This window comes from Calypte anna, chromosome 28, assembly GCF_003957555.1.
Source record: "Calypte anna isolate BGI_N300 chromosome 28, bCalAnn1_v1.p, whole genome shotgun sequence".
Classification (NCBI taxonomy): Eukaryota; Metazoa; Chordata; class Aves; order Apodiformes; family Trochilidae; genus Calypte; species Calypte anna.
The window spans coordinates 2,720,969-2,953,873 of record NC_044273.1 but is presented as its reverse complement, the minus strand read 5'-3'; the positions used below and the strand labels follow the sequence as shown (position 1 = coordinate 2,953,873).

Sequence of the window (232,905 nt, the reverse complement as noted above, 5' to 3'; positions counted from 1 at the left end):
GGAATCTCAAGTGATTTGTTCAAACTTTGTTCCTGTTGTAAGCTGATGGAGCACTGGCAGGTATCAGCTGGATTTGGTGCTCTGAAGCAGACACTGTTTACATTTCACGGGGTTAAACTCATTCAAAATGTCTCCTCATCAACCTGTAATGAGACAAAGGGAAAAAACTGTCCTAACCCAAAAACTAAAGTCACAGGAAACAAAAAGGGTCACCAGAGGTGCAGCAGTAACATGTCAGCAGAGGACAGAGTGTGGCAGGAGCTGTACTGAGCTGTTATCACACCTACCTGGGGAGAGCACTGCTCCTTGCTTTAATCCATACATTAAAATCCCAATGATTGGAAAAAGCTCTTCTACAAACCCAGGTGCTTTCCAGCTTGGTCTGTTTGGTCAGGACTTGGTGATCATTAATATTACTGCAAGAAGCTTATTAGATGATCTTTAGGTAGATGATGCCAGGGAAAAGAAGCCCAAAAAAGTAACAAGGACTCATGAATCTACTGCAGGGAAGGCTTCAGCTTATGCTGGGAAGAAACTGAAACCAGAGAGAACTGACATAAGCAACGTGCTGATCTGTCACCATCTCCCTCTAAGCCCACACCTGAATGATGCTCACCACCCCAGAGGACAAATCCTAAGGAGAAATTCCACTGGTTCAACTCCAGTTCCCATCACATGAGCCCATGTTAAGTCACAGCCAAGTTTAACTTAAACCAGTGCCTAATTTACCTTAAGCTAGAACTCCTTGAGTAAAGCACTCCAACCAAAATGAGGGCATTCTTCCAGAAGGGAATTGCACCTGTTTAATGAGTAGTTTTACAAACTGATGCAATTTGTTCAAGCTGAAGGAGAACTACTGATGAAGAACTAATATGAACAACAAGGGAAGAGGAAGAGAGACAAATCCCCACAGAGTAACCTCAAGAAACAGAAGTGCTGCAAAATTGGCCAAAGCACAGATGTCTACAGCATGTGACAAGGTTTTTTTCCATTTACTTTTTCCCTAAACTGAACAGTCACAAAAGTAGAGCAAAAAAGGAAAGCAGCAAGTCCACCAAAGGGGGAGTTGCCTGCAAGCTGTGTGAAAATGCTCACATAGATCTGCATGCTGGGTACTTGCAGTAACTCTATGCAACAACTGTTTCATCAGGACCAGGAGTTATCACAAGTTGTCCAGAGTGAGAGAACCATGGCACAGCAAAGGGCAAAGTGGTAAACATCTAATCAAGTTCTATCAGACTATCCCTTCAGCCCCATCACTGAACAGCCTCCCCCCCCAACCAGCACCACTCATTTTTTAGTTTTCTAAATAATCCTGTCTTTTACAAAGAAAAAAAAAAATATCTTCTCCCTTCCTTCTCACTAAGCTAAAGATCTTTCTCCAACTAGCCAGGGAGTTAATGAAGCTCCATCCACTCTCCAGACACAGAGCAAAAATCCCTGGTGGCCTCCAAGCAGGAATAAGCAGCCAGTTGCTCTCCATCTTCTCCTTGCTGCCAGCAATTATCTCAGAACAACTTTATTGTGTGACAGTTGGTGACACTGACTCAGGAAGCTTTATCAGCTTCTGTGCCACAGGTTTCAGAACATCTGCTTGTGTGAAGACACCCTGCTGCCTGCCAGCCAGAGCAAGCTGGACTTCTGCAAAGCAGCAAGAAGAAATCATGGTCCTTTCAACAACAAAATGCCCCCTTTGTGTGTCTGGTCCCTACCTTGGCAACCCTGGTGGGTTACTGGTCAAATCCTGAGCAAAGTGCTCTGCAGGGCAGGACCAGGGGTGGAGGGAGTTGCAGGGCAGGTAGCAGGGTGGGGGGGAAGACACGCTGGCAGAGCTGGCACCAGAGATGGCAGAAAAGCAAAAGGAGGAAACCAAAAGCTGTAGGAAGAGATGCAGTTCAGCTCCAGAGGTTTAGAAGCTACACACACACACACACACTTTCTCCAGGGATAAGAAAGATGTAGAGGTTAGAGGAAGAGGCTAATGAGCTGTGCTCATCTACACTCTCATCCAGCCCCGAGTGGTCCTTAGACAGAGGAAGGCGTAGGAAGCAAAGTTCTTCACTAGAGCAGTTGCAGGACTCACACCATCTCCCTGAGGACTCCCTGGGCACAGCATCATTTTCTCTAAGCCTACATCATCTATATTTTAGTGTAGCAATCTCAAGGAGTAGCAGAAACCCACGGTGACTTAGGGGAGGGTTGTGGGGAAGTCTGTTCCGCCCCGCGAGGCTGCGATAGCGTGACAGAAAAGGTTTGATCCTTGCTTTTTGATCCAGGCAGTTACTTGGAAATATGCACTGCCTCTTAAAACATCTTAAAAATTACATTAGTTCTTACTGCAGCAATGTAACAGACCTTAAATTCAAAGGTAAGCTTTGTGTGGGTGTAAAATCTCACAGATTTTGTATCAGCAGCTTCCCACTAGTGTCAGTCCTCAGATTATCTCAAGAAAAACTGTTAGGTATGAAATGAAGGTGTTTAAATAAAAGGGTCAGGAAGATGCTATTTGAAGAGGTTAAATGTCAACACGATCTCAGAGGGCTAGAAAGGTGACAGGATAGCTGTGAAGCAGATTCCAAAACCTGGTGATTTCAAAGAGAAAGGATTTTAGAAGCACCTCTGGCTATTAGGCAACCACAGTTTCCATGAATGAGCCAGCTAGGAGCAAATCCTGGACTTGGACAAAACACATTGCAAGGTTGGTTTCTAATTTTGGGAAGGGTTGCAAGGACAGACCTCTTCTCCTGCACAGGCAACAGAGAGGAAGGCAAAGAACATGTTCTTCTTCAGCAGTCTCAGCTTCTCTTGGCTCAGTGTTTTCAGCCAGCTTTACCCATCAGATCTGGGAGCCACCTCCTCCTGCAGTACAAAAGACTTTGAACTTAGAAATGAAGAGACTTCAGCCTCCCAAAAAGTGTAATTCTGAAGTGCTCAACAGCCTTTAATTCATCATGAACCTAGAGGCAGAGAAAAAAAAATATGCAAAAAACCCCACATCACATCCTTAATCTAGGGGGAAGAAAAAAAATCTAAAAAAAATAATCATTATTTTTATAGCACATAATCAGACATTTACAAATATATTTCACTGGAGGAAAGGGAGAGTAGGAATGTGCATTTCCTATTTGCTTTTCAACAGTCTGATGCACAGAGGCCATCAGTATGGTCATTACACATCATCTGCACAAGCCACTCCTAAACCAAAAAGAGGGATTTAAAAATAAGACCAAAAAGGAAGAAACCCTGCAACAAAGAAGGGCATTCTACAGTTCCAGGTTCACGTTTGAAACATAACTCAGCATCTGAATATGGGGTGAGAAAACACATTTCTTTTTTACAGTATAAATAAGCATTTTAAAGGTACTACACATGAATACAGTCATGGTGCTATTTCAGTCAGAACTTCAACATGCAGAGGAAACTTCCCATTGCTTGCAACCACTCATCCCATCCCAACTTTCCCACCTCCAAAAAAAAAAAAAAAATTAAAAAAATAAAGCCCTCTGCTGTTTAAATTCTCTTTCAGTTGTTTTAAATATTTCACCCATGGCCTGGCAACATTTTCAGTCTTTCATACAAGCAATTTTGCACGCCTGAGCCGACAGGAGACAGCAATGTAGGAGTAACAACCAAGGCTTTTAAGAACCTTACCAATTTTTCAAACTTTTATTAGTCTCAGGTTTGGTTCTAATCTTGGAGACAGCGATTGAAAACGTCAAAACCTCAGAAATAACCAAATAATTAAAAAAAGAAAAGGCTTGTTTCAAACATCTTACAAACACGCACGCGTGCACACGCGCAGGCACACAGAACGTAACCCGGAGCAGAGGCAGTCAAGGGAACTCCAGTTCTCCCAAGGGAGAGCAAAAACCAAAATTAAACCCCCCCCAAATTGCTTTATTCTATTTCCACTCTTTCACTAGGACAGTTTAATACCGATCAAGTCTCTTAAGATGCTAATCTACCATCTGCTAGCCCACAAATCCTTCCCACTTATTCCCTTAAAGACTCCAGCTCGAGCGTTGCTTAAAAACCTCTGCACAGAACAATGACCACCTTGCAAAGGGGCTTAAAATAGAAAAGAAAAAAGAATATTGTCTCTTTCCATCCAGTAATTTCAGAGAATTAAGTAGAAAAGATTGCTGTGCAGTATTCTGGATAGCTCTGCTATCTCACAGAAGCTTGTGGAAGGCCCAGGCAGTGAGGTGGGTGGTGGGATGTGCCCTCACCCCCCTTCAGCCCAGTGTCCTGAGAGCCACATCCCCTTCCCAGCTCCATCCTAGGGCTGCCTTGTTCTCTCCCTCTGAACTACAGAGATCCTCCAAAGAGAGTGAAAGACTTTCCAATGACTTCAGCAGGGTTTTTGGATCAGGCTCTTTAACAAAACACTGCTCCAGAACAGCTCTTTGACCAGAGGTTGACTTTCAAGCATTCCAAGTGGGAGCTGCCTACTCAATACTTTAGGATTTGGTTTTGACTTTTTTTTGCCTTTAATACTAATTCAGTTCTCAGCAAACTGAGTCCAATCAAATGAAGGGCTGGCATTCTTCTTCCCCAGGAGTATCTCAAAGGCTCAGTCCTTACTTAAGTAAAGGATGCCACAACAAAGATGTTTGGGGAATTTTCTTCTTTAATAAGATAAAAGAAAAACATACAAACACCTCCCAAGGCTTCTGTCATGGAATGATTCTCACAACTGTAAGGAGCACAACTCAAAAAAAAAAAAACCCCAAAATAAAATAATTCAAAAAAACCCCACAAACAAAAAACCAAGGAGACAAAGAAAAGAAGAAGTTCCTATGGGAGACATGCCTACCAGAGACCTAGAGCAACCCCTCAAGGCTCCAGTTTGCAGTGGGGAAGGGGGATGGCTCGTAAAGGAACTAACACAAGAAGCAGCAACAGAACACTTACCAAAATGGCATCTTGTAACTGAAAGCCATGCTGATTTTTAACTAGAAAGAAATTGTGATGGCAAAGATGGGGAAGGAAGACAATAAGAATGACCATAACTTGGCCATTTCTTTCCTAAGTTCCTTCCTGGTGACATGGCAGAAATGTCCACATCTATCACACGTTTTTAAGAGAACTAATGGTAAGAAACATCCCAGCTATGAAACAGTTCTTTCCCTACCTTACAAAGAAGATAGTGTTTCTTTACAAAAAGAAGAACCCAGAACTTTCCTGAACATCTGCCCTTGCTCTCTCTCTCTCTCTCCCCACTGTAATTAGTCACATTTCATCTGGGGGTGAAGAGGGAGGATTTTTGTTTTCTTTTCTGTTTTAAAGCCATAAATCTAGAAAAACGTTTTATGGAAACTTTGTTTTCCTATTTTTGTTAGCTTTTTTTTTTTTTATAATGCTCATTTATAGAAAACTTCACAAAGGTGACATCTATGTACAGAAAACACAATTCCAAAGGCTGCTTCAGTAGTCAATGTAATAGCACCTTGAAAGACAAAAGAGTTTGACATATTTTAAAAAGTCCTTTTTGTTAAATGTTAACCCTTTCCAAGCCTCATAGAAAGGAGCAGGTCACAAAGCTCCATTAGCACAACCTCTTCCAGAGTCTGTGTGAAATGCTGTCTGAAGGTTTGTTTTGTTTGGTTTTTGTTTTGTCCCTACTCTATCAGTCAGCAACATCTGGCAAAGTGGAGGTAGCGTGCAGCCAGATGGGATTTTCTTGCAGTCCAAACCAAGAGCAGATGAAAGAATTCACAGCAGGCAATTGCACAAGGATGGTCTTCTATTCCACAGCTTCCTCTATGCCTTTTCCACAGGCTTGAAAAGGGTTAATTTTTGTTTTTCTTTTTTTTTGTTTGTTTGTTTTGTTTTTCTTTTTCCTTTTTTTTTTTTTTTTTTTTTTTTTTTTTTTTTGTAATTAATCCTGGTTAAAACATGTTGCTCTGAGTCCCAGGCTGGTACTGTGTCTGCAACAGACTCTCCATAAAAGCCAAGTAATCTGGGTTTTGTCCATATTCTTCAGGATTTCTTGAATTCCCCAGTCGGGGACGCTTGGCTGGTCTCACTTCATCTCCCGAAAAGACATCTTCCTGAGGGGCCCCAGTGCTGAGGGACTGCAGGAGACATGAAAGTACAATCATTAGAGGCACAGCAGGAAAACAGGGAGAGAAACAGGGGTGCAAAGCCTGGAGCACACCTGCTTCACAAGACAGCAGGGGCAGCAAGTGAACAATTTGGTTCAGAGCAATCCTGTAGGAAAAAAAAAAAAAAAAAGAAAGAAAGAAAGAACTCTGAAACATGCTGAAATTAAAGATTGAGGGCTGCTGAAACCAAACCCTCGAGTTGCCTTCTGTTTCAGAACATCTTTCACTTCAGCTCCTGCCTTGCCAGCTCTCTGGTTATTCCTACCCTCCTCTGCCTCTTCAGGTTATTCATTCCTGGCAGAACTGGTGCTTCACTGATGCCTTTAAAAAAAACAGGAGACCCAAAGAAAGCATTCACTGCACGAACAACTCCTTCTCTTCATCCTGCTCCTACCATCTCAAATGAGATGCCTTTCTTGGTAGAAATGAGGATTTCCCATCACTTTGTGCTGCTGTGCTACCTGAAAGCCTGACGAGCGTTGCTGCCACAAAGCAGAATCTACCACTGCTGGCAGGGGAAAGACTTGAGAAAAGCTTTCAACCAGACCTGAAACTTTCTATTCTCTTTCCAGCTTGCACTCCTTTTCTCTGAAACTGTTAATAAAGCTGATGTCTCCACTGCAGAGAACATGTTTCCTTCCAGCTCCTGTATTTCAGAGCTCCAATGTGTTGTCTTTAATACGTTTAAATAAACTGGAGGAGTGTGCAAATCCAAGAAATTAATGCCTGGGTGCTTCTTGGCCAAAGTCTTTCAAGGATAACAAGGTAAATTATTATTAACCTCTAAAATTTAATGCCATGAGATCTGTCTTTGGAGATAAACAACCTCAAACAAGATGGAGAGCTTCATTCACTCAGAGCCACGTAACAAGCTGTATTTTACAAATGTTTCTTAGGAAAAAAAACTTGAAGATTTCATGAATAATCAAACAAAAGTTTCCTCAAAATTGTTGTGAGTTCTCCCACAGAACTGCCTGTGGTCACCAGGCTGGTTTGGACAATGTGCACCTCACACGTCTTCTAGTGGCCAAGGATCCACAGGGTCAGTGAATAACAGGGTTTAACTTGGCACAGCAATTTATATATTCTGAAGGGAAGGCTGGCCCATCCTCTGTCTCATAAAAAAGACAGAAGCCCAGAACCTTACCACAGGTTAACTTTGTGGATCCATCCCTGCCCTGCAGTGGATGATGTAACAAGTATCTAAAATGAAGAGGAAAACTGGGTATTCTGCATTTGCATAGCAACCAGTCTCATCATTTGTTTAAATGAGATGGCTTGAAAGCACCAGGTTTGAAAATGCCCAACAAATCTGGAATGCAAAAAGCTACAAAATAAATTTCACATGTTTTCTAGACTCAATAATTCCATTGTGTGCAGTTAAAGACAGCCTGATCTTTCAGTTTAAGAGCTTTATAGGTAAGACCTAGGCTCAAATCTCCTATTTGGTGAGAAACAGAAGTTTGGTCCCTTGTGCTAAATCTGTTCTCCAGAAACCACTTAGCTGTAGAGCAATTCAGCTCAGTTCTGATGAAGGCAGTGTTCAGACCAAATGGCAGTCCATAGAACTAAGTTCACAGGGAGCAAAATCATGTGAACATCCTCTTCTAACCAGAGAAAACTAAAACCAGATCTGCACATGTGAATGGGAAAATCATTTAAATGCTTCTCAAGCATTTAATTTAGGAATTTTTTCTACTCTACATGTTTGGTGAATGACAAGTGGTTAGACAGCCACAGGAAGTGGAGGCTTGGTTCACCTCATGTCTGAACAAGATGCTGAGAAAAATGGGAAGAGTCCTGCAAGGCAGTGAGTGCTTTCTGTTATATACTGATACTCACCAGGCGAGACTTCACTCTCTTGGGAAGCTCTTCCTCCAAGGTATAAATATCACCACGTTTTACCATGAGCTGTGAACCATCTTCAAACTCGACCTGCAGAGTAGGCAGAATACGAAATAAAAACTTGGCCTCCACATTTACAGTTCATTCCCAGCCTATGCCAACATTTGGGAATACCAAGGAAGCATGAGGAGCCAGCTCCCATGGATGATCCCCTGCTCTTGGCACTGGGGGTCCCCAGGACTGCTGCAGAATGAGCACCCCTGAGGTGTGTTAAGGATGCTGAGCCCCAACAATGCTGGTTTCAGTGCTGCTCAGGCACCCCATCTTATCTGGTCCTAAGTGATTTCATTCAGGGTTCCTGTGGATCCTAAAGTGTCTATCCTACAGCTGGAGCAGCAACTCTGCTCCCTCCTCCCAGTCAGAGCACTAGAGATTTCCACTGATTTTTGATTCATATCCTGAAAGGAAAGCAGCTTTCACTTACAATGCAGGGCAGCCCTCTATTCTGGCAATATGGTAATAAGAATCTTTCATCTTAAACAAAGCCTTTTCACACATCATAGAGAAGCAACTCCAGCTACTAAAATACATTTGTATTTTAACAAGCAGCAATAGTGAGCCAGGTACAAAAACCAGTGGTAACTCCCCACATCAAACCTTTTTTGCTAAGCACTGATTGTACCATGAATTATGCATCAGATGTTACAGGAATGTTTATTCATGGGAACGTGCATCTAAGAATGTCAAAACTATTAAAAGTTTTTAAGAGATTCTCATTCCCTTTGCTTAAGACTTATTACTCATTTCTGGATAATGCAGAAGAACGTATGGCATAGCTTAATATGGGATGGCAGCTTCAGACTGGACAAATGCAGAAGGAAGAAAGTATCTATGCTCTGAACCTCTCCTCCTGTGCTGCCCCAGGTCTTGCAGCTCATCATTTATGCAAGCCCAGCAATGCCTGCTGAGGTCCCTGAACTGAGCAGCATCCATCAGCTGGAATAACTATGCAGGTGGGAGAACAGGCTTTGAAAGATGAGCTCTGCTGAGCCTTGCTGAGGGGGTTTAAGGTGCTCCAGGTCCCATTTACTCTCTGGTTTTACAGAGCACCACTACTGCAACAGAGCCAGAAGGGAACAGGAATTCTGAAGTGGAAGAGCCAAGGCTGCCAGTTCCACCAACCCAGCTCAGCCTCCATCAGAAAGACAAGACATCCTAACCTATCAGAAAGTGCTTTCAGCTTGTTGACTGAAGTTCCAAATTACTGCTATGGCTCAGACATCCCTGTTAGGAACATCCATCGCAGCAAGCTACATTTGGGCTCAATTTTTCAAAATATATACCCATCAAGTCTTAGCACACAAAGCACAGGCACAGCACAATGTGAACTGGGAAGCTACTGAAAAATAAGACAAGTTAAAATGCAAAAGTTAATCCATGATGTCTTCCTTGCTTCATAAAAAAAAAAACCTGTTTTAAAATATAATCCTATTCAAAACCAGATGCACTGTAAGTACTGCAAAAGTATCTACACACTGGGAACCAATGTGGAAAGTTACTCAGGCTCTTTTTCCCCATGGAGAAGAGCTTTACTTAGAGGCAACTGCCCAATTTGAAAAACAGAGCCCTCATGCATATTTTTCTGTCATCTGGCAGAACAGTGGAAGAGCCAATTTCAAATTATTGTACCTTTGAGAAATCAATGCCAATTTCCTATACTGTGATTAAACTGGAAAGCATGCAGAACAATAGATCTTTATGGAACTATATATTGCACTTATTCACAGCCTGGATCAGCTCAGATCACATCTTCTCCAAAGCAGTTAACACCCATTATACACATCAAAAAGGCTATTAACTGACAAGGTGGATTAGGGTGGTCTTCACACACAGATCTCAAACAGACATCTGTGTAGAGAGGACAGAAACCTGAACCCTATTTCTAACAAATACAAGATACAGGATTTCCTTTGCCTCTTGTGGCATTCATCTTTTTAAAATAACAATTACTTCCAAATGTCAAACCCTATTTTTCAAAAGGGTGAGCTCAAAGTATACCTTCCAAATCATTGTAATTTTCAACAACCTGAGCAAAAGACACATTGACATGAAGTCTGTGGCTACTCCTCCACACTCACCTGGTAAATCTGACTGATCTGGGCTGCAATGAACTTGGCCTTATAGATGATTCCATCTGTCCACTGCAGTTGAACCAGCTCACCCTCTGGAGGGGGTCCCAGCTGGATGCAATCTCTGCTCTGAAGACAGAGAGTGAAAAACATCAGGCAGCCAGCACAGACAAAGGTCAAGTAAAGAGGTGTATTTAAATCAGTGTTCAAAAAGGTTTCTAGACAACACTGGAATGAAGAAAGTTTCTGTACTTGTTCCTAAATTGCAGCCATGACAAACAAAACCATGAACCAGTGAGAGAGCAGGAATAAAGATGAGCACCCTGGTGACAGTACTCAGTTCTAGGAAATTCCCATTACAAATCCTTTATCAACAAAAAGAAGCAGGGTGACCTGCTCTGTTTCACAAGGTGAATCAATGGCACAGTCTGGAAAACAATGCCTTGAGCTGACAAGTCAGTCTCTCTATACATTCCCTCTGGTAAGAGCATTCCCCATTTTCAACCAGATGCTCTTGCAGACCATCTGCTTCCCCTGTGAATCACACTTGTTAGTTGAAAAATAAGAGATTATTCAACCACAACACAAAGTGGATGCCACTTAAAACACTGATTTCTGTTAAGTCATCTGCATACAGCAAAATAACATCTTTGTAAAGCAACAACAACAACAAAGATGAGAGAATGTCACAAACCAGAAGAACAATACTGAAAAGCAGTATGAGTTTTTCTATGCAAGCATTAACTTTACTTTTTAAATTCCTTTTAGTTTTACTCGGTTGTTTCACCTCGGAGCACACAGCAGAGGAATGCAGGCATTGTACTTTCTATATTTAATGGCAAGAATCTCCACAAAGAGCTGCTTACAATAATGCTTTCTGGGTAAACGTTATCACTGTATGAACCATCATCAAAGTTCACTTCATAGAAGGTCTGTGTGGTCATGCCAATCACTTTACATCTGTAGTAGAGTCCATTCCTGTTCTTTGTGATCACAGTCTGTCCAAGAGTCACTTCCCTTCGAAAGGGAACCTGGGTGGGGGAAAAAAAGGGATTAATTAAAAGGGATTCATTAAAAAGGAATAATTCACTAGTATAAAAGTTGCATCAATAATGACGAGAAGAAAGTGTAAAACCATCTAATAAAAATTGAAAAAAAAATAAAAATCAAGTGTTCTATAAGAAAAACCAACCCAACCAACCAACCTACATTCTGGTTAGCTGCTTTGTGTTTGAAGCAAGTGATGGAGACCACATAGGGCCAATCATCAGGCTCCAGGGGCACGCCGGCCGCGTGTGCACAGGTGACGTGGAAGGAGGTGGAGCAGTGCTGGTAGGAGCACTGGATGCAGGCCCCTGCCTCCTTCTTCATCCTTTTCCGACAGAAGACACATTTCTGAAAAGAAGAAGAAAAGGAGGGGTTAGGTAGGCAGCCACCAGCAGCTCTAACACAACACAGGGCACCCACCCTGCTGCCTCCATGGTGGAAAAGTCTCTGGTAAGTGCCCACAGCTCAGAAGGTTCAGACAGAAGTGGGGATGCTTCCTGCTGAGGGGTCAAGTCCCACACGTGCAAAATTGCCTATTTGTCTTTGTCCAGGCTCACTCCTAAGCCAAGAAACTACAGCAGATATCAGGTGATCACTCCCTTGAAGGTGATGATGCCTCCCAAGTCACTGAGCTCCAGAACCAAGTTGGAGAGTGGAGAAAACTTCAGTTTGAGACTAAGGTCAGCAGAGGGTAAAACACAGCCCAGGGTGAGCAGAGAACTGCTACAGCTCAACCCCACTCCTTAGGTACCTGAAATGTACCTACAATAAATCATAGAATCATAGAATCATAGAATTAGCCGGGTTGGAAGGGACCTCAGAGATCATCTAGTCCAACCCTTGACCCACCGGAGCAGTTGCTAGACCATGGCACTGAGTGCCACATCCAGTCTGTTTTTAAATGTCTCCAGGGACGGAGAATCTACCACCTCACCGGGCAGTCCATTCCATAGCCTGATCACCCTCTCCGTGAAGAAATTCTTTCTAATATCTAACCTAAACCTCCCCTGGCACAACTTAAGACTGTGTCCTCTTGTCTTGTTGAAGGTTGTCTGTGAAAAGAGTCCAGTTCCCACCTCGCTACAGCCTCCTTTCAGGGAGTTGTAGACAGCAATGAGGTCTCCCCTGAGCCTCCTCTTCTCCAGGCTGAACAGCCCCAGCTCTCTCAGCCTCTCCTCATAGGGCCTGTGCTCGAGTCCCTTCACCAGCCTGGTTGCCCTCCTTTGGACCTGCTCCAGGACCTCTACATCCTTCTTAAACTGAGGGGCCCAGAACTGGACACAGGACTCGAGGTGTGGCCTCACCAGCGCTGAGTACAGGGGAAGAATCACCTCCCTGGACCTGCTGGTGACGCTGTTTTTGATACAGGCCAGGATGCCATTGGCCTTCTTGGCCACCTGGGCACACTGCTGGCTCATGTTCAGTTTCTTGTCAATGCAGACTCCCAGGTCCCTTTCTGCCTGGCTGCTCTCAGCCACTCTGTGCCCAGCCTGGAGCTCCCCATGGGGTTGTTGTGGCCAAAGTGCAGGACCCGGCACTTGGCCTTGTTGAACCTCATCCCGTTGGAATCGGCCCAGCTCTCTAGTCTGTCCAGGTCCCTCTGCAGAGCCCTCCTGCCTTCCAGTTGGTCCACACTTCCTCCCAGCTTGGTGTCATCTGCGAATTTGCTGATGATGGACTCAATCCCTTCGTCTAAGTCGTCGATAAAGATATTAAACAGAACTGGGCCCAACACTGATCCCTGGGGGACACCACTAGTGACCAGCCGCCAACTGGATGCAGCCCCGTTCAGCTGCATCTTCACAAATACAGTGCTAAAAAAATCATGTTTTCAGTTCTTGAAAGAACAGATCACTGAGTAAGAATTTGTTCTAGTTTATTCAATCAAACATTACAACTATTAGATCCACTAGAATAAAATTTTCTATAATGGAACAAAAATCTTGGGTGTTTGTTTTACATACATAAACACATCAACCCTAAATGTTTTATTGGTATCCATGTCAGATTAGCTACTGGAGTTAACTCAGTTCCTGTTCTGCAAACAGAATAAAGAAAAACATCGTGCCAAACATCAGAATTACAGGGGGAAAAAAAGGTATGAAGTTTTTCAGTATTTTTTAAAACTCATTTTCTGCAAAGCAGATTCACTTATTAGGCTAATCGAATCTGACAGCACTTAAGGGGGACAGGTAATCAACTTATGATGTGTGACTACTTCAAAAAGAAAATCTACATTTTTTCAAAGCTAAAAATCCTAAGCCTAATGGCACTGTAGACTTGGCAGCTGGCATCAGTGGGGAAAAAAGATACATTTCCTCATTCCCTAACAGCACCAAATTCTTGTTTCCAGCCCCTCAGATTTTGAGAATCTAACTCTGAAGAAACACAAGTTGGACATTTGCATAATGTTTCCAGGGAGCTGGTTGGAAAAACCATTCTTGGTTTTTAACATTGAGTCTAGAGAACCTGTTCCTGACTGATGGAAGGTTCTTTACCTTATCTGAGGCTTGGGCAAGGCAAATAGAGGGAAATTAATACCACACACGTGAGACAAAGATGTATTTTACTTCTTCAAGTGAACAGCTCATATAAATGAAATCCTGAGAGATATATTCACATGAACCTGACTATTCAGCTCTGCAATTTTTTAATTACAAAGAAATAATTTCCATATCTAAGGAGGAACAGAGGAAAGCAGGGATTTTTTTGTTTGTTTGTTTTGGGGGGTTTTTTTGGGGGGTGCCCATTTGATTTGGATTGCCCCCAGGTCTGCCTCCCTCCCAAATCCATCCACTCACCCCAGCTGACATGTCCTGCTAACATATTATGATACTGGAATGGCAGATTCTGTTTCTCTCTGTGGTGTCTGATAATAATCAGAGCCTCTCCTCCCCTCTTTCATTCTGTGGCCTTTCATTTACCTGACTCCCATTAAATCAGTGTTCAAGGTACACAACATTACAGAACACACGACCTAAATTCTAAGATCCATAGGAACTGCTGCATCCCATGGGCTTAGAAACCTAACCTAGGCTGCCTGAGATCACACAACAAACCAACCCAACCCCCAGGAGGGCAAATTCACTGTTTCTAGATCTATCTTAAGATCACCCTCCAAAAGCTGAGGAGTGCTCTCATGTTATAAATTAACCAGCAGACACAAAATGCAAATTGCCAAATTTCAATGTTAATGTTAGATTTGAGTTATCAGAACTAAAAGCCAGGGCCCCACCATGCAAGTTGTAATACATTGCCAAGATAAATAACCAGAGAATATTTCTCTTTTCCTTGAAAGCAAAACAGGCAGAAGAAAGGGAGATGCATTCTTCCCAACTTCTGGGCAGCATCACTCCTCCCTGGGTGGGGTCTGCCCCCCAAGGCTATAAAAGAAGTCAAATTCACTTCCTGTGAATCAACTGAAGTCAGTTTACACCAAAGATTAATCTGGCCTTTGTACTTAAGCTGACAAAAGCCAGGAAACTCAAAGCCAGAGCCTCAGTGTTGCCAGAATGTGTTTTGGTTTGGGTTTTGTTTGGGGTTTTTTTTTTTCAGTCTTTAATAAACTGTGGCTTTATCACTCTGTAAACCATGTTCAAAAGCTTGATAAGCAGCACAGCAAAGAGCACAGCAGGAACAGGGCACTGGAAAGCAGTCAATAGCAATGAGATCTCATTATTAAACTGCCAATACCTAATTCTCCAGCCAGCAGGGACAACTGCTGATATACAGTGTGCTCAATATTGCCTCTCAAGGGAGCATTAACCCTCCAGGACCAGGAATCTGCCTTCATCAATGCAAACAGGAAATCTTCCAAGCCAGAAGGGATTAGTATGCACCTAATGCCACCCCAGTGGCAAGACAAACTCCTTGTGACAGGCAAATGAGCTACACAAACAGAATATTCAGAGCAAATATGATCAACAAGGAAAAATGTGTGCTCATGTCAAGACTGGAATAAGGAAAATGATGGAATGGGTGAAAATATAGATGATCTGAAAGCGTGGGAGATGGGGTGGACAGAAGCACCAGTGCCAAAGTGGAGGTTTAAAGACATTTTGTGTGGGGAGGGAGAAGGTTGTAAAGCACAGGAGAAAATTCTTCATAATAAATGCACTCCAGAGAGCCAGGTCAGAGCTGAGAGTAAGAAATGGGCTGTCTCCTGCATGATGAACACTGCAATTCATTTATTCCACCAAGGAATGACAGCTAATTATTCCAAATTTCCACGTCATAAATAATTTACATGCCCAGGCCCTTAATAGACCATTCATCAGGAAGCATGCAAAATGCATTCTTTAAAATAATGCAATACCCACAAATGGAGTGGAAAGTTGGTGCTTGAAAGGTGTCTGCTCAGAAAACAGGAGACACCTTTAAACAGATCACTGCAACAGATCACTCTTACCTTGGCCCTCTCACAGTAACAAATACATAAAGCATAAATCAAAACTAATCACATATAACTCCTACCTCTTCTTTCCTTCACTGCCTTCATCCATTCCCTTCATCTGCCCTCAACAATCACTTCATTTCTTCTCTCTTTTTCAGTCTTTTACAGCAAAGGACATCTTTCCAATTTTATCTAGTACTGCACCAACTCTGTCACTGCCAAAGTCATCAGATCCAACACCACCACCTTTAGTAAACCTCCAGGTTATCTTCCTCAATGCAGCTGCACACCTCCAAAAAACAGACCCTCTCCAATTCCTCCACTGACACTTCATGAGCTCCATGAATTACCTGCAATATCCTATAAATGAATCCAAAATTCTGACAATGGCTCATGAGTGTTTCTCTGCACAATTTTAGCCAATAAAAATAGCCTATAGCCATAGATAATTTGTTTGCTTTCTCTCCTGCAGCAAATGATGCTCATAATGCCACATTCTGTGCAGTGACAACACCAGCAAACTGTTTTCAGCAGATATCAGTGGTGTAGGCATCCATATTGTAATGGTGTTCACAGAAAGAGATGTGAGATTTTTATAAGCAGTCTAAATACAACAGCCCTTACCTGAGGAGATTCTTGAGCACAGAGTAATTAGGCTGAAAATCTGCTTCTCACATCCTACCAGCTGGGCTAGCTGTACAGGACCACCAGACAGCTTCCAGAGGAATCATGTTGGCATGCTGACAAACTCAAGAGCAAGACCTGAACCTGTGTCCAAAGTTACCTGCACTAGCCAACATCCCCTGCAGGCAGGGTCATGACAGATCCTGGCAGAAATAAAAACAGCATTACACTTCTAGAAAAGCTACTCTGAGCTTGATGAAGCAGCACACAGCACCATCCATGCTAAAGCTTTCCAAGTGAAGTGCCTAAAGCCAGGCTTTGACAAGAACTGAGCTCCAAGGCAGACTCTTGCTACCTTTACCATCAGGAATAGGTATCTGTAAATCACAGCCTTAGACTGCAAGTCAAGGTGCTCCATATCAAAATGCTCTACCTTTCCTGAGGCATGAAAAAAACATGATGAGAATGGAATACAAAACTGAAGAAATCAGATAAACTCTGAGAATTTAATTCAGGAATGAAACAAAGATGTGTAGTAGGCCTGTGCAGAGGCTTGGGATGGAACAGCCAAGGCTTTGGAGCAGAATGAAGCAACAGAGTGAATACTGCCCTGGCCCTACAGGACTGTAAGGCAGCTACTGAAGAGCTAAAGAGTTAAGTCCTGGTTCCTTGTGAGGCTCCATTAAGCAATACAAGCAGTCTTTAGTTGATTGTTACAAGTGCTGGTAATGAAGAGGATGCATGCTGGAAATGTCAGATGATCCATAAAGAACCACTGCTACAAGATTTATCACTCTCACATCACATTGCTCCATCACTCCACCTGAATAATGAATGCTTTTTACAGTCACATTTGTGTACAAAACCCATTTGCACAACAGAGAAATAACTCTGGCAGCAGACAGAGGTTCTTCCTAATCTCTCAGCCAGGCCCTGGCTGGGCTGCTGGTGCTAAATAGCTGTGCAGTTAACAAACACATCAACACCACAATGTATCATTGCTCTACCACCTTCCCTTCTACCACACTCCTAGCTGACTTCTGTACAGAAAAAAAAAAGCAGCAAAAGCACAATTTATTTTGCAATAACACACTGAAGTGATGGGGCATTAACTAACATTAAGATTAATGTTGGACTAATGAACCATCCAATACTAATCCCTTGGCTGAGGCAAGGCAACAAAATAACAAGTTGTAGCTGGACTTTTATTGAAATCCTTGCAGAGCCTTGACTTACAGTCATGGTCACAAAGAAATGTTTAATAATTTCTACAAGAAATTTCTTGATAGAAAAAGAGAAATATTGTGAAGAAAGATGAATCCAATCACAGCTGAACAAGTCAGCAACGTGTCAGCTTCTTTCTACCTACATATCCCTGCACACTCCTGCCATGCAGTACTTGGAGTAAATAGAGTCTTCAGGTACTTTAGCCCTGACTGCCCAGTGGGGAAATGTCTGGGGCTCTCCCCGAGGTCAAAGGACACTCCTGGAGTGTAAATGCAGATCTGGTAATCACAGCTTGTTCCTGTGTCAAAGCACTGAGAGAGTTCCTCAGAAGACCTCCAGAGGATACAACTTCATAGCAACATTTGCTGGAAAGAAGAGCTCCACCACCTCCTATCTCAGTTACTTTTTGATCCCACAATATTCTTCTGCCTAGTTAAAGCCTTTTTTTCTTCTTTTTTTTTTTGGCACCTACCAGTTTCCATCTCTGCTCTGGAATAGCACTGATGTCCACAGGATGACGCTCTATTACGTTGAGGAAACGGGCCTCAGGGACAGCAATAGCACAGATTATATGGACCCACCTGGAAAAAAAGGGGTGAGAGGAAGCAGAGTCTATCATTGTTTGAATTAAATACTCAAGAGGGCAGTTAACATTTCTCTGACTCCCTCAGCATCAAGGTGTATTTATGGTGGTTGGCAGCCCTGGCATCATTATCAACTGACTGTTAATCAGAGTCACGCAAGGTAAATGTCTCTGGAACAACAGGGATCAACCTTCTTATGCATCTGATCTTCAAGTGATACTGAGCATTCTCTGAAAAAAACTTTTCCCTGAGAATGAACTAAATTTAACAGTGTTCAGAGTCACATTGCCCCTGGTACTAAAAATCCTGGGGCAGAGTGTAAGACAAGAGTTACTCAAGCTCCTTCTGACAATTCAGTGAGTCCCAGTGATCTCCATAATGCCAACAGCAGCTGCAGCACTAAGCATCAAGACCAAATTCACCCCCCTGGAACATCAGATGCAGCATGGAAGGACACAAGACTCAGAAGCACCACTTACCTCCCATCAGTGGTCATCTGAAGAGCTCCTCCCCTGAGATTGCACAGGCAACACTCCTGGAGGAAGAAAACTCCTTCAGAACTGGACCAAAAAAACTCTGCCAGACCGACTGCCTCACTCCCCCCAAAAATGGCATCACCACATCTGGGATGCAAAGGCAAACTGCCCCCTGCCCACCACCCATCTCTGGTGAAGTCTCTACTTAACCCCCATAGGAAATTTTGTCTCCAGGGAGCAGCCACTCACCGCTGCCCAGGCGTTGGCTGAGCACCGTGAGCAGGACCAACTTTCATTGACTAAGTCTGGACGTATTCCATAACAGCCTGAAAGAAACAAAGTTAAACACTTCAGTGTTTTTTGCTAAGGTCAGGAGTATTGATTAGCTGAGGTTTTCATTCAGAAGCCTTTTTGAAATAGGTGTAGCATTAGAAGAACTCCAGGCAATAGGCTCAAACAAAAGTCTTCAGGAAACCTTTGGGAAGTGGGTCAGAATTTGGAACCAGCAGGTCTGAAAATGAACAAAAAGTCCACACTGAGGGAACCCTCAAGGCTTGGTTGTTTTTTTTCTTTTGCAAGGACTACAACAGCAGCACTTCCATCCTGCATGTATGAAATAGGCTAAAAAAATGATCATAGAATCATAGAATTAGCCGGGTTGGAAGGGACCTCAGAGATCATCTAGTCCAACCCTTGACCCACCGGAGCAGTTGCTAGACCATGGCACTGAGTGCCACATCCAGTCTTTTTTTTAAATGTCTCCAGGGACGGAGAATCTCCCACCTCACCGGGCAGTCCATTCCATAGCCTGATCACCCTCTCCATGAAGAAATTCTTTCTAATATCTAACCTAAACCTCCCCTGGCACAACTTAAGACTGTGTCCTCTTGTCTTGTTGAAGGTCGTCTGTGAAAAGAGTCCAGTTCCCACCTCGCTACAGCCTCCTTTCAGGGAGTTGTAGACAGCAATGAGGTCTCCCCTGAGCCTCCTCTTCTTCAGGCTGAACAGCCCCAGCTCTCTCAGCCTCTCCTCATAGGGCCTGTGCTCGAGTCCCTTCACCAGCCTGGTTGCCCTCCTTTGGACCTGCTCCAGGACCTCTACATCCTTCTTAAACTGAGGGGCCCAGAACTGGACACAGGACTCGAGGTGTGGCCTAACCAGCGCTGAGTACAGGGCAAGAATCACCTCCCTGGACCTGCTGGTGACGCTGTTTTTGATACAGGCCAGGATGCCATTGGCCTTCTTGGCCACCTGGGCACACTGCTGGCTCATGTTCAGTTTCTTGTCAATGCAGACTCCCAGGTCCCTTTCTGCCTGGCTGCTCTCCAGCCACTCTGTCCCCAGCCTGTAGCGCTGCATGGGGTTGTTGTGGCCAAAGTGCAGGACCCGGCACTTGGCCTTGTTGAACCTCATCCCATTGGAATCGGCCCAGCTCTCTAGTCTGTCCAGGTCCCTCTGCAGAGCCCTCCTGCCTTCCAGTTGGTCCACACTTCCTCCCAGCTTGGTGTCATCTGCGAATTTGCTGATGGTGGACTCAATCCCTTCATCTAAGTCGTCGATAAAGATATTGAACAGAACGGTAGCTGTTGCAATAGTAATCCTGCTCAGTACGAGAGGAATCGCAGGTTCAGACCCCTGGTGCGTGCGCTTGGCTGAGGAGCCACTGGCGCGAGGCTACCTTCTGCGGGCTTATGACTGAACGCCTCTAAGTCAGAATCCCGCCTAGACGTAGCGATAAGGGAACGTGAGCTGGGTTTAGACCGTCGTGAGACAGGTTAGTTTTACCCTACTGATGTGATGCTACTACTGCAAACCAGTGAAGACCACTGAATCTCAGCATGACTGCAGCAGTGATCTTCGTGGTATTCTGAGGAAGGACAGAGCCACTTATATTGCAAGGAAATTAAATACATGCACTTCACATATTTAACACTATTACACTAATTTATGGCTAGATGAAGTGTCTCAAGCATCTGACTTTACAGAGCACCAAGGACTGTAAAATATGGAACCACCCAATCCTCCTACCTACTTCTCTGCAGCACCAAAATTGTCAAGTGGTATTATTCTCATTGTAAAGACAAGGAAATATGAACACCACAAAAAAATCCAAAACCCTACAAGTACAAGGCACTGAGGTTTGCCTCTGAAGGCAACAGGGAGAAGACATGCAAACTGTTTTGAAAAACTGGACCTACATGATTCCCACCAGCTTCCAAAGCAAGCCTGTAGCAGAAAACTTAACATACCACAAATTCCTGGCCAGCATGCTACCTAACAAAGTTCATCCCATGGCCTTTACCTACCCTAACAAAACAAAACACAACATTTCAGCTGGAGCAACTCCAAATACTGAATTACAGTTAAATGAAGTTATTCAGAAAGCACCAAGATTGCCACAATAACCTGATATATAAAAATCATCCACTTAACCAGCTAAACATCATGTCAAAAGTAAAAAAGTCAATAATATAGATCCATGGCTGTCTTCCACATCTGAAGTCTCTTTTCATCATCTGGAAACCCAAGAAATTAGAGCCAGCTCAGGCCTAGAAAAAGTACAGGGTTGTTGAGCCTAAAAATCCGAGCTGTCAATGGAATAGAAACAGCCCCCTGAGCTTGATAGTGCTGGAGCATAACATGGTGAAACACAGATTGACATTTCAGCTCTGATTTCTTGCTCCAAGACCCCAGGGAGCTGGACTGTGGGATATGAGTAGAGAAACAGTCACACCTCCTGACCACCAGACTGTCCCATAATGACAGTCGGAAAAGAACAGGAAAATTATGTTCTTCACATGGATTTTGCCAATGTCTCAAAACCCCAGAAACTTTTGCAAAAGCTTTCTTCTTTATGTCCTTGCTGCTGTCCTAACCTAGCACAGCTGGGTGAGGGCACTCCTCAGTAACAAGCAGACTGCCAACTGGTTTTACAGCATGCTGCCAGATTAACCAGGGGACACCTCAGCACCACAATCCGATAATAAAAGCAAATGGATTCTCTGCAGCAAAGCCAAAGGGATATCAGAGTCAAGAAGTACAAACAGTGAAAAGGAAATAAGTTACAGACCACCTCAGAAGAGGTTTAACTTCTATCCTGTCTTCAAGGTTAGAGCTCAGCCAAAATAAGTTAAATTTCTCTACACCCTGTCTGCAACTGTGGTTCAGCATCACCTTGCCCACATCCCTCTGCCCCTAAAGAGTCTGGGCATTGAAACCATCCTGACAGAATGGACTTTGGAAGACATGTGAATGTCCAAGATGCAGGATCTCTGTTCTGTTCACAGTTTGTGAAGAAGGCAGAACTTATCCCTATACACTCTGCACCATAGAATCATAGAGTCATAGAATGGGCTGGGTTGGAAGGGACCTCAGAGATCATCAAGTCCAACCCTTGATCCACTCCTGCTGCAGTTCCCAGCCCATGGCACTCAGTGCCACATCCAGGCTCTTTGGAAAGATCTCCAGACACGGAGAATCCACTACTTCCCTGGGCAGCCCATTCCAATGCCTGATCACCCTCTCCAGAAAGAAATTCTTTCTCATCTCCAACCTAAACCTCCCCTGGCACAACTTGAGACCCTGCCCTCTTGTCTTGCTGAGAGTTGCCTGGGAAAAGAGCCCAACCCCCCCCTGGCTCCAACCTCCTTTCAGGGAGTTGGAGAGAGTGATGAGGTCTCCCCTGAGCCTCCTCTTCTCCAGCCTCAACACCCCCAGCTCCCTCAGCCTCTCCTCATAGGATCTGTGCTCGAGTCCTTTCACCAGCCCAGTTGCCTCCTTTGGACCTGCTCCAGCACCTCAATCTTCTTCCTGAGCTGAGGGGCCCAGAACTGGACACAGGACTCAAGGTGTGGCCTCACCAGGGCTGAGCACAGGGGCAGAATCCCTTCCCTGGACCTGCTGGCCACGCTGTTCCTGATCCAGGCCATGTACCCTTTATTAGCCAGAAGTGATCCTCATCATGGCTGCAGCACAGAAATGAAAGCTGCACTCCAGCTCTCCACACTAAACACTCACACTGAGCTGCATGGTGACCTGCAGGCTACAAAAATTGGACCAACAAAAGTAACTCAAGCTGATGCAAGTTAAATAAGACTTCCCATCTGTCATGATCAAACAGCAGAAGAGTAATTCGTCACATCCCCCAGCACAAGTGCAAATGTTAACTAGATGTTGTACAATCTCCAGTGGAGGTACACCCCACTAGGATTAATCAGTTTCTTTTAAGATCTGTCAGGGAAACAAACAGACATATGTTCCTTTTTGCAATCAAGTGCCACTGCTGCCACAAGAACACAGACACTAATAAAATGTATCTCAGAAACAACTCCATAATCTGTGATGCCTGTGACAGCACTGCAACCTCCCCCAGCAGACCAATATTTGAACAAGTGAAAGGATTGTGATCAGCTTTGTGATTTCTGCCTTATTACAAAAGAAATGAAAGATTAAAAAACATATATATATTTTCTGTGAGGCAGAGAAAAGTCAGCCAAGAAAGAAAATAGGATAAATAATAAGATAAATAAAAAAAGATAAATGAAAAAAATATATTTGTGTGTATTTTAAAGATCAGTGGCTGCCCAGATGGGCCTGAATATACAAAAAACAAGTATCAGAAAAGGAAAAAGTGGAAGTCACAGAAGAAGGAATTCAAATACAGGCAGCACACAAATAAATATGAAGAGTTTCTCAACCAAAACATTTTGGTGAAGAAGGAAACACTCACTAGCATGAACCTGCAGGCAGCATTTGGCACAGGAAATCAAGGGACTGGTTCCATCCTCTCCAATATATGAATTTGAAGGAAGAGGCTCTGTGTTTTCTCCACTTGAGGTAAAGCACATCTCTGGGATCAGAGGCTTTGTCTTTTGTCCACACTTAGAAAGGTGGATGAAAGAGGTGGTCTCCCCTGCAGAGACTGGGACAGCTTCTTTATCCATCTGTAAGGACTTAAAAGAGAAAATACCATTCATATGGAGTCACTTCTTCCCTGCTCACAACTTTAACCTTAAAGTCAAAGCATTCCCCTTGCAGAAAAAAAAAGTCATCCAACAGCACCTGACACCATGCAGCCCAAATAAAGAACTTTAAATCCTGCCTTCTCCTGCACATCCCTAGCCCTGCCTTTTGCTCCCCTCTAGGCTTGCACTGGGATCTGTAATTTATTCTGAAAGCTCCACAAAGTATTAATAAAAATGAGCTTTCCCTGGTTTTCTTCTGTAAAAATCTAAATTCCTAAATTGCAGCTGATAACATCAAGAAAATAAAATTAAAAAAAAAATAATTAATAAAAGCAAGACCTTCCCTCCCCCCTCTCCCATCCTTTTGGCACCCTTCCCTACTCTTTCTGCAAGAATCCCTCCAGAAGGACATTTCAAGGTTTCTGGTAGCAGTCTGGAGTTAAAAACAACAGATTAAAACAGCCCAGCTGTACCCAGTTTTCCTCTTAGCCATTACACAACAACATCCAGCAATCAGAACAGATATTTTATTTTCAGTCTGTATAATAAATCAAGATATTTTATTGAAGTGGGAGGTTGGTTCTGTTTTTCTCAGAAAAAGCTTCCAACACATAAATATGCATCTAAGGCACATATTCCTAGTGGGCACACAAAGCCAGATTTGGCTCTATAAGCACACAAGAACAAATCAATACCCAACTGGGCAAATAACTAATTCATCTGGTACATTTTGCCTTTCTGCTCCTACCATGTCCCAAAGCATATTGGTAGTTTCCAAAAAAGAAAAAAAAGAAAGTAAAAAAACCTTATGTGCTTACTCAGTAAATTTTTATTTTGCTGCTTGTTTGCATGTATTTAGAATTCTGGGTGATCACACACCCAACGTGGCACAGTTTCTCTGCATGAAACAGTGTTTGCAGTGCAAAGCTCTTTATGTGTGATTTAAAAAATGAAAGCTGGGAAAGGCAGAGAAGCCAGGAAAGATAATGAGAAAGGCTCCATCCACTGCCTCTGCCAAACACAACTTCTTTGGTGTGCAAAATCCATGAATTTTCTTTATTCTAAAAAGGTTTGCAATGTAACTTAAGAGGGCAGCTACCAGCACCACATCCCTCTGAGCAGCATCAGGAATTACCTGGTTATAGGGGTAGAAGAGGGTACAGACAGCACAGTATGGCTCACTCAGGGCAGCAGCTGCATTGAATTTTCTTTCAGCTGGAAAATTAGGTGCTTTATTCTTCCACTGGAGGGAAAGTAAAGATTTCATAGCCTCTGGGTCGCTCATATCTTCCTCCCCAGAAAATGGAAGTGTTTCTAGAAGGAAAAGAAATTTTAAATTCTTTAGAGGGCAGAGGCAAAAATCCAGCAAGGCAGGGTTGAACAGCTCATGTTTTGTTCAACACAAGAAGTTCAATAAATAAGAACAGAGAGGTCCTCTTATGTGTATGCCTCAAATGTTTTCTTGAATGGATAAAAACTCCACATATTGGGTAGGAAAGACAAGACAGAGACACCAATGACCTCATGGAAGTGGCCACGAGAAAGATGGAAGAGATTTACTTGATTTGCTGCCTCCATTACACTTTTCACTTTCCAGCTATGGAAAACCTACAACATCCTTTTAACCAAGGCAAGTTCAAAAGACATGATGCCAGTGGAAGGAAACCCCCTTCCCTCTCTCCAGATGGGAGCTGCACTCTCTGGAAGTGGCACATGCAGCTCATGCTGGTTTGGTCAGGTCAGTTCCCAATTCCAACCAGTCCAGCCTGCTTCAACCTTCCCAAAGTGCATCCTTGTACCTGCTTCTGCAAACCCAAATCTTGGCCATGAGGTATCATGAGTTCAAGTTTCACTTTCCTGCAGCTGCTTCCATCAAGCACAGCCCAGTGAGCCTCCAATTTGCATTCAGTACCACCTCTTCTTCTGCCAGAGCTCTGATAGGTACTGTGCTAATTAGTTTGCTAATTCTTTGTTTTTTCCAAAACCTTTAAGAGGCTCTTGGTATTTTCTGATTAAACCACAGCAGAATTCATTTGTGTCAGTTTGGGGCTCCAAGTTTTCTTACCATTTCTTACTAAGGACTTTGAGTCACTGTAAGCATTAAGGAAATTTTCCACCCAAGGCTGAGTATAAATCACTCATTGCACTGACAATCTGTAAAGTTTCCAAAAAAGAACAGTTTTGGCCAGGAGAACTCAAAAGCATCTTAGTGGAACATTATCCCCAGAGCTCAGCACATTAAACCAAATTGTTCATTGCTTCACTGTTAATTACTGGAAATAAGCAATTAATGTCCAAGTCTCCTCCCCACTTTTACCTCCCCTTTTTTGCAGAGCTTTAAGTTTCCAGAGCTCAACCCTCTCCTTTTGAGGAAATCAAGCACCTTTACTAACAACTTCAGACCCAAAACCCAAACCTTGTCTTTCTCCCACTTTTTGTCAATGCACATCAAGAGATGGGCAAGGATTTAGGATCCTGGTGAAATCCATCAGACCAGCACCATCATCCAGAGTCACAATAAAAAAAGGACATGACTGTTGTATGCTAGCATCACCTTCCCTCATCCCAGGATGAACTATGGGTGTCACACAGCATGCAGGATGGCTCCTGCATTTTGAGGGAGTTACACATAAGTAGAAAAGCCTAACAATCTGTCTCAGCTGAATCTCAGTGTAGCACATACATTCCCTTAATTTACATGCTCCCTTCTCCTCACTGCTCATCCTTCTACATCAGCAAGGAGTGCAGAGAGCTGCTTCTATTCCCTGGCAGGAAACAGAAGAATCTTTTTGATCAGATTTAGCCCAACAGGGCTGTAAATCAGCCCCCAAGACATGCAATCTTTCATAGAAAGTGGCTCCTGAGTCAGCCAGCACAGTCCCTGGACACCCTGTACACCATCCAAGAAGTCAAAACCATGAAAAGATGCTGCCTAATGAGCACCCTTCAGCACAAAGTTTGTTGCAAGGTCTCCCACCAAAACCAAGTTAACTGGTCCCAGCTGCCTTTCAGCTCTTCACTCTGCATTCCAGGCAGGAGAGATACCAAAATCATCCTCCCTGGCAAGGAAACGGAGCTCTGTATGTACAGAACATCCATTGCTTGTGTGAAATTTCTCTGAAATCAAAGGAAATATTCCCTGAAGGGGAATATCCAGGATGTTGTCCTCCTGAGTTTGAAGATTTAAGGGCTCTGAAAGCAATGACTGCCAGCTAAACCTTCAGGTACCTGCTGCAGCATGCAAAAGCTGCTTACTGTGGACTTTTCTATATTCTATATTTCTATATTCTACTTTATACTGGGAGCAAGAGCCAGAAGAGATAAATTACACTGTACAACAGAAGTGAAAGGTAAGAGTATTTTGAGTATTTTCTTTTCTTCTTGGTTCAGACTGCTAGGTCATTCACAGAGTGAGGAAAAAAAAAAAGAAAAAAAGTGTTGTACATTTAAGCTCTGAGAGACTTTCTAAATCTCCTTTCAGGATCTGCCAAGAAAAGCTGGACCCCAACATTCACATGAATTAAAAAGCCATCCAAAAGGCAAAATTAGCTTTCCCCAGCTCCACTGCCCTCTGAGGTGAACAGATCTCATTTTCATGCAGAATCTAAGGAGGAGCTTTTACTTCAAGCAGTTATTTTCTGTGAACTCTTATCTTTTGCCCAAAATGCTGCCTCATTCTGAAGCCAGCAAAATATTTTTTCTTGAGAAAAGAAATGGTGGGAGGTGAGAAGGGACACCTCCCACACAGGAGTTTTGTTTCCAGCTGGGTTATCAAACCAGGAACATGCTGTGTTTTCTCTCAGTTCAGCGCAACACAAAAAAGTTTCAGGCCATCCAGTTATGTTAAGGGCTGCCTTTTTTTTTGTTTGTTTCTTTTCTGAAGGACAATTTTTCAGATCAGACAGGACACACAAGCAGCCTTAATGCTGGTGCACTCACCCTCATCACTCGAGGTCTCCTGTTTAACCACTGACAGGGGGGAGCGGGTGGGTGGCTTGCCCAGGGGGTGACGCCGACTCTTCTTGATCTCCATCTTCATTTTGGAAAAAGCAGAAGCAGTCTGTAACAAACCAGGAGAAGCTAGATGGGAACCCCAAAATACCTTGGCAAGCCAGGGAGAGTACAAGACAACAGGGACAGAATCCTTGGCATAAAGGTCTAGGATTTACGTAGCAAATTTTCCCTGCAATCAGTAAAGCCTCCCAAGCCAATTCCTGTAGCTTGGAAAGCCAATGCTGTCTCTAGGGATGTCAGGTGAAGGGAAACTGCAGTGTTTTCTTAAAATCCTCAGCCTCAGAACAGCTTTAAGTTTGCCAGTTCCATTAGGTTATGAAAAGTCTGGTCAATCACATAACCAGCTAGGAACTCCAGCACATGAAAATTATGCCCAGGGCATAGAGGAGCAGAAACATTTTACCAGAACATTTCAGTGCATTTTGTGACCAGTGTATTTATACTGAACTGTACCCACTGCCCTGGGTACCAGCCCACACTGCACCCTCATCCCAGGGCCTCCCAGTCCTCTTGGGTGATGGGAACAGAACACATTTTCCTCCTTTTTTGGAAACTGTCCTCAGGAAAGCATTTCCCAAGCAAAAGTCATGCCTGGGACAGGTTACATGCCATGAATTGTACTGTCTATGAAAAGGTCTTCTACCAAATTTTCCAGTGCTAAATCTCATGATGGAGAAGACCCTTAGGGCAACAACAGGGAAGCAGACCAACTCTTGGAAGCAAAAAAAAAAAAAAAAAAAAAATCACACATGAAGCATATCAGTTAGACAAGTCAGAAATAAGGACAAGGAATTATTAAAATGTTAATGTGATGCATGTTCCCCTGAGGATTTACCACTCTCAGAATAATTGCTCTGCAGCATCCACTTGCTTGTGCTGGGCTTTCCTGACTACTGTTTGAGATCATCACTTCATTATTATCCACACTATTAGTAGCAGGAAAAGAGATTCTGTTTTATCTTTTGAAGACAATAATGAGCTCGATTAATCAGCTACCATCAATTCAGTGATGGACTGAAGTGTAAAAATGTAATCCATCTCTTCCTGTAAAAGCACTCTTTCTCAACAAGATGGCACAACCCTACCTGGAGAGGTTCAGGCACAATTCAGGACTCCTCTCCTTCCAAGTTGTCCTCAACTTGTTCCTTCAAACTAGCAAATCAAGGTTGGAAAAGACCCTGAAGATCATTGAGTCCAACTGCCCACCCTAAACACTAAGCCATCCACTGCACCACCTCATCTCCCCATCTTTTGAACACCTCCAGGGATGGTATCTCCACCACCTCCCTGGGCAGCTTGTTCCAATGTTTAACCACTCTTTCTGTGAAGAATTTTTTTCTAATATCCAACCTGAAACTCAATCCTGGGAGAGCTTGACCCCATTCTCCTCGTGTCCTATTGCTGGTCACCAGGGAGACCAACATCTGTCTCACCACAACCTCCTTTCAGGGAGTTGTAGAGAGCAATGAGGTCTCCCCTCAGCCTCCTCTTCTCCAAGCTGAACAGCCCCAGTTCTCTCAGCCTCTTCTCATAAGGTCTGTCCTCCAGACTCCTCATCAGCTTGGGTGCCCTTCTCTGCACCCTCACCAGCACCTTTATGTCCTTCTTATACTGCACACAGGACCCAAGTGTGGCCTCACTAAGGCAGAGTTTATGGGGAGGATCACCTCCCTGGTCCTGCTGTGGGCCAGGATGGTGGTGGCCTTCTTGGCCAGCTGGGCACACTGCTGGCTCACGTTCATCTGTCTGACAATCAACAGCCCCAGGTCCCTCCTACAAATCTTACAGTCACCACCTTGTTCGTGCCTTCCTGTCCACCACTGACCTCTGTAGCAACCTCTGTGTTTTCTGCTTCTGGGTTCTCCTCCTCCTTCACAGAGATTTCCAGAGGGACGGGCTGCTCCCGCCACCCTGGGCTTTTTTGGGTGGCAAACTGCTCAAAGGCCTGCTGGCAGGACATGTGCTCCTTGTCAAACACCACCTTTTTGGTCCGGGGAACCACATAGAGCATGGGAATGATGGGCCGAGGTTTAAAGTCATCTTCCTCAGCTGGTGCCTCTGAGGGGTGGATGATGTTCAGGGGACCTGGGGCCTTCTCTGCTGTGGCCACCGTGGGTGCTGTGGCAGGTCCTGGTGGCCGTGCTGCCATCTCCTCCTCTGCCATCTGCTGCTGGGGCACAGGAGGTGGTGGCAGAGGTGATGGCTGCTGCTGCAGAGGAGGCTGAGGTGCTTGCAGGGGGTGGAAAAGGTGTTTCTTCTTCCTCTCCCCTTTGACTTTCGGAGGACGGGCCTTGACTTTGCAGTCACCTGCTTCAAGAAATAGGCAGCATTTAGAATATTTAACTTCACACACCAAGATTTCTGAGCATTTAGTGTTTTACTCCTTTCATCAAAAAGCTCCAGTGCTGGGCTAATATGTTACACTGGTATTTCTTTTCCTGTAGACAGATCCAGCTCAGCATTGCCTTGGAGAAACCCATTTTAGAAATAAAAGAATTGTGTGATTTCTATGGACTATTTCATTCTTGACTGGAGCAAAAAGGCTGCCAAAATGAATCTTGCCAGGAGGAAAAATACCTGAACTCCTAAGAAGCTGGACAGTGTGCCAGAAAATATCCAATATATTACATTAGCCTTGACTCTAGAGTTCAAAGTTTTGTGTATCAGCAGTCTCCAAAGTGGGGTGGTGCAGAACCATCCACTGGGGTACAAGAAGAAAGTATTTTTGTACCATTAATAAACAGAGCTTTACAATAGTATTTTGTCTTTACACTTTCTAAAATTCCTATTTTTGAGTATTTTTTTATAACTGACATAATATATTAATCCAGTTACACATGTAAGGATTTTTACAAATAAATATACACCTATTAGGAGGTGCCTTCAGATTTTGTTTGCTGATAAAGGGTGAAATCAATAAAGTTTGGAAACCATTACCCTGTACCACTACTTTGTTCTAACCTCTGGTCCACCCCCATTTACTGCTCTGTCTGTTCCCAAGCAAAGCTCTTATCTGGGTATTACTGTGTGTCAATGCATTTCACCAGCTCTAAGAAATGAAGAATTGAAAAAAGATCCCTGATTCATTATTACCAAAAGATCTTTTACTGTAAGGGCTTTTAAAAAGATGCCTTTAAAGCATAAATCAAGTACACCATTAACAGCCTACTACAGAGAAGATGCCAGCACTGGTTACAGAGATATCCTTCCCTAACACTCACTCCATTTGTCCTTGTTTCTCTGAGCTTGCTGTCATTCATCTTATCTGCAATGTGCTGCAGGTCTCTTACATGGCTGTGACAACAAAACCACTTCTTGAACAGCTAGACATCTCAATATTTTTACCAGAGGAAGTAACGACCCATGAAAGTCCTCCCCATCCATCTTCCCAAGAGAATTCTGTTAAAGGACCCAAACACACTCTGATTTTACAGCAGTAATTAAAATTTCTACTGGCCATTAAGCAAGTGACTCTAGGTTAGGAAAGGAGATGCCTTCACATCTTGCCTTATTCCCTCTAGGATGATGTATGTTCCCTTTGCCCAACTATTCCCCCACTTCATGAATGAAGTTATCAGGCTACTCAGAGGAAAGTAAATAATAGATGGTCCACAGACTGATGCCAGGGCTCAATTTATGCCAGAAGAGATTGCTTTTCACCTGCAGATGCTAGGACCAGATGACTGCTGCAAAAGGTCATTTTCCCACTAATAGGATGGGGAAAAGGGCTGATGACAAAGAAAGAAAAGGAGCAGTCACCCCTACCATGATGCTTCACCCATCCCAGCCTACTCAGCCTCCTCCATTAAGGACTCAACCAAAACCAACCAGCCCAACCCAGTAAACAGGAAATCAGACAAACCACCACACAATAATGAGAGGTCTGTAGGAGGAAGGGTTTGAAAAAGAAGAGGTATAATCCCACAATAAGATAAAGTGCTAAAATCCCTGCTGAAACCTTCTAGGTGATACCTCAACCTCCTTGCTGCCCAGAAGTCTTGTCTGAAGACTTTATTTACACTAATTTATCAAAATGGGAACAAGGCCAGCCCAAATAGTTATTATTGTACTTGTGTAGGTAGTTCCTCACATAAACTGGTTTGTTCTATCACAGTGAAAGGCATATTGAATTTCCTTAGAGAAACAAACATATTGAATGAAAGGCAAATTGGATTTTTCTCCAGATGCACAAAAGTAGATCATATTTACTCTATACACACTTGGAGAATTCTCTACCCAACAACAAAACCAATGCCATTCACCAGCTTTATTGACTTCTGAATGGGTAATTTGACAGCAGCTGGCATGTAGAACTTTTAAACAAAGTTTTTGCATTAAGATGAACAAACTAGTTTGCAAGAGAATCTATAAAACCAGAGCCCCAGAAAAAGTCAAGTAAAATTCAAAGTCCTCACAGCTATCATGAACACTTCTAGAAAGAATCATAGAATCATAGAATCATAGAATTGGCTGGGTTGGAAGGGACCTCAGAGATCATCGAGTCCAACCCTTGAACCACCGTTGCGGTTGCTAGACCATGGCACTGAGTGCCACATCCAGTCTTTTTTTAAGTATCTCCAGGGACGGAGAATCCACCACTTCAGTGGGCAGCCCATTCCAATGACGGATCACTCTTTCCGTAAAGAAATTCTTTCTAATATCTAACCTAAACTTCCCCTGGCACAACTTAAGTCCATGCCCTCTTGTCTTGTTGAAAGTCGTTTGGTAAAAGAGCCCAACCCCCACCTGGCTACACCCTCCTTTCAGGGAGTTGTAGAGAGCGATGAGGTCTCCCCTGAGCCGCCTCTTCTTTAGGCTGAACACCCCCAGCTCTCTCAGCCTCTCCTCGTAGGGTCTATGCTCGAGTCCCTTCACCAGCCTGGTTGCCCTCCTTTGGACCTGCTCCAGGACCTCGATATCCTTCCTGAACTGGGGGGCCCAGAACTGGACACAGTACTCCAGGTGTGGCCTCACGAGGGCTGAGTACAGGGGCAGAATCACTTCCTTGGACCTGCTGGCCACGCTGTTCCGGATACAGGCCAGGATGCCATTGGCTTTCTTGGCCACCTGGGCACACTGCTGGCTCATGTTCAGCTTCCTGTCAATCCAGGAAAGGGAACTTTATGCACAAACCATCAAGGGAGGTGAGCAGAAGAGTGCCACTCCTGTCCTGCTGAAGGCACACGTAGCAGAGCTAGTGAAGGGGGAGAAAGGAGCATGAGGAGGGGTTTTATGGTGAGAAGACTGACTTGTTTAGAGAGAACTTGTAACACTAAACAGAGTTCCATAAACTGCAGGTATAAAATACCTATGAGAGGAAGAGATGTTGGTGAGGAAATCAAAGCACTTGCATGGGACTGTCTGTACACCTTGACATTGGGCAATGAGATGATAAGAGGATGGACTTCGCCTCCTAGAGCAGTAACAGGCAAAGACAATCAGAGATGGACTTCTGCATCAGTAGATTAGCCACAACTTCACTTACATAATTTGCACTCAGAAAACAATTGTAAATTAGGCTTATCCATCTAGCAGAAACACAGAGATAAAGCTGAACACAGGAGAAAGCAGTCTAATACAGCACTGCATCCTTCAAGATGTCTGTGTTTGTCTAATGGTTGCACTCAAAGGTTTTACTTTAAGTACTTTTTTACTTTTTCTACTTTAATACGGGAGACTGTGCAGAAGCTGAAGGAATCATAAAGCCTACTCCACCATCCCAAAGTTCCTCCTAAACATAAAGTTCATGTTTTCACAGAGAATATTGTCCCAGAACAATCCCTACACCTCCAGGTTTTCTATCCTGCACATTACCTGTGCTAACAGAATACAAAAACACGACTGGTACAAAAGCAGAAAGCCAAAGCAGGAGGTAAACACCTTGTGCTTGCTTCTAGGAGTTGTGCCTTCTCAGTCCTTCCCAGAACAGCACACAGCATGTGCTACAGACATGTAGATGGTCACAGCAACTGCCAGAAGATTTCTGACAAGGCTTTATTTTCTCTGCATGATGCTAGAAAAGTCCAGAAAGCCTGGAGCACAAATTCATGTGCTGTGACATTGTTTCATGATAATCCTTCCATCACCCTGAACAGCTTCACCTCTTAATGACTTTATATTGCCAGTTCAAGCAACAATGCAGAAAAAAACATCAGTGAGAGAGGAGCCACTGCTTGGCAGCTGGCCAGCTCTTGAGATCTTGCTTGAAGCAAAACCCTCACATAGCACACGGTCATCTAAAAAGCAATTATGCAGCAGTTTGCTATTACACCCAGGTAAAAGCTGAAAAAGTTTTCAGTTCTAGTTTACTGGCAGCTTGGTCACAATATTCCTTTATGTAATTATGTAGCTTGTTCACAACTATGCTCATGAGGATGGGTGGGAATGGCATTTAATGAAATGTGGTAGAAACCAGCCCACTGTTTTGCAGTTTGGAATCTCATTGCTTCTTCTCACATTATTAAAACCAACAACAACAAAGAAGAATCCTCCTGTAAGATCTATGGTTTGTAGCCCAAGACTGCAGGACTCCTATCAGGCACACCTGCTGACTCAGGGGCTGGATTTCTGCTGCCTAGCACAGCCAGAAAAGAGCTGAGATTAAAGGTTCTCCTTCTTCATTTCAAGTCCCAAGACAAGCTGTGAAGAATTCTAAATGTATTAATAGCAACATCATAAATTATGAACAAAAAGCTGAGTCATAAAAACCAAAAGCAAACACCTTAAGGTATCTGGGTCAGAAATCTGAACAAAGAGTGGATACCTACACCAAACATCTGAAATGAATTCATTAGTGTTTCTGCTCCAGAGTGCCTCAAGGAGAAAGCACATCCAAGACACAACTACATAACCACTGCTGCTTACAGCAAGACCATAATACTAAAAATATTATGTCCAGTGTACAGCTGTGTCAGTGAGCAGAGAAAGGTAAAGTGATTTATCAAAGACTGCACATAAATTTAGCCACAGATGAGTGGAAAACAGCTCTGTCAGTTTATCAGCTTCTACTCCTCTGCCTTTGGAACCTGAGCTTTCATACAGAAGAAATCCTAAAGGACTGGAGTTGTTATGGACTGGTATTCATCTCAGCCATGCAGAGAGCTTCCCTCCCACAGCTGGGCTTGAAGAAAACCAAACCTGCAACCTGAACTCATGCAGCAGCTGTGGATCCCACCCAGCCTAAGGCTGACTTTATCCACAGTCTCTGTAAGAAACTGGGAGGAAGAGAGGAAAAAAGAGAAAATATTAATTGCACCAGGGAGTGCACTAATCTTTCCTTTTCAGAGTAGGACAGCAAATATATTTATTTGTTTCTCTACAAGATATTTTAAAATATTCCTCCCCCAATACATATTTTTACAAATCTGTTATAGTTTTGGCAGAAATTTCAAGCCCTGCCAAGAAAGCTATTTGAACTGAATCTTTAAAGAGAAGGGAAAAAAAAAATCAATTGCTGCTGTAAATGATGGTCTATTTCAGTGAGTATAGATATAATATTGGGAAAGCACTGGCACTTGAACAGAAATAAACAAGAGCAGACAAGTTATTTATAAAAATGTTTTAAGAGAGCTAGCTTGCCCCAGTTCTTCACTGATCTGCCATCAGAGAGCTGGGCCCTCACCTTCTCCTTCAATGCCTTTGCTTCTCTCCTCTTCCTCCAGCTCTGGCCCTCTTTTCAGGTCCTCTTTCACTTTAACATCTTCCAAGGCAGTTTCCATACCCATGACATCCCCAAGAGACTTCTGATCCTCTGTTTTATGTCTTCTTGGTTGACTTCTTTTTCTGTGAGACCTAGAAGTACACAAGTGTGATCTGACATAAAAGAACAGCCTTATATATAAAATTATCACAGCCTTAAAAAGCTGGATACAAAACAGAAGGATCTTTATTGGAGAGGAAACACAAGGTGGCCAACAATAACTACAGGGCAAAGCAGGTATCTGAAAGGAACAGATGAACCTTGCATAAAACAACATTTAAGACCCATTCAGAGAATTTTCTGAGTTTCTTGCAGAGCTTTTCTCACCAATACTCATGCAAGCTCACGAGCTGCAGTTAAGATTATTTTAATTGTATTATACATTTATTTTGCTTGCATTTCAAAACAGATGAAAATTTGTTATCAATCTTCCTTTCATCCTCTGCCTCCACCCCATCATTTCTTTCCATTCTGTACATGCTTCCCTTTGGCAAATTGCTGGAATTCTGCAAAGCATCATCTTCCAGCTTTGAAACACTACCCAGCACTGCTAGGTTCTAAAAACACACTGTAATGAATGCATTCAGCATCATCTGTAGGCAGGCTAAGACTTCACAGTATTATAATTCACAGGGTCCAAGGATCTATGAAGAAATAAACTAAAAAAGTGCACATTAATATGATCAGAGTAATTACTAACAAGCCAACAGCAATGCTGCTCCTTCTAAAGAGGCAAAGAAGAGATGACAGTTGCCACAGTGCCAAAACAAATACAAATTCAGAAGTCAGGAAAATGTCTTTTGGTTAAAAACTCTTATCAGGAGCCAAGCACCCATGCTCAGTCCCCAGTGGGCCAGGGAGGGAAAGCAGGCAGAACCAGAGGCAGAAAGTTTGTAGGTTGAGTCCAAGAGAGTTTCATAGGTGAAGAGACAAAAATAAAAAGAAATCAGCACAGGAAATCCACTCACCATCTGCCACAGGCAGACCAGTGCCCAGCCAGTCTGAAACCAATGGCTCCTCAGCTATCAACCCCCCTTCTGTCTCTACCCCAGTTTTTATTGCTCAGTCTAACATTTTATGGTACAGAACATCCCCCTTTGGGGCAGCTGGCTCAGCTGTGTCCCCTCCCAGGCTCCTGCCTACCTCTAGTTGAGTCACCAGGCAAGGGGCAGATAAAAAGAGAAAGCCTTGCCATGGTGCAAGCTGTGCCCAGCCAGAGCCAACCCACCAGAGCCTGATGGGCACAGCCACCAAATCCCAACCACAGCCCCTGGGCTGCTCTCAGGTTTGTTAACTCCACCCCAGCCAGACCCAGAACAATTTTATTTTTAACTTTAATTTTTTTTTTATAGGATCTATCAAAGAGCTGCTTGAATGTTGGGTTTAAGTCTAACCAGCTCTCAAAAGAGACTGATTTTGCAGACCTGACATTTTTACCCCAATTTTAGCATGTCAAGATTGGTTTGAAAGCAGCAGGTTCCAGATGGCCTCCCTGCTCCAGGCCCTCACATCTCCCATCCTGCCACAAACCATGAAACACAAACCACTGGCCCAAAACTCTAAAAAGAACCCCAAAATTCAGCTTCCCATCCTCAGAGGCAAGAAGTTCATCTGTTAATTAGATTTGGTGTACAAAGGAGTGAAGAGCCCTTCATCAGGTAACCAAGCAAGAGGGAAGAAAAGAAGATAAATCAACCTGAGATGGATGATTAATAGAAAAGAAAGTTGATCCATATGCACAGGGATTTATAATTGCTAGACTCTAGCCATATGGTAGCTCTCCAAGTATAGATGTTAACTTCACACCTGCAAGACATTCATTAGCAGGAACACTCAGCTGAACTCAGAAGGATCAGCTTTTCACTTCACCCATATTCTATGTACACATCACCTTCTCTGTGGGGGGAAAAGCAAGGTGGGAGGAGGAGATAAACCTGTAAGACTTTTCCATTGCAGCTGGAACTTTCCATACTTGGTGAAGAAAACAGCAGAGTAGACTCAAGTGTTATGAGTTATTTTGAGTAAAGCATGTGGTTTATTTCTGTGGGGTAGAAATATGCCAGGCAAAAATTAAATCACAAACCACAGGAAGAAAAAAAAAAAAAGAAAAATCTTTTTGCAATGCTCTTAAGTTAGAGAAAAATTAAGACAGGCAGAAAGAACATCATTTAGAGAAACTCTGCTTCCAGACTGACAAGCTGAAGGGTGTACATTTCTAGAAGTGAAGATGTTCTGTATGTGACATAACTCACATACCAGCACCAGGCTTTTTGTGGACTGGACTAAAACAACCTCCTGCTGCAAGCATAAAGTAAACAAAGCTGAGTTTTTCAAGGTAAGTATGAATGACCTCAGAAGAAATAACATCTCTCTCTGCAGAGTTTAAAAGCTCCATTTTCCAGGAGAGCTGGCAAAAAGTAGTGATTGTTCTCTTTGAAGAACAGACCACAAAGTGACTTAAATTAAGTCGATACAACTGTGAAGAGGTCTGAGCAGAGGTGAATCCCTTTCTTCCAATAAAGTCCATCCTGCTGAGAAAAGTCTGTCTTCAAGTAAAATTATGTCTCTCCAAGCATAGGAGAGAGACTACTGCTAAGCAGTGTTCAACAGCTTCAAAACTGCTTCAGGATAATACTGACATAATCTAGGAAACAATGAAGAGAGATAAGGGGGGGAAAGTACCTGAATCTTCTGTGACAGCTCAGGTTAAGAGGGAGGCTTCTCTGATAAGCAGAAGGAAAATAATCCTTGGTGTTGATCCAGTACATTGCAACTGTGCAAACATTTCTTATATATAAATAACCCTAATGGCCAATGGCAGTAAAGAGATTCCCAATTTCTGGATGTAGAAGAAAAAGATCCAGGGACCCACTGGAGTTCAGTTGTTGACCATAGTGTAGAAATCATGATTTCTGACTCTCAGACTAGACTGCTTTTCCCAAAGCTGACTATAGAAAGAATAGCTGAAAACATTTAGGAAGATAACCCCTGGAGTGGAGCAACATTGCAGACATCAGCTATTTGCCATAATACCTGATTTGTTATGTATTTTTGGAGCACAGATCTGCTGGGGAACATAGTTCCCCATTTCAGTGTTATAAAATAATGGGCAAATCATTTCAGATGGAAAAGGCAAGACACAGGCTCACCAGACTAAGCAAAAAACTCTTGGAAGACAAAAAAGGCAAGTGCTAGAGGAAAAGGGATAATCTAAACTAGTGTGTTATCTTTTTCCTTTGATAAAATGCCTAAACAAATCAGTTATCATCAAATGATTAGGTCAGTCATGTTTAAACAGCTACTCGAAGATCCTCTCAAAGAGGGCCCCAGAAACCTGAAGTCTACTTAGAGCTTTTTTCCTGGATTTCCAAGACTTGCTATTGGAACTGGAATTACAAACAGAATTTATCTGGATGAAGCAGTACCATTTCCAGAGACTGCCAATATTCACACCAGAAATTCAACAAATACTAGATGAGAACTAGAAGAGTCTTATTCTTCAAGTAAGCTTGATAAGGAAGTTCTCCCATCGGCAGCTCATGTCTGAGCCAACCCAAGATGAGGTCTGAGAAACCTCAATGCCCAAGGGTTTTCTCTGCCTTTTCAAGGAAGCAGACATGAAAAAAAAAAACCTAACTGAAAAGGGAAAACACCTTCAGAGCTTGTTTTACAAAACTTGACAGGAATAAGAATGAAGTTATTTAAGTTGATGAGAGAAGTCACGTACCGGTGTTTGTTGTCCTCTTCCTCATCTCCTATCCTATAAAGCAAGAGTCCAAGAGTAACAGGTTAGCATGCCAAATTTTCAATTCAAGCATGCTGAAATACACAAAACCCCCAAACTTGTAGGAAATTATTACAGAGATCAAAGGAAGCACAAAAAGGCATGCATGAAATCCCTTTTGCAATTGATGGGGTTTATCTCCTGCTTTCTGATGACTGAAGCTATATTTTATTTTTTTTGTCTTTGAGGATAAGAGATGAGATGTGAGAGGGCAGAGAGCATCCTACCTTCAGAAAACATGCACTTCTACAACATTTGAAGGAAACAGAACAAGGGAACACATTACTCATGAAAAATTACAAGACAAAGTGTTTAAAAAAAGAATTTGAACTATCCAAACCTAAGAATGAGAGCAGTTAAGATAAAACACAGTACTCAGACACAATTCCTTTTTCTCTTTACCTGCGAAGCAGTTTAGACTTCAGCTCTGGTTTTGCCTCATTCCAGGCATCTAGTTCTGGGCTAGTCAGAGCCGTGGGTTTCATATGGTCCAGGACAGCAATGTCCTTTCCTTGTTTCCATAAATCATAACGTTCTGGTTGCAGAATCCTCACAAAGACATCCATGGAAATCTTCACCATGTCTTTGCGGCAAGTACACTGCAAGAGAGACACCAACACCACCTGAGATCCCAGGAACGTTTCCTCAGCAGCTGAATCTGCCTTTCTCCAGAGGCAAATTAACACCCTACACAGGTCTGCAAGACTGGTGCTGGGTTACCAGAGTGGGTCAAGTGCTACGAATCTTTCCCAAGAATTTTCCTCTCCCTCTAAGCCTACCACGACCAAGATAAAACCTCCTTGTCGCAGTAACAGCTTTTGGCCAAGGTCTGAGTCTGATCTCAAACCTATTTTCCATCTGTTAGCCAGGCTCTTGCAGAGTTTCTCATGCTGAGAAAAGGTTATTAATATCACTTTGTAACAGAAAAAGCCTTAAAGGAACAAAAGAGTAACCTAGAGAACAGGGCAGTTAGACTCCATAATTATACATCGTGACACTGCACATAAATCATTCACAAGACTGGAGAACTCAAAAAGGCTACAACAAGAACTCAATTCTGCATCTAAACCACACATGCCTAAACCAAAGAAAATGTGCAATATGCAGTTCAAGTACTAAAATTAACCTCTGGGATTACACCCTTAACCTTGCACATGGCTACACAAAGACTACTTGCAGGTGTTTTGACTTAGTTACCCACGAAGCACAGAATTAACAGAATTCTCACTTAGGACTTAAAAAGATCACAGAATCATAGAATGGGCTGGGTTGGAAGGGACCTCAGAGATCATCAAGTCCAACCCTTGATCCACTCCTGCTGCAGTTCCCAGCCCATGGCACTCAGTGCCACATCCAGGCTCTTTTGAAACATCTCCAGGCACGGAGAATCCACTACTTCCCTGGGCAGCCCATTCCAATGCCTGATCACCCTCTCCAGAAAGAAATTCTTTCTCATCTCCAACCTAAACCTCCCCTGGCACAACTTGAGACCCTGCCCTCTTGTCTTGCTGAGAGTTGCCTGGGAAAAGAGCCCAACCCCCCCTGGCTCCAACCTCCTTTCAGGGAGTTGGAGAGAGTGATGAGGTCTCCCCTGAGCCTCCTCTTCTCCAGCCTCAACACCCCCAGCTCCCTCAGCCTCTCCTCACAGGATCTGTGCTGGATCCCTTCACCAGCCCAGCTGCCTCCTTTGGACCCGCTCCAGCACCTCAATATCCTTCCTTAATTTCTACAGAGTCAAGAGACTCTCTAACATACAGTGCTTCCCCTCCACCTCTCCTACCCTGCCTGTCCCTTCTGAAGAGCCTGTAGCCACCCATGGCAGCACTCCAGTCATGGGACTCATCCCACCACATTTCTGTGATAGCTATTATTACACCACAGCTTTCCTGCTGCACGATGGCTCCCAGCTCCTCCTCTGTGTTGCCCATGCTGTGTGCACTGGTGCAGATGCACTTTACCTGGGCTGCTGATTTGGCTCTTAACTTGGGCTGTCCACCCTTGGGCTCCTTTCTGGAGAGCCTGGTTTCAACCCCTTCCCCCTTCAAACCTAGTTAAAACCCTCCTTATCAGCCCCACCAACTTATGGGCTAGAGTCCTTTTTCCCCTGTTAGATAGATGCAGCCCACCTGGTAATCTGAAATTTGGCCCATGGTCATAGATGGAGCAATGCCCCAGTACCCACCTGCCTCACAGCTTTGCCATGATGGCACATAAGGAATGGAGACCCCTTTTAGTTCTGCTCTAAGGTGCAAAGCTTTGCTTGGTAGGCACCAAATTGTTTTTCAGCTTCAAAGTGAGGGTAAGGGGATTACAGCCACTTTGCAGGATTTGCTTTTCACCCTCCCTCCACACCTCCAAACTATTCTATCCTTTCTCTTGGCAGAAATGCATGAAATTAAACTTGCTTCTCCTCTTTCATTTTTCACTGCCATTATTAAAAGATTTATGGCCATAGTTAAGAAAGAGTTTTTTCTGTACAGTTCTCAGCCATTCCAGTTCCCTCCCAGCTCCTGTTTTTCATTTTGCAAAGACCCCTGGCTGCCTTCTGCTGCTCTGACTGGGGGAGCAGTAATAACCCCAGGCTGCTGGGTGGAAAGGGAGTATTTCTGGACAGGCCCTTTCAGGAAAACTCAATTTATTTAATGAAAAATAGTGTGGGAGAGAAAAGCTGGAAATATAATTTAGCCAAAGCTGGGAAGGAAGAACACAGATGGTATCCATGCTTCAAATTCCTGACCAGGCAGAAGCCTCTCACCAGCACCTCCATCAATATTGGTTTAAGGGATTTGTATTGAGCAGATTTGCAATCATTTCTGCTCAAGAAATTTTAAAAGCACCTGTACAGTGTTAGAAAGAAGAACCCTACAGCACACATCATCAATGACCTCCTCTGCCTTTTCAGAGGATGAAAAATGGCTTAAGAGAGGAACAGCCCACTTTCTGATCCTGACCTGGAACCAACATGCTGCACCACACAGATGGCAGCTCCTTCAAATCAAGCAGAGCAAATCCTGAGTCCAAAGGTCTCCAGGACAGCCTGTGGCCACCAGCAGCTTAAGAGTCTCCCAGGTATGTGAAGCACACACAGATTACCAAGAAACCCCACACTGAGCTATTTGGATGCTATTCAGAGAAATGACACTGTGGGCTGCAATCTCCAGTGTACCACACTACCAGCAGCCTGCAGTAGCCAAGTTCCTTTCTTACACAAATCTAACATGATGTATGTTTATATTTCAATTTTAATTTAATTTTATTGCTTTCAGACTAGTAAGTATGAATAATTTACAAAGCCTCTTTCCTTTGGGGCTTCTTCCAGACCATACTTATATTTCCTCAGCTGCTGCACTTGGTCACATTCACCTTCCCATACTGGCCAGGGTATTTTTCCATACCCTTCCCTCAGACCCAGCAGCAAGATGCTGCTTAATACATCAAATGCTTCCAATACAACTCCAAAAGGGAATGTATGTGAGGGAGGGGGGAAAGGGAGGAGAATGAAGGAGATCAGAGGAAGACACTGCGGGTAAAGAAGGGAAAGAGATTTCCTTTGCAATGAAATCCCTACAGGTATTTCAGGACAAAAGTAGCAAGCTTGTATTTCCTGCCAGTGATACCCATTTCCATTTATTGCCTCCCCCTTCCATATAAAGGGAGTCAGACTTCTTTCCAAGTATTTAACTGTGCTCATAAACACATTAGACTACATATTTCCTACAAGGTATTATTCCTACACCTCCCACCTCCACCTCTCCCTATCCTGCTCTCTACAGATCACGTTCACTATATTCCATTTCCCCCTCTCCAATTCCAACACTTTCATATTCCAGTCCTATTAAAATTTACAGAAATACAAGATTTAAAATTATTGTGCCTGCATTTAAACACCACCACTAAGGAGAGATAAAAACCCTTTCTGTGAGCCCAAACAGAACCACCAAGCCCCAGTTCAGGTATTCACCCAACTCCTACACACCAGCAGCCCCATGAAAGATTTAAGAGCCATAGAGATCCCCAAATCACAGACCATGGCTAAATGGCAACCTGAAGGATACATCTGGCATCTCAGAGTGACAGATGAGAAATTTAAAGACCTCTAATCAACTATCTTCCCATCCCCAGAGCACTCCACCAAACTGCTGGGGAACAGCAAGGCTGTCAGAGCCACAGTTCAAACAGAATAAACAACAGAATATTCATCACTGGGACCTCTGAGGACTGAGGTCCTGAAAACAGGGCTGGGAAAAAAGCACACCAAAACTCAACCCAATTTTGGGGTTAGCTCTTTGCCCTCAGTTACTGGGAATCAGAGATCCAAACCAGCAACAAGAAGAGCTTTAATACTCCCAAAATCTTCAGGAATGTCATCTGTTCCTAGGCTTTTCCTAACCTCATCTCTACTTTTTCAGAAGTTAATGACTTTATTAATCATCCAGGATAAGAACACACAAAGGTAAAGTGCAATTTAGGCAAAGGCAACTTGCAATTTAGGGACATGAAAAAATATTACAAGGAAATGCACAATGAAGCACTTTTCAAACACAGAAAAACAGCATTCTTCCTCAACTTCTTGTTTTATTATCTGCTTCTCAAAGTTGGAGACTGTGGTGAAATATCTGACCACACCAGGAACCCTGGCTCACCAGTTATAACTCAAAGACTGATAGTGGGGAAATCTGTGGCTCCTGAATGTGTAAACCTTTATTTTATTTCCTAGATTTTTTAAAAATAAGAACACTACTGAGTCTATACAAGAAAAGTCAAATAAAAAGCCTGTCTCCTGGCAGCAATGAAATGAAATGACATATGGAAAATGCAGCTTCATTCAGCCTCAACCCCCAGCATTATTTTTGTAAGGATGTTTCCCTCATTTCCCAGCTATTAATGCTGAACTGAACCTCATTTGTTCCATAACATATTAAAAGTTAATGTAAAAACTCTTCTCCTGATGTAGCAACTCACCAAATTGATATTTTTAATAGAAATCAAATATTAAAAATTACAAAGGCACAAAGGCCATCATTTGGATGAGCTCCAAGATCTCCATGTCCCCAACACAAGGAGGACAAGGAGCTCTTGGATAGAGTCCAGGAGGCCAAAAAAGGATGATCTGAGGGCTGGAGCAGCTCTGCTCTGGAGCCAAGCTGAGAGAGTTGGGGGTGTTCAGCCTGGAGAAGGCTCCAGGGAGACCTTAGATCATCTTCCAGTGCCTGAAGCTCCAGGAAAGCTGGGGAGGGACTTGGGACAAGGGCCTGGAGGGATGGGATGAGGGGTGATGGCTTTAAACTGGAAGAGGGGAGATTTAGGTTGAACATTAGGAAGAAATTCTTTGGGGTGAGGGTGCTGAGCCCCAGGTTGCCCCCAGAAGCTGTGGCTGCCCCATCCCTGGCTGTGCTGAAGGTTGGATGGGGCTTGGAGCACCCTGGGCTGGTGGGAGGTGATGGGTTGGAACTTTAGGGTCCCTTCCAACCTAAACCATTCCATGATATGATTCTATGATGAATTGCATCTCTGTGCCTGACAAATGAGTGGCAAGTGTTCTGCAAGTAAATGAGGAGTTAAACTTTGAGGAGAAGAAGAAGAAGAAAAACCTAAAGTGCATGGTTTGTGTCTTAGTTGGTAGTTGAAAGCTTGTGGGAAGGAAGATGAGTCTTGACCCCCTGTTTCTAGATTAATTACCAGCATTGCCCTAAGTCTCAACAACAAACCAGTTCATTAGGAAACCCACTGGAAATCCTCTACAGAATTTCATAAACAAAACAATTAGGCAAAAATTTCCACTGACTCCCCCTGGTCCCTGGCTGCAGGGCAAGATCTCTTGCTCATTCCCTTAACTTCCTTCTGCAAATGTTCCATGAGGATATTTTTTGTGGGTAGAAGAGTTGGGTAAGTGACAAGTGGTGTTAGCTGAGGATCCCACTCCATTCAAAACAAGATGATTCTGGGCTAACACAGAAAAAATGCTCTGTGACATGTTCCATTTTAGGCAAATAAAATCAGCCATCCCAACTGGCATGTTAATTTTTTTTTTATCTTTTACTATTCTGTAGATTGCACCTGTGAGGATGCTGCCTACTGAATCTGTCTCAAATCCACAAAGCCCTCATCCCTGCAAGATGAGCACAAACACAACCAAGGGGTCAGAATCACCTCGGTGGGATCCTGAATGCCTCAGATAAGGCTGAAAGAACAGGAAAAGAAGTTCAGTGCTCTCAGCAGCACAACAAGAAGGGGATTTGATGAAGTATCAGTTCCTTTCTGCTTTGACAGGCTCATTCCAGTAGAAAAAAAATAAACAAAAGACTTCTTCCCAGTGGTTATGATGTAGTCTACAGCATTCTGAGGTTCTCTCAAGGTATTATTTCTTCTGCATCACAGGGCTTGCAGGGGAAAGCAGCCTAACACCAACCACTGTCATTGGCAGAAAACATCATTTCTGCAGGTCAGCACCTTTGTGTTCATGCATTAAGCACACACTCAGCATGAACTGACATGGCCTGGTGAAGATCTACAGCTCTGCAGTGACAAGACACACCAGACACACGAGGGAATTATCCTCTTATCCTCCTCCTGTCTGATCATTTGGCCTTTTAGTCACGTGTCTGAAAAAAAGAAACCTGAATGCTGGGCTGTCTTACACACCTGTAAACCAACAAATGAAGCAGTAAACCCCATCATTTTGTAGCACATCAATGACAACGAAGATCTCTCAGCAGTTTGGGAGAATGTGAGTAATTGGTTTTGGTGGAATATGAAGTGTGGGGATCTCAACAACCCAAGATTTGCTTCTAGCATGCTATTCAATTCTTTCTCCAGGAAATGAGGAGTATTCAAAAGGACAGGAAAAAATATATTTCCAACTTTGTATCTCCAAATGTTTCAACTTAGAATCAAGGGAGAGTTGATGTATAAATAAGGGAGGCAAGACATTGTCTGCCAGTCCCAAAGGAAACAGCCAGTGGGGTGAATACAGAGCATAAGCAAGGTCTGAATGCTGATGACCAAGATTAGGACCTGCCCAGCTCTGAACCATCCCCATATCAGCTGCCATGAGGGAACCATGTTGGAAGAAAATTAGGAGCGTGGCTATCAGGAAAGACAAATAATGAAGCAAAATGGAGTTTAAAAAAAAAAAAGTTCATAAACAATCTACTCACACTGCACTGTAATAAGAAGTGGGCTCTATTTTTTGAGTGTTTTTCATGCACAAAGCAGAGAGGCAGGAGGGTAAAATATGTTGCCTTTTAGTACCCTGAAGGAACTTCAGTGGGGGACATCAGAAAGGAAAGGTACTTGATGAGAAAGTGTAACATCAATTCACAGCTATTACACACTTGTACACTGCCTTCCAGAGTTCTAACATCACCATTTCAACCCTCCTTGAACAGAATGCACTCTTGAGTTATTTATTCTCAGGTGGAACAGAAGACTGCTCTTCCTTCTTCATCTCTTTGCCCCCACGTATCACCCCTGAAGCAATTCCCAGGGAGCACCACCAGCTGCAGAGGAAAGCACAATGCTAAGGCAGCTTTTAAAGGGATTTTTGATGGCCTTGCCATCCCAGCCTCCCCAAAGCCAGATGACCCTTAAGCCTCTGCTCTGACACATGAATGATTGGGGCTGGTAGACTTTATCAGGGGCTCCTGTGTGATAGAGAAGCTGAACGAATAAGCTGGAGGGAGCACATTCTTCACTGTGCTGTTTACTGCAGGCACAAAGCACACCACAACCTCAAGCCTATAAATCACAGGGCTAGTGAGGCAGAGAGAGAATGGGAGACTGTGTCAAGCCAGCAACATCAGGACTCCCTGGGTTCAGGGCAGTTTTCCATCCCAGAGATCCCAGCAGTTTCCATTGCAAGCTCTCAGAGAGTCACCCTGAGCTGGCAAAGTCATCACTAAGCAGCAAGAAAACAGGGCCCATATGCTTTATACCTTGCAGTAATTAAAGTGAAGTAAATTAGGCTGAGGAGCATAAATAGGCCTAGTTGGTTTTTTTAAAAAAGAAATCTGTTTAAAAACCCCAGATCCTTCCCCAGTCATTGCTCTAAGGGTTATGCTGAGCAGGGAAGGAGCTGAGCTGCCTGAGGTCATCCCTGCCCCCAGGCAGAAATGTCCCTTGGGCTGTAAATCAAGTCCTAAGCAGTTAATAATGACATTCTAGATTTAAAATCAGTCTCCCAGATGCCCCTTCCCAAGGGCAGGACATGCAGAGGGGCCGGGCCATGTACCTGCCTAACACCCAGCCAAGCAACCAGAAATCAGTCCTTAGGTCCAGCAGCAGCAAGGACTGAAATCCTGGGAACCTCCAGGGTGTAGTTATGATGCTGACAAAAACATGAAGTGTTCTTTCCTTCCTTCATTAACAAAACTCATGACAAGCAACCTCTCAGTCAGTACTTCAGAAGGGGATGATGGGGGAAATCTCAGAAGAGAGGTGATAAAATGAAGCTCCAAGACATTTCCAGAGAAATAACTGTCTCCTTTCCACTGTAGCATGAAAATAAATTAAAAAAAAATAATTCCTCTTTATTGCATCAAATTGGTGCTTTGTTGAGAGTAAGGTATTAAGGATGTTTACAAATAACAAAAGAAATAAGTACCCCAAAAATACAGAAATTTTATACAAAAGCAATTTTGAATCTGTCTGACAAAAATAAACTATGGAAATGCTATTCCACAACAGATTGAATTCTTTTTTAATGTATTCTAAGCTTAAATGGTCTCATTAGAGTCAGTTAAGGCATATATACAAAGTAATGCAAAAATACAATTCTGATTTCCCTTATTTTGGGGACCAATTTGTCAGTATTACCCATCAGCCTCTGCAAAAACCTCATGAAACTTATTTTCTTGGAAAATAAGGACATCTCATGAGAGGAAAACCTACTAACATCTGAACAGTAAGAAGTAAGCTTCATTTTTACAATGAAAAATATAAACTAGGCAATTTGGAGTCCCAAATACTCCAAATGTAAATTTTAAATCTGTTGGTTTTCCAGTATGATACAAAAATAAAAGAAAAGCAAAGTTTGTCTTCCCTTTCTTCCCAGGGAAATGACTTCACAGCAGAGCAGGACTGAGCTGCCCCAGAGTGGAGGTTTGCATGGCACTACTGCACAGGATGGGATGAAGGCTGCTTATTTCAGAAGATAAAATGTAGGATTTGGGAAGGAACTTGACCCCATTTTATACCCAGAGAGATAATTCCAGCACTCCCTCTGGAGTAAACAGGAGATAAAATGAAGGTATGAAAATGTCAACTGATAGCAATGCAGATGTTATCATCCAGGAGTGTCTGCTCTTAATATAAAGGGCAAAAAACTGTTCCTCTCCCATCCACTTACTTCCAATCCAGTTTGCAAAAGAAATAGAAAAGCTGACCTGTAAGGTACACACCAATTTCTGTACACTCTCAAAGTATCTTCTGGAGTAGTAAGAAAGTTAAAAGCCACCTCGACTTCAGGAAGGACACTTGACTGGAACACTTGGGTTGAAAAGTGTTGTCTAGTCAAATTTAGCTATTTAGACCCTCTGTTGATAGCTGCATCCAAGAGTTTCCAGAAGAAAATCAAAACAGTTCCCTGCTGGAGCTTGTGTAGCAAAAGAGAGAAAAAAAAAAAACCCAACTGAAAATTATCATCCACTGCTTTTCATTCCCCAGGGCTTCTTCAGCAACCAAACAGGAAAAAAAATACCCAAACAACATGACAAAGAGTTAAATGGAGGAAAAATGACCAAAGAACTCCAGCTGCAAAGGAAAATATTTCTCACTGATTTTCTTGACTCAGCCTATGCAGGCAAACATTAACTATAGCACATACCAGTAAAGCCATCCCTACTCAGCTTTATTATTTAATCAGTAATGGGAAGATCTAAAGCAGAATATTCAGATACCAGCTCATCCCTGAAACATGGTGCCAGTACCTCCAACACAAGGAAAAACCTTTTAAACTCATTTTTTTCTGCATCTTTCTGTGCACACTGTGACTGATACTCATGTTAGTTAAATAGGAATTGTTTGTTTTTTTTTTCAAAAAAAGCATTTTCTGCCAGAGTCTGATCTCCCCATGCAGAATGGCAAAGAAGACTGAAATCAATTCCCATCACAGCTTTGGAAAGACCTAGTGACAGCCCAGCAGGATTATCTATGGGAGTCCCAAGAATAGCTGAAGGTCTCCCTCCCACCCAGAGGTGACTGACAGATGTGCTGTTCAACCACAGCTTTTCACACAGATGAGGTAGAACAGTAAAGCTGTGGTTGCCCTCAAAGTCACCTTGAGTGGAAAGAAGTCAGCTGCAACACAAGGTTCCTTGAGGACAGATGGAGACATTTACATTGACTATAAATGGACTAACACTTAAAAAGCTGTTAATTCTTACACTTCTGGGCACAACGTCCAGCTGTAGGGAAGCCATCATTTTCCCAGTGGTACACAACCATAAAACTGAAGACATGAAGTAAAGGAGACTGTTATACCCTTCCTCTGAACCCAAGGAGATTAATATTTGCTAAGAACAAAGAGATATCAGTCCTGAAGGTCTACCCACACCACAAGAGTTGACATGAATTTTGTCTGTCCCATGGCAGCACTCAGGCAGATATTAGAGCAGCCCTCAGACCACAGAAGCAAGTACCTGCTGTAATTAAAAAGCTGCAACAAGACTTGGAGAGAAACTTGAAGAGAGAAAACAAAGAACTCTGCTGGATTTTTGTGGTAAGGCATGTGCCAAAACCCACCAGCTCCCAGACTGTCCAACTGAGCCTGGGATATGCTAAACAGACCCCAGAGACATCTGATACAGATGAAGACAAAGTTATGTTTGGGCATTGGCTCTTTGGTAAGTTAATAAAGTTCTGGTCAGTATGTTCTTACTGTAAAAGGCTACTTCTCAGCAATGGTTACAGCTTCCATCTTCACAGAATCACAGAATCACAGAATCCTAGGGGTTGGAAGGGACCTCGAAAGATCATCTAGTCCAACCCCCCCCTGCCAGAGCAGGGCCACCTAGAGTACATCACATAGGAACGTGTCCAGGCGGGTTTTGAATGTCTCCAGTGAAGGAGACTCCACGACCCCCCTGGGCAGCCTGTTCCAGGGCTCTGTCACCCTTACTGTAAAAAAATGTTTTCGAATATTCAACTTGAACCTCCTATGCTCCAATTTACACCCATTACCCCTTGTCCTATCACTGGTCACCACTGAGAAGAGCCTAACTCCATCTCCCTGACACTCACCCCTTACATATTTGAAAACATTGATGAGGTCACCCCTCAGTCTCCTTTTCTCCAAACTAAAGAGACCCAGCTCCCTCAGCCTTTCCTCATAAGGGAGATGTTCCACTCCCTTCATCATCTTAGTAGCTCTGCACTGGACTCTTTCAAGCACTTCCCTGTCCTTCTTGAACTGAGGGGCCCAGAACTGGACACAATACTCCAGGTGCGGCCTCACCAATGCAGAATAGAGGGGGAGGAGAACCTCTCTTGACCTACTAACCACACCCTTTCTAATGCACCCCAGGATGCCATTGGCCTTCTTGGCCACAAGGGCACATTGCTGGCTCATGGTCATCCTCTTGTCTACCAGGACCCCCAGGTCTCTTTCACCTACACTGCTCTCCAGCAGGTCAGCCCCCAACCTATACTGGGACACCGTGTTGTTCTTCCCCAAATGCAAGACTCTACACTTCCCCTTGTTGAATTTCATCATGTTTCTCTCTGCCCAACTCTCCAGCCTGTCTAAGTCTCTCTGAATGGCAGCACAGCCCTCTGGTGTGTCAGCCACTCCTCCCAGCTTAGTGTCATCAGCAAACTTGCTGAGGGTACATTCTATACCCTCATCCAAGTCGTTGATGAAGTTAGGACACAAACCCCAGCATCACACCCTAGTTGCCATTACACCCTTCTAATTCCTCCACATCAACTTGTAAGCAGTTCTGAAAGAACCTTAAAACCTCTCACAAGTTTCTCAGAAAGCTTTAAACCAAACAGGACAGGTAGTTCATTCACTTGGGTACTCCCCAAAGCAATTTCCACTTGAATTTTTAAGCATCCATTCATCCTGGTTCCAAGTTCACACAAACATATTTAACCACTCCTGGTTGCCCACAAAACTCTGCCACTATTTTTGGTTTGTTCACTAATGCTGATGCTTCTTCTAAAGCCAGAGCAGAACCAGTGTCTCAGATCGTTAAACTTCAGCCTGGCTAGGATGTATTTTTACAGCCTTGTCAGGTTCTGCTGTGGTTAGCAGAACATCTCCTCCATCTGGCAGGCAATTAGCACAGCTCTGTCTGTGTTTCTCCAAGGTGCACTCTCACTTTCTCCTGTGCAAGCTCCCTCTAACACAGAGCCAGTGACAAACATTGCTTTCCATAAAGCAGAATCCAAATTTCATCCCCAGGATAATGCCCAGGAGAACATTACAAGTGGCTTTGAACCTTACCTTGTCACCAGTCTCACAAGTACTGAGAGGACAAGACAGCTGCATTGCTAATCCAAGGAAAGGAGAATCCCCTCCCAAGCAGCTGGTTTCAGTGTAGAATGGACCTGCAGAGTGCTGCCACTTGAGAGTTTCCAAGAACTTTAAAAATGAGTACATGGGAAGAGGGAAAAAAACCTGCTCTGATGTGCTCCCAGGAACTATTAGATTATCCTTGCCCACAAATATCAATATAGCCATTTTTTTTTAAACTTTGTAAACCTGCAGTAGTTAACCCAAAACCACACACTCCAGGATGTGTCTCCCCATGAATCCTCTCTCCATAAACCTGAAGGCAGCTCGAGTGTACACACTCAGCTGAGATTTCATTAAGTCCCTGTTTGACTGGAAATGAGATTTAAACAAACCTTTTGCCCTTCCAGTGTAACAGCATCCATACCTCACCTGGAACCCCATAGCAAGGTAGCCAAGGGTTAATTAACATGTGTGCTGTGCCTGGTTTAGGCAATATTAAATAGAAATCTCTGAACAGACAAGTGTCACTGAGTGCAATGGAAATAAATTGGGCATCTCCTTCCACACTTCAACTTTCTCTCCTTAGATTTGCTCAGAGCTCTCTCTGCTGCTTGTTCAGTAATTTCACGCTACGCTGCTTAACAATGTAAGCATGGAGGCTCAATCTCAAACTGCACTTCCCAAATGTCACTTATTTGTGAACACATGGCTGAACCCAAAATTGCTTTTAATATTAGAGTGGTGCCTGCTGGCACTGCTGTAGTTAAGGGTCTGACAGAATTTCCATGATAAACCCCATTTTCTGGGGTGGAATACCATGACCATTTGCTACAGATAAACCTGGTATACAAGGTCACAGCAGACAAACACCATTTTTAACATTTTCAAACCAAGTCTGCTTCTCTATTTTACAGTTTAAGGCACTTCCCATCGACTTGAGGCCACGCTGACTCTGAGCTGACACTTCCAGGTTTTTCACACCATCCCCTTAGCTCCAGAACAAATTCCAACATAGAGCTCTCACTCCACGTGGCTCTGCCACAGGGTCTCATCTACAGCCCCTAGGGGACACGAAGAGATCCCAGACGCCAAGGTGAGGGTCATGACTGAACACTGCTGGGGGACAGAGGGGACAAATATGGAGCTTTTCAGCACAAGTTTTTTCTTCTATTGTGAAAATAATTCTAGTTGCCTTTACTAACATTTTAGAGGAGTTAACCCACTGGCACAGGGAGTTCATGAATATTTCATGGTGTATTGAAATTTTTTATTTCATGGCAGAGCCACTAGCACTGGAGTTTCAAAAATGAAATAATAAAACGTTTGTTTTGGCAAAGGAGAGATCTCAGATATCAAATTTGTTGGTTAACAGTGGAGTCCTAGAAACTATGGGCTGAATATTACTGGAAAAATAAACCAGGCACTTCACCTTCCAGGAACCTGAGCAGCTGAGCTTGCTTTCCACACGAGGAGCTTCTCAGACACCAATTAGTGTGCCACTGGATAGTCAAAGACTGCTTGCCTGCAGTTGCTAAAGGAGAATATGGAATACCAAAAAGGGAGGGGAAAAAGTAGGAAAAAAGGTCCTGTGGGGTAACAGCCATCTTCCTTTTCTAGTTGGGTTAATGATGTTCACTTAAAAAGGAAAACCAGAAAGAAACAGCATAGGTTTTTTCCTATGATTCTACAAGATCCCTTGAAGCCTGCAGTGGCAGAAGCAGCACTGGCCTCCAGAAGCAAAAATGTGTGATTCACATTAGTCACAAAGCAGCCACTCAAGCTGATTAACACACATCATTGATTTGTACTGAATATAATTCTGTGAAGGAAGTTTCAGTTTGGCTCAAATATGTCTGAAGGCATTACAGCAGAAAGAAAAAAAACCCCAAAAAACTGGTGGAGCATTAAAAAAAGGGCACTGACAAGAGCCTCAGGATCCCAAAGCTAAGAAGAGAATGATGCCATTCAGTAATCATCTCCCTTTTGCTACTCACAGAATATAAATCTTTGTGAAGGAAAAATGGACATCACTGCATTGTTCCAGACTGAAACACAGATGTACTTGCAACCTCTTCTGAGCAGAGCTGGGTTTGCCCAGAACAAAGCACTAAGATACATTACAAAAGTTAGAGTCAAGCTGAGTTGACAAAAGAAAAATAAGTGAAGGAGATATTATGAATGATCTGCTAGAAAGAAAACTCAGTCTGCCTTTCTAGAAACATCTAAGGTAATTTTCAAATGCTACCCCACTGTAATCCTCCTTTTCCCAAGGACTTTGTGGAATCAAGCCCCAGTTTTAAAATTCATGGACCCTAATGAATCAGATATGCTGATCAGCTCTACTTCTCACCTAGAAACAAGAGAATGCTGCCAGAAGTAAGAAAACATGCAAGGAATCTGCCCTAATGAGAAGGCACCACATAAAGTCATTTCAGCATGACTCTCCCCTTCAAACTTAACTGAGTGCATAGATTGGAGAAATTCAGATATTTTTTGGATGTTATTACCATCACTTTATTAAAGCTTAAAAGCATTTCCCACTTATTCCTTTCCCTTCAGTGTGTAACTAATGAATTGTGTTCAGTTACATCTGTCACCTTACTCCCTGTGAAATGCAGTTTGGATGCATCAGAAAACTAATGCTAAGATAACTATTCTCAAAACAACCTTGTCAAGAGGTGCATGAAAGATCTAGAATTGGAGAAAGGTCATGACTATGCCCTCAAAATGACACAAATGACCCCCAGGCACAACCCAGCACTGTGGCACAATGAAAGAGCACATTGCACGTTCCATTTTGTTCGAAAGGGTAATCCTCCCTCCTTTGTATATCATGAGCTAGAGAGGTTTTAAATGACCCCCCCCCACCAGACACCTACTTGGGTTGCCATTTTTCCATAGTCAATCCATCTCAAAGTGGCAAAGTTGGTAGACTCAGCACAGTTGAAGCCGTGGTTGAAGCCCGCGTGGTAACCGTAAGGAAACGTTATCATGAACTCGCCAGCTTCCTGGGTGATCTGAAAACCAAAGTAAAAACAAAAGGAAGAGAGATCCCACAGATCAGTTGGCATAGCAGCTGAAGAACAGAGACCTATGAAAAAAAAATTCACTGGCTAAATCTCTCCCTTTCAGCTGGAGGGCAGAACAGTCATTGCCAACTCTTGGCTAAAGCTCAAACCGTTTCTTGTTAACTGCAGAAATCCTGAAGTATTTCTGGTAAGGAAAAAAGACAGGACAATCACAAGATCTGAACCATTTAAACTCACAGGCTCCAGCTACAAAAAGGGTCTCAGGCTGCAGAGTTCCAAAACATCAATAAATCTTTAGATCATGACCACTTCAGCTCATGCTAAGTCTAAACCTACACTCCCAGCATGCTAGTGGAGTCCAGGAAACTGAATTTCCTTCCTCCCAGGGTTGGGGGGAAGTAGGGAGAATGTGCTCTCTGTACTGCAGGCTTCTACTGAAGCACATGCTACCTCTCACTGTATTTATTTCTCCACTCCCATTTATCAATCTGACTCCTGTTTGTTCACCCAAAAGTCCCAACACCCTAAAAAACACTGCTTGCCATTTGTCTACCTAAGTGCAATCAGAACAACAACAAGCATTATTAATAAAGGTGTAAGATTCTGCAGGTTACAGCTGTAATCAGAAGCCATTTGATTTGTGATGCTCTAGAAAATCCTCTTTTTTTAATCTTCTGCAGCAAAGACACAGAGGAAAAAAGGAATTTAATTGTTGGAGCATAGCTCAGATCAGGAGAGCAGCCCACAGGGATCCAATGTACTTGGAGCAATCCCTCCAGCCCAGCACCTCCCTTCTACAGAGCAGGAAAGAGGCAAAATTTGACCTTCCCTGTCTTTCCAAGCCAGAAGTGCTGAGAGACCTCTCCTAGCAGCCACATGCCAAGCAGCTCCATTTGGATCCCTTCCCATCAGCAGCAAATCACCACCAGTAGTTCAGAGCCTACAGAGACTTCAAAGAACTTCTAAACACAAAGATGGGTCTAAATAGAAAATGTAAATAGAAGTTAAAACATTTATCCACTTGGATGGACAGAATTGGCTGAATTTGAAAGGAAAAAAAAAGAGAATAAAAACTGGTATGATAAAACAAGAAGCTTCTGCAGTATTTCTGGATGAGAAGGGCTGAAGTCCAGCCTGTGCCCAGCTCCTTGGAGCTTCCTCCCATCCAGCCCCCTCCATAAATCAGAGAGGTAGATTGCTAATTCCAGAAGACAGAAAGATTATGTTTCTGTCATGAAATCTACATCCTGGTGTCTTCATTTGAAGCCCAGGGTGGGTGTCCTCCATGTCACTGCTGTCAACATTATCCCCACAATAAATTAGAGAGCACTCAAAATGATGGATAGGCCATGCAGAAAAGTAATAACTATTGAAGGAAAGCCAGCACAAACTGCCACTCTTAGAGAAAGCCCTAAATTTACTGACTTCTGCAAGCTCTTGAGGAATAAATGGAGAAATCAATAGGAGATTACAGAAATACACATTTTTAATTATTAAAAAGCCCTAGTATTGATCTGCTTTTTTCCAGCAGTAAATACCATTATAGAGATTTATAAATGCCTGCCTATTCACTCCATTGAAATCTGCCAAGAATTTAGATGAAGGGATCCTATCTCTCTTTCTAAAAAAAAAAAGGCACATGCTCACTCTTTATGAATAACAGTGATCCTCCAAAAGCTACTATTTCATGCCAGGAGGTATTCACATACAGGCTGTTTAGACTGAAGAGATCTCCTCCTCCTTTTTACATTTCAAAACATCTTTCCAGTGAGTGCCATAGAGAAGAGAGAAGCCATCATAAAAAACACTCTCTGTAAATCAGGATTAGGAATTATCTTTAATTATCATATTAATAATTCCTCTTCATTTAAAAAAAAAAGTTTGGTTTTGACAGTAATATTGTCCTTTATGTGCAAAATGGTCTATTTTTTTAGGGAGACAAAAAAAAAAAATCAGATTCTTAGCATGAGGTTTTCTGCATTTCCTCAGGAGAAAGGAGACACCAGCACTCAAGCTGCAAAAAATATTCATGTCACAAATCAAAAGATTCATAGTAGGAAGCCTAGCTTAGCAGCTAAAGACTTTTCACCAAGCAATAAATTACAAACTCCCTTATTTAAACCCCTTTGGATCCCACACTCATCATCACACAGCTCAGTAAAGCTGACTTGGAATAAGCTTGGCCAGAAAGTTTTTTCTCTACTGCCTTTTTACAAACTCTTTTCCTTGGTTATTGATCAGAAATCACTTAATATGTAATTACTACTCAATGCCACTTCCCTCAGAGTGATGGAAAACCAGACACACAACAATCTATTATTCTAGAGAAAAACATGCCCAGCTACAACATTCAAACATTTCAAGTCCTGCAAGAATTTCCTTCACTTTCTGACCCTGTCAGACCTGAGAGCACTGCCCCAGCATGCTGCCTGGATGAAAGGGCTGAAATTAATTCTGGTTCCTCTTCTCCTCCCTTCTGCAGGCTGACTGCATGTCACAAGAGGATGGCATGGCATCATTCACTTCCAATAGCTACTGTGCACCAAAGGGTTCTTTTTTTCAATGATTATTTTCATCTGCTTCTTTAGCTATGCAGGGCACACTTCATAGGCTCTGTTCAGCCAATTATTGTACCACTTAGGGCTTCTGGTTACAACAACATCATAAGGAAAACACCACAAGAAGTAGCAAGACAGAGGGTTCAGCTGAAGCAGAAAGAAGCTTAAGAAGAAATCCTTAAACTTTACAGTTTAGGGCAATAAACAGATATGGTCACATTTTTCAGATGCTTGCATGAACTACAGATTCTGTATCTTTTCTGGAAATACAGTCAGGACAGAGAATGCCTTTTATACTCTATCAAAAGAGATTTCTCAGAGGGGCACCTACACATTCAACTCAGAGGCTTCCCATATTCTGAGCCACACATCCACTTCCCTGAAATCTGTAAAGTGAAAATCCTTACCAAAAAATTCAGCCCCCACCATGTGATATTTTTATTATTATTATTTTCAACTGTGTGTAGCAGGCACTCGTGTTTTCCACTTGGGAGTAAGGTTCCACAGGTAGAATTATACAATAGAAATGGTTTGTTACTCACAATGAACCATTTAATAATCAACCATCTCGTGCAAACTGGGCCAAGCCTGGCCACTGAGGTTGAACCACAAGCACCACATCACTTGGTGTGAGTCTCCCCTGCACTGACAGCAAACTCATCTGACAAGCCAGGTGATCACACTTCAAATTTCATTCATCACAGCCTTCCACTAAGAAAAATGAAACAGTCTCTGGAGCAGTAAATTGAATGAATTCAGAGGTTTTATGCTATAAAAGAGCTGAGATCTGACTTCCAACTCAACCACCAGCCTCAAACTGGTGTGATGCTTTGTTTCAGGTGGATTGACTCTAGCAAACCCACACAAGAAGAACTCAGGAGTTCTGCCTTAGAAAAAGATGGCCATAATATATATATATATATATCAACAGCTGATGATGCAAAGGGGATGAGGAAGTATTAAATGAGTTTGAATCAGGCATTCTTTACTGGAGTTAGGAGTGCTGGTAGCTCTAACTCAAGTCCATCCCCACACCCACAGGTTGTCCTTGGCCACCCTGCAGGACAGCCCCTGTGTGCTGCTTCCACACAGCAGCAGTTGTTTGACTGATTGTGCACAGATCCTAAATCCATGGTAAGCACACTTGGCTGAGGAGATTTACTTCTTGCCAGAAGACTTTAAGAATAAGCATATTAAAACGATCATACCAAATAAACATGACCCCTCATTTCAAATAACAGGACTTAAGAGATTTGTGGCTCCTCACTTGGCTTAGTGTAGAACAAATGCTTACCCAGAGAACCAGCACATCTAATTCTGGGGTTTGGTTCAGGAGAAAAGAAAAGGAAGCCTGTGTGCTCCAAAATCACCAATGAGTTATGCTGCCTTATTGATAAACCCACATCATCTGCATTACAGTTTGCCCCCCTCTACCTGGAGAAGCTCCCTAATTGACAAAGTTAGTTCTGGTGAAAGCTTTTATGAAGAGAAGCACTTCACAGAGGGTGGCTCAGCCAAACCACAAATCCTCATTTACAGGCAGCCACCTGCTTTAAACTGATAGGATACATTTAGCATAATAATGCACTTAGAAATTAAGCAAATGGCTCCCCAGTGGCTTGCAATGAATTGCATCCTTAAAAAGAGGGGTGCTGGGCTTTGTGCATCTCCCCAACTTGCCAGGCCCTTCAAGGGATCCTTTGTACATACCCTGTCAAAAGGGATCCCATATTTCTTCAAGATTGAGGGAGAAATAAGGGTCATCTTGTGCCGGAGGAAAGCATCACATCCCTGAGAGCTTCCTGGAAAAAATCCTGTGGAGACAAGAAAGAGGAGTATGACTGCAGGAATATTATATCCCATCATCATTTAAACAGAAACTAGGTGACAAAATAAAAACCTGGATGCTTTCTGTAGATCAAATAATAAACACAGAACTGAAGATATCAGTAATTAGCACGTCATCTCTCATTGCTTGAAATATCATGTACATTTTCTGGCAAAAACCTGAATGTTGAGGCACATAACCCTGAATTCCATTCAGGCTGAGAGTTAACAAGGTCTCCTGTGTTCTGGAACAAACATCCTAGCCAAAATCTCAACAGAGCCCTTGGAAACTAAGAAGCAGAACCTGCTTGTGTCAAGTTTGGGCCAATATCCCAAATCCTGAAGTACCCTTTGGCTCAATACAGGTAAGGAAAATGAAACAATCATGGATCACCCACTCCAGACACTGTGGGGTCCTTTTTATACTATGCTATTCCAGGGAAAGTAATCTATTCCAGCTCTAAGATAGATACCAAGCTATTAAAACAAATCACAAATAATTGAACACCAAAATCATGGCACAAACTGAACCAACCCTTTGATGTCAGCACTTCCCTCCCAGAAATGCCAGCTAAAGCAGTTTAACACCATTTTCTCCAAGACCCCACGTTCCACTCCAAGTGGGTGTTTCAATAACAAATGATGTGTTTATAGGGATTTAAAACCATCACTGTTTAGGAAAAAAAAAGTAAACTAACCCAATCTTTGAAACAAAACTCATTGAGGAGCCAAAATGCAAGGAGTTTCAGAAACTGAAAAGGATTACTGGATTCCAGGTTTTCTTATATTTTTGTACTAAAAGCATTTCAATTAAAATTATGACTGTCTGCTACCCAGTCTGCCCTCCTTCTCTGCAGTTTCTCTTTTTAATGCACAGTTTAAGTGGCTCTCATTAAAGCTACTAATAAAGAAGCACATTTTAAGTGATTAGCACCAATAACATGGCAACACATTAGCATTCCCTCCCTGGGCTCCACAGCTCTCCCAGGGAGCCCATTTGCAGCTCAGCTATTCATTTTCCATATTAATTGCACACTCATTTCTCCACACTGAACTTCTTCCTTGGACAGACCACTGATGCACAGGACAGGGAGAATGCCCAGGCAGTAAAACTGCTTCACTGCAGTTCCAAAACATTACCCATCCCACTTCCAAAAGGTGCAAAGCAAAACTAAAATAAAGATGAGATCACTGATCATTTGCTTTATATGTAGCAAACATCCATGGGTCTCACAAACTGATCACCAGTAAAAAAAGCTACAAAAAACCCCAAGACATAATATTCTTTAAATAAATAATAATAAATAATATTAATAAATCCTAAATCATAAAGAAGAAGAAGAAAGAAGAAGAAGAAAGAAGAAGAAGAAAGAAGAAGAAGGAAGAAGAAGAAGAAAGAAGAAGAAGAAAGAAGAAGAAGAAAGAAGAAGAAGAAAGAAGAAGAAGAAAGAAGAAGAAGAAGAAGAAGAAGAAGAAAGAAGAAGAAGAAGAAGAAGAAAGAAGAAGAAGAAAGAAGAAGAAGAAGAAGAAGAAGAAGAAGAAGAAGAAGAAAGAAGAAGAAGAAAGAAGAAGAAGAAAGAAGAAGAAGAAAGAAGAAGAGAAAGAAGAAGAAGAAAGAAGAAGAAGAAAGAAGAAGAAGAAAGAAGAAGAAGAAAGAAGAAGAAGAAAAGAAGAAGAAGAAAGAAGAAGAAGAAAGAAGAAGAAGAAAGAAGAAGAAAGAAGAAGAAGAAAGAAGAAGAAAGAAGAAGAAGAAAGAAGAAGAAGAAAGAAGAAGAAGAAGAAGAAGAAGAAGAAGAAGAAGAAGAAGAAGAAAGAAGAAGAAGAAAGAAGAAGAAGAAAGAAGAAGAAGAAAGAAGAAGAAGAATAAGAAGAAAGAATATTATTTAAAGAATATTATTTAAAGAATATTATTTAAAGAATATTATTTATATCAGACTTGGGTGTGGTATTTCAGGTTCTATACAACACAGGTCATTCTGGATTTAACTTTTTAATAGATGAGAAAGTAACTTTTATAAAACCTGGCAAATGATTCAACTGTAGCATAGAAATGCAACCTTTCTGAGCAGCAAACTCCAATATTGTTTGTATTTAAGGATCATAGCTCTCAGGGTAGGATTCCAGGAATATATCCATGGGAATTTCCCTGGGAACAAGTTGGTTTTCCAAGCACAGGAGGAAGCAAAGCTTACCTTTTGCCAGGCGTTCCAGTCTCTTGCCATGTTCAGGGGGTATGGCATACCTAGGAGAAAGTTAAGAGAAAAAGGAAAATAAAAAAAGGTTAATATCATATAAAGAGCTGAAAACAGTGAAAGAAAAAGGCAGCTAGAAACAAGCATGGTACTGACTTGCAGCACTGCACCCTTAACAATTCATGTCTGGAAATAGAACCAAAATTTTAAGTCTAAAAGGTAGCAGTGAGACATAATTATCATAGATGGAAAAAGCCAATAAAGTCCTTAGAATGTTCTGTGATGGGTTCTTTTCCTGCATTTGCTTTTTAAAACAACAGAGGACTTCACAGGGAGAATGAAGAAGGCAGAGTGATAATAAAGCATGGGGAAAAATAGCATAGGAAACAGGAGGTATGTTTTCTGCTTTATATATGCTGTATAAAACCAGGAGGCTGAGCTAAAGATGCAAGAAATGCATCTGGAAATGCAAGATGCATGCAAGAACTTCTGGATGGGCTGAGAGGGTGTGAAGAAGGGTCTGTGTGTTTATATAGATACAAATATAAACACATATATAATCTGGTGCACAGCTACACCAAACAGAGTTAATTTTGTCCAAAGAAAACTGTGGGTTTATTAAAAAAAAAAAAAAATTAATACAATTTAAATAATCAAATTTCTACCAACTCAGACAACAAAGTTATTAGAAACAACTTGAAAAAAAATGGAAAAAAAAGCTGCTAGTAGTTTCAGAAATTGTAATGGTTAATAATAATAATAACAGCAGTAATAATAATAATAATAATATCATCTTTTTTAAATCAGTCATAATCAGGAGAGTTCAAAAGGATGGTTTTCTTCACCAGAAGCTTTTAGCTACCTGGCTGGTTTGAAGTTACAGAACCTCAAGATTCACAGAAGCAAAAAAATCAGAAGAAAATGTTATGTGTTCAGGTGATAACAAATAACTGAATACCATGATGCACTTAACTATGTTTAAGATGATGACACAAATAACAGCCACTGGAATTCTGTAAATTACTGTTTCCATACTGCATCAAATCAGATATAGTTCTCATAGCAGGTTTATGTAATGGAGGATCTTGAAAACTGATGTTTGTGACAATGACATTTATTGCCAGCTACAACTTTTCTTCAATGTGAATAGCAAAAAATGCATTATTTTTGTTATTTCCAATAAAGTTGTCAAAAAAGACCAACAACACAAAAGCTGAAAGCAGGATATTTTAAGCAGGCAACTGCAGGAGCTCAACAGATAAACAGAATTGCTCTCCCTGGGATGGGATCTCTCCAAACACCTGATTTGAGGGGGCTTTCAGCCAGCCCACTTGGCCAGCTTCTTAATTTAGAAGTTTCAAGTTTATCTACAGTGTCAGGAGGATGAAACAGAAGTCACATCCCATATTGCTTGAGGAGAAAATCAAAATTCACCCATTGTGATCTGACAGGTTAGAAAAGATAAAGGACAGAAGTCATATGGAGGGTGGTTCAAGATTTAGACATTAAGCTGATTTCAACTGCTGGCTTACAAATAAATAAATAAAGAAGGGAAAACACAATGTAGCACCTAATCTTGTAAAATAATATAGCAATGGGTTCCCAATATCCTCTGACCAAAATTTGACAGTGCATTTAAATTTAAATTTAAAATTGCATAATTATCAAACAATTCAATTTAATTTGTCTGGGACAAAGCTGGGAGCTTTGTAAAACCAAAGACTATTCATCACTTACATAAATGTGATAAAACTAATCCTGATCCAAAGCTCCTTTGTAGGATTAATGTCCCTTAAAACAGGGAAATGAGACATTCCATTCCTTCTGGGAAAAACACTGAAGGATTGGGAAAGAACTGATTTCTGGCTAAAAGGCTGCCAATGATTAATGTAATATCCCCAGCCTACAATGCAGCCTTCACTTAATTAGTGTCTGTAATTGGGAGTTGTAAAGATAAGATTAATTGAATCTTGAGGATGTTAAAAGTTTAATACATTGGAACATGGTTATTGTGTTATCTGGAACAGCAGACTGCAAAAAGCCAAACAGCTTGAGAGAAGGGGCTATGGAGAGACAGAAAAAAAAAGGACTCACTTGGATAGAAACCAGCAAGAGAGGAGGGATTTCCAGTTTATTAAAAAAATCTGAAAAAAACCCCTATATGTAACAATATCCAAATCAGAATCCTCTAGCACAGAGCAGGCTCTTGGCAATAGCTGCCTCCAATTATAGAAATTAACTGCTTTGTTTGGGCCAGTCTTTCAGGAGGCAAGGAGGACCCTTCTCCATTTATTCTTAGGAATTCACCAAATTAACAGCAGATGAGAATTGAAAGTAGGTCAGATCCTACTTTTAAGTTACACTCCCAAATCTGACTGATTGCCATGAAGATAGGTAATGAAGACATTGAGCTGCTCTTTCAAAGCAGCAGAAGAAGCAGAAGGCTTCTGCAAGTGTGGCACAAGTTGGAGCTCAATCTAGCCATGAAATGATTGATTACAAGGTAGAATAACAATGGGGGTGACAGGGAAAGATTAGAAATTGCTGCAATCAAAGGAGTACTGATACTGAGCACATCAGCATCCCCTGAGGGCTGGCTTTTGTCTAGGAGCTGATGGTACCACCCTCCTGCTTTCAGTGTGAAAAATGGCCAGGGATTTGTTGGGGAGAAAAATCCTTGAGAGAGAGACCTGACAAAATACTGTCATGCACTAAGATTTGTTACCCACAGCTCGAATCAACAGCAAAACATCCTGGGTTACAGAAACAGCAGGAAAATATCTTTAATTTCAGAGATAACCTGACATGATTATGCATGCTGAAACATACCACTCTCCTTTTCTATATGCAGGTCTTTTTAATACCTTTAAGATGTTGGAGTATTTTTTTCAGCAGGGTTACTTTACTGAAAAATAATAAAAGACCACCCCTGCCCTACCACAATTTTGAAGGAAACCCCATCAAAAGTCATGCCAAGCTGCTTCCCTTCTCTGCCCCATTCAGATCCCAGCATAAAAGCATTCCACAAAGGAAATAGAAGGAAAAAAAAACCCCTCAGAACAAAGCAAAATACCACTTTTATCTCAAGGTATCCTCCAAAGACCTTGAATTGGGCTGTGTGAAGACAATCAGACTGAGAAGTGCCCAGTGCTTCAGCCCAGAGATGGAAGCAGTGCTGGAAGATCCCTCTGCCCAGGGAAGGCTGAACTGGGCAGAGCAGGGCAGCTCATTCAGCCCTGAGCAGGCACTTTTGAACCACAGCAAAAAGGGAGCAAGGTTTTCCTTCTGCCCCAAACAACCTCAACTCAAGAGAAGTGGTGGTGGCAGTGTAAATATTTTAACAATCCTTAAGAACCATCTTTTTAAACTGTTTCTGCTTCAGAGAAAACCACAGCCAACTGGAAACGCAACAGTGCCAAAAATGCTGACCTTGAGCCACTGCTTTCAGTGCAAAATCTGTCCTTTTTGGTTCAAACTGGTTCCCCAAGAAAAGGAAAAGTCTTGGTAAATAGTGCTAACCCAGCAACTGTTTAAAGATCTATCAAACTCCAAAGAAACAGGGTTTGAAAAAAAACCCAAGAGCCTAATGCCCATAGCATGGTACTTCCAAGAGTCAGCCTTACAGCAGTTGAGCAGGACAAAGGGCCAAGCTAAAGCTGAAAACCTGCCACTCAGCAAACTGTAGGATTACAGCATGAATCCTGCTGCTTTGCCAGGGAACACAGGGTTTTCAAAACAGGGGGGAAAAAATGAAAAATCTCAGGTTAAAAAGAAAAAAAGAAAAGTTACAGCTCTGTGGCTCAAATGTCACCTTACCCCAAAGTCAACACTGATCCTTTCAAATTACCTTTTCCCACTCTTCCTACCAACCCAAGAGCAGGTTCCTAGCAATGGCTTAAGTACCATTTCTACTAACAGAGAGTTTGCTGTTCTACCTGAAAGGCCTTCAACTTCCCAACTTGTTTCATCAAACCCAGTCCCAGCATTTCTGATCTTCTACTTCCTTAGGATCCTTCCAACTCATTCTGACTGTAATTACCAGGCATCAGGGGGCCAGGATTTTGCACCAAATCCTACAAATGCCTTAGATATTAATTTTTATACTGTGGTTGTTTGCTTTTTCTGAACAGAAGTTTAAGTGGACAGTCCTCTTTTAATCCTTACCACAAAAGAGAGAGATCCTTTCTATTTGCCATAAAGAATGTCATTAATAGTGTAATTTTCTTGGTGTTTTGTTTATTCCCCTGGAATGGCTTGATGGATGCAGATAATTATCAGACTATAAAAGCCAGCAAATGTGCTATTTTCTATCGCTCTAAATCATCAAACAAATAAAGTGTGAAACAGCATTTTTGAATACAATTTTCCCCTCTAATGGCTTAGAATTATTATCAGGAACAACGGAAATAAATAAGCAAAATGTCTTGTGAGTTAAGTATTAAATGGGAGTGTCAGAAAAAAAGAGCAGGCAGACCATCCTAGGATACAGGGATCAGTTTGGATGGCTGGATGAGATGACATCATGGGGAATTCACTATGGCAGCCACAGTTTCCAGCATCAGGTGCTCTTCAGGGACTTTCCAGCCTCGCTCAGATCCTCTCCTCTCTGATGCTTCTTCAAAGGGGGTGCAACTCAATTCACTCCTTCTTGGCTACCAAAAGCTATTAAAGCTATTTATCCCTAACAAAGCCAATCCTCCCTTGGTTCTCTCCATTTAAGAGCTGTTTTCACCTGAAGCTATCACTAGCTTGAGCAGAGGAGGAGGCCACCCTGTCCCTTAGGTTCAACCTCCTCCTGAAGCTTCCATGATCTTTTCCTGCTGCAGTTGTCAGACATCACACAGTTTTTGATACTTGGAACACCTCTCATCCCCACCTCAGCCTCTCCTTGCACCAATAAAGAGCAATTAAGCAGTTATTAGATTACTAAATCTCCCACACCCACTCTCTACCAAAGCTTGGGCACCATGGGCAGGAGGAGGTTCAACCACAAAGCTTTGGAAATATCACTTCAGTCTGATTCCTGTGAGAAGGTAAGGAAGTTAATTTCACAGTGTCTGCACAAGGTCTGACCAAAGAGGCCCCACACACTTTAACATGCTATAATTACTGAAATAAGGAAGAGAAACAAAGAGACCAGCACACTGAAAATGCCTAAGACCCATGTGTCAAGCTGGGGGTTAGTTATCTGCCTTCAAAGCAGATTTAGGTGTGCCAAAAATACTGACCCTTTGCAATTCCAAATGCCAAGCTACTCAAGAGCCATGACACAAGGAATAAAAAGCTATTCTTTCCATCTCTGCATAAACTGAACCCTGACCTCCAACATCTTTAGCCCCCATGACAGCAGCAATGCCTGCAAAGAACACCCCTCAGTCTATCAAGAATATTTATCACCAAATGGAAGCCATTAAGAACTATCACTACACACAGTGATAGTAGTCCCTCATTTACAAAGTTCACATCCTGCTTCATAAGCTTCTTTTTGCTACAAGGTGAACAATTTACAACACTACATCTCCTAGCAGTGTTAGAGTGAAGCTCAGAGCAACAAAAGTGATTTTTTTTCCATGCTAATTTAAAGCTCCCTTGTAGCCTGCATGGAAAAAAAAAAAAAGGGAGGGTTAGGGTTATCATTTGCACCAGGAGAATGGATGGTTGCTCCTTCACCAATAGCACCAACATCTCCCTCACTTTCTTGGTCACCTCTCTCTTTCTCACCTTTATGCTCCCCCATGTTTAACCTCCCTTCATCTCTACCCCCGTCCAGTTTGTTAAAAGAAATCAACTCCCTTTCCTTTACTCATCTAATGCTTCCCAACTATAAATTTACTCAGAGTATCCCATTTCCCATCTCAAGAACAAGGTTTGGAGAGGAAAATCTTGGGCTTCCCTTGCCTGTTCCCTTTTGCTGCAGCTCTTTTACATCAGGAACGCAAACACATGCTCTGGAGATAAGATCCTCCTTCCTAGGAAAGGACCTTTATCGAGTGCCTGCAGTTTTATCTTTAATGGATCATTTTACAGGACAATAGATGATGGAATTCAGTATCTTTAACCAGCAGTGTCAATGATTTCAAATAATGACATTTTTATTGAAATACACATAGGGAAGAAGATAAACACAGAGGCTGGAGAGTATCTGCTCAAAAAGCCATAACAAGGAGTAAATAGGTAATGACAGAACAAGATTACAAGCACACAAACACACCAAATCACCATCTTCTGAGGCTGGGAGAAAAAGCAGCTCTGCAGACAGCTGCTCAAATGCAGCCCTTTGGGAACTAAACCAGGAAGCAAACCAGGACAAAACCTGCCCAGAAAGAGTCTGGGTAATAGCAAGCATTTTCCACACTTACACCACAGAGCCTATTTCACTCAGTAAAATCTCTTTTCCATGCACATAGCTGCCTAATTATTGAGTCCATTTCCAAGCACAATATGGAGAAATGACAGGCAATTTTCCTGCTACCAGAAGAGTAAGCAAGATGAGAAACTTCTTTCATTGAAGATATAAAGTTTGTGCAATTGCCAACTCACAATCTGTTTTCTAGCAACAATGGGCAAAGTATCTCAGGTCACTGGGGCTGGGATCAAACCTGGAGGAACTGACTGACTGCTGGAAGATGAGTCAAGCCTAACTTGGGCCCACCACATCCTGCTAAAGAAAGGTTCTTAACCCTTAAAGCTGCCATGAGCTGGAAGTACTGTTCAAGAGGTATTAGATTCAAGAAGTGACATTACAAAGAAGTTTTTTTCAAATCCTGGGTTTAAAGCAATAAATTTTCAAGAGGAACACCTGAACTCCTACCTCCAAGATTTGCACAACACAGCTGAGCACTTGGCTACTTCCACATTGCTTCACTAGCCCAAAACTCAATGAAAACCAAAAGGAGATTTTTTTTTCCAGAACTCCAAGGTAATTTTTAAATGCTATTTTAAACCAGAGAGTTTTATATGAACAACCATCTGCTCTTGGAAAGGCTATCAGTGTACCAGTCCAGTAAGCTTCACAGCAACAAATGCCAGGCACAAAGCACAAAATTACAAATCACACTGGAGTGACTCTCCTTCCACACATACAAAATAACCCCATGTTCTGCTTCTGCATGCAGTGAATGAGCATTATGAAGGGGGTTATTTTAGTAAAAAAAGGTGTTTGGGGAAAAACATTATGAAGTCATTTATTCACTCAGTTTGGCCAAGAAGATAATTAGTATACAATTCAACAGAGATGAATGACTACAATATTCATCCCCTTGCCATTCTCCATTCTTTGTTTTGAAGAACCTGCTCACATCTGATTTATTTCCCCAAACTGGTAATCAGATTATTAATTATAGCTGGATTTTGTAGTGGATAATGCACAAATATAAAGAAAAACAAAGATTATGCTTCAAAGACCTTAAATTTGGAAAAACGCCTTCAGTTCAACTCAAGAAATAAGTAGAAAAAAGGTAACCAGAGGAGATCACAGATGTTTCTATCTTGTACCAACTGGCCCATGAGAGGCAGTTAACTGGGCACAGGCACACACTGCTGCTCACTGCTCTTGGAAAAAAAAATAAAAATGAATAATTGCCTACAGCAGAACAAACAAAATCTGCTCACTAGCAATGAAAGATACCTTTGGATTAGGAAACCCCTGGAGCTAAAGGTGCATCGTTTTTACACTCAGTCCTTTTTGAGGGGAAAAAAAACCCAACCAAACCCAAGGAAACACTGGAAAGGTTTGATGCTCCTTATCCATCAAGCTGCTCTGTTTCAAACCACAACTTCTACTTTGAAGCTATCTTATGTTCTTTAGCATCAAAGCTGGAAGTGTTAGAGCCAAGATTAGATCAAGATCAGCAACTTTACAGGCTGTAAAGTTTCCTTTATTTCTTCTACTTGATCTCATTTGTCACATTGTTGGGCCAGTTAGAAACAAAGTGGAGAGAAACCCAGCATGTAACTGCTTAGAGACCATTAACTAGTTAACAGTCATCCAGCTCTGGAGGACACAGACTGCTCTTTAAGTACTGTCATTACTATAGGCTTCTGTTATTTTAAACTACACTTGTACTGCACTTGGCATCACCACACTGTTAATTTTCTCTGCTGAGTAAAGAAAAAAAAAATCCTCACTGATTTCTGCCAACGTGTTAACAAAATGTGAATAAAGACAAAGCTCTGCAGTATCACTCTTGGGTCCTTCTGGTCTTTGCAACCCTGGCTTTCAGTGCCATGCTAAGGCAGAATTTGCAAACTCATTCTCTCACAGAGCCCAAGTCAGATAAAGCTGAAAGAGCCCCATGAAGCATGGAAGCACATCTCCCTCCCATCTTCTCTCAGTGGCAGAGGGCACCGTTCAAAAGCCTCAGTTATTAAAACCAATCTGTGATCCTGTCAGCCTTCCACAGATCTTCATTTCAAATCAGGCCTGAGCTTGAAGCAGACACTTTGAAAACACAAGAACGAGTTGCATCAAGAGCCTTCTTGGATCAAAGAAATGCTTCTCGTGGTCCAGCCTGGGATTACTGAGCTGTGATGAATTATCAGTGCTGGCAGAAAGAGCATTAAACACTGCCAGGGGAGTGGGAGCCCACTTGAAGACACTGCTGTAAAAATGAGAACAGAGAACAGCACTACCCAGCTTTGGAGGTGATGATGGAAGGATATGAACCAGAGACTTGGCTAGGTTAGGTACAACCTGCAGATGAACTCCCATCTCTGAGAGTTTATCATCTCAAACTAAACAGGCCCAGTAAAGATGGACATAAAACGCAGAGACTGAAAATTAAAATGGCATCAAAGCACATCCCAGCACCATGGCTTTGGCAGGGGATTTAGAGAAGAATTACAAACTGAAAGAGGACTTCAGAGAGGGAAGGACATACACAGAGCTGAATGAAAGGAGGGTGACTGAATCAGCCAGCCTGCAGCTGAGGCCATCTCATCCACTCTCTTACAGAGCAACAGTCCCTCCTCAGCCAAGTTCAGAAGTTGATCTTTATGGCCAGGGGTCTGGCTTGGTCTTCATGGCATTTTCTCTTAGATTTAGATGATGGTGTATGAAAAAGGGCAACACATGAGTCCTACCAATCCAGGATACCATGGCTCCTCTGCATCAGAGAAGTTATCTTCTATTAACCTGCCTACAACAGCACAATAAAACACAACCAAATTCGAAATCTATTAAAAAGAAAAATCTTCCCTATTGCAATTGCAGGCACCTGACTGGAAAGATAATCCATGTAACACAAGTGAGAGCTCATAACTCTTCATATTGTTTGGTTTGATGACTTAACCACATGAAACCCACTCCAGTTGCCTCAGATTAAGTCTCTGTACAACACACCAAGCCCTGGATGTTTAAAGCCACCACTGTTCCCTTTCTATCGAGATTTGCATCATCCTTCACCCACAGCACCACCTCCAGGACACAGAGTGCTGGGGGAAGGCTGGGTTGGATATTAGCAGTATAGTGGGGCTTGTATTGATTAACTAATGACTGCAGTATATGAAGCTTGAAAGGCTGTATTAATACCTGACTGCTGCACTGCTCTCATTTATCAGTGAATTACAGGGGGATGCAACTCTGCATCTCAATACATCACTCCTTGGGTGAAGCTCAGAGCAAATCAACATGCACACAGGTTCTCAATGCAGAAAGCCTGTTCCAAAGCAGCTTTCACCTAACAGTTTTGGAAGGGGAAGGAGAGTGAAAAGCTGTTCTGCCTGGCCATACTTTATCTCACTTTCCTTTTAGCTCTTTTAATGAATATCACTGTTCCTTCCTCTACCCCTTTTATCAACAGAAAAGGGTCTTGCTTTGCCAAATCTGACTGAGAGCAAATGGTGTTGGCAGTTAATCTATAAATCAACCATCACCATAAATTCTACTCTTTCTCCATCCCAAACTGCAGAGCTGTAAAACAGATTGCATGGGATAGCAGAGGCAGGAAAGAAATCTGTGAGCTGCAAGGAGTCCATCATGGCCAAATGGTCTTCCCTTGCCCCTCCTCTCCCCCCCACCACTCAACAAGCCTATAAATCTCTGCTGTCAGGAGTGGAACACAAGCCACAGGTGTGTGCACACATTTAAAAGCAAGGCAGCTTTTCCTATGGAAAGCTTGGGGATAGAGAGAGGAATGGCTGCAGAATCTTCTTCTGAATTCCCTAGTGCCAAGAAATAGGAAAAGTAAAAAAATCTCTGTATGAAGCAAACTGGAAAGGCATAATGTCATAAAATCAGAGTCCAAGTTCCCCAAGTGCAAAACACATATGTCATTCCAGCTAATCTAGCTTTAAGAAACTCACAGGATCTCCAGGGGGCAAAGGTTACTGAGATCCCAATAATCAAGACTTATAATCACATCTGATCAATTCAGCAATTCAACCACCTGGTGCAATGGCCCCCTAAGGGAATGCAATAGTTAGAAGGCAATAAATGAGGCAAGGGACAAGTGCCCTTCCCCCCTGCTGCCTCACAATTCAGCATCAAACATTAAACCCAGCTGCTCTAAATGAGATTACATCAGGCTCCCAACAAACTGCAACATATGTGAGAGTGTGCTAGAGCAGAGAGATGGTGCAGAGTTCCACCTGGGGGAAACAGGGATAAAGACCCCATCCTGCAGTGAGCACAGGGAAGGAGAGATACAGGAAGAGTTAAGCTCCATGGCCACATTAGGTTATTTCTTTCCCCAAACCAGTTTACCAGGGATTAAGATTTTCTGTCCTGGGGGGAGGGTAGGGCAGCAGTTCTGACTAAGGCAGCTGCAATGCTCCCAAAGTCAACAATGGAAAATAAAATCAGCAGTGAGATCCTCAGCACTTTTTATCTGCAGCTGCTTCAGTCTATGCTTTTAGCCAAGAAAAAAAAGAGGGCTCCTTTCACAATTGCCTCCCAGGGGAGCAATCATGTCTGTCTTTAAATCTCCCCATTGATGAGGGCATCAGCTACAGATACTACAAATTTATTAAGTGGGAGATGTAACAAGCAAGTTCTGCCCTGGACTTGTTTTCCTCAAGGGACTTACCCTCCACTGGGAAGCACACCAGACACCTGGAGCAAAGAAATGAGAAATTCTAAAATATTTTAACAAAGTTTTGAGGTAATTCTCTCTGCTGTCAAGCAAGCAGTCTTAAAACATTTACAAGACAGAACTCCAGAAGTGGCTTTTAAAATGTAATTGTATCTGTGGCCAGTGCTTTTAACTAATCATATTATTTTAAAGTTCCTTTGGTAATTTGTCCTTAATTCCACATAAAGTGCTGTTCTGGCATAAAGCACTCTTGGTGATATCAAAGTCAAACAGATTAGGCATGATCCACTTTCAGCAAGGGACTGTTTTGGAGAGGAGACCATAGAACTTAAAAGCTAAAGCTGGCTTCTTATTTTAATTAAAGGGGATTAAACATCCATCATGATAAGGAACAGGGACATTTTATAAAAATCAATTACCATCCTCAGTGTCACTCTGGTTTAACACCTGCAGTTTCTGAGAGAAAGAACACAGTATCACACCCCATCAGTACTTACAGAGAGTGTATTAAACACTGCTGCTATACAGCAAGATCAGTCACAAAATATCTGAGAAAAATAACCTTATTACTCAGGCAGGTGTTACACTGTTGACAAAACAAGACAGAGACATTACACCTTCAAAGTGTATTCATCAAATTCACATTATGGAGATTTAAAGTTTCCCTCAGCACTTCCCTAACAGAGGAAGCCCTCAAGGTAGGCACAGCACATATTTATAGAGATGAAACCAAGGGCTGGTGGAGTATCACAGCAGTTAAAAATACACTTTTGAAAATGCAAGGGCTGAGATGTACACATTCCTCAATAAAATGCCATAATAAGCATGAAGTATGAGGCTTGGCATTCAGTTTTGTTGCTGCTGTCATTATAAAAATCACTCTTCTGTTAGCATCGTTTGACAATATGTTCTATTTTAGATCTCTGCATATGAATGTGTAAGGTAATTATACATAATATGTATAATTGATACAGTAAAAATTCCTACCACAAGACATTCAATGTGGGGCTGCAAAATGAACTGCATTGAAACTTTTGAAAAAACTGAAGACTATAAAAGGGTTGTAATTAAACTACTAATGGGTGGAGGAGATTTTATTGTCACTTGAGAAACAAGCAAAAGACAATCTGGCAGCTCCCTGCCTGAGAAGCTGAACATGAAGCCACCCAACAGCTCCAAATCCCTGGGGGGTTTGATGGGAAGAGCCCAAACCTCCCATGCTGCCCCTTCAGTCTGCCACACTCTTTTTCCAGTTTTACAGAATGACTCCAACAGAGACCCAGACACACACCTGAGGAACAGCACTTCAGAAAAGATGATCAGCTCTGAGATGGGGCAAGTGGTGTGGGTATCTCAGCAGCAACAACCATAATGGCTGAGGACAGATCAGTGCTTGTTCTTGGTACAAGATAAGAGTTTGAGAAATAAATGCATTGCCACCTACAGGCACTGATAAATCATTTAATGAGACTGGCAGCAGGAAAAAGCTGTCTTTGTTACCCCTTTTCCTCTCCCTCATCACTGGATGACCCTTTTCTTGCTCAGGTAATTGGCCTAGGGCTGAACAATTTTCTAACCTGCCTCCCCAGTGACACAACTGTGTGTAGAAAACTCCTGTTGCTGCAGCCTGTTTGACTCTGCTTATGGAAAAGAAATGGTACAGGAAAGTGCTGGCAGCAGGACTTCTCTGCAGTGACACAGACACACGTTAATCAAAGAGTCCTGATGACCAAGCAGACACTCATTAGGTTGTACAAAGAAACCCCCTTCAACTGCTGAACCATAGACATTGATTTGAACTCTAACCCCAGCAGTCCCTAAAGCACCTGTTCTGTAAGAGGCAGAAAGACCCATACAAAATCCTACTGCAGTAAGCATCCTCCCTGATCAGTGGGACAGATTCCTGCCTCAGCTTTTCTGTCCAGCTAGCTGACTTCCAATGGTCTAAACATACCCAGAAATCCTTGGGAAGGTACTTCACCTCTTCCACAGCAAGTAAACAAAAATTTCTTGCAGAACTCACTTGAATGAGGTCTGAGAGGCAACCTCAATGGGCTCAATTTCCTTCTCCCCCTACATTCATAAGGAAACAAGAGCTGGTGGCTTCTCACTGCTCCTAAGCACAACCCTGCAAAGCAGGGGTTTAGTTGCACAGCCTGGATTAAAGTATCTTAAGATAATTTGAGAGACATGAAGAGTTGTGGGTTTTAGCAGAGAAGTTTGAGGGAGAATATATACAGAACCAATACACAGAGACCTTGGCTTCACTATGTAAGTGCCTCTTGACAGCCAAACAATAACTCTGCCTCTTAATCTAGAGCACAACCCCAGACTGGTAGAGTCTGTAACTCCACACTCCTGCTGTTCCCTCAGGTGCTTCTAAGATGATCACCATCAGAGTCAAAGAGTCTATAAAAAGGATGAAGAGAGCTGGGAAATTTCCACCGAGGCAGTGCCAGAAAAACACAACTAACATTTTAGCCATCTTTGAGTAAAGCCAGGCTGCACCACTGGAATTACCTCAGAGAAGTCCAAGAGCTCCCCCAGCTGAGCTCTGGGATGACTGCAGTCACAAGCAAGATGGGCAAGTGCTCAGGTGCCTGCAAAGTCCTAGGTCTGCTCAAAGGGATATTCAGATTTACTGCTCAGAATCCAATGCTTGTTCACAGAAGAGCTTGAGAACTCATTAACAGCAGCTGTCATAGTGAAGAACAAGAAAGAAATGATTTGGGCAAGTGGCATACTCTTGCCTTATGCTCAAGGGACCAGCAGGGAGGCCTGCCAAACCAGCAGTGGCATCTTGTCACAATATATCTATTTTTGTGTTAAACAGTGTCATCCATATAAGAAAACTCCGCTGAAGAGGAAAACGTTTTGCTCAAAACATGGTCTGTCCTCAAAATCCTAATTTCCTCCCAACTGTGTAAGGTTTCTAGAACCAGTTACTGTTAAAAAAAACTATACAGAATGGCTGGATAAAAAAAATCCTCCCCTCTATTTAAAGTAGAAGAGAAGCATATTTTTATCAAAACAAATAAACAAACAAAAATCCTGAAAAAAATAGTCACAAGGAAATGCAGAACATGTTCCTTGCCTTAGTTTTTAAAAGCAGCACCTCAGCTCCTTTACAAGAAGTTTTTATTATTTCTCAATTCCAATTATAAGCAGCAGTGACTGAACTCTGCAACAACTGAAGCCCCTCAAGGGAGTCTCAGGTGTTGCCCAGCATCTCCCCAAAATCCTCAGAAGATTAGACAGAAATAAAAGCTACTGAAACTTCTAAGACCTGATACAATTTAACACCTACAATTTCCACCTCTTTCTGGCTCTTAAAGCCTTCACACAAACAGAGGTGGTTGGGGTTTTACTGTCAGGAGGTTTGTTTTGGTTGTTTCTCTACTATGCAACCTCTGTTTCTCATAGAAATCCCTACTTCTCACAGAAGCAACAGCTTCATGGAATGAGGCTTCCATCCTTTTAATTTACACAGCATCTGCATATCTACATATGAGACTATGAGACTCCAAAAAAGAAAATTAAAACCTACAGAAAAAAAACCCCAACCAAGCACACACCAACCAGCAAAGGAACAAACCCCAAACCAACATGAAGTGCCTAAGATGCATACAAGAAGAAAACCAGGTTAGGTTGGGCTACAAATATTTGGTGTGTACTTCTTTAAGCAACTGTTCTCTATCTTTTGCTCACAAATATGAAAGTTTGTGGAGCAGCCAGGCATTATTTTCACAGGGTAACCAGCTTTTCTTTTCAAGGTAATCCATTCTGATTTCCATTTTTTTTTTTTTTCCAAAGTAATGAACCTCTGTTCTGGATTTGGGACAAAAAGCAAACAGAAGAGGGAGATCTGATGATGGGCAGGCATGAAAGGCATGGTCAGACATCCCTGATGGTGTGACCCTAAAACAAACCTCAGGTCTGCTGCTTGTACAAATTGCAGAGCCAATTCCTGTGTGCTGAAACCACCAGGCTAAAGAAGACAACATCTTTTCTGGTGGCTGCTGAGCTGTGTAGGCAAACGAGGGCAAGTGCTTCCACCTACTGGAGATGAGGACAGAAAACAATTTTCTATGCACTGCTTCCGAAGATGAAGGAAAAACCTCCCAGTACCTGAAATGAGAGTATATCCCATTTCATTCCTAATGCAGAGATATGTTTTTTGAGATCAAGTGTGTTTAACAGAAGCATCACAAAAGCTTCTGTGAAATCCTTCTGTATCTGCCTGAAAGAGGGAGACAAAGAATTAGGGATGCTGAGGAAACAGCTTTTCTGACACGTTGGAAAGACTTTCAAAATTCCCTTTAGATCTAGAAGTGAAAGCAGCCCCTGCTTCCACTGCTCTCCCAGCCTGGCAGAGAACACTGTCTCCATTCATTACAGCCTCCTTGCCCCTGGTAGCTTTTATATGCCCACAGGCACTAATAGCTTGGAGATAGTTGGTGTCACCAGAGACTCATATTGCAGAGAGATGGGAGGATCTTGTCTGCCACTGCCAGGGCACAATGACAGCAGCTTCTCTGTGACATTTAAGCTCTAATTTGCACGCAAATGTCAATATTTATTAGTCACATCAAGATCTTCAGCAAAGTTCTCCTGGGTTGCTAAGTCTCTCTGGTTATACTTTTAAATAGAAGGCTTGAGGAGAAAAAAAAATAAAGGCAGAATGGTTCTTGGTAACTTCTTCCAGACTTCCTAGCTTGACTTCATCCTTATCTACTGGTATTTTTGTGGAAAGCTATTGCCTATCAGTCTATGTTGAAAAATGCTCACGACCATGAAAAAGTAACACTTTGACCTCCCCTGTCCCTGGAGTTATGAACATGTTTACATGTTTTTAAAAGGGTATTTTAAAGTAACAGATGTTTCCTGCCTACAGCACAATGCAAAAACAACAGTCTGTCACTGTTAAAGTGCATCTGAAGCATCCCCACCACCACTTGCTCTCCCACATCAGTGAGAGTGCTCTCCTGTGCATCAGCTTTTAAGAAGTCCCAAGTGTTGAAATGTGGTTTTACCCAAAATGTCAAACCTCCCTAATTCTGCTAATTTTTAGAAAGGCAGGAAATTAGGCCTCTGAGCAAGTCAGCATGGAGGAAAGTAAAACTGCTTCCAAAGAAAGAGTAGAAGAGAAAAAAAGAAATGGGAAGTGAGAGATGAGGCAAGCCTGAGGGAATTAGGTAGACATGAAGAAAAGGGCATTGCAGTGGTGTCTAAGTGAGGGCAAAGGTAAGCAGTCACCATCTCTCACTTACCAGGATTTTGGCTCCCCAAAATGCAAATAGTTGATACTGTACAGATCCATGTCCTCTGTATGCCAAGCAAATGTTGTCTTCCACATCCCAAAGTAGAGGTAGGGAGTGTTTACACCTTCTATGATAATGCCACATTCATGTTCCACCATGTCTAAGAGGGTGTTCAGATTGCCAATATTCCATTCTTCCACATCCTGGAATTGAAAAGAAATGGTTTGTACTGGAACATATCAGGACTTGCTGTAGCAGAATAACAACCCACAGCTTCATTTCAATGCCCCAAAATGTGGCTATCCTACTGTAATCTGCATTAATTTAATTCCACCTCCTTCCAGAAAGCTTAATTGTACTGTTCACCAATAATCATCAGAAGGATGCATTGCTACCACTTCGTGGCAAAGGGACTGATAATAGCTGCTCACTAAATGTGCTCACTTGTACTGTGATTCCTTACCATTAAGTAACTGTTCTAGTAAATGTAAGATGACCTAAATGCAAAATACACTTCTCAATGACACATTCCACCCAGATGCTCTTCACCTGATGAAGATTTATCAGCTGGTGAGAAACAGCAGACTTCAATGTGGCCAAGGTGGCAGAACTTTCAGAAGTGAGAACATCAGCTCAGTGTCTCAGATGAAGAACAGGGAAGAGTTTTGTTGATACTGGTATTCAAAAGGAAAAATAAGTTCTAAATCTAAAAATAATAGCTGGCTTTCTCTGATCAATACAGAAGAGACAAACTGTGCTTTATGTGTACCATATAAACTGGTACAAATCTTCAACCCTGATCTGAACACTAATATACTTTCCAAAAGGAAAGAGTATCCTTCACACCCTTTTTCCCCACTAGACTTCAGCTGCATGCAAGTAACTGATAAGTGTAAAAGCAATGCCAGCTTCATGCTGCTTGCAAGACATGAAACTCAAGCTGCTTTATCTTGAAACTTTCTAAAACAACCTCAAAAAAAAAACCAAAAACCCAAACCAAAAACCAACCACAAAACCAAAACAAACAAAAAAACCCAGAGCAGAAATGGCTGAGAAAGGAATGGGTTAAAAGAGAGATGAATAAAGAATTCTGATTTACTCATAAATTCTGGTTTACTGTTCCTTAGTGAGAAAAGAGCAATAAGGAAGTCAGTATTCATATTTAAAATAAATAAAAGATCATTTCACTTACTGAATCATAGAGTGAGCCACTGATATCAGCTCCATAAATTGGTGAGACAAATGTCAGGTTCTTCCAGTACTTGCGCTCCAAGTCCTCAAAATCTTGATGGCGTGGAGTACAGTACCTGATAAGAACAGGGAAAAGATAAGGATATAAAAAGTACAAGGAATATTCATCACAGACTGATAAATGACTGAAAAGAAGCATGCATTTCAAGGCAGGCACACTCAAGAGGTTATTGAAAGTGCATTTCATTTCTAATCCCATTCAGAGATACGGAGTCATGTAATTTACTGCCTTTTAAATCATCCTACAAAACCTCTGACTGAATAGTGACCAACAACAGATTCCTGGGAAGCACCAGATCCCCATCCTAAGGATGCACAAGATGAAGTTATCAAACAGGAAGTTGGGGGCAGGTGTCTGAATATTCAAAGCTGAGTGCATGGTGTCTGTATTGCTCAAGGTAAAACCCAAGGCACTCCAGAGCTGTAGGAAAGTAACTCTGGAAAAAAGATGCAACTGCAGCTTGCAGCAGTTGGTTTGTCCCAGTTAAATGCTCTGTTAAGTTCCCAGACACTTTGGGAAACAATCCTGCTACAGGTATTGGCTCAGGCACCCCAAGACTCTTGGATTTCTTCTTCAGCAATGGAACACAACTTCAGAACAACCATTCATAGGCCCAGAGCTCATCTTCTAGTCCCAAACCATTCTTCTTCAGGCAGATTCTTAACCAAACATTGCCTTTGAATAATCTTTCTATAGCAAATCTCAGAAAAATATCTAAGCTACACCAAAAGCCACCAAGTTACAAACTTGTTGGAGATTCCTGATGTAAGCTTTCAAGAAAAAGCTGTTTCCTCAAAAACACCCCCAAAATCAGGGCTGCATTTTCTTTTCAACAGGTTTCTAGAAAGACAAGGTTCCTGCACAACTCCCCATTCACCACATGAAAGGATCACACCAACATACTTCTCACTGTTGGCCAGACGTCTGTATTCTCCCACAGTCATTGGCTTCTTCTGTATATTATACTGGGTGAATAAACCTGACTGTCCAGTAACCACCTGCTGGATAGGAGCTGGAATAACCATGTCATCTATGTCATCGTAGGTTTTTCGAGGCTTCCATTCCTTAGGAGGAATCACCTGGAATGGGGGGAAAAAAATATCAAACGAATCCAACAAACCACTTTGTGTTCACACCAAGCAAAACTTCTCCTGAAGAGAAGAGTGCTAAGGGGGAAGGTATTTCCTCCTCCTACTGCAGGTTATCAGCTCACCAGCACATACAACAAAACACCTGCTCTGCAGCTGCTGAAGTGCAGGACTGGCTGACATGGTCAGAGGGCTGCTCACCCCCCTGCCAGCAAACCCAGCCCTGCAGTGCCACAGAGGAGGGGCAGTGCTGATACAAAGATTTATTGCTGTGCCAAGGAAATACACTGCATGCCAGAAGGGCTGCACATGCCTTCCCTCCAGAACACCACTCCTCCTCACCTAACATCCCACAAAGCTGCATGAAGACTCCAGCAGCTTTATCTGCATGTTGTATCTCCACAACTCCACAACCTTTTATAGTCATCTAACCCAGTGTTCTACCTAGCACAACACAGCATGGTTTTCTTGAGGGGGCTGGGTTGGTTTTTATTTCATTATTTGGTGAGGTTTTTATACTAGGAAGGCTCAAAATCCTGCTGTATCATTGCTGTTGATGTTTCTGTATTTGTAGGTGACACATCAGGGACCAACTTTTATCATAAAAATGGGCAAGGGGTAGAGAAGAACTAAAGAAAACCCTGGGGATTACATCATGAAGTCTTTCTTTACATCTTGGAGGCTGCACACACACGAAAAAATAAACTGCTGCAAAGCAGTGCTGATTCTGGAAGAAAAAAGCTGTAATTTTAAACAGAAGAGCTGCCAACAATTCTAGGCTCAAGATCAGAGAACAATCAGTGGGGCATATGGAATGAAAAAATAAAACATCTGCAATCTAATTTGGTGTAAGGATCTATGAAAAAAAGTTAGGAACTGGAGGACAAGTTCCTGATTTTCATGGGCATGGCTCCTCCAGAATGAGCTCTACTCCCACTACAAGGCTGTGAACTGCAGTTGCAAGAGAAACACAAAAATTAACTTTAAATACTCAGATTTAGTCCTGCAAGCAGAGTAATTTCATCACAACATCTGGAATTCACCAACAACCTTTATTAAAATAATCTACCCTAGTGGACTCCTAGAATAGAATTGCTGGTACACTTGAGTGGACAAGGAATCATTTTTATCAATACCCAGCTCTATTTGGAACTGTAATAAAGCAGTAATTGGCCTATGTTTTAGAAGAAATATGAATTATTTCATGCCTCACAGCTTTGTTTCTCTGCTGTGCTTTATTAAGTTCTGCTAAATACAACTTAACTACCTTGCTACCTTGTCAGAACAAATGACCTCCCTCAGCCTATGGTGCAAAATGACACAGCCACAAATTCTCTTTCTAACCAGCTGGTCCTGATTTTTTCCATGCAGTTGTATGTCAAGGACTGGATTTCAGAACCTTCACATGAAAGGTGCTCATATGTTTCTTGATGGTTTAGAGCTGGCTGGAGAACAGCTTCCTAAAGGTCAAGAAGGCTTTTGGGTAGTTTAGGACTTACACATTTAGAGGTCCACAGACTTCAAAAGCTTAATCCTTGAGCCTACACTCTGGAGTAGCTGGAAACCTCCTCTCCAGCCATGTGAGAACCATGGCTACACCTCCCTGTATCCTCAGCAACAGGATCACCACATGACAATCCCTTTAACTTATCTCTGCAAGGGCTGGGAATCCCTTTGTTTCCCAGTTAGGGATCAGATAGAGACACCCAGCAAACAAACACTTCTTTCACTTTTATTAAAGGCCTGAAACCTCTCTGCCTTTCCTCTCTCAATAAACTGAAACAGAGACTGTAAGTGCAATTTTCAAAACCACACTCTGCTTGACTGCATGAAACTTAACTCCTCCTGAGTGCTGGGAATTCAGAGACTCAGCAAGAGAATTTTTCAGACCCCTTACACAAAGCAGAGCCAGGAGTAAAGCAGCCATCAGGAAGCTTTCCAGTTTCCCAGCTCCAGCAACTCACCTTGGCAATCCCTGCCCGGTGAGCTCCTTGGGATTCCATGTAAGCAATGTACTTCCCAAAATCCCGAAACTCCTCCAGGCTGGGACGAAAGGTCATGATCTTACAGCCAGGGTTCTGCTGACTTTCTGACCCCATATTTTGACAGTAGTGGTGCCTGCATAGGGGAAACAAAAAGGGAGAAAGAAAGGTAGAAAAAAAGATATTATTGGTTAAAACTCTTTGTTTTCTTTCTCCTTGCTTTAATGAAGTTCACAGGAAGGAATGGGTGTGTTTCTATCCATTATTCCCCCACAAAAGTATTTGTAAGTACTGTTGTCTAGCAAGAATATGGAGATCTGACCAAAATCCACTTAGCTTATTTGTTAGCAGGGCACTAAGAAGGGTCAAGTATCAGGGAACACCAGAGAGATGGGACATGGCCTAATTATAGATCATGGATTTAATGTTGTCCTCTCCATTCATCATGTGGGGTCATGTCCCATCACAAGAGTGGTCACCAACCCCACACTTCTCACTGCTTTCAGCACCTATCCATGTGTGTGTGTGGAACCAGCTGCCCCACAAAGTTTTCCATCAGAATGCTTCATCCTTTTCCACCTAAACCCAACAGCTTTGGTCAATGTTATTTCTTTTTCATGTGCTAGGCTGCATTTAAAATTAGAAAATTTGGGTTTTTTTTAAATGCAGCACCCTTACACTTTGTATTTGCAGTGCACACAGACAATAAAGTGGGAAACAAGAAAATTAGATGCACAATTTCAAACCATTTTTCAGAGTAAATTACTTGACTTACTTCAAAATTTACAGGGAAAAAGAATCCCCAAAACTTCAGGATGAAATCACGATTTTTAAAATGGATCTTGATAAGGCTATATTTGGAAACTAAGAACGCAGACGACAGGTTTTAAAGGCATTTAATATGCAAATATAGCTACAAAAAAATATTCTCCATGTCAGAAAAGCAGCAGCACATACAATGTGCTCAAGCTCTCACCAGAGGGCAGCATGGGGCCTTTTAGGAAGAAAAACTTCACCAACCCGACATCAAAGACTTGTAAATCACAAGCAAAACATGTTGGGATTTAAATTGACTTCGAACAAGCCAAGAAGTATTCCGGATGCTACTAAAAGTACTCTTTGTGTTAGGAAAAACAAAGCTAAACACAGAAATACTGCTATATCTGTGGTTTAATCAGTCAGCACTGCACTAAACTCAAGACTTCACAGACTCACATTCTCACCTCCTACATCCTACACCGAAAGTCACACACTAATTTGGACAGATTTAACACCTAAGACATTAAGGTTTCCTTTACAGTTTTCACTTTTTTTTTTCTAATTTTTTTTCCCAAGGCAAATGAACAGTTCTGACTTGAAATCTTACCAAACAGAAGATCTCAGAGTAACTTCTATGTGAAATTTATTTCAAAGCAATGCTCTGCAAGGCCAGGCCCTTGCCCAGCACAGTCATTAAAGGAATTTCATGCATGAAATTGCAGCTTCTCACACGCTCATCTTCTCTAGCATCTGCTTGATGCATCCTCAGCCACTGCACCCCTAAGCTAAAAGTGGTGTCAGAGAAGCTCTTCCTGAGCCAGGAGCCAGATATGCAAAGCACAATCCATACTAAAATCAAAGAATAACCCCCAACACTCCACAATATCCAAGAGCAAAACCCAACTGAGGAAAAGAAAAATGTCATTTCATTTGGAGATTTCCAACCTTGCCATAAAGGAAAAAAAAATTGCTGTGTTTCAGGGTCAGCTTTATAAGATAAGAATAATACTTGATCCATGCCCACAAGACTAATGGAACACACAAGCATTTTGCAGGAATACAGAGAGAGGAAACATTATTTCATCCCCAAGACAAACCACAGGATCTGATAAGCTCTGGGCACCCATCTGCTGGAGGTTTCCTCCAAACAGCCAAGAAAAAAACCAAAACATTGTTCACCAGGAAAACACAGCTGATGCTGGTGAAGAGTCAAAAGAAGACAAAAAGTCACTGTTGGAAAAGTGGAACAAAGACAGAAAACATCCCTAAATTTCCAACTCCATCTCCCTGAGAACACTTCTGCTATTTTTCAGTCAGGTCTGGAAATGCCACCAAAGCAGCAGTGAGGCCAGTTCTGCAGCAGCACTGTGCATCCACTGATCAGGAGTAGCTGGCTGGGGAAAAGGAACTTGAATTCCACCCTGAGGAGGTCCCATGCCAGCACCATCTGCTCTAGGGATGCCTTCCCAATATTCACAGCTTTACTCAAAATCAGGGATTTTAAAAAAAACAGTCAGTGTTAGGTTTTATCATCTCTCCCTCAAGATCATCGCCAGAAATTCCAATTTTTATTCAATAACTGTGAGCTCATAGTGAAAAGAAATGACAAAGGGGGAGCTGGGCTCAAAAACTGCTTCTGGTTTACCTGCCACAGCACAGGCAAAGTCACTCAGCAGTCTGGAACTGTACAGTGCAGCACAACACATTTTTCCATGGTTAATTCCATCTCTTTATTCTAAGGAGTATCTCAACACCTACCCTGGATAACAGTAGCTGCAATGTCTGTTCATTTCACTACACTAATTAATCTAGAGACAATCAGTTCAGCTACAGGTAGAGAAGCTTCCAAAGCTTGGATGTGCTTTCCCCCACCAACTCCAAGGAGCCAAAACATACAAAGCACAGAGAAAAAGCTCAGGGAGCAAAGAATTTCTTTCTTAACTACTTTGCACGAAGCAGCACTAATGTGTTTTAGAAAAACAGCAGCAGTATTTACTGTTCACTCCCTCCCAGCTCCTGGAGGACAAGAGGTTGAGGGAGAAGCCCAAGGCCATGCTGCTGCTCAAGGAACAGTGTGGCCAGCAGATCCAGGGAAGGGATTCTGCCCCTGTGCTCAGCCCTGGGGAGGCCACAGCTTGAGTCCTGTGTCCAGTTCTGGGCCCCTCAGCTCAGGAAGGAGATTGAGGTGCTGGAGCAGGTCCAAAGGAGGCAACTGGGCTGGTGAAGGGACTCAAGCACAGATCCTATGAGGAGAGGCTGAGGGAGCTGGGGGTGTTGAGGCTGGAGAAGAGGAGGCTCAGGGGAGACCTCATCACTCTCTCCAACTCCCTGAAAGGAGGTTGGAGCCAGGGGGGGGTTGGGCTCTTTTCCCAGGCAACTCTCAGCAAGACAAGAGGGCAGGGTCTCAAGTTGTGCCAGGGGAGGTTTAGGTTGGACATTAGAAAGAATCTTTCTGGAGAGGGTGATCAGGCATTGGAATGGGCTGCCCAGGGAAGTAGTGGATTCTCCGTGTCTGGAGATCTTTCCAAAGAGCCTGGATGTGGCACTGAGTGCCATGGGCTGGGAACTGCAGCAGGAGTGGATCAAGGGTTGGACTTGATGATCTCTGAGGTCCCTTCCAACCCAGCCAATTCTAGGATTCTATGACTCAAGACAGCCTCAATAAACCCTTAAGCTCCCCAGCATCACTGAGGTAGGTTTCACAGCAGAACCCAACTATCCTGAGAACACTGAAAGTGGGTTTTTTTTCATTCGTACCTCTGCTGTGGGGTGGGGAAGATGGTGATGATGTCAACTAAGTCTTCTCTGTTCACTATTCCTAGTGAAAAGGATGATTTTGCAGAAGGAATATAATCTCCCTATTAGTACTTAAAGTATTTCTTTTTCTCAGCTGGGTGTATTCTGGGTTTTTTGGAAAAGAAATATGAAAACCTAATTCACTACCACAGCAGTAAAACTTGTCTCCAGAGGAATGATCTCAACAGACAAAAAGAGTGGAGCTTTTAATTTCAATTACATTTACAAGACTTTATCTTTGAAAATTGATAAAAACTAAGCCATTTGTGTGACCAGAACCATATACCTATCCATTGAAACCTTTGAATGGCAAATAAAAGGACCAAGATACCCAACTGAGATCAACTACTTGTGCTTTCTGAAGGATTTCCAGGATGGAAAATCCTTCCTCTAGGGAAAGATTCAGGACTTTAAAGTAGTTCCCCACTCCTGCTTTTGAGTCCAGGGGTAACTGTGTCTCCAAACTTTGACTGTTGGTGGAAATGACCCTGCCTTTATGTACCAGGCCTGATGCTGAACACTGTACCTCCAAACATCATGCAAACCAGTTTGCTATAAACTCTCCATTATGAACCCAGATTTGAACAGTAAAAACACAGAGTTTAGAGCAGAAGACTCACTCTGTTTATATAGTAACACTTGACAACCAACTCTATTCTTTCTAAACAAACTTCATATGCTCTCTGGGATGATCATTTTATTTGATAAATTGAAGTACCCTTCAATAAATCTAAAGAAGGCACCAGGTCTAAAAGTAAACTTCTACCCAAGTGATGTTTTCCCTGCTATCATGTACATCCCACTGTACACAGCTGAAAAAACCCCTTCTGAACAACTTGCTGTCTCTCCAAAGGTGCTGTTTCCCACCATCGACCCCAAAAAACTCTTCTTTGCCAAAGGCCTTGAAACTACACATTAAAAAAATAGAAAAGGCCCTTTGGAAAATACACCTACAGCAAAAAAGGAGAAAGTAGGCATTCCAAAGCTGACAGACAAAACCACTGGAGGCCCAGCTACAGGCAGGTAAAACAACTTTGTGAGGAGAAGCAACGTAGCATCCATAGTGACTCCATGAGATTTCCCTGTGGTTTTGTTGGAAGGGGCTGAAAAAGCACAAGAAATTTCCTCCTGAGCAGCCCCTGCAACCTGCTGCCAACTTGGAGCAGAAACTACACCTGCTCACACGGGTGGTGGGCACACAGCCTGGCACTGCCATCACACCCTGCTGAAGGGAAAAGAACACAGCCATCACCAATTCACAGGAAAAAAAAAAAAAAAAAAAAGAAAAAAAAAGAAAAAAAAAGAAAAAAGAAAAAAAAAAAAAAAAATCAACAAAGCACCAGCCACAGTTTCACAGTTTGTAGCAGGAGGAAACTTCACTGCAGTACCAACTTGGATAGCTATTGAGCTCCCATCCATGGCTGTTTGTTCTTCTCTTGTGTCAAACATGATGATTTGTGGTGCCACAGTGCAAACTGCTCAGGGAGCTGCCTCTGGGTACACTGCTCTGCTTTCAAACAAGTGTCCTTGCAGGGCTTGCAGGACTTTATGGCAATGGTGCAAAGCCACCAACTCAAACCACAGCCTCAGCATGCACCAAGGAGACTTTTCAACCATCCAAAACAGTTATAGGAAAAATCCCAGTGGATTAAACTTTCCTAGAAGACACACTTCTAGCAAATTCTCCTCCTACAATGCAGTCTCCTCCCCAAAGAGGACAGCTTGGTATCTCCAGTGTAAACTGGAGTTTGTACGTGCCTAAAACAGATCAAGGGTTACTCCTGCTCTCCAGTGGAATTGCCTTTTTATTATAGAAGACTGAACCTACTAACTCTTAATCTAATCAATGCAGACAACAAACATCACTGCACTTGTATCACCCATAAAACTGCTGTTAGCAGTTAAGAAAATTAAGTTCCACAGCTCATTACACTGGGTAAGGACAGTGAATTATGCACCCTTGCAAGAGACTATCTAGAGGACAATGCAGGCCAAACCAAAGCAGGGAGTGTAATAAGTGCAGTAAGTCCCAGATACTGATGAGGCAAAAAAGAGGAGATATAATGAGAAGATCTAAATGAGGCACATCTAAATAGCTTAGATAATTGAAGACATAAAGAAAATGTCACATCCAGCACAAAGCACCAAAATCATTAATATATAACAAATTCTTCACTTCAATGCTGAAAACCTAGCAGCTCACTCTGGGGAAGAAATCCTGAGTGGAAAAAGCTGCTCTCAGGCAAATAATTTACTTTTTTAATACTTCAGAAAGATAAAGAGAAATGCCATATCTCAAGCAAGTTTTTAAATCCTAACAACAAAATCTTAAAAACCTCTCTTGCTCCCCTCCTTTCATTATAACCCTCTGGATGTGTCAGAACACAATCAAGGCCTGGCAGCATGTCAATGGGAACAAATTCTCTCATTTTTATTGTTCAACCTTCTGCTTCTTACCTTACCTGGCAATATCCCATGAAAACTTAAGTCTTTTGATCACAATACATCTACTAAACCTCCCCTGACCTTTCAATACCAATGAGGAAACGAGAGGTTTGACTCATTCTCAGATTCCTCATGCTAGGCCAGGCTGGATAGGATAATAAGAATTCCTCATTACCTGGGCATGGTTCCCACCAGGCAGCACCAAGTCCTTCACCTTGTCACTGCCACAGAGACTCAGTCAAGCCTCCACACCTTCACCACCTGCACTTCCTGGAAGCTGAGAGATCCTGGAGATCCATCCCTTACCTCACAGTGCCCTGGTTCTACAGCTGTACCCAGAGCTCTTTCAAGTGCAACCAAAGGCAGGGCATGGAACCTTTCTGGTTGGAAAAGAGCTTTAAGATCATCAAGTCCAACCATTAACCCAGCACTGCCAACTCCACCACTAAACCGTGGCCCTCAGCACCACACATAAAGCCTTGTTTTACCCACAGGCACCAGCAAAGCCTTAACCCAGCTACTTCTGTCAGTGTGTGGAAAACTGAGAAACTGAAGAAAGGGTTTCAACGTGGTCATTTCTCTCCTTGTCCTCAATTAAACTGTTCATCATTAGGGTTTATGCCCATCCTTGGGAGATGAAGCCAAGCTGGGCACTGCTGGAGAGAGGGAGGAGGCAGAGCAGTCTCCCTCATCCACAGTAACACACTCTGTTCTCAGCAAAACAAAATACCACGTTAAAGACTCCATCAGACAGCCAGGCAGCATTACCAGAAATCAGGATTCACACTCTTGTTGCAAGTTTTTCAACTCCCTCTGTTCTCTGCCAGAAAAGCTTTGAGAAATGCTTCTGCCTCAAGTAACCAAAGTCCCAGGCTCAGCCCTGCACCTGGCTCTGGGCAGCAACCTCCCTTCAGGATTAATAAATAGGAAAGCCTAAAGTCTGAATTTTGCCCAAATCTAATTCAAGTCCCTGGCAAACAAAACGAAAATACTGTAAAGTTACAAAATGAAACAAACAAACAAAACCCCAGAAAAGCATGGACTTTGTGTGCCTGAATTTCTCTCTCGAACTTGTTGAGTATTTCCGAGGCATTTCACACACAGTAAGCCAAGAACCCTGTTCATGAAAAAGTATTTTAAATTTACTTCTAAATCACTATTTGGCTGCTACATACTGAGTGGAAATATCAGGGGAAATCTCGTGTTTATTTGAAAAGGCATTTTTTTTATTAATCAGGCTGGAACTTAGAGGGCAGATTCTGCTATTTCTGTCTACTTCCTTTCTCATTAAGCCAACTAATTATACTCCAATTTACATCCAGATTCACACTGATCAGGTGCTATTGAAAGCTTCTTGCCAGAACAAAAGAAACTCTTGCAAAACATCAAAGCTATATAAAATAGCCATTTATGTATCATTACTTTTAGGGGAAAGTTAGGTGCTGCAAGGATATGGGGAGCCAGGTTTCCTTTCTTCCTGAGAATCAGATTACAGCATTTAGACAAAGTGTTAATTTTTAGGCTTGCAGCTCAGCCCAGTTTAAAAGGACTGTAAGAATTTACAGCAAGAATTTTAAACTAATACCTTTTCCTCAAAATTATTGATATATTTCCATCAGGCACACGCCAGATTAGTGAAGATCTACAGTGCTTAGGATCTGACAAATTTATAGTACCTTCTATTAAATCTTTACACTCCAAAAGGCTCCTCCAGAATTCCAGATTCTACTTGAAATCAAGCAGCATATGTAGCTCATTAAAGTAAAATACAATTTTCCCTCTAAGCATCCTCTTTGCTATGTAAGTGTACAGTTACTCATCCATTTCTTCAAACTGCAGCAAAATTGTTTAGTCAAACAACATTTAAAAGCAGAAAGTGTTCAGATTTAAGAGCAGTAAGTGATAAGAAATTAAAAGAGTTCATTATTGCCTGAAGCAAGGTAGTCAACACATAATGTTTATTTCTGACTAAATTCAGAACCAGTACTCAAGTGACTCCTCCTTCCTCAAATTCAGTGTTTCATTGAGTAAGCAAAATAAACTCATATTAAAAAAAAAAAAAACAAACAAAACCAACAGTTAGCATACCACTCCTGGGAGAGAATCTATAACCAGGTATCTTAAAAAGTCCAGTTACTGCATTACAGTTGTTATCTCTGTTGTATTTTCTCTGTCTTCACTATTTACTGCAAGGCTACAGAGGTAATTAAAAAAAAAGAATAAAAATAAAATAATAATTTAAAAAATTAACCTGGACTGTTCTTCTCAGCAGCTCTACTGTGACTTTGGATCTTTGATGCCAGGTGCACAAAACAACATAGGGTTCATTCTGCTACAATACCAAAAACAGAATTTAGGAGCTCACCATTTCAAACTAAGATCACAGCAAATGGAGAAACCCCCTGTCCAGACCTGGAGCAACTGAGGTAGAAAAAAGTCTTCTTTTGGGAGATTCCTCCTTGGCCTGAACAAGAATTCAAAGTCTCATTGCACAAGGCTTGAATTCAATGCAAGACCTCAAAGTATTATAAAGTAACCCACTGTCCTTTATTTTTATCAGAAACTGTGTGCATTTCAGAAAAACTTGATTACTGCACTGCTTTGTACAACAAGGTAATTCCTTTATCAGATTAATACCTTAATGAGGGCTAATTCCCAGCAGCCTTCCTCCAGCAAACCTGCTCCAACTCCAAGCATGCAGCAACATCCTCAGTTACTTGCTCAACTTCTCTCGGTTGCTTCAGGGTTTTTTTTGTAAGAGAATTTCAACAAATGTGACTGCTATGACTGCTCTTGACTCTTTAGCCAAAGTAAAAACACAATCTTGGTTTATTTTCTTTTCACAAGGTGCTTTAGGTCCTGCCTAGAGTGGGTGTGACACACTGACCCAGATTCCAGGCGTAAGAGCAGCTGCACTGCCAGAAAATTATCTCCTCAGAAGAGACTGAGCAAGTGGCAAAGCCAGGAGGCAGAAGAAAAGGACCAAGAAGCAGAACTTAACTCCTACAGCTCCTGTAGACTTCAAGAGGAGAATCCATCCTCAGCTGCACCTGTAAGTAACTCAAGTCCTCATCTTTAGAGAGACAATTCTCATCTCTCCCAGTTCAATTTTCTCTCCAGAAGCTACAGATCCAAACCTTAACATGTCCATCACAGCCAAAGCTGCACTGCTTGTTTTGCCAACACAGAACTGAGAATAAATATGGCAAACTTCACATCTACAATAAAAAAAAAAAAACACAAACCCCAGACAAGCTCAAGAAACTCTTCCCCACTACTCTGAATGCATACCAGAAATTGTGAAGGACTATCAGAACACCACTGACATCCAACATTGTCTTCTTATGCCATATTCAAATCCAGTATTTTTACCAAATAGGTTTAGGGAACAAAAGAACAATATACTTCCCTAGAAATTGGCATCTGTGGCTTGTTCATGTGCCTTGTGAAACAGCAAAGAAAAAAAAGGAATGAAGTGGCAGGTCATTTCTGCCATGTCTGAGGCACGTGCAGACTAAGATCTTATACTGCACAAAAACACTACACCAGAATACAAATGCATTCTCCTGTGTTAGCAGCCATTCAGTGAGAACATAATTGAGGAGCTGCTCAATTCCTAAAGAATAATAATTTCCTCTATGAAAACATAAGTGAAATTAAGTACCTTAATTAAGCCCTGAAATAAGCAACTGTATCTGTAAATTGCGACAAGACAGAACATATTTGGTCCAAAACAAAGATAATAATAAATACCTTACTAAGCAATTATCAGTTTCCTGAAAAAAATAATACTGACAATGGAAAAACACCCCCAGTGATGATATTGAGAACAACACCACATTAACATCACTATACCTACATACCAGATTTCTGCCAGCATTTTGCAGTACTCGGGGGTATCCAACCACCCCAACCATCTTTTGATTTTTAGATAACAAAGAATTCCTTTGCCTTGCACAGCTCTGGAGAATCCTGATGGCATCCAAATCCATGAAGCAAATCCCTGACTTGCAGTGACATATTTAGCTGTCATCCATCTTTGATATTAACAGATGCTATATTGCAAGGAACACTGCATACAGCACACGCAGGCAACCGAGGGACAGGCAGGAACAGGAGCTGCAAACGGGTTTTAACAGCACACAGGGAAAGATGTCAAAAGTGAGGCAGCAAAAGCTGGAAAATGCACTGGTTCACAGTTCTCTATTGCCCAGAATTCATTCAAAGGAACTAAAGTTTCTAATTCTTCTGACAGACCAGAGATTTTCAGCATGTGGTGAGTGATGGTTGGCTCAGCCTGCAGCAGGACAGTGTTGGTGCTTCTGTGGGAGCCTCCCTGATCATTGAAATCAGGTGGAAATTTTATGGGTTAATTACAGCTCCCTGAATGCTGACACATTGGTTACTGTACCACAGTAAAAAAAGAAAATAAGTCGACAAACCTCTTGATAAATGTGCAAAAAAAGCCCCACAACACGTCTAAGGAATATGCTTATCCAGCACTTCTGGACAAACTGGTTTTCCCAACTCATACAAACTTTCCTGAGATCTCTTCTACAGAAAGAGCTCTGAGTTTTCAGGGCTTGCCTTTCCTATTAGTTTTCAATTCCCCTTTTCTGCAGAGCAGTACAACTATCACTGGATATTGTCTGTTAAAACACAGGAACTGAGACTTTTCACTTTATTTTGCTCCAAATTCAGTTTCTTGTCACTTTAACAGGCCAGTGAGTAGTTCCCTCAGGCCACTTATCAGCATTATATAGACAAAAAAAAAAAAAAAAAGGTGGGATTCTCCCTGAATATGCATTTTGCTATCAAAACCTCTTCTGTATTTAAAGTCTTACTTATAAAAGCCCACGTTCACCCTAAAGTCAAACTTTGAATGCCAGACCTGCGTGCTCTCACCCATGTTTTGTAAAAACTTCTCATGTCTAAGACCATATATACTCTGGTGCCACTGGAACAGTGAATTCTCTTTAAAAAAAAAAAAGAATAATCCATTACTGAGCATTGGACAGCATTTCCCTGTCAAGAGATGTTTCAGAGAGTGTCTCATACAAGAACAGTAGGTCTGGAAGAAGGAATCAAGTAGATCCACCTACGTGTACTTTGCATAGGAGTAACTCCTACCACTAATAAGAAAGAAACAGCCCTGGCTTCTTTTTTGGCACTGGAGGAGTTGGTCTGTCTGCCTCGACTTCTTTTGCTTATTACAGGGAAACCTAAGAATGAGGTACTTGCTGTCAAAAAGCAATTTACCCCTCTGTCCTTCAACACTTATTTTATGTAATTGCTGGAACATAACTGTTAGGTGTGAATTTCTAGACTGAAGATTGAGAGATTATGCAAATTTGAACAAAACAGGAAAAGGAAACCAAAGGGGAAAAAAAAAAAAGGAAAAGTTTATAAAAAAGGAAGTTATTGTGCATGAAAAGGGGAAAGAATAATATATATATAAAAAAATCTATTAGGTTTCTGATGAACTGAGTTCCTTCAAATTGACTCCTTTTGGTTAAAGGAAACTTCACTTCAGAAGGGGCAAGCTTGATGTAACACAATTATGTTTTTACACTGTCCCAGCACAAAGACAACCCAGACACACAGCACAATTCCAGTGTTCTAGGCCTTAACAGCAACACAAAACCAGCCTGTTCCCCAAACAGCACACATTCTCTACAGAAGCTTTTATTAAAAACAATAAAAGTTAAAGAACATTGAAAAAGACAAATCTGATTTGTGGCTTTCACCCTTCAAAACAAAGGAGTCCAAAACAGACTTTCTGCAATTCAGCAGCTCCCATTCTGCTTTAGACACCACCTTCAAGGATCAGAATTAAAGCCAGCTCTAAAGGAAAACCAAGCACTGCCTTAAGACGAAGAGTTTCCTGAATCATTTCCCTTTCCACCACGTATGACAGCCCAAGAAAGCCTAAAATACTTTCTTTTTTTTTTAAAAAAGGGGCAAATTGAGCAGCCAAACCCTTGTCACCAAAGCGTGACAAGACAAGTAATTCCTGCAGCCCACAACTGTTTCAGAGCCGAACACCTCGCACTTTTCCAGCCTGCAACGCCTGTGCTGAAAGCTGCTGGGCAAGGAAGGACCTCTACGTACAACAACCACGGGGGTTTCTGTTCACGTCAGGCTTAATAAAAATAAAAAAAAAAAAGTGAAATAAAAATACATTTTAAAATCCTATATTTAGTGCCTGACAGTCCTGAAGAGGAAATTTAAAGAAAAAGGAAAGGAAAAAGCCACGCCGCTATCATATTCTTTTGCCCCCGGGTTTCCTCGCAGCCAGGCCTGCAGTTCACCGCCCTGAGCTCCGCCACAGCCCACGGACCTGCGGGCAGCTCTGGGCCCTCAACCCCTCAACCTCTCTCGGCGGAACCCCGGTGGGTCCGGCCGGTCGCAGCTCCATCCCCGATGGAGGTCAACAACCGTCCCCGAATGCAACCGGTAACCTCCGGGGCAGCGTCCGGGAACACCCGGGGCCTCCCCCCGGCTCCACACCGAAGCTCTGCGTTCAAACCCCGCACTCCAGAACGCTGCGCGGAGGCCGGGCCGGGGCCCGAGCACCGGGGGAGGGTGCGGGGTGAGGGGGACACGGCGGGAGGAGGGTGTAGGGGGGGAGGAACCGCGCTACCCCGAGACAAAGCGGGCAGCAGGTCCGGGAGGATCGGGCCGCGATGGGCCCAGCCCGGACCTCCGGGTCCCGGTGGCAGCCGAGAGCCGGGCCGCAAAGAGGGAGGGAGGGCCGGCCAGCGGAGGAAGACGCGCCGGGCAGCCGTCCGGAAGAGAGAAGGCAAAGCCGGGGCCCGACGCTGAGGAACGGCGGTGGGGAAGGGGCTCAGCCCTGAGAAGGCCAGCGGGAACGGAGCCCGTCACACCGGGGGGAGAACAGCACCGAACCGCGGGGGGCTCCAGAGCCGCGGTCCCGGGGGTGGAGCCGCAGGAGGCGGCAGGCCCCAGCGGTGAGGAAGGGAGAAAGGGAAACAAACAGCGGCCGCCCCCGTACCTGATCCGGCTGACAGTCTCTGGCGGAGGCTCCGGGCTGCCCGTCAGGGGAGCGCCCAGCGGCCCGGCGCAGGGGTCAGAGCGGAAGGGGGGTTCTGAGGAGAGCTCCGCACCCTGCGGCCAGCACCTGCCGCCCGCCTCCTCGCCCTGCTCGTTGGCTGCGGCCGCCACCACCTTCCCCGCGATTGGCTGCACGGCGCCTGAGCGACAGCGGCTCCTCCCTATGGCAGCGCCGCTCACTCAACAACAAGCCCAAGACGTCTGTTGATTGGTGAATTGTCACGGATAACGACCCACCCTCCAACGGGCGGGGCGGCCGCTGGAGCTCACTTCGCTCAGTCTCTTCCAGCCAATAGAAGACGGTCGTTGGGAGTCGGCGGCCCGCCCTCAGCTCCTATTGGTCGAGCGGCCGTTTGGGAGGGCTCTGATAGGCGGATCGCAACGCCCGTCATGCCCCCCACCCGGCGCTGCGCTCCGGCGGGGGCGCGGGGCGGTGAGTACGTGAGGAGCCGCACAGCAGCGCGCAGGGGGGGGGGCTGCGGCCGCCCTGCGCCAATGGGGCGGGAAGGGACCGCCCTCCCTCACACAGCCCGGGCTGGGGCTGAGGGTCCGGCCCGACCCCGGGGGACACGTCCGTGATCTTCTGATCCCTCAACTCCGCTGGGGCTGCTCCTCAAGGGCTTTGCAAGCGGAGGGGGTTAACCCTGAGGGCGACTCGGAGAGGCCCGAGCAGCAGTTTAGGCTTCAGGGCGGCGGCTGTCACTGCCCCTGAGGAAAAGGTGGAAGGAGGGGGGGCACGAAGGTGGTAAAGATGTCATACGGCCATTACAGGGGTGGACACATCACCACCAAACCCCACAACCCCGAGTTTGGTAGACTTGGGGGGGTTCTGACACTGATCACCCCAGGCAGAGCTGGGGACCGGTGCCACGCAGCCCCCTCGCCTCACATCCGAAAGGAGAAGCGGCCCCAGAGAAACCACAGCCCCCCCCGAGGGAAACAGCTAAAAGATGAGAGCAGGAGATGTGCTCAAAGTCTCACAACCTTCTGGGCTCCTTGTAGTCAGGTATTCCACAACCTAAAGCTTTAAAAAAGGTCTGAAGAGCTGCTGGCAGTGCACTGAACCTGCTTCTCCCCACAGTTCATCCTGTCGAAGCAATGGATTTACTTCCCTGCGTTCCTGTTGCCCCACAGAAAATGCAGCAGTAGCTGCTGCCATGGCCCCTGCCTGGGAACAGATGGGGGGTGGAATTCTCCTGCCAGAGGACCCGACCCCCAGCTGCCATTTCCCTTTCTCCTGTGGTGGTGAGTACCTGTAGCTGTACCCCAGGTTCCAGGTGTCACCATCCCCACACAACAGATAAATGCTTCTCAGCCTGGCTGGGATTACAGGACTGTGGAAACTTGCCAGGATGAAGAACTATCAGGGGCGTTTTTAAAGTTTGTGCTCAATTAAACTATGCAGACCATCGAGTTGGTCGGCTTGCTAGGAAGAGATGGGAATTCCCAAAACAGAAGATTCTCATGTTGTGGATATGGTTTTTGGTTGTTTATTTTATTTCATTTTTACAACGCTTATTCTTGCTTCCCAATTCCTTGTCTGCAAAATACTTCTTTTACCAAATCCTAAACTGGATATTTACTCCAGAACTTCACACCACAAATGGACACAGATATGTATGGGAAATGAAGCATCATCCTAGCAATAATCTCCATTGTTAGCACACACAGTCCCTTCCTACCCAAAGCCACACCAGCTCACTTTAGAGCAGAGTGGTTTCCCTAGCAGAGCTTTATGCTGAGATCTGCAATCCCCAAAATATCAAGTATAGCATAAAAAATCCTAATTCATCCAAAATAAACACTACCACTCAGAATACTACACTGAAACCTAGGTAGGAAAACAAAGTTTCCTTCCAAATCCTTACTAATTCAACCTACCAAGGAAGTCATTGCAACATAACTCCTCAATTTCACCAACTCGCCCCAAATTCATCTCAACACAATAGATAATAAAAGGTGGAAGGACATTATATCTAAATACCTGAAATTAAAAGTGCTTCAGGTTAATACTAACTTTAAAATAGAGGTCAGATTGTGCAATTGCTGCTTAACCTCACAGCTTTTCTTTTCAGCATCTTAAATTCTTGTGTGTTTGCTTCATCTTATGCATTTGTTTATGAAAACCACAGTGGTTTAATTCAGGGGTTTGATAAGTTAATGAAGGTGCTCACTATTTGCTAGAAACACCTCCAGTGTGATGCTTGACATGTTATTTCTGGTCATGCACAAATTTGGGTCTTATTCACTAAACGTGCAGGTAATTCCAGTTGCCAGTTGATATTTGGATTTTAGTACTGTGGAAATTTAACAGAAGTTATGCCCCAAAGAGAATGAGTTCAACATATCATAGGCCTTTCACTAGCACCTGGAAGTGAATGGTTTTTGAATGCAAGAATATCAAATTAATATTTTCTTTCCTCTTTTCTTTGGAGTGAAAAATCATAATGACCTTAGAAAATAAAAGGCTCACATAAAGGGATATAAATACAAATTCCTGCACGAGCAATTAGATCTAGAAACCTGCTTCTGATGATTAAAGGAAAAGAGTCAGCTCATCTGAAAAGATATTTATTTTGAGAACTTCAATTTGCACATTGTACAGAAATTTGACAGATTCAGCAAAAAACCCTATAAAAAGTTTTGTGGTTCTCTAGGATATTAACATTATAATTTTAAAAAGGTTAAGAATTAAGAAAACCAAAAATAGGCACATTTGTTCCAGTCTGTCTGCAGTGAAGTGTGATTAAAAACATCCCTGTCTTGTTGAGGTATTAAACTGCAAACTTTGGTAATGTTAGAAAAAGACAACCCACCCACAAGAGTACACCTCCTCAGGGTCATTAGGATAAACAGAAGGTCTCATTAAAAAAAGAATTAAAAAAGAAAAACCAATCAGAATTGATTATTTTCCATTTCCAGGGGAAATGCAGCAAAACAAAGAAAAAAAAACCCAAAACCAGGCCCCAGAAGTCATGTTACCATAACACAGGGAGCATCAGGAGCAACCTGACAGCACATCCATGGGAATCACAGCCCCACTACAGTGTTAGATTTTACCCAAAGTCTAAAAAAATCTGGTTGGCAAGTTTAAACAGTTCAGTGCTTATGAAAAATATATATACATGGTGGTTCAGAGCCCAGTCTTTCAGAAAAAGGACAAAAGGCACTTAAAGAATGGCTTTAGGATATTCCACATTTCTGGAGAGAAGACAGCACCTGGCTGAACAAATAGTTCCCTAATAAGTCCAACTGAGGTAGTACTTCATATTGCTCCAATCACTTGGCTATAAGCAAGCAGCTTTATTTTAGTTTTGTTTTTGATATATAAAATGAGTAGGAAATGGCTTTTGGGAGGTTTGTCAAATGTATAAAAAACCCCAGTTCTTTAAAAAAAAACATAATAGCAAATCCCCACTTGTGGTAATCAAAGGGCATAAGCCAAGAACCATCTTGTACAAACTGAGCATGAAAATGCTGCCAAGGTGATGCACAAGTCTACCTTTATGGCTAAATCCCCAAACTGAAGATTGTTCTAGCAACTGAGCCATTTTTTTTGAATTTCTATATAAAAGAAAACAAAAAGGGGAGGTACAGGGGGTACTCTGAGAACTTGCAGAATCATTATTAGCAGCCTGACCGGAAGCACTTTCTAAGTCCATTAAAAAAAAACCAAAATAATCTGTACTGATGAGTGGCAGTTTTGAGAGGGGAGGAGAAAAAAAAAAATAGATATGCAAAGATCAATATTTAGCACAAAACCAAAACCCACAAACAAATGGATATTCCTGGAAGTTTATCGTTTTTTTTAAAAACAAGGAAGACTTTAAACTTTTTTTTTAGGGGACTGGGGGAACACATACTACTTTGTTATTTGCTTTTTGTTGTGGGTTTGTTGTTGTTTTTTTTTTTAAATTAAGCTCATTGAAAAATGTCTGAACAAAAGAAAATTCCAAGTGCTTTACAGAATCACCGTCCATTGCCATAGCCAGGGAAGAGCTGGGTCAGGAGGCTCTGCAGGGTTTCATTCACTTCCATGTTGTAATTCTTGCCAAGATCATAACGACAGGCTGGGCAGCTGTACACCTCAGCTTTGAAGGATCTGTCCAAACAATCCTGCTCCAGGGCAAAAAAGAAATTGGGTAAGAAAAAGAAATATGTCCTTTAGTTTATTCTACAAAGCTTTCTATGGAGAGAAGGAGATTCCCTTGATGTCCTGTTTCTCTCAGGTATTTGGAAGAGCTGAGAGCAACACCAGGCTGGCAGCTGGAGAGGAAACTTCCTTCCATGTGCAGCAGCAGAGCACATCAGTCACAGAGACAGTGTTTTGGGATAAGGTAGAGAGATTTTGTTCAGTTACATTTTTGAAGAGCAAGACTTCCCTAGCAGCTCTTAAAGGCTGTTGGAGCTTCTGCAAAACCATTTCACATCCTTCCTCAAAAAACCAAACTCTCAGTGTCACACTGAGCCTACAGAGAGGCTCTTGTAATATTAAAAATAATCAGATGAGATTATTTTAAATAATAATCCCTAAAAATAGTTTTAATTAAAATAATTTTTTCATTAATAACATCTTCAAATTAATCAGACAGTAGCAAGACAACAGGGGAACTTTCTTTAAAGCACAGATTTTTCTACACCAAAAAACTTCCATCAAACTGAAGAGTTTTTAATATACAAATCTGCCTCATGTTAAAGGACTAAATAATGGCAAAAAAAAACCCCAAACCTCTAAATACTCTCACACCTTTCTCACCACAATCCAAGTCAGCTCAACAGAACTCAACCAAAGATTTGCACCAACCTTGCACACGTTGTGCTGGCACATGGTTGTGACCGGCCGGAACACAACCTCCTGACAGCAAATACACAAGAAGGCCTCTTCCACTTTATTTAGGAATTTCTGTGAAGAGATCATTTGCATCATTGTTATTGGTACTGTCCTCTGAAAGGGACAACCAACCCCAAACCAAGCCATCCCATGTTAAATGCAAGGGATTGCAGAAGACAGAGACATTTTCTGAAGTTCAACGAGGAAAAAAATAAACACATGAACAAGTTCTTGTCCTTCTTAGTGACCTCAAATACATGCTCTGGATGTCTAGGTTGAAAAAAATGCTCTAGATCTGAGGCTGTTTCTTCGTGCAGCCAAAAGGTCTGTGTGTAGGGACAAGAACTAATTAACTGACACTTTATTTCTGGAAAGAAAAGCATGGCATACCGGGCCATCTTTGAGAGCTTCTAGTACTTCATTCCACAGTTTTTCATTGGCTTCATCACTTTTTATAAGAGATTTTTGCTGAGCTGTCAGCTTATATGGCTCAACTTTAGTTTTCTTTGGAGTCCCTGAAGGAGAGGTAATGAGTTTTTCCTCCCCACCTAAAAGAAAACAAGATGTTTTTAAACAAACAAACAAAAAAAGCAACCAGAAAATTTTAACTAGGGAAAACACACAAAAACCTACAAGGCTTTCTATATCCAGTTGCCTACTCCACAAACCTGCTGATTTCCTTTTCCTCTTTCCTTTCCCCGGGGTATCAAATTCATCATCTTCATTATTTTCTTTTTCCTTATCTTTGTTTGCAACAGCTTCCAAATACCCTTCAGGATACTGCAGGACAAGACAGAACAAAAAGCATCCAATGCAAACAGGTCAGTGCATGGACTCAGAGCTTGTGTCAGGTTGGCAGATTGACCTCTGGAGGACTGACTGCTCCTGAGGTTCCCCATTTCACACAGCAGATCCCTGCTCTTGCAAAGCACTTACTCAGATTATAGAAATCCTATTCAAGAAGTGAGTTTTGTCTACTTATTGATATTAAAAGAAAACAAGTGACCCACAAGATTGAGAGCACCAGCCTCAGGGGGGCTGTCGTGATTCTTACACATGGATCATCCTCAGTAAGAATGTGCCATAGAAAAATTCCTGCTATCCATCAAGTTTCTTGTCTGGGGGCACCATGATGATGTACCTGCATTGTTAGGCCAAGCTTCTTCATCCTGTCCTTTCCTTCTTTGGTCCAAGGAGCAGGTTCTTCATCATCCCTCCTAAGCAGGTAACGCCACACTAAAAATCCTGATTTCCCTGTCTCAGGCCAGTATTTCACAACCTGAAAAAGTCAGATGCAAGTTCATCACACACTAAAAACAACCCTCATCCAGAACTACATTATTCTTCCTTAATTCAGCAGGTGAATTCAGATCATAGAATCATAGAATCATAGAATTGGCTGGGTTGGAAGGGACCTCAGAGATCATCAAGTCCAACCCTTGATCCACTCCTGCTGCAGTTCCCAGCCCATGGCACTCAGTGCCACATCCAGGCTCTTTGGAAAGATCTCCAGACACAGAGAATCCACTACTTCCCTGGGCAGCCCATTCCAATGCCTGATCACCCTCTCCAGAAAGAAATTCTTTCTCATCTCCAACCTAAACCTCCCCTGGCACAACTTGAGACCCTGCCCTCTTGTCTTGCTGAGAGTTGCCTGGGAAAAGAGCCCAACCCCCCCCTGGCTCCAACCTCCTTTCAGGGAGTTGGAGAGAGTGATGAGGTCTCCCCTGAGCCTCCTCTTCTCCAGCCTCAACACCCCCAGCTCTCTCAGCCTCTCCTCATAGGGTCTGTGCTCGAGTCCCTTCACCAGCCTGGTTGCCCTCCTTAAATCCTTAGATCCTCCTTAGATCCTTCTTACCTTATATATTCCATCATATCTGTTCCCCTCCACAGGGGCATATTTGCTGTGTTTGCCCCCTTTGACGTTCCTCACCACTCGGACTGGCTTCCCAGCTCTCCAGTCCTTGGCTTCAGCTCCATGTTTGTCATTGATGGGGGCACTGCAGTTCAGAGCCAGAGCTCTGGAAGACAAAATCCAATTAACATCAGGTATTTACCAGGCAGAACTCTTCAGAATCACAGCAATGGCAAGCAAAAAACTGGAATCTCCTGCCTCTTTGCAGACACAGAAGGAGCCCCTCCTGAATCTGAGGAAAAAAGGATGTAGCTTTTGTTTATTGGTCTTACTATTTAAGACTTTCAGGTATCTTGTATAAGACTAAGAATCTCTGGAAGATCATAATTAAGCCTCCTAAATGGAGACCACATTTTAAACACCCTGACTATTCATTACTTTACCTTCACTTAATTGCATGGGCCAACTCCTCCACTCAAGTCCACCCTTCTTCACAATATTATCAGTTCAGAATTGTGATCTGGTCTCCCAAGGTGACCAGAAGCTTCAAGGGTCTTCAGAAAGGAGCATGAAAACTTCTATGCTAATTTATTACTCTGTTCTTCAAACTTCAGTCAGCATTAAACATGAGACTGATCCCATTTACAGCACAATTCCATTTATAGTGCACTCCATGCAGCACTTCCACTGTGCGACTGAGCTGCAGCCTACACCACAGCTGGAAACTTAAGTTCTGATGCTCAGCCAGTTCCTTAGGGTACAAACAGGACAAAGCATTTTTCCAGTTGACAAAATGCCAGCTGTTAAGGTCAGGAAGGGAGTGTGAAGGTTGCCAACCTGTTCATGTTGGTGAGTTTTTGATCACAAGACTGCTCCGCTGTGCGTTTGTTTCCAGACAGATCCCGCCCTCCGCTCCCTGTATATGTGAAGGAATTTCCATGATCCTGAAATGGATGGTTTCAAGACATTCACAAAAATAATGCAATAAAAGCAGAAGAGTCTTTTAAACAAGTAGCTTTAGTAAGGTATTCTCACAAAAGGAAAAATTGCTCCTCTGCTCAGTTAATGTTCCTCTCTCACACTGCTGAGAGGAGCCAGGGTGACCCCGCTGTCAGTCACAGACTGCAGAGTGCCAGGAGAGCAGCACACCCCTCCCACAGGACCTGCCTGGAAGTGCAGGGGGATGTTCCAGGGAAGGATAATTGAAGTCCTGCCTCGGTACTTGGATAGCTACACGACCCTGTGCTCAGAATTAAGACTTGGAACAGCTCTTGATACCCGTGGCCCTTTACACGAGTTCTAGAGGGCATGGAGGCAAGGAGAAGGAGGAGTGGAGCTTGGTCAGGGTTGGGTTTGGCTGGGAGAACCAAACTGTACAACCAGAACTTCTGCCCTGGTCTTCTTCTGAACAACCCTTCTGAGCCGGGAAGATCTGACAGCACACACAGCAAGATTGTTCAACCTGTGGGTGTGATGGAGATCCTGGAACAGCAGCCAAGGACTCCTGGGTCACAAGCTGACAATACAGATGTTTAATCTTAATTTAGATGATCCTGTTTCTCGGGCTGGCACATATTACTGGATTGTAGTTTTCCTTTGCCTGATTTTCTTCTGAAGAGCACGAGTATTGTCAGGAGGGGGAAATGTCTGATACAGTGTACAAAAAAAGTAACTAAGACCAAGTCTTTGGCAACAAGGTAAATGCGTTCTCAAGCATAAATAACCAAGCTTCACTTACTATGTCATCTTCATAGCCTCCTGCCAGAACCAAGGAATAAGCACCATCATTACTCCTGCCATGGATGCCTGCAACGTGGGGCCTGTGAACTCCAGATTCACTCACCTGGGAGAAAAAAAAAAAAAGTTTGCCAGGCAACTACTGGCAACAGACTGCAAAACGTATGAGTACCCATTGGTCTTGGAATTAAATTAACTAATTTCACATTTGGTTGGCAGGTATTAGAGTAAAACTGTGTTTTCACCACTATCCTTCAAAAAGCTCCAAGGAGAGAGAAGAAAACCAGAAGTGCTTCCAAAAAGCTGCTTACTATTGAACATACGAATGTTTTTTTATGAAAAAAATAAGAAATTTGGATCTTTCTCACCAAGATTGCTTATTAAAAAGCTCCAGGAATTTCAGAATAATATAAACATTAAAAAGAAATGCTTGTATAAGGGGATTGGTATTGAAAGACTTGCAACCTTCCTCTAGTACTTGAAAACAAGATCTAGATAAGTCAGTGCTGTTTCTCCTCCAACTTTCTACAGGATGAAAACTTCTGTTTAATATACTCAGATATTTGAGAGACCTCTCCCAGCAGAACAAGTGGGAGTTACTGCACATCTCCAGGACAAACTGCTGGAAACATATGTTTAGTTTGGGGGTTCTTAGTTTACAAAAGAAGCATGAAAGGGAAAAAAAAAAAAAAAAAAAGCACTTGAAAGGCCTGGACAATGCAGCATTAGTTATGGAACACTTGTTGTGGACAAAGCCAGAATTCTTTCCTTTCTGCACTTCCATATCCAGTGACACACACTCCAAGATTAACTGTTTCAGGTTTTCCTAAGAGTTGGACCATTCCCATTTTTCCCCTACACTACCTCAGACCAGGATTCAGCTTCCTACCTGAACTCTGAATTTCCACATAGTGCCAACAGGAATCCCAGGAATTGGTCCATAGTGGTTTGAGGGGACAATGGTGCATTCCTTGGTGCGCCCAACACATGCCATGCCCTGTTTCCAAGAGCAAGACCCATCAGCCAAGAGTGACAAGGACCTAACACACACTGTTCTTCAAAAACAAAGCTTTGGAACTGACCTTGCCCCAATCTCTCCGTGAGGATGAATTGGCAGATGCCATCTTTTGTTTCTTTTTACTTTCTTTTAATTTCTCTCCTGCTAAAACCACCTCACTTGCATCATTTCGACACTCAGGGCAATACCTACAGTCACCAACCAATGAAAATTAACTAGCAGTAAAGTTTTCAATTAAAAGATCATTTTATTGCAAAACATGCAGAGTTATGTTCCAATTTCCCCACATGAAACTAGACAGGACACTGAAACAACTCTCCAGAATTAGACCTGTTCTCACTAATATTCCTGCACAACCTTCTAAGTCATTGCAGATGTACCAGGAAATTAATTGCATAAAATGCTGAAAGAGACCACAAGGAGTAAAACAGGGTATCACTACCTATATATATGTATTTCATATATAAAACTGTATAATCACCTGCCTAATACAGTGATGGAGCCTGCAGACTGAGTGTCCCAGAAATAACAAATTACATAAATTAAGCATCCTGGCATCAGGTTTGCTTTTGGTTTCTAGGTAGCTCCACTTCTCTCTGAATAGGCACCCTCTGAACTCAGATCCCAAAAATATGAAAAAAAGCCTGAAAACTACAGACTTAAAACATATTCTCACTGAACTGACACTAAAGAAAAGCTCTGAAGTCCTACCAAAACCTCTTCACCTTGTATGGTGACAACATTGCCACCTAAGGGCAGCACAGAGTCCTAGACCTCCCTTTCTGCTCCTAATTAGATGGTAATTAGGATACCACACACACACACTTAGAACTTACCAGTCCTCATCTGGTATACTACTAAGGGGAGGGTTGAGGCAGTAGATGTGGAAAGCCATATCACACTCATCACACATTAGCTGTTTATCTGGATCTTGTTTACCTCCACAGATATGGCAAGCACAAATTCTGCAGGTCTTGTTGGGGTTGTCCTTACAAGCTTTACACACAGGTCCACTTTGTCCTGTGAGGGAAAAAGAAAAACCAGAGCCTACTTCAGACTCCAGGAGGTACCAAGATCCACTAAAAATGGTCAAAGGAGTCAGAGTGTCTCAGAACTCTCAGTACTTTGTTCACACAAAGACAAGCAGCAGAATATCACAAGATAAGACAAGGCATGCAAGAACTGGGGAAGAGACTCACGTTTTAATAATGGACTGGAAAGAAGTGGAGAAGCACTGCCTGGTTCTTCAATTTTATAAATTTCATCCACTAATATAATTTTGCAGTCATTCAAAGAATCACCAGCATCCCTACAAGGAGAAGTAAAAAAGGTCAGGCTTTGAAAGTATCCTGCAGCATGACCATGTGCATCAACAGTGCAGGCTGGGCTGGTGCAAGTCCTGGATCACCTCATCTGGGACAGTGCCATGACATCACCACCACTCAAAGCTTTTCCATGCAGTTCAAGTGTACCCTGTCTTTTCTCCATGAGAATCCAACCACTTGGAGAATTCATCATTAGTGACTGTTCTGCCTCTTTCTGACCCTTCTTATAGTTAAAAAGTCAAAATCATTGTGGCAAGAGGAAAAAGGGGAAATATTCTGTCTGCCCTGTGAAACTTTTACTTGTAACCTTTATAACAAACATATACTTTTTTTTTTTTCTCCCCTGGAGCTAAGAGTCCCTTATATGGATTTTCTTCTTGAGGAGAGCACTGGAGTAATTTTTCATCATCTTTCTAAGGTGAGGGTTGAGTCAGTGTTACCAGCTCAAAACATTACATTGAGGTTTTGGTAGAATCATAGAATCTGCTGAGTTGGGAAGGACCCAGATCAGGATCATCAAGTCCAACCCCTGTGCAGGGCACAGGATAATTAACAGAATCAACAATTCTCTTTCTCTTAGCAAAGATGGGGCTGCACACCCTCTCAGCACTCCATAAAGCCACAGATCAACCTGCCCTTTGATTCCTTGCAGTTTCTAATTCCTCCAGTGGAAGTTAAGCAGAAGTGCAGTGTGACAAAGTCAAGCACACAGAAAGGGCAGCCACCTTCTCACCTCTCCCTTTTTGATGCACTCAGACCTCAGAAAAGCTTCAGCAGAGCTGGGGAATTCAATGGATTCCACATTAGGAATTTGCTTACCCCAGTAAGATCTTGGCATTTAGCTCCTTGATCATTTTTGTTTCCCTTTTCTGCAGGATCTCCGCGTCGTACCAAAACCCTCTCTCTTTTGGTTCATCAGGATTATAGTTGACCATCACCACCTGTCCTACCTCCAGCTGGTGCCACTTCAAAATAGTCCTTGCACGAGCCCGTACATCATTTGAACTCAACTGTACAACTCCATTCTCTGGATAACTTGGAGCAGGAAGGAGGCATGGTGGGACAGAGAAGAAAATCAGAGTCACCATCACAAGTTGTTAGGATTTGATCCAACGAGGCAACTGAAGGCAGGAATGAAATCTCCCTCTCCCAGTCACAGTCAGAATTAACTTTACTTCCCTCATATCTCATTTAAAACTTGGGTTAGGAGCATTTCATATTTCTAAAACCATGGTTCCAGCCCCCTGGAATTCTAGTGGGAACTGTAAGAAAAACTTACAGTTAACAGGGCTCAAGAATCTTATTACTGAGTCAGCCCAGTTCAGTTTTGCCTTGTGGATCAATACAATAAAACCTCCTGTCAACATCATGATCCAAAAGACTTTATTAGCCAAGAAGGTAACAAAACTCACTCTTCATATTTCACATGATATATTACATCTTCTTCAGGAACAGCTGTTGGCTTATCAGGATCTGTGCAACTCTCAGCTGATTCTTTTGCAGGTTTTCTTCTGGTCACATTTACAACCTGGGCTTCAAACCATGCCCCCATATTTGTATCTCGAGCATCAATCAAATCATTGATCTAAAAAAAATAAATAAATAAAAATATTGATCTTTGGAAGCAAAGCATACAACTCACCCAAATGGGTTTTCAAATTAAGAATTCATTTCCAAGCCTACTTGAAGATTTTATCACCTCAAGAACTTCAATATCAAGCTCTCTGACAGGTTATCTTAAAAATGCAGATTTTCTTTGTCTTCCTGATACCCTTTTCAGGGCTTCTGATCCCCTACAGTCTTCTCAGGTTCATAGAATCATAGAATCAGCTGGGTTGGAAGGGACCTCAGAGATCATCGAGTCCAACCCTTGACCCAGCGCAGCAGTTGCTAGACCATGGCACTGAGTGCCACATCCAGTCTGCTTTTAAATGTCTCCAGGGACGGAGAATCTCCCACCTCACCGGGCAGTCCATTCCATAGCCTGATCACCCTCTCCGTGAAGAAATTCTTTCTAATATCTAACCTAAACCTCCCCTGGCACAACTTAAGACTGTGTCCTCTTGTCTTGTTGAAGGTCGTCTGTGAAAAGAGTCCAGTTCCCACCTCGCTACAGCCTCCTTTCAGGGAGTTGTAGACAGCAATGAGGTCTCCCCTGAGCCTCCTCTTCTTCAGGCTGAACAGCCCCAGCTCTCTCAGCCTCTCCTCATAGGGCCTGTGCTCGAGTCCCCTCACCAGCCTGGTTGCCCTCCTTTGGACCTGTTCCAGGACCTCTAAGGTTAAAAACCTTAAGGTTGAACCTCTAAGGTTAAAAATCCACTCTGCACCACCATCTGTACAAGTATCTTCCTTCCCAAGTACAAACCATTGCTGGTTGGTCTATAACAGACTTCTAGAACTGCCTTGTTCATAACATGGCAAAGACATCACCAGATCTATAACAACATCCACTGAAACAGAAAAGTAACACGATTCTGGTTGAGATTCTTTTATTCATTCAAGAAAGTTCCAGCTTTGCCAAATGCAGTGACTCCAAGCAAAAATACTGGTAAATTTTTTTAAATAAAACCAGGCTCTCTGAATGTTTGTTTGTTTGTTTTTTAAATCAATATGTTGTAGCTTTAGTTTAAAGGATAAAATGAAAAATAAGATGTTTTGACCTACAACATGAGGCATTTAACTGATTTGTGGGTTGGCTGGTCTGTATTTTTGGTGTTGTTTTTAGAGTTTAAGGAAAAACCAAACACCTCCATAAATTTGGGCATGTAATTCTCAACTACAGAACAACAATTCCCCTCTCAAGATGCAGCCTGAAGTAACCTGAGGGGTTTTTTTTTGTTTTTTCCACTCCTCACCTTATAGAGGCCAAATCCTGGGTCAGTCCATGCAGTCTGTGGTGCTGTGCTGGGCTGTCCCTCCAGTTCCAAGGCACCTTCTCCATTGTGAGAGCTTTTGTCAGATTCACTGTGGCCTGAGCCACAACCTGAGTCTGTGTCAGAGAGTTCAGGATCCTTTTCCTTGCTGCCAGCAGGAAGCTCTGCTGGGCTTTGTCTGACCAAGAGCTGAACAATATCATTCAGTCCAACACTGTAATCAAACAGGGAGTGACCATCTTCCATCTGCAGAGAGAGCACCAAAACCTTTTGGTTATTTCCTCCAGTGGAGATTTTCCAGCTCCAAACCACCCCTCAGGCTGGAACTGGCTCTGTGCACCAAGCCTCACCACACTGCTTGAAAACCATCAACAAGGAACTTGGCAGCTCTTTAGCATCACAGTTACTTACAGATTCTTACTATAAAGTAAGAATAAATTAAAGTAAGTAAATTATAAAGTAAGAATAAAGCAAATTCTTACTATTTAAAATGTTCTTTTTTTCAGCTAAGTTCTTCAGCCAAGCTAGAACAAGACTTCCACATAGAGGGAGACTTGCTACCCAGATGAAACCTCAGTGCAGGAGAGCTGAGGAGGTTTGCAGTACATACCCTTAAGAAAGACTTCAAGATCCTTGACATTCCCACCAGAACTCAAAGCTCATTCCACACTATGCACAAACTCAAAAATTCTTTAATTCAGACAAATCCCATTTGACACAGCCTGATCTTTACATTGCTACAGATTGCTGTTACCTCATCACTGTTAGATGTGGCATTCAGAAGCCAAACATCACCCCCTTTTCTCTAGCCAAGCACACAATTTTTTCCACTTAAAGTAAAATAAAAAAAAAAAAAGATTTGATTCAACTTGAAACTCCCCCCAGCACTTTTTAGTCCAGCCAGGCATGTCCTAATTTCACACCCTCTCTCATTTTAAGAGTTCATTGTGCATGCCAGGCTTTGGAGGAAGTCAAATCAGGATCCTACCCCTGCACAGAGGCCCCAGAGAGGTCTCTGTTACCCTCCATGAGCATTTTAGAGTTAAAATGCAGTACTGGAGACCACAGTGCAGTTAGAAGTTCAGTCAAATCTTCACCACATATTTAAGGTCTGACTAAGAAATTACACAGGAAATGATCATCCCCCTCCAGCCTGAACCACCAGAAAAAGCAATCCCCAGAGCTTTGTTCTCTATCAGGGGGAAACAGAGCAAAACCACAAAAATTTACACTTCACAGGAATCACTATGATAATTTCATTCTGATTTATGGCATTAAAAGGCTGTGGAACAATCCCTGGAAATCTGAGTGTACAGGAAGTGATCTGGACTTTTTTCTGGTTTAGAGATGAAAAGTCACCAAGATACAGAACAAACCAGAAATTATTGGTCATTTCTTCTGACCAATGAGACAGCATCACAACCAGAGTGGTACCAGGAGCAGTCACCACCACAGAGCATCAGCAACAACAGGTGCAAACAGAACAGCAAAAGCAGCTTGACAAACAGAGTATGAACCCACGGGGCTTTAAAAGTGTCTGGAAGAGGTGCCAGGCTCTGGAGATTTTACCTCCAACAAAAGAAGGTTGGGTTTTGGGGTTTTTTTCCACTTATCACTTGGAAATGGTAACTCAGAACTTGCACAAAGATTCCCAAAGCACAAAGGAGGGGGAACAGATGGGTTTAGCTGACACTGGATAAATCTTGCTGCCTAAAACCACCCCTGAACTAAGGACAACTGGAGCTACACAAAGAGGAACTCTCTGTGTAAGGCAAGTGCACTGAAAAATGTTCCCAGTTTGACTGGAAATCTGTTTCCTGCAGGTGACAGCTGCTGTGTGCCCTGGCCCAATCCCCCAGTATCACTTTATCTGCAACCACAAACGGGTGAATACAGCACCTGGTAGAGTTTAAGTCTACAATCAAATAAAAGTCTACAGGAAGCAGGCAAGACAAGCCCTGCAGAGATGCCTCACACTCTCAGAAGCCTCTTTAACTACTCCAGGTACCCAAGCTTGTCAGGTTCAAGTAGCCCAGGTGTGTTCCACATCCCACAGACACACCTGCTGAAGGATAACACGGGGCTGACTTGAGTCATCCCAAAATCATGGAAACACAGAACTGATCAGGGTGGAAAAAAACCAAAGATCATCGAGTCCAACCTCATCCATGGAGGGGAAAGAGGGAAAAGGGAGGGAAAGGGGGAAAAAAAATGTCTAGACATTGTCCAACTCCCCCCAGCTCAATCTGCTGTTTCTGAAATCATTTCCTTGAAGGACCAAACCTCAGCTCAGAAGTTTCTTTACCAGTGAGCACTGCCCAGGAGACAGAAAAAGTCCTCAAAACAGCTTCAGTTTTCTTTAACATGAAGTTAGATCTGTTATTAACTCACGTGGAGGAAAACAGTTGTACAGCTGTGAACAGCCTGAAGAGCACATAAGGTACTGCTGAGGCCCTCAGGATTTAAAGGTGGCTCTGTAGCTAAGGGGATGTTGATTTAAGAGCAGAACTCCCAAATCCCCAGCTGCTATTCCAATTTCCAAAGAAAAAATGGAAAACGGGGTTTTTATCCCCATTAGTGGGGTAGCACTTGCAAGGCTCAAAGCTTTAAGGCTACAAAAGCCTTGGCAATGCCTCTATCTTCAGAGACTTTGCAGGAGTGGTGTCAAGGCAGAAAAACAACAGGCTGGATGAAAAAACAATCGGGAAAATTCACTTTGGAGAATAAAACCCAGCCCAGCATCCTGAGGGCTCCTCTCCTTACAGACCCCACAGCCCAAGAAGTGGGGCAAGGAACCCGGGAGGCACTAGATGGCAGTAAAAGATCCCACTTTCAGGCAATTAAGAAAAAAATAAATTAATATATCCCTCCTCAGCTGGTAGGGGACAGAGGTGGGGAGGTGGGGCAGGGCGCGGGGGTCCCGCAGCCGCCCCCACCCCCATTGCTGAGGGGTTTGGGCTGTCATACTTCCCCTTACTATTCCGGTACCTGTTTGCCTCGGTAAAACAAACGTTGCCGGTGAGGTTCGACACCGAAAACCTGGTGGATCCGTAGCCGTAACCCTTCCACCTTGGTGAGTTTAGAAAGCGAATCCACCCGGTGGGTTTCCTTCCCGTCCATGGTGCGCACTTGGATCCACATGGTGCCGGTTCTGTGCCCAGAGCGGGACGGAAAGGGAGGAGGAGAAAGCGGGGGGAGGCGGCAACAACAACAACAACAAAGTGTTAAAGGCAAAACGAAGACGGTACCGGCCCGCTGGGCTGAACCGGATCAATGAGACCGCTCAACCTCCGCCTGCCCCCCCCCCGCCTCTCCCGCTACCACCTCCCTTCAACGCCATTGGCTGAGGTCCCAGCCGGTGTCGCCGCTGATTGGTCAGCGCGGCTTAAACCCCGCCCCCTCCCCACGCTTGAGCCTTTAACGGCCGGGGCTGCGCTCGTGCCCCTGGCGGGCGGCGCGCGCCAACCGTATCCCGCGCCACAATTGAAACGCGGTTCCCACCCGCCCCCATTCATCGCCCGGCCCAAATCTCGCGTGATTATGCAAATGAGAGCGGGACGCGAGGAGCGGGAGGTCTTAAAGGCGCCGGACACACCCGGCGGACCCCACCCCCCCGGGGGTACCGGCGGAGCTCCCGGGGGATGCCCACACACGGGGCAGACCTCGCCCAGGGCACCGGCACCGGCGGCTCCGCAGCCCCACGCTGCCCCCGATGGGGGTGGGGGGAGATAACTTCATTCCGACCCCGCGAAGCCCTTTGGGGTGTCAGCGACCCCCGCCCGGATCAGCCCCGAAAGCCAAGCGGGCCGGTACCGGGCACCGCCGCCCCTCCGGCTGACTCACCCCCGCCATCTCGTGTCGGCGGCGTGGGGGAGAAAGGGGGTCGGTCCTGCAGCCAAAGAGGGGCCCGTCCCACCAACCGGCACCGCACCGATCACCTCCCGGGGGGGGGACACGTCCCGAACCGGCAGGCGGGGAGACGGGCGGACCCGCACCCCGCTCCAGCTGTCACCGGCTGGGGCACCGCGGAGCCGCTCCCTGAACCGACACGGGGGGCAGGGAAACCCACACCCCCCCCCACTCACCCCACACACACACACACTCACACCCCCCCCGCCATCCGCCCCCGGGACTCACCGGCGTGGCGGTGCTGCACCCCGGTCCGCGCTCTCCCGGGCTTTGGAGTTTGGCGCGGAAAAGCCCCGTGCGCGGCGGGTGCGCGCCCATTGGCCGCCGCTGGCGGGAACGAGCGGGCGGGGCGGGGCCGCCACCGCCTCCCGGGAACGGGGCTTGAATTGGGGAGGGGGGGGGGAATGGGAAAGAAAGACCCGCCGGGACCGGCGCTTCCCGGGAGCGGCACCGGGAGAGTCGCCCGGCCCAGAGCCCCCGCGCCCCGCTGACCGGGGGAGCAAAAAAAGCTCCGGGGCCCCACGGCCCGGAAAGCCCCCGCGCTCCGAGACTGCGGCCACGGTACCGGTTATTGTTCAGAAAACCGGGTCACGGCAGGCAGCAGGGCAGAGAGGACCCGAATGATTCCCCCATCACCACCCCAGAGAGCCGAGAGCCACCCTCCCCGTGCCCCCAGGCGTCACATCCCCCCAGGGAGCTCCAGGCCCTGTTGTGACCCGAATAATGCGAATAAATCGAATAATGCGAATAAACCCAGGAATCCATTAGAGGCCTCTAACTCCCCAGGCCCTTAGCTCCCACTCCACACCCAGTTCATGAGAACGTGGAACGTGGCCTGGGTGCCACAGCAAGGCCCCTGTGTGATCCCACAACACGGACTGGGTGGGTGTTGTGTCCCCCAAACTACAACCTCAACAAGGGGATTAAAAACGACAACGTTGGCTTAAGATGGCCGTGGGATGGAGTGAAGCCTATGCAGGGAATTCCCAAGTGATTTTTCGGAAGAATCGGCTCGGAAAGAATAATAAAAGCATGAAAATTAGTGGTTGGGGTTGGGAGGGGGGGAGGGTGGGGAGAGCGCCCAGGATGGGAAAGCGGGAATGGCGTCGGGTTGGTGCTCAGGCCCTGCCCCTGCGGACAAAGAGAAAGCGTGGGCACGGGGGAAAAGAGAACTGCAAAGCTTGATTTCCCGTGTCGCCCCCTCCCTGAACCAGCCCGGACAACTCTGGCATGAAAAACACAAAACCAGAGGGATGCAGCACCCACCCAACCCCCCCGAGCTGCAGCAGCTGTAGAGAGCGGCGGGCAGGACGCGGGAGCCTCCCCACAGCGCGTGCTCCTTCCTCCTTCCCCTCCTTTTCTTCCTCCTTCCCCTCCTTTTCTTCCTCCCTCCCCTCCTCTTCTTCTTTCTTCCCCTCCTTTCCTTCCCCTCTCAGCTGTTGGGGACCCCACGGTTCAGACCGGGCTGGTGGGTTGGAAGCCACTGCCCCCCATGAGGTTGGGACCCAAGGTGTGCACAAAAGCCTTGGCCCTGACCTGTGACCTGCAGCTCTCAGGCTCCATTTCCTCCCAGATCCAAAGCTTTTGCCTTGCCAGAAAGTCACTTTTTTTCCCCCGTAAATGCACTAGAGTCCTAACCTTGACCCACCAAGCTCTTCCTACAGCTTGAGAGGGTTCTGAGACGTTGCAGACCTGGCAGGGGGCAGGAGGAAAGGCTGAGCACTGTAAAAAAACCATTTCCATCTGCACAGAGACAAGCTGTGTGTGGAAGCATCTCCGTTCTGGATCTCACATTCCAATCAGTGATGCTGCACAGCAGATCTGACCCTGTCACCCTGCTCTGTCACCCACACGAGTCCCATTCCCAGAGCAGTGGAGAATTCCCAACCCTCATGGCTTCCAGCTGCAGGACAATTTAATGACAGATATTCACTACTCCCAGATTTTTTTTTCAGCATCACTCCCATCTCTATAGGTGTGCCATGAGGTGAAAAAAGCCACTTGAAGACACAGACCTGACCTTTCTTCCCCTCTAAGCTGAGGTACCAGGACTGTGCATTTGAACAGTTAATCATTTATGTCACAGTTTTGACACTCAGATGTTAAATGTTTCAGATTTGACCCTACCAAATGCCCTGTTTCATGTTCATTTAAGAACTATCTCTACATGTATCCAAGCATGTAATACACATCCATCCTTTTACCCTCTACAATTCCCATCACAGCACAGGGAACAGTCTTAAGACATGGAGTCTGCAAGGAAAAGGCTTCAGACAGCTGCTGCACATGACTTGCAGCATCCCCAGAACTATCAGAGTCAGAAAACAAGCAGCTCAGTTTCCAGAGAAACTTGTATTTATTCAGTGAATCCACATACAGAAAAAAAAAAACAAACCAAACCAACCCAAATCTGTGCTGTATCCTGCACACTGTTCAAACTGCTTAAATAAGGCTCAGTTCTAGATGATTCTAGTGGTGGAACATTGGTTTCCTTAGAGGTTAAATTAGACATGCTCTCCTTTTAAAGTCCTCTTTTCTATTAAAACAAGAACATTGCCAGAGTAACTTACAGAGAACTTGGTGTTGGTGAGATAAAGCCCCAGAAGCTTGAGTTTCCACAGAAAAAAAGACCATGACTTGGTTACATTGCAGTTATCTAAGAAGCTGATGATGAGTTTTAGTTTCCTCCCTTTCAGACAGTTTGAGGCATTTCTTTTCTTTGCAGTTACAATTCTGATTGAAAACACTGTTCTGCCATCTGGTAAATGCCCCATGCTGGGAGGAAACAATATCTTGCTTCTCCTGCCAGCAGGGATATTCAGTTCAGTTTATGAAAACTTCAAGCATTGTGTGATTCATTTGCAAACCATGCAGTTAGCAAGACAGAATTCTAACAGTGTCCCAGGCCACAGAAATACTGCTTAAAGTCAAGTTTTGGCACAATGTTTTGGGAGAAGTGGAAGTTTAGGCCTGGATGTAAAACCCACCACCTGATAAACATCAGTAAAATGACTCTGGGATGAAGAAGAATTGATATGTAGTCTTAGCAGTTGCAAAGGGGGCAAATGGGATGAGGTTTAACAAGGCCAAGTGCCGGGTCCTGCACTTTGGCCACAACAACCCCATGCAGCGCTACAGGCTGGGGACAGAGTGGCAGAAAGGGACCTGGGAGTCTGGATTGCCAGGAAGCTGAACAGGAGCCAGCAGTGTGCCCAGGTGGCCAAGAAAGCCAATGGCATCCTGGCCTGTATCCGGAACAGCGTGGCCAGCAGGTCCAAGGAAGTGATTCTGCCCCTGTACTCAGCCCTGGTGAGGCCACAGCTTGAGTCCTGTGTCCAGTTCTGGGCCCCCCAGTTCAGGAAGGATATCGAGGTCCTGGAGCAGGTCCAAAGGAGGGCAACCAGGCTGGTGAAGGGACTCGAGCACAGACCCTATGAGGAGAGGCTGAGAGAGCTGGGGCTGTTCAGCCTGGAGAAGAGGAGGCTCAGGGGAGACCTCATTGCTGTCTACAACTACCTGAAAGGAGGTTGTAACCGGGTGGACGTTGGTCTCTTTTGCCAGACGACTTTCATCAAGATAAGAGGGCAGGGTCTTAAGTTGTGCCAGGGGAGGTTTAGGTTGGAGATTAGAAAGAATTTCTTTCTGGAGAGGGTGATCAGCCATTGGAATGGGCTGCCCAGGGAAGTAGTGGATTCTCCTTCCCTGGAGATATTTCAAAAGAGACTGGATGTGGCACTCAGTGCCATGGTCTAGCAACCGCAACGGTGATAAAAGGGTTGGACTCGATGATCTCTGAGGTCCCTTCCAACCCAGCCAATTCTATGATTCTATGATTCTATTCTATGAAATTTATCCTCATGCAGGCAGCACAGTCACCCCATTACAGTTCCTATGACTCCTAGTCCAGCCCTGACTATGCCTTTACAGCACTTTCTGGTAAAAACAGGAGGGAGAATGGTCCCATGAAAGCACAAGGAGCATCACAAGAGTTACAAGCACCCTAAATGTTTAAGAGGCTCGTGGTAACAGCAAGCTTGGCTTGCAGAAGGCTGTCTGGGTTCAGGAATGTGCACCTTTGACTTCTCCTAACCTCCCTGGTTCCTCTCTGGACTCACCAGGTAAAAAGGTCCCATCTGCCCTGCCCAAAGGACCTGCTCTGAAATCATCACAGGGATGACAGACTCCTGCTGCAGTCAGCAACAAGAACTCAAACAGATTTTATTTTCCTCTCCCTCCATGCCAGAATCTTTGGTGACAGAAGCTGGACAGGAGGCTCTCTTCTGCTTCAGCAGAGACTCTGATTCTTCAGATTTCCCAAGGGAAAAACATATTTGCCTTTGGTGAAGCCACTGTCTGCATGGTAGATGACAGATACTGACAGCAGGTTAAGCAAATATATTTCAAAGGTGGTTTTTGTTTTGCACTCACTTGTCCCCTGTGAGATCTTCTCAGAATACCAAAATGAAAGAGATTGATTCTGGAGTCCAGGACAAGTGCTGCCCCCCTTAATGCTCCTACAGTTTCCAAAATAGCTGGGGTCAAGCTAACCAAACACGACTGGGGAGCAATGGACAGGGATTTTGTGTTTCTGATTAGGGGGCAAGCAAGAGCAGGGGGCTCAGTGGTGGCCTGAGATGGAGAGGACACACTCAGCAGGCCAGATGAGGTGGGAAGAGGCAAGAGTGCAGCAGCAGAGGGAGGAGCAGAAGGGTGAGTAAAAAACCATCCTGCAGTTTGAAAAGCAGCAGCAAGGTGAACTGGAAGATTGGGAGAGCAGCCAAGAACCCAGCAGGCTGTTCCCTGCAGTGAGGGGCTCTGGGCAGGAACCTGAGAAGCAGGAGCTGGGAAACCCTCCAGGTGAGCTGTGCAGCCAAGGAGCAGCAGCCAGGCAAGTCCTGAGTCTGCCGGTGCAGGGTGAGGGCAGCAGAGAGCTGCGGCGTGCCCTCAACTTGGAAAAAGGCTTGGAAGAGCTGGAGAGCTTGGACTGGGCTGGTTGGGAGGCAGCTGGGCTGAGGCTTTCAGTACCTCGCTGGAGAATTGTTTTCAGAAGGCCATGGCCCTTTGAAGGCCGTTGCCTTCAGAGACGGTCTGCAAAGAGTGATGAGAGATGGGTAACACAGGACAGGATCCAGCAAGGACTCTTCTGCCACAGCCCTTCCTCCACCACTCTGCTGTGGAAGCAGACACCCAGCCCTGCAGGACCAGCTCAGGGACACCCAGCACCTTCAGACCATGTGAGGGGCACCAACAACTGCTGCAGCTGGCAGGAAGCTGGAGCCTGAGGGGAAGAAGAGTTTTGAGCTGATGTGACCAGCTCTAACTATTTCTGCCAATGCTACCCCAAGGACCACTCACTCTGAGCAAGGGGAAGTGGGGGAGGAGAGGAAGCCAGGAACGGGAGAGAGTCTCTGGGCAGTGGAGACAGCTGGAGCTGGCAACAGACATCTTGTGGGCTTTGCAGAGCAAGAAATGGCAAAGACCACAGCCTGACTTTGTCCCCTCATTGGGCTCAAACAACACTGTGCTGCAGCTCCTTGAAGCAGAACACCTGAGCTCAGCAGTAGAAAGCTTCTCAAGCAGTTTGTTGGAAGCCCAAGGGCTTGGCTTGACTTAATGGGGGAAGAGAAATCAAAGCAGCACGTGCCTTGCCCTTGAATCATCTCTTCTCGTGCCTGTGTCTGCCTTGGGGAAGGTGACCATGGCATGGTGGCAGCTAATGGAGCAAATGCCATGAAGATCAACAAACTCCTTATCATTGCAGCAGATGAACACTTACAGATGAATGGCTGCAGTGTCACGTGTGACCTCAGGTCCCCACAGAGATGATGTGACACATCACAGAGCAGGGAAAGGCATTGCACCTATCAGTGGAGCCCTGATCCTCCGTGTGCTGGCATGCTTTGTGCTCAGCAGAAATCCAAATGGGATGGGGACAGCTGAGGAGTATGGAGCTGGAGAGACCCTGTCCCCACACAGAGCCCAGGGCACATCTGAAATCACAGAATCACAGGATGGTGAGGTTGGAAGAGACCTCCAAGCTCATCCAGTCCAACCTTTGACCAACACTACAGCCAACTACTAAACCATGGCCTTAAGGACCAGCTCCAAATGCCTTTTAAATGCCTCCAGGGATGGTGCCCACTGTCCTGGGCCACTCCAATGCCTCACAACCTCCTATGTGAAAAAATATTCCCTAACATCCAACCTAAACCTCTTCTGGCACAGCTTTCATCCATTCCCTCTGGTCCTTTCACCAGGTGAAAGCTGTAAGCTGGCAGCAGGGCTGCAGAGGAGAGGGGCTCCTGACAGGCACAGGAGGTGAGGATCACACCTGGAGATCACCCCAAGGATTCTGCTCCATGTCTTGATGCTGCAGTTACTGAGGTGATGCTGTGGGAAGCACTGCCCAGTGCCACAGGGCTCCTTCACTCCACCAACACCAGCTCCCTTTTTCTTCCCCAAACACATTTCTCTGCTTCCTCCTACACCCTTCCAAACTTCTTAGACATGATTTTATCTCTGCCTTAAGTACTTGGTGTTTATACCTTCACAAGAATCACAGAAATGATGGTGCCAACCTTTGCTCTGAAACTGCTGTCCCCAAATTTTCAGTGCTGTGACTGCAGGCTCTGCAGGAGCTCCGTGCACTGGTACTTTGGCCTCGTATCTAAAGCTCCACTTTAGATATCAAACACAGTCTCATGAATTATAAATACTGATGTTATCTCAAGTGAAGCATTTGCCACTTCTTGCATTCATTTGTGCCACATCACAAGCCCCAGAAAGGTGCATTGTGCAGATGGTGCTTGGGTGATGAAATACACCCACTCAGGTGATGAAATACAACCTTTCCCATCCCCACTGCAGGTGGCCTTCTCAGACACATCACACCCATGAAGTGACAATTTGAATCATTGCCTCTACCTGAGGACACAGCAACTGTCCCTACACAGGCCAAGATTCAGGAAAACACAGCAGTCATTCCTTGATTCCTGGTTCCAGACCAAAACCAAAACAAAACCAAAAAACCCCAAACAAACAACAAAAAAACCCAAACCAAAACCCAAACCCAACCAATCCATTTCATCAGATCTTCAAAGGACAGGCAAGAACACCCATTCTTTCCCCAAAGTACATCACAACCTATAAAATCCACCATGTGACACCTGCTGGTCAGCCTCAGTTAGAGCACAAAGCATCCAACACTTCCAAACTCCAACAAGAAGATCAAAGGAGGGAGCATGCACTGCCAGGGAGTTTGTTGGAGGAAAGGTTCTTCCTCTAAAAGATGAAGTTTATGTCACACAGGCAAATGCACAAAAACTCTTCTCAGCAGTGCAGATCATAAAACAAGAGGCAGAAGCCACAATTTGTAGCTGGGGAAATTCAGAGTGGCCATGAGGAACTGCTTATTCATTAGGAACATAATGAGATATGGGATCCAACACCCAGAGAAGCTGTGGGAGAGAAAATTCTGGAAGACAAAGCCCAGGGCTGACCTGACCTGGCATTGCTACCAGTCCTGCCTCCTGCTCCAGAGCACCTGACAACTCCATGATAAGTCTGACTCAAAGAAGGAGGGGGATTCCTTTCTAACCTCAAAGCTGAGAAGTGATAATTGTCAACATTTTTGTCAGCTTAACAGCACATTCTCACAAACCATTGACAAGCCCCTGCTCCCACTGCCTTCATGGCTCTGTGTGGGAGACCCAAGGTCTCCTGCATTCTCTGACCAAAAACAAGGTGACTCAATCAGTTTAATAGCTTTAGAAGACTTTAGATAATTCTTACCTGTGCCTCAGTTTCCTCCCCCACTGATCTTGAAAGCAGACAACAGGAAGCTTAATTGATGGCTTCAAACCATCTGAAGATGAAAAAGCACAAAGAGAAGAGCAGAGCATTAACTAAAACTTTCATTGTTACTGCTTTTAAAGACCCCAAACCTCCCCCAGCCAGGCTGAGTCCTGCATTGCTGGGCCCTCTCTGACTACAAAAATAAAAGCCAAGCCCTGTCCTAAAACTCACAGCAAACTTGAGAAGCAAAATATTTCACCACCACATATTTGCTGCAGCCAGGCTGAAGCTGAGAGTGGGAGAGCATGTCCTACTCCTTGGAGTAGTTACAGCACCCTTGCTGCAGGGGAGGAGAGATTTGCCAAGAAAACGTCAGGGCTGAGTGAAGTTTTCACATCACAGATCCCACATCCTGCTCCCCAAGGCTCCATGTCTGCAATGCCACGGAGCAGCCAAGGAGCAGGCATTTTTTGGGGGAAAAGCTGGTGCTGGGTGACCCCACAAACAGCTGGGGAACAGCTCTTCCAGCCTGGGGAACAGGAGCTGAACTCCTGCCCCGGCACCCTCCAGCCAACCAGCTCAGGCTGATGATGTGTTTCACATCCCCCTGGTGAATGATGGGCAAGGCCCAGGCTTGAATCCTCACCTGTAGCAGCAGACACACCTTGGGGAGCAAGTCTTTGCTCCAGGCTTTGCTCCATCTCTGGGCAGACCTTTCTTGGCACCAGGGCCAACGTGGTGGCTCAGAGATGGAGCTGAAGGGTTGTGCAGAGGTGGTGCCTGCTGTCTGTGGGGCTGAGCCCACTGCACACCAGGATCACAGAACCATAGAATCCTCAGGAAGGGACCTTTCAGCTCACCCAGTTCCAACCCCCTGCCATGGGCAGGGACACCTCCCACAGCTCAGGTTGCTCAGAGCCCCATCCAGCCTGGCCTTAAAAACGTCCAGGGATGGATGGGGCTTCCACCACCTCTCTGGGCAGCCTGTGCCACCTCTCACCACCCTCATGGGTAAGAATTCCTTCCTAACACCTCATCTAAATCTCCTCCTTCAGTTGAATCCATTCCCCCATGTCCTACCAGAGATCCTCAGGAGTCCCTCCACAGCTGTCTTGTAGCCCCTTTAGATCCTGGAAGGCCATAAAAAGATCTCCTCAGAGCCTTCTCCACACAGAACCACCCCAACTCTCTGCCGTCACAGCAGAGGTTCCCCAGCTCTCCGATCACCTCAGGGCCCCTCTCTGGACACCCTCCAGCACCTCCATCTCTTTCTTGTGACAGGGCCTCCAGAACCGGACCCAGTACTCTGGTCTCACCGGATCAGAGCAGGGGAGACAGACACAGACCCTCAGCACCCCATGGCGGAGGGTTGGGAGGTGACCCCTGTGTGTCAGGGGGGTGCTGGGGACACCGCTCCCGGGGGCACCACGCACCCTCTGAGGGGACTCCAGGACCACCATCCCCTCAGCCCGCCCCACGCACACCTCTCCCACCTCTCATTGGCCAGGACAGGGACTGCCGCCTTCTGATTGGCTCCTCCAGCTGCCCGTCAGCCCCTGGGGGTATTTATGTGGGGCGAGGCCCCCACACTCCCTGTTCTGTCAGGTGCCGAGGAGCGGAGCAGAGCAGAGCAGAGCAGAGGTAAGGAGGGGCTGGGCTGGGAGGTGCTGGGGCTCATCGAGGCTGCTCCTCACCTCGGGGGGCTCTTGGCAGCCAAGGGTGGAGGCTGTGCTTGGCTATGGCTCCATGCTTGAAGCCCTTCTGGCCCTAAGCAGCACGGAGCTGAAGCCTGCCCGCCCGTGGTGCTTTTCCAGCTCCCTGGAGGAGCTGAGCTGTGGGCTGGGTCTCTGTGGGTGAGGGGGGGTGTTGGCTTTTTGAGGCTACAGGTGGCATTTTATGGTGTCAAGCAGCACCTGCTGGGTGAGGAAGAGCTGAAAGGCTTCAAATCCTTTCCTAGAGCCTTCTTCCTGAGATGACGTCCTGGGAATGCTATGGTCCTCTTATTTGTGCTTGAGCAGCTTTGGGTCTGAAAACTCTTTTTTTGCTGATCAAAGTTGTGCAAGGGGGTATCCCAGGGGGTGTCTCCCCCTCTGTACTCAGCACTGGTGAGGCCACAGCTTGAGTCCTGTTTCCAGTTCTGGGCCCCTCAGCTCAGGAAGGAGATTGAGGTGCTGGAGCAGGTCCAAAGGAGGCAACTGGGCTGGTGAAGGGACTCAAGCACAGATCCTATGAGGAGAGGCTGAGGGAGCTGGGGGTGTTGAGGCTGGAGGAGGGAGAAGAGAATCACTCTCTCCAACTCCCTGAAAGGAGGTTGGAGCCAGGGGGGGGTTGGGCTCTTTTCCCAGGCAACTCTCAGCAAGACAAGAGGGCAGGGTCTCAAGTTGTGCCAGGGGAGGTTTAGGTTGGAGATGAGAAAGAATTTCTTTCTGGAGAGGGTGATCAGGCATTGGAATGGGCTGCCCAGGGAAGTAGTGGATTCTCCGTGTCTGGAGATATTTCAAAAGAGCCTGGATGTGGCACTGAGTGCCATGGGCTGGGAACCACGAGGGGAGTGGATCAAGGGTTGGACTTGATGATCTCTGAGGTCCCTTCCAACCCAGCCAATTCTATGATTCTCTCTGCCACCCATGGTGTGGCCCTTGGACATCCCCAGGGACTGGTGTTGGTGTTGGGAGAAGCAGTGGATGCCTGAGGAGGTGGAGGGATCAGCTGAGCATCCCCTTCCTGTTGACAGAGCTGCCTGTAGCTATTTCACATGATCCCTGAGTGTGGGTCTGATGACAGTGGTAAGGAAGGGGGTGGCCTGAGTGACAAGGTAACCTGTGTCTTGCTGCAGAGAGCTCTGCAGGAGGAGGCTGTGGCCATGCCCAGCTCTGCGAGCTGGCTGGAGGGAGCACTTGGCAAGCTAGCTGGGTGTTTCTTCAGACAAAGAGGGTTCTTAAATGTGGTTGTGACTACCTGAAGCTTTACAGCTGTGGAGGACTTCAATTACTAAAGCTGGTCCTGCTAAAACTTCCAGATGAAAGTGTGTTAAAGACTAAAGCAAGTTACAGCTCCTGTCTGAGAGGTCTGTCCTCATGGCAAAACTGGTGTATGGTGTAATTGGTGTATTAAAACAGCCAGGAAGCTGTTTTAATTAAAACTCCCTCTGTGTTTTCCTAAAATATTCCCCAATTCTTGTAGCTTGGAAGGCTTGTGTGCTCACTGTCTCAAGAAGTTACTGACCTAGTCCTGGGCACTGGCTGTGGACCTTGATTCCTCCTGGAGGTGTGTGTGGGGGAAAGCCCTGCATCCTCTGCAAAAGCAGCTTTGATCTTTGTTCCCTAATGCTGATGGCTTTTTCTAGGAAGGTTAGATGGGGCATCTCTGGCAGCAATTCTGAAATGAAGTGTCCCAAGGTCAAAGCTGAAAAATCATCCACTCCTCCTCTTTCTAAACCTGATTCTGCCCTTGGAGAATTTGCAAATAACCCCCTGGGCTACAGCACTGCATTCCCTGAGGCAGCAGACATCCTGTGACCCAGTTCTGCAGTGCTGGAAACTGGGGTATCAGTGGCAAATCTCGAGAAGAACGCAAGGGGTTTAGCCACAAATTAATACCTCTGCCCTCATTAGCCTTCCCTGCTCACATCTAAAGCACTCAACTTAGCTTTGATTGCCTAAATGGCCAATAAGGAATTGGCAGTTCAGCTTCTGAACCAGACTGTGGCTCCATCTGTCCTCCCAAGGTAAAATATTTGGAAGGAAGAAAAGCTTCTTAAACAGCAAGGTCCTACATCCCTGTTTGTAAGAAAACAGCACGTTGTCTTCATGGGGCAGAACTGCTTCCCACAGGAAAAATAAAAACCTCCCATGAGTTTATGGATCAGTTGTATGTATGCTGGTCAGTGTCAGAGGGACAGAAGCCCAGGGAGGACTCTGCCAGGGACAGCTGGGACAGCCCAACCAAGGCAGGGGCTGTTTTGGTATCAGTGCCTCTGTTTCACAGAGTTCAGCTTTGTGCCAATTTGGGCAATAACCAGCAGTTAAGCAACTCTGTCATGCTAGAAATGTGCACTGAGATGTTTCATCTTTCTGAAATTAACTTTTCCAAGAACTTTCTCCAGCTGTGAGCTAATCTCTGTGATGTAGCAATGGTACCAAATCATCTGGGCATTATTTTTATACAAAGCAAACTGGAACCAAAACAACTGCTGAGGCTGTTCCTGCTTTTCTGCCTGGTGGTTCCCCTGCCTGTGAGTCCCACTCCCACCCACCCCATTTTGCTGTTGTGCCTTTGGAGAGAGGATTCTGAAACAACTGACCCAGAGCTGCTAAGCACTGAGCTTTCCTGCAATCTCTGAAGTTAAATGAGGACTGCTCAGCACTTTGGAGGGGAAAGAGAAAATAAAACCATGCTGTGGGCTCTGGAAGATCTGCCCACACCACTGGCATTGCAACACACCCCAATTCCTCCTACACAGAGGAGAGCAAACCATGTTCTGACATGACTCTGCTGCAAGGATTATCCCTGGCACACTTGCATCTATAATTAAGATGCTCCTGATACTTCAGAGCTTCGTTCTTACACTAGTTTTTACATCAGCCAGGGGCTTACTCCTGATATATTCTACCAACTACAGTCCTTTTCACTTTTTTTTTTTTTTTATCTTCAATATGTCTGCTAACTCTGACACCAAAGCCAGGGAGATACTCAGCAGTTTGAGGCTTTTCCAGCCCATCTAGAAGTAAATTAACTGAGCAAAGAGGTTGTTTGTAATGGTGTTGAAATAGTTGGGCTTTGCCCTGTGACAGGCTTGAAGACTGATTCATCCTCCTTGGCCTAAAAAAACCCCAAAAAATAGAAAACCAACTTCCCCTAAAGCACTGCAAGAGGAATAACTACTAACTGAGCAAACCATGTGGACTTTAGGACTGAGACTTTGTTCAGGCCCTGCTTTTTTGTTTGGAGCTGTTTTCTAGAAGTTCTCCCAGACTGTTAAAAGTTGAAGCTGCCTTTGTGCTCTGCTGTTCAACGAGGCAGCCCCTGGACAGGGTGGCTCCAGGGAATGTGCAGCAGAGCCCTGGCTCTGAGCTCCTCTGAGCTGGAGGTCCCAACTTGAGGGGACCTGCAGATGTGGAGCTCTCTTTAACCCTACCTTGCTTGAATCTCCCCAAAATGCTGATGAATTGCATGGTGAACACAGCAATATTTGACATCCTGCTGAGTTACCTCCTGAGATGTCTCCCCATAGTCCAAGGGTAGCAAATCCTTGTTTCACTGCTTCTCCTCCAGCCCTCTGCTCCTGTTTCCACAGCAAAATAAAAACCTTGCACAAGTCAAAGAACAGAAGAACCAAGACAATGGGCTCTGTCACAAATCAGATGGCAAATTTTTCTGGGTCGAGTCTGCCAGGGAGCCTGGAGCAATGCTTGGCTTGGGAATCTGGTTTGGGAGGAATTTTGGTTTGAGGGTTTTCCACTGGAAAATGCCATAGCATTGCTAAGAATAGCAATTAACTGGCAAGGGAGAGAAAAGCAAACACTGCACTGAAGAACAAACCTGTTGCAACCCCTCCTGTGCCTGACTGAGGATGAGAAATAATCCTGGGTTCATCAAACGATACTGGAGTGTCCAGATACTGACCTAGGTCTCTGCTGGGGAAGCCAAGACATGTTCAAGATATTGCATCATTTTTATACTTGGACTTTTTTTTAAATTCCTTTATGTCATGAGAACTCTCCTGAGCTTTGGTTTCACAGGAAGTGAGGGGAGGTTTCCTGCCTAGCTGCTCAGAAGGATGGGAACAGAAGCTTCAAGGTAGCCCCCCAGAATGTTGTAGCAGCAAAACCAGCTCAATGTCAAAGGATTTTTGTGTCCTTCTCAGAGGGCTGAGGCTGGCAGTGTCCCTGGGGCTGGTGGCAGTGTCCCTGGGGCTGGTGGCAGTGTCCCTGGGGCTGGTGGCAGTGGGGAGGTTGATACATGTTGCTCCCTCTGAACTCAGGCATAGTGGGATGACTTTAAAATGCCTCCCATTTCAATATCCTTTGCAAAGGATACCCCAGAGTGAGACTCCAGAGGAGTCTCCAGACTATGAGCATTGAGGATTTTTTTTAAGATGGCCAAATATGCCTATTGCACTTTCAGAATCTCTGCTCAATCTCTGCCCCTTTTTGTTTTTTTTCTCCCCACAGAGGAAAGTGGATTAAGCCATTGCAAAGATGATCTCTGCTTCAAACAAAATGGGGGAAATCAGAGTGTTTTGTCCCTGAAAGGGTATTATGAAGTTCTTTTTTTTATTAATATTTCTGGTTTTAAACTCCATTGTTGAACATTTTGAGCTTGCCACACTTTGAAAATTAAAACTAGAAAAAAAAATGCTTAATCTGCTGTGCCAATGAGCTCTGCTGTAGCTGCATTTCAGAAGGGACACAACTGAGGGACACAACACTCACTGATTCCCACCACTAGCCCTGATTTTTGCAGGGTGCATCTTTCCTTCAGGTGTTCCAGTCCTTGGCCAGCAAAAAGCTTCTTCACCTTGAAGCTGAACCAGAAATATCTCTAGCACAGAAAATACATGACAGAGTTCTCCCCCACTTCTGACTTGCCACTTTGAAGCCAGTCAAATGTTATCAGCAAGAAAATAGGTTTTTTGTTTAAAGTATGTGGCTGTTTGGGGGTTGAGGGAGGTGACTGAGTATGGTCCTTGTCCTGCATAAATATTTGCACTTGGTGAATTGTGGAAACTCTCAAATATCTTCATCCTTGCAAGAAAAACAACACACTACTGCTCCTAGCACAGGTTGAATGATGGAGCTCATCTTCCCCCTCTGCTTTTCTCCAGTTTTGCCAAGATTTTAATTCTTAATCAATAAGAAACTAATTTATACTCATGCTGTTCCCCCTGATTTTTTCCTGTCAGCTGCAGCTGAATTCAGGATGGCATCAGAAAAAAAGACCACAAAACAAGATCTAAAGGCTGAGGAACAGCACCAAGCGGTAAGTTCTTCAACGTGCAACTGTTAAACTGCCACCTGGTCACTGACTTCTGTCTGCACCTCAGAACCAGGCTGGGAGTAGCAGAAATATTAGATTTAGCCACAGCTTCATACAGTTAAACTCTGTTATTACAGATGCTACCTTTTTTTTACTCAAGAGAATTTCAGGGCTGCCTTAAGTACTCCTGAATGATGAGCTGCTGTAGGTCCAATTTCCCATCTGGGTTTGGTGCTGAAACCTCAGGTGACTCTGAATTTGAGCCCAGAGCAGGAACTTTCAGTCCTGGTTTGTTGCTGAATTTTTAGTGGCCTTTGGATGGCTACTTTCAAATCCAGGTTTAAGAAGGGTGAGGAGATGGACTGGATGTCCCCTTAGGTCCTTTCTGGACACACACATGGCTTGTGGTGATGCCAGCTTGAGGCTGGGACTCTGATGTCACTCATTTTTCTTGGGTTTTAGAATGCTGTTGATCGGGTCACCAGCCTCCCCTTGCTCAGCTCTGCCGTCAACCTGGTCTCATCTGCCTACAACCATACCAAGGAGACTCATCCCTGCCTCCGTAGTGTCTGCAGTGTGGCTGAGACAGTGGCTGCTGCTGCTGGAGGGAGTGTGGCTGGTGGAGCACAGCCCATCCTCAACCAACTTGAGCCCCAACGTAAGTGCAGAGCCTGGGGTCACCTTACTCTCTCCAACTCCCTGAAAGGAGGTTGGAGCCAGGGGGGAGTTGGGCTCTTTTCCTAGGCAACTCTCAGCAAGACAAGAGGGCAGGGTCTCAAGTTGTGCCAGGGGAGGTTTAGGTTGGAGATGAGAGAGAATTTCTTTCTGGAGAGGGTGATCAGGCATTGGAATGGGCTGCCCAGGGAAGTAGTGGATTCTCCGTGTCTGGAGATCTTTCCAAAGAGCCTGGATGTGGCACTGAGTGCCATGGGCTGGGAACTGCAGCAGGAGTGGATCAAGGGTTGGACTTGATGATCTCTGAGGTCCCTTCCAACCCAGCCCATTCTATGATTCCCTGCATAGAGGAATAGGTGGGGAGGGGACTTTCCTGGGCCTGTTGGGTGACGGCCATCTCTTGCAGCACATGGTTCTAGTTATTGTAGTCCTGAGTTTTCCTCTCAGCTGCTCCATGAACCCCCTGAATTTCAGGAATATCAAACTGTTACCAGCAGAGGTAAAGTTTGGCTTTGTCTGTGGTTTCTTTAAGTCACCAAGCAAAACCTCACTGCTGTTCTTCTGTCACCCCAAGTTATCAGCACCCCAGTGGGTAGCAGCAGTGTCCCTCTTGCATATAGCTCAGTCTACCTCATCCCAACACTTTTCAGCCCTTTTATTTTGCCCTACCCCCCAGGGGCAAGTGTTAGATGCCAGCTGGAGTAATGTGCTGCCCACAGCTGGAAGCTGGGAAGGCAAAATGGAGATTACTGAACCTGCCAAATTGTTGGGTTTGGTCATGTTTTGACAGAACACCCCATGCACCACCCCAAAATAATGTTTTATTTTCCTGCTGACTTGTTTTCATGAGTATATCCAGAAATGGCCACTGTAGGGTCAAAACATCCTCTTCAAATTGAAGACTAAACTGGTACTTGTCTTTTGTAGTTGCACTTGTAAATGAATATGCCTGTAAAGGACTGAATCAGCTGGAGGAGAAGTTGCCTTTTCTTCAACAACCAGCAGATAAGGTAAAGGCTTTTCCTGGGGAAGCCATGACTTGATCTCTTGCTTGATGGAACAGTTATGGGTACAGTAGAATAAGGGGAAATAAACTTCAACAGCACTGCTTAGTCAGGTCAGCCCCTGGTAGGGGTTCAAGGAGGCACTGCTGGCTGAGGAAAGCTGGAGATACAGCTTCAGTGTGTGGAAATCAACACACCCATGTAAAGAAACTTCTCCAGCTCTCCCACAAGACTCAGGCACAAGTTAGCCAGATGGAAAAGCTACCTGAGGGAGGGTAAACCTATTTCAGACCAAAAAAAAATGTATGTATCTCTGCCTCTCCCTGTTGCAGGTCCTCTCAGACACCAAGCAGCTGGTTTCCACCAAAGTGATGTCTGCTGTGGATGCTGCCTGTCAGGCAAAAGGAGCAGTAGCTGAGAAAGTGACTGAAGCTGTGGACCTCACTAAAAATGTTGCTGGGGACAGTGTCAAGCTGACTAAGTCAGTGGTCACCTCCACTGTTAACAGTGCTGTAGGGGCTGCCCAGGGGGCCAAGGACCTTGTGGCCACCAAGGTGACTGAAGCAGTGGACCTCACCAAACACATGGTGGAGGACAAAGTTGAACAGACCAAGGCTGCAGTTGCTTCTACTTTTGTCAGTGCTGTGGAAGCTGCTCAGGGAGCCAAGGACCTTGTGTCTAACAAGGTGTCAGAGGCAGTGGATGTCACCAAACACATGGTAGAGGACAGTGTTGAACAGACTAAAGCTACAGTTGCTTCTACTTTTGTCAGTGCTGTGGAAGCTGCTCAGGGAGCCAAGGACCTTGTCACTACCAAGGTGACTGAAGCAGTGGATGTCACCAAACACATGGTAGAGGACAGTGTTGAACAGACTAAAGCTACAGTTGCTTCTACTTTTGTCAATGCTGTGGAAGCTGCCCAGGGGGCCAAGGACCTTGTCACTACCAAGGTTACTGACGCAGTGGACCTCACTAAACATGTGGTGGAGGACAAAGTTGAACAGACCAAGGCTGCAGTTGCTTCTACAATTAGTGCTGCTGTAGGGGCTGCCCAAGGTGCCAAGGACCTTGTCACTAACAAGGTGTCGGAGGCAGTGGATGTCACCAAACACATGGTAGAGGACAAAGTTGAACAGACCAAAGCTGCAGTTGCTTCTGCTTTTGTCAATGCTGTGGAAGCTGCTCAGGGAGCCAAGGACCTTGTCACTACCAAGGTGACTGAAGCAGTGGATGTCACCAAACACATGGTAGAGGACAAAGTTGAACAGACCAAAGCTACAGTTGCTTCTACGTTTGTCAATGCTGTGGAAGCTGCCCAGGGGGCCAAGGACCTTGTGTCTAACAAGGTGTCAGGAGCTGTGGGTGTCACTAAACACCTGGTGGAGGACAGTGTTGAACAGACCAAGGCCGCAGTTGCTTCTACAATTAGTGCTGCTGTAGGGGCTGCCCAGGGGGCCAAGGACCTTGTGGCCACCAAGGTGACTGAAGCAGTGGATGTCACCAAACACATGGTGGAGGACAAAGTTGAACAGACCAAGGCTGCAGTTGCTTCTACTTTTGTCAGTGCTGTGGAGGCTGCCCAGGGGGCCAAGGACCTTGTGGCTACCAAAGTGACAGAGGCAGTGGACCTCACCAAAGGGGCTGTTCAGGATGGTGTTGAGAAGACCAAATCAACTGTCAGCACAGCTCTGGATTCAGCATATGGCACCATAAGTAGCAAAATAAATACATCTTTGGAGAAGAGCAAAGAGGCTATCCAGGAGGGTGTGGAGAAGACTAATTCAGTGCTGACCAACAGCATAAGCAAAGCCAAGGCAGTGAGCCAAGTGGTGGCAGGGGGTGCAGAGTCTCTCCTGGGGATATCACAAGATCTGGTGGATAACTACCTGCCAGTGACAGAGGAGGAACTAGGTGAGAAAACACTTAGCTGGCAGTCATAAATGCAAATCCTTTCCCACATGACAAGAGAGCACCTGACACTGCAAGACTCATCTTCTGAAGCAGCCAGGTAGCTCTGATTTGCAACCAAGATGGCTCTCTATCAACACTGACTGGCCACATGGTATGAGACACAGTTCAAGTATTTGCCCATCAGCCTCGAGGAAAATAAACACTCAGGTGCATGTTCAACCTTTATGTCACATCTGCTTATCTGAAGAGAACTTGTTGAGCAGGGACAAGCCTGACCTCTCCCAGCTGAGCACTACAAACCTCTGCTGGTCACACAGCAAGCTTCAGCCTTCCTGTCTTGCTCATCTCACCTCCTTCCCCCCCCCTCTCCCACTTACTGCTGGGGAGTGCAGCTGCAGCTCTGTTCTTGTTTCCTCCAGGTCAACTGGCTACGACTGTGGAAGGTTTTGCAATGGCTTCTGTGGAGGAGCAGAAAGAGCAGCAGAGTTACTTTGTGTGCCTGGGTTCCCTCTCTAACAAAATCCAAGGCCGAGCTTATAGGCACTCCCTGCACAAACTCCAGCACCTTAAGCACAGCACCCAGGACACCCTCTCCCGACTCCAGCTGGTGATGAACCTGGTACAAATATGCTTTCTCCTCTTTCCTCTTGTCTGTAGTCTTCCTGCCCTGCTATCCAGATGGAAGCCCTTCCTCCATCCTGCACCAGCTCTGTGGCATCTTGGACCCCTCCCTGGGAGGGAAGCACTTGTGCTCCTCTGTGTGGGTGTGCTTGCAGTACAGCTCTTCCTTTCATTTTCCCCCATCAGATTGAATCACTGAAACAAGAGGTTGGCCAGAAGCTTCTAGATGGGCACAAGAGGCTCCATCGACTGTGGGTGGATTGGTGCCTGACCCAACCCAAAGGAAACCAAGTTAAAACTGCCTCCTACGTAGAGGTATCCCTGGAAAGGGCACATTTAACCAGGCCTGTGTGCATCTCCTCTGCTCCAGTAACAGAGCTCTGTCTCTTTCCCATCAGGTAGAGGCACGGACTCTTGCCATGCTGCGAATCATCACCCAGCAGCTACAACATCTTTTTGAGAATCTGAAAGCCAGCATCCAAGGCCTGCCCAGCAACATCCAAGAACCTGTGTATCAGGCCACTCAAAATATTCACAAGCTCCATAGCTCTTTTTTCAATGCTGTGTCTTTCCAGGACCTCTCCAGTACCACTCTGACCCAGAGCCAGGACCACGTGGCTGAAGCCCGAAGGTCCCTAGATGACCTCTTTGAGTATGTAGCTCAGAACATCCCTCTCAGCTGGGTTGTGGGTCCCTTCAGGGCAATAGCTAAAGTATCACAGGGTGGCAGGAAGGAGAAAACAAAAGACAGGGTGACTTGCACAAGATCAGCTGTGTTGGAAAGGGCTCCATCATCAAAGGAGGTAGCCAAGACACCCAGAGAACTAAAGGGAACAACCAGGATCCCAGGGGAAGGGTGTGAAGTGCTGGAGAAGCTGGAAGAGAAGGCAGAGCAAGACACAGAGGTGGCATTGGCTGCAAAGGTGGTAACTAATGCTCCAGAGGAAGAGCTCTGAACAACTCCAGCTCTGCTGGCCAGGGTGCCCTGGTTAGAGCAGAGCTTCATCTTTTAATCATGTGTCCCACTGCCACTCACACCAAGAGCACTTCCTGCTCTCCCCCTGTCCTGGGCTGAGTTTACAGTAAGATCTCCTTTGCAAGGAGACTTGATAACCCTGTGATTCTGTATTGTGATTTATGTTTTTTTTTTTAAATCATGCTGCTGTACTGAAAGGGGAGATGGGGGCCTGTACTTCAGCTCTATAAGCCAGCTGTATGTGTGAATGGCCAATTCTTGCTGAGACAAGTTGTGGGAGAGAAGAATTTTTATATATTTAATCTTGGACTTTGTTTTTAATTCATCTAAGCTGCAGGGATCTTGAGAGGATGATGCACTTTGATACCTTTTCCCTCCTTCTACAAGTTTAAAAATGAGCTGCATGATTTCCTTCCTGCCTGCTGCACAGCCCTGCAGCAGATGGGGAAGAGCTGGGGGCAAGAAGCTGCTTCTCAAAAAGATTTCTCTTTCTGGACCAGCCAAACCCTTTTGCTTTCCTAGAGAAACACTTGGCAAGGGGGGACCTTTCCTTGGGGCATGCCCATTTGCAGTGGGGTTATCTTTTCTTGTCACATAAATGACTTCAGGAACCTTCTCTGTGTGTAACCAACTCCATGTAGGGAACCTTTGGCAGCCATTCAGAAGCTGGCAGAGGAGGCAGGAGTTCTGCCTTGGCCATAGGATATCCTGTTGTTAAAACAGGAGAGATAGGCACTGGTTATTTTCCCAGCAAACAATACTTTGTAATAATTTTAAGTGTAACTTATTTTGGTAATTTATTTCCAGGCACAGTCCCTGTGCTAAGGTTGGAACAAGGGCAAGCAGACTTCAGAATAAAGCATGACCTGCATTCAGAGCAACACTTGTCTCCTTCCTCTGTGTATCTAAACCTCCAGCACTCTGGTCTCCCCTCCACCTGGGTTAGTAAGAAGCTTGCATTAAACAAATCCCTTCTTTAGTCTCTTTGCATGTTCCCTGAGCTTCTAGGAGGAAAAAAAATTAGATGTTTTAGTAGGTTCCCTGTTTTGCCTCTGTCTTAAGCAGCAAAGTACCTTCATTATTTTGTCCCTAAGACTTCTGCTGCAGCCCTGAGGTTCAGCTGCATCAGTACCATCCCTGCTGTCCCCAAACCCCACTTCCTGGACCCTGCATGAGCAGTCTGGAGAAGACTCCAAACAGACCTTATTGCAGCCTTCCACTATCTGGAGAAGGCCTACGAGAAAGCTGGGGAGGGACCCTTGAGACTGTCAGGTAGTGATAGGACATGGGGGAATGGATTCAAACTGGGGGAGGGGAGATTTAGATGAGGTGTTAGGAAGGAATTCTTCCCCATGAGGGTGATGAGAGGTGGCACGGGTTGCCCAGAGGTGGTGGAAGCCCCATCCATCCCTGGACGTTTTTAAGGCCAGGCTGGATGGGGCTCTGAGCAACCTGAGCTGGGGGAGGTGTCCCTGCCCATGGCAGGGGGTTGGAACTGGGTGAGCTGAAAGGTCCCTTCCTGAGGATTCTATGGTTCTGTGATCCTGGTGTGCAGTGGGCTCAGCCCCACAGACAGCAGGCACCACCTCTGCACAACCCTTCAGCTCCATCTCTGAGCCACCACGTTGGCCCTGGTGCCAAGAAAGGTCTGCCCAGAGATGGAGCAAAGCCTGGAGCAAAGACCTGCTCCCCAAGGTGTGTCTGCTGCTACAGGTGAGGATTCAAGCCTGGGCCTTGCCCATCATTCACCAGGGGGATGTGAAACACATCATCAGCCTGAGCTGGTTGGCTGGAGGGTGCCGGGGCAGGAGTTCAGCTCCTGTTCCCCAGGCTGGAAGAGCTGTTCCCCAGCTGTTTGTGGGGAATCTCCGGGCTGCCTGAGCCCCCGCAGCCCTGCCCCCGAGGGAAGGGAACACATCCCCGTTTTTTTTTTTTTTCCCCGGGGAGGATCCCGGCAGCTCCCCGGGCACCCCCGCTCCGCCCCGTCGGGAGCCGCCGCTTCCTCGTGTGCCAACGGGACCGGCGGAGGCTGCGGCCCCGGGGGGTTCCGGTGACCCCGGGGGGGCTCCTGCGGCCCGGATCGCCCCGCTGCCCCCCACGCGCCCTGGCCCCGCTGGACGAGGCCCGAACAGGCTCCTCCGGAGGTAGGCTGGACCTTGAGAGGTCCTTCCCACCCAGATGCTTCGGTGATTCTGTGAGCCGGGGGGAGGAGGAGGAGCGGGGCGATGCGGTGGCTCGGGGGGGTGGGAGGGAAAGGGGCAGAGGTCTCGGCCACCTCAGCGCCTGCCCTCGCCCCTCTCGTCCCCTCCCTTCCCTCCTGTCCCCCGTGTCACTGCTTGGAGGTTCTCATGGGCAGGGCCTGCAACTTCCTCAGGTCCCGCCTGAGCTCATTCATTGGGCAATTGGAGGATTTTTACGAGAGAAGAGGAAAAGAAAAACAACAAAGCCCACAACCATTTGAAATTCTGAACTTTCCCCATTCGAGAGCTATTTTAGGGCGTTTGCCGATGCTCCCTTTAAATGGGGAAAAGCTTCTCTAGGAGGCTCAGTCAGGGCCGGGGAGCAGTGTCCCTCCAGGCACCCACTCCTCCACCCCGACCAAGTTCTGCTGTTGAGTTTCACGTCGGTCTGGTGAGTGTGAGGGTTTAGGGACGAGGTGTGGATGGAGATCTGATGTCCACAGTCACACCAGGCACGGACAAAGGATGTGGGAGCGTTATCGACCCTCCTGGCACAACAGATTTGAAAGGGCTTCGTCTAAGTGGGTTTTATTCCTCAATTGCCCATCACAAGGAGCCTGAGAGACTGCTGGAATCAGGTGCCTGGAGGAGACAGACACTTGGATTTAGTTTAAACACGTTATTAGCTCCACAGGTGTGAAGAGTATGAAATGAATGCAAAGAACTTTGCTCTTTGCTTGACAAGAGAGTTGGAACAAGCTTTGGAGACATTCAGAACCCATCTGGATGTGCTCCTGTGTCATGGGCTCTAGCAGCAGGCTGGGACAAGCTGATCTGCAGAGGTCCTTTCCAACCCCCAACATTCTAGGATTCTGTGGAGCACTGGCACACCTGCAGTGGCTGCAGAAAGACTTGAGAGCTGTGAAGAAGAGCCTGGGAGCACTGCAAGACCCCTCCCAGCCCCCCACATCACTGTTTCTGAACATTGTCCTCTTCTTCTCACAGGTTCTTCAGGACAGGGAGATCCTGGTTCCGAGCCCCTGAGCAGTGAAGAGCTGTGCAGGATGTGAAGTGCATCTCAGAGCACCTCAGTGGGACATAATATGCTTTCTCCATCCACGCTGCTTCAGTCCATCTTCTGGGCCAGCAGCTGAGGAGATGGCACAGAGAGCTGAGCTCCAGCCAAGCTTTGAGGACATTTTTAATATTCTATCCCAGATGCCACAGGAGAAACTCCTTAGCCTCAAATACAAACTGAAGCAGGAAACTCTGCCCAGCAACAAACTACTGCAAGCCATGGTCCTCCTTACTCTGGGGCAAGAAATGGATGCAAGAATTTGTTTGGATTCCTTGAGAGGTAACCAGGCAGCCCAGTATGTCCACCAGAGCAAACTGGGTGCTGCAGGAGGGCAGGAAGATGGGAAGGATTTGCAGCCTCCCCAGCTGGATGCAGGAGCCGTGGCTCTTCTGGCACAGATCTACTCCGTGTTGACAGAGGAAAAACTGTGCAGTCAGGAAGCTTTGGAGAAAGCCCACCAGACTGCCACCAAAGCCTGTGACACCAACAAGGGAACAGGGGGACACACGCTCAGCAGGGTTCCAATTGAGGACCAGGAAGAACCTGGTTCTGCTGTCAGTGTGGACAGATTCCAAACCCTGAGATCTGATCTGGAGGTGGGATTTCACCAGCTGCCCAGCCCACACCATGTGGTGGGAAGTTCCCCAGTGCAGATTGGAGGGAACTCTGACCCTTCAGGCCCACAGCCCCTGTGCTCCCTGGGGAACTCCTCTTTCAGCAGTTGCTTTGAGATCAGCACATCACCAACAGTTGCTTTTCTCACTCAACCTTTTCCCTACCAGAGTGACTCCCACCCCAACCACCTGTGCCAAGGGAGCACCAGTGGTGCTGGACAGCCTGATGGGGATGGACAGAGCTCACAAGAAACAAGCAGGGCCAGCAGATCCAGGTCTCTTTCTGGGCAGGACAAAAAAGTCCCCCAGCCTGAGGAGGTTCTGCAGGTTGGTTCATCTCATCCAGGTTTCCATGTTCCCAAAAGACAGCTGCCCAACCTGGGTGCTGTGAACCAGCCCGTGGAAAGCAGTGATGTCTGGGTGGATGTGGAAAGCACAGCAGCAGCAAAACCTCCCATAATGAAAGGAAACACAGGCACAAAGCAAGATGAAAAGCTGTCATCTAGAGGACTTCCTGATTCAAGAGCTACACTGGATACTGGTCCTGCCCATATTCCCAGGAAGAACTCTCATGTTCCTGTAGGCATTTCTTCTAACACTGTGACTGCTTCTAAGTCAGCCTGTTTCTTTCCACCTCCTACATATTCCTTCTCTTCAACCCTTCCCTGTCCTCCTCAGGGAGCTCCTTCCAACTTGTCATATCCCCCTCCCCTCTACTCATTCCCCTCTCCAGTGCTGCCTCCTCTCCAAACTGTAGAACCAATGCCCACATCAGAGCCAGGTGGTGGGATGTTCTTTAGTTTTGTTGTCCTGCATGCTGGTGAAGATGAGATGGTTGCCCATCGGGTCAAGAACCTTCTGGAGAACATGGGGATTCCCAACGGTGCCACACTCTGTGAGGACTTCCTGATTGCTGGACACAGCCACATGACTTGCTTCCAGAATGCCATCGAAAATTCTGCTTTCATCATCCTTCTGCTGACCAAAAACTTCCCATGTGACCTGTGTATGTTTCAGACGAACACTGTTCTGATGGAGTCCATCCAGAACCCATCCAAGCGTTACTCAGTCATCCCTTTTTTACCCAAGGAGAACCCCCTGGAGCCAAGTCAGATACCCAGAATGCTTGGTGGGCTGGTGCACTTGGATGAGAACTCTCTTGGGTTCTCCAGGAAAGTGCAGAAGACCTTCACCACCAGTAGGATCAAGGAGAGGAAAGCCAGGTGGGACCTGATGCAGAGAGAGAAACTCCAGCAGAACTTGGCTGCTCTGAACCTTGGCTGCCAGGCCCAGGGGCCTCCAGCAGCAGCACAGCCACAGCTGCTGGAGCAACCACCCCAAAAGTGGCATCCCCCTCATTCAGCTGTCCCACCTGCCACACACCCACCTTCCCTGGCTGGTTACCCCATGTCTGCTCAGATGGGTCCCCCTCCTTTCCAACCACCTCACCTCCCATCAGGCCACTCCAACGTGCAGCCAGGTCCAGGGGGCATCCCAGCCCTGATCATTCAACACGCTCGGATGGTTCAGATTGGGAACCACAACGTGATGCAGGTAGAAACCATCACACCAGGTCCACAGGAGAGGGAGGAAGAAACCAAGGAGAAGGCTTGATCAGAGAGGCAGCAGGTCAGCCAAGGCCAGAGACTCTCAGATTAGTTTCAAACCCTGGATTACAGTGATCCTGATGGGAGTAGGACTGTTGTTATTTCACTGCGGGTAAAAGGTGCCACTTTCCTGGAGCACAGGAGAAAATGACCTTTTTTTGTTGGACAAAAGAGGTTGCTGTCTCCTGAGACTGTTTTCTTTATGCTTCCTTTCAAGTAATTGAGAAAAACATTTGCCTGATTTTCTGAGGCTGCTACAAGGTTTTAGAAATTATTTTTCATTAACTTATTTGTGTTTCCCTGGTTCTTTCCTTCAGAAATAGCAAAGGGGCAGCCAGGGATGCAGGGAAAACTCTTCTGCATGTCTGTACCTCTGGGCTAGAAGGGGCTGGGAGATGGTTAGGTCTCATTATTTGCTGCTGACTAAAGGGAAAATCCTGAAGGAAAATCTTCAGGAGATGCTTTGGGGAGCTCCTGTGGCCCTTGTCAAGGTGCTAAGCACCACGAAGTCCCACTATTTTCTTCCAGCCATCCTCTGCTTGGGGCTGCTGAGAACCTCTCAGCCTTTCACACTGACACCTTTGGGTGCTGTCTGCAGCCATCCCAACAGCACCAGTTCCCCCAGACCCAGAAAGGTCCAGTAACCATCTCCACAGCCCACTGAGAGGCTGCAGGCCTCGGGGCTGAGGCAGCAAGAGATCACTTTTTCCCAGTTCCCTTCTGAAAGTGTAGAGAAGGTTTTTTGTGTGTGTGTGAATGACAAAATTCCCACGTGCCCCTGGAGCCATGCCTGGGTGTGGTTTTCTATTTAAGAAAACTCTGCTAAAGAACTGAATGAGAATCTTTACAGTAAAGCTCTGCTGGGGAAAAATAAATTCTCTGTGGAGGTGAAACAAGGGGGGAAACGCTGAAAAAGTCAGAGGGGCAGAAACTTAAGTGTCCACTCCTCTGTTCTTACTTCCTTGTGACACAGCTGTTAATCTGGCTGTTACCCAGAGAAATGTTCCCTGGTGTTTTTTCCATCTATTTACATTGCTGCCTTTGAGGAAAAAAGTTTGACAGAAAACCAAAAGCATTGAGCAAAGAATTAAGAGAAGGAGTGAGGAGAAGCCAGGGCTGGGGGATGTGTTCTGCAGGACTTGAGCAAGGGCTGCACCAGGGAGGTATCTACTGAGCTTTCATAACAATGAGCAAAAAGCTCAGGAAAAAAAGCTCCAAAAATCTGGAGCAAAGCCTCAGAGCACACGTTCTCTCTAGGACAGCTTCTTGCCACAGCTGTTTGCTGCCTCTGTCAGCAGAGGTCAGCCCAAAGCCACCAGAAGACTGGAAATGGGGCTGCTCCCTCTAGAGACCTCAGCTCCTGAGTCCTCACCTGGGGGCTCTGAAGTTGCAGGGCAGTGCTCACCCTACTCCCCACCCTAGAAAGGAGCCTGAGAGCTGCTGAGTCCTCACTGAGGGGGAACTCGAGGGCCAATGTGATTGATAAAGGGGGTTGACCCCATTTTGGGTGTTCCTGCAGGTGTGTGTGAACTGGTGCCACTCTGAATTGCTGTGCCAGGAGGTTTCAAATGGAGAGGAACCAGCAGGGTCTGGCAGCTGAAGCCCAGGACACCACAGCCCACCCTGGACTACCCAAACTGGGCACTCACAAGGCTTAATTCTGGATTATGGACTGTGTCCAAGAACCATCCCCACCTCACAACCAATGACTGCAATTAATTATTAAGTCTTTGGAGAAAAGACTGTTCAGCTGAAATGAACTCCCCCTCAGGGAGCACTTTGGTCACTGGGCTGAAGACTGAACAATCCTCTGCCTCATTTTACCTCAAGTGCATTCTGCACTAAATACCCCTACAAACCAGCACCAGCCCGTGCCATGAAGCTCACCCCTGGCTCCTCAGAGAACAGCAGAAATGAGGAGAGCCCCCTCCACCTGCCTTTTGCTGAAAGCTGCAACTGCTGCATTTTTATTAACAAGCAGCTTCTGCCCCTCAGGAGGGGCCATGGGTGTCTGGGAGGTAATGTTGGAGAGCCTGGGCACTGACTGAACTTCAGTGCAAGCTCTGGAGCTCCTGGGCATCACCAGATGTAGGAGGTGAGAGCTGATGCATCCCTACTCTTAAACTGCAAAAGCACAGTGGCTGTGACTTAGATTTAAATCCCACAGAACTTCCTCTTAAGAGGCCACAGGTCCTTTCTTATGGATCTGTTCACAGAAGGTCTCTGCTTCCCCCCACTACAAAGAGGCCAAGCTCCTCCTAGGTCTCTGACTGAGAAGAAGACACCTGGCTTGGATAAATCAAAGCATTCCCTGTCCTGAGCAGAACAAGAACCATGTTAAGAGCACTGCTATTTAACAGCTGCCATCAGTTGTTGGCTTCCAGCTTTTAACTTCGAAGAACCCAGTGACAATGGATTAACTCATTTACTCTTTATAGCCTGCTGGAACCCTCCAAGTGCTCAGGTTCCTTTTATTTCCCTATTTTCTCTCATTCACGTCACCTTTGTTCCAACAGGTGTTGTGTTCCTGTCACACTGCCTCTGCTGAGCAGCCACCAGGACAGCTCCTCCCCTTGGGAGAAATCATCTACATCACTCTTTCTCCAGCTCTGCTGCTTTCTATAAATAAAGGGCAGGCAAAACTGGACAACTGAAGCTGCTCCAGCTTGTCAACAGCCTTAAAACAGTCACACCAGGTTTGGTCGGGCTGGAAAATGGGAGAGGGTAAGGCATGGGAGAAGAGTGTAACATGGCAGGGTTGGGGGTTTGTTAAGCTGAGTGAGTGGAGGACTGAGAGGCTCAAAGGTTATTGGGAGCAACTTCCAGGTCAGAGCCACAGCCCAGCTCTAACCACAGCAGCAGCTTCACTCATCCCACATTTTCTTTGCTGTCTCTGTCCTGGAAGGGAAGTTGCCACCAGGGCTTTGTTTTCACCAGAACGTGTGTGCCTGTGCCCCACTCATTCCTCCCTGGATCCTCAGGTGAGGTGGGATGTGCCAACATCCCCAAACTGATGCTCTCCAGGCCACTTTCTTTGTAAACACAGAGCTTATGATATTAGGAGGCTTCAAAGATGTCCAGAGAAGGGCTCCAGGAAAACCCCAGTGAATTTCTCACCATTTTTGCAACCCAGAAGAAACCTGGGAGGCTCTGCTGTCCATGGGGCCAAGTGTCTCTCTCAGAGAGACAAAAGCACATCCTAGGTTTTAAGAGAGGAACAAAAAGCAGACATTTTGTTGTGGCCATGTACAAAAGAGCTTCAGTAGGGTCTGCAGCCATCCCAGTGGAAAAAAACCCCTCCAAGATAATTACTCAGGTAACAAAATCATCTCTGAAACATTCCACTGCTCCCCACAATTCCTTGTTTTGCCCCAAGTACTGGAGCTGGCTCAGTCCCCACCTTCAATAAATAAGGACTGTTCACTATAATTACCCCTACATCTGTGCATCTCCCACACAGTAATTACCATCAACATTTAACTGCTGGGTCCTCACTATGTAATTAGAATTATTTATGTGTTGAAAAAAAATTGAAGCCCTCTCCTACCACACAGCAGCAGTATTTCCATGGGAGAAGCATGTGCCCCAGAACTGAAGACACTGCACATGTCATGTCCAAAATGAAGGCAGCAACACTGATCAAACCACCATGAATTATTTTTAAGGATGGAGCAATCAATAAAGGCACAACCACTCAGTTAATTTATCCATCTGCTCCCATCCTCCCTGGAAGAGGCCAAGCATTTTTTGGAAGTCCAAATTTTTGAGTGGAACTAACTCCTGCAGCATTAATTCCAGTGTCTGCTTTTGACCTCCTACTCACAGCTCTAGGCTTGAACACTGAACCACACTTCATCCCTCCTGCTTGCTGTGCAGGGTCCCAAGCTGTAAATAAGGCAGGCAGTGTCTGAGACAGGACAGCAGCATCCTTCTCTGCTTCATTTACATCAAAAGATAAGGTATATAAAGTGAGGTGTCACTTCAGGGTCAGTGTTATCCTTTTTCAGAGTCAAGGTTTGCAATTGCAGCACACATTTGTTTTTCCCAGGACTAAATTCAGATGAAACCAACCAATCACACCAGTGGACTGCAAACACCCAAGTATTTCAGTACCCACAAGTGTAGCATCCCTAGGAAACAAGCTGAAAATCAAGGCTTCACAGCAAGAAGTCCAAGGCACTTGCATTCTAGCAGCCATTTTTTGTTTTATTATTTAAAGTTAAGAGCGCTCAACAGCTCACAAATTAACAAATTCCATTCCTGCAGTTTAGTTCAGGTTTCAGCCAAAAAGAGGGGAAAAAAAAAATAGAAATAGAATGTAGCTTAACTAACTCTGCACTTTACATCTCAATAGAAGTTAAACCTCCTTGCTTTATAAATAAATGTTATAGTTAACACTGCAAAAATGTAATGGCAGATCTATAATATCTTCAAGGGGGCAGAGAACATTGGGTTATTGAAGCAAATGGATGTGCTGGCTTATAAATACAAGTAGAGAAGCTTCAGTAGCATAGAGTGCATGGCTGTTTATCAGGGTTCTGCTCTCCCAGTCTTGACCTTTCCCAAAGCTCAGAGGCAGCTGCTTCACCCCCAACTGTGCCTTCCACTCTGCCTGGGGCCAAGAAATGAGCCACTGCCTGCCAGAGCCCAGACACTCCCCCTGCAAGAAGATAAACTGCTGGAACAGCATCACCTTTACCAACATTGACTGTTTACCACCAAGGAGGGTTCTGCTGCTAGAGGCAAATAACTACCCTGAGACAACAGATTTCAAGAGGAAAATAAAAAATAAAAAAAAAAAGGAAAACAAGTTGTGTGCAGATCCTAAATGAAAGGAGGGAGCTTGCCCAAACAGCAGCCAAATGAGATTTCAAATTCAATCTCTGAAGTAGCACCATCCTCAGTGAAGTTGTGAAAAGAATCAAAAGCCAAAACCAGATGCTAACAACCCACTTCAGGTTGGTTTTCAGAAGGGGATAATTAACAGAGCCCACTGGGTTGATACCAATAAACCTCAGGAGAAACAGAAGGCACCTTTAACTTTCATTTCTTTCTTCCTTCAGAACACCCTCCTGAAAACATGCCACGACCACTCACTTGCTTTAATAACCCTCCAAGCACCACCCACGCTTCAAGTACCTCCCATCCTAGAGGGCTTGCAGGAGCACATCCTCAGAGATGGTTCCCAGCGTGCTGGTTTGGCTCAAGCCTGGCCACATCCACCCTGTACTGCTCAGTCCCTGCTGACTTCTGGGGCTAAAGAAGCTCAGCACAGGGAAGGGAGTGAACCTGGGCAAGCTAAGGGTCTGAACTCCATGTTATTATTTTGTTTTAAAGGTAGCAGTTTTTCCTCCCCATCCATAAAACCCAACATCTACCAATAAAACTATATAACCAGAACTGACCTTACTATATCTTACAGGATTGAAGAAGTCTTGCAGCATAGATAGGGCCTGGCTCTAAAAGAGAAAAAATAACCCAGCTTTATACACAGTCATTGACATCTCAGGCCTTTAACACCACTTGCTACTTGGCCAACCAAGGCAGAAATAAAAAAAAAAATCCCTCCTCAGCATACCCAGCCCTACTGCTAGGCAAGGCAACCACCTCAGCAGAGCACGAGCCACTCAGCTGTTCAACTTGTACTGGACCAAATCTGAGAAGGGAATGGGGAAAGAATTAGTAGGAAGATTATTATTTTATTCCTCACTTGCATTCCTAGCTGTTCAGTACTGTGGATGGGAAGGGGTAGAGCACATGTGTGATGTGTAGCTGCTCCAAAGCTTAACGCTGAATTAATCCTGCACTAATGGGAGAGGCAGCAGGTCCCAGGGATCTCCATTTTCCTTCTCAGGACAAGATGGTTGGCATGGGAAAGGGCAGGGGCTGCAGCCTTCTCTGCGCTGGAGGTATCTGGTACCTGAAGATGACAACAGTGAGGGACAACTCTCAAGCCCTCTCCTCCCCTACCCCTGCACACGCCAGCTTGATGGTGACAGACGAGGACAAAGCACGCAGTGATGGCCTTCAGCACCCAGGTAAGGATGGCTCTCAGGCTGCACTACCTCTGGGGGGTGAGACAGGGGAGGGGAAAGGCTGGGGACCTTCAGCTCTCCCACCCTAGTGCAGTTCAATGAAGGCTTCCAGCTCCTCGGGGATGAAACCCTTGTAGGGTATCTTGTGCTTGTCCAGGGCGCGAGCAGCAAGGCACTGGAGGGTGATGTAGTTGAAGGGCTGCATCGTGCTCTTGGTGAGCAGCTTCTCATCCAGCAGCTCATAAGCAGTCTGCTTGAAGGCATTAGTGGCGTCCATATGGGCTCCAGCCTCCATCAGGGCGCTCATGATCAGCGGGCAGTTGTTGCGGGCGGCAACGTGTAGCGGGGTGTTGTTGTCATAGTCACGACTGTCTGGGTCAGCCCCACACTCCAGAAGCAAATTCACAACGTGGAGAGAGGGGAACTTGCCCACGGGGTAACGTCCCACAGTTGTGGTGTCTTTGTCCACAGCCATATGCAAAGGAGTGAAGCCATTCTTGGCCCGGGGGCTGCACTTTAGCAAGCGGTAGATGGTCTGACGTTTCTGGTGTTCCTGCTCTGGGGTGCACTCCACTTTTTCCAGCAAGAAGACCAGGTGGAGGATAATGGCCAGTGTCTTGGTGAACTGTGCTGAGTCAACCACGGGGTCCTTGCCGTGCACGAGTGCCCTCTCCACCTCCCGGACCCCTTTGCTCAGTACTCCCATGAGGTCAGAGAAACCCAAGTGAGTAGCTAAAGTGCCTTTGGAGCGGTCCTGAAGCACGTAAGAGAAAAGCTCAGCAAAGGAAAGGAAACTGCTGGCAGTCATCGGGCTGAGAGGCTCCAGGTTGCCTTGCTGCATGTCCAGAGCATACTTCCAGAGGTTAATGCAGCGTTCGAAGTTGCCGGAGTCAGCGTAGACGGCCCCTCGGTATCGGATGTAATAGGAGGTGTCCGGGTGGGACGGGCCCAGGATCCGCTCTCTGATCAGCAGTGCCTGCATCCTCATCTCATCCGGATCAGTGATCAAAGCTTCCAGTTCCTCCAGTGAACTCACTTCCCGGGAATAGTCGTAGGCCAACACCAGCTGCTGGGGCTCAGGTTTAGGCAGGTACTGCCCCCCCTCACACCGAAGCTCCATCGCCCTTCGCCAGTACTTGTGGGCTCCCAGAAGGTCACGTTTCTTATCCACAAACGTAGCACCCAGCAACTCCAGTGCTTCCACAGCAGCTTCCCGAGTGCAGAACACATTAGGGACCTGCTGCTCATCCTGACTGGAAGCTGAGGCACAGCACTGCTCACACACCTCTTCACTGCGGCCCTGAGGAGCTTCCTTGCTCGTGCTGCAACGCCTCCGACGGCTCCCGCCTGAGGCGCAGGTCCCGCTTTGGCTCCCTGCAACCTCCTCGTCCTCCTGCTGCAGCCCTCCCTGGATCAGGTACTCCACGATGTTGGTGTGACCGGTGACGCTGGCAGCTAGCAGAGGAGTCATGCCATAGCCATCCTTCTCCATGCGGGCTTTGGAGCGGAGCAGGAGCTGCAGGATCTCCAGGCTGCCGGACTCAGCGCAGTCATGCAGGGCCGTGTTCCCCTTCACACTGCGCCGGTTGACATCAGCCCCCTTCTCTAGCAAGTAACGTGCAATTTCCCGGTGCCCTTTGTAGCAAGAAATCATCAAACAAGTGTGTCCGTGCCGGTTCGCTACCTCCAGGTCTGCCCCTCGCTCCCCGACTAAGTAGCGCACGATCTCCAGGTGCCCGTCGAAGCAAGCAGCCCGCAGCGGGGTGGAGTTGGTCAGCGTGGTCTGATTCACCGAGGCGCCGTGATCCAGGAGGCTCCGCACCACCCCCAGGTGCCCGGCGGCCGAGGCTGCCCAGAGGGGGGGAGCCCCCTCGATGGTCTCCCCATCGAAGTTGACCGAGCCTCCCTCCTCCACCCGGGCTCCGCAGTGATCCAGCAGGTATTCCACCACCTCCAGGTGCCCGTGCCGGGCGGCGATCAGCAGAGGGGTGCTGCCTCCCCCGGGGCCGTCACCCCCTCCGGGCCCTGCGGTCAACGCCTCCAACTCCTCCCGACTCCGGCTGCCCAGCAGCTTCTGCAGCAGCTTCAGCTTCCCATCGCGGGCCGCGTTGTACACAGCCGTGCGCAGGTCCATGGCGACGGGGGCCGCGGCGACCGCACCGGCCACCTCCTGGCCATGGACCGGCTGCTCCTCCACGTCCCCAGAGCGGCCCGGGGCAGGGGGATGGGGCGAGGGCGGCCCCCCGGGGGGAGAAGCCCTGCAGGGCCGGCGGCGCCCGGCGAAACACCCCTCACCTCAGCACAGCAACCTTCCGTCCCTCCGCCCGGCCGCCATCTTAGGTTGTAACGCGAAACAAAATGGCGCCCGCGCAACCGCCGGGCGGGATCGGAGGAGGACGATGGGAAATGTAGTCCCGCACCCCGCCCGGCCCCTCAGGAGCGGCGCCTCGAGGACTCGGTTTCCCGGCAGGCAGCGGGAAAGGGGGCAACGTGAGCCTGACGGCCCTGCGCGGGGCACTCTGGGAAGTGTAGTCCCTCTGCGCGCAGAAGGCGGCCCCTCCCCGGTCATCCCGGGGGCTCCGCGCCTGCCTCTCCCAGCGCCCTCTGCGCGGGGGCTGCTGGGGCGGGGAACGGGATGGCGGCGGGCGGCAGCAGCGATGAGGGGGACTCCGCGCCTCGCCTCTTCCTCCGCCCCCCTCGCACCGAAAGCGGCCGCGGCTCCGGCAGGGGAGCGGGGCCGGAGTGAATTCGGGTTCCTATTGCCGCCGAGGTGGCTCCATGGGGGGCTCGGGGCCAGGAGTGAGAGGGACCTTAGGGGCGGGAGAGACCGCGGTCCTTGTGCCAAAGTGCCGGGACAGCCCAGGGAAGGTGACCCGAGATCTCCCTTTCCCGAACTGGGCTGTCAAATGTTTTTTCTGTGACTTTACGGCGTGTGTAAATGGCACGGGAGGTGTTATTTCTGCGAAATGCCTTGAGCTGATTTAAGTTCCAAACACAAGAGCTACGCAGCGAGGCAGAACAGCGTTCGTCTGGTGTGGGGTTTAATTGCAGGGAATCATTGGGAGCGTTTCACTGTTACAGCTTTTCTGCCTAGGCCAAGATAATCTGGAAGCGAAGCCACATCCCTCACAGCAAACAGATTTGTTCCTTCCCGTGGCACAATATGTACAGCTGATAATCTGTTCCTGACTGATAATGTGTGGCTGGAGCGAGGGATAAATATTCAAGGTAATAAATAGCCTAGCTTAGAGAAGCAAAGCTTTAGTTACCAGAACCTATTTTTAGGTCATAAGTTGAATTTAAATAGCTCTAATCTTTACGTGGGGAATTGGCACAGAGTTTTCTCCTGTTCTATTGTATTTGTGTTTCTTTTCCTTTCCAGGGTAATCAGATTAGCTTAATTATTTTCTATTATTATTATTCTGTCTGTCATTATTCAGCCCATCTAGCCATCCACCCATTTAGGATTTGTCTGGAATTACCTAGGATTATCCTCCTAATGCATGATGCCTTCACACAGAATATCATTTTTGTTGCTAAGAAACTGCTTTTGCATAACAGACACCGTGGGCCTCATTTTCACTTCAGCAGCTGTGAAAGTCAAGGGGACCAGCAGGTGTTTGGTGCTCTGGGGAGCCAAAAACCAAAGTGGCCATGGCAGGATTCCCACCCAAGGTCTGACTGTGTGCCAGCGTGTCACCTACGTCTGCTGTGTGCTTGGGGACACTTGAAAAGGACCAGAGGTGTCTTGAGCATCTCCAGAGTGTCAGTGCTGTGCTGGGACAGGAGGAGCAGTGGGATGTCTGCCAGGTGAGGGTATTCTGTGTCCCCCTTGGGGTCACAAGCAAAGAATTGTGTTCCCCTGGTAGCTGGCAGCAGTGAGTTTGGGTACGTGGGGTCTGTTTTAATGCCAACATGCTCATCCCTCCTGTGCCTGTCGGGGTGAACAGGCTGAGTGTGTGCAGGGCTGTGTTACCTGGAGGTGTCCCTGGCCCTGCTTGTGCACATCCAGGTGTGGAACCCCCAGTGCTGGGTTTGTTTACACTGCAGGTCAGGGCACTGAGATGGTGACGTTTCCCCTCCGTGCTGTGCAGGCTCTTGCACGTTGCTATGGTGATCAGATGTGCTCCCACTTTTATCCCAAGTATCTGTTAACCAGAGCTTCCTATTAATTTCCCAGCTGTCAAATGCATATGGAATTTACTGGATCACCAGGTAGGATTCTTAGGCCCCAAATTTACATCAGTCTGCTCCTAAGTTCTTGGGAGGGCTGTCAGAAACATCACAGGGGAGAAGTGCAGCTGATGAAAATGTGTTTTTTCCACAAATAAAGAAATTGCTTAGTAATGAGAGAATAAAGAGAGCAAGGAGGGGTGTCACAACAGCCTCTCCCTGTAGATCTGTGAGTGTGAAACATACTCAGGCCTCAACCTAGCTCCCAACCCAGCTGTAAATGGTTTGTTTGGTCTGGAAATCAGAGCCAGCTGAACATGGGGGGAGATGGTTGGAAATGCATCAGCCTGGAAAGTCTGGTTCATCCTGGTCTCAGTCCTGTGTGACATTAATTCTCCTGCTTCCTTAGGTTTCTCTTACTGAGGTCACCACAAAAATAATCAGTGTCCCCAAGTAGGGCACTGAGGTGATGGAGACAGCACCCACGGGTGAAAACCCTGAACAAGACCAACATCAGAGGTGCAGCTCCTACTTCCAGCTGACACAAAAGCCAGGAATAAAAGATCCATGGGTGACCATAGGTAGCATGCTCCCTGCATCCTCCTGAGCTGCTGCTCATCAGAGAAGCTGCCAGGAGCCCTTCCTGTGCAGGTGGCAGCTGAGTTACACAGAGTAAAATTCAACACCCAGCACAGGAGTGAAGGGCTCAGAACTATCACACCCCCCCAAGGCCCTGGAGACACCCGTGAAGGTTTTGTAGTGTAATGCAGATAAAACCCCAGCCACTCTTCTGAGAATATAGAGAGAAATTAAATACCCACCAGAGGAAGAAAAGATAAAAAAATGAGACGTTTTGACAAGGCTGCCAGCTTGTGTGGCAGGAGGGTTAATTTTTTTTGAAACTGCCATTTCATATTCCCTTTCAGACGAGCTGAATTACACAGTACTGGCTGCTGGAAGAGTTGCATAATTTTCCTCACAGAAATAATGACAGGGTACTTAAAAAGCAAGTGAATGGATGGCTGAAGTATTGGGCAGAGACTTAAGAAATCTAGGCTGAGACCTCCCCTTTCTAGAGACTCATTTTGTGACCTTGGGCTGGTCATTTCATCTCCTCATGCCTTATTTCCCTGCCAATAACATGGGAGTAATAACTGTTCTTTTCTGTCTTCCTTATTTCAACTGCAAATGCAGATTTTCCACGTTGCCAAAGAGCTCCCATGCATGCTCAGGTGTCTGGGACAACCATAATATACAATGAAGATAATAATAAAAGGGCTTGGATATACAATTTGGAACATTTTGAAGGCTCAAGAGTTTCTAATCCATTGTTCCACATCTCAGTCCTCAAAATGTGGAGAACTTTGGAGCTGTGCTAAGAGTTCCAAAAGCATATAAATAATTTAGGAGCAAAGTCCATGCTGATTTACTGAACTCCCAAATTGCTTCCAAAACTGTTAGTGGATAATTTAGATGCCTGAAAATTTTTCTGCAAGGTCTTTGTGCTCAGTCTGTCATTGCATTAAGGGGTAGCAGCAGACTGAGTCAAGAGCCTCATTTTTTCAGTGTTTAAATTTAGCTTTGCAGGCAGCTGTGTACCAAGTTTTTCTTAATTGTTTCAGCTTTTAGGGGTTTGTCTGATTTCCAGGAGTCAGAGAAAGATAGCTTCTTGCTGCTAGCTCCACTGAAGACAAGATCTTCTATACAGTTAAGCAACTACATGAGAAATCTGCTGTACAAAGGGAACAATTTTAAAAATAGTGAGAAATGGCACCATGACATTAACAGGAACAATGACCCAATACCCAGCTTGCTGCAGGGGCTTTTGTCCTGTAACTACCTTCATCATTAAGGCTTGTGATGACATTATTTTCTGTGCTTATACAGGGCATGAGGCCACAGCTACCTGGAAGGAAGGATCTTGATCAGACTGCAGAAGATGAACAGGCAGGAGAGGCATGTTGAGTAACACTCAATCAGTGTAGTTTCATTTACATTAGACACCAGCCCAGCAATTTCCACATTTAATGGTTGCACTGCTGCCCTCTGAATTTTTCTAGATTTAATATAGCAGTGGGGGAGTGCAGGAGAGGGGGACTATGGGTTGTTCTTGCTTATGATACATGGATCTTTTCTTTCATGCACCATCAAAGGACAGCAATTTGTACAATTGTTAAATTCCTTTGGCAGTAGATTCCCTGGGATGGAGAAGCACTGCTCTGCTCCTGCCTCCCAGACTCTCACAGGAGACAGACAGAGGATCTTTGGATCCATCCCTCTTCCAAACAGGACACTAGAAAGGCTCTGAGGCAAATGGCAAGGTAGCAAGAGGACCTTATTTAGCCCTGTGCCTTGAGCTCAGATGGCTTCTGTAGAGCCACTAATTGCCTGCTTTGCCAAGTCACCCCCTCTGTCGCCTGCCTCAGTTTACCTGGATAACACGTGGCTACCTGCCAGGAGTTGTGATGGAATGAAGTGCTCAAATACAGAAGGGGTGAGGGACATAGAGACTATTAGATAGAGCAAGAACTAAATTATCTGTCTTCCTAGCAGGCAAGAACTGCTGCTTCCTTTGACAGAGGCACCCAGTGCAGCAGAGATCAGCCTAAGAAGCTGCAGCAGGTCAATAGAGAGGTAGGAAATAGAACCCATTCAATACCAGAAATATTAGGACTCACTAAGAACCTGGATGTTATTGACTGGCTTTGAAGGCTGTAAACTCTGTTTGTAAACTACACAGCACAGACATGGGGGGGTCAGGGGACTCTCTTCAGCTTGTAGCCACCTGCTGCACTTGCTCTGGTGCTCTGCTGCACCAGCTCTACAGATAACTGTCCAAAACTGTTCTGTTTTCAGCCTCAGTGAGTCAGTGGAGAGAAAAGCTGAAAGGAATTAAGTTCCTAAATCACATATGCCACAATAATGATGACAAGTGTTCAGTGCTGAGCACGTCCTGTTTCAAGTTAAAAAAGAAACAAAGAAAATGCTGTACAGCACCAACCCAAATTATTGAAGCCATCTTCAGTACTTACTTCTACCACTGACCTCAGCAGGATTCATGAGTTTCATTTTCACACCTAAATACCTTTGAAAATGGAGGCTCTGGGTGGTATTGGAAAGTTGTTCTTTCTGTGTTTTCAAGCCCTGTGGGAAGCAAAGGGCCAGATTTTCAAAGCAGGCCCTGTGGGCAGAAGGATACAGGCAGGGGCTCAGTGTACCTGGAGACCTCTCTGCTCTCAGCAGCTGGTGGGTGAGTCCTGCCCCAGATTTGTTGTGGGATCTTTCAGTCAGACATATTATGACAGTTGATTTTTATGTGAAGTTGCCTTGAAGTTAAAGCCCACAGCTTGGTTCTTCAGGGACACTTCTGTTGCTTCACTCAGAGCCTAAGTTTGGTTAACTTCAAAAGGATGGGAACTGAGGAACAGCATAAGAAGTCACAATAAAACCTCCAGCACACCAAAGCACTTCAGCACACCCAGTTCCTGGGTCCATCACAGACAGGGTTCTCTGGGGGCAGCCAGCCTGGCTTCTGGCAGGGAGGGTGAGGGTCTGTGCTGTATGGCAGGCTATGATTTGTTGTCACCTTTATTAATCAGAACAACAAAATCACTAGTCTTCCACACAGAGCCAGACCACCAAGAGCAGCTCTTCCTCTTTAGGGTTGTGCTCCTTCATGTCTTCTGTTATCCATACTTGGTTGTTCTCATTTTTCCCCCACTCATTTCTTATTTCAGGGGTGGGTGCTGCCCTTTGCAGTGTCTTTTGTGAGACCATGTCAAACCTCACTATAACCATCTGTCCAATTTTGTGACTGTAACTGAATCTCTGCTCCATTTTCTCACTCAGGAAACTATATATGCCTATAAAAACTTGGATAGTGTTGGGTTTGTTTCTTTTCCAGGGATATCAGGGCTCAGCAGGGTCTCCTTTTTCCCTTACCCTATAATAAACTTCTCCAGGAGTGCTCTGTCAACCTGTCTATCACTCACCTGTATTTTGGTCTGATTAACCCAAGCAAATGCAATATATACTTGGGAATACTAGAGAAAAAGAATCCATTAGCAAAGACAAAGACAGTGATGGTGCCAAGTCACCTGGAATCCCACTGAGTGACTGCTGTAAGCAAGAAAACTGAAACCTTTCTCTGGATTTGTTGATGAGCAGTTTTTCTTTCACCCCAGGTTTAGCCTTGCTTCTACAACCAACTTTTTGCTGTTAGTACCTTGCACGTGGCATGGATGAGGTGTGAAAGGACAATGCTGGCTCACATCCATGAAAGAATCCCACTTGTTTCTTTTTGCCCACTGTTTACTTACCTCAGCCACTGGAATCAGGAAGGGATGACATCCTTCCTGTCTTCAAACCAAGCCTGTTAAATGCACTTCTGTAAGCAGCTGTTAAAAAAAAATAAAAAGAAAGAAACAGAAGTATCCTTCAGCAGAGGCTGTGCTGTGGTGAAAGGCTCCTTTCAAATGAGTATTCAGCAAAAAGAGAGGGTTTGCTGGTGCTGACAGAGGTTGTGCCCCATGCAAACTCACCCAGAGCAGTCAGGTCCCTCCCTCTTGTGCTGGTTTTTTTTTTTTGTTTTTTTTTTTTTTTCTTTTAACATATGTGCTTTCTCTGGACACTTTAATCAAACTCCAGATGGGTTATTTCAATATGGGGATTTGTGCTGCTCAGGAGATAAGAGTCCATTGTGCTAGCTTAGGTAGCAAGTGTATTTTTGATAGCTAGAGCTGATACCAGGAGATGTCCAGGTGGTCTTATTTAACAGGGGGTATTAGTGCTACTGCCATTGTCCAGGAAATCAGATAAAACTGCAGTCCAGGTGTTACCCTACACCATGTTTGTATAATGACATTGCCAGCTGCTGATTGCTGCATTAAAAGAGAGACCAAACACTGCAGAAGGGGATATTTTCTTGCATGAGGTTCCCAGCACCCCCAAGCTTCCCGAGGTGCTCTTTAAAATGCAAAATTTCATCTGAATATGAAGTGTCCCAGCAGTGAGCCTGCACTCCTTGCTGACACTGAGGACAGCTTTCCTCTGCTACCTGCCTGTGCCTGCCCTGGCTTTGTATTTCCTAAACCAAGGCTTTTCCTCTGAACTCTCCCATATTTTCCTCTCTGCCCTAGCCCAGAGTGTTCTCAAATGAAAACACTTTGTGGGAACAGATGATTTTTAGAAATATGCTGCCCAGGACAATTTCTGCTAAGGATAATTAGAAGAGAGAATGATTTGTAAAGATTAATAACTTGAGAGAGAAGACAGTTTGGGAAGTGCTAACCTGGACTCTTGTCACTTCAGGTGACAAGAACACTTCACAGTCCTTGTTCTGGAACAGCACAGTGACACACCAGGTCCAGGAAGAGATTTGTCACAAATTCTCCCTAGAAAATAATATCATCATCAAGACAGAAGAAGTAGTACAAGAAGAAGTTCTTGTACACAAGAAGCTCAAGTTACTTCTTGTGTACAAGAACAAGGCATTTAGTAGCAAACAAAAATTCCAAGCTCAGAGGTGTGTGAGACTTTTGTCTGGACTTCTGAGAGCAAGAGCTGTCTCTGTAGGGCCATTTTTCTCCCTGTGATATTTTTTCAGGATGAGATCTGCCACTTCTAGTTTGTCCCAGAGCTTTCAGCAAGGCAGAAGCTTATGGTGGCAGATGAACCCCATGGTGCTGAGAGGTTGCTGTAGTTTCTTCCTAATTGTTTATAAAGAGAAGATCTAAACTTAGCTGCAGAACATGGGGAAAAAAAAAAGCTTGGTTAGGAAGAGCAGGGACTGAGGAGCTTAGCCTCCAGCTATTTTAGAAGAGGTTGGCTCATGGCAGAGATCCCCAGCTGCACTTCCAGGCTGTAAATTAAACAAACAATATTTCCTATATACCAGACCACAGGGATGGGAGAGAGAACAGTGTGGCCTTATTGCTGTTATTTCCTTTTGTTACAATCTCTCTCCTCTGCCCCCCACCTCCTTCTCAAACTATTCTGGCCCACTTTACCTGATTTGTTATTTATTACAATGGTTTAAAGAGAGGCAGGGGGAAAAATGCTCAGTGCAAATTGTATTTTGGGCTGTTGTGCTTTGCCTCTTTGGCAGATACTAAATCTCTCTGGCAATGCTCCTCTGTATAGGATTTGTCATTAAATGCAATTAAACAAACCCTGCAGGTGTCCATGATCAGGCCTGCAGCAGCCCATTCACAACTGCAATGTTATTATCATCCTGACAACAAAACACCAGATATTTCCTGAGTTCCTCTGATCGATGAGCTTGCCTGCCTTGGAACTGGAGGGAGGAGAGAAAGGGGGAACAGAGTGGTTCAAGTGCTCTTTAGACTTATTGATGGAAAAGTCAAAAAGCTGCTCAGCAATCAGAGAGAAGGTGGAAAGGGAAGAAGGCAGAGGAAGGGCTGAAAAGGAAAAAATGAGAGGAGTGTTTGGGAGCAAGAAAGCTACAAATGAGGCAATATATCACATGGTCTCCATGTACCCAGTGATTTTGTCAATGCACAGGGCTAGAATTTAGGAGGAGGCAAGCAAGAGATTATTAACATTTAATAAACATTAAAGAAACATAATTTAGCCTATTAACAGTTAGGCTTTAGAGTGTCAAGTGAGTCATATAGGCTGCCTTTGCAGTCAGTGCAAAAATTAATCTCAACCTAAGGCAGGACTTGACTGATAAGCAGACAGAACTATCTGTCTGTCTCTGTTAGCTGGAGGCAAATAATCAGATCAGCTCCCCAGCTAATTGCAAATCCCACCTGTAACAGCCAAAGGACTTGGCTTTTCCTGACTGCATGTTCCTTTCCATCTTCATTCACAAGGAAGCATTTCCTGGCATGGCTATCAGGAGAGCTTGCTACAGAGGCATTGCTAATAGTATTTGTAGAAATACTATTACAACAGATACAACAACATTGACACCAGAATTGTTGTGTGCTCTGACACTCCAAGAACAAGAAAAAAAAGTCCTGTGGTTTATGTCAGCCATCCCTGGCAGCCAGCAGAGGAGGAAGGGCAGGGATTCTCAGGGGACCAGCTGCCAGCAGGGCCAGGGAGAGGGAAAATTTTGCCAACATCAGCCAAATTATTCTGCCTGAATCCTTTGCTCAGCTCAGCCTCAGGGTGAACCACTCAGCCCAGTTTAGCCCAGTTCAGCCCAGTTGATTGCTGGGGCACAGGTAGAATTGCAGTGACTGGGCATAGCTTGTATCACAACAGAGCCTTTGCAAATGCAAGGTACCCCAGGAATAAACCATTTTTAGGTTGGATAAAGGGAGTTAAGTGCATAGGCTTCAGTAGCCTCTGTGCATATGTAGAGTGTAAGGATGATTCTTTACCTCTACCAAAAAAAAAACCTCCTGTCAAGGTCTCTGCCTAAGTTTTTATAGCCTCATCTGAAATGCCCAGCTGGACAAACAACCTGGAGCTCATGTTTATGGGATTATGGCAGAAGAAGGCAGGATTTCTGCTATCACTCCACAGGTCTCAGGATGACAGTCTCCCCAGACTGTGCCTCTAGATAGATGGCTGTGCAGCAGCTCCCTGGTTGCTTGGGCAGTCCAGATTTCTGTACCAAGAAATGTTCTCTCTTTCCTACTCTCCTCAGACACTGGAGGGTTATTTTCTACAACTTGGTGTATCCTTCTTTCCACCAATTAATCTGCTTCTTTGTGCCACTTGCAAACCCATGGGAATTACCTAGTGGCACAAGTCAGTGCTGCTCTACTGAAGTCAGCAGAAGTGCCCTGTTCCTCTGGTACCACAGAATTTGGCCCTCAAGTCTACCTGTGAAGTGTCAATTCACTGAACACCCCAGTGGTTCCTTAGTTGTGATCCTTGGGTCAGTGGGGATCTGCAAGGGTTTGGAAAGATCCACAGCTCCCAGGAGTGTTTATGGGCAAGTCTAGATTTCATGGCTTCTCCTGTAGGTCTTGGGGACATTTGAGGTGACACAGGTTGAGAGCCAGGCATGCAAAACCAGCACTGCACCTCTCTGGTTTCTTCCATTTCCCTCAGACCCTGCTCTCTGCCAGGTCTGCTAAAATCTGGAACCATCTCTGTAGGATTTGCACTGGGGTGACAAAGCCAACACAAAGGGATGTGCTCTCTTCCAGGGAAGAGAAAAAAAAAAGACAAGAACTGGCATGTCCCAGCTTCCACTCTGAGGAGCACAGTGACTGCTAATGAGCGTCCCTGGGACAGACCTTCAGCTGGTGTAAATGAGCACAAGCTGATTTTAAGTCCAGGAGGACTTGAGTGGAGCAATGCTGATTTACAGCAGAGGAGCAGCTGGTCCAGGGCTCAGGCTGGCTGTGGAAAAACCCCCTGGAGTTTCCATCAGTGGGTGTGAGAGCAGGGTAGGAGCTGGCTGTGTGTGTGAAGGGGTGCAGAAAGTAAATAAAGGGAAGGATGGGAAATGCACATCTTACTGGATTGACTTGGCCAACACTTTGGGGTTTTTTTCCCTCTCTCCACTTCCCTCCTTCCTCACCTCTCTCACACACTCCCTCTCTGTGCTGCTCATCTCCCTTTGTGCACCTCTTACCCACACTCTCCTCTCTAAACAGGTGCAGTTGCCACTCAATAGACTTTAATTACCACTTCAAGGGCTCTCACCAGGGTCTGCTGGGAGGGTGGAGATGAATTTTCCTGAGGATTAAGCGAAGGTCTGAGTTCTTTTTAGTCAGATGGCAATATTGCTGTTAGGCTGCATCCTTCCAGATATTGTTTCTTCATGTTCTCTCTCTGCTTGTGTTAACAAAAATGCTGAAGAAGGGGGGAAAAGGTAAAACAAACCTCTAGACATTAGTTAGATTAATTATCAGGAAGGCAAACTGGGCCAGAGAAACATAGTGTGGACCATTACAGCTGGGCTTCTAAAACATTATTTCAGCTAGCAAATAAGGGGCCCAGTTTTCAGAACTGGAGAGCTCAGCATCTCCAAAGATCTCAGTGGGAAACTGGGGTCTAAAAATGCAAGTTGTTTTCAACCACTTTGCCTTCTTCTTTTGCTCCACACTCTTCCCATCCCAGCTCAGTGGAGAAATGCACCATTAATGGATTCTGCTTCTACCCCTGGGGATTCCTCCAGAGTGAACATTGAAGTTGATTTCCATCTTCAACATAGTTTGCTCATGATGGAGAGTTGTTCCCAATGTTTCACTCATAACATTATTACTGTTATTAAGTTCCTCTGCCAAAGGCAGGCCTGGAGAAGGCAGAGCAGAAGCTTATTAAGTCTGTTGGATCTGCTTGAAACTGCCCAGCATTTGGCCATGCACCTGTGGACAACTGCAGAGGCACCAGAAATGTATAAACTCCTGTGCTCCTGTGCTAACTGTTGCACCACTGGGAAAGACAGGAGCTGGAAACACCACAGAATCTTTTGGGACAGGGAAAGTTTCCAAATACCCAAAAAAAATTTCAAAATTTTCAAAATTAGCTTTTGCTCAACATCACTGGTTTTAATTTTTTCAAAACCTTAAAAGGAGGAAGGAGGTTGGTTTTGCAGCAAATGAAGCAACATTTTCTTCTGCCTAAATTAAGCTTGTTTTCCTCAACAAGCAAACTGGGGAAGCAGTGAAACCAAACATTTTGCACATGAGTTTGCCATGCAGTGTTTTGCCTAAAGCAGCTGGGCACAGGAAACATCTGGGCTTCTGCTGGGCACAGGTCCCCATGCACTCACCTGTGTCCATGCCAGGGAGCAGACAGCACCCACTGAGCTCTCCTGCACCCACCCCCTGAGCCAGCTTGTGTCTTGGGTGAGTGTCAGGCTCCTCTTATGCCTTGGGCATCAGTAGCCACAGAGTGAGACTCAGAGGTTCTTACCTGTCCTGATGTCTCTGGCAGTTTTTTCCCACCCAAGGCTGTGTGCTCCTGCCTGCTCTGGGTGTCAGGCTTTACCTGGGACCTGCAGCATGAAGAGAGGAGAGATGAAGGAAGGATGGATGGGCACTGAAGGGAAGATGCTGGGCAGAAAAGCAGTCATCATAATTGCACTTTTCTCCAAAGACATCACTTAGTCTGACTGGGAATGTTCTGCCAGCTCTCCTGACGTTCCCACTCTCATTTCTCAGGTCATGTCCTTCTACTTCTCACCAGAGGTCTTTCTTTTAGCTTCTAGGATTTTAAAATCCTTCTGTCTTCATCATCTCTTCATCCCTCCTTTCCTTCTCTTGTCTATTTTCCTTTCCAGGCCCACCTACCACATGTTCTCCTGCCATTTATGTGGGTCTAGGATGAGCATTGATCACAGCCATCTCAAACCCATCTCTCTCTTTTCCCAAAGAGCCAATGAAAATGTCACCCATGAGATAATCATCATGTTGCTCACGTCCCTTAATTGCTCTCAAAGTACCCATCGAGGCTGCAGAGCCTCTTTGAAAGGCAGGTTCTGGCCTTTGGCACATTATTGACAGGCTGTTGATAGGCCCCTTTGTTGAGGAGCAATTTTGTCCTTTTTGCTGTACAATTTTTTTGGTGTGTGGGGTGGGTTTATTTTTTGTTTTTTTGTTTTTGTTTTCTAAAGACAGCCCTTTCAGAGAGTGGATTTTAAAAGCAGGGCTGAGCTTTGAATGAGCAGACATCAGCCTTATTCCTGAGAAGCAGTGACATACATATGAGCTGAGAGTGACCAGCATGTTTCATGCAAGACTCCACAGGAGCTGTGAAAGAAGTGATGATTGGTAACTTCATCATAGTTGCCTTTTATTCCTTCCCCCTCTTAGATCTGGTAATTAGATGTTTACTTGCAGTGTATTACTAAACCATTAGGTGTCTTCTGTGCTCCAGCACATGGTCCCTGGTAAACAAGTTGACACTCAAGCTGTGCAGCAACCCATTTGGATCTATTAGTGATAATTCTTTTGTTTATTTAATACCTGCTGATTAACAGGGACTGAGATTTCCTCATCACAGCAGCCCTTCACCTTCTCCACTGCTCTGCAGGTCTGGGGCAGTTGCTGGTGAGCAGAACAAAGCTCTTGTTCTCCCATCCCTGTCATGGGCAGAGATCCTCCATTAGCAGCACCATGGCTGTGACACAGAGATGAGCAATTCTCACACCAGCTGCTGAGTCCTGGAGTACACAGACACACAGACACACACAGACACACACACAGACACACACAGACACACACACAGACACACAAACAGACACACACACAGACACACAAACAGACACACACAGACACACACAGACACAGACACACACAGACACACACAGACACACACACACACACACACAGACACACACAGACACACACAGACACACACAGACACACACAGACACACACAGACACACACAGACACAGACACACAGACACACACACAGACACACACAGACACACACAGACACACAAAGACACACACAGACACACACACACACAGACACACAGACACACACAGACACACACACAGACACACACAGACACACAGACACAGACACACACAGACACAGACACAGACACACACAAACAGACACACAAACAGACACACACAGACACACACAGACACACACAGACACACAGACACACACACAGACACACACACAGACACACACACAGACACACAAACAGACACACACAGACACAGACACAGACACACACACACAGACACACACACACACACACACAGACACACACAGACACACACACACACACACAGGCACACACAGACACAGACACACACAGACACACACAGACACACACTTTAAAGCCACCTCTTTAATATAGATTCATTTGGATGTGTCCCCCATGGAAGCTGGTGTCCCACTGCTGGATGCTGCCTGTGAACCTCCATCTAACCCTGCCAAAGCCTCCAGTGTGGCAGCACCACCACGTCCCTCTCTCCATCCCAGCAGCCTTCCAGCACAACCCTTTTCCTGAAACCTCCAGGCTACCTACAACTAAAAACCCATCCCTGACAGAAACCCAATTCTTTCCATCTCTGAAACAATGTCCCTTGGAATGATTTGGCTGCTAATGAACCCCCACTGAGCTGCTGTGTTTGGGAGCCACTGGTGTGCATTTTAACAAGGAGCTTTCTCTGGGTGGATGTGCAGACACAGAGCCATGGAATGCTGCTCAGCATCCTAAGCCCCACATTAGGAGGAACCCTGGGACACTTCCACAGAGACTGCCTGAAGGTCATCATCTCTCCCAACCTCCTGGCTGTCCCTAACCAAGTGCTCTGCTTCCAGGAAACAGCTCTGGGGATGAGAAAGTTTTAACCCTGAGGCATCACTGGCAACAAGGAGGGGGAAAGTGCTCGTTGATTAGAGGGCAGAAGGAAAATGCAAGGGGTTTGGGTGTTCAGAAAAATCTCCAGCGTGCTGTGATTTGGTTGTTGAAGCCTCTAAGGGACTGGAAGCCCTTGAACTTCATTGTTTTCTGAGGCAGTCTGGCCAAATCATAAGAAATACTTGAACACACTGCAGTCCACCTCACATTTCTCTTAGAATCCTGCATGATTAAAATGATGCATCCCAGAACTTCCCCCCACAGAAACCTCTTCCATACATTACATCCACTTCAATTTATATATATATATTTAATTATTTTTGGGGGGGGTTATCAAACACGTTGCAGGGAATAGAATGCATTTGCATTATTTAGAGCAGTGTAGGTTACACAGAACAGAGCCCATTCTGTCAAAATTCAGGAAAAGAAGTTATTTCTAAACTATTTCCTCACTAGCAGGGCTTCAGGAGAATATAATGCTTGTCTTCTAGAAAAAGAAAGTTAATTTATTTTTAAAAGCTGTGAACTCCTTAGCTGGCATCTATTGTTCTACCTACCTGTTTTGCACCTTGTCAGGCTCTGTAAAAGCTGCACACTCCTCAGTTGCCCAACGCAGCATCCTCAGCACGTTGTGAGAACTGTGCTAAAATAAAACATTGGCTGAATTAGCTGGGGAGTATTAGAAAGATGATAAGAGATAAGCTAGGAGAAAACAAGATGATAAATAGGTCTGGTAAGATAGATGGATAATCTTCCCCCCTGGCCAAACATGAGAAGATAATAACCTCTTTCTTTTCCATTTGCACTTGGACCTCCAGAGCTTTATGAATATCACTTCATTTGGTTTTCTGGTACCTCTGTGAACTGGGTATCACAATATCCATTGTTACAGAGGAAGGAGCTGAGGTGCATTACTTAGGAATAAGTTCAAATTTAAGATTAGGGCTGCAAAAAAAAATCAACCAAGCTGTTCTCAGCTCTCCCTGTGCCTGGGGACAAGCTGGTAATTCAGAGCTGCAGCTGCCTTTTCACACACCTTAACAACCTGGATGAGCAGCCAAAAAGCTCATTTCACACTCAGGACTGTGACAGTGCTTTCTGAATTCAGAGAAGGCTTCTCTGATGTGTTCTTTGCTCTCTTTGCTCAGGAGAAATTCCCATTGCTTCTGCTGGATTCAGTGCAAGGGCTGAGTCTGCAGCCTGCAAAGCACAGGGCACTTCTCTGGAGCCTTTGCCCTCCAGATGGTGATCCCTGAACCCAGGGGGAGATCCTAAGTGCAGTTTTCTTTCACTTTGTGACATTGATTTTTCCAGGTACATTCACCTGGCAACACAGAGCAATGGAATACTTGCTTAGACAGAATTACAGACCACAACATGAAGAATTCTGTGAGTTGAAGTGGAAGGATTTGCAACTCTTCTCTCTGGGAACTGTGCAATTTTTTCCTCTTTCTTAAGAGAAACCCTACTTTAATGGCAGGGGGTGTTGTCATCTTAAGGATATTGCTTCTGATCTGGGGGGTTTGAATCCATTGCAGTTTTTATCTGGGCTGAAATCTTGTAGGTGGATTGTTGATCATGACTTTGGATTTTCAAAAGAAGTTAGCAGTTTTCCATACTTTATATTGGTGTTTGAGACACTTTGGAAGGGGACTAATTCTGAGAGAGGCAGGTGCTTAGAGGCCCCTGAAAATCAGAACTAATTGAAATATGACATGCTGGGCAGCTAAAACCTCTGAATGCTTTGGAGAATCACAGCAGGGGATGCTTTTCTGAACATGATTTGGGAAGACTGTACAGCCATATGGGACACAGCATAAAAGGAATATATTTTCATAACTTTATGGAAACATCTTTTAATCCACAGTTCCAGCCAAGTGTTTAATTTTAGGCCTGTATTTGATTCCTCTGGGAATTAAGTGCTGAAGTTTCTGCAACATAATTTTCCTGAAGTGAGGACTGATACTGTGTAAGTTGCTGTAGGTTTGTTGAATGAGAATTTCTGAATCAGTCTCCAAATGAAAATAAAACAAAAGGCAAAATTCTCCCCTCTCTCCTGAAAGGTGGTGCTGAGCAGGACACACAAGGTTTTTCTTGCAGGAGCAGAGCCACAGATTGTCCCATGAAATATCTGTTCTTTGCACTTCCTAAAAACCCCAAAGCTGGAGTCACAGACTGTGTTAAATGCTGGACAAACAGGGAGTGAAAGGGCTGTGCCCCAAAGAGCTGAGGGTCTCAGGCTGCTCCCTGTGGGGATGTAGCTGAGCAGCACAAGATTCTGCATGGCTGCAGGCAGCCACTTGAAAAGCAAACAAGGAAAGGTGAAAATAAACCCCACCCAGCTCCTTCCCTCAGCATCCAGCAACCCATCTGAGAAATCCCTGCTTGTTAGAGCCTCCCCTTCCAGCTCAGAGGCTGCTGAAGGCAGAACCTTGGTCTTGCCCCTGAGCTGCACTGCTCCACACAGGGCTGAGTGCTCTGGTTGTAAAGAAAGGACAGCTCAAAACTCCCCACTCATTACCCATCAGGAAGGGGCCAGATCTCCCAACTGAAACTCCAGGGAGCCATCTGGTCTCTGGAAAGAGCTCCTGGAGTCAGGGTGTGTGTGTGGAATGGCTGCAGCAGGTGAATGGCCCTGTGCATGCAAGCAGGGGAAGGAGCAGGGAGCCAGGAGTGGGCTTAAGGCTCCACTGAGTGAAAGAAAACTGAGGCAGAGAGGGTTTTTTTCCCTTTTGTAGGGGCAATCCTATAACTACAAGAGTGAGGTACTTCTAAAAAGGGCTTGGGTGCTTTCTGGGCATCCTGGAGTCAGGAAAATTCAGGCTCAGCTTGGGTTTGTTAGCAGTGAGCTATGGCTGGGGTTTCCAAAGCTGCTTGGAGGATAATTCCTTTTAATCTCAATGAGTGCTGAAAACTCCAGATATCCTGGGCAGCTCAAACTCAGATATCAGTATTGAATATTGTATTAACTGTTCCTTAGCTATATTTCTTATTATATCATCTCTAAGTAATGTTACTACATTCAAATCCCAGCATCTATTTTACTTAGGATCTGATTGACAAACCTATGTCAGCATCTAAAGGCTGATTATTTTAATAGAATCTACCAATGAATTTGGAACCCTCTTCCTACTTATGCTCAGGTGAGGTGGTGTATGCTGGCTTGCTTTACAAATCCCACCAGTATTTGTAGTTTAGAACATTTGTTCTAAACAAATGTTTTAAGCATTTGTTCTAAACTCACTCAGTGTTAAAGAGGGGTTAAACAAGGATGTACTTTGCAGCCACACAAGCAGCTTTTGGGGGGCCACCTGCCTATCCAGAACCTCTGCATCAATTTTCCTCACCTGCTTTTCATCTCCTCTGTCCTTTGGGTCTTTATCAGGACCTTAGGGTACTTCCATGGGGAGTTTATTTCTTTTTCTTTCCTAGTAATGGGTTGCTCTGAATTATCATAATGTACATAACCAGCCTTGATTTCAGTGAGCTGAAAATCCAAATTTTTTGCTTGGAGCTGTTCTGTAAGATCTAATCCTGTCCTTCTGTTGCATACCTAAATCCTACTGAAGTGTTTGCAGAACTGGGGGTGGATGCAGGTGCTTAAATTGAAGAGTATGCTCAAACCTCTGGCAGAGCCAGACCCTTCCTCTCCAGTGGAGATGATGGGGTTAGGTGGGACCAGGCTCCTGTGGCAGTGCAGTCATGGACAGACACAGGGACAGACAGACAGACAGACACATGGACAGACACATGGACACACAGACAGACACAGGGACAGACAGACAGACACATGGACAGACACACAGACAGACACATGGACAGACAGACAGACACACAGACAGACACAGGGACAGACACAAAGGCAGTGCAGGTGAACACAGGTGTTCAGATGAAACCCAATGTACAATTAATTGTGCCTGGAGCAGGTGTCAGCTCCTGGATCCACACACCAAGTTCAGGTGTCTGAGGCAGAATAAATCTCTGCCAAAGAGAGAAGAACCTCGATGTGTTTCTCCAAAAGCTGTTGCAGATCTTGTGTCTGCAATCCCCTCTCTTGTTCCTGCTGAGATTCCCAAGCACCTCCCAGTTTCCCAGCTCCTCACAGCCTGGAGCCCTACCAGATGCCATGATTGCAGTGGAAAAGCAGTTGATGACTGGAGTGGCTGGCAATGCACAGACAAATATTTGTGCAAGGCACACAGAGCCCAGGGACTGGAACACATTGTCTCTCTGATGGGAGGAGGAAAGGGGAAGGAGGATCTTGCCTTTCATAAAATTAAATAATGAAAATCTATACAGTGTTTCTGTCTAGCAAAACTTCCAGTGTTTCCTTCTATCAGGCAATGCACTGACCTCCTGCCAGATTGATTTCCACTTTATGCATTTTGCTAAATACTTTTAAGGGTCAGGAATGAAATTGAATTAAGTTCAGATCTTACCCTGATTCCCCTGTTCTTCAGAGCCCTCTCTGTAAGGGTTTCTCAGAAAAGAGACAGGATTGCATCCTTCTATGAGGTGCTTTTGTTTTGAGATCTATGGAAAATTGCCAGTAAAAAAAAAGGTGAAAAAAATTGCCCTAAAGAAATTCAAATGTGACTTCAGTGGAGCAATACACACTGCACAACACAAAATGTAGTTAGCTTGGAGGATATTATATCATCAGCCCTAATATTTTTTGCATTGCATACGAAATCAGATTAGGCAATTTCCCAAACTGTGGAGATAAACCTTTAAAGGCAGAAACAGGTATTTAGGGCAATATCATTTTCTGGTGTCTCCTCAAGTTCTTTTGCATACCTGTGTTGGGGCAGGAGATCAAGAACATGATTTCTTGCCCTTATTTTACAGCTGAACTTCAAAGGGAAAAAAAAAAAAAACCCAACCAAAACCTTATAGTGCTGTTGGAAGAGCCACAAGGTGCACAAGAGAACCTCAGCATTTTGTTGCACTGAAGAAAGGGCACAACCTGAGTCACTGTGCAGACACAGAGCTGACAGAACACAGTCAGAGAGGTAACAGGAGGAAGTGTCTCCAATCAAAGTCCCCAGGCAAGTGTTTCCACCTTTGGTTTGTTCAGTGTATGGAAGGTATATATATCCCTGAGGGCTGGCTGTACATTGAAGGCCTTAAGGAAATAGCAACTTTCTTTCCAAGTGTTTTTCTTTTTTCCCCCAAATAGTTAATTCCAGAACAGCAAGTAGGAATTTCCTTAAAATGGAGACAAGCTTTGCTTCCTTTTCCTCTCAGAAACTAACATTCTTGCAGAAAAATACAGGTGTAGAGACAGGAGATGGGGACAGTTGAGCCTTGGGTTATGTTGGCTTGTGGAGCCTCTGGCTAACGAAGTATTTAAATATCTGTTTAACAGAGCTGGGGGAGTATTTTCCATGAACAGGGATTCATATAGTGAGTAGTCTCAGCTTCCAAAAATGGAGAAAAAACCAATGCAGCCAATCACCTCAGCTGAGAATAGTGATTTGAAATGCTTTGTTTCCAAAGCACTCAACCACTGTACTTTTACCATTTTATGCATTTTTAAAAAATTACATCTGTGGTTTAATAACCTTAACAGGGACTAAAAATGCTTTTTTACAGCATTGTTCAAATTAAATTTATGAGTTGAAGCAGAGTTAAATACTTTGTCATTTTAATTCTGTCAAATTTAGGAAAGGAAAACTTTGTTTAATTTGATCCCATTCAATTTTTTATGGGTTATGTGTGTGTAAGCATTTTGTGAAAAAATCCACTATGATAGAGCTAGAGAGCTCTTCAATAGAACAGTCTGCCCATGGACCCTAAATGTGCCCCTAAAGCAAGACAAATCTTGAGTACTCAGAGAGAATAAACTACTGAGGAAAAATATTTTTAAAGAACTATTAATTAAAGAATTTGCTGCCAACAGCACCTTGGGGAAATATCCTCTTTCTCCTAGAAACTGGAAAATGTGAAGAGCAAGTTCACACACCAGTCAGACACGTTTTCAAAGGAAGAATTTGGAGGTTTTCAGCACAAAGCTTTGTGTTGCAGTGGATGGGTGGTGGAGATCACCTGCAGACCCATCCACTCGCTCCTGGCCCCTCACGTTGTTCCAGCCCAGCCCCGAGTCTCTTCTGGGGCTGTTGGGGACACTGCACCCAAATTTCTTCCCATCTCCCTTTCCCAGCCACATCCCAACTTTCCCGGCCCCTTCTCCATGCGGTGGAGCAGCCACCGCCTGGGCTGACCGGGGCTCTGCCTTCCCTTTCCCTCACGGGCTGCTGTCCCCTCCGGGACCGGACTCACCCCGGCCCGGTCCGTCCCTGCTGGGCACTCCGGTGCCGCCTCTCAGGTTCTGGGAGGGGGACTGGGCAGAGACCTGCCGGGACAGCTGCCGGTACCCGGTGCCAGTGCCCAGTACACTGTGCCCGGTGCTTGGTGTCAGTTCCCGTGTGCCGTACTGTTTCCCGTGCCCGATGCGTGGTACCCGGTACCGAGTGCCCGGTACTCGGTTCCGGTACTCGGTGCCGGTTCCCAGTGCCCGCTGTCAGATCCCGTGGCCACTGCCGGTACCCGCTACCGGTTCGCGTGCCCGGTGCCTCTTCCCACTGCTCGGTACCGGCCCCCTCTTCCCACTGCCTGGTACCGGCCCCGTGTTCCCACTGCCCGGTACCGGCCCCCGGTTCCGCTCCCCAGCACCCCCGCAGCCCCGGGCCGGCTCGGGCCCTGTCCGTGGTGCTGATTCCCGGCAACAGCTCAGGCCCCCCCCCTCGCTCCCCTTCCCCCGCCCCAGGGCCGGACCGGACCGAACCGGACCCTTCCCCTGAGCACCGCGGACGCTGCCGCCCCCAACCCCCGGCCGGGGACCCCCTGCCCATCCCCGTGGAGGCGGACCCGGCTCCACAGGTGTCCTCCCCCGGGGAACCGCAGCCGCCACCACCCCGGCGCAGCCAACCCCTCTCCGCCCTCCTCCGAGGCTGCTCCCCGCACCTCGTCCGCGCTCACCTGTCCCTGGGTCACCTTTGCGAGCAGAGGGGTTGGGAAAGCTGCCCTGCCTCTGCCTCGGGGCTTTTATCGGCCATCGGGGGGGCGGCGGGAGGAGCGCCCGGGCGGGGACTCTTGGTTTTGGCCAACGGGAGACGGCTTCTGGCTGGCAATGGAGAAATTGTACGGATTACATCATGGCGAGCTGCCGGAGCTTCAGTGTAAGAGTCTCCTCCTGGCGTCAAGGCGGTCCTGAGCAGGGGTGGTGGATAGCAACAGGTCTGGCCATGGGGGAAGGACTCCTGAAGCCCTTGAAAGAGCAGCAGTGGGGAGGAGGGGGTGATGGAGCCATCCCTGTGAGGGGGACACATGGTGCACCAGAGGGGTTCTGCCCCTGTTTCCCCCTGAGCAAGAACCTGCATGTTTTGCTGTCTGGAGGGAGGTTAAGGATCAACCCCTCAGCAGCCTCTTCTCTCCATCTGACCATGGTCACCACAGTGTCCCTCAGCCTGGGTCACTCACACCTTCTGGTTTCCCAGCCTAATGGCCAAGCCAAGTCTCACCCTAAATTCTCCATCTTTATCATTGTGTTTTTGGAGCTTACACAAAAACCCAGCTCTCCATTTCTTCCCAGAGCTACTGAGCTGAAGTGCAAACCAGACTGGAGGAGCTAGAATCCATTTGGTTCTCTTATGATTCTAGAGCCAGGAGGTCAGACAGCTGTTTCCTCCAGTGTGGCCAAATAAAAATCTCACTAGTGAAAACAAATTTCTTTCCTAACCCTTCCACCCAGGAAACTGCAAATGTTTCTGACTGTGATCCAGGGAGGTCAGCTGGTCAGGATTTGTGTTGCTACTCTCAGATTGCAAATACCCAGGTTGTAGGCATTAATTCTTCAGGATTCCCCTAGATTGTCCTCAGTGGTCAGAGGGCTGAGGCAGAGGTCTGTCCTCTGCACAGGATATATTTATCATATGATACCAAAGGAAAAGATAACAATTGATTGCCACATAGAAATAAAAATGGTCCAAAGTTACAGGGCTTGGCCTAGGTAGCACTGGAGATCCACATTCAGATCTACTGCCTGCTAAAATGGTCCTACAAGAGCTGGGCTCTGCAGATCTGGATCTACAAGCAGACAACAGGAAGAGAGCCCATTTTCAAGTGTCTTTGGATGCTATTCAATTTACAACATGATTAGAATAAAGCCAGGAGTGTTTTTCCCAACTCTTTTTTCCCCCCCTGGTTTTCAGTACCATTGTGGATGATGGTCCAAATCCATTGGTTTGTTTACCAAGAATCTCAGCAGCCACTGTGGTGTTCTTGTTGTTGCCCAAGATCAAAAGATGGTTTTGAGCAGGATGTACCTGCTCAGTGAATCAGTGAATACCCTGAGAGGCTCAAATGATCTCTTGAAGGAGGAGATGGAGACTGAGCAGTACCCAATGACCTTGCTGTGCATTAGTCATGAAGAATGTAGACTGATGGAGAGGTGAAAGAAGATGTTACAGCCTTGGATGTGTGTTTGTGAGAGAGAGGTTGTCATCCAGGAGCCAAATCTGGAAGCTTTTGTTCTGGCTTTATGGAGGCAAAGCAGGAATTGGGGGGAAATGTGAAAAAGATGGGAACTGGACCTCTAATCTGCCTCTCAGGGAAACTGCTGAGGGGTGCCCAAGTCCCTCCAGGACATACACCACAAGGACAGTGAGACTTTGGTACCTATTTCCCTCAGAAGATCCTACTAGAAAGGACACCCAGAATAAGGGACTGAGGTCAGTGCTTGCCCCAGCTGGATCTTTTCATCCTTAACTTCCCCTTCACCTCCTTTGCTCACCAGGACTCTCCCAATTTGCTCTCAGTTCAGTTGTAATGTCACTGCTGCTATTCCCTGGCCCAGAGCTGCAGCTACAAAACCATAGAATCATAGAATTGGCTGGGTTGGAAGGGACCTCAGAGATCATCGAGTCCAACCCTTTTACCACTGTTGCGGTTGCTAGACCATGGCACTGAGTGCCACATCCAGGCTCTTTTTAAATAGCTCCAGGGACGGAGAATCCACTACTTCATCTTTGATTTTCCTCCAGCTTTTGCCTTTGAGTCCTCTGCTCTTGAATCAAATGGATAAAGACCTCACTGGGTTTAAGGGAACTGGCCACTAGGAATGATGAAGAATAAACCCTCCAGCTGCATACCTATGAGAACAGCCAATTTGCAGCAACAAGTGTCCAGGCACTGTTTTGCTGAGAGCTGTAGCCTCTTTTAAAGGTATGGGGCAAGAATTTGTACTCGAGTCTTCTCTGTGCTATCTAACCCAGAATTTTGCACAGCAATTTCAGCTGAGACTTCTTTGCTTTTCAAAGAGTTGTGAACATGAGGTGTACCTGAGTCAAACCCAAAACTGTCTCAAGCCCGAGCTACTCATTCAAAAGGTGCATTTGAAACATAGAGCTTATTGTGAGGAGAGCCCTGGAAACTCACAGTGTCTGTGTCAGGTTTGTTCTCTCTGGCTTTTCCACCTTGGGAGACTCCACTGCCTTGCTCATTTACATTCTAGATTTGATTCAGCAGAAGCAGGGGGGGAGGGAATCTGACAGATATTTCTCATGAAGAAAGTCTGGGATGAACTTAAAAGCTGCAACAGGAAAGGTCACTTTTATTTAATTATTTCAAGTTGTTTTCCACCCCCTACCCAGAGCAGCCCTTCCAGCTCAGTAATTAGCACCAAAGCGAAGGGGGAGCGAGCTGGACTTTGGCCCCAAATGACCTGATTCATACAACATGTCTGATTAATGCACCTGGTCACATGGCAGCTGCCAGAGACTTGTTGCTGGGCATCCAGAGGTTTCCAAGGGAACAGCTCCTTCTTCTGCCTCTGCTCCTCAACAAGTGCAGGAGAGCTGCAGTTCAGAGGGCCTGATGCCCAGCCGGGCGGAAGACGGGAGCAAAGGTGGATGGAGAACCCCCCAGAACAGAGTCTGCACTGGATTTAGTGATGCTGTAGAGCAGAGTGGCTCAGACAAAGCCCTCTGAGCACAGCCCTGCAGCATGTGCTCCAGTCCCCACACCATGGGGCTGTCTCTGCTCATCCCCTCCTACACACCATCCTCTGCACGGGCAGCTGGAGCTGCTGCTCCCCTGCCCCAGCCCACGCACCCAGCGTTCAGGCACAATCCCACCTACTCCCCAGCACACCAAAGATGCATCACAAACAAACAACAGCATCACAAAGATGCTACGTGCTAGCAGAGACACACTCCCAGCCCCCGTGGAGTCTCCTCTTTTCAAGGAGGAGCTCTAGCAGACGTCTGAGACCCCTTTCCTGACGTGTGTTTCAAAAATCCCTTTCATTTTACAAAGACCTTTTATGGACAGAATCCCCCGGAAAGTTTTCCACCATTGCATGCACAGATCCAGCCTGCCTATGTGGACTGGCACCCAGCTCCCACCTAGCCCAATCTCCTCGCCCTCCCCCCGAGCCCCTCTCCTCACACACACACACACAGAGTGCTGCCCACACACGGCTCTGACGCTCCCACGCACGCAGCCACTCCTCACAGAGCCACAGAATCATCCGTGTTGGAAAGGACCCCTGAGATCACCAAATCCAACCCTTAATCCACTACCACCCTGGTTCCCAGCCTATGGCACTGAGTGCCACATCCAGTCTCGTCTTAAAACCCTCCAGAGATGGAGAATCCACCCCCTCCCTGGGCAGCCCATTCCAATGTCTGATCACCCTCTCTGTAAAGAATTTCTTCCCAATATCCAACCTAACCCTCCCCTGGCAGAGCTTAAGCCCATGGCCTCTTGTCCTGCTGATATCTGCCTGGAAGCAGAGCCCGACCCCCCCCTGGCTCCAACCTCCTTTCAGGGAGTTGTAGAGAGTGATGAGGTCTCCCCTGAGCCTCCTCTTCTCCAGCCTCAACACCTCCCCTCACATCCTCACACACATGCACCCTCTCTGTGCCCACTTCCAGGCATCTCCCTCCGTGCACAGACTTCTAGAGGCTCCCACCCTGCTTTGTGGATGTCCCTGCTTGTTTGCACACAGCTGGAGGCACCTTACACATGTGCACACACACTCACACTTCTGTTCCACCCTCCCCACAATCTTCACACCCCCCTTTCCCCAAGCATGCAGGCAGTGATGCACAGCTCAGGATCTGAGCTCATGGACTGAGCAGCTGGGCAGAAAGGGACCGGGGAGTTTAGGTTGGCAGGAAGCTGAACAGGAGCCAGCAGTGTGCCCGGGTGGCCAAGAAGGCCAATGGCATCCTGGGCTGGCTCAGGAACAGCGTGGCCAGCAGGTCCAGGGAAGGGATTCTGTACTCAGCTCTGGTGAGGCCACAGCTTGAGTCCTGTGTCCAGTTCTGGGCCCCTCAGCTCAGGAAGGAGACTGAGGTGCTGGAGCAGGTCCAAAGGAGGCAACTGGGCTGGTGAAGGGACTCGAGCACAGATCCTATGAGGAGAGGCTGAGGGAGCTGGGGGTGTTGAGGCTGGAGAAGAGGAGGTTCAGGGGAGACCTCATCACTCTCTACAACTCCCTGAAAGGAGGTTGGAGCCAGGGGGGGGTTGGTCTCTGCTCCCAGGCAGATATCAGCAGGACAAGAGGCCATGGGCTTAAGCTCTGCCAGGGGAGGGTTAGGTTGGATATTGGGAAGAAATTCTTTACAGAGAGGGTGATCAGACTTTGGAATGGGCTGCCCAGGGAGGGGGTGGATTCTTCGTCCCTGGAGGTTTTTAAGAAGAGACTGGATGTGGCACTCAGTGTCATGGGCTGGGAACCAGGTGGTAGTAGATTAAGGGTTGGATTTGATGATCTCAGGGGTCCTTTCCAACCCGGATGATTCTGTGATTCTGTGATCTCTTTCTGTGTAAAGGTCCATTCAGTGTCCACCAGCACCTCTGAGAGGGACTGCCCCCCCTCATCCTTCCTCCCCTTCCCTCTCTCTGCAGCACCTCACGAGCCCAACATGTGCTGTGCACAGCTCCATGGGCCAGCAGTTCTTGGCAGTAAAAATCAAGTCCCTGAACAAGCAAATGCAGCTGACTTGGCAAGTAGCACTGGGCTGTAACACCAGCCTCCCAAATCCACCAGGCAGTCTGACAACAGCCTGGCTTCCCTTCCCTCCTTTTCCCTAGGGTGCAGGGTGTGGAGCTGCACGGTATGCTCTGACACTCACTTCCCAAGCCTGCTCCAGCTCTGCTAGCCATGGGACGAGCATTAGCCTCAAGGATGCTCAAGAGGTTGTTAGAGCTGTGCCAGGAGACCTTCTGTTCAAATCCCACATACACCTGATCCTTAGCAGCAGGATCTAGTTACTGTTTTTTGTAGAGCGAAGGGGATTTATGCCCAAGGACACAACAGTTCCCATTGCTGAAGGACAGAAACACTCAAGGAAACAAGTCTCAAACACTCCCAGTTTCCTCACACCCTTTCCCTTCCAAAATCTGTCTCCTTTTCCCCAGAAGGCAATGCATCCTCTCCAGCTCAAGCTCCCTTTAGGAGATGCTTATCTGCTATCTTTTATCTCATCTTCCAGACTGGAGCCTGTCAGAAGATAGAGGATGAATGGCTTCATGTAGCAAACTGGATTTACACGATGGGAAGAGAGATTGGAAGGGTCTGGTTCCTGTGCCTCTTAACTCTGTTGAACACCACCCCAAAGCTGTTGATATGAGCATTTGATAAAGGAGAGGTACCAGACTGAGAAGAGATGCTCTTTGGACACAGCTTAAGCAAGAGGAGGAATATTCAAAACAGTGAACAACACAGCCAGGAAGATGCCACTCCAGGGAGGGCAGAATGAATGACTGCTTGTTAGAGCCCAGGTCTGTGGATGAGCAGAAGGAAGGAATCAGACACGATCGTGTCAAAATCTGTGTGTGAGCACACAGAGCCTGCAAAAGTGCAAGGGCATCTTGATGTGTAATGAACCCACTTCTAATGAGGTGTCTGCAAAAGGCACAGTTGAGCAGAATGTGTTCATGCCTCGAGGGAGAGTGTGGCAGTCTGTCTCCCTGCCTTCATCTCCACGTTGTATTAAACCCCATGTGCCTGCACTTGAACTTGTGACATTGAGACCATCACAGATATAATGAGGAGGAAGAGGTCAGCCAGAGAAACTCTCCTGTCCTTGGTTCCATTTGTGTTCGTGTCTCCAGAAACAGACTCTCAGCTGCTGAAGCAGTTAAAAGGAGAATATTGTGAAAATAAAGCCCAGGCTGACTGAGTAAACAAGAAGCTTGAGAACTGGATCTGTCAGGGACTAGAGCAGCTTGTAAGCAGAGGTTAAAGGGAAAAAAAAAATAAAAACAAGATGAAGAGCAAACAAACACCAGAGGCAGTATTTTCATAAGCATTAAAAATAGGACCTACGTTTCCTTTTCAGGGTTTAGCACTTGTAAATCAAAACCACGTGACCTTTCCATAAAATCTGTGATTCTGTGTTCCTCAGATATTTCAGATGCTGAGAAGTTGGTGCCCCAGTGAAATTAGCAGGCAAGTTTAAAACAAACAAAAAAGAGCTGCTTTTTCACACAGCACATAATTAAATTTTGGAGCTCATTTGCCACAGAAGATTGTGTTGACTGAAAGTATAAATAGGTTTGAAAGGTTTTAGACAAGTTCATGGAAGTTTGCTCTATCAGTGGCCATTAAACTTAATAGTCTGCATGCAGTGTCCAGGCAGTCCTCACAGATTGCTGGGAGCTACAGAACTACAAGTAGGAGAAGCCTTATTTTTTATATACCCTTGTCCACTGTCCTAAGCATTTTTCTCTCCTTACTACCAGGGCCACCACAGTGGGATAAGGAAAACTCTGCTGTGGATTGGTCAGACCACGTTTATAATCCTAAATGTACAATGAATAACCAATTATCAGAGGGAAAAAATAATCAGTAATTTAGAAACCTTGATCCTTAGGGATTCTTACCTCATTTATTCTGCTACACATTATATGCTGATTCCACCAGACCCTAGCAGAATTACATCTGTGTGGAACTCACCTCATTTGGTGAATTCTAAACAGTTAATTTAGGATCATTTGACACTGGATTTGAACCCAGTGCCCCTCTACAGAGAGATTCCAGAAGAAGGTGATGAAAACAAGGCTTTAGTTGGCACAGGAGTACATATTACTGTGTGCAACAAGACAGCCCAATTCCCATCCCACCACACTGGTTAAAAGAAAATTCAGAAAATGTGCCTATTGTGCTACAAAGAGGTTTTTTTTTTCAGGCAATGTCCATACCAGGAGAAAAGTAACTTGAGTAAAGGTGTAGAGGCAAATTCTGCTCTCAAATGCAGGAGTGTCAGTGTGGAGGATCTCCAGCAAGCTGAGAGATGCTTAACTTATGCAGAATTAGGCTGGCACTTAGAGAGCACAAGGATTTAGCAGTGCTGATAAGAGAAGTTAAGTCCTGAGAAACTCCACTGATGTGAGCAGAATTCCACCCCTCCCAAAAATAATTACATTTATTCTGAACTGACTGGGACTATGGGAGGCAAATGGCAATGTTTGATCAGTGAATATCTCAAAACAGGGAATTAGTGAGCACAACATTGAAGTGTTGTGGTACTTCACTTCTGGCAGTGGACAGTGATGTCCAAAGAAAGATGTGTCACTTCCAGTACCTCAGATTAAATGTCCAGTGGGTGTTCTCTGTCTATCTTTGAGTTCCTTTTACTGGGGATCCATTAACCCAAAGCACAACATCCATGGCTCTGCATTTCTTCATCTCCCTTCTTCAGTTCTCTTCTGCTCTCATCTGTATTTCTCCTCCTCTGCTCTTCTTTCCTCCCTGCCTCAGTCCTACCCTCCCTGCACCCCACTCCAACTCAAACCTTTTTTTGGATGAAAATGATGAAAAATAAAACCCTTGTGAGGAGCTGCAGTGTGTGCTCTGCCAGAGACTGGTCTTATTCATTAAGGTAATGGTCTTGTATGCATTTGGGCATGTTATCAGTAACACTCCAAAGGGAAATGGACTACTTAAACCTATTATATCACTGCTTTATTCACCATGTGCTGCCATTTACCTCCTACATGACGCTGGGCTCTAATAGCACCAGTTCTGAGAAACCCTGCACATTAGCCACAAGCAGCTCATTAATCCACTGTTTTCATTCTTGAAAAAAAAGAAAAAAAAAGAAAAAAAAAGAAGAAAAAAAAAGGGGGGGGGGGGCAACCACATGAAATCTCAGATGCTGAGCGCTCAGCCAAAAACAAAACAGCTTTGTTGTGCCAGCAGCTCCAAGGTAGCCCCAAACAGAACACCACTTTCTGCTAATGGGGCACAGAGGGGGCCCGAGGGCTTGGGGGACAGGGATGGGCATGGACAGAGCCAGCAGCTGTGGCAGGGAGACTTGGAGGATTTGATACCTGGAGGCTCCAAGCCAGGCCTGTTGTAGCCTTCACCAGCACCAGGTCCAGACTGTTGATGCAGCTCTGTCCCAGGACACCACGAGCTCCAGAAGAAAGCAAATGGAAGGCATCCCTGGAATTCCAGAATGGGGATCAGAGCAGGGATTGGCAAAATTCATTCCAAGCAGGTATAACAAGATCTTCCTCAAAAACCCTGGGAGAAAATGAAAGGTCCCTCATCCCAGCCTTGAGCCACAAATCTGGGAGCCTTTTTGCTTCTCCACAAACACACAGGGGTTGTGGCATTTAAAAAGCAGTCACATCTGCTTCATCAAAGGGAAGAGCCCTGCTGAGGGCCCATGCTTGCACTCCCAAGTCCCTGCTGGCACCGTGCTGTGCAGCCAAGCTGCTCCAGCTCCTGGTGACCAGGCTGCCTGTCCAAGCCCTTCTTCATCTCAGGGCAGAGCTCACTGGAGAATGGTTTGGGTGTTTCCAAGCAGGGTAATTTCTGCTGGAGTCACCAAAGCAAACAAGCAAACCCTTGTGATGGGCAACTCCCATAAAAACAACTGCCCATCCATGTGGGAATAACAGAACATCTGTGTTCACAAATTAGGCATGGACCAGAAAGTAGAAGCAGCACTTTTTCCTGACTGGGACTTCAGGAATTTGGGATCTGTTCCTCTGGGATCTCTTGCTTGCTTTTTCCTGCCTTTATCAAAATAGCTGCTGCTCCCTGGCTGCAGATCCCTGCTTTCCCTACAGAAAAAGAGAAATACAAAGGCAAGAGGATCTGGCCAGGGTCACTGCTGGAATCAGGAGCAGAATCCAGGAGCTACTGCAGTATTTAACAACCCCATTCTAAGGCCTGCTTTCTATTTCAGCAACTTCCAGCTCAGTCACAGCTCTGTTACATCATAGCCCTGATCAGACTTTCAGCTTTCCTTTGCAATCTTATGGAAAGTTGTTGCAGAGGCAGGGGGAAATGCTGGTTTATGAATTACAGCATCTTGCTAAAACCTGTGCTTCCCTCCTAGCCAGAGATCCTCTTCCCAGCTGAAAAGAAGGGCAGAAATGCTGCTCCCCACAGAGGAAAGGGAAGGGTACTACTAGTGGAAGAATTCCTGAGGTCTTGCTCAGGAGAGCCCACAGCCCAACAGATCAAACTGCCCCAGGAGACCACAGCTGATAAAATCCTTACAGCCCAAAGGAAAGGTGAGTTCAGGCCTGATCCTGCACCCCGACTGCTTCAATGTGTCTGTGCAGGGTGGTTCACAAAGAGTCCAAAGCTGAGAGGCACCTACAGAGGCATTTGTGGAGCACAAAAGGAGGGCACAAGGGGGATGGAGCAAGGCTGGGCAGCCTCCCCTCCATTGAGCTCAGTTTCACTGAAATCAATACCTTATTGAGGTAGAGAGTCCAGCCCTTAATGTTCTACCTCTGAATGGTGTCGTGTTTGTGTGGAACAAAGAAGACTTAGGACAGACATCAGAAAAAATTCTTTGCAGTGACAGGGACAATGAAGTCCTGGCACACAGCACTGGGAAGGGGGTATGCTTTCTAGTGCACAGGGTTTGTAAAAAGAAAAGTCTTCTCTTGCTCCAGACAAAATTCTTCCAGAAGAGATGCAGGGCAGGGAAAGAGTCTCTCCATCCCCTCTCCCCCACCCCACTCATGTCCCTGCCTTTCACCACCACACCTGAGGCCTGTTTTCTCTTTTGCTGCTTCTAATGAAACTAAGTGGCTGAAACCAGAAAGTTTCCACTTTCTGCCTCTGAGCTGATTACTGTGGAGCTGACACAGGCAGCATCCTGTGCTGGAGCTTCTACAAATGGGAACCCTCAGGGGAGGGGATAAAATGCTGCTCCGTGCCCTCTGCTTGCCAAGCACCATTAGAGCACTGACTCCCTAACTGGGCAACCTAAGAGAGCAGGACCTCAGCAGCCTGCCTTCTGGGGCCAAGGTTTCTGGAAAACATGCACTAGTGCACGGCTGAGTGATATCCTCTGCAGTCCTTGAAGCTGGCCTCTGGTATCAGAACCTAGAAAAGAATAAATTAAAGTTCTTTTCTCAGCCTTGCTGCAGCAATCTTGGCTGGTGCTGCTGAAGGGGAGCTGGTCTCCATTGCTGGTTTTGTGTGTACTTAATAGTGTCTGGAGAGACTTCTTCATAGCCCTGGTGGGTGGGGATTGTTTCTGCCCTGAGCAGGGACAGAAGGAGTAGCTTTAAGTCCTGGTTCATCTCTCCAACCCCAGTCAGACTCCCCTTTGAAAGTGAGCAAGGGAACAGTCTGGCCAGCAGGTCCAGGGAAGGGATTCTGCCCCTGTGCTCAGCTCTGGTGAGGCCACAGCTTGAGTCCTGTGTCCAGTTCTGGGCCCCTCAGCTCAGGAAGGAGATTGAGGTCCTGGAGCAGGTCCAGAGAAGAGCAAGGAGGCTGTGAAGGGATCCAGCAGAATTCCTGTGAGGAAGGGCTGAGGGAGCTGGAGGTGTTCTGTCTGGTGTTCAGTCAATGCTCTTACACCTCTGAGTTCCTGACCACTCCTGGAAATCCAGGGCTGTAGCAGCAGGGTTTGGTTACCCTACATATCACCTGGCTGACATGAGGGGCAAAATAAACAAGATTCTGCTCAGCACTGCAGAGACCCAACTGCTCCAGTGTTGCCTGGCAGATGGGGCCCAAGAGGGAGACCATCTGTTCCAGAGTGAGGCCCTGGACTTCTTCCTGGGAGATCTTGGGCTGAAGATATCCAACTGAGTTCAACGGGCACCGAGGCCCAGGAGAGCAGCCAGGACCTTGGTTGTCACTTCAGTCCTTGGTGTCTGGGTGTATTGCAGGGCTGAGCCAGAGACTGGACCTCAGTTCCAGGGCCTGAGTCCTGCAGCTTCCCTATTCCCAACAGCAATTTTCTTTTTCTCTCTTCACACCTCCACCCTCTTTTCCTCACCACAGTCCTTCCCACATGTGTGCAAAGCTCTGGTACCTGTTGCAGAGCTGTCAGAGGCCATGCAGGTTCTCCTGCAACCCTCAGAGCTGCCATTAACCCTGTCCTCCACCCATCCCTCTTCCCTTGTCCTAAAGGGAAAGGCCACTTGCCTGGTGCCTGAGCTCTTAACAGTTCACCTGGCTCCTCCAGCACCATCTGATGACAGTGGAAGGGGTTAAAAAGAGGCACAGTGGGGAGGTGGCAGAAACGCTGTCAGAGCTCAGGGAGAAGGCTGGGATCCCAGAGAGAGAGAGGGAGAGAAGGGGGTGACATCCAGGGAAGGCTGGAGGAGGAAAGAGCAATCTGCTGATAGTCAGCATGGCTGAGAAGCTGGGAACATATTGCATTAAACTGATAATAACACCTTGAGCAGCAGGGTGGTGGTTTCCATCTGGCTTCGTGCTGGGCTTGGTCTCTCTCATTTCTTCCCCCCTGCAGCCAGGGAATCTGAGGCACAGGGATGGGCACAGGTCACCCAGCAAGGCTGTGGCAGAGCAAGGATGAAAGAGAAGAGCCTTCTAGTGAGAGCAGGGTGCAGAGCAGCAGCAGCACTGCCTCTTGACTCTCCTTTCACCCCAACTAGATCCTCCTCAGGCTCGGGAGGTGGGAAGGCACTAGAGCTCTTTGCTTAATTAGCAGCAACAGATGAAGCACTTGAGAAACAACAGCTCCTCTCTCTCTGCCCCACTTTTACTTGGGAGCCAGGGGTGGGGAGCAAATTGCTTGGAAGCCAGAAAGCACCCTGGATCTTGTCACCATGGCTGCACAGACAAAGCCTCCTGTTATCTCCAGAGGAACAAAACCCTCCTCCCACCCTCTCATGTCTCAGCTGGAGCTGATAAAAGAAAAAGAAATAAACAAAACAAATAGTAATAATAATAATAATAATTAAAAAATACCTCAAACAGGCAAATAAATATACAAGGAATTAACCAGTCTTCTGCAAAACATATTTGTTTCTCTGGTGGTTTGGGGCTTATGGGAGACCTGAAGGACTCAAATGAGCATTTCAGGTTATAAAGTCCATCTTGGTTACTCTGGGATTTATAAAATCTCAGCTCAGGAACATCCCAGATCATGCCACTTACTTGAGAATAATGATCTCTAGTTATATATACCTAATTGCATAGTTCTGATTTATTTGTGTATATGGATGTGTGTGCTGTTAACATGATTATATATAATTGTTATGTCTTCTTGTTTGGAATCCACAGGGATCACATCTGTACGTTGTTTTCTGTAAGGGCTGGAGTCTTGCCTCTTCTGTCTCTGCATGGCAGCATGTGCAGGGAGAGGCACCAGAGGCAGCAGGACAAATTGAGTAGCAGAGACTTTTGTGCCACCACACTTACAGAGCTTTAGGCATCTGGGCACCTCCAGTCTTGACTGGACCTTTAGAAAGTAGCACAAAATGGAAAGAAAAAAACCCAAACAAACAACAAAGCAAAGTGGGACTTTGTTGTGGTGGGTTTTCCAGTTGTGTTTAATTGCATGAATTTTGAGGGTACTGAGCAAAGTGCAGTGCTGATTGGCACTGCGAGGGAAACCATGCCAAGTAGTGTAGCAGTAAAGCAGGGAAAACTAGGAGGAATGTATTTGTGTTTGGAGAGAAATTAGGGCTATCATGGTTGCTCCAGACATGCTTCCCACATAAACTGGGTAGATGATTTCACTCAGTGCTTCATGCATCAAAGCTTTGACCATCTGGCTGAAGGCAAAGGTACCTTTCAGCAACATGCCTGGCTTTGGCTTGGTGCCGTCAGGACCCCTGATTAACAAGAGGCACTATTTCAGTGCTTAATTACTATTACAAAAGGACAACTTATTTTTAGTACATCTCTTTCCAATATCAGCTCCTGGCCACTGGATATTCTGCTGTCTGTGGAGGAAGCAGAATGTTCAAACCACCCCATAAACTGCAGAGGCCATTGGGAGTCAGAAGATGGCCCTCAGAATTGACTCAAAATTTTCTGGGGTCTCTAAAGAAGTCCTTCACAGACAAACAAACAAGTGAAGAATCACTGGGAATTCACAGTTTAACCCAGTTTTCTCCTCTTGGTGCTGGCTGGCACACTCAGTTCTTTGGCTCACCCACTTTCTTACTCTCAGTAGTTGAAATTACAACACTTGTAGTTCTAGAGAGAAAATGACTGGAATACAATCAACATTTTGCTTAAAGTGTTGTCTTTGCTTACAATTTTTTTCTTGCCATTGCCAAAGGATATCGTGTTGTCCTTTGATTCAAAAAGGCTGAAGAACACCCCAGTAAAGGGGTGATTATGTCTTCAGCTTTTCCACACCCATCTTTTCTCCCATCACTAGTTCTTTACCCAACCATAGCAAACTGCCACCTATAGAAGTCAAACCTGAGTCACAAAACACCATCTGGGGGGAGACATTTCTGCCTGGGAGACTTACCTGGGTGAACTCTTGTTTTTAAACTTACTTGACCTTCCTTTGCATATGGATTTATCTGGATAAACTCATTTAAACCATGACAACAGCTTGCCTGGAAAGATCAGGCTCTTACCAACAGCTCTGAGCACACTTACTGCTAACCAAAGCGTGCTGCTCTTGTCCTCCTGGCACCAGATCCACATCTGCACAACTGCTGTCCTAACAGCAGAACTCATACTGATGATCCTGGGGTGAAAGGGGACTGCTCCCCAGTGCTTACATGGTCCTAGGCAACTGTCTACAGGACCTCTGGAAGGGAGTCAGGCAGTCAGGGTGTCTTTGAGAACCTGTATTTAAAGAGCATTTTGAAGGAGCTGCTGATCTTGACCCAAGCCCAGCAATCAATAAAGAACTGAGTGTGGGATTTCAGTGGGAACTGAGCACAGGAGGTGCTCAGGCTGGCTGTGGACTTTTGAAGGGAAAGAAATTGCAAACCCTGACCAGCCCAGGTCACTGGACCTTTGTAGCACCAATACTCCTCTGACTTGCTGGGTGCCCCAGAGAAACAGTCCTCCCTTCACAGGTTATTTTTTGTTCTGCCAAGAGAAAGAGCAGGATCTCTGGACCTGAGGCACAAGAGGTGAGATCCCTTCTACAGAGGGTCTCTGCCCCTGTATGATCAACAGGGAGGGTGTTAGGGATTGACATCACTGTCACCTCATAATCAGTGCTGTTTAAAGACCAGTTCCCAAGCCCACGGAGCTGTGCTTTCCCACCCCTTGGTATGGCAGAACTACCTGATAGCTCTGGTTCTGCAGAGACAGGGTTTGACCTCCCTGTCCCCTGCTGACCACTTCCCCTCTTTCCTGTATGAGCCTCAGGGGCTGGTTGGAGTGTCTGCCCCTCTGCTATCACTCCCTTATGTCCACCCCTCATCTCCCAGCACCCACCATCTCCCAGCATCTGTGCCACTTGCTTGGCCTCTTTTCCTTTATGCTGCTCCCCTCCACAGTCGTGTGACTGCTATTGTGTGGTCCCTGCCACACAAAAGCCAGCCTGACCTAATTTAAATCACTGCTATTGAAGCCATTCTTGTTTTATCTCCCAGCACAAGGGCCTGTGCTCCCCATTTCAGAGGGAGCAGAAATGAATGGCTAATTGGGGAGGTATTGTGCAAGGCAGCGTTGTCTCCCAGCCCTGATTGTCAGCTCTCCTGCTCCACGGTGCTCTTCCCAGCTCCACTCCCTTGTCACAGAGGGAGAGGAGGGAGGAAAAGGGGAGAATGGGACTGGGCAGGCAAACAAAGCAGAGCATGGCTGCCTTCAGCACCCCGGTGAACAGGGAGGCTGGGGGAGGGCTCCCGTGGTCAGAAAGGGCAAATGCTGGTAATAATAGTAGAGAGCATTCAGCCTTCACCTCCAAATAAACCCCCCCACACTTCTCTTTCCTGGGTATTTATGTGACAGTCCTTCCTAGCACTGTCCTAGGGGAGGAGGTGAGGCAGAGGGGGGATCTTACATCCAAGCAGTGCCGTAGGGGTGGGAAGTCTTGGGAGCAGAGAAGTGGGGATAGGTCAGGGGCCAGAGGGGAGACTGAAATGCTGCCAGTCCCTTTGTCCTGCAGGGCAGAGTTTGAGCAGTCAGTGACAATGGATCTTTGTAAGAAAAGAGAGAACATCCCCGGGAGCCATTCCAGCAAGCAGCAGCCAGCATGGAAAGAGAGATATTTGGGCCCTCAAAGCCAAAGGGCCCATGCCAGGAGGATCCACATCTACACAATGTTCCAAGGCTACCAGAGGCCAATCCTGCCTTAACAAAGGACCAGCACAATATCTTAACTATGTAGGTTTGGTAATTAACACCAGCAACACAATGTCTTTTTTGTCTAATTTCTGCCTCGGAAAGGTACCTGCTGGGAGCTTCCTTTGTGGGGCTGTCTGCACCTTTCCTTTCTCCACTGCTCCCTGGACTGAAGGAGATCTGTGGAAGAAAACAAAACTCAAAGCATTAGAATCTTTCCATGATGGTCTTGGGTCAATTACAGAGCCACTTCCTACTGCACAAGGGAGAGGACTTTGTCCCAGCTAATGATTAGGTTTGTCCGTAGTGCAAAGCTTGCTACCGGGGTCCTCTCCTGAACACTCTGCCACCTGCAGGCAAAGACAGTGCAACACCAGGATGTATAAAAGCTATCTGAAGCAAACACATCCCAGGGCTTCCCATTTTCCCCTATCGCTGAATGGGGTCCCAAAAGTCCGAACGGTCGGGACTGGCAAACAAATGCAAAGAGTGACCACTGAAAACTTGGGCTGGCCCTAACCCTCACATGGAACCCTACCCACAGCACCACCAACAATCGGCCTACAGGTTTGCGTTTTACCACAACCCTTGAATCTACCAGCCCGAAGCAGACATTTCCCCATATGGCTGAATGGGGTCCCGAAAGTCCGAACAATCGGGACTGGCAAACAAATGCAAAGAGTGACCACTGAAAACTTTGGCGGGCCCTAACCCTCACATTTAACTCTACCCACAGCACCACCTACAGTCGGCCTACGGCTTTGCGTTTTACCACAAACCAACACCGCTTGGTTTCTGTGCTGGGTGCTGAGGGACTGGGATGCAGCAGCCTGCACCACTCCTAGCCCCCAGGGCTCTGTTCCCCAGCACACTGGACAAGCACCCAGCCATGGCACTGAGCATCACAACACACACACATGCACCCCCTTTCCAACTGACCTAATGGGGAAAGTGAGGCACAATCACATGAAAAGTCCCAGTTGAGCCTGACAGAGAGCAAAGGTTTAGGATTTACAGGGAAAGCCATTTTAAGGCCTTCTTCTGGACCAAAAAAAGCTTTCTGAAAACTCATCTGGTCCCAGAGATTTTTGTTCAGATGGATGATCTCAGGAGAATCAAGGCCATTTCCTTGGCAAGCACGAGGTCCAGAACTGGTAAGGGCCAAGCTGGACCCTGCCACAATGCCATGAAAGTTTTCAGACAATTGAACTACAACATCCCAGCATTGGAAAACTGTAATTTTGTTGTTGTTGTTGACAAAATAGCCCTTATGGCACCAACAACAGCCTGGCTAGTCCTCTTTCCTGCCACATGCATGGTGAGATGCATGAGAGAGATGCTGAACACAAGAGCTTGGTCCCAGGCTGTGGCAATCCCTGATTCTTACCAGCCAGGTACCTTTCACCTGCAGAGGCACCACCTGAACATCTGCAGCCTCATGGTGTAGCAAGACAAACCTCTTTTAGGGTACGGCGCTTCAAGGTCCAACCAGGTGTTCCAGCAGAGGCTCACGAACAGTGCTCCGAGCCTATAGCCCACAGGGTTGACTAGCCTGGATCGGTGCTGTTGCTCTGAGAGCAACTGATCTCTCTGCTGGCTAGCTCAGGAGTGAGCCCCACCTGTGTCTCAGGCCTCACCTTTTATTGGCCCCCTGGTCCTGCTCATGCGCTGTGGGGGCCCACCCTAATTGGGCACAGGTGGGCTTGACACAAGCTCATGCTCACTCCCTGGCAATTAGTGGCACCTGGTTGCCTCGTCACACTACATCACGGTTCTGCCTTTACTGCCTGGAAGCTCAGTGCACACATAGAAGCAGCAGGAAATAATCTGGCAGGTGCTGCCCTTTGCCTCCAAGCCTGGGTTTGGCTGTGGCTGCCAGGGGCTGGTGGCCCAGGCAGGCAGGTGTCACAGCTCAGACCGGTCCCACATCAGTGTCCCTGCACCAGCCAAGGGCTTGTCTCCGTGCTGTCTCCCAGCTGGAGCTGTAATTTACATGAGGATAAAACACGGATCAGTCCTTGTTGCTTCTCTAGCCATGTTTTTGTGTTTGAGTTCTGCAGGGTTTCCAGAGAAAACCCTAAATGCTGCCCCTTGGGTGTGATTCTTCTCAGTCACCAGGGGAGTCTGATGGGCAGAGGGAACAGCTCAGCATCTCTCGTTCAAAACCTGGTGTTCAGTCTGACCTTGGAAATATTTGTGAGCTGCTACAGCACCAAGTTTAGAGGGATCCCTCTCCTCAGGTCATAGCTCTACCCTGGTGCCCGGGTGGCAGCAGTCGCATGGGCAACCTCTGGTGCAGGCAGAGCTGGGTCATCACTTTCTCGGACTTGTTTTTTTCCCCAGCTCCTTAGTTACAGGGTTTTTCCTCTGCCTTCACAAGGAGGAAACAAAAAGTGCTGAGTGGTTATGGGTGGTGTTTTGCTGAATGTCCAAGAGTGGGAGTGAGTGACCTCCCAGGAGCCCTGAGCCATGGGGCAGGGGCTCTGTGGCACAGCTGGCAAGCAGTGAGGTGGCTTCACCCACCACGTCAGACTTGACTTTTGAAGACTTTGCTTTTACTTCTGGATGGAGAAGGCAAACTGCAAGATGCTGAAGGACTTCTTTTCCCAGCAGTCTATGAATCAACAAGAGCAATTCTATTCTGGACCTGCTGTGGAGACGGAATGAGGGCATGAAATGACCGAGTTATTACCACAGGATGCTGCCAATGCCAAGTATGTAAATAGGTTAGAGAGGGACAAGGTCTGTTGGTGGAGGTAGAGCCATTAGGGCTATTAAGGTACTTCTGTCCGGATGCAAACCCCTTCTCAGGAAGTCCCCAAGCTGCCAGCCAACATCTGTGAGGGATGCCGGGAAGCACATCTTGTTTCTCCTGCTCTTCCTGTGAGTAACATTAAAGAAAAAACCAGCCATGGCAAAACACCCGGGGGTTCAGTAGTCGAAATGGAAAGAAAAAGAAGCAAAATCCCTGCTGATGGTTTCAGCTTTGAAAGGGGTTGGAGCAGTTCCTGAAGATGAGCTTTAAGGTGTGAAACTGCCTGGGGACCCTGCGGGATGGAGGACAGTGCAGACCTCGGCGGCTGAGCCACCAGCGACCGAAGCAGGCAGGGAAGAAAGCAAACAAGAAAAGAGACAAACAGGCTGCTGCTGGGCCCAGGGAGGGCTGCCAAAAACCCGGCGGGGCCAGGTCTGGGGAGCCCGGCCAGGGAGAGCAGCACAGGGCTCCCAGCCATGGGTGGGATGGAGCAGGGCAAGGGAGTTCAGGCAGACTGGGAAGGGGGGGGAAAGCTGTGCAGGTTCTGGGGGGGGGGGAGGGGAGCTGGACTTCAGCTGCCCGCAGGCCCCTGGCCAGCAGCAGTGCTGAGATCAGAGCAGGAGACACCCAAAAGCCAGGGTACACAGGAGTATGGGATCCCCCTTTCTCCAGGGGGGATCATCCTCGAGGTGAGCAGGGGTCACCAGAGGTAACCAGGGCAGGGGACTCCCAGCCCTGGGGTATTTGGGATACCTCCCTTCCAGGGCTCAGGGAGAGAGGGGACACCCCTTCCCCAGGGTGATAAGGACAGGGGACTCCCGGAATGACCGGGGAAGGGGACCGCTCCTTTCCTGGGCTCACCGGGACCCCTTCCCCCCAGAGTTGCAGGGATGGGGGGGTGGCTACGGACCCTCGTCCCCCGAGGCGAGAGGAGCCGTGGAACCCCAGTCCCAGAGGTGAGCGGGAATCCCGGCGGGTTGGGGGAGCGGCCCGGGGGCGGTGCCCGTCCCGGCCGGGCCTCGGGGTCGATTGCCGCCCGCCCCCTCCCCGCCCCGCCCCGGCCCGCTCCCGCCTGGCCCCGCTGCCGTCCCGCCCCGCTGCAGCCCAGACCCGCCGGGCCCGGGACGGCGGCCCCGCGCTGGGGCCCGGCAGCAGCCCAGACGCCCGACTGGAAGGTGAGGGGCGGCGGGGTGTGGCCGGGCAGGGGGATCCGGCGGCAGCGGCGGCTCCGGGAGCGACTTCGGCGGCGGATCGTCGCGGGGGGCTTGTCCCGGCCCCGGAGTCCCGCGGGGGCCCCGCAGCAGCCGCCGCCCGGGGCCCGCCGAAGGGACACTCCCGAGCCCCCGGCACCGCGGCGGGATGGGGCGGCCCCGGCATCCCCGCCTCGGGGACTCCTCCCGGGCGGCAGCGGGAACGGGATCGGGGCTCTGCCCGAGCCCAGGGGGTGGCAGTGCCAGCGGCTCCGGGCAGTCGGGGACGGGCTGGGCCGCCCATCCTGGCTGGCGGGGGCGGGGAGCCTCCAGGGCTCTCCGGGGCGGGGGCCCCGACGTGCGGGGGCCTGCGGGCACCGCCGAGTCCTTTGGGGCTCCCGGGGCGCTGCGGACACGTTACGTCTCGGGCGGCTGTGGAACAGGGAAGGGTACAGGGCTGGGTGTGCTGCAGGCACCCCGGACACTGCAGCACTGGGGATGCTGGGGGGCATCACAGGGTGCTGCGTGGTGCTGGGGGCACTGGGGATCTACAGGGCTGGGAGTGTTGGGGGGCACCCCAAGGTGCTGGGACTCCACAGAGCTGGGAGGCACCCCGGGGGGCTGTGGTCCTGCAGGGCTGGGGTGCAGCAGGGCTGTCGGGGGTGCTGTGGGGCTTGGGGTGCTCCCTGCATGCACACGGGGAAGCAGCCGTGGGGCTGCGCCTGGCACTGTGCATGTACCCCCGCGGTGCCTGTTCACCCTGGGGGTCAGTTTAACCATTTCATCCCCCAGCACCTCCTCACAAGGCAATCCCAGGCACTTACGGCTCATTGACAGCCCCATCAACACACCAGCTCCGAGGGAACTGAGGAGGTGATGGTGGAAAGTGGTAGTGGGCTGCTGTGGTGAGGGTACAGGACAAATAATAGATGTTTTCTAGTGGACATCTAGGAGCCCTATATGGTGTGACAATGCCCTGGGGAGTTGATCCCCATGTCTGAGCAGAGCCTGAGTGCCTGCTCTCCAGGTGTTGTGTGAGTTCAGAGAGGTTCCCAAGGTGCTGGAGTATCCCCTGCGGCCTCCTGACCAAACAGGCTGGAAATGACGACAACTCCAGAAATAACAGCCCAGCCCTGAAACGAGGCTGTTGAGAGGATCTAAGCATTTCCCTTTTTTTCCCTGGGTCAGTGCTGGCATACCCACCCACACGGGATCCGGCTTCTCCGGGACCAGTCCCAGGCTGAATGGCTTTGCCTTGGTGGCCTGGGCGAGTAGGCAAAGGGACAGCGAGGCAGCATGGGCAGGGATGGGGACAGGATGGATGGGAACAGGATGGATGGGGACAGGAGGATGGATGGCTGGGAAGATGAAAGGAGCCCCTGCAACCACCCAGCCTGCAGCGCCAGCGGGTGGCACTGCAGGTGACACTGCGGGTGACAGGCAGGTGTGACCGCTGGCTCCGTGCAAAGAGCCCAAATCCCGGGAGGCTGCAGGCAGTGGAGGAAGCCGTGTGCTTGCTCAGTGGTTTCCCTTTAACTTTGGAACAGCCTCAGCCCCGAGCTTCGGGCTTATCGCCTGCACACGGCTTCGAGGGAAGCGTGCCTGGCTGAGATAAATCAAGCTGTGCTGGCCAGGGCTGCTCTGGAGTCTGTTCTTCTCACATTCCTCATGACCTCAGTTTTCTGCCTCAGGAAGAGAGCCAGGGAGAGTCCTCATCCTCCCTGTGTCCGGCCCCAGACACGCCAGTGAAGTGGCTTGGGCTGCACGGTGGCACGTGGCCAAGCTGGGGCTGAGGCTGTCCCACTTGTGTCCTCGGCGAAGGAAAGGGCCCAAAGGAGTCCAGAGCTTTAAAAATAGCTCCCTTGTGGCTATCCCCAGCCAGCCCAGGGGCTTGGGGACCCACAGGGAGGATGCCCCATGACCACGAGGCCAGGGGTCCCAGGGGCTGGCTAGGGCCCCTGTGCTGAGGTGTCCAGGCTGCCCCATCTCTGATATGGTTTTTTTTTTATTGTAATTGAGTGGAGTGGCTCTGGTTTTGGCCCCAAGTTTCCCGTGTTGGCATCAGTACAACAGCAAGAGAGGGAAACAGAGGTGCAAGCCCAGGGTGACGTGTAGCCCATGGAGCTCTGCTCATCCTCCTCCTGCTGCTGCTGAGCCTCCCCAGGACACTTTGCTCGGTGCCATCCCTCTTGTCTGCAGAAAATTCCAGGCTAGAAAAAACATTTCCGTTTCTTCTGAAGGAAACTGGGATTGTGGAGGGTGCCCCAGCTCCAGTCCCTAAAGGTCCCCATGCCCAGCCCAGCAGCACCAAGCCCAAGGGTGTGGCCCAGCTTGCTGAAAATCAGCCTTTGGCACCAAAGTGGCTGTCACGGTCCTCCCCATCAGGTGGAGAGTGGCTTCTCTTTGAACTGGTGCTGAGGTGATGGTGAGTGCCCAGTGCCTGGGACAAGGGGGGCCTTGTGCAGCCAGGCAGGTGCCTGGGCTGTGGGTGTGAGGACTTAACCCTCTCTCTGCTGTCAGGCACTGGGGCTGTTGTCCTTCACCAGTCATCCTCGCTGGCTCAAATCCAGCTTGCCACCCTCCTCCCTGCCCTGCCCAGCCCACCAGCAGCACAGAGGCAGTTTGCATGTTGTATGGACCCCACTGAGGTTTGCACGTTGTGGGAACCCTGGGGCAATTTGAAGGTGGGTGGGAGCCTCTGGGTCCCATTGCCTGTCCTCACCCTTTGTTTCAGAGCTGGGCAAAGGCAGAAGTTACTGCCCTGGGTCTAGCCCATCCCATCCCATCCCATCCAACCAAAAGTAATGGGGGCCAAGAGCCCTGGGGCAGCTGCATCGGGATCTCCTAGGCTTTGGGGAGCCACAGGATTGCCAGCAGCTGCTGGCATGGTTGAAGGAGCAGGATGAAGTGGCAGAGTGGATGAACAGTGTGTCCCGGAGGCTGGAGAGGGGACAGTGGGGCAGTGCTGGTGGAAAGGGCATCTCTGCTGTGTGCTCTGCTCCAGGGTCCCAGCCCAGGCGCTTTCCCTGGCGTAGCCCCAGGCAGGACAATACCCAGGCGGTGGCGGAAGGGAGCTGCCGGCTGCTTCCCCCGAGGAAACGCACCCGCTGGCTCCGGCTCCTGTTCCTCTCTTCCTCCCGTTTGATTTACAGCATGCCTAGAGTGCAGTGGGAAGTTTGTCCCGGCCCCGGAGCTGTTTGATTACCTGCATGGAGGAGAAGGAGGAGGGGGGGGGGTGGAGGGGGGGGTTTGGATGAGGTGGGGGATGCAGAGACCCTTCCAGGCTTGAAGGCAGTGGAATGGGAATGGTGGGGGGTGGCAGCACAGAGCTGGGATGTTCCCAAGAGAGGCTGGGAGTCGGGATGTGGATTGACAGGATCTGGGGAGGGATGGGAAGAGTCTCATCCCTGCCTGGCTGGATTCAGCCCCTGGACCTGTGTGCTGGGGGGGTGGTGGTGGGAGGTTGCCACGTTGCCAGTTGCCCAGCCTGAGCCTGGCCTGGCACTGCTGCAGCACAGCTGCTCTGACAGCTTTTGGCAGCTGGTTGGTGTGAGCAACAGGCTGGAGACTGCAGTGCCATGGCTGGGGAGCAGCAGCAGTGGGGACAGAGAACGCTGCAGCATCTCCAGGCTGGGCTGTGAGATGGGGGCAGCCACAGCATCCCTGCCACAAGAGCCTGTCTGGATCCTAGCAGGGGGATTTGGGGATGGATGAGGGTGTTTCTCCACAGCTAAGGCCAGATCCTGTCCGTTTCTGGGCAGGACTGAGCACAGTCTTCTCTTTGGGCTGTGTCTGAGCTGCAGCACACCTCCTCCCATGCTTTGCTGCACAGCCCCACAGCCACCTGTGCCCCTGGGCAGAGCCACCACATGCACACCAAAGGGTGACACTGTCTGCAGCAGTGGTGGCTGCTCCCAGGGTGCTGTTTGCCCTCATCCTGCTCCCACCAGGAGTGCTTCTTACCTGGGACCCAGCACCCAGATGCTGCCAAGAAGTTGTGGCAGGTCCCAGCTGAGCACTTACAGCCCCCCCAGCCACATCCCCCTGGCTCTCCCCCCATGCCTGGGCCTGGCTCTTGGAAAAAAAACCAGTCTTCCATTTCATCCCCCCCTGCCTCTGCCCTGCCTTATCCTGCATTATCAGCAGGGAGGAGCAGCCAGGTGCCTCCTGGGGGTCACCAACACTTGAGCCTCCCCAAGGGGGTAGCAGAATAGGGCACCCCAGTCCTGCTCACCATAGGTGGGGATGATGGACATCACACCCTGCAAGTGATGGGTACCAGCAGCTGCCCACCAGCACCTGGCTTTGCAAAAAGCGTTGATTCCCAGTATCCAAAGAAAAGTTCTCTGCTGAGAATCACACCCTTAAAGGCCGCAGCCTCTTTTTTTGTTTTGTTTTGGTTTGGTTTGTTTTTAATTGATCTCAGCCTGCTCCCCTAGTGTGGCCAAACTCTGAGTCATGACTCTGCACCCTCAGAGCTGGCAACGTGACCACCACAGCCCTCCCAGCCCAGGCTGTGAAACACTCCTTAAATGTACAAAAAAATACAAACAATCCCTGGCCCTGCAGCAGCACTGTGCTCCCTGCTGCAGCCAGCCCAAGCCTCAGCCCCTGGCACCAGGGTTGGAGGGAGATGAGGGGGACCTGGGGGCCTGGCGGGAGGTCCTGGAGTGTTCCCTGGGCAGGAGCAGTGATTTGTGGCCATGTGGGGATCACTGGCCCCTGGTTTCCAGGGTTTCATCAGAAGTGGCCCTGTTATTGTTGCAGGTTGATGGTGCCTTGGTCAGTGGCATCCCCGGAAGAAGATGGCTCAGCCTGCACCCCTGAAACAAAACCTCCCAGGTAAAGGGACTGGGGTTGTCACTGGGCAGGGAACATGGAAAGGGCATGAGGGGAGTGGCAGGAATAGACTCGCCTGTCTTGTCTTGATGGGTGTCCTCACCCCAGCACTGGCTTGGTGCAGAGCAGGGGCCCTGTGACACCTGGCAGGAGAGAGGGTGCCAGGGATGGAATACCCGTAAGGCCCACCACTGGTGGCACCAGAGGGGGAAGGGGCTGCGGGCTGCAAATCCCAGTATAACCCAGTTGGGAAAGCCTTCCAGGTTCCACCAGGACCCTGCCTAACTCTCCCTGCTCCTCTTATAGATCTCGGTGGCCCATTCTTATACCGGGACCAGGATGATGGGGAGAAGAGCTCATATTCTGTGGAAACCCCTTACGGCTTCCTCCTGGACCTGGATTTCCTGAAGTACGTCGATGACATCCAAAGCGGCCAAACGCTGAAGAAAGTGCCACTGCCCCGCAGAGCCAGAGGGAACCGGCACCCACCCAGCGCCCTGCGCAGCCCCAGCAGCCACACCAGTGCCTGGACCTCCACCGAGTCCCTGGTCTCCACCACCAGCGAGGAGGGCAGGACCACGCTGCTGCTGCTGTCCCCTCAGGGCCGCCCGTCCTCGGAGCCCCTCAGCAAACCCACCTCCCACCCCATCTCCCCCCCTCTGCAGCTGCTCCCGCCTCCCACCCGCAGGTGCCGCGGGCAAAACCCACGGGTGGAGAAGACCTTGCTGGAGACAAGCAGGAGGCTGGAGCAGGAGCAGGGCCATTTGCAGGGGCTCGGTGGTTCCTCCCGTGGCACCCCGGGTCAGCCGCCTCCCTGGGTGCTGTCGGGTGCTGAGGGGTGGGGACGGGCCAGCCCCAGCAGCTCGGGACGCAGCACGCCCGCAGCAGGGTTGGGTGCTGCCTCTCTGCAGCAGGTGAGGGAGCAGATGGCTGCAGCCCTGCGCCAGCTCCGGGAGCTGGAGGAGCAGGTGAAAACCATCCCCCTCCTGGAGACGCAGATCTGCGAGCTGAAGAAGGAGAAGGCAAAGTTGATGGAGAAGTTGTCGGGGGAACCCGACGAGGCTTTTGGCCACCCTCATGGCTCCGAGGCAGCAGCGGGGAGTGAGGAGCTGCAGCGAGGGGGGACGGAGAGCGAAGCGGAGCCGGCAAAGGGGAGACCGAGCAAGATCGTGGAGCTGAGGAAGCTGACGGAGAAGCTGGCGGTGGCAGAGAGGGGCGGCAGGGCTTGGCAGGGCAGGAACCCCAGGGCTGCCGAGAGGCCGTGCCGCTCCGTGGCGGTGGGCGAGGACCGGGCCATGAGCGATGGGGTCTTCTACTACCGGTCCCAGCAGGAGGTGAGGGGTGGCGGGGAGAGGGAACGCAGGGATGCGGCCGTCTGGGTGCTGGAGTCCTCCCTGGGGCTGGAGACGGAGGCAGAGCGGGAAGTGGAGCTGCTGCAGCAGACGGTGGGGCAGCAGAAGGAGGTGATCGCCCTGCTGGAGGGGCACCTGCAGGAGGCCACGCGGGAGCTGGAGGAGCTGCGGCTGGAGGTCTGCGCCCGGCAGCCCTGTGGGCGGGTGGACAAGGAGGTGACAGCCAGGCCGCAGGTGGCGGAGGCGGCGGTGGAGGCGGCAGTGGTGATGTGGAGCCGAGCAGCCGGTGACAGCCCGGAGACGGCAGAGGCAGGTGTGGAGTGCTGCCCATCCACCACCTGCGTGGGGGTGAGCTGCCACCCCGACGGCAGGGACGTGGCTGTCGGCCCTGATGTGGCCACCAGGCGTGAAGACAAGGGCAGCCAGACCGAGGTGGGCAGCGCTGTCCCGGCCGGCAAGGACACGGAGCCTGGCACGGGGCAGGAGATGGAGCCCAGCACAGGCAGTGCCCCGAGCAGCCCAGTGACACAGGGGGCAGAAGCAATGGTGGGGACGTGCCGTGGCAGCCAAGCCCCTGGGACAGCCCTGCCAGAGACCAGTGGCCAGGACCTGTCTGCCTTGAGGGATGGTGGAGGTGCCCCAAGCCCTGCAGGTGGTGAGTCGGTGCCAGGGGTGACACCGGGGTCTGGGCTGGGACATTCCTGTGGGAAGGCAGAGGGTGGCAGAGGGAGGGCAGTTCCTGCGAGGCCAATGCTGTGTCACAGCAGCTGTCTGCACTCTTCCCATATCTGGGAAGGTCTGGGGCCTGGTGGGTTTGGGATGCCCAGGCAGCCCCCTGGAGAGGTCCCTGCTTGCTGTAGGGTTGGAGCACCTCACACTTGAGGACAGGCTGAGCTGGGGTTGCTCAGCCAGGAGAAGAGACATCTCTGAGGAGACTTTAGAGCAATTTCCAGTGCCTAAAGAGACTCCAGGAAAGCTGGGGAGGGAGTTTGGACAAGGGCCTGGAGGGATGGGATGATGAGGGATGGTTTCAAGCTGAAAGAGGGGAGATTGAGATGAGGTCCAGGTTGCCCAGAGAAGCTGTGGCTGCCCCATCCCTGGCAGTGTTGAAGGTTGGATGGGGTTTGGAGCACCCTGGGCTGGTGGGAGGTGTCCCTGCCCATGGCAGGGGTGGCACTGGATGAGCTTTAAGGTCTCTTCCAACTCAAACCAGTCTGGAATGCTATGACCCCCATCTCTCTGCCCCCAGGAGCCCTGAAGTCCATCATGAAGAAGCGGGATGGTGTCCCCCGGGGCGAGGCTGAGGGCAGCAAGAAGAGTCTGCAGTTTGTTGGAGTGCTGAACGGGGAGTACGTGCCAGGGAGCTCCTGCCAGCCCCCTGGCCCAGCCCCAGTCCCTGGAGTCCCCGTCCTGGGCCGGGGGTAGTGGCAGTGGGGGGCATGGAGGGGACCAACTGGGTACCTTGTTGCCACAGAGCAGCCTCCCTGTGTGCAGGTACGAGAGCACATCCAGCGAGGAGGAAGAGGAGGAGAGGGAGGAAGGAGACAGCTCCTCTGAAAAGGCTTCACCCAACAGCTCCGACAGCGAGAAGCAGGGGGGCAGTGAAACCTCAGATGAGGAGGCTGGGACAGGGGAGTGTGACCCAGGAGAGAAGGCTGAGGGGGCTGGTGTGACCCTGCCAGAGTCCCCTGAGGTGAAGGAGAAGTAAGTGCTGGTGGGGAGGGCTCCCTGGCCTTACAGACATGAGAGCCATGAGCCAGCATCAGCCCTGCTGACTTGGGACATCTGCCCCAGTTTTGGTGCAGCTGATAGGAAAAACATATTGAGGTCCTGCAGAAACCATTCATCAGGGAAAATTCATTCCACCTTCTTGGGTCTGAAAAGGAAAAGAGGAGACTGAGGCCCCAGATGCCTCTTTGCTGGAGTCTGGAGGGGAAAAAAAAAAAAACAACAAAAAACCCAAAAGCCTTTAATGGCATTTTTCAACAAAAAGATACAATTTGGCCTAGAAATGAGTAAATCATGCCTGAGCGTGTCCCTATAAGGCTTGGTTCGGTGGGGTTTGCAGTGCTTGGAGCTGACAGCCTGCAGCCACCAGGCTGGACCTTGCACCGTGGGGAGCTGGTGGAGGCTCCCAGGCATGAGGGAGAGGATCCAAACCTCAGTGGGGGATGTAGATGTCCCCATCAGTGTGGCTGTTGTGGGTCCCCCCAGCCTGGCCCTGCAGCTGCTCTTGTGCTCTCTCCAGGTTCGAGCTGAGCCCCAGGATGCGGGAGGCTTGTCTCATCGTCAGGACCCATCTGGGCCACCCTGGGGCCACCAAGAGCAAGGAGGTGGTGAGTAGGATGCTGGAGGTAGGAGAGCTTGTCAGGGACACTCTCTGGGCTGGCTCTCCCCAGCAAAACGCAGCTGAGGATTTGTCCCAGATATCCCCAAAGCCCCGTGCTTCAGCTCAGCCCATCCCAGTGTGGTTTTGGGGTTTCAGGGTCTTGCCTTCACCCAGTCCCCTCTGTAGCTGGGTTTCTGCTCCCTTCCCCAGGCTCACTGGGGGTTTTCTGGGCTCAGGGGAGTGTAGGGTGGTGCAGAGGCTCGGGGACAGCCGTGGTACCTTGTCAGCACCACTTGCTGCCCACAGCTCGCCAGCAGCAGCCTGGTCCTGCAGGAGTGGTTCCGTCTGTCCAGCCAGAAGTCCTCTGTCCCTGAAACTGTTGCCAACCACCTCCTGGCCTTTGCTGAGGTCTCACCAGCTCTCCTCACCCACGTGGTGAACCTGGCAGATGGGAATGGCAACACAGCCCTGCACTACAGTGTCTCCCACTCCAACTTCCACATCGTGCAGCTGCTGCTGGACACAGGTCAGTGACCTCCACCCCGTAAAACCTTCCCCTCCTCCCATCCCCCTGTATCCTGGGTCACCTCCTGCCCACACCGGCTGCTGGGGGAAGGCACTGGCAGCAGAGGGGCAGGGATTGCTGGCGAGGAGGTATTGGCAGCCACTCCAGCCCTCTGTGAGGTTGGATTTGATGGGGTCTGTGCCCATGGGGCTGTGGGACACCTCGCAGCATCCTGGGCAGAGTGGGAGCCAGGCACACGGCTTGGTTTGTACCTCCCTGCAGCACCCTGAGCCCTCTACCCTGCCTGTCCCCACAGGGGTCTGCAATGTGGACCACCAGAACAAAGCTGGCTACACGGCTCTCATGCTGGCAGCGCTGGCGGCCGTCGAGCAGGAGGAGGACATGAACGTGGTCAAAAGACTCTTCAGCATGGGCAATGTCAATGCCAAGGCCAGCCAGGTGGGTGTGGGCCGGAGCCCACCACGTCCTCATCCTCTCCCCCTGTCCACAAGCAGCTGCTGAGGCTCCTCTGCTCCTCCAAGGGCAGGGCTGTGCCCTTTGGATCGTGAGGTTTGTGATCCAAACCTTGGAGGAGCCGATCCATGGGGGAGGGCGTCACCTTAGGAAATCCTGCCTGGCATCAGGGCTCTGGGGTCTCCTTCCCATCCTATCTCCAGCCAGGGAGATGCTCAGAGACCACGGAGGGACAGAAGTGCTCTCTCCCAGGGCAGGCAGGGGTGGGCAGGAGCAGCCTGGCAGTGTCCTTCCTCCCCAGGCTGGGCAGACGGCGCTGATGTTGGCCGTCAGCCACGGCCGGCAGGAGATGGTGGAAGCTCTGCTCGCCTGCGGGGCCGACGTCAACCTGCAGGATGAGGAGGGATCCACAGCCCTGATGTGTGCCTGCGAGCACGGCCGTCTGGAGACCGTGAAGCTGCTGCTGGCCCAACCCACCTGCAACGTCTCCATCGTGGACAGCGTAAGCCTCTGCCTGAGGTGCCACCAGAACCTCGGGCACCCCAAGCCTCACTCCACGTTCTGTCCCCAAACCCCTTCTCCAGTGCTCCCTCTTCCTTTTTAGGATGGGAACAATGCTGTTGCCATCGCTCTGGAGGCCGGGCACAGCAACATTGCCATGCTCCTCTACACCCATCTCAATGGCACCAAGGCACAGCTGCCTGTGAGTACCACAGCCCTCACCCGGGTTCCTGCCACCTGCCCTGGCCCACAGAGGTGGCACCATAGTCCCAGCTCGGCTGCGTGGTGGACAAGTGTCCCTGTGGGAGGGGACGGGGCTGTGACACGGCTGTGACACACATGGTGCTCTCCAGAGAGGGGCTGCAGGGGGGGGAGCAGAGGGTCCCAGCACACACATGCTCAGAGCATCCTCAGCAGCAGGGAACCTGCTGCCTGCCCGGCCCTGCCCGAGTCACCTGAGGAGCTGCTGGTGACATTTTTAACTTTGCTCTTTCTGCAGCAGGGGATGTCACCAACAGCTACAAAGAGCCCCGGGAGCCCCAAAAAACCAGAGTGACCTTGGGATCCAGCCAGAGGCCAGCTGTGTGCCAGCCAGCCACCATCAGCACGGGGCTGTAATTTATGTCCCCCCTCCTCTCCCTGTGCTGAATCGCTCCCTGCAGCTGCTTTAATCCTCCTGTCAGGAGAGCAGGAGCCTTCCCTGGGATCATCCATTGCTCATCACTGCTGGAAGTAGCCCACACCTCTGGTGGCAGAGGACCAAAAGCACCAAGTGACCTGGGGGTGCCAGAAGCCAGCCCCATCCCCCTACTCCCCACCACGACTCCTGGAGCTGTGCTGCTTCGGAGCCCTCTGCAGGTCACTGGAACAGCAGAAATGGCTCCTGCTTTCTGCCTGTTCCTCAGCCCTGGGGGAGGCTGCAGAGCTGGTGAGAGGGAGCCCCTGGAGCCCCTGTGCTGTGGTGCTGGGGAGCAGTGCTCAGCAGACCAGGGGACACAGCCCAGCTGGGTTTAACACTGCCTCAGATGTGGGCTGGGAACACTTCCAGACTGAAATACTTGCCCTTCTTTTCTGGCATTTCCTTTCCTGGCTGAAATCGGAATTTTTTTTTTTCTAGTACACGCACACAAAGTTTAAAAGAAAAAAAAATCTATACTGCTCAGTGAAAGGATGGAGCTCAACATGAAATCACTTGGTGATTTGATTTGCTCAATGGGAGCAAAAGTTCTGGGCAGCTGAGCCAGGAACACACTTAGGGACATGGGGAGCTTCTCCCAAGGGAAAGACAGCAGTCACACCTCAACATTTCCCTTTCTAAACAGTCTTATAGTCACTGACTGAACCAGAGCCCCCAGCCAAGTCCCTCTCTGCCCACTTCCCTCCCCCAAGAGCAGCCGAGGATAGCTCCAGGAAAAGAGGACTGGCAGGAAGAGCTGGGATGGATGTGTATGTCAGAGGTGTGTGCACCAGGCAGGGTGGGAACAGACCAGGTAAGGCCTAAGGACCAGGAGGAAAAAGAAAAAAGCTTTTGCATGTGAAGCTGGCTCTGCTCTCTAACCCCTTCCCAAAGGCAGCCTGTGTTGCAGCCCCTGTTTCTGCTCCTTGGCCCAGCCCCCCCCAGCTCTGCTGCCCCCCAGGCCTGTGCTGAGCTCTGCTCTCAGCTGGGAAATGCTCCCCAGGGAACTTTTTTGCTGTCAGAGCAGCAAGCCTGCCTCAGCTTGCCACTGAATTAATACCCAATGCTCACAGCCACTCTCTAGTGCAGTATTTGTGTGTATTCCTTACTCACTGCTTCCATCTCACAGGTTTGTTTACTGATATTTTAATACTGATGTTTATTTTTAAGATATAAATAAAACTTAAAAAAATTATTTTGAAATATTACAGTGACCATTAAGCAGCCTCCTGCCTCCTTGCCTGGCCCAAGATAAACCCCTCAGAACAGCTTCAGCAGAGGACCAGCCTGGCACAGCCCTTGCCCTGCACATTTTCATTCCCTGGAACTTCATCAACTCTCTCAACCCATCAATATTCATTTTCTTCCAGCTGAGCAGTCCCAATCAGGAACTTTGGTGTCTTCTGCCTGACTCACCTCACAGGACCAAGCAGGACACTGGGACCACCACCCCTCAATTGCCTTGGTTCACCCCAGGGCTCTGACACTGAGCTGTGTTATTTAGGGGCAGACAGGAGAGGGGGGTTCAGTGTCACCTCCTCACGTGGCTCACACTGACCCCACAGAAATATTTGGGAAGGGTTTCAGCTGCTCTGAGCCACCCCCAGTATCCGGGCAGTGACTCAGAGCTGCTGCCTCCTGCCCCTGTCACTCAGCACAGTCAGGGGCTCTTTGGTCACTGCTGAAGCCACGCAAGGAAATCAGCTCCAGGGTGTCCAGTTCTGGGCCCCTCAGCTCAGGAAGGAGATTGAGGTGCTGGAGCAGGTCCAGAGAAGAGCAAGGAGGCTGTGAAGGGATCCAGCAGAATTCCTGTGAGGAAGGGCTGAGGGAGCTGGGGGTGTTGAGGCTGGAGAAGAGGAGGCTCAGGGGAGACCTCATCACTCTCTCCAACTCCCTGAAAGGAGGTTGGAGCCAGGGGGTGGTTGGGCTCTTTTCCCAGGCAACTCTCAGCAAGACAAGAGGGCAGGGTCTCAAGTTGTGCCAGGGGAGGTTTAGGTTGGAGATGAGAAAGAATTTCTTTCTGGAGAGGGTGATCAGGCATTGGAATGGGCTGCCCAGGGAAGTAGTGGATTCTCCGTGTCTGGAGATCTTTCCAAAGAGCCTGGATGTGGCACTGAGTGCCATGGGCTGGGAACTGCAGCAGGAGTGGATCAAGGGTTGGACTTGATGATCTCTGAGGTCCCTTCCAACCCAGCCAGTTCTATGATTCAATGATTGTGGCACCCAGAGCTGGTTCCCAAGAGCTCTGCTGCCCCACAGAGATGAGGGGAGCACAGCCTCACCCCATGGTCTGGAGCTGAACCACCACCAAAGAAACAAAAACACAATCAGCAGCAAAAATGAACCTTGTCAAGGGCTTCCTACAAAGCACAAAACCCACCTCAGGTCTTTAGGGCTCTCATGAGCTGACCAGGATGCACCAAACACCTACAGGGGGTTAAAAGAAAAAAAACAAAACCACCCAAAAACCACTTCTCTACAAACATGGTTTCAAGTTCAGCCCTAAGAGCAATCCCCACCATCTATCTGCAGCAATTCCAGATGAGCATTGGGATCCCCAAAACTTCAATCCCCTTCTCCACTAAAGAGCCCCAAGGGCAGGACTCAAGGATGAACATTCCCATCAGATCAGGAGCCACAGACCCCACAGGATTCAAACCCACTACAAACCAGTATAACTCCATCATCTGATGGAAAATACCAGTACTCACACAGCAGTTCTTGAGCAGTGAGAGTTTTCAGGCTCATTCCTAATCCTTTCAGCCTTACTTTATAAACCAGCCTCAAACAAGAAATCTTTCCAGCTGGTCCTAGAAGGAGGGAATGGCAAGGAAGAAAAGTGGGATTGGGTCAATAACTTCATCAAGGGAAGAGACAAGAACTCTGCTACAAAGCTTAACTTTCAGCTTGTAATTTATCTCCACAAAAGCCCAGGAAGTTCAGCAGTGTCACTTTACTGGTTACCTACAGAAAAATGCTCACCAGTAATTCAGGAGCAAGGCTGCTGAAATCAAAATATTTTTGGTGGAACAGGTTAATAAAAATGCAAGAACACTGTAACCTTACTGTGACATTAGATGTAACTCTAGTAATAATAATAGAAGCAATTAAACAAGAGGAAATGGCTTCAGGATGCACCAAGGGGAGTTTAGATTGGATATTGAGAATAATTTCTTCCCCAAATGGCTGCCCAGGGCAGTGGTTGAATCCCCATCCCTGAAGGTGATAGGGCAGATGTGGTGAGGCCCCTGGGTTGGGGGTGAACACAGCAATGCTGGGTGTTCCTTTAGACTTGATAGCTTAAATGCCTGTTCTAATCAGAACCATTCTATGTTTTTAATACATGCAGCATTCTTTTAGCCCTCTCCTGACCCCAACACCAAAAGGCAGGTCCACAAGTACTGAAGGAAACCAGAGCACCAGTAAGTGACACCCAGGCAAAGAACTACTGTAAAAACCCTTTATTTCAGGGAGGCCTCTGCAGAGCTCCTCCCCGGTCGGACCCCATGCGTGGCCATTCCCAACAGACGCCGTCAGCCTTCATCACCTGAACACTCCACCGGAGGCCCCGCCGGTTTAGCGGCCTGGGCCCCACTCCCGGGAAGCCGCCAGGCTCCGCCTCAGCGCTCAGCGCAGCCGCCGGGCCTCGCGTTCCGATTCCAGCAGGGTGAGGACGTCCCCTTCGCGCACCGGCCCTTTGACATTGCGGATGATGGAGCGACTCGTGTCATCCATGAACTCCACACGCACCTATGGGGGCGACACTGCCTCAGGCCCGGCCCGGAGGCCCCGCTTCCCGGCCAGGCCCGGCCTCCTCACCTGCGTGCACTGGCCCTGCGAACCGGTCCGGCCCAGCACTTTAGTCACCTGTGGGGACACAGCGGAGATCAGAGCGTGTCTCAGTGGCCCGTCCAGCCCCATATATCCCCTTATTCCTACCCTGGCCAACTTAATGGGCTGCACACGACTCGTGTCCATGGCGCCTCCGCAGCTGAAAGAAGGAGACACACGTCTGCTCGCGGCTTTATATAACCTCCAAGTCTCGCGAGATCCAACGCGCCCCCTTTAGCTGGCGGCCAAGTCTCGCGAGACCCAGCCTGCCCCGCCCGCTCCTCCCCGCGCCCTTCACAGCAGCCAAGATGGCGACCGCCACTCGCCTCATCCAGCGGCTCCGCAATTTCTTGGCTGGGGTAAGGGCGGCCCCGTCTTTCCAACCTCTGCGGGGCTTCCGGGAGCCGCGTAAACTCCGCGGCTCCCCATGGAGATGCTGAAGGGCCCGGCATCGTTTGAGACTCTCTCGCCTTACCTTGCAGCGGGACCTCCAGGCTAAGCTGGCGCTGCGTTATGAGGAGATTTCCAAGAGGTACCCGCGGGAGAGGGGGAGGGCGTTGGGCTGTAGGTTTGTGTGTTTCTTCGCTGACGTTCTTGGAAACTTCCTTGGAATTTTTCAGAAGCCAACCGCCGCCTCGGCTCCCCGTGGGCCCCAGTCACAAGTTGGCCGATAATTATTATTGCAGCCGGGATGGGAGGCGAGAGTCGCAGCCGCCCATCGTGGTGGTGGCGGGGCAGAAAACCCTCCCCGCGGGGACTGGGGCTGGCAGGTGGGTCTGAGCTGGAGCCCTGGAGATGTGGTGCTGAGGGGCAGTGGTGGGTTTGGTAGTTTGGATTGATCTTTTTCCAACAATTCTATGGTTCTGTAATAAAAGTTGTGCTCCCAATTAAATCCAAGTCTGGTTTTGGTGGTGGTGTTAAAGCCTCTTTCCTTTTTTCTACCACAGCCCAGGTTCTGCAGTGACAACAGGTGAGAAAAATCCAGTGACACCAGGACCACCAATCAAGAAGTGGGAGATTTCAAAAGACCAGCCATATTTGTGAGAAATAAATATTATTTTAAAAAACTGATGAAGCTGCTTGTACAGGTCAGAGTCATGACAAAGCAGCACCTTACAGGGGAAGTTTGTGGTGGATTTTGCTACAGCAGCACTGCATGAGCTTACCCTGCTGTGTCACTAATAAATGTGTTTAAAACTCTGATTATCCCCCGCACACATCATTTGTCTCTTCTGTTTGAATGATCCAAACCACTGCTTAATATTGTTGGGGTTGGAAGGTTTTTTGAGGGAATGGCAGTGGTGTGGATGGTGACAATCAGCTTTGGGATCACTCACCCCGTGCTGGGACAGGAGCACTGGTGGCACTGTCAGCACTCAGCCAGCCCTGGGAGGAGGGGCTGAGCAAACTGGACAGGTTTGGTTTGGTTTGGTTTGGTTTGGAGGCTGAGAGGAGATTTTCCTGCTCTCTCCATCTCCCAGAAAGGAGGTTGCAGGGAGGTGGGTGCTGACCTCTTGTCTCAGGAGCAGGGGAGATGTCCTGGAGTGGCCTCCGGGGAGGTTTAGACTCCATCTGAGGAAGAATTTCTTTACTGGGAGAGCAGCCGGGGGCTGGGCTGGGCTGTGCAGGGAGGTGCTGGAGTCTCCATCCCTGGAGGTGCCCAAACGTGGATGTGACACTGCAGGACGTGCTCTGGTGGGTGATAGAGATATTGAGATATATATACATAAAAATACACGTTATGGGGCGTAGGACATTGGCAGTTGTAGGCGGTGACCTTAGAGGTCTTTTCCAACTCTGACATTCCCGGGATTCTCCGGTGCCGCCCGGTGACCGGAGGGAACCGGAGCTGATGGGCCGTGACCATGGCGGCAACCGGCAGCTGTGCTGAGGTTTCGGGCGCCGCTGGAGGGAGCTGCCGGGGTTGGAGCAGGACCGGGAGGGGGGAGGATGAACTCCCCGCCTGCCCGGATCGCGGTCCCGGTCCCGGCTCCTCCCGCCCCCGTGAAGGCTCCGCCCCGGGGCGTCCCATTGGTGCTCGTCGTCCCGGTTTGCACGCGGCCTGCCCGCTCTCAGAGCGGCGCGGCGGGTCGGTGCCGCCATGGCTCGGCCAGTCCCGGTTCTGCTCCCGGCTCTGCTCCCGGCTCTGCTCCCGGCTCTGCTCCCGGTTCTGCTGCTGCCATCGCTGGCGCTGCCGTCGCCTCCTCCGGGGAGCGGTGAGGGGAGAGGGGGGTGGGGTTTGAGGGGGAGTTGTGGGCGATGCTGATTGGTTCCCCCCCGCACGCCCTTCGCTCCCATTGGCTGCTGCTCCCGCCCGCCCTGAGCGCGGGAGAGGGGCAAACGCGCTCCCCCACATCCCCCCCATTCCCCTCATCCCCCCCATCCCCCCTATTCCCCACATCACCCCCATTCCCCTCGTTCCCCCCCATTCCCCCTCATCCCCCGCATTCCCCACATCACCCCCATTCCCCTCGTTCCCCCCCATTCCCCCTCATCCCCCGCATTCCCCCTCCTCACCCCTTTCCCCCCCTCCCTCACCCCTTTCCCCTCTCACCCCGTTCCCCCCTCATCCTCCCTATTCCCCCTCTCACCCTATTCCCCTCCTCACCCCATTCCCTCATTCCCTCCCCCCAGACCCCCCTGTCCCCCGGGCGGTTCCGCTGCACTCCCCGCAGCCGATGCTTCCCCGGGGAGTGGCGGGTGCGATGGGCATCCCGACTGCGTGGCCGGGGAGGATGAAGCAGGGCTGCCCCACCCCGACAGAGACGAGTCCCGAGGGGACCCCCTGACGCGACCCCCGGCAGCACAGGTACCGGGTTTGGGGGAGGGAAGAGTCGGGGGGGGATGGACCGGAGGCATCGCCCCTCCGGTGGGGCGGGGAGCGGAGGGAAGCGGTCCCGGAGCTCGGGCTGTCACCCCCTCCGGGTGCCGGTCTGGACGGGACAGCCGGTGGCGATGGTTCGGTTTGCGGTCGCTCTCCTTCTCTCCCCGTGCTCCAGGAGGAGGAAGCTCCGCGGGGCCTCCCCCGCCCTGGGCTGTGGATTCAGGAATTACAAACCGCAGGGTTCCCCCTCGGGAGCCTCCTTCCAGGACGTGCAGCTCGGGCTGCTTCCTTCCAGCCAGCCGGTGTCTGTGCCCACCCTTCCCAGCTCCTCTGATCCCTGGGGAATGAGCAAGCTGAAGGGAAAAGGGTGGGGAAGCACTTCTGGGCAGGATGGGAGCAGCAGAGAGTGGTCTCTGTCAAGCTGCAGGATGTTCCTGCATCCCCAGCACGGATTGTGTCTGCTGCTCTGCCCTTGGACACTCTGGAGCTTTTCCTTTGGCACAGCCCTGTTGTGTGAAGGGCTGGGGGGTGTGGAAGTGCTGCTCCAGTTTCCCTTCCTCAGGGGTAAGAAGAGGGAATACTGAAGCATGAGAGACGGTGTTTGGATGTGGTGCCTCCACCGTTTCAGGTGAGAAGCTGAGCTGCATTTTGGGTGTAGCTGGGGCTTCTCAGTGACCCGAGGAGAGGTTAGAATGCTGCAGATACACCTGGAAAATTTCCCAGCTTTCCCTCTTACACATTCCCAGGAGGATGTTTTCCTCCCTGATGTGGGCTAATCACAGTGATGGCAGATAAGATTTTCCTTAAATTGAAAAAGGCCTGGGAAGTGGGACCTCAGCCAGGTCTGGTCCAGAGACTCCTTTGGATGCATAAACTGAGTTGGAAGCTTGAGGGACCTCTTGCTCTTTCCTCACAGAGACTTCAGCTCCTCCTGTGCCAGGAGACTCTGTGCCAGCAAGGAGTCAAGGCCACATCTGGGTCTTGATCACTGCAGGTAAGAGCGGAGTGCTGCACGTGGGCTTGGTCCTGGCTTAGGCTGTAAATGGAGTATCCTGATGGTGTCAGTTCCAGACCTGGTTTTTTGGTTATTCTGGACCTGCTTTTGCTGGGCTGAGAGAGCCAGAGGGAGGTCTTACACACAGCTTAATCATTCCTCAGGCTTGGATGCACTTTGCCCATGGAAAGGCCATTCCATGTGATCTGGCTCTAACACATTTTCTCTCTCTCTCTGTCCCTTGTCCTTGAGGGAGCTGCTGAACATCACTGCTGAGCAGCAGCACCCAGCTCTGCTCTTCAGACCAGGTGCAGTGAGTGGTTCTCTGCTTCTGCACTTTTCTCTCTAGTGCTCCTGAGCATCCTCATAGCTGTGGGTTCTGTTGCTGTCTGGGGCCTGTCCAAAGCAAAAAGCAGATCTGACCTCTTTGGGCTTGAAAAACTATCCAGGGAGCAGCTGATGCCTGACAAGAGCCAGACAGGCTTGTTTCACTGAAGGGTAAGCTTCTTGCACCCCATGCTCTCTATATGCCTGAGGGAAAAATGCCTTCTTGCCCTGTGTTTCTCACCTCTAGAGCTTTTCCCTCTCTGGGAAGCTTTTTCCAGCTTCCCTGCTGCTGGTCAGCCACATGCTTGGGATTTCAGTGTGCCCTGAAGCAGAACTCTCCCTTCCTTCCTTCCTCAGAATCAGGCAGGAAGGCTCTTGCTTGATTTCAGGGATAGTTGCACAGCCTGATCTAAGGTGGTGGCTTCTTTGAGTAGTGACCTGCTGGTCTCTGTCCTTCCTCTGCTGCTAAAGCCCCTGAGCACTCATGCTAAGATTCTGATCTGCTGGAGTGGGGTTTTGTCCTCCACTCTGCACAAACTGAAGCCAAACCAGCCCTTGGGCCAAAGGATTGCCAATAACCAGGTGGTTTTCTCTTCTTGTGACAGGGATCTTTGCCATGAGGTGACAAGATGGGAGTAGCCCCTCTCTCCCTCCTGCTCACCACACACTGACTGAAGTGGACAGAAGCTCTCAAGTCTTGGTTGTTGCACTGGAATAACAAGACTCTTGGCAATGAGCCTTAGATTGTAGGACTACATCAGCTCTAAGAAATAGCTCAGGACCTTCCCTGGGACTGTGAAATTGCCTCACAAGGGAGGTAGAAATGTCTCTGTTGTTCTTGCCTCCAGGTGGTGTTAATGCTGATTTTCACCAGTGTGGCCTTGGGCCCAAAGATTTTGTTCTCCCTGAAACTACAGCTATAAAACTGTTTCCTTCCATTTCCAGCCAAGAGACTTTTTTCACCTGCACCATTCTTCCCCCTGGATCTTGTCAGGGAAGGGGGGCTCACTGGGTGGATCAGACATGCTCCATGTTTGCACTGGTGTTTTGATGCAGCTCAGTCTGACCTGCAGGAAGCTCTGCTGAGAGGTCAGCTGCAGCACTGGGTGTAGGAAAGCTTCCAGCCTGCTCTGGCTTTGCTGTGCTGCCACCCTGAGTCAGGCTAGGGCAAGCAGCTTTTTGGCACACTCCCCTCCAGCAAGGAGCTTGGCCCTTTGCACAATTCCATTTCCCTGGTGCTGAATTTGGGATGCTGATTCTCTAACAGTGTCAACTGTGCCTTCCTTAAAACTGGTTTGATGTGAGTGGTGTCCCTGAAGGGTTCCTACTGGGACTGATACTGTTTACTGTCTTCCTCAGTGGGGTGTGTAGTGGTGTTCAGGGCACCCTCAGCAGTTCTGTGGGTGACACCAAGCTGAGGGGTGCAGGGAGGGACCTCCAGGCTGGGGGAGTGAAGCCCCTGAAGTTCAGTAAGGTCAAGTGTGAGGTCCTGCACCTTGGTCAGGGAATCCCTGAAGGCTTTGGGGAGACCTTACAGAGCATTTTGAAGGTATAAAGGAGGCTTGTAAGACAGGACAAGGGTAAACAGTTGTAAACTGACAGAAAGTAGGTTTGGGTTGGACATTAGGAAGAAATGTTTTACAGTGAGCCCCTGTCCCAGGTTGCCCAGAGAAGCTGTGGCTGCCCCATCCCTGGCAGTGTTGAAGGCCCCAGGTTGGATGGGGCTTGGAGCACCCTGGGCTGGTGGGAGGTGTCTCTGACCATGGGGTTGGGACTGGATGAGCTTTAATGTCCTTTCACACCCAAACCATTCCATGATTCTGTGAGATTTTGAGTAGCCTTTGGGTTTTTGTTTGTTTTGTTGTTGTGTTTGTTTGGTTTTTTCTTTCAGCTTGAAATAACTCATGTCTTGGATCAAAGACCATCAGTGTGCTCCTTGTAGCTCCTTCCCAACAGCTCAGTGCTCTTCTCAGGACTGGCAGTGGGGTCTGGACATCACTGATGGGTGCCTCCAGTTCAGCACTGACCTCCTGTTCCTTGGGGTGCACAAAAGGAGAGCTGATCTCTGCTGATCTCTGTGACTGAACTGAGAGAACTGAGCTTGCCATGCAGACAGCAGCCAGCAGCCTTACATAAAAAGTCTACTCCTGGGTAGTGTGTGAGTGTGCTGCTGTACCCCATGGGAAACCCTTCTACATGTAGTGTGGAGAGCTGAGTTATTCCAGTGCTGCTGTTTTCAGGACTGAGAAGTCATTTGCAACTCAGTCTTGCTTCTGTTTCCATAGAGACATGGAGACTCCTGTTGGTGAATGATACAGAAGAATAAAGAGCTGGAAACTAGTGGCTTTGGGATTTTTCAGTTTTTCTTGGGTCTGTGCATTTATTTCCTTGAATTCTGCAGTTGGGAGGCCAGGGGCTTCACTTTGGATTGTCACATCCTGGGAAAGAGAGAGGACTCGTAGTGGGTGAGCAGGGAAGGAAGTGCTGCTGGGGCTGCAGTGACTCCAGCACCTCTGCTGTAAGAGGGAAGGTGAAATACAGGGAGCAGAGTGAAAAGGGTCTGTGGAGGCAGGAAAACAGCTGGCAGTGTCACCTCACCAGCTGGCAGTGTCACCTCACCTGGGCTGCTACTGCAGGTAAGTGGAAAACAGCCAAGAACCAGGGGAAAAATCAAAAGACTTCCTGAGCTGCTTCATTAGAGCGAGTGGCAGGAGGGGGAAGGTGCTGCAGGAATCCCAGCAGGACAGGGCTGGGACAGTGTTTGTGCTGGTGTGGCCGTGTGGCAGAGGTCATCTGCCAGCAGCCTGTCCCCTGTCCTCTCAGCTTGAGCTGCTGAGCTGGGCTGGGCTGGGCTGTTCAGAGCCCCTTGCTCTGCTTGGGGAGCCAGGATGCAGGGGAAACACCACTGCAGCTGCTTCCTGCCCCAAGACCCTGCAGGTTTTGCTTGCTGAGCCCTGTGCTGAGTGTCTCAGGGCTGAAAGAAACAAGTTGTTGTCTGGAGCCAAAGTTTGAGGCTGTGTTTGGGACAGCAATTTCCCTTACTCTGTCTGGTGCCAGAAACATTTTTGTTGCCCTAATCCCCAGGCTCAGAGATTTCAATTGTAGCAGAGCCTGAGCTGCTTTGCAGCCTAGGAGCAGCTTTGTGCTCCGGGTCTCTGTGTGCAATTAGCTCACTTAATGGCAATCAATGTGATGCTTTCCATCCTGAGGTTGGGTTGTGTTCCTGGGCAAGACATCAAAGAGCAGGACTTTTAATTTTGGTTCCCCTTTTTACTTGCAAATCCGAAGGATTATTTCCTCCCCTTCAGTTCCTCTACTTCAGGGGAACGTTTACTGAATTTTTGCAAACCCAGTGTGTGTCCCCCCTGTTCCTGCCCCAGTGCTGGGGCTGATTACTGGTGCAAGCAGCAGGTAGCACAGGCCAGGGGGGCAGGAGGGATCTGTTGCCCTGGAGATCTGGCCAGGCACTGCCTGGGGACTGAGATGGGTCCTTCACCTGTAAATCTGTGCCCTGGGGAGGGAACAAATGTGTCCCTTCTCTGGGCTGTGACAGCTGATGGAGCAGGGGCAGCTGCAGCAGCACTCGTGGGCTTGACAAACGACTGGTGCCAAGAGCAGCATCTGCTGTGTGGCTCCAAAGCTGATCCACATCCTGCATGTCTGCACCTTTGGGTGTCTGGGCTCCCAGGGTTAAGTCGGGGCAAGTTCATGCTCTCTTTTCAGCTTGCTCTGGTCAGTGGCTTGCTCGGAGACAGAGGAGCGTGTGAGAAAGGCAAACACTTAATAAGACCGGAGTAAGGAAAAAGAGAAGTGCAGAGCTGGAAATAGGTCCTTACATAAAGGGCTAGTGCTTCAATCTCATTAGTGTCTTAACCAGCAGACACTTGGCTGCTTCTGACTCCTGATCAGCAATCGGCTTTGGGGACCTGGCTGGTCCCCCAGGGCACAATGACACAGCCACTGCCCCCCGGGCACCAGCTCACCACTGCTCCTCTGAGCTGCCAGAGCTTGTCCCAGGGGGTCTGGGTCTGCTGGGAGCATTCCCATGAAGCGGGAGCTGCTGTCCTCCAGCTCCTAAGAGGAATTGCTGCTTTGGAGGGTCAGGCAGGATGAGGAAGCTGAGGGTGAGGCGTGGGAGTCTCTCTGCCAACCTGAAGATTGGGGATGGCCGTGGCCACCACCGGAGCCCGGAGGAGGAGGCTGCCCACATCCCCTTTGCCCAGGACAGTCTGATAAAGCAGTGGAGCTCCATGCAGGATGTTGCTGATGGAAACCAGGAGGCAAACAAGACTCCCATCCAAAGGAACAAGTACTTGCTCAACATCAATGTCGGGGGCAGATTGTTCCACATAGCTTACAAGGTGGCAGCCCGGTACCCCATCACCAGGCTTGGGAAGCTGGCCCTTTATACAGACCCCATGAAGAAGCTGCAGCTCTGTGATGATTACTCGGTGCAGAAGAATGAGTATTTCTTTGACAGAGACCCATCAATTTTCCACTACATCTTCCACTTCTACTGCAGCGGGGTCCTGTGGATAATGGATGAGATTTGCCCCAGTAACTTCGTGGAGGAAATCGAGTACTGGGGAATCCATCTGAAATACTCCCAACGCTGCTGCCGGATCCTGTTTGAGGAAAAGCAAGATGAACTCAGTGAGTACCTGAAAGTACAGAGAGAGCTGGAAGCAGAACTGGAGCCCATAGACTCAGTGGAGCAGTTTGAGGGAAAGTTTCTGGGACAGTTTCGAAAGATGATCTGGAACCTCATTGAGAACCCATTCTCTTCTGTCCCGGCCAAGATCATTGCTGTCATGTCAAGCTTCTTTGTGCTTATCTCCATCGTGGGCATGACACTGAGCACAGTAGAGGAGATGAAACACAAGACAGGGAAGATGTGGATGGAGCAGCTGGAGATGGTCTGTGCCATCTTCTTCACCTCCGAGTACCTCATGCGGCTCCTGTCTTCCTCCAGCTTCAAGAACTTTTTGCGGGCAGCCTTCAATGCCATAGACCTGGTGGCCATCCTCCCCTTCTACATCCAGATCCTCTTTGAAAATCTAGATGAGGGAGACGTGCTTTACCACGATGAGCTGCACAAGATGGAGAACGTGAGCAAACTGGGCAAAGTCCTCAAGATCATCAAGCTGATGAGGATCTTCCGCATCCTCAAGCTGGCGCGCCACTCCACCGGCCTCCGGGCCTTCGGCTTCACCATGAGGCAGTGCTACCAACAGGTTTGCTGCCTCTTCCTCTTCATTGCCATGGGAATCTTCATCTTCTCTGCTCTCATGCACTCGGTGGAACACGATGTCCCAGGCACCAGTTTCACCAGTATCCCCTACGCGTGGTGGTGGGCAGCGGTAAGGTGTGAGCACCTCCTGGCAGAAAGGGGCTCTGGGGGCAGGGGCTGCTGGAGGGATCCTGCAGCATTGCTGTGGCCAGGAGCAAGGAAAGGGCACGGTTTTCCCACCAACTCAATGGTGGGAAATTCCCCCCCCCCATTGTGAGGGGGGGAGACCTGGAGCCCTGCATGCTCTGAGAAAGGAAATCAGAGATTTTCATCCAGCTCAATGGCTCAAAAACCAGTGCTGGGGTGGGCGGGTGGGACCTGGGAATCTCCAGGCCTGGGTTGGTAACTGGGGATGTAACTCAGCCCAGGGTTTGTCTGTCATAGAATCATAGAATGTGCTGGGTTGGAAGGGACCTCAGAGATCATCAAGTCCAACCCTTGATCCACTCCCCCCGTGGTTCCCAGCCCATGGCACTCAGTGCCACATCCAGGCTCTTTGGAAATATCTCCAGACACGGAGAATCCACTACTTCCCTGGGCAGCCCATTCCAATGCCTGATCACCCTCTCCAGAAAGAAATTCTTTCTCATCTCCAACCTAAACCTCCCCTGGCACAACTTGAGACCCTGCCCTCTTGTCTTGCTGTCATGGGACCCAAGCTCTGGGTGTGTGTAGTTCAGCCCCCCCAGGACATCCTGAGGTTTGTGTAGTGTTGCAAGCTGGCTGGGGACAGGAGGGGGTCAGAGCTTGGAGGCTGATCCAGGGGCCTGCTTGTGGGAACTGAGGAAACGTGGTCAGACCCTGCCCCACGAGGGGACACAGGGTGGGGACAGGAGCTTGCTGCCCTACTTGTGCTGGGAGCAGCAGATCTGCAGAACTGAGCACTGCAATAAACCTGGAATAACCTCCAAGGTGAGGAGCAGCTAAAGCACTTGAGAGCCAGGGGTTAGGAGGGCACTGTGATTTACGGATGAAATGATCCCCTAATCCCCCCTTGGCCATCACAGCCTTCCTACTTCCAATCCATCCCTCCTTGAGGAAGTGAAAAATCGCTTGACAAAATCAGATTTGAGTATTTCAATGTTGTTGGGAAAAGCCCAAACCTCTCTGCCTCAGCCTTCACCCTGTCCCCATCTCCCTGTTCCTCAGGATGTGTTCCTGGGCAGTGCTTGAAGGGAGGGTCTGGGAAGCTGCAATCCTGTGGGAACAGGTCAGGAAGCTTCGGAGCTGCTGAGCTCAGTGGGTCAGGAAGGTCCAGCAGAGCCACCCAGGCTCCTGGGGATGGTTCCACTCCATGGTGTCCTTCTGCTTTTGCAGACACAGGTTCAGGGCACAGGAAGGCTTTGCCTCTGCTCTTCTTCCAGGCCCTCATCCAGCCCCTTCCTTGGGCTCTCTGGATGCAGCCTGTGGAGCTCCACTTGGTTAAGCTGCTGAAGCAGGGAGAGCTGAGCTGGCAGTGCCATTCCTGGGTGACATTTGGGTCCTACCCAGGGGCAGAGGGAGGTGTGTGCCAGCACCCACAGGCTGTGTCTGCTGAGCTTGTTCACAGAGGATTTGTCCCACAGAATCATAGAAGTGTCACAGCTGGAAAAGACCTCCAAGATCACTGTGTGCGAAGTACAGAGCAGTAGAACCCTCCACCCTCTTTGGGTGAAACCCCAGCTCATGGGTTTGACTAAACACAAGGCCTTGTGTTTGACTAAACAAAAGGATAAGGAATAAGTGGCACATACTGGCTACTACTGTATGCATTTAATTTCTTCACCTTCTGTAATTGCTCTAAAGACTGACCCAGCTGTCAGCATCCCCCCAGTAAAATATCTCAATATCTGCAGCACCACTAAAATGTATCCTGAAGTGCCTCAGCAACATGGGTTTTAAATCCTTCCAGGGATGGTGACTCCACCACCTCCCTGGGCAGCCCATTCGAATGTGTGACTGCTCTGTGTGTAAAGAATTCCTTCCTCAGACCTAAACTCTGTTTCCTCCCCCCTCAGGTGAGCCTCTCCACTGTGGGCTATGGTGACACCGTGCCCGACACCATGCTGGGCAGGCTGGTGGCATTTGCCTGCATCTCCTTTGGCATCATCCTCAATGGCATGCCCATCTCCATCCTCTACAACAAGTTTTCTGACTATTATGCCAAGCTGAAGGCTCACGAGGTGGAGACTGGCCAGTTCTCCAGGAGGCTCAACTTGAAGAAGCGAGTCCTGCGGAAGCTGTCGGAATGCTGCAAGGCTGATCCCCACTGTCACCGCTGACTAAGGTCCCTTCAGCCCCTGGATGTCCCCTCTGCCTCTGCTGTCACCTTCCTCAGCACTGTGTGCCAGCCCTGCAGTCAGCTAAGGCTCAGCTGAAGGTGACACTCTTCATCCCAGGCATGTCTGGGGCACGGGGCATCTCAAGGACACAGGGATTGAGCTGGGGAGTGTGTGAGGCTGAACTCTTGTCACCTCTCTGGGGCGGTAGAACTGGACACCTGTGCTGAGGTGCAGCCCCGTGGGACACTCGTGGGAGCTGCTCTGCCCCTGGGTTGAGGGGGGGGATCCACAGGCTCCCCCCTCAGGCACGGCCCAGGACCCCACAGCTCCTTCCCAGCTGAGCAGATGTTTAACCCAGGCTGAGTCCAGCTTGGAGATTTGGGTGACAACCCCAAAAGAGACCACAGCCCCTCCCCCTGCCAGCCAGACCCTCATCCCTTCCCACTGGGAATATGGCTTGGGATGCCGCTGTGCTGGGAACTGGGAGCAGCCTGGGGGTGCAGGGCTGGCAGCCAGAGCATCCCCAGGAAGAGGCATGTAATAAACCAGGACAAAACCTTATTCCTGTCTTGGATTCCTGGCCAGACACTTTGAGAAATTCAGGCAACTGCTGGTACTTTTGGGGGAGAGGAGGAGACAACTCTGCAAGTCTCAGAGCCACCCCTCCTGCCCACTGCTGGGGGGCTGGACCCTGGGGGGCTGCAGCTGAACCCGTGTTGGTTTTGGGATGAGGTGCCTGGCCCTGGGTGCATTAGAAGAGGATCTTGGACACCTGGATGTGCTCAGGGTGCACATGTTGGCTCTGCTCAGGGTGCACGTCCCAGTGGCAGCAGAGGGCACATCTGTGGGGCACAGGGGAAGGATTTGCCCTTTGGTTTGCTACTGGGAGGATTTCACTCTCCAGCTGGGTGGGACTGGGAGAGGGACCTGGGTTGTTGGGTAGGCAGTGGCAGGGAAGGGCTGACAGTTCCTGATGCTGCTTTTGGAGCAATGGTATGAGGAAAGAGATGCCCACCAGGCCAGGGGGGTATTTGGTCATTTGCAAATTGGGCTTAAAAATGAAGAGCAGCTGGGTTGGGTCCTGGTGTCAGTCTAGGACTGCACCTGAGCTGTTGGCATCTGTTGGAAAGAGGTTTGGAGGGGCTGAACCCTCTGGCTAGGACAGCCATGTCCCCCTCCCCCTGAGTCCCAGGCTGCAGGGACAAGGGAGCTGTGCCAGCAGATGCAGGACATGGAACCCTGCCCTGCCCCCCTGAGCCTCCCCAGCACTGCCTGACCCCACAACCTTGATTTTCCACTCTGTTTCCTTCCACAAGGAATCTTCTCTCTGTGCATGGTGCAAACTCCAGGGCTGGAGTCACCTAGGTAGGACCTGTCTGTCCTTCCCCACCTCCCCTGCCCTGACAGCATCACCTCTACATCCCCCCCCTCAACCTCCATCACTACCCTTCCCCTGTGTGCCCCCATGGAGGGCTGGCTGGTGGATCCTGGGATCATTCCAAGCTCAGCAGCTTCCTGCTGGACCCCTCTGCTCCACAGGCTGTGCTGCAGCTGAATCTTCACCTCCCTGCCACAGCCCCACAGGGGCTCTGCTCCTCCACAGCCAGCTCTGCTCCTGGCAGCACTCCCACGAGCAGCCCCTCAGACATTGGCACTTTTAATAGTTCCTCTGAATTAATTTTACAAGTCACAGCAATGCAGAACTGTACAGACATTTACAGGACACCCTACAGGTGGTTTCTGTCATATATTAATGCTCTTGCTATATACATATAGTACAGCCTGCAGGAAGCCTCTGCAGGGCCGAGGGAGCCTGAACCCCCACGCAGGACACCCCGGGATGAAACTGTTGCTGTCACACAGGTTTGTTCAGGTCACCCAGGGGTGTCACTGCCAGGGAGTGACACCAGCCAGGACAGAGCAGGCTGCTCCTTTGCTTTGCATGTCCCTGACCCTTTTAGAGGGTTTTTTGGGACAGCCCCCCTGCCCTAGAGATGCTCTGCAGGGAGTGGGTGCAGCCTTGCAGGGTGGCAGCATCTCCTTCCTGCTCCTCCTGCCTCAGTGACAGCCACAGCTCCCGGCCACCATGTCATCATACTGCTTGAGGACCACGTTCTCATCGTCATCGAAGTAGAGGAGGTTGATGGAGTAGAGTTTGTTGGGGACACAGCAGGGGCTGCTGACCCCCTCGCTCAGCTTGAGGGCGTTGATGATGGACTGGACCGTGGCGTGGTTGGTGGGCCGCATGTTCTCCCCCAGGGGGAAGGGGCAGGAGCCCTTGCAGTGGTAGGCATTGTACCCCCGGGGGGAGATGATCCACCCAGACCACCCGATCTCCTCGAAGTCCACGGACAGGGGATGCCTCTGGCAGGGCTGGAGCTGGTCCAGTGAGCGTGTGCTGCGCGGCCCGGCCCGTTTGGGTACCGGCAGCGTGGAGGGGAGGAGGGGAGCCTGAGGCTGGAAATCCGCTGGAAAAAAGGACCCGGTGCTGTCAGGCACTGCACAAGCCTGGGAGGAAGAGGAATGTGGCACAGCATCCCCAGACACCCCCCCCTCAGGCTTTGTGAGCTCTTTGGTGACAGCATCACCATCCCAGGCAGAGCCACCAGGAGGTGACAACCTCACAGTTCCACAGCTGCACTCAGCAGGGCCAGCAAAACCCAAATTTACATCTCTGAGCCTACGGCCCTGCAGAGATTAAACCCCAAAGGAGGCAGCCAGAGAAGGAGCTTTGGATTTGAAGGAACCTCTGTGCAAGGGGAGCCACCCCAGGGGGTGTGGGACCCACCTGGGAAGTCGCCCATGGGCAGCGATGCTCCCCGTCTCCCATCATCTGTGAACAGGACCAACATGGGCTTCTTGCTCTCGTGGTGGTCCCGGCCAGAGGCAAACTGCAGGGGGGGGGTTTCAACCAGGCTCCCACCCAGGCCCTGGACTGTCACCAGCAAACCCTGGTTGCTGCTTTCATCTTCAGTCCAGTCCCGAACCTGGGGAACAAAAGCAAGGTCACCCCTGGGCTGGGACAGCCACCCTGCTGGTGTCCCCACAGCAGGTACCAGGCCCTCAGTCCCAGTGCTCTGTCACCACTGGGGCAGCAGGAACTGAGACCCCCCAGGGTCACATTCTGTCCCAAAACCACGGGCAGGGGCTGTGCTGGGGCTGGCACAGGGACAGCATGGCAGGGGACAGCACTGGCATTAGTTGCAGGGCAGGGGGATGGGGCAGGACCCCAGCAGTCTTGGCAGGGCTCAGATCCCCCTCCCAGGGTCTGTTACCCCCCCTCCCCACATTGCTGCAGAAACTACAGAAATCACATCTGAGCCCAAAAGGTCACTGGGGGGATGAAGTGGGTTAAAAAAAAAGCTCCTGCAATTCCCCAGAGTTCCCCCTGTGCCACCAGAACCAGAGGGAAATCAACTCACAGCCTGTGTGATGGAGAAGACCTCCCAGCCCGAGCCTTGCAGTGCCACCAGCCGGGCTGCCAGCAGCTTCTTCCCTCCTGGGGCATCCAAGTCACCCCCCTTCAGCACTTGGTAGACACTGACCTGGGGACAGCAGCAAATGTTGGTCACCACTGGCACCCAGACATAGGCACCAGGGACACAAAAGATGGGAGATGAGGGAGCTGTCAGCTTCCATTTGTCACGACCTGTGGGTGCCTTGGCACAAACCAGGGTGGTATTTAAGGACCTGGTTAAGTCATTGTGATTCCTTGTGCAGTGCACTCAGATGAGCTTCACAGCTGGACAGTGCTGCTGGGGCAGGTGAGGGACTGCAGATTCCCGGGGCACATCCTCACCTCCATCCTACCCCTGCTCCCATCCCTGTCCCCCTCCCCATCTCTGTCCCCTCCCCATCCCCCTCCCTCTCTCCACCCCTGTCCCTCCCCCATCTCTGTCCCCTTCCCCAACCCTGTCCCCCTCCTCTGCTCCCATCCCTGTCCCCCCTCCCCACCCCTGCCCCCCTCCCCATCTCTGTTCCCCCCTCCCATCCCTGTCCCCCTCCCCATCCCTGTCCCCCTCCCCATCTCTGTCCCCCTCCCCATCTCTGTCCCCTTCCCCATCCCTACCCCCGCTCTCATCCCTCTCCCCCCTCCCTGTACCTGTCCCCTTCCTCATCCCTGTCCCCATCCCCATCCCTATCCCCCCTCCCCATTCCTACCCCTGCTCCCATCCCTGTCCCCCTCCCCATCTCTGTCCCCATCTGTGTCCCCCTCCCCATCTCTGTCCCCCTCCCCATCTCTGTCCCCATCCCTGTCCCCCTCCTCACCTGACACAAGTGGTGCCTTTTGGGCCCATCAGGAGCCCTTGGCCAGAGGCGGTACAGATGCAGCTCTGCCGTGAGGATCTTCTCATTCTTGCCCACGCTGGAGAGCACAAAGAGGAACCTCATCTTCTCACTGTGAGCTGGAGGGAAGGATGGGGTGAGAAGAGGAGCCAGGCAGGGGGGTGGAAGGGGGTCACCTCTGCCAGCCACCCTTGTCCCCCTCCCCCTGCCCTTACTCTTATCCAAGAAGCTGCGGACGGTGTTGCCCTCCAGGACGTCGGGGTTCTTGGTGACCCCATCTGCATTGGCAACGGTGTTGAAGAGATCCACCATGTACTGGGGGGGCTGCTTGGAGTGAGCCGGGGGGGGTGGAGGATCTTCCATGCCAAAGACTTCCAGGAGCCTCTTCAGAGCCTCTGCCCTCTGGTTTGTCACAGGGGCTGGGCTGGGACAGAAGGGCTTGGCCAGGGCCAGCAGCAGCAGGACGGTCCCCAGCATGGCTTTGGTGTCCATACCCCAGCTGGAATCCTTCCTGCCTCCCTGGCTCTGCATTTATAACTGCCTGGGAAAATGGACTGGAGACAAATATGCACAAGAGCAATCAGGAGGGTAAAGAGAGTTAATTGCCATGCTAACAAGGTGCAAAGCTGGGCACCCTGCACCTCTTAGTCCCAGTACACAAGTTGGAGTGGAGGAGGAACCACCCCGATGCTGGGGGACACACACGGGGACACAGGGGTCTGGGAGCCCTCTGCAGGACCCTGCCTGGACTCTCCCTAGGGGTCTAACTGGTTTTTAATGATGGCCTTAATGGGACAAACAGGAGGCCCTCTGTGGGGAGGAATGAAGCCACCAGCCCTGTCCTCCTGCTGCACTGGGTGTCACATCGGTGTCCCCATCACGTCCCTCTGGAGCAGGCAGGTGGGATGCCCAGGGACCTCTCAGGCCCAGGGGCTGGGCAATAACTCAGCAGCAGGGGAAACCAAAGTTAATTTCAGCTTTATTGTTTGCTTGTTTTTTTCCTTTCCTTTCCTTTCCTTTCCTTTCCTTTCCTTTCCTTTCCTTTCCTTTCCTTTCCTTTCCTTTCCTTTCCTTTCCTTTCCTTTCCTTTCCTTTCCTTTCCTTTCCTTTCCTTTCCTTTCCTTTCCTTTCCTTTCCTTTCCTTTCCTTTCCTTTCTTTTCTTTTTTGCTTTTTTTTTCTCTTAAATAGGCTATTTGGCTTCCAGGAGCTTAAAAATCATTTGCTGCCAATTCCTCAATATTAATGAAGGATCAGGAGAGCCTTATGGATCACAGATGATGCAATAAACCCCAGTTCCCTTGCTTTTCAAGCCCAGGCACAGACAGAGCAGGCTGGTGGAAGTGGAGATGCTGACCCACTGCATTTTTGACACTTGCCATTTCTTTTAACAATTTTTTCCTAGGATTAGGAAAGCCTGATAGATCCTATAGGGAAGAGGGAAACCCCTTGGGAATGAGGGGCTGTGCAAGAGGGGAAGGTGCAGGAGTGGAGCCAGCACTGCCCATCCCTGAGCTCCCTGTCTCTGCCAAAGTCCCCCCAGGACAGCACAGCAGGACACAAACTGAAGGCCACTTGCATGGTTGGTGTTTATTATTTATTCCCAATCAATACCTGGGGGGTGAAAGGGCTGGTAACCACCCCAGACAGGTAGGGACAAGCAGGAGTTAATCGATAGAGGAAATGGATCATATCCTCTGGATCATAAAACCATGGAATGGTTGGAAGAGCCCTTAAAGCAGGGACACCTCTCACTTGGTGGTGCCCAGAGCCTTGAACACTGCCAGGGATGGAGCTTCCACAACTTCCTTGCACAAGCTATTCCAGGCTCTCACCACCCTCACCCTACAGAATCTCCTCCTCGTATCTAACCTAAACCTCCCCTCTCCCAGTTTAAAACCATTACCCCTTGTCTTCCTTCCCACTAAAAGATCCTTTCTTTCCCTCCTCTCTGGTGGCAGCAGAGTGTCCTGTGTGGCTCCCTGCAGAGGGGACACCTCAGCCCCAACATTCCACCCTTCCTCTTCCCCTGCTCCACACTTTGCCCAGGGGAGCAGCTGGGTTGGGGCATCCTCAGCCTGTCCCAGACACCTCATCCATCCCTCCACACTCTCTGCATCCTCTGGGACACTTGGAAGGGCCATGGGGCTGCACAGCTGAGCCCCAAGGAGCTGCGAATTGCCTGTGATGTTTATTTTACAAGCTGCAAAACATTGGGTAGAAGGATCATTTATACAAGGCCTGTTTAAAAGAGCTTTTATTCAAAAAAAAAGAAAAAAAATAGACTTCTCTCATTTACATTTACTACAGACAGTCTGGCAGGGGTGTTGCAGGAGCCCCACCTGCAGCTCCCTGGTCCTGCTACCCCCCTGCACTTGCAGTCAGATGGCAGCAATGGTGCAAAGGAGGTCTCAGGGGCTCCTGAATGGCTGTGTGTGTGGTACCAGTGCAGGGCCCAGCAGCTGGGTGCATGTTCTGCCCAAACTAAACATTGCTCTCTGCCTTTGGACTGCTTAGGGACAAACCTTGTCCATCCCCTGCACCCGGGGACCTGGGAACAGAGAAGGGAGAAGGGAGGAACCTTTCTCCAGTCCTTGAAGGGGCTTCAGGAAAGCTGGGGAGGGACTCTGGACAGTGACAGAATGAGGTGGAACAACTTTAAGCTGAAGGAATGGAGATTTAATGAAGTCTCAGGAAGAAATTCTTTGGGGTGAGGGTGCTGAGCCCCAGGTTGCCCCCAGAAGCTGTGGCTGCCCCATCCCTGGCAGTGTTGGAGGTTGGATGGGGTTTGGAGCAGCCTGGGCTGGGGGAGGTGTCCCTGCCCATGACAGGGGCTGTGGTTCTGTTATTCTCTGGGTCTCATCTATTCCTTCCTCCTGCTGTAACTCAGTGAATTGTCTCCTCCCTCTCTCTGCAAAGCAGGGTTCATTTCTTCCTTTGTGCTTTCATTTCCTTCCTCTTGCATTTGTCACCTCTGCACAAAGTGCTGCCTCCCTGGGCTGAAACAACTGGCAGGACCCACCCTGCCCTAGAGCATCCCCCTCCTCCTCCTGGGGACAGGAATGACACATCCCAGCCTGGAGAAAGCCACTTGTCAGGACCCTCTTCCCATTTGTGTCCCCCCATCATGGGGGACCACAAGCTCTTTAGCCCCAGAGACCAAATTCAGCATCACCCCCCTTGAGATGCCAGAGCTCTGAGCAGCTGCAGCCCCACAGCAAAGGCTCTTCTGCTCCAGCTCCCTCCCTGCAAGGTCTGAGCTGTGGGTGCTACCCAAAATCTGCTCCTGGAGCAGCTGGGAGGAATGGGCAGAGCCCAAAGCTGCCTTGGAATGTGTGTGGAGGCTCTGGGATGGGGTCCTGCCAGCTGTGCTTACCCAAGGAATAAGGATCCTCCAGGAACAGCTGCTCAAGCACCTTCCCACCTCGATTTCCTGCACGGATTTGCAAAACAAAGGCCTGAAAACCCCCTGCAACACCTCGCTGGGGACACCCCGGGGGACTGGATACCTCCACCCCCCCTCCATCCTCAGTTTGCAAGCTGAGCAAGGGAGGAAAAAAGGGGAAGCTTGGAGGGAGAAGGATTTGGGGGGCACACCACTGTCTTCGTGCCTGTGCACAAAGGTATCTTGAAGCAGAGTCTCAGTTGAACTGAGTTAAGTGGTTAATGATTAAATAGATTTTTAAAATAATTATCTCGCTGTTCCCTTAATTATTTTTTAAATAAATCCTTACCCCCAAAAAAGAAAAAAAGTAAAAAAAAAAGGAAAAAAAAAGGAAAGAAATAATAAAAGGCTGTTTGTTACTTTCTGGTAGAACAATTAGTAGCAGTAAAATATATTTTATAGCATAAGATAATAGAAATGAGAGATTTCTGTAGCTGGTTTGCCAGGTGTGCTCAGTTCCCCCAGGGTGAAGCTGCCCATGTCAGAGCAGCCAGAAATCTGCTGAAAGCCCTGGAGAGGAGGCCAAGCTGCAGGACACCCCATGTCCCACTGAGCTCTGCACGATTTCATACCAATATTACACTTGGGAAACACGAGAGCATTTTCCTGCATTTTGCAGTTCTCCAGCATCTCAACCACCTCCCCACCTTGTGGGTGCTGAGCTTTGGGGACACAGGGAAAAGCCCATCTGCAGGAAAACAAAAAGGAAAATGAATCTGAGGGCACTGCAGCAGCTGCACATCAGGTGCCAACATAGGAAGTGCTGTTCTGTGTCTGGGATGGGGCTCAGTCCCTCAGATCAGGGTCCCTACAGTGGGTTTTGGTTTTCCAGGCAAAGTGAGGTTACTTGGGGGGTGACTCCTGCAGCTGACCCCATGAAAGCCCCAGTTCTGTGGAGACAGCCTGAGCTTTTACACATTATTTTTGAAAAAAAAAAGATCTTTGAACACCAAATATTCATGGTAGCACTTTTTTTTTTTTTTTTTTCCCCAGAGACTCTCACACCAGGGAGCTGGAGAACATAATTTAAGAGAACTGCTTTAGCATTTCTGCCTGGATTTGAAGGGGCCGTGCCCTGGATGGGCTTCCTGAGTGCTGGAGCAGCAGTCTCTGGCTCCCCAAAGACACTTTCCCTCGTGGGGAATCCAAGGGATTTGCTTTTTGCTGGGCTCTCAGCTCTCAGTTCAAGCAGATGAGCAGCTTAGGATGGGGGTGATGGAGGCAGCAGTGGGGGTGACACCACCCACCCTGTCTGGGGGGATGGAGGGAGGGTGGGAGTTGAGGGGAGGCAGGAGATGCTCTGGTCCTGGGATGCACCCTCACCCCAAAGAATTTCTTCCTGGGGTGCAGGACAAAGTCCTGTTTTGCCTTTGCTTTCCCTACTCAAGCTTTAACCCAATGAAAAGTACCCAGGGGAAAAAAAAAAAAAAAGAAAAAAGGAAGTTACATTCAGCTGTGACCTGCCTAGGGTGGTTGTTGAAGAAGGCAGCAGCAAGCAGGGAGAAAGGGGCTGTGGGAGGACATGGCAAAAGCCAGAAGTCTTCACTGCACTGTCACCTCCATGTCACCTCCATGGCAGGTCCTGGCTGGGCCAGGCAGGGCTCAGCATCAGGAGAGGACACGGAGGCTCCTCCAGCAAAGGAGGGAAAAAGTCCCTGAGCTGGCACAGCCTGAATGTCTGCTCTGCCCAGAAAGAAACAGGTTATCTGCTACACCTCCCACCCAGCCTCTCCCCCAACAAGTAAATTAGGATTAAAATCTCAGTTGAGTGAGGCAGAGGAGGGGGAGAAGGATGGCTCAGTCGATGGCTAAATCAGTCTTGGGTTTTTGGCTTTAATTAACACCTATTCTTGCCCTGTCACAGCCCCTGAGTGCCAGAGGTTCAGGGTTTGTGTTTAGTTCCTGGCTTTAAAATAGTTCTGAGAGTTTCCTGCCCCCTCCCAGCTACTTGATCTTGCAGCTACTGCTGGAGATTTTTTTTATTCAGTGTTTTCAGAGGAAGGAAAAGCTTTTTGTGCAAACAAACCTCTGGGATGCCTTAAGAAGGGGACAGAAGGTGACAAGAAGCCAGTATTTCTGGGTGAGATTTTACCATCCTTCTCCAGGCCTCCTGCTCTTCTGATGTGTGTCCAGTCTTTAACATGACACTGAAAGTGTCAGCCTGATTTAACAAGGGAAAATCCAGAAGGAAAGTGCCCAGCCCTGCCCTAGGGCTGAGGCCAAGCTGGGGGGAAGCCACATTTGCCAGCCCTGGGCCATTCTCACAGAATGAGCCCCAGTCCATAAACCACCATGGGGACACCAGCAGAGCCCAGCACCTCCCAGTCACACGTCTGGGAAGTAAATGCTCCTTGTCCCACCTCGGCAAAACAAACAAAAAAACCTCATTCACACTGCCTAATTTTTTTTTTCCACTTGCAGCCAGATTGCCCAGGTCTGTGTGCAGAGCCCACTCCACCTCCCAGAGGAGGAGATTCCACATCCCCTGAGCTCAGGATCCAGAGATTTTTACCCTTGGTGAGCAGGAAGGTTTCATCCAGGTGGATGAAAGTTCTGCACAGAAAGAGTTTAAATTTCATCAGGCAGGACACTCTGTGCCTTTTTCCTTCCAGCTGCACAGAAGCTGTCGCTGGAGAAGCCTCTGTCTCCCGTGGAGCTGCTGAGCCCCGTGGAACTGTATCCATCCCCTTTTCAAGCCCCTGCTTGGACTCCCTTGCTCTCTGTCCCTCTCTGGTGGCTGCTGTACACCCGTGACACAGGAGCTGCCAGGAAGGCAAACACAGGATGGTTTTAGACACATAAAAGGCAATAAAACAACATCAACAAACTCCAGGAGAGGGGATTTCATCAAGGAGCCGTGGAAAATTATTTCAACACCACTTTCCATTCTGAACCCCCCCCCCCCCAAAAAAAAAATAGATTAGTTCACCATCACTGACCTCCCCCTCGGGCTGGTTTAGTACCAAAACCCTCGAATATTCGACCCCTCAGCCACTCTCCCACTGTTGCTCAATAGGGCTCCAATATTCACACAAATGGGCCTGGTAAAATAATGCAAAGAGTGACCCCTGAAAACTTTGGCTGGCCCTAACCCTCCCATGGAACCCTACCCACAGCACCACCAACAATCGGCCTACGGGTTTGCCTTTTACCACAAACCTTGAATCTACCAGCCCAAAGAGGCCATTTGCCCGTATTGCTGAATAGGGTCCCAAAAGTCCGAACAATCGGGACTGGCAAATAAATGCAAAGAGTGACCACTGAAAACTCTGGCTGGCCTTAACCCTCACATGGAACCCTACCCACAGCACCACCAACAATCGGCCTACGGGTTTCTGTTTGACCACCAACCTTGAATATACAAGCCCTAAGCGGCCATTTGCCCGTATTGCTGAATAGGGTCCCGAAGTCCGAATACCGGGGACTGGAAAACAAATGCAAAGAGTGACCACTGAAAACTTGGGCTGGCCTTAACCCTCACATGGAACCCTACCCACAGCACCACCAACAATCGAGCTACAGGTTTGCATTTTACCAAAAACCTCAAATATTCGACCCCTTGGTGGCCACGCTCCCCTGTCGCTCAATAGGGCTCCCAAAACTCCAAATGAATGGGACTGGTTAAAAAATGCAAAGAGTGAGCACTGAAAACTTGGGCTGGCCTTAACCCTCACATGGAACCCTACCCACAGCACCACCACCAATCAGGCTGTGACTTGTCATTTTACCAAAAACCTCGAACATACCAGCCCTTGGCAGCCACTGTTTCCCAATAGGGTTCCCAAAACTCCAAAAGAACGGGACTGGCAAACAACGCCAAGAGTGACTTTTGGGAAGAGCTCAGTGAACAGCACCCAGATCAATATAATCCAAGTATTGCCCTTTATTGAGAGCAGCAGTAGCCCTTTTATACACAGTCAGGCTGCATCCTGAGATTCCTCACCCCTGTTCTCCAGCTTCTCTCCCTCTGGATCCTCCAATGATTCTGGTGGCGTTTTCGGTGGCTTTTGGTTTTGCTTCTTGGTTCCATTTTTACTTTTTGGCAGAAATCCAGGGTCAAAGGGCACAGTTGGCTGAGCCTGAATCGGTGCAGCCCCCGTGGGTGCTGGTGGGGGTTCTTTCGGTGTCTCAAATTAACTTTTTGAGTCCAAATTTTGAGCATCCGTCGGTTCGGGTGGGTCCGGCGTTAATGCAGCAACGCTGAGGCTGCCGCTGCCCTCTTGTGGGAGATCAGCGCACAACACACAGCTCAAAATAATCCAAGTATTGCTGTTGATTGCCCTTTTATACACAGGCAGGCTGATAACATAATGTAAGCACATTGCCTATTGGTACAACACATTTTTCACATGCCACAGGGCACTATCTACCTGGTTAAATACAACTCTTTGTGTGCTGTCTATGAGATGCTTTCCCACCCTCTTATTCTTCTTTTTTGCTGCCAACTCCCTTATTTTTTGCCCATCTTTTAATAACCTTGCAACTGGGTCTCAAGGCCCTCAGCTCACTCTGGCTAAAGCTCAATAGTCAGGATTGCTCACGTCTGTTTTCTTCCAAGGATTCTCCAACAAGAGAAATAAGCAAATAAAAATCCAGTTCTTGGTTTAAGGCATTCTCTGCTTGCTGGAGATGCTCCTGCTTTAAGGGAGGGAGAGGACTGATGGTCCTCTCTGATGGTTTGGGGCAAGATCAGCATTGAGCTCTGGTCAGGGAATGAGCCCCAGGAGACAATGAGAAGGAAGAATGGGAGATTTCAGCTCTCTTAGGAAGAAATGGCATTTTCCTGCTCCTTTTCCAAGTAGGCACAATGAGCCTTGGGATCCCTCTGGGGCACCAGCTCAGGAACATGATGGAGCTTTCTCTGCCCTACTCAGCCCCTTTGGGGAGCCAGGATCCAAGCTAACCCTGCCCCATTGTGAGAGACCTCCCCCTTGTCACCCAAAAAGGAACTGATGTCCCCACCTGAAAATCTGCATTTTTTTCTGGCAGGATCCAGGAGCCTGTGGCCACAGCAGGGCACAACTGCAACAGCCAAAGGCTTGCCAAGAAAAACAGGGTTTGACCTGGTTCTGAAGTGGGTGCAACCTGGATTTACTTCCCACAAGACTGCACAGGTACTGCTTCTAAATATATAAAGCTTGTAAATATTTCATAAGCCTAACTTAGATTCTGATTACACCTGAAACAAGCTCATAAATCCAATTTTTTTTTTCTTTTGCAAATACAGCCAAAGTTCTCATGTTATTTATTTAGATGCATCTGTGAGCTGACAAATTTGCAGCAATTTACCAGCACAAATATTTTCCAAAAAAAGCCTTTTCCCCTTTTTCTGTAAATACTCTGCCTCTGGCCTTTGTGGGAGAAACTAAAAATCTATAACATTTTATAGAACTTGTCAAATACAATCCTAGTTTAGTTTTAGAGACCAACAGGACTTTCTGTTCTCTTCAGCATCTAAGGGAAGGTCAATATAACTTCTGTAAAAGCAAGCAAGGCTTTTTCCATCTTCACTTTCCATGGAAAGTCAACAGAAAACTCAGAGTAATTCTTGAAAAGTCTAAGAGGGATCCAAAGGGAATTTTTGCCAGGTTGAGCTGGCTTGTAGGACCTGAAGCAAACTCTCTTATTTCCTTCAAGTCTTGATGCAGCCCCTACTGAGAGATGCAAAATTGCTTCCACAGGAACAGGACCTGACTTTCCCCAGGGAGAAACCAGGAGCTGGAGGAGCCCCAGGGGCTTCCCAAAGGCACAGACACACACATGTCACCTCCTCCCCCTGCCCCAGGTTGGATTGCAAACAGTCCCTGGGAGGAAATAAAAATTTGTCATCATGAAGAGAGCAGGAGGCTTGGCTCAGGAGCACCATTTAATACCTGCTAATCCCTCAATCCCAATTTGCTGGGGTTTATTAGACATTCCCTGGGAACAGGAGTGATGGAAACCCCATGGAAAGGTGGCAGCAGGGAGAGCTTGGACACAGGTGGGTTCTTCAGGGAGAGCAGAGCTGGCATCACATGGACACCTCCCTCTTCTCTTCATCTTAAGAGCATGAAAACATCCTCAGGCTGCAGCTAAGAGGGGCACTTTTTCCTCAGGTCTGGAGGGAAAAATCCATCTGCCTTGTCCACAGATCCCAGTGCCCCCAAGCCTCCCCTAGGAACAGCAAAAATCCCAGTGTGGACAGAAAAGGGCAGATCCAAGAGGCTGAACAAAAGCTGCTTCCATCTGGAGACACCAGGGGGAAGTGATGCTTCCCTCCCCCCCCCCAGCCCTTCCACTTCAGCATTGCCACTTGGCTCAGATAATTTACTTTTAATAGTCTGATAATTTACTTTTAATAGTTCTGGTTCCAAAGGAGATTGCAAAGGAAGCAGGTGGCTCTGAACAGGGATTTCTGACTCATATTTCCCCCTCATGCCTCCTAGGCCTCTAATAAACTACAAAGAGACATTAAGAAAACACTAAGAACTCTTTTTATCTGCTGAGATTGGGGAACTGGTACAGTGAGCAGGCAATAATGGGTTCTGTGTCTTGGCACCAGAGCCCTCCAGCAACAACCCAAGCAGGGGGAGGGGAAGCTGCAGTGCTGAGCCCATCACAGGCTGCCCAGTGCAGGGCTGGGAAACCTGGGGGTTTGGAGCAGTTTTGGAGCTTTCCTAGACAGTCTCTCCAGAGGCTTTCAGCCATGCCTGTGCTTCAATCCCTGGGAAATCCAAGGGGGATGAAGTAGTTGTTGTCTGTTGCTTTGAGACATCACAGTTGGGAAAGACCTCTAAGATCATAAATCAAATAGATGTATCAGTATCCATTAGAGCATGTCCCAGAGTGCCTCATCTACACTGGTTTTAAGTATTTCCAGGGATGGTGACTCCAGCACCTTCCTGTCACACAGTCTCACCTCAACAGCATGTCCAGGCTCCCTTCTGAGCACCTCTCTGAGCACTTGGCCTCTTCACCACACTGCAGCAGTTTGGGAGGATGCTCCACAGGATGGACATCAGTGCTTTGGGTTAGCCCAAGGCTCCAGTTCTTCCTTTTTTCTTCCATTCCTTTCTTTTTTCTTCCATTCTTCCTTTTTTCTCCTTTTATTCCTAACATTAGTGTCTCATGAGCTCTGTCCCACATTTCCCTATGTCCCTGTCTCTCCTGCACCCAGGCATCTCTGTGCACATTGATCCCTGTACATTATCTGGTGCATTTTCCATACACATTGATCCCTGTACATATGGTTTTCCAGCATTTAGTGCTTTTAGGAGCACTAAAATCACTTAAAATAATCCAGGCTTTCACCCATATCACCACATCCTTTAGTTCACAACCAGGAGCTATCACCAAAGGCTTTATATTTGAAAAACAAACCCTCACTGTGACTTTTTTCACAAGTAAATATTTTAATTCAAACCATCCAGCATTATCTGTGTGTTCCCTGAGCAGACAGTGGGGAAATCCTCAAACTATCAGCATGAAAAGGGATTCATTGAAGGATGGCAACTGGATCAGTAAGCCATGTTCTCAATATTCACATCCCAAACAGGCAAAGTTGCCATTCTGGACAAATCAATTTTTAGGAAGTGACACATCCTAGGGTAAGTCCTTCCCTATTCCAAAAACTTCATACCTAGCAGTTTCTTGCTTTCATTTTCTTGTCCCTGATCCTCAGCTCATATTTATCAGCATCTCCTTACAGAATTCAACAGAGATCCATCTGCTTCTGTGAGCTTAAGATCTGGTCCAAGCCTCGGTGTGTTACAAACAATTTTCCAAGAAATTCTTGGCAAATGAAGAAGGGAAACAAAAGTCTTTTTGTACTCTGAAATTTCCCAGGAACAAACCAAATGCACAGTCAAAACCAGTCAAATGACATTTCAGATCAGTCACAGAATCTATTCATGCATTTCTTTTGAAACAGAGAGAATTTGCACATTTACTTGGGGCTTCCAGGCCAACCTATTGCCATCATGGCCACACCTGATTCCTGACAGCCAGCTCTGTCTTCACAAGAGTCTCCATGTGCTGAACTGGATGGGGCTCTGCCCACCAGAGACAGGGTTTAAATAGAGGGATAACTCAGTAAGAACCTTATCCAGGTTGTGTCAGCTCTGGAAGCCAGGTTACATGCATAGTCAAGTAAATCAGGAATATCCCCACCAAAAATCCCTTGATTTTTCAGACTGGAAAAAAAAATCAGGAATATCCCCACCAAAAGTAAAGTACTTTTACCAAAGTAAATCAGGAATATCCCCACCAAAAATCCCTTGATTTTTCAGACTCCATCCTCACATAAAGCAGTGCCAGAGCCTGGGGAAACCTCCTCTGAAATCAGTGTGAGTGTTGACCCAGGAAAGCTCTGCACAGCACAAGACATTTATGGCTCAAGGTTGTCCCTCCAAGCTTGGGCCTGATTCCCCACTGCATGGTGTGAACAGGAAATCACAATTATTAATTTTAAGGTCCATGCCTAAAGAGTTTTATTCCTATCATGGCAATCACTGTCCCCATCTTCCTGCATTGCTGGAGCAGAAAATGTCTCTGCCAGTGTCTCTGGTGTCCTGTTCCCCCCAGCTCAGGGCAGGCTTGGCTCTCCTGGGCATGAGGATTATTTCCAGGCAGTGAATAAAGAGCAGTGATGCTGCTGAGGCTCTCCAGGGAGCTTGGCAAATCAACTTCAGCTGATTCCCTAGGACTTTGCAATCCAGGGCCCCACTTACTTCTCAGTTTTACTTTCTCTTTGCTCCCACATCACACATCCTAACTTCCCCAGCATGGATGAAATAACCTCTGGAGGCTGAGAGCCCTGGGTAAGCTGGAGCTTTTGTTTGCCTATCAGCCCTCAGGTGGATCCTGGCTGCAGACATTTATTCCAGGTGATGCTGTAAAGAACAGAAGCAGGGCAGCAGTGAGAGGGCTGACCTGAGGAATAAACCTAAGCAAGAGTGAGATCTTTGGAAGGCTCCATTTCATTAGAGAGACTTTAATAGCTTTATCAAAAGCAGGAAAGGATTTATTCTAACCACTTCTAGATGGGAACATAAAGCCTCTGAGAGGTAGTGGTTGGCACATTCAGGTGCTGGTTGAGCAGTGATTGTGCATGGCTCAGGTTGAACATCAGTTAAAGCAACAATAGACAGGAGCCACTTGTGGAAATCTCCCCTAATGAATTTCCTGAGGATCTCACAAAAGCAGAGAAATAAAACCACAGGCAGCTGCTCCCTCTGCTCTTCTCACCAGGAGACCACCCCTGGTATTCAGACCTCAGGCTCTAGCCAGTCCCTTGCAAGAGGGGGGTCCAGGCAAAGAGTTTCCCAACCTCCAGAAAACTCTGTGCCTTTGAAACCCTTCCCATACCTGTCAGTGCCCTCTTTCCCTGCTTACCAACAAGATTTCTATTTGAAGAATTGCTTTGCCCCCTCCTGAATCCTATTCAGGGCTTTCCTTTGTTTGTGTGTCATCTCCTCCTCCCCCTGTTTTAATTAAGATACATTTTACTAATTATCCAAAGAGAAAACACAAACAGAGATTAACAACTGTATGATGTAAGGAGCTGGGATTCAGGGGGAGGGGCTGATGTGGCTCTTCATCAGACTTTTCCAGGGACTTGCACCCTGGGAGGCTCCTTTGCTGCTCAGACAGGAATTATTCCTCTCAGATTCCCTGGCTCCCATGTGCACAGTGGCCCAGAGAGGAGTCAAAACTTGGCTGTGGGGACAGAGCAGGACACAGTTTCCTATTGGATCCATTAGGGAGGGTGATCTTTCCCTTCTGGGCAGCTGATGAGCACAGCAAGAGGGGGACTTGGACAATATTTTGCTTCTCTAACTGAATACTCTCCTGGGCATCCCAGGAAATAGCTGATCCTGACCATTGCTGGTGGGAAGGCAAGGAATTTGGTGTATTTTGGGGAAATCAGAATAGGTCCTGCTGAGCTCTGTCCTCCCATGAGCTCCCAAACCAAGCTCAGAACTTCCCATTCAGCATTTTGGCTCTGAAGATGCTGGGGAGGGCAGGGCAGGGCTGAGTGTGGATGTCTGTTTGCAGGGGTTTTTTTGTTTGTTTGAAAAGGCTGATCAGCTCTCAGGATGCAGAGGCAATTGCTTGGATGTAAAGGGAAAGGAAGAAATTGTTCAAAGCTGTTCAGATGAGGTAGCAGGGTTTGCTTTTTGATGTCAGTGTGCAGCCAAGTGGCAAATGCTGAGCCACAGCCTGGTGTAAATCCAGATGAATTCCATTAGAACCAACAAACTTGCTTCCAATTTATTCTGATGTAACAGAGAGCATGATACTTCCATTTCCATTGGATTTGTTTCCTGTTTTCCATAATTCAGTCAATTTCCATTGTGTAGAAAAACAGCCTGGGCCAGATCTTGTTCTCATTTGCATTGGATGAAAACAGTTGTTTCAAGTGGAGCTCCACTGGCTTTTTAATTGCATAAATGAAAGCAAAATCTGATGTATTCCAAGGGAGAGATTCCCAGGGCGTTGCCATGTGAGAACACCTCTGCCAGGGGGAATGATCAGGTGCTTGGCCATCAATTTCACTGGAGATTTTTCATCTAAATCCTGAACCACAGCCCTGAGCTTGAGAGTTGCTGCAGCTTCATGCCCCCAAGGCAGAAAAGCCTCTCTTTCCCTCAGAAGATGAACTAACAAGCTGCCACCCATCTCATCACCTAAATACAAGTCCCAGGCTTTCTGAAGGAAGCCAGGAACTGAGCTTGGGAGAAATCTTCCCCCAAAAGATTGGTTGGCCCTGATACATTTCATCCCCCAACCCCAAGCTCTCCATCTTCCCTTTGGCTTCCTGCAGCTCTTCCTCCCCTGAGGCCTTTCCTGCTCCCCTGGTTCAGCTGAAGTTGGAAGTTTGAGGAGCACTGAGGTGATCTCTGGCAGCTTGGGCTGACTGGGGTGGTGGCCATGCTGCTAGCAAAAAATGGGGTTATTACTGCTAGCAAATAAAAGGGTTATTCCTGGCAACATGTGCAGTCAGACAGATGTACTCCTCCCCATTGCAGCTGCTTATTGCACTGCTAGTGGGAAAATCAGGGAATTTGGAGTTATCTGTGGTGGCTGCAAAGGCTTTTCTGAGTAGATAGATGTTGGCAGAGCTCCTAGGAGGACTTTGAACTCAGCTCATCCATCTGGCTTCACCACCTCTCACTCCTGTTCCTTGCTGGCCCCCAGAAGCCACCATTTCAGTGGGACATGAGCAGGCATTGCTCTCACTCTGGATCTTACAGGCACTGTCCAAGCTCAGCTAACTTTTACCACTCCCCTTCTGCAGCAAAAGCAGCTCCAGCAGCAGCAAATCACTCTGCAGAGATGTGCCTTGCTTTTTGAAGTGAAGACACCTCTTCCATTTGCAGGACTCTCGTGGTTTTAATTTCACAGCAACTTGAGATTCCTTTACAAAATTTAAATAGTTCTCTCCATTTACAATATTTAGCACCAAACATGGGAAAAATACAACAAGTGGAACAACCACAACGACACAAAGGACAGGAAGACACTTAACAAGGTTTATCACAATTAGGAGCACATTAAATTGAATTAAAAGGCAGACTGAAATTCCAGCTCCTCTCACCACATCACCTCAGCCCTGTGCAGAGGGACTGGAAATTATCCCATGGCTTTGGCTTGCAGTGTATAAAACAGAGCCTTGAAAAAACAAGGCAATCACCCAATTTCTGGCAATCTGTGAGGTTTACATTATCAGAGCCTGAAGGCAGGCAGAGAGAGCAGCTCTTGCCTACAAAACCCAAGGGCTCACCAGGTTCTCTGCTGCCTGATGCTTCCCAGCCAGCAGTAACTGAGCAGGGCCCCATCACAGGAGAACACAAGCTGACAGAAATACTGATTTGTGAGTTTGTTCCTCACAGATTTAATTCCACTGTGCATTAAAGAGCAATCTGATACAGATCAGGATTCAGGAGGTAAAGCAGCACCATCAAAAAAAAAGGTGCTCCCAGCCAAAGAACCTTCTGGCTCCCAGGGTGTTGACACCAGCTGATGGAGCAACAGGAATTAAAAGAAAATTGGGGAAAAAACCCAAAACAAAAGAAAGGGACAGCAGGAATCTGCTTAACCAAAGTGCAGTGGGGCTTCCTGAGGCACTGGAGTCCTGAAAGCACCTTTGAGGGGACATGGTGCCACTGTCCTGGTGAAAGGACACTGGGAAGTGACCCAGCACAAGGCTCTGAGCAGCACCACTGGTCCCCACATGTTGCTGGGAGCCCCTGGGAGGGAAGGTGGCAATGTTTGGGCTGAGCAGCCCACCTGAGGTAGGGCCACCGTGGAGACAGAGCCCCAGGAAAAGCAGCCTGTGGCCCTGGAATGAAAGCCATGTGGCTGAAAACCAGGAAAAACCTGGAAGGAGAGCATTGCCAGGAGGCAACACCACTCAGCCTGCCTGAGAGGGACCAAACTGGCTCA

The 232,905-nt window shown here is 47.4% G+C and overlaps 11 protein-coding genes and 3 long non-coding RNA genes across 23 annotated transcripts; 8 read left to right on the top strand and 6 right to left on the bottom strand.

The window, feature by feature from the left end:
* Positions 1-263: 263 nt before the first annotated feature.
* On the top strand, positions 264-27,661 carry LOC115599829. Its single transcript, XR_003988633.1, has 4 exons — positions 264-273; positions 14,954-14,959; positions 20,016-20,197; positions 27,651-27,661. It is a non-coding gene; the product is annotated as an uncharacterized LOC115599829 (long non-coding RNA).
* KDM4B (lysine demethylase 4B) lies at positions 5,879-94,726 on the bottom strand. Of its 4 annotated transcripts, none has more exons than XM_030466367.1 (23): positions 94,585-94,726; positions 81,552-81,705; positions 79,403-79,578; positions 78,440-78,554; positions 77,257-77,450; positions 60,957-61,006; positions 58,648-58,751; positions 54,230-54,367; positions 39,296-39,492; positions 38,837-38,869; positions 35,032-35,201; positions 29,236-29,717; positions 27,336-27,456; positions 24,532-24,710; positions 23,162-23,384; positions 18,682-18,758; positions 18,436-18,491; positions 17,845-17,953; positions 11,291-11,476; positions 10,948-11,112; positions 10,091-10,210; positions 7,950-8,042; positions 5,879-6,077 (listed from the first exon to the last, which is right to left on the bottom strand). In XM_030466367.1, exons 2-23 carry the CDS (start codon positions 81,684-81,686, stop codon positions 5,892-5,894), a joined length of 3,309 nt encoding a protein of 1,102 aa, XP_030322227.1. In that variant the 5' UTR covers positions 81,687-81,705; positions 94,585-94,726; the 3' UTR covers positions 5,879-5,891. The 4 variants fall into 4 exon arrangements, with proteins under 4 accessions (XP_030322227.1, XP_030322226.1, XP_030322228.1 ...); XM_030466366.1 differs by having other exon boundaries at positions 29,236-29,720; positions 94,585-94,698; XM_030466368.1 differs by lacking the exon at positions 38,837-38,869 and having other exon boundaries at positions 29,236-29,720; positions 94,585-94,698.
* A 299-nt stretch (positions 94,727-95,025) lies between these two features.
* Positions 95,026-107,933, top strand: LOC115599840. Of its 2 annotated transcripts, none has more exons than XR_003988641.1 (4): positions 95,026-95,076; positions 95,725-95,888; positions 106,285-107,217; positions 107,703-107,933. It is a non-coding gene; the product is annotated as an uncharacterized LOC115599840 (long non-coding RNA). The 2 variants fall into 2 exon arrangements; XR_003988642.1 differs by lacking the exon at positions 95,026-95,076 and adding an exon at positions 95,177-95,649.
* UHRF1 (ubiquitin like with PHD and ring finger domains 1) lies at positions 98,545-112,456 on the bottom strand. The gene is made up of 17 exons (XM_030466534.1): positions 112,420-112,456; positions 111,271-111,433; positions 108,265-108,528; positions 106,822-106,994; positions 106,229-106,444; positions 105,284-105,393; positions 104,921-105,104; positions 104,149-104,272; positions 103,956-104,063; positions 103,068-103,172; positions 102,167-102,273; positions 101,333-101,495; positions 100,616-100,753; positions 100,143-100,254; positions 99,865-100,022; positions 99,448-99,546; positions 98,545-98,759 (listed from the first exon to the last, which is right to left on the bottom strand). Exons 2-17 carry the CDS (start codon positions 111,421-111,423, stop codon positions 98,613-98,615), a joined length of 2,361 nt encoding a protein of 786 aa, XP_030322394.1. The 5' UTR covers positions 111,424-111,433; positions 112,420-112,456; the 3' UTR covers positions 98,545-98,612.
* Positions 112,457-126,906: 14,450 nt separating this feature from the next.
* Positions 126,907-134,535, top strand: LOC103534957 (perilipin-4). The gene is made up of 11 exons (XM_030466660.1): positions 126,907-126,966; positions 127,426-127,621; positions 128,566-128,648; positions 128,975-129,196; positions 129,461-129,742; positions 129,839-130,568; positions 130,871-131,313; positions 131,361-131,489; positions 131,573-131,826; positions 134,098-134,294; positions 134,525-134,535. Exons 1-11 carry the CDS (start codon positions 126,907-126,909, stop codon positions 134,533-134,535), a joined length of 2,607 nt encoding a protein of 868 aa, XP_030322520.1.
* Positions 134,141-137,880, top strand: TICAM1 (toll like receptor adaptor molecule 1). Its single transcript, XM_030466480.1, has 2 exons — positions 134,141-134,294; positions 135,336-137,880. The coding sequence occupies exon 2, from the start codon at positions 135,489-135,491 to the stop codon at positions 137,634-137,636; it is 2,148 nt and encodes a 715-aa protein (XP_030322340.1). The 5' UTR covers positions 134,141-134,294; positions 135,336-135,488; the 3' UTR covers positions 137,637-137,880.
* On the bottom strand, positions 134,756-167,110 carry LOC115599837. Its single transcript, XR_003988637.1, has 9 exons — positions 167,076-167,110; positions 164,534-164,627; positions 160,652-160,737; positions 158,736-158,851; positions 157,684-157,765; positions 156,469-156,618; positions 153,128-153,230; positions 152,157-152,234; positions 134,756-134,972 (listed from the first exon to the last, which is right to left on the bottom strand). It is a non-coding gene; the product is annotated as an uncharacterized LOC115599837 (long non-coding RNA).
* FEM1A (fem-1 homolog A) lies at positions 141,810-146,008 on the bottom strand. Its single transcript, XM_008500967.2, has one exon. It carries the CDS (start codon positions 145,796-145,798, stop codon positions 143,750-143,752), a length of 2,049 nt encoding a protein of 682 aa, XP_008499189.2. The 5' UTR covers positions 145,799-146,008; the 3' UTR covers positions 141,810-143,749.
* Positions 167,111-186,449: 19,339 nt separating the features above from the next.
* Positions 186,450-198,421, top strand: KANK3 (KN motif and ankyrin repeat domains 3). Of its 2 annotated transcripts, none has more exons than XM_030466486.1 (11): positions 186,450-186,531; positions 191,314-191,388; positions 191,692-193,392; positions 193,987-194,086; positions 194,232-194,441; positions 194,986-195,073; positions 195,373-195,592; positions 195,888-196,030; positions 196,347-196,547; positions 196,650-196,748; positions 197,049-198,421. In XM_030466486.1, exons 2-11 carry the CDS (start codon positions 191,352-191,354, stop codon positions 197,100-197,102), a joined length of 2,853 nt encoding a protein of 950 aa, XP_030322346.1. In that variant the 5' UTR covers positions 186,450-186,531; positions 191,314-191,351; the 3' UTR covers positions 197,103-198,421. The 2 variants fall into 2 exon arrangements, with proteins under 2 accessions (XP_030322346.1, XP_030322345.1); XM_030466485.1 differs by having other exon boundaries at positions 197,046-198,421.
* Positions 198,422-200,668: 2,247 nt separating this feature from the next.
* Positions 200,669-201,245, bottom strand: RPS28 (ribosomal protein S28). Its single transcript, XM_030466638.1, has 3 exons — positions 201,162-201,245; positions 201,042-201,089; positions 200,669-200,972 (listed from the first exon to the last, which is right to left on the bottom strand). The coding sequence occupies exons 1-3, from the start codon at positions 201,198-201,200 to the stop codon at positions 200,850-200,852; spliced, it is 210 nt and encodes a 69-aa protein (XP_030322498.1). The 5' UTR covers positions 201,201-201,245; the 3' UTR covers positions 200,669-200,849.
* A 55-nt stretch (positions 201,246-201,300) lies between these two features.
* On the top strand, positions 201,301-202,256 carry NDUFA7 (NADH:ubiquinone oxidoreductase subunit A7). Its single transcript, XM_008500923.2, has 4 exons — positions 201,301-201,412; positions 201,536-201,585; positions 201,674-201,823; positions 202,001-202,256. Exons 1-4 carry the CDS (start codon positions 201,362-201,364, stop codon positions 202,095-202,097), a joined length of 348 nt encoding a protein of 115 aa, XP_008499145.2. The 5' UTR covers positions 201,301-201,361; the 3' UTR covers positions 202,098-202,256.
* A 732-nt stretch (positions 202,257-202,988) lies between these two features.
* On the top strand, positions 202,989-207,538 carry LOC115599844 (putative cuticle collagen 80). Of its 5 annotated transcripts, none has more exons than XR_003988646.1 (5): positions 202,989-203,269; positions 203,688-203,862; positions 204,794-204,871; positions 205,804-206,015; positions 207,090-207,538. XR_003988646.1 is itself a non-coding variant. In XM_030466635.1 (4 exons), the coding sequence occupies exons 1-3, from the start codon at positions 203,004-203,006 to the stop codon at positions 204,860-204,862; spliced, it is 510 nt and encodes a 169-aa protein (XP_030322495.1). In that variant the 5' UTR covers positions 202,989-203,003; the 3' UTR covers positions 204,863-204,871; positions 207,090-207,538. The 5 variants fall into 5 exon arrangements, 3 of the variants coding, with proteins under 3 accessions (XP_030322495.1, XP_030322494.1, XP_030322496.1); XR_003988647.1 differs by adding an exon at positions 205,221-205,369 and having other exon boundaries at positions 203,122-203,269; positions 205,804-207,538; XM_030466635.1 differs by lacking the exon at positions 205,804-206,015.
* Positions 207,539-209,307: 1,769 nt separating this feature from the next.
* Positions 209,308-213,254, top strand: LOC103534920 (potassium voltage-gated channel subfamily V member 2-like). The gene is made up of 2 exons (XM_008500922.2): positions 209,308-210,558; positions 212,486-213,254. Exons 1-2 carry the CDS (start codon positions 209,308-209,310, stop codon positions 212,747-212,749), a joined length of 1,515 nt encoding a protein of 504 aa, XP_008499144.1. The 3' UTR covers positions 212,750-213,254.
* A 1,553-nt stretch (positions 213,255-214,807) lies between these two features.
* Positions 214,808-217,513, bottom strand: LOC103534919 (bone morphogenetic protein 2). The gene is made up of 5 exons (XM_030466627.1): positions 217,252-217,513; positions 217,019-217,155; positions 216,172-216,294; positions 215,538-215,736; positions 214,808-215,217 (listed from the first exon to the last, which is right to left on the bottom strand). Exons 1-5 carry the CDS (start codon positions 217,511-217,513, stop codon positions 214,808-214,810), a joined length of 1,131 nt encoding a protein of 376 aa, XP_030322487.1.
* Positions 217,514-232,905: the final 15,392 nt, after the last annotated feature.

Excerpts from the sequence above, each read along its gene's own strand:
- KDM4B (XM_030466366.1), bottom strand. The coding sequence starts at position 81,686 with ATGGGGTCAGAAAGTCAGCAGAACCCTGGCTGTAAGATCATGACCTTT. Across the intron at positions 24,711-27,335 it reads GGAGACCTCGAGTGATGAGG|AAACACTTCCATTTTCTGGG; the intron begins GTGAGTGCACCA and ends TTTTCCTTCTAG. Across the intron at positions 6,078-7,949 it reads AGAGAGTGAAGTCTCGCCTG|TCCCTCAGCACTGGGGCCCC; the intron begins GTGAGTATCAGT and ends TGTCTCCTGCAG.
- UHRF1 (XM_030466534.1), bottom strand. The coding sequence starts at position 111,423 with ATGTGGATCCAAGTGCGCACCATGGACGGGAAGGAAACCCACCGGGTG. Across the intron at positions 106,995-108,264 it reads CAGGATTTGGCCTCTATAAG|ATCAATGATTTGATTGATGC; the intron begins GTGAGGAGTGGA and ends TATTTTTTTTAG. Across the intron at positions 104,273-104,920 it reads AGTATACCAGATGAGGACTG|GTATTGCCCTGAGTGTCGAA; the intron begins GTAAGTTCTAAG and ends TGGTGACTGTAG.
- LOC103534957 (XM_030466660.1), top strand. The coding sequence starts at position 126,907 with ATGGCATCAGAAAAAAAGACCACAAAACAAGATCTAAAGGCTGAGGAA. Across the intron at positions 129,743-129,838 it reads AGGTGTCGGAGGCAGTGGAT|GACCTTGTCACTACCAAGGT; the intron begins GTCACCAAACAC and ends CAGGGAGCCAAG. Across the intron at positions 131,314-131,360 it reads AAGCACTTGTGCTCCTCTGT|ATTGAATCACTGAAACAAGA; the intron begins GTGGGTGTGCTT and ends TTCCCCCATCAG.
- TICAM1 (XM_030466480.1), top strand. The coding sequence starts at position 135,489 with ATGGCACAGAGAGCTGAGCTCCAGCCAAGCTTTGAGGACATTTTTAAT.
- FEM1A (XM_008500967.2), bottom strand. The coding sequence starts at position 145,798 with ATGGACCTGCGCACGGCTGTGTACAACGCGGCCCGCGATGGGAAGCTG.
- KANK3 (XM_030466485.1), top strand. The coding sequence starts at position 191,352 with ATGGCTCAGCCTGCACCCCTGAAACAAAACCTCCCAG. Across the intron at positions 196,031-196,346 it reads TCAATGCCAAGGCCAGCCAG|GCTGGGCAGACGGCGCTGAT; the intron begins GTGGGTGTGGGC and ends CTTCCTCCCCAG. Across the intron at positions 196,548-196,649 it reads ACGTCTCCATCGTGGACAGC|GATGGGAACAATGCTGTTGC; the intron begins GTAAGCCTCTGC and ends CTTCCTTTTTAG.
- RPS28 (XM_030466638.1), bottom strand. The coding sequence starts at position 201,200 with ATGGACACGAGTCGTGTGCAGCCCATTAAGTTGGCCAGG. Across the intron at positions 201,090-201,161 it reads AGCCCATTAAGTTGGCCAGG|GTGACTAAAGTGCTGGGCCG; the intron begins GTAGGAATAAGG and ends GTGTCCCCACAG. Across the intron at positions 200,973-201,041 it reads CGCAGGGCCAGTGCACGCAG|GTGCGTGTGGAGTTCATGGA; the intron begins GTGAGGAGGCCG and ends TCGCCCCCATAG.
- NDUFA7 (XM_008500923.2), top strand. The coding sequence starts at position 201,362 with ATGGCGACCGCCACTCGCCTCATCCAGCGGCTCCGCAATTTCTTGGCT. Across the intron at positions 201,413-201,535 it reads TCCGCAATTTCTTGGCTGGG|CGGGACCTCCAGGCTAAGCT; the intron begins GTAAGGGCGGCC and ends CTTACCTTGCAG. Across the intron at positions 201,586-201,673 it reads TATGAGGAGATTTCCAAGAG|AAGCCAACCGCCGCCTCGGC; the intron begins GTACCCGCGGGA and ends GGAATTTTTCAG.
- LOC115599844 (XM_030466635.1), top strand. The coding sequence starts at position 203,004 with ATGAACTCCCCGCCTGCCCGGATCGCGGTCCCGGTCCCGGCTCCTCCC. Across the intron at positions 203,270-203,687 it reads GTCGCCTCCTCCGGGGAGCG|ACCCCCCTGTCCCCCGGGCG; the intron begins GTGAGGGGAGAG and ends CCCTCCCCCCAG. Across the intron at positions 203,863-204,793 it reads CGCGACCCCCGGCAGCACAG|AGACTTCAGCTCCTCCTGTG; the intron begins GTACCGGGTTTG and ends CTTTCCTCACAG.
- LOC103534920 (XM_008500922.2), top strand. The coding sequence starts at position 209,308 with ATGAGGAAGCTGAGGGTGAGGCGTGGGAGTCTCTCTGCCAACCTGAAG. Across the intron at positions 210,559-212,485 it reads ACGCGTGGTGGTGGGCAGCG|GTGAGCCTCTCCACTGTGGG; the intron begins GTAAGGTGTGAG and ends CTCCCCCCTCAG.
- LOC103534919 (XM_030466627.1), bottom strand. The coding sequence starts at position 217,513 with ATGCTGGGGACCGTCCTGCTGCTGCTGGCCCTGGCCAAGCCCTTCTGT. Across the intron at positions 215,737-216,171 it reads TCTTCTCCATCACACAGGCT|GTTCGGGACTGGACTGAAGA; the intron begins GTGAGTTGATTT and ends TTTGTTCCCCAG. Across the intron at positions 215,218-215,537 it reads GCCCATGGGCGACTTCCCAG|CGGATTTCCAGCCTCAGGCT; the intron begins GTGGGTCCCACA and ends CCTTTTTTCCAG.